The 288,358-nt window shown below is 36.7% G+C and overlaps 2 protein-coding genes and 1 pseudogene across 20 annotated transcripts; all 3 read left to right on the forward strand.

Annotated features, from left to right (window-relative positions):
* Positions 1-4,513: 4,513 nt before the first annotated feature.
* On the forward strand, positions 4,514-183,383 carry ANKRD17 (ankyrin repeat domain 17). Of its 16 annotated transcripts, none has more exons than XM_071216054.1 (35): positions 43,620-43,768; positions 69,427-69,562; positions 80,345-80,498; positions 88,103-88,259; positions 91,067-91,214; positions 91,456-91,603; positions 92,688-92,921; positions 95,891-95,985; positions 97,505-97,742; positions 99,109-99,300; positions 99,822-99,931; positions 102,371-102,458; positions 103,560-103,687; positions 103,959-104,102; positions 104,515-104,617; positions 106,122-106,871; positions 111,396-111,541; positions 124,933-125,044; positions 125,203-125,348; positions 132,743-132,885; positions 133,381-133,594; positions 134,123-134,298; positions 135,397-135,559; positions 138,168-138,263; positions 139,179-139,295; positions 149,884-150,055; positions 151,126-151,573; positions 152,031-152,186; positions 154,060-154,209; positions 155,654-157,293; positions 162,392-162,589; positions 179,669-179,917; positions 180,800-180,978; positions 181,371-181,535; positions 182,253-183,383. In XM_071216054.1, exons 2-35 carry the CDS (start codon positions 69,560-69,562, stop codon positions 182,310-182,312), a joined length of 7,422 nt encoding a protein of 2,473 aa, XP_071072155.1. In that variant the 5' UTR covers positions 43,620-43,768; positions 69,427-69,559; the 3' UTR covers positions 182,313-183,383. The 16 variants fall into 16 exon arrangements, with proteins under 16 accessions (XP_058153143.1, XP_058153126.1, XP_004479743.2 ...); XM_071216053.1 differs by having other exon boundaries at positions 43,632-43,768; positions 111,393-111,541; XM_058297143.2 differs by lacking the exons at positions 43,620-43,768; positions 69,427-69,562 and adding an exon at positions 4,517-5,354.
* A 4,501-nt stretch (positions 183,384-187,884) lies between these two features.
* On the forward strand, positions 187,885-229,062 carry COX18 (cytochrome c oxidase assembly factor COX18). Of its 4 annotated transcripts, none has more exons than XM_058297209.2 (7): positions 187,885-188,386; positions 189,896-189,996; positions 199,603-199,766; positions 200,387-200,511; positions 202,553-202,660; positions 203,910-204,111; positions 228,892-229,062. In XM_058297209.2, exons 1-6 carry the CDS (start codon positions 188,045-188,047, stop codon positions 204,081-204,083), a joined length of 1,014 nt encoding a protein of 337 aa, XP_058153192.1. In that variant the 5' UTR covers positions 187,885-188,044; the 3' UTR covers positions 204,084-204,111; positions 228,892-229,062. The 4 variants fall into 4 exon arrangements, with proteins under 4 accessions (XP_058153192.1, XP_004479740.1, XP_004479741.1 ...); XM_004479683.5 differs by lacking the exon at positions 228,892-229,062 and adding an exon at positions 204,446-210,697; XM_004479684.5 differs by lacking the exon at positions 228,892-229,062 and adding an exon at positions 209,755-210,697.
* Positions 225,376-227,088, forward strand: LOC101439587 (eukaryotic translation initiation factor 2 subunit 3, X-linked pseudogene; annotated as a pseudogene).
* Positions 229,063-288,358: the final 59,296 nt, after the last annotated feature.

Here is a 288,358-nt window from a genome sequence, read left to right on the forward strand (position 1 = left end):
ACTTTTAAGAGCCTTAAAATAATCCTATTAGCAAATTTCAATAGTGAAGGAAAAGTCCTTGAAATCTGTGGAAAGACCTTTTAAAACAAAATAAACAATTATAATTATTCCAGACCTAGCAGTCAGTATGCTTTTAAGACTATTCACAGTTTCAAAATATTTAGCTTGAATGTCATTTCCCTAGGTTTATAGGGTACTAACAAGATAAAACAACATTGTATGCATTAAATTTTTAAGATGATGAAAGTTATAAGTTCATGTATAATGACATTAAGAAAGAAGGTAGATCTGCTCTCTTTTAATGGATAAAGTAAATTTCATTCATTGCTAATTGTAATTTAGTAAGTTCATTTTAAGGTAAACAGTCTATGTAGTTATGGTTAATTACAAGGAGTTTGTAAAAGCATCTTCTAAACTGAAGCATTTAAATGGCAAATTTCAGGAAGTCATTATTAATTAGAAACCTAAATTGGTATTAATAACAAAAAGTAACGACATAACAGAGAAACCTGTCAGAGGGCACCTCAGTCTGCATACTGAAGTGGTGGTAAAGAAAGATAACCTTGATTCCATCGGGAATCCTAGGTTTTCATAAAATAATGGATAATTTTTCCTGTGCTACTCAAGTAAAATACCTGTTAATCAATGTAATCATGGTAAACGTATAGAATAAAAAGCAAAGTACTAAAATAATTAAGTCCATTTGATATGTTATACATTGAATTGCAAGTGTTAAGAAAGTATATAAAGATTAAAAGAGATAGACCACAGTATAGTCAAACTCTTTTGCATTCAAGCCAGGCCCAAATACCCTGCATGGTGCCTCTCCATTTGAGTTATTGGCTAGGTTGGTCACTGACCCCTAAAACAGTAAAAGTATCCAGTACATCTTTGATTATGCTCTTGAAGTAGATGGAGAGTTTTTTGTAGTTTTGGACTCCTGAAGCATCTGGCCATGGCTCTAAATGGCCAGATATACAATGGATATTGGCCCTAGACTGACTATGTTTCACAGTGCCGAAGGGCACTGTAACAGTTTGATGTTATTGATGAATTTAAAAAGAAATATTGGATTATGTTTGTAAACCGATCTTTTTCCTCTGGGTATATTAGAGTGTATTGGATTCAGAGGCTTTACTTTTACTTCATTAAATAATGATTAAGGCTTTGATTGGGCTATGTCAATAGGACATTGAGGGGCAGGGACTCCCAAAGAAACTGCACCACAAAGAAGGGAATTTGGAGTTTTGAGGTGGAGGCCCGGTAAGTAAATACACAGAGGAACTTGGTTGTGAGGAAAGAGAAGTAAGTCCAGGGAAGAGAACCCAGGAAGCCTGAACCCGGGCAGACATTGACAGCCATTTTGCCAACATTGGCAAAAGATTTTGGTGAGGGAAGTAACTTATGCTTTATGGCCTGGCAACTCTAAGCTCCTATCCCAAATAAATACCTTTTTAAAAAGCCAACAGATTTCTGGTATTTTGCATCAGCACCCCTTTGGCTGGCTAATACAGGTGCTATGTACCAGGCTGGTGAAATACTGGATCCTTACCTTCCTAGTATCTGTCTAGGATCAACAGTGCTGAAGCATGCTGGCTGTGTGAAGGGCATACCAAGTGGAGCAATGATTACCAGAGTGACGTGAGCAGAACTTACGCAACTGGCATTATGGCCTGCTCCATGGAGAGGTAACTGCAAACCTGGAGCTTTAGATTTACTAACTGCAGCTCAAAGAGGAACTTGTGCATTAACTAAGCGCTATACCTATTTATCTGATGATATGATACCTCTTCCTTTCTAGACCATACGCAGGGTCTTGAACATGTTAAAAGTCTTGGTAAACAATTCATTTTATAAGTAGTTAATGAAAGTACTTATAAGAAAAAGAAATGACTCTCTTAAGTACTGTCTTTACTTGCCATATGCTTGTCTAATTGTTGCCTGTACAGTCTTTGTGAGTTTATATCCAGAGTAGTGCCTCTCCTATAGGTCCTAAGCATAACTACTGCCATGGGAAAAGCGGGGTTGGCAATTTATAACAAGCCCAGCTTGTCTACCACAATCTCTCCCCACAGTTAATCAACAGCATAAAATAACTCAAAAAAAAAAAAAAAAAGACTTTCTCATCAAGTTTGGGAGCATGCACCTCTGAAGATACCTGGCTTTCTTACTCTCGTGGTCCAGCATGTCATGGCTACATGACTAGCCCCTTTTTGGCCTGTCTACCACCATCTTCTTTATCCTTTTAGCAAAACCATATGTCTTAAATTCTAACTCAGTTTATTTCTTCCAGAATCTGCCCCTTATTAGCCATGCAGGGATTTCATCGAGCTCCACCCACAGTGCCAGATTCATCTTCCCCCAACTGTGATAGAGTAGCAAGAGGGCTTTATTTATTTTTATTATACTTTTAATTTTTTTTAAAAGAAACTTAAGATTACATGAATGTTACATAAAAATATAGTGGATTCCCATGTGCCCTACTTCCTAGCCCTCCCACCTTTTTCCATATCACCATCCTTCGTTAGTGGGGTACATTTGCCACAACTGATGAACACATCTTGGATCAATGCCACTAAGCAAGGATTATAGTTTACATTGTGTTTACACTCTTCCCCGCACATTTTTGTAAATTATTACAAGCTATACAATGGGCTGTATCTGTCATTGCAATGTCATTGACAATTCCTGAGTCTTGAAAATGTGCCCAAATTGTCCTATTTTTCCCTCTCTCTCCCCTCAGAACCTCCAGTGGCCACTGGCTCCATTTCAATAAGTTTCCATTGTTAGGATCACAATAAATCTATAGCGGAATAACTGTAAGTCTACTCTAGTCCATCAAGCATTCCGCAATCTAGAGGATTCTGGGATGGTAATGCCCACTCTGCCTACCAAGAGGGTTTATACTTTGTCAGGTAGAGCCTACTCCTCCTAACCAGCAGGAAGTAGTTACAGAAGAATGATACTTTACTTCAGCATCCTGCCACCGCACCCAGCCCCCAAGTACAAGGGTGTAAACTCTCTAGGCAGAGTTGAGGCAGGCTTCTTTAGGAAAAGGGAAGAAGAGTCTAATATCTTGCAGGAAAACATGGCCATAAAACACGTGGCCATGGAAGCCTGCCCCCACCCCCTCCGCCTGGAAACTCCCTGAAACCATCAAGGAGGTTGCCAGAAGGACCCCACTAGAACCCCATTTAGAACGATACTGGAACAAGATAGCTCATCCAGAGTCTAGGGAAAGTGCTGGATACCCTCAAGGGCTTCACCGTTAGACCCCCTGGGGAGCTGATGGGTGGGGTAATCAATCAGAACAGCAAACAGCTGGGGCCCTTCCCCCAAACATTAGCAAGAGGAGGAATAATGAATAGCTTAAAAGGTAATCACACAGTCAAATCTCCCTTCTTCTGCCTAGAGATGCCTGAACCAATATCTGAGAATGTGTAATCTTTTATTTTCTCCAGTTTCTGTTCTATTCTCCCATTTTCTCAAAAAACTACTGGCCTAACTAAACCGGCATGTTCTTAAATTTTTTTATGTAACATAGCCAAGAACCTAGAGGAATCCATCATCCCCCGACTTTCGCCTCCCCCCCCATTCATTAGCAGTTTTAAAATGGCAACTATGTCAACTGAGATGCATTTTTAATCTTGTTTCTCAGCCAGTACATTTGCCTTTGATGTTTGTATTACTTCCTTATGCCACTGTGCTCCTACTAGACCAGAACTGGGTATCACAGGATATAAATTCAATGACCTACCCTATCATTTCAAAAGTTCTGGAAGTCCTTCAGACATCTAAAAATCAACTCACGATACTCGTAACAATATTCCTTCCAAGAGCTGCATAATGACAATAATGACCAGTTAACGATGCACACTTCACAGATGAAAACTGAAATAGTGAGCGGTGGAAAACCTAATCAGGGCCATTTAGTGAATCGTCTGCAAAGTCTGGTACAAGTCTCGCTTACTACTCTCTTTTCTTTCCCCTTTGGAAACTTTTAATTCGCATTACACCAAGAAACTTCACATTACACCAAGAACCTCACGGTCATGAAGTGTAAGATCCAAGACTTAAACTTAGGCAGAGAAGACTCTTCTCTTACACGACGCCATTTCTCAAAATTCAAAGCCCTAAACTCACAATTTGGCGGTAGAAAAAATGGCCAGGAATAAAGGGAGAGCTACGTACAGCAGTCCGGAAAAAAGCCCCACCTCCCGGATCTAGCCGACGCTGCCACCCGCTAACAGTGTCAGAACCAGGCTTCCGCACCGTTTTCCCACAAGGGCAAAGGGCCAATTACTCCAGTCTCCCGGCCCGACCCACATAAAACAGCACTACCCACACTCGGAGACCCTGTCCACCCAGGTCCCAGCCCGGACCCGGACCCTCAAAACCGATCTCGCCTTTCGGTCACCCGCGCGCCAGCGCTCAGGCGACGGCTGATGGCGTCACCTGCACTTCCGCCTGCGGCTGCGTTCTAATAACTGGGAGGAAGGAGGAAGGGAGGGCTGAAGGGTTGAGTGTGGGGGAAGTAGCAAGGAAAGAGAAGAAATCTAGGCGCTCGCGTGCGCTAGGGCAGTAATCGCAGGCCTCTCCCTCCCCGCGTGCCCCCCTTCGGAAGCCGCCCTAGGCACACTTCCCTCACCCTTTTCAGTGTTCCCTCCTCCGGGTGTCCCGACGCCCGGGTCTCCCTCTACCCCTCGGCCGCCCCCCCCCCCCCCCGCCTTTTCTCCCTCACGCTCCCTCCTTTTCCCTCCCTCCCATCGTCAGGCTCCCCGCCCTTAGTATCGCGAGACGAGGTGAGAGCTGGCGGAGCCTCGGCGGCAGCAGTAGAGGTGACCGAGGCGGTGGCGGCTGAGGCGGCACCGAGCGCTGTGTTGGCCCCGGTGCGGCCGAAGTCGCGGTAGAGCGTAGCCCTCACGCCCCTCCCCGTCCGCGCCCTCCCTCTTTCCCTGGGGATGGAGAAGGCGACGGTTCCGGCGGCGGCGGCGGCGGCGGCAGCAACTGAGGGAGAAGGGAGCCCCCCGGCGGTGGCGGCTGTGGCGGGCCCCCCCGCGGTGGCGGCGGAGGTCGGCGGCAGCGTTGGCGGTGGCGCCGGGGCTCGCTCGGCCTCTTCTCCTCGTGGGATGGTGCGAGTCTGCGATCTGCTCCTGAAGAAGAAGCCGCCCCAGCAGCAACACCACAAGGCCAAGCGTAACCGGACTTGCCGACCCCCCAGTAGCAGCGAAAGCAGCAGCGACAGCGACAACAGCGGCGCCGGCGCCGGCGGAGGTGGCGGCGGCGGCGGCACCAGCAGCAACAACAGCGAGGAAGAAGAGGACGAGGACGACGAGGAAGAGGAGGTTTCTGAGGCAAGGGCCTGGTTTCAACGGAAGGGGGGAGGAAAGGACTGTAAAGGGTAGGGCCGGGGCTGGGAGGGGATGGGGCAGATTGCTCTGGGTTGATCCGTCTTAGGGGTCGGGCTTTTGACTGCTCTCTTTCTTTCACCGGCCTAAATCTTGAGGTGTGGGAATGTGGGGGAGGGTAGCTGACACGTGGGGGTGGGTGAACCACAGAGTTGGTGAGCAGCATGTTGCCCTGGGATGGTTCACAAGGTTAAGGATGGAGGGAATTGGTTAGATTCCCTGTTTCCACACCCGGGGGGGTGAGGAGGTCTGCCTGGGGCCTGTAGGGCCACCATATTCCGGGGGACGGATGGGGGCGGGATCAAAGCGGGAAGAGTAAGATAATAGGTCTTTTAGGGAACGAGTAAGTGGTTTTTTGATAAATTTCTCCCAGGTGTCCGGTGGCGGGGAGCAGTTTTGGGGGACCTAAGGTTGTAATGGACTCCGAGCTAAATATTTGTGTATGTGAGAGACACGTGAGAAGCTGTACTTTTCCATACTGTTCTGCTACAGGTTTTTTTTTTTTCATAGCTACTGTGGCTGCCGAAGTAACCTTCACTTCTGGATCCCTGGGAGATTTTGGATGAACTGATCTTATATCCATATCCATTTATAAATAACTCAGTAGATGAAAAATATATTTGATTCTAACATTTTCTAAACTTGTATCTTCTAATGCTTTCTTGTTAAGGAATAATTAAGATAGGGCCTGCTGTTTTCCAGATAATATGAGGCAGCTAAAGTGTCTGCTTCAGAGCCAGGCTTGATTGTGGTGAGTTGGAATACGAAGGCCTCTTGGTTTGTCCTAGTGATCTGGTTTCATAATAATTGTTTATAATTTTTCCTGGTTCTACAGACAGGCGGCGTTGGAGGACCTTTTTCCTCAAAGAAGGCCATCTAATCAAAAAGCTCAGTAAAACACACCACACTGACAGCAAACTAAGAGTTATTTAGCCTTACTAGTTACCAGCTCCCTTCCAGCTCTCTTGTAACTTTCTTGTCCACTCCCTGAAATAGAAGCTAGAAAATCTTGATCTGGAGAAGAGAAGTAGTAACTTAAGGCAGCAGAAGGAAAACAGCGCAGGGCTGATTATAAACTTAGTTACAAGAGGGAAGAACAACTGAATTATCCAGGATATCACTTTCCCATTTATTCCCTCCCACGGAGATCTTTTCTTGGACCAAGGCTGTTTTTCTAAAAATTGTATTTATTTAATTCTGGATTCTGTTCAAATAGCTGATTTTTTTATAGAGACACCTTTTAAAGGGTTTGAGACTTGCCTCTTAGTTGGACCTCAGATTGGAAGATGTTATATACTAGGTATACAAGTAATAATTCAGGGATGTATATTAAAAAGATGAACTCTGCATTTAGCCTATTGAATTCTAAGGACAGATTTGTACTGATAGATTTTCTATTGGTCTAATTTGAGGTTTTGGGATGGTGGGTTGCTGAGGCTGCATTTGAAATAATGAAGAGAAAGATGTGAGATCCTTATCTCCAAAAAATTTACTTTGGTAATTATAATCATTCAGTTTGCTTTATTCTTCTCAGAGATGAGAAACCTTCTAGAGATGATCTAGTCCAATCCCTTTACATAAGACATGAGGAAATCAAGGCTTAGAGGAAACTGATTGTGGAGGGTGATAGAAGTAGAAATCAGAGTTTTTTTAATGGCTCAGACAGTATACTTTTATGATAATTTGTTTCCTTGTATTTCCTACCCCCCTTCAAAAAATAGGCAGTCAATTGCAAGATAACACAATCATGTAGCTTTAAGCAGAATACCAATTTTTAAAATTTTAAATTCTCCAACAAAAATTGTGATTTGGAATAAAGTCTTGAGACTTGAGTGCAGTAATTACTGGAATATTATGGGAACTTCACATACCTAGATAGCTTTTTGTCCATTGCAATTTGGCCTAATAAATTTAGTAGTTTCTTAAATCATGTGTAATGGACTTAAGTTTGTAGATGTTAATTTTTTAAGTCAGATTTCTTTTACGTATCTTGACATTGACCAATGAGGTTTTTTTTCCTAATTTTTAATGTACTTTGTACTGTCTTCTGCACAGTGGCATAAACAGTGAGCTTGTCATTTGTTATGAAGATGAGTCAGGAGAAATAGGTGTAAGAAAGTACAACCATTAAAAAAAATCTATGCAGGTACATGATGAGAGATGAGCAGACAGACAGAAATACAGTGTGTCTCTCGACCTGTCTCCATTTTTTGACCAAAATAAAGAAAGAAACCTCATGATCACATGGTCACTGTCCTAGAAACTAAGTGGCAGAGTTGTGAAAATTTTTTATTCTTTTAATTACTGACATCTGTATGGGCATTTAACTGACAGCTCAGTAGTTTAATTTTCTAGAGTTAGGAAATCTTGTGGTCTAATACACATTGTATGTAAGTTTTTTTTTAAGTTCTATTATAGGCTATGCAATGGAAAACTGTGGACAACATGCTCTTGAGGTTATTCCTCCAATAAAAATCACCAAGAGTTAAAAAAAAAAAGAATATGAAAGGTTATAGTTTTGGATTACCTAAAAAAAAAAGGTAATTTAATAAAAAATATTGCTATGAAGAAATGCTAGTTGGATGTTCTCTATATCTGCTGAAAGATAAAAAGTAGAAGGAAAGGAAATTTAAACAAAAGCCTTATTTTAAATGATGAAGAACAAGAGAATAATTTTTATGAAACATTAGAGTAGGTATTTTTCTTATCAATATTTCATAATAGATATAACATTGAAAGTGCATAATTGTCTTCACTTTCAGCGGATGACTGACCAATATTGAAAATAGACAAGTGTATTTCTTAACGTAAAAAAAAACATTATGCACTTTTCTTTTCAAATTAGTGGACCAGGTTAAATTACTTACTTGAAAATAGCCAGAAAAGATGTTGAAATTGAAAGAGTTAGTATTCTATTTCACAAGTAAAATTACATTCTGTTGAATGCATTTTTTTTCTCTATTTTTTTTTTAAATGTTACATTCAAACAATATAGGAGGTCCCCATATACCCCCCACGCCCCTTACCCTACTCCTCTCACATAAACAACCTCTTTCATCATCATGGCACATTCATTGCATTTGATGAATACGTTTTGGAGCCCTGCTGCACCACATGGATAATGGCTTACATTGTAGTTTACACTCTTCCCCCAGTCCACCCAGTGGGCCATGGCAGGACATACAATGTCCGGTATCTGTCTGTGCAGTACCACCCAGGACAACTCCAAGTTCTGAAAATACCCCCACATGATATCTCTTCTTCCCTCTCCCTACCCTCAGCAGCTTCCGTGGCTACTTTCTCCACGTCAGTGCTACAGTTTCTTCCATTACTAATCTCAATAGTTCATAGTAGAATATCAGTAATCCATACTCTATTCGTTCATCCGGTGGACTCTGGGATGGCTATGTCCCCTCCGCCTCTATATCAAGAGGGGGCTTAGATTCCACATGGATGATGGATGCAATTCTGCTTGCAGTTGTAGGCACTGAATGCATTTTTAAATATAGTTGAAAAATGTTTCCTAGAGCAGAAATTAAGGGAAAAACTTGTTATGAAAAGGTACTCTCTTAAATTAAAAAGTAACATTTTTGTTAAAGATGCATAAAATGTAAACACAGTAGGAATTGATCAGAATTCTATTTATTTTTATAGGTAACCTGAGGCTTTAAATTTAAGACAAACCTAGTGAAGAAATTTTATAGAAGGAGAGCCAGTAAATAAATTAGTCCTGACTTACTCATTCAGTATCGAAAGGCTACAAGGCCAGGGAGAATCTGCAGACATAAAAGAATTAGAGTTGAGAATGAGCTCAAGTCAGGGTGAAAGAAAAATTATTTCAGAATTAGGCTGTGTTCCTTAAACTCATTTCTGAGTTTTCTTGTTTTTGTTTTTTCCCAATGGAAAAAATGTCTTCAAAGTTCCTCCATTGTAATTGTTAGAATCCCGGGTTAGCCCAGAGAAATTTCCTTGTTCCCTAATTTTATCTCTTAATTGATGAAGTGGTATTTGTTTGTAAACTAGATATTCAGGTCTTTGAAGAAATAATTCTTTCCTTACTATAATGATACTTGTCTTCTGTCCTGCTTAAGCGTAGTACTTGTTTTTTTTTTTTTCCTTTTAAAAAAAGTGAATAACTAATACTTAGGGAGTATCCAAAATTCATTTAGGAAACAAAGAGAAGGAATAGATATTCTCCTTTCTTGGGTCCAGGGCCAAATACCTGAAGTTTGGATTTCAAAATCTAATGTCTTCGTTCCTTCTCTTACTGATGGTGATCTTACCTAGATATTAGGAGGAAAGCCATTTAAACTGATGTTGAACACATGATCCAGCTTGGAGCCTCCTAGATATATTTACATTTTAAAACATAAAAGCTAATACTTAATTCAGTGCCTACTGTGTGTCAAGTTAAGATAATAGTTAAGGGCATGGAATCTGGCTTGGGTTCAAATCCTTAATCTGTTACTACTTAACTTTGTGTCCTTGGGTAAATTACTTAACCTCTCTGCATCTCAGTTTCCTCATATGTGAATGATGATAATAGTAGATGCTACCTCATAGCGTTATTGAGAATTAATGTAAAGTTAATACAGTTTCCATGTATTGTCATTCTCACCATATTTGAAGTAGATCCCACCATGTTTGTTTCATTATTCAGTAAATGTTTGAGCTAAAATGTGCTGTGACATTGTGCTGTATATACTGAGGATACAATCGTGGTGAGGAAAAGTATTTTAAGACACACTGATTTTAAAATGCACCAATGATTAAATATAGATATGAGAAGGTTATCATGAGTAAGGTGGGTCTTAGTTTTGGGAGTATACAAATGTTGGGGGATTGAGTGGGGACCTTCATTTTACAGGTAAAGATACTGGCTTAGAAAGGTGTTGGGTAACTTCATCAGGATCACATAGCTAATGTGTGGCAGAGTGGGGATTTAAACTGTATCTGTTGATTCCAAGCCTGCTCATTCATTCATTTATTTACTCACATGCTTTACTATGCTGTATAATGTTGAGTGCAACATCTCTGAGGCTGGTATTTCAGGTCATGTTAAAACAAGATCAGATCTTGGGAAGATAGCTTTTGGCAGTAGGGAAGCCATTTAAGATAAGTTGATTATCCCAAGGTTTTCTTTCGCTCTTCTTGTTCTGAAAAACTCATAAAAATAAGTAAAAAGAAATACAGAAAGATGCAGATGTATGTAACATACCTATTATTCCCACCATCTGATATAACAGTTGTTAACGAAATGAAACTTAATAGTGAAAACTATAATACAAGTGCCCTTCAATACCAATCGCATTTATATTTGGCTCTTTCCCTCTTTAGAGGCAATCTCTTGTTTCCCCTGCCCCTTAAGATTTATACTTTTGATAGTTATCTGCTCTTATGAAATTAAAAATTTCCTTTTCTTTTTAAATAGGCATTATTAACTTGGTGTCTGGAGAGGCTATGAATACCCTGAAATTAAATACAAGGTTTTGTGGAAGGTACTTATAAGTGTTTGTTTTTCTTCCTCTTGTTTCTCTCCTCCTCTGATAGAATATATGCACAACTTATGTTAATATTCGGCAAGGTCTGCTACCACTACTTCCTCCCTCTTTCCCTTCTTATTTTGAAACATTCTCATAGCAGCAGTGGGAAATGTGGCAGCCATTCATTTGGATTGTTTGGAGGTGGGAAACTGCTTTATAAAAGAAGGTGATGTGGCAAAAAAGGTCTGTTTAATAAAGTACGGGTCCAAGATTGATTTCTTCTTTCTGGTAAAAGCCATGAACTTTCCTCTCAGATTTTCATATTTTGCTTCATAATTGATGAAGCAGTTTCCATCTAGTCTATTATGGACTGTAGGGTCTGAGGAGTAGAAATAGCAACTGTGTCTAATACATCTTTATATCTCCTATAGCACCTTGTGTATTATATTAGCCTTAGCTTCTTATCTTTGCTACATTTTCATGATGTTAAATCTCAATCTGTGAAGTAAAAATATTTCATGAATATTTCTTTATTAACTGCTTACTCCGAGAAAAATATTTGGGACCTCAAATCTTAAGGTTTAAGCCTTCTGGCTTTAGCTGTACCCTAATTCTCAGTTTGGTCTAGTCGTTATTAACTTCACCATCCAAATTGAAATTAGTAGAGTATTGTGAAAGTTCTGTGTGTTCAATAATTGATATCAAAGCAGCACATTTTAACTTTCAGAAATTCACTAAACTATTAAAATTTCTATTGGTATTCAATTATGTAACCCAGTTGATCAGGAAAACAGTTTTATGTCCTGAGGGAGTGTAGTAACTGCATTTATGAGAGCAGTTTATTCTGTGTTTTTATAAACATAATTTAGTGGGTCAGAAAATGTGAATGTAATGAGGCTCCTTGTAATTTTTCCTTGTAACTTGACCATAGATGAAAAGTTTTCACTTCACAATGGTGTGTGAAGTAGTGCCTGCTGATACCACTTAGGTGTTTGTTAGGACCAATAGGGGGCACCAACATCTGTGGTAAACTGCCGAGCTCAATTAATTACTTTTGGCTTTTGAAAAAAAAACAAGTTTTTAATGAATTGAAGATTCCTTTTAGTCCTTATCTACCTTGTATAGTTATCTCCTTCCATTTGCCACCCAGAAGAAAATACTTTTCATGATTTATGATGCTTAACTCTTCAACATTCTTTTTCATCTTTGGAAACTATTTTTATTCAGTCATGAAAGGAAGTGGAATTGTGGAACAATATAGTTGGAGTTTTAATTACTGCAGAGGAAAATGTTGAGTTTTACTTTCCCAAAGAAATGAAACTCCAAGTTAATAGAGCCCTAATTATTGAAATCATAAGGTAGGTTGCTTTCTGTCATCATATAACATTCATAAACATTAAATGGTCTTTTAAATGTGCTGTCTTTTTAACTTTACTTCTTAGTGACACCAGAAGTAAAAGGGGATTGGAAAGAACAAATGTAAAAATCAGAGTAATTTTGGAATTTCTTCTGGAGCCAGTATTATTTTGGTGTTTTTATAGTTTTGATATATGGTGAAATCTTTCTCAAAGCTTGCATATAGACTGTAGTGAGTTGCGCTTCTGGGAATGGACAACAAGCTTATTGTGAATGGATTTAAAAATAGTAAATAGGTTTTTATGAGTCAAGGGTTAAATAATATGCCTTTTTAAGGTAAATGGCCAGAAGTGTCGTATGTTTTCTGGAGTAAAAATTCACCACAATGTTGGGCAAGATTAAATCAGGTAACCAAAATCATAATTCTTATTTAAAATAATGTTGTAATCTATCTACACAAAGTATGTATATTTCTGGCCTTTTATAGGGATAGAAACCATGATCAAGGAGGATTGCAGACTTTACTGGCTAACTTTATTATATTCTTTATTGCTTATTATTTAATGTTCAAATTAACCAGTTACTCAAATCTGAGCCATAAAATAACATGGAGAAAAATCTGGGGTATACTAGACAGAGTGCATTCAATTTTGAAAACAAGTTAACTTTTCATTTCTTGAGATTATATGAGAGTATATACTAGGCAGGTAAATTGATGTAACTTGCCCATAGCTGTGCTTCTCTAGTGAACATTTCCTTCTTTTTCCTTTTCTGAAGCAGCTATCAGCTGGTTTGATTTAACATCTTACTTTTGTCTATACACCCCCTTCTCCCGAAAATAACGGAAATAAACAAAAGTGAAGACATAAAAACCTATCCTAAAATTCTTGTTTTGAGTCTTTTTCTTGTGAATTGTCTTTTATTAAGTTTAAGCACTTTTTGATTGAAAACTATTTCAGAGAGATTTATGGAAAGAATGGTTTTTTAGTTTTTAATTTGGAATAATATACGTTAACTCGGGACTCTTTCCTGTCACTGTAAATCTGAAACCCAAGAAGAAAAGGAAGACCATCTGTTTGTGTTGTACCAGATTTATTTCTAGTTTAGTCTTTGACCCCATTATCATCTTTTCCTTTTCTATGTACATTCTCTTCTTATTTTCTTATATGCAATTAATAGCTAAAATAGTCCTGTTTCAAAGTCTCTAGCATAGCTTTTACTAGGGTGAGATGCTGTACAGGGGTTAATTCATTTGCTTGACAAACATTTATTGAGTATCTCTTATGTGTGGCTTTGTCTCTAGTAGTCTAAAACATTTCCCTCACAGTGAATATGAAAAGTTAGCTGTATTTAACATAGCTATATATATATTGAGTTAAATGATTTTATACATGTTGTAGTTAGTAAACTTTTAAACTTATATGAATGGAAAGTTGACAGTGTAATAGAATTCAGTTTTCCCAATGATTTTTAGCATTTAAGTATTGGTCATTAATATAAACTTCTAACTAAATTTATTTAGCATTATTGAGACCTAGCAGAATCATTTAGGGATCATGAGGAATTTGAGGAAGCTAAAACATTATTCCTAGCTTCATAAAATTTAAATCTTGTTGAGAAAAGACTAATAATAATAATTACATTGAGAGGCTATGTTTTCAGTGTAACTGTGTTTTATAAGTGTCTCAGAGTCACTCACTGCTTTCTGGCATTTTCTCTCTTTTTTTTTTTTTTCTAAAGATGAAGCCTATACATGATATATTTTCAGAGTGTCCTTGACAACTAAATTACACTAAAGAATCATCTGCCCTAATTTTACCCTGAAGATTTTGCAGTAAGAAGTGGTACCTATATTAATATATTATACTTGTGATTTTTGCAGGTAGGGATGTGTTAAAATAGGAGAAATTGACCGAGGACAGTGTAAGACAAAATATTTAATCTCTTCTGATTTATGTTTTAAATATAGTATTTATAATTAAACATTACTAATTATTATATGTATTTGTAGAAAACTTGCAAAATAAAAACAATATAAAGAAGAATATAAAAATCATCTATAATCTTGCTCTTCAGAATTAATCATTGCTATTGGAAATGTTTTTTTAATTCCTTTTCCTTGGTATTAAATTATCTATTCTACAGGTCACAGCTGTCACTTAGAAATTTTGTTTGCCAAAAGTTTCACTGATGAGCATTCTTCAAATATATCTGTTGAAGAGATTGGTCTTCTGATAGTGTTTATTTATTTAACTGTAAAAGGTCATAAGTGCGTAAGTGAATTCATACTTGTAATTAAAATCTTCTAGTAGTTTTTTTTTTAATCCCACCTTTTCTCCAGGTAAATGCTGGTAACAGGTTGGGGTGTGTCAAATGTTCCATTTCTCTTTCTTGGTGAGAGTGAATGAATGTTTGCGTATGTGTGACTGTGAGAGTGCATTAGGATTACTATCCATCGTATAGTATGGATGTTCATAATTTATTTTGTCTTTTATGTTGATAGACATTTAGACATTTTCAGTACTTGGCTATTACAAATATAATGCTAAACTGAACATCCTTTTATAGTTACTTATAGGCATAAAATATTTCTGTGGGTAGATTCCTGGAAATGGAATTGCTGTTCCAGAGGGTACACACATATTAAATTTGATAAATATTCCCAAGTTTTACTTCCATCAGCAGTACAAGTATGCCCCTGGATATGATTAATCTTAGTTTTTAAATTAGTTAAACATAAAATGTTTTATTTTCATTTTTATTTTTCTGATTACTGTCAACATTGAATAAATTTTCATGTTTATTTTTCATTTGAATTTCTTTTGAAAATTTGTTTTATCCTTTACCTATTACTTTATTAGTATTATCTGTCTTTTTCTTAGTGCTTTTTAGGAGCAATTTATATTTGTGGGTATTAATCCTTCATGGTGTTATTTCTTGCACATATACTTTGTTTATGGTGTCTTACTATATAGAAATGTTTATATTTTGTGTGCAGTAAAATGTGTTATTCTTTCATGGCTTCTGGAAACCTTCCTTACTCCATATTCTAAAGATATACTTAGAAATTTTCTTTTCATGCTTCTGTATTTTGATTTCAAAGATAAGTAGATCTCTTTTTGAATATAGTATTTAATTGTTCTATTCATTTCTTATTGTTTTTTGTATAACATTTGTTTCAGTCGACCAATCCTTGCTTCTTAAAAAGTGCCCTCTTTGCTTCTGTAACACCATCTACTCCTTTCTTATTTCTTCCTCACTAGCTGTTTGTTGTCTTTGTTGCTTTCTCCTACCCTCTTCACTGTATATCCTTTGATTGTTTGGTACCACATTGCTCAGTCCTGGGACCTCTTGTCTTGTATCTGGTCTCTCTTCTTAGGTGATTTTTATCCAGTCTTGTGTGTATCCATATGCCATTGACTTCCAGATTTATATCTCCTGCGTAAACTTTTCTTGAGTATTAAACTTACCCTTTGTCTAAGCAACATTTGTACAGCCTTTCTTCCAACACATCATTCTCCTCTGTCCTCAAGAGAATTAATCCAAAGTCCCATCCAGCTTCATTACATGCAGCTTCATGTGAAGGATATCAGCATAATGCCTTTCCTAGCAATTAAGTAAAAATGTGACCTTCCTTGATTCTGGAATCTATACCATAATAAACAATTTATCTTTCCCTCTTTTATCCAGCCCATTGCACACCTTTCTAGGCAGGAGTTGTGACAACTTTCCCTGGCAACTGTGTTAAGTTCCTTGGTTGATTTCTGATTTTTCTCTGTGAGGGGAATGCCCTTTCAAATGTCATCTTTGTCCTTGGCTTTGTCTTTTAGGTTTTTCTTCCTTGTCTTTTATCTTCCTTGGCACATCTGAAGTAGGAATTTGAGAGTATGACATCCCTAGGAATTGTACAACTTTTGTAGCCTCTTAACTGCTGGTATAGATTTGGCAGTTGGAGGGTTACTCAATGATCAGTCATATGTTGCTTTAGGCTGGTAATATAGTTTGGCAGTAAACTCTTTCAAAAGCATAGTAGGTTTCTATTCTGTTTTCTTTAAGTCAGGTCCATGTGATATTAAGTACAACAAAAAATCTCCTTTAATCATAATTTTGAAACTTGCTAGTTCCCTTGTTTACTAGTCTGTATACTAGGGCTGCTCTTCTCCCCTTCTTTGTTCCTTGCTTACCTTAAAGGCCATCTCAAATAATAGGTTTGGGTGATGTATCGGTCAGGATTCAACCAGTTGGATGCACAGACACATACATGTATACAAACACGTACATATATACACATATGTATGTTTGAATATATGTATATGTGTTAAGGGGTTTATGAAAAGGAATTGGTTTATGCAGTTGTTAGGGCTAGCTAAGCAAATCCAAAATCTGTAAGGCAGGCAGTTAGGATCATTGATTAAGTTGGAAGCCCCGGGCACAAATTGAAGCTATTCTCTACAAACAGATAGAAAAGCAGCTCCAATTCAGCTACTGTTTAGAGTCTCATTTGTCAGGAAGAACCCAGTCTCTTTTAAGGGTTCAACTGATTAGGTCATGCCTGCTGAGGATCATCTCCTATCTTAAAGTCAACTGATTAGGGACTTTAATTGTCTCTGCAGAGTCTCCTCACAGCAAACACAGGTTTGTGTTTGGCTGGATAACTAAGAGAAGGTATTTGTATATTACAAAATGGCTGCTGCCTGCCTTTCTTTATGCTTTATTTTAATTAATTTAATGTAGATAGTTGCATGTGCTAGTAGCTACCATATTGGAGGGTATAGATAGGAAACATTTCCGTTATCACAGAAAATTTTATTGGACAGCTCTGCCTTAAGATACTGACCTCATCTACAGAGTCTAATCTGGCTCACCAGCATCATGTCCATGTTCTATTCTATGAAAAATAAGAAACAGAAATGTGAGTGCAGATGTTCCTTTTAAGGAATTGACTAAGGAATTGCAAGTGTCACTTCCTGCTATGCCTAATGGTCAAAACTTAGTTCCATGGCCACAATTAGGAACTATAGCTCTTGTTTAGTGTCCATATACCCAGATAAAACTTGTGGAGAAGTGGTCTTTTACTAAGAGAAGGGTTGTGTAGACATTGGGAAACAATTGATGTCTTATGCGGATATAAATACAGGTTTACATTGTCTTTCTGGCTGGCAGAATTAGAGAATAAGTCCCTCTTTCCTTGTTCTGGAAGTAATTTTGGCCTAGATTGGGTCAAGTGCCCATTCCTGATGCAGCCACTGTCACTGGCAGTGGATATGCTATTCAGGCCTATGCCATGTTTTTCCCACCCCATGTAGGAGGTGGATTGGAATGGTTTTCCAAACAAAGAGGTTTCCATTGCCAGAAAGGTGGATTGGAAGGGAAAGAGTGTTGGACATAAGACCATCAAAGTGTAACTTGAATTTTTTTTACTTCTTCCATCCCACTACCATCATTCTAGCCCAGGCTGTTATCTTGCTTGGACTTCACAGTAGCCTCCTAATTTGGTCTCTCAATTCTCTCTCTCGTCTCCCTATACTTCATTCCTTCTCTATGCAATGAATAGATGAATTTTTCTGAAACATAAATCATTTTTGACTTCTCATTGCTCTTAGAATAAAATCCAAACTCCAAACTTGGCCTGAAAGGTTTTTTATGACTGGTCCTTCTTACTGCTCCAGCCTCAATTTATATCCCTTTCAATCCATTCACTATCTGCTAGTCACACTGGCTTTTATGTTTTTAGAACATGCAGTCTGTTGTGGATCTTGATCTTTTTACCTTTTTTCCGAGAATTTTCTTCTCCTGACTCTTTGTTCCTTTTCATCCTTTAGGTTTCAGCTTAAATAACCTTCCCTGTATAGGATTGTTGGAGGAAACTTTTACCCTCTCTACTTCTCCTTTTCTCCACCCTTTAGTCTACCTATAATTCATAAGTGAGAAATAGGAGACCTTGTTGCTCTTTGGCCAAGCTTTGCTAGTATTAAAACTTTAATGAACTCTTTTTTTTTTTTTCATTTTTTATGGCTACTATCCCATTGTGTGAATATATCACATTTTGCTTATCCATTCATCGGTTGATGTGCACATGGGTTGCTTCCACCTCTGGGCAGTTGTGTATGATGCTGCTATGAATATAAGTGTGTAAATGTCTGAGTCCCTGCTGTTGGGTCTATACCTATTGTTATTATTTCTCTTTTGTTCACTTGGTTTTAAGAAGATTTGCGACTTAAAAGTATATTTTCTCCCTTCATGTAGAGCCCAGATTGAGATGGGTAAGTTTCCAAATTGTCCCCTTTTGCTAGGGGGAGATTTTTTTTTTCTTTTCAAGTCTCTACTTTGAGATTGTGAGGGTCCTGTATTTCTATCACTTTTTGTGGGTGCAGGCCTTATCCTCATCTCTTCTTCCCACGGCCTTTGGGAAAAAAAAACACCTTTTTATTTCAGAACAGTTTTAGATTTACAGAAAAATGACAGATAGTACAGGATATTCCCACATATCCCACACCCAGTTTTTAATGGACTCTATATCTGTTACTTGCTATTTTGTGTTTTTGGGTGGTGGAGGTGGGGGAAATTGAGTATTTAATATTCCGTATTCCTAACAATTATTTGTTTCTTCCTCACATCAACTTTAGTTTTTGTTAGGTTCAACCTTGTGAAATTGCAGTTTTGTAGGTCAAAAGCCATAAAATATATCAGATCTCAGATGGCTCAACGTCACATGCTAGCATGTTTTGATGTTTCATTGGGCAGTTCCCCTCATGATTTTTTTTCTCAACAGTAGTGGATATAGTGCATTAAACTTTCTAGTTATGCTTTAGAATCATCTTTTGTAAATAACTGTAAAATATTCCCGTTGAGATTTGAGAGAGATTACAATGGAATTTTGGGGAAAAATAGATGTATAATGCTGAGCCTTTCCATCCAGAAATGTGGGATTCCTTTATTTCTTAGGCCCTTTATTTTACTTAATAAATTTTATACTTTCATATAGGCTGCACATTTCTTGTGGAGTTTATTCCAGGTAACTTTATTGTTCTTATTGCCATTATGTGTCAGTTTTTCTTCCATTGCACTATCTAATTTTATTTTTGGCGTATACAAGAGCCTATTGACTTTGGTATTTTGATCTTCATGTTTATGGCTACTAGACTAAATTCTCATATTAAGTCAGTTTGTTCTGTTGGGTTTTCTGACTAAACTACCATATTAACTGCAGTAAACAATTTTGTCTTTTGTCTCTTTCAATTGGTATGACTCTTATTTTTTTTCTCTTTGCTTTGATTATTGAACATCTGTAAAAAGTTGAAAATTAGTGGTAATAGAGGCAATCCTTCTCTCTCTCATTTTAGAGCGAGTGCTGTTCTGCCACAATTAAGTGTGACGTAAATATCCTTTTTCAATTTAAGTATATCTCTTCTTAGCTTACAAAGTTTTATTATAAATATGTATTAAAATTTTATCAAATGCATTTTTGACATCTATTGAAATGATTATTTGCTCCCACCTCTCAATCAGTTCATATGGTGAATTGCAGTGATTTCCTAATGTTAAACTGTTTGGAATACGTTATGATATAGGATTCTCTTAACACTCTGTTGAATTTGAGTTCATTAACATTTTTTTTTGTGTTTTCTGTGAAGTTATCCATTTCGTGTTATATTTTCAAATTTGTTGAGAGAAACTAAATATTTCCTTCCTTTTTGAATCTTGTTTGCAGTTGTTGGTATTTCTTTATTGATCAGTCTTGTAAAGATTCGTTTTTGCAGATTAAATTTATATGTATCCCTTCTCCTTTTAATCCTATATATTCTATTTTTAACTATATTTGCCACTGAGATGTTAGAAAGTAACTTGATCAAGTGCTTTATTTATTGCCTTATAGTTAGTAAGTTTTAAGGAATTCATTACATACGTCTTATTTATTGCATCTCATTCATTTATTTCAAATTTATGAGTGCTAATCTTATATGTCCAAATCTATTAATTTAGCTGTATCATTGTTTATCCTTTTTCTAATATTTTAGAATGTTACCTTTATTTCATATACGTAGAGAATAAAACAGATAAACTGGATTGGATTGTATCCGATAAGTATATATATCTTCTCTATATATTGCATTTATATAAGATGAAGGGCCTCATACTAAAATTAGTTCTTATCCTAAGCAGTATCTTGTGAATTTTGTTAAGTAACTAATATCTTTGTAAGGTTTATGGTAACAAAGTAATTTGACATATTTTTCATTTAATCTAGTCAGTGATCTTTTGAAGCAGTTTTTTTTCTTCTGTCTTTTAAGCTTCTAAGCATGCATGTCTTCTTTCTTTTCTTCCTTTCCTCCCTCTCTACCTTACAGCAGACATATTCCTGGAAAGAAGTGTAGGTGCTTTTAAGAAGATGAGGGCAGAACTAGTACCCGTAGTGTTTTTATTCATCTTTGTGTGCTGTCATTTATTCTTCTCTAGTCTGTGTTTGGACTTGAACATCTCCATACACTATCAGGGCAGGACCTACAAAGTCTGTGAGTGTTCTTTAGTTCTCTTGCACTATCATTCTAATGTTCTTTAGTTTTGTTTCACTATTTCATTTATATATTTCAGACAAACTAGGAATGATTTAAAACTTATACAGTTCTCTTCAAGAAATGCCAAAAAAAGAGCTGCTATAAGAACCAAAGTAAAGGTTAATTCTTTTGGGATGGGGGTGGATGATGTCCTTTAAAACAAGCTTATGCTAAAGTTTTCAACAATGATATTAAACTTATTAATATTTTACCTTTACTTATTTAATTTTGTAATTGGGGAAACTGGGAGGATTATATTATCTTTTTTTCTCTTTATTAAATCATATAGTAAATGTTAACTTAAAAATTTAAACAGTTGAGGATATAGAATAAAAGTTGGAAATCTTTTTTTAAAATATTTTAAAAAAAAGTAATTTAGATTACATAAATGTTACGTAAAAATAAAGGGGATTCCCGTAAGTCCTACTCCATACCCCTCCCACACTTTCCCACATTAGCAGCATCCTACATTCGTGTGGTGCATTTGTTAAAATTAATGAACCCATATTGGAGCACTGCCACTAAACGTGGAGTATAGTTTACATTATAGTTTACACTCTGTCCTGCACAATTTTGTAAGTTATGACAAAATATATAATGGCTTATATCTGTCATTGCAACATCATGCAGGACAATTCCAGTGTCCCGAAAATGCCCATATTACACCAATTTTCCCCTCTCCTTCCCCTCAGAACCTCTGGTGGCCACTGCCTCCACTTCAGTGATAAAAGTTCTTCTGTTGATAGAATAACTTGTCTGTAGTAGAATAACAGTAAGTCTAAGAAGTTGGAAATCTGATCTTTTATATCCCAAGGTGTAAAATATAGTGTTTATAATTCCATGCCTTTTTCTGTGCATTTTCACACACACACATAAATATATATATATATATATTTATGTGAACAAATTTTTGTTTGTATAACTGGGGTCATTATAAAAATACTGTCTAAAGCATCCTTTTTAAATTAATAATATGTCAGACTCTTTCCATGTGAACACACAGAAAGTTATTTACTTCTTTTAAATGTCTGTGGATTATGCTATTCCCTTGTCAGTGTCTCATGACTTAGTTATTTCCCAATTTATGAAAAATTTTGTTGTATCCAGCATTCTGCCATTGAAAACCATGCTGTAGTAGACTCTTATTGAGATTATATCTATATCTATATCTGTACCTTTGTGTATGTGTTTCTGTATTTTGGTAGAATATATTCCATTGGTGAAAGTGGTAGATCAGAGGTACATACATGGGTCTGTTTCTGTAAGTGCCATTTTATTATTTATGTCAATACCATATTTTAAATTTTAAAATTACTGTGGTTTTGTTTCAAGCCCTGTCCATATCTCTTTTCTCTGGCTGTCCATGTCTGTTGAATACTTCATCCATAAAGGACTAGATTAAATATCACCTCTTCCCTGAAGTTTTTACTGAACAGTATGTTCGTAGCACCTAGCAATTGAGTAATTATAGCCCCTAACACTAATACTTTGATGAGTTTATACTATGTGCCAGGCATCGTTCTAAATGCATTAATGTATATAATCTAATTTAATCTTAATAACAAAACTAAGAGGTAGATAATGTTCATGTTTTATGGCTGAATTTGCTCAAGGTTATAGTAAATGATGGAAATGGACTATAAACATGGACAGTCTCACATCAAAGTCTCCTACTGCCTTTGTACTACTCTTTTTATGGTCTCGCAGGAATTCCTCAAGAAATAGGTTTCAGTATAAATAGTAGAGCTCATTAGCGCCTTTCAACTTCATTTAGGTGCTCTTCAAAGGTCTGAGTGAATGATGCCTCACATCACTACTAGTAGTAGTCCAGGAACATTAGGAGTTGGTTATAACATTAGGTTATAAAATCCAAAAAAATATGTTATATGAGTATAGCTAATTAATGTTGCTCTGTTCTATTACATCTTCTTATTTTCCTTACCCCCACAAAGGGATGATTCATGTGATTGGTCCTGAGGTGATCTCCATAGTTTGTGAATAAATCAGTGTACTATTCACCATTTCTGGAATATCAAATCAAAATACGTACCTTATAGATAACTTCTTTTATAGTAAGTGCTCAAAGAGTGAACTGAGAAAAACATTGTTTTAGACCCAGCTATACCTTTTAATTCATGTCTGGTAATATGTCTTTCAGAACCTCACATAAAAGTGTCATACTAGTACCTTTTCTTAGTGGAAGTTAGATGAAGTAATTATACGAAAACCTTTTGTGAACCATAAGGGTCTCTAAGTATCAGTTGTTACAAGTGAAATTTGAGGAAGAATAGAGAGCTTTGTGAACATGGATTACTGTTTAGTAATATGTTTAGCTATTTTTCTATACAGTTTAGAACCTATAATTTAGAAAACTGCACCCTTTGATTTTCCTTCTCTTTTCCTTCTCAGTTCTGTTATAAAACTTTTTAGCTGTACTTGTACATGTGGATTAAGTCATTTTAGGTGGAACCAATCTGTTTCTCTTAGATGGAATTAGACATTTTTATTGAAGTTGACTGAATTTTTTTTAAATAAAGTTTTTTTTCTTTACTGATTGCTCAAGTGGTTACTTTCCATATATAGAAGAGCTTCCTGGTCTTTTTGGTTAATTTATTAAAAACCATACTTCTCTTTAATATGAGTAAATTAAATGGTATAGGACTTGTTCCACTACTGATAGTACATTATTTAACAAATTGAATATTAACTGTGTAACTTTTTTTTTCTTTTAATGTTTGGCTTTTTGTTTTTATGTCTTTTAAGCAAAAACTTAAAATAATGTGTAGCATTTCTAGAGCTAGAACTAGTTTTTCTCACTACTAAATTATGTTATTAAATTTTATATAAAATCTGAGAAATTCTGTTACTCATTTTTTCATGTATCTCCTTATCCCTTATCAAATTACTGATGTGAGCTGTGCTACAGAATGGGTATATGAAAATATATAAACGGGGAGTAGATGTAGCTCAAGTGGTTGAACACCTGCTTTCCATGTACAAAATCCTGGATTTTGTCTCCTCAGTCCCGTCTGAAAAAAATAAACAGAAAAACCTACTCTGGGGAGCTGGTGTAACTTAGTGGTTGACCAGCAGCTTCCCAAATAAGAGACCCCAGGTTCAATCCCTGGCCCTGGTACCTCAGAAAAAAAAAATTATATAAAGGGTATGTGGTGACACTGAAGAACTGAAAATTTTAGTGGTAGAGAAATACTTTGGAAGGCACGTCATCCACGCATGTTATCATATAGACAGCATGAGGAAAAAGATATGATAGACTGTGAAATACTCCCAAAAATTATTTTAGAGTATTAAAGGCTGTACTTGTATGCATCTTGAAGAGGCTATAAAAATCACAGGACATCTTTTATATATACTTTTATGTCTCAGTATGTATGAGAAATAAAGTGAATTGCAGTTTTCCTATATGAATAATATTAAAGGGATTAAAAAACATAAACCTGAATACGTTCAGAAAAAGCCTACCAATACAGTGAGAGACTTTAGAATATGATATTTTTGGAGTAGCTGAATAGACTCAGAATTATCTTTACTGTGTATGAAGTGAGAAGACTCTGGATATGACAACCATTTTCATCTGTAATGTAATAGTGAACAATTTATCATTCTCTTAAAAGAGTAGGGTTATAACATTGGATGGAAGAATTGGGAGATAGATTTGGGGCCAATATTTTGAACATTCTAGCAGAGCTTTAAAAAATAGCCTTCAAATATTGTGAGTTCTTTGTCACAGGTAAAGTTTAAGCATAGGCTAAGGGGGTGAGATTATATAATGAAGATTCTACAAGAATAGTTGTTTCGGTTAGATACTCATTTAGGATTCAGTAGGTCTTTGATATTTAAATATAGTTTATTCTTAAATTCTCCCAGAATTGAAAATTTAAGTACTTTATCATGCTGTTATTAATAATAAAGAGGAGCCATAAAAGTAATGGGAGGGAGCAGATGTGGCTCAAGCAGTTGAATACCGTCTTTCTACATGGGTTCAGTCCCTGGTGCCTCCTAAAAACAAAACAAAACAAAAACAAGAAGAAGCAAACAAATGAAAAAAAAACAGTTCAGGTGTACCAGTGTGGCTCAGTGGTTGAGCAGCCTTCATATGAAGTCCTGGGTTCATTTGCTGATCCTGGTCACTCAAGAAAAAAAAAAGTAGTAAGAAATACATATCCTTTTCTTTACCTTTCATTTCCTTTTCTGGGAATGGTGAAGCAAACTATGCTTCTATGGTGTCTCTGCTGTGGACTTAGCAGATGCTGCTAAGGTTCTAGATAAAATGGCAAAGTAAAGTATGAAAGCAAAGATTTGACCATGGTGTTTTCTAAATATCAGGACCTTTAAAAAATATCCTGAACTTGCTCTAAGTCTTGTTCTTTGACTTGTCCCATTTCTTTCTTTTTTTTCTTACTCTGCCCCCATGTAACTGCCCCATAGTCCAAGATCATTTCTTCTACCCAGCCGTTTTCTGGCTCCAACCAAAACTCCAGTACCTGAATTCTCTTAATCAAATACCATACTGTCATATGGTTTAAGTTGTGTGTGTGGGAGGTCTTTTCAAAAGAGGAAGTTCTTTAACTTTATGACCAGATCTTATTTCTTATGCCAAGACATAAAAAGCATGGGGTTGATGTTGCAGTCCTTTGTCTTCCATGTGTGAGGACTTTGTTTTATATCCCATGGCGGCCAGAACATTATTGCTTGGCAAGAGGGTACATTCACTGACTTAGGCAGTCTTCAATGTTAAGATTCATAAATCTTAAGTGCCAAGTAAGGTCCTCTTAACCTCACAGCAATAAGCAGACCTTTCCTTGACAAATTTAAAGGACAATTAGGAAAAAGGGTCAGATTCCATTTTCATTAAACCCCAGCCATGTGAATACTTGGCAATTTTGGTGCCTGATAAAAAAAAATTACATTTTATTCTGAAAATAATCATTGCTTTTGTATTTCTTTTCTGGCCAATATTTCTCCTGGAAAGAATTTGAAACCAGGTTGGGCAACTTGGTTTTGAATCCAACTTGAATATATGATTTTGTGAAAGGTACTACTTTACCTGACCTCATTTTCTTCATCCCTCATTCCTTTCTAATAGGCTAATGATTCCTTTCTAATAGGGTTTTTATACAAAATGGAGATAGTCTGTATATCTAGCACTCTGCCTTACATGTTGGAGATTTTTGTTGCTTTCTTTTTTTTAAAGATTTTTATTTTTATTTATTTCTCTCCCCTTCCCTCTGTACTCTCTGTGTCCATTTGCTGTGTATTCTTCTGTGACTGCTTCTATCCTTATCAGCAGCACCGGGAATTTGTATTTCTTTTTGTTGCATCATCTTGTTGTGTCAGCTCTCCATGTGTGCGGCGCCACTCTTGGGCAGGCTGCACTTTCTTTCACGCTGGGCGGCTCTCCCTATGAGGTACACTCTTTGCACGTGGGGCTCCCCTACGCGGGGGACACCCCTGCATGGCACGGCATTCCTTGTGCCCATCAGCACTGCACATGGGCCAGCTCCACATGGGTCAAGAAGGCCTGGGGTTTGACCCGTGGGCCTCTCATGTAGGTGGACGCCCTATCCTTTGGGCCAAGTCCGCTTCCCTCGTTGCTTATTTTGATACTTCTCTAGATTTAATTCTTATATATTCTGGAAGGAAGTTTATTCTTTTTTATAGTCAAGAATAGTGTTCTTTACCTTTTTTTGGCTTGTAGATTTTGTTAGGATATTGATGAAAACTGAGCCTGTTCCCCTCCCCAAAATGTACTTAAGTACATATACACAGCATTTTGCAGATTGTTTTGGGGTGGGGGTGGAGGACTGTAATGTATTCTTGAGGCATAGGTCTGTGAACCACAGTTTATGAACCTTAGGTCAAGAGTATTGAGTATCATCTTTTATCCATTACGGAGTTCAATAACCTCCTTTTTTTTTTTTTTAATCACCTTTAAAATTAAAAAGTAAACAGGCTTTTCCTCATCACCACCCCCAGTAATCATACTAATAGTTATGGAGTTTGCTGTAACTGTTGCCATTTACATAGCTATTCAGAGATTTTTCTTTGCAAAGTAGCTAATTAGAAAATTTTAATCACTGCCAACCTTTATTCTTTTTTCTTTCTGAAATGATTGTGATCTTGACTTGGAAAAAAAAATAGTTGATAATTTTTTTTCAACAGATCAATTTTATTCATGCATATTAATAATGCATACAATTCATCCAAAGTATAGAGTCAGCGGTATATGGTATAATCACATAGTTGTGCATAAATCACTTCAATCATTAGTAGAGCATTTTCATTATTCCAGTAATAATAATAAAAAAAAAAAAAAAACCAGACAAATAAGAAATTTCTTCACCTTTCAATCTCTCTGTTTCCCCTGCTGTACATAGCTGCTATTTCTGGCTATTCCCGTACAATTACTTATTTATTAAGCAGTTTTATTGAGATATATTGACATACCATACAATCAATCTAAAGTATATAATCAGTGTCATTTAGTATGATCACAATGTTATGAATTTATCCTCAGAAAGAATTTTATAATTATTTCATTACTCCTGAGATAATTTGTTTTTAAAGCTGCCTTCTTTTTTCTGGAGGAGTGAAGTCTGTCTTTATGGAACAAGAAGATGTATTTAATAAAATTTACAAGTATATCCTACGTTTTATATTTAACAGTGGACTTATAAAGCTGTAACTTGATTTCTTCAGACTTACTTTTCAGTTATTGCTTAACTTTTTTAAAAAATGTGGTGAATTTGAGCAGGGAGGATCCAGCTTAGGCATGGATGGATCCAGACTTAAATAATGTTATTGGTAATACTCTTTCTCAACCTTTCTTGGTTGATTTTCCTCTGTTTTGGCTTTATTTCCAGCCAGACAAAGATGGTTGCCAGTCACAGGAGTTGGGGGATGGGATGTTTTGGCCATACCTGGGTCATGTGGCCACCCTTGTGGTAGCTGGGAAGAATCACTTCCACCCAAATCATATGGATTAAATTCCCCACAAAAAAGAGGTATTGCATTACTAGAAAGAGGGGGTGGGAAGAAAGCATGTTGAACAGTAAAATTACAGTTCACAGTCCACTACAGGTACCATCAGAGGACCAGCAATTTTGAAGAAGATAGAAAGCACACAGGATCGGATTGACCGCAAAATCCCAGAGGAAACTGGAACCCAAGATACCAGAGGTAAGCTCAGGTTTTCCCAGGGAAAGGCTCCAAGCTTGGAGTCAACAAGTAAAGAGTGTTAGTGGACATTTGGGTCATAGTCAAGAATATTTTTTAAAGAATTGTTTTCCAAAGTGCTGGGTCCCTCCTGACCTTTCTCCAGCCTTAAATAGCTCTGAGGTTATGGTGCCTGCCCTCAGGCTTGAAATCAAAGAGTTGTTCTCTTAAGAAAGTAGACCAGCTGTTCCATAGGCATTTACTGAGGTGTTGGAGACAGAGAAGCAGAGACACCAAAGCATGCCATTCCTGAGAAAAGTAGTTTTTGCAGTTCCCAGTCTGCATACTTCCTACCTGGGTACCTTACTGGCGTGCCTGCTAATCCATATGTCCTGCTAGTTAAATAGTACTTACAGTCAACTCTGCTAGTTAAGGGAGAAGCCTCTTGGGAAAATAAACCCAACCAACCTTGGAGAAACCCCACATTAGCTTCTCTATTCCTAAAGTAACTTCATTTGCTCATACACACAGACAGGGATAACTAGACAGTTGAGGAAAATGAAGAAAATGGAAGAGGATTAAGATGAATATAAGAACAGTGTACCTCAGATATAATTCAGGGAACAGAAGAAAACTTCAAAGAAAAAACATGTAATTGCTATTTCATTTAAAATTTAAGAACACATTGCTCAGATTAATTGTAGCAGCACTGAAAAGGGGACAGAGAACCAGAAAAGGTTTTGAAAATTACAAAGAAGAAATTCAGTGGATGGACTAAATAACAATTTAGCATGAATCAAGACCAGCTTATTGAATTGGATCAAATGTAGAGGAATTCTGTGTATATGGAGCAAAAAATAGATATGGAAAAATTGAGAGAGAATTTTAAGAGATTTGGAAAATGTGTCACAAAGTTTTCACATCGATAAATAGGAGTTCTAGAAGCAGAGAACAGGAACAATGGGATGGAGAAAATAATAAAAGAAATAATTGAAGAAAATTTCTTGAGCTGGAGAGATGAATTTTCAGATTGCAAGAACCCATGTGGTACCACAAGGATGAATGGAAAAAGATCCACATCTAGAAACATGTGATAAAATGTCAAAACTCTAAGGATAAAAGGAAAATCCTGAGATTACTACCAGAGAAAGAATAAAAAGTGGAAAATAAAATGACTGAGTTCTTAGCAGCCATGCTGAATGCTTGGAGTGTGGAGCAGTGTCTTCACCACTTGGGGGGAAGTAGATTAGACCCTAAGTGTTCTATATCCAACTGTACTCTTTATCAGGTGATGATGAACACTTGGAAAAACTGTGCATCCTATATGTTAATATTATTTGAGATGCTATATAGCACAGTGAAAAGATAATCCAAGATAGAGGATATAGGGGATGGAAAAAAAGGAAACTGGTAGTTAACAGTAGTATCTCAGGCCTCCCAGAAGAAGTGAAGAAAGCTAGAAGGATGTGTAAGAGTGTTTTTAGTCTAGAGTACATGGGCAGTTTTTCTTCAACAATTGATATCTAAATGACATAAAATTACATTTCCTTCGTTGAATAATTACTTCATCACATTACAAATTCACTTAATTGAACTTTAGGTTTTAAAGTCAATCTAGGAAATATATAAAATGGACTTAATTATATTATAGATTAAATATGCTATAAACCTTTATATTATAAAAATGTATAAATTAGGAGATGGAGAGGAACAAAGGAAGGGTAAGTGCAGAGTCATTTATTTTTGCAATAGAGAGTCAATAGATTGCATCTAAAATTGGTGAACCGAGAAATAGAAATAAAACACTATTAAAGCTGATAACCACAACTGGAAGTCTATTAACAATGTAACAGTGTATTGTCATTTTTATGCAAGATGGTAATAATACAAAGACTTTTATTGCTTATCTTGAGCTTTTGTAGAGTTTGAATTAAAAAATAATCTCACGTGCATGTATCACATCTATAATATTAAAAAGACTATAAATATAGGGTATCCAATTAGATAATACTTGTATTTATGAAGCAAATGAATTCCAAGGCCTCGTGGTTTTTAGAGGATACAAAGGGATAACTTCAAGGAAATTGGAAGTTACATAGAATACAAATTTGACTGTTTTTTATGTAAGGTGCATAATTATTTCTTTACTGAATTACACTCATGATTCTATATGTCAATTCCTGAATCTTTTCCACAATAAATATATTTCTTTTATAATTTAACAGGAAACTCTTTAAAAAATGTGATGTTTATTGTGAAAAAAAAAAAACAAAAAAACAGGAAAATTCTGAGTCCTCTGCTTTGTTCTTTTGACAAGGGGTAACTCATGATCGAGGGAGCCACAACCTATTGAGGGCAGGCAGTGTCTCTTGTAAGAAAAAAGGTAGACGACAGGTGGCCTTTTTCCTTCCTTCCCTAAATATAAGGCTAATCTTAGGTAACTAGCCCTACCATCCTTAGTGAGGACAATTCTGTGTCTTTTTCAGAAAATATTTGTTGAATGAAAGAATCTTACCTTGATGCCACTTCTATTTAAAGACAGATTGGCATCCTGTTAGTTTATGCTGTAAATAGACAAAATGTTTTCTGAAAGCTTTGTTTTAGTAGTAGTGCACCAGAAGCCTGATCTTTGGGGAAGCAAATTTCTAACTATGTTTTTTACATTTGGTTCTGAAAAATACGTAAAATCTGATGCCACTATAAGCCTTTAAGTATTGAATGTGTAAACTGTAAAGACTCTAAGCCTTGGCTAGGTATAGCATTTGAAATGGTTCTACCTGAGTTATACAGTTTTGTAAGCAAGCTGGAATGTTGAAAAATCAAGATATGCAAATGTATAATCTTAAAATAACTTAAGTATGAGAAATACTTTTAAAGGTATATATTTTACTGGAAATGGTGGAATTTGTGAGAAGGGACAGTTTCCTCAAGCATAAAAAAATATTAAATATAAAATTGTATTTGGCAGTTCAGTTATAAATTAATAAAGTTTGAGGTAATAATTCAGTGCCTAGCTTTTCAACATATTATATACTTTCACTGAGAGAAATTCGCATATACTTTCTTTGAGAGGTTGGGAGTTGATTAGCTTTCTAAAACTTGACTGATAGGAATTTGGTGATGGAGGAGTTGAAAGGATATGAATGTGGTTTAAATTTGATTTCATAAAACACAAGTGAGATATCTTACACACATAAAAGTTGGGAAATATTGCTTTCTGTTTTCTTATATTGTGTTAGTTTTTGTTAGAGATTTGGTGGTAAGTGTGTAGCTGAAATCTGTGGGAAAGTTGAAAGTAATTGTGATGTTGCTTCTAACATTATGAGATGACCTTATGCTGACCATAGAGGTATTATAGTTCTCAGTATATTGAGTAAGATCAATATTTCTTTGTGTGTTTACATATGAGGGTAGTGATGGAATCTTGTTTATATATCAACCTTGGAAACTTTGTAGACTGTCACAGTAGTGGTCTGAGTTTCTCTGTGTGAAGACCCCCCCCTTCTCCGCAAGATCTATATGTGGTCAGGATCATTTCAGTGGGAGAGATAATGGTGTTCCATTATTCAATTTAAAGCTTAGCCTTTGGTGGGTAAAGATAATTTAATGCAATACATTTTTAGAAGATAGAATTATGAGTCTGAAGGAGTAGTAAGTCTTTTGGGTGCTTGCAACAATTGTTTTCATGCCAGACCATTCAAGGTTTGTTATGAATAGATTAGACTACAAAGAGGAGAGTGGTAACAGGCACCTTGATAGACCAGACTGGTTAGAACTTACTGACAAGCATCCAAGACCATGAAGGAAGCAGAGGAGAGCCAGTGACAACAAAAGGATTCCATGTTAGTTTGATAGTTTTTAGATCCTGATTATTTTTCATACCTTGATGTAATCTTAACTGAGTTACCTGGGGCTGTTTTTTCAGTTCTGCAGAGGATGACATTTGTCTTTCAGATGGGGCGCTAAGAAATTGATCACTCCGAAAAGTTGGTTTTGTTCTTGTCTTCTTGTCTTTCCTTGTAATTCCTATTTTGTGTGTCCCGTCCCCCCCCCCACTCCCATTGTGTGTTTGTATTTCATTTTGGTAGAGAGATGTGTGTTGCTATTGAGCAGAGGACAGTAGTGTGTTGCTTACTAGTTTGAGTGCTCTACCACCAGTGGAGTTGGCCTATTAAACAACAACAAAATTGAAATAAGTAATTTCTATTATACATGTACTTGTTTATATTTTTAAATGAAAATATTTAATACAGAAAAATCTGGGGGAGGATGAATGTGAGCTAAAACAATTAACAGTTTTTTTTCAATTTTGTATACATAGAACCTATTGTGAAATATTGGAAAAAAGACTGAATTCATAGTTTTACCCATAATGGGTAGAGACAACAAATTCAAGTGTCTAAAAGGGACAATTATTACTGAAGATGGGAAAAGATGGGAAAGTTGCTTTGTTTCTTACATTATTTAGTATCTCATATATGGGCAAGATTACTTGTATTCCATCCAAACATAGGATACATCTAGATGAAGTATTTTGCATTTAAATATAATAATTCTCTTTTGTACTAATCTTAAGTGGAGTTTCAGGTTTTATTTGTTAGTTGGATTAGAGGAGAAAGAGACTATAAATGTTTTTATGTTAAACTTGCTGAGAATCAGGATCGAGTTCTGGATTATAGACTCATGGAGGTGGACTAATTTTATTTTGTAGATTCTTGTGAAAGTTTAATCATTTTTTATTTTTTAAAATATTACCATCAAATTTAGAACCAGTGTGTATAACAAGAAACCAAGATAGACTATTTAGTACTCCTTAGGTTAATAAGTGCTGCTTATGTGTGGTCCTGTATTTGTCTTAGTATACATTGGAATTGTTTTCTATGATGGAAGGATTATTTTAGAATTTTATGCCTTAAAAATGAATAATTTGAAAGTAAATGTGGAAGGTGAACAAATAGATATATCCATCAGAATTTTAAAAATTTACTTTAGTGAGAATATACCCAAAGACTTCAACAAGAAATTCTTGGTATTTAGAATACTAAATTCTGACAGAAATATCTATTCACATTCTACTAAGTTAAAGAACTTACTAAATCTTCACTGGAATTTGTATTTTTGCAGAAGTAGATTAAAAAAAAACACTATTTGACTCTCCATTCTTCTCTCTTCCCCAGTTATATACATACTGATAGAATCTGCATTGTGGCATTTTGTTGTTGAGGTTGATTCCTAATCTTTCAGTGAATGAATTTATGTGACTTTGTGAAAAGGGGCAAAGTTAGATGAAAGGAGGTGTAACTTTGATTTGAGATTCCTTGAAAACTGCAAATAATGAGAAACTAAAGGTAAATATAGATAATACATATTTTAAAACTCATGTTGATCCCCAGTTTGGATTATTTTTTAGACTTGTGTTGATAATACTTTGTACTTGTAGGGAAGTAGGGAGTCTCATTCACTAAGAAAATTAGTTCAACTTTTTGTAAAGGGCAATGTGGTTACTTCTATTAAAATTTTAAATATATATACTCATCAAGAAATTGTTTATATAGTTAATTTCAGGCATACATACAGGATATATGCCCAAGGATGTTTATTTCAACATTGTGAAAGATTAAAAATAACATTATAACCCACCAATAGGGGATTGATTAAGTACTAATTATAGTATAGTTCTTCAGTGGGAAACTGAGCAGCTGTTCAAATCAAAGAGAGAACTCCATGTGTTATTCTAGAACAGCTTTCAGGGAATATTAGATTAAAAAATAGACATGTAGGAAAGATGCAAAATATAGTTCAATTGTATGAAAATACTCTTATACTAAGATGTGCTTGACATACATAGGTTATATCTAGATACTAACTAATTGTGCCTCATAGTGGCCGGTGAGAGGTAGATTTACTTTTCCCTGTATTTTTTATACTGTGAATGTGTATATATATATATATATATATATATATATATATATATATAAAACATTCACTGTGTGTGTGTATATATTATTACTTCATACATAAAAACCGTAGTTAATAAGAAAAAATCTGTAATGGTAATGAACAGAGCATTCCTCTGTTGCATTAGATGTGCATCCAGAACCTTCAGTCATTTTAGAGCATGGCTGGTTTGGTAGAAATATAAGATGGTGATGTGAGTTTTTAATAATATACATGCTTTCAGAAATTTTACCAGATTTTATTACCCTTTTAATTCTATTTAAATCTTTAATATATCTGCCTTTCATTGATACTTAGTCTAGGCTATTTCACACTTAGGTTTCATAATTCTGCTAAAATGTATTTTACATGGAAGAAAGAAAAATATTATAATGTAATAACTAAGTTTTTTACAATTTGAGATTTGAAACCAGTTCAGATTTGTTTTTCTAGTAGTTCTTTTCCCTTTTTTCTTTTTGATTTTTACTTTTTTTTTTTTAACAAATCACTTTTATTGGTACATACTGATAAGGCATGCATTTTATCCAAAGTGTACCATCAATGGTATTTGGTATAATCACATAGTTGTGCATTCATCACTTCAATCATTAGTAGAGCATTTTCATTATTTCAATAATAGTAATTAATGATAAATGGAAAAAAGACATACAAACAAGAAAATTCTTTACCTCTCAGTCTCTATGTTCCCTTCACTTGTCAATCTGTCTGTGTTTTCCCTGCTGTACATAGCTGCTATTTCTGGCTCTTACACAATTATTATTTATTAAGCAGTTTTATTGAGATATATTCATATACTATATGCTCTATCCAAAGTGTATAGTCAATGGCTTTAGTATAATCACAGTGTTGTGCATTCATCACCATGAAAAATTTTAGAACCATTTCATTAGTCCAAAAAGAAAAACTCCAGACCCCTTCGCATGCCTTCCCCAGCCCTGTATTACCACTAATCTAATTTCATCTTTATAAACTGATTTATATTTACATTTTATATGACTGGAATCATTTGTCCTTTTGTATCTGGCTTGCTTTACTGAGCATAATGTCCTTCAGGTTGATCCATGTTGTCATATGCTTCATTTGTTCTTACAGCTCAGTAATGTTCTACCATGTGAATACCCCGAATTTATTTATCCATTCATTGGTTGATGGACACCTGGGTTATTTTCCAACATTTAGCAACCGTGAATAATATCACTAGGAGCATCAGTTTGCAGATGTCTGTTCATTTCACTGCCCTCAGTTCTTTTGGGTATATACCTAGTAGTGGTATTGCAGGGTTCCCCGGCAAGTCTATGCTCAACTTTTTTAAGAACTGCCGAACAGTCCTTCCAGTGGCTGTACCATTCTTCATTCCCACCAACGGTAAAGAAGTGTTCCTATCTCTCCACCTCCTCTCCAATACTTATAGTTCTCTGTCTTTTTAATAGCGGCCATTCTGAAAGGTATAAAATGATATCTTATTATAGTTTTGATTTGCACTTCCCTAATCAATAGTGATGGTGAATATTTTTTCATGTGTATTTTTGCAATATGTATTTCTACTTGGGACAAATGTCTATTCATGTCTTCTGCTCATTTTGAATCGGGACATTTGTCTTTTTATTGTTGAGTTTTAATATGTATCATGGATATTAAACCCTCATCAAACATGTGATTTTCAAATATTTTCTGCCATTGAATCAGTTGTCTTTCCACCCTTTTAGAAAGAGTCCTGTGAGGTGCAGAAGTGTTTGATTTTGATAAGGTTCCATTTACCTATTTTCTCTCTTGTTGTATGTGCTTTGGGTGTAAGGTCCAAGAAACCAGCACCTACCACAGGTCTTTAAGATGTTTCCCTACATTTTCTTCTAATAATTTTATAGTCTAGGATTTTATATTCGAGTCTTTGATCCATTTTGAGTTGATTCGTGTATAGGGAATGAGATAGGGGTCCTCTTTCATTCTTTTGGTTATAGATATCCAGTTTTCCCAGCACCATTTATTGAAGAGACTGGTCCTCTTAACATGGACTTGGTAGGTTTGTCAAAAACCAGCTGGCCTTAGAGGTGAGGGTTTATTTCTGGACTTTCAATTCCAGTCCACTGATCAATATGTATATCTTTATGCCAGTACCATGATGTTTTGACCACTGTAGCTTAGTAATATCTTTCAAGGCCAGGCAGTGAAATTCCTCACATTTTGCTCTTCATTTTTAGAATGCTTTTGGCTGTTTGGGTATACTATTTCCTCTTCTATTTCTGTAAAGCAGGCTGTTGCAATTTTGATTTGTATTGCATTGAATCTGTAAATCAGTTTAGGTAGGATTGATATCTTCATGATATTTAGTCTTCCAATCCATAAATAAGAAATGTCTTTCAATTTGTTTAGGTCTTTGTTGATTTCTTTTAGTATTGTTTTATAGTTTTCTGCATATAGGTCCTGCACTTCTCTGGTTAAATGATTCCTCGGTATTTGAGTCTTTTTGTTGCTATTGTAAATGGAACTTTTCCTCTCATTTCCTTCTCAGATTTTTCAGTACTAGAGTACAAAAACATTACTGATTTTTGCCTGTTGTTCTTGTATCCTGCCACTTTGCTGAACTTAGATATTAGCTCAATTAGCTTTGTGGTAGATACAAGAATTTTCTAAATATAGGATATCATCTGCAAATAGTGAGAGTTTTACTTCCTCTTTTCCTGTTTAGATGCCTTTAATTTTTTTTCTTGGTATTGTAGCTAGAACTTCTACAATGTTGAATAACAGTTGTGACAGTGGTCATCCTTGTCTTGTTTACAATCCTTGAGGGAAAGCTTTCAACCTTTCCCCACTGAGTACAGTGTTGGCTGTGGATTTTTCATACATGCCTTTTATCATTTTGAGGAATTTTTCCTTCTATTTGTATCTTTTGAAGTGTTTTTATCAAGAAAGGATGTTGGACTTCGTTGAGTGTATTTTCTGTACCAATTGAGATGATCATGTGTTTTTTTCCCTTAGTTGTTAATGTAGTATATTGCATTGATTGATTTTCTAATATTGAACCAGGCTTGCATACCACGAATATATCCCACTTGGTCACAATGCTTAAGTCTTTTGATAAGCTGTTGGATTTGATTTACAAGTAATTGGTTGACAGTTTTTACATCTATGTTCATTAGAGAGATTGACCTCTAATTTTCTTTTCTTGTAGTGTCTTTATCTGGCTTTGGTATTGGGTGATGTTGGCTTCATAAAATGTGTTGGATAATTTTCCCTCTTCAATTTGTTGGAAAAATTTGAACACAATTGGTGTTAATTCTTTTTGAAAGGCTTTGTCAAATTCACCTGTGATGATCCCATCTGGTCCTGGACTTTTTTGTGTTGGGAAATTTTTCATGCTGGATTCAATCCTTTTAAATGTGATTAGTTTGTTAAGTTCTTACATTTCTTGAAGCATCAGTGTAAATTTTTTGTGCCTTTCTAGGAATTTGCCCATTTCATCTAGGTTGTCTAGTTTGTTGGCATATAGGTTCTCATAATATCCTCTTATGATGCTTTTTATTTCTATTGGATCAATTGTAACTTCTCCTTTTTAATTTCTGATTGTATGTATTTGCATCTTCTCATTTTTCTATATTCTAACTAGTGATTTGTCAATTTTATTAATCTCAAAGAAAAAGCATTTGATTTTGTTGATTTTCTCTATTTTGTTTTTCTCAATTTCATTTATTTCTATTATAATCTTTATTATAATATTTCTCTTTGCTTGCTCTGGGAATGGTTTGCTATTCTTTTTCTAGTTTCTTCAGTTGTTCAATTTGATCTTTGATTTTATATCTTCTTTTTTAATGTAGGCATTTAGGGCTATACCTTTCCCTCTTAATACTGCCTTCACTGTGTCCCACAAGTATTGATAAATTGTGTTCTCATTTTCATTTGTCTCAATGTATTTACTGATTTCATTTGCAATTTTTTCTTTGACCCACTGATTATTTAGGAACGGTGTGTTGTTTAGTCTCCACACATTTGTGAATTTACCTCTTTCCTGTCTATTACTGATTTCCTATTTCATTCCATTATGATCTGTGAAGGTGCTTTGTATAACTTCAGTCTTTTAGTATTAATTGAGAGATGCATTGTGACCTAAAATGTGGTCTAACTTGAAAAAAGATCCATGGGCACTTGAGAAGGCATTTTCAGCTATTATTTCCTCAAATACTTTCTGTCCCTTTTCCTTTCTCTTCTCCTTCTGGAACTCCCATGATACATACATTGTTCCATTTCATGTTGTCATTCAACTCCCTGAGCCTTTGATTGATTTTTTCTATTCTTTTCCTCCTTCAGTTTCAGCTGTTCTGTCTCCAGTTTCATTTATTCTTTCTTCTATCATTTGGAGTCTGCTATTGTATGCCTTTAATGTGCTTTTGATCTCACCTGTCATGTCTTTTATTCCTATGAGCTCTGTTACTTTTTAAAAAATTTCCTGCACTTTCCTTTTTTTTTTTTTTAAGATATGTTTGTGTTTATTTTCCACCTTTTCCCTCCTCCTGCCCTGTTTTTGCTATCTGTGTTGTCTTCTCTTCTCATTTTCTCTCCTCTAGGATTCACTGGTATTTGATCCTGGAGACCTGTCATGCGGAGAGAGGTTCCCTATCATTTGTGCCACCTCAGTTCCTGGTTTTTGCTGCGCTTCAGCTTGACGCTCCCCTTGTCTCTCTCTTGTCTCCCCTTGTCTCTCTCGATGCATCATCATTTTGCTGCGTGACTCACTTGCACGGGGCACTGGCTCACCACTCGGGCACTTGCGTGGGCACTTGTGCACGCACTGGCTTACCACGTGGGCACTTGGCATGGGCACTGGTTTGCCGCGTGGGCACACTTTCTCTTCTTCTTTTTCACCAGGAGATCCCAGGGGTTGAACCCAGGTCCTCTAATATGATAGGCGGAAGCTCTTTTAGTTGAGCCACATCCACTTCCCTCTGTTACTTTTCTATTCAGGTTTTCAAATTCTTCTTTATGCTTGCTCAATGTCTTCTTGGTGCCATTTATCTCTAGCAATACTGTCTTTCAACTCATTGATTAGATTTGGGAAATTTGTGTTCATCTCGCTAATTAGTTGTCTCAAATTTTGCATTTCTTCTGGGACATTGATATATTCCTTTTTTTGGGCCATGTTCTTTATTTTCTTTGTATAGCTTGCAATTTTTTACTGTATCTGGGCATCTGATTAGGATGGTAAATATAGTCAGATTCTCAATTTCTCTTTTTTAGGGATTTAGTGGAAGGAAGCTGTATTTTACTGCTGTTCTTTGATTCTTGGTTTAACCTGGGTCTTTAGAATTATCCTTTTTAGTTGCTCAAAACTAGGCTCTGAATCCAGTAATGGGTTTGCAGACCTGCTTCTTAAGTACTTGGGGAGGGAATGTATAAAGGCCAGAAAAAACCTCTCATATACACTTTTACTTTTCTCACATGCACTTCCTTGGTCTGCCAACAGATGGCACATTTCAGCAGTCCTGCCAGTTCAGTGCCTGGTCAGAGTGTCTTTGCTGCAAACAGACTGGATCAATGTGTTATTGGTTCTTGTCTGGAGGCTCTTAAGAGCCTCCAACCTTTGCTGGCAGCCTCCTTCCTTTTACCAGGTAGGAAATAATTCCACTCCCCTCTATATCCCAACAGTCAGTCCAGGTTAGTAGAGAAGGAGATGGAGAGGGCAGATCTTTTTAGTTCCTTGTCAGCTCCCAAGGCAAACTGTGACTGGGCCCCACCCGGCCTGGAAGGGCTCGTGGGACACAGCAGACCAAGTTTGTGGGTCAGAAGCTGAATCAGCCATAGGATGTGATCTCTCCCCTTTCCTGGGAGGATGGATCCCTGGGGTCTCTGATGTCTGTAGCTGCTGGCCCAGGGTTCTGAGTATTCAAAAGTGTCTTTAGTGTGGAGGAAGATGCTGGCAGTAGCAGCTGTAGCTTTTAAGTCACAATTTTGCTGTCAAGATTCTTTTCCTTTGTTCCTCTCTCTTCTGGCTGGTATTCAGCCTTCTCCTTTTGTCCTAAACCCTTACAATTTTTTTTCAGGCCATTTCTACCTTTCCTCTAGCTATTTTTCTGGGAAAGAAGAGAGTCCCATGTCTGTCTAGTCTGACATCTTCCTGGAAGTCCCCCAGTATGTTATTATGTAGGTGAGTGGAATTATTATATTTGTTCTACCACCAGTGTCCATCCTTGTTTTGTTTTAAAATGAGTATTTTGAATAGCCTGGCCTTTCCCTAAGTAGAAAAACATATTTGATGGGAACTAAATTCCTTTACAAGTTATTTCTAGTGGGAAAAAAGTTTCATGTTGGAGTAATATACATCAGCAAAGTAAGTCATGAAAAATTGGGTTGCTTGCTTTTCAGCACATTTCTGTGTATTTTATTTGTTTATCCCTTTTTCAAGGAAACCAGTACTGGTCATAAATAAAGTAGTAAATTTTGGAAAATTCCTTCATCCATTTTAGGTTATTTATTGAGTTTCTTCTGTTCTTTACTCCCCCTTTTTTCACCTTTCCTTTCACTTTGGATATTTGAATGTTCTTATTTTAGGCAATATCTATATGCTTTAATTTACATTTGTTTGCATAACTGCTAGCATGTTAACAATTATTTACACTTTACTGCTTTTGGCATTTGATTATGGAATAAAAGATCTTGTTCATTGAGATCCATTTTAGATAAATGGGAAGATAAGTTTCTTGCCTATAAAATGAGGTTGAACTTAAAGGTGGTTTACTTTTAGGATAACTTCTCCTAAGGCAGGTGAATATGAAATCTCTTTTTGCAAAGAGTATCCTACTATGACATATGTTGACATATTGATTTTTTTTCACTTTTCCTTTAACAAATCATTTTTATTGATAAATATTAATAAAACATACAATTCACCCAAAGTGGTATTTGGTATAATCAGATAGTTGTGAATTCATCACCTCAGTCATGATTAGAGCATTTTCATTATTTCAGTAATAATAAAAAGCAAAAAACAAACTACAAAGAAAATTCTTCACCCCTTGAACTCTGTGTGCTTCCATTGCTGTACATAGCTGCCATTTCTGGCTATTGCACAGTTATTTATTAAGCAGTTTGATTTCTGAGATATATTCATATACCATATAATCTATTAAAGGTGTATTATCCATGGCTTTTAGTATAATCACAATGTTTTGCGTTCATCACTTTAAAAAATTTTAGAACAATTTCATTACCCCAAAAAGAGATCTCTCCACCCCTTACCAGTCCTTCCTCAGCCCTATATAACCACTAATCTGACTTCATCTTTATTAATTGATTTATATTTACATTTTATATAAATGGAATCATACCATATGTAGTATTTTGTGTTTGGTTTCTTTCACTTAGCATAATTTTTTTTTTTGGTCTGATAATGTATATCAGATAATTTTATAATTCATACATTTGTTTATTTAATCAACAAATACTTAAGTGCCTGCTCCGTGCCAGAGACTGTGCTGGCCCTATGTATGTAGGCATGCATTGGTGAACAAAGCAGACGTTATGATGGCTTTCATCAAGCTGTAAGGGACACAGATGATAAATGGTATATATAAGCATCCATAATTCTGTAAAAAATTTATAATTAAAAAAAACCAATAACTGTCAAAATAAAATAAACACCCCCATAATCCTGGGACTAAAGGAAGGGGAGGAGAGAGAACATTTTGATTGACTTAAGCCTGAGGGGGCTCTATTTCTTGTCAAAGGCAAAAAGGCTTATGGGAAGGAAGAGTTCTCTAACTGGTGAGTTCCTTGAAACTGAAACCTGTCTTTGTCTTTTCTTGCTTATGTTGGAGGAAAGTTTGAGAAAGGGTAACCTTGTTGAGGACTTCTCATAAGTCTAAGAAGGAAGCAAATTATTTGAAACATCAAAGATTTGACCTGGATGGCAGTAGGTATTAAAAGCCTGTTTGTTACTCTTAAACCAGATCTTAACAATGGAGACTAATTATTTTGTTAGAGAAGCCTACAAATGCCAGAGATACCTCTCCATAAATGTAAGCATTATTTGCAGTATGTGGGAAAATAATTTTTATATATTACCTGTTTTCATTCCACAAAGCCTTTGGAGTCAGTCTTGAATTCCACTTCTGCTATATAGCTGTGTGCACTGAGACTTTTGTTTTCTTGTCTGAATAAAATGAGAATATCACCTGCAGAAGTATAGTCAGTGGTTCAGAGGATGGATTCTGGAGTCTACTGCCTGGGCTCAAATCTTAGCTTCTTGGCCTAATTGCTATAAGTTATGCAAGTTGTTTAACCTGTCTATATTATTTAAAGTATCAATTACCAGAGTTGTGGGGTTAAATAACACAATTATTATTATTTTTAAATCACATATTTCCTGCCACAGTAAGGATGCCTTCTAAATATCTGAATAGATATTCTGTGTAATATATATTTTATCTCATTTAATCTTCACATAAATCTGTTAAGAAGAAATCTTATCTGTCTTGTTCACTCCACCTAGAACAGTTTGTGATATATAATGTGTTCCAAGTTAAACAAATGTTTATCTATAAGTAAACTGAGGCCCATGAGAATTCTAAAATCTCTTTCCACTAAACCATGATGTCGCTTTGAAGAGCTATTACTGGCAATGTCATTCACATTATCACTTCTCTTAATTTAGATCTGGCCATATGAGTTAATAAATCTAACTATTAATTCTGTCCTCTGTTTTCCCCCCTATCTTTCTTTTCTTTTAAAAATTCATTTTCATTAGTTAGGTTAGGAAAATTTAGATTAGAAAAACTGTTGTTCACTTTAGAATTATAATTGGTTTGATTAATCTGCACATTCAGGAATCACTTCAAATCTTCAGATTCAGCTTGGCTCCAACAAGTGAAAAGTCATATTAAAGCTACAAAGCATAAAACGTTCTTTTCTATATCGTTTTTCATATTCTATAGTATATAATGAAAAAATAGTAGCTCTATTATCATTTACCCACTTTATTTGCTGTTTGATTCAAATATAGAGGCTCTGAATTTTATCTGTAATGTTTTAGTCTCTTGTAGTTTTCAAGGTAATGAAAAAAAGATCAGTTGCCAAATGAAATTAAAGGTACTAGTAGAAAATGAATATGCCATATATGGTATGTTATATCTTTCTTCAGAGATCATAAATCAGGTTGAATGTTCATCTCATTCTCTTTCTGAACAGATTAGTTTCTAATAACAAGTTTACCATTAAAGAAATAAATCTACCTTAGGATAATTATTTTAGACACCTTTAAGTCAACAACAATAATATATATGCTATATAGTCCATTTGCCTGGTGTAGCAAATTCCTAATTTGACATTATCTTCCCTCCTCCTTTACGTCTTTAATAGAGCCATTTATCTCACTACCAAGGCTTTAGTAGGGATAAATTGCTGCGTAACTCACTTCAACCTCTTTTGTTCAACCAGTAAGCCAGACGTGGTTAAAAGCCAACTAGGCTTAGAAATATATATGTATATAATTGTTTCCTTTTTGAAATTTTAGAGTTTTATTAATTTGGTATGGTAAAATAAGAGACTTTATTTTGCCTGTTGAAATTACTTGACAGAAGTTTGCTTTGGAATAGAGCTTCTGTATCTTTAAAAAATACACAGTGAGTACACCCCCTGCTCTTTTGGTAGATGCCTGGCTAGAGAACAGCTAAGCTGCTTTAGGCATGTAATAGAACATTCCATTTCCTGTTCCCTTGCTGACACAGAGGAGTGTTCCTGCTGGCAATGATCTAATCATAGTGCAGTAAGAAACATGGCAGTTTGATAAAACATGGTGGAGACAGCGGCTGAAATGGAAGCATATGTTCTAGAAGACATTCTTGAGGTAGGGCTAGGTTTGTAAATGAAATGAAAGTTAAAATCTGAACAAAGAAATCTTATCTGCCGGAATTATTTTACAAATGAATAGATTAGAGGAGAGAGCGAAGAGGCAAGGCATAAAAGCAAGACTCGGTCAGGTCAGACCTCATTCTGCATGAGAATGTGCCAGTTTGGTTTACATGATTACTAAACAAGTCTAAATTTATTTCTGCTTAAACAATGTTTTTGCAAATTGTAAAAATGTAATTGGTGGGGAAAAAGGAAAAATGAAGGGGTCTCAGACTTAATAAAAAGCCTTGTGCTGTTGGTGACCTTTACATTAACTCATTAGAAGGTGGGGTCTGCAAAGCTGCTTTGAGTAGGTTTCGTATCAGGTGTCTCAGATTTCATTTACATATATAAGCCTAAAGCTTTGCTTGCAGTTAACTATTTAAAGTAGCTGGTTATATATGTGTGTGTGTATATCAATGTGATTGCTTAATTTAGCTGGTACACTTTGGTTCTAGATTTTTCATGTGACTTTTATTATTTATAAAATATTTAAATTACTAAATTAAAATTTCAAAACCCTAAAATTTAAGACACTCATGTTAGAGAGCTAACAATAAAAAATTGCTATGTTTTAAGCCATGAGAATTTAAAATTATATTTTCTTAATTTCTGTGGTTGTATTAGTTTTATAAGAACCTATTTGAGTATAAATCAGTTCAGGGAAATACATCTCAAAGCACTGATTTTGGTCTTAGGTATAGTATACTATCAAGCATTAATATTTATAGATGTGGGTATTTAAATCCCATTTTCTTATTGGTATGATTGTGGGTTTGTTTTTATTTTATTATATTTTTACTGGAAAACCTGTTTAGTTAAAGAGGTTTCAGTATGCTGAGTGCTATACCTAATGCTTAGACTGATAATATAATTTGTTACATATTTTGCTGTCTTCAAGAAGAGATTTTATTGGGGCTAGAGGGCTGGAGAAGCTGCAAAGGGAAGCTAGGCGGGGTTTAAAAGAAAAAAGCCTATGCGCATTATAAAGTGCTGCATGATCAATGAGCATTTTCTAGAGTCCCTCAGTGTGTGCTTGGAGCTGACATTGCAGCAAGTCTCATGGTTGTTCTGCAGAATGAAAACTGATTCCATTTTATTATCTAGCTCCTTGCAGACACCTGCCCACATACTCATTTCCCCTCTCCTAAAGGGGGAGAGTTGAATCCTGTGGTTAATTTCTATTCTTTCTCTGTCCCCCCTTTTTTTCCCTGTGATACTATTAGTGAGTTTCCTTAGAATGGTTTGGTGAAACTATCTACTTAAAAATAGCCATATATACTTTAATCAAGGGACTTCAGTAATTAGGAGTGGTCACAATCTTTTTGTAGTGGCTTCATTTAAACGAGTCTGATTAGGTTATAAAATTGTAGTGGTAGATTTTAATTCGCATTTATAAGATTTAGCTTTGGGTCTTAAATTAGCATATTTTATATATTTCAATAAATCTATTTGACAGTTTCCCTTGGCCTTTTAAAATTTCAGTATATAGTAGATTTTAGAAGTTTTTATTTTCTGGGGAAAAGATCTGCTTTTAATACAGTTTTGTGCTTTATGTTTAGATTATTCTAATGTTATCTTGATGATTGGCTTTTATTTTTTTCCATTAAAATGGTTTACTATATTAAGATATTTCATTATCTAACATATTCATTGTTACTAGTTATTAAGATCACTTTTACAATTTTGTTTGCACTAATTTTTGAATCTAAATTTACTTCCTTTATATCTTGCATCAAACCATACTAGTGAGAAGTGTTTCTCTTTATTTAAAATATTGTTTGTTGTATTTATCAATAATTGGCAGGTTAGATGTGAAAATTTTCCAAGTTGGAGTAAAGTAAGTTTCTTTTCCAAAATTTTATGTACTCTGACCTAATGTTAAAAGTAACACTACAGAGAGTATAAACTTGCTAGCTCTGATGTACCTTAAACTGCAAATAAATAGCTATGTATTATCTCATGAGCTTTCCAGAAAAAATATTTTAAGTTACAATTTTGCATAATGTCTAATAATAATGAGCTAATATACATAACACAGTAACAATTTTATTATGTCTGCATACTTCAGTGACAGTTTTATTATGGTACCTAATATTGAACTGTTTGAAGTCATCATCCTTATTTCATACTTGTGATTTTTATTTGTTGAACATCTGGAATTCAATGTAGATTTCTGCTTATTTACATTATATATACATTTGACCCTTATCTTTGGAAAGGTGAATTCTCTGGCATACCATAAGCCATTCTATTTTACTTGCTATAGAAGATTATCCTACCTAATGGCCATTTAGGTTTTGTTTAGAATAAGATATTTTGAAAAAAAAATTTTTTAGGTTATTTAGAAGTATTTTCTCATAATAAAATGGAACTAAATCACCTTAAGATATCATTTACATGTCTAGGAGGCTTTGTGCAAGCTTAGGGTGGGAACCCTCAAAGAACCTGTTTTTTGAATATAAGATTGCTATTATAAATGAAAGGTTATATATAAGGCCAATGTTTTTCTTTCTTTCTGGTCTAGCCTCTTAGGCTGTGCTATAAACTCCTGAAACAGGAAGGTTTATATGTAAAAGAGTAAGGCTATCTTTTTTGCAGTCTAAATAGTTGAAAGAATTGATATTTGTAGAGAAAATCTTATTCTGCTTGGGTCAGAAGAGCGGTGATTTGGTAAGAGTATCTGAGCAAAACTGAAATCTGGTAACCTGGTTGAGTTGTCATTTCAAGACCAAATTCTTGGGTAGACAGACTACAATAGAGATAGAAATGGTTAGGAGGCAGCTATATATGGTTAAAGTATGTTAATAAACTGAGGAGTTAAGGATCAGGAAGTGGGAGGCAAAAGCAGTTGACATTTCATAGCCATGTAATGGGAGCAGTGGTTTTTAACACACCAATAAGGTTGGTTTGTCTTCCTTACCCTTTTAGAAAGGTGTTTGTGGTGGTGGGATGACAAAGTGGGTTGGGTAAGGATTCTCCTGTATGAATAATACTCCATTCTCCCATGGAATGGGAGATGTAAATGTGACTGGGTAATGCCTATTTGAATTGGAAACTCAAAAAAAATAAAAATTAAACTTTGACTGTAACTTGGCCCTTTGACGCATACATTTTTAAAAGGAATACTTTTTAAATCTTAGTACTAAAAATGAAGGCTTAAAATCGTTGTGAGTCAGTATTGTACAGATTAATTCTCATAATGTTATGGTTTACCTTTTCAGCTATGATTGCATATTATATATGCCACATGTTTGTATATATTTTTTATCATATGTATATTTAACTTGAATTTTTTTAATCTTAAAAATCTTAAATAAGTTTCTAAAATTTATAATAGAACTGGAAAAAGTTGATTTTAAGTTACATAATTGCATCTCAACTTTCTAGGATAAAAGGTTTAATAGAATTAACAATTTATTTAAATTATCATTAACCCAGTCAGGAAAGTAGTCAAATACCAATAATAGAAAAGGGACTGAGAACGCATATCAATATCTTTTCTTCTACTCCTTATCTTATTTTTGCTGAGACATGATTATAATTTTAGAATTTTGATAATTTTCCTAAAACTTATATATAATAATTGATCCTAGTTTTTAGAAAGATCAATAGGAAGAAAAGGTCCTGCAAACTTTTTTTTTGTATATCCCAAATTTGTATGACTAGGTGTTATAGTCATAAACCTGAAGTTTATAGTTTTTTATATGAGAACATGAAACATGGAGATTATTTCAGAAACTTGATTACTATACTAGCTTTTGTTATTTATAATTCAACCAATTTTAGGAATTTTCTATAAGAATTCTTTAGAAATAAGTCTTCACAACTGTCATCTCCAACACCATATTGCCATCTTCTTTTAATTTTAATTAAATTCAAAATGCTTTGTTCAGGGTATAAGGATACATTTTGCTATATAATCTTGGCATCAGAAATTCCCTTTCTTCTTTAAATAAGACTGAAAAATTCACAGGAAAGTTAATGTTTCCCTTTGATTTCTCATGATTTTGATTTGTCAGGATTATGGCTACTGGTAAATAGAGGATTCGAGTTCCAACCAAAGAAATCCACTTGCCATTTACCAAAAAAAAATATTTTTGTAATGACATCAAATTTGCATTTAGTAGACTCTTTTGACAGGTACTTGCTAAATTTCTTTTTATTCTATAAAACATTAAGTCATGTAATGCCAAAGGTTTATATATTATATTAATAGGTATTCTGTGGATTTTTAAAGTTCTATTTTTAATCTAACCATAGTGATGTTTTCATTAGGAAGAGTTGGAGTAACTGTTGGGACATAAGTGTAAGTTAGTTAAGAGACTAAAAAATTCAAAATGTAAATTATTTGAACTTATATAAGTAACATTTTCCATGCATTATGAGGTCTGCAATCAAGATTAGATATGCTGGACAAATTGAATTTTATAGTTTTCACTTGAATATTTAGTTAGTAACTTTGTTGCTGGGCATCTGAAAATTCAATGAGGTTAGTCCAGTTAATTCTGCTTCACCAAGATAAAAGTTCAGTAAAAGGCTAAATGTCTGCCATTGGTATTTTTTTCTTTTTTTCTTTTTAAAGATTAATTTAATTTGCTTATTTCTCCCCTGCCCCTCTTTGTTTGCATTTGCTGTCTGCTCTCTGTTCATCTTCTTTTTTAGGAGGCATGGGAACTGAATCCGCAACCTCCCATGTGGGAGGGAGGCATTCAATCACTTGAGCCACCACCATGTCCTGCTTGTTGTCTCTCATTATGTTTCTTCACTGTGTTTCTTAGTTGTGTCATCTTGCTGCATCATTTTTGTGTGTCAGCTCACCGGCTTGCTTGTCTTCTTTGGCAGTCACCGGGGAATCAAACCCTACCCTACCCATGTGATAAATGGGGGCCCAACTGCTTGAGCTATATCCCTGCCATTAGTATTTTTAGCTCCTTGATTTCATGATATCTATAGGTACATATTCAAATAATAGTATTTTGCTTCATTGGTTCCATCCAAATTGTTGAAAACCCATACTTTAACATTGTCCTTACAAAGCTGACATTCTTCATGCATTCTGAATTTTTTAGTAAGCAGATATTTTTCTTTATGTGGTATTTAAGCTTCAAATTTGAAGCCTTTAACTCATCTCTTTCTTTTGTAACAGTATCCAGAGTATCTATGAGGAGCCAGCCAATGATTAACTGTTTGACTCCACGAAACTTTGTTCAGGTGTTGAAAACACTCTTAATCAGATCCTTGCTTCTTGGAAGTGTGGAAGTAGGGGAATCCAGTGATGCTATTTTGCATATCTCGGTTGCCAACTCAACGACATGGACTGTTAGCAGCCTCTTTGTTATTGGAAAGGGAGTCATCAGTACCCTTGAGTCTCATTAGAGTAGAGAGCCAATTGCAAAACTCCCAGAACCACCTCAACACCCCATGTTAAAGACTCTGTTCCTCAAGAACCACTCTAGGTACCAAGCTGTATTCTCTAGGGAAACAGAATCAACAAGAGATATCTGTCAATAGTATGCGATTTTATAAGAGTCTCTCACGCAGCCGTGGGGATGCACAAGTGCAGGTTCCACAGGCAGGCTGCACTTAGGGATTCCTGTGAAAGTCCAGTGAAGGTTCTTGATGAGTTCTGGGAGATGTTGGCTGTCCAAAGACAAGCTGGGAAGTTCTCTCTCAATGCTGGAATCACTTCCCTTTTAAGGCAATCAACTGATTGGGTTAAGCTCCACTCATTGCTGATGGCAGTCTCCCTGATTGATGTAATTGTAATAGCTATCTATGATTTACCACTGCAGTAAAGTCAATGGTGACTGAAGTCCATAAATGCCCTTGTATTACAGTTAGCCCAGTGCTTGCTTGACCAAACAATTGGGCATAATTACCTGGCTGAGTTGACACAATAGTCTAACCATCACAGGCACTTTTAGGTTGTCTTTTTTATGCTGTTTAATTGCATGTATTTATGAATATACAGCTGTTAAGAACATCCTCTGAATCCTATTTTCACCTTTTATCCTTAAAGAGTTTTCTGTTCTTACCATTTAAAACATAAAACACACATACTCATATATATAACTACATATACTACACATACATACATACACACTCATAATTCTCTTCCTGTCATGTTATACAGTAGAAATACACTATTTGAAAGCCAAATTTATCTTCGAAGTTGGGGACACAAGTTGCACCATTGCTTTCAAACACCAACTTTGAGGAAACAAATTGGGGAATAGATGGCTGAAAGTTAATTCCTCTAAAAGAAGACTGATATTTTAGTAGACTATGGAGGCTTCAAGAACTTGTAAAAAGGTAGTGTAACTAGAAGTATGTGAATTAATCTGTTGTTTGATATTTTTGCAACCATTCACATGTCAATCAATCGTAGACTAGTGATTAATGTATGCAAATGGAGGACAAAGTCCTGCTTAATGTTAGCTTCACTTAGTATAGTTTTCAAATTTGCCAAGCTGAAACCTTCGATGAGGTGTTCATAAATGTTCATTGTCTGTGAGATGATAACATTTGGTTTAATGAGTAGTTGTATTAATATGGGTCATTAATAATTTGGTCTTGGTTGGAACCTGACTTCTTATTGGATATTTGCTGTAAATAGGATGCTCACATAGTTTTATGGTAGCAGTAGTAATAAGCACATTAGCTACCATTTATTGGGTGTTAGAAGGGCTCTGCCAACTGTTTTGTAAGCATTGTTTTGTTTAACCCTTTAAATGACTCTGAGGAGGTAGGCACCCACTTCATATGTGTCTTCTAAGAAATAAATGAGATAATCTTTAAATGTTTAATGCAGTGCTTACTTAGCACATAATAAATTCTTAACTATAAGCTATTTGTTAAAGTGTTGATATTACTCCTGTGGTAATAATTATCATCCTTTTATGACAGATGAAAACAATTTGGGCCTCAAAGGTGATTAGAGCAGCAGTTCTCAAACTTTTTCATCTCTTAAAAATATACTCTTTTAAATTATTGAGGGAAGTGGATGTAACTCAAGTGGTTGAGCACATGCCTCCCATGTACAAGCTCCTGGATTCAAGTCCCTGGTTACGGGTCACTTACAGCCAAAGTTTAGGGTCAGTAAGGGGACAAAACTAAGATTTAGACCTAAGTCTTTTTTATTTAAACCATTGTGTGGTGGTTGAATATTGCTTTAAAAATTTAAGTCTTAGATCAGCATTCAGAAAACTGGAAGTAAGGATTTTGAGGACTCTGAGTGAAAAATAACCTTTTTACAAAGTGGTGAGTAAAAGGAGAAACTAGAAAAAAAAATCTCTTGCTTGTTGCATTACGTAAGTAGTAACAATGTTTTGATGGAAGAAAGTAAAGATAAATCTTTAGTTGTTGGAGAAGGAAAAGAGCAAGACCTTGTTGACATTGTCAAAAGGGAAAAGCTCTTGAGCAGTAATGAGGAGAATAATTAAAATTTGATTTGGGTTTACAAATTCTATCAGATCTTTTATGTTACGATTCTGAATGACTAGGAATGGAGTTCATAAGTTATAACTTTGATTACTCTTATTTTGGGAGGCGAAACATATATAGTATTTGTCAAATTAGAATTTTTTCGTTTTGAAGACTATAAAGTCTCCTTTTCTGTATCCCACCACTAGTACCACTTTGGTGTTTATCCAGTCAGGAGAAATTTTTCCTCTGAGACTATCAATTTCATCTTGTCTATGAAAATGAAAAATTAGAATTCAGATGACGTATGGCTTCACATATCCAAAGAAGTCTTAAGCTGTTATTCATTTGCATAATAGTAAAATTATGCCACTTAAAATTTACTTTATACCTTCTTCTCGTATTTATAGTTATATATATATACATTTATATGTATCTATATTTTTGCCACAATTTACATTTGAAATTGGCATTGAAATGCATAATTTGTTCCCATAGGAAAAGAAAAATATCAGTAACATCTGTACATCTTTCTGTCCTTTCACTTCTCAAATCCCAATTATTCCCCCCGCCCTCACAAATTCATATGAACAGTTCAGCTGAGGCTAAGTATTAGGTCATTGGATTCCTTGTTTAGCCTCAGACCTTATGTCATTGAGCCTCTTTCTCTGAGTTTTGAAAGCTGTTCTATGTTTCCTTTTCCTGCTATATATTGTCTAGATCAGGGGTTCTTAACCTTTTTTGTTTCTTGGACCCCTTTGCCAATCAGGTGAAAACTACGGACCCCTTACTAAGTCCACACTATACTGTAATAAATATATCACATCCACACCAACATGTCTTACAAGAATAATGTCATTATGAATTTCAGTTCAAGGCTCATGGTCCCTTGTTAAGAACCCCTGGTCTAGTTTCTTATCCCCCACTTGATGTTTGGATATTGAGGCCAGCCTAACTCCTTGATTTCACATAGCCTCATTTGTTGACCTTCTCTTTTCATTTGTCTAACTGGTATTTGCTCTTAGCTGGTTCTAACCTTGAATTTGTCCTGCTGTTACTTCTCCAGTTCTTGTTACATGTTTTCCATTTAGAATTTGTGCCTCTTATCATAGCGTACAACCAACATATATTTGTGCAAATTGTTTAAGCAAGTTAGAAAAAGACAGTTTCTAAATTCTTTCATCTCTTAAGGAAGTACCAGTTATATTTTCCAAGAAATACATACAGTATTTAAGTGTTCACACATATTGGGAAGTTGTCTAAGATTTGTGTCACCTTTGTAAGATATTTTGTATCTTTCAAGTATCTTTCTCAGGTTTTCTCTCTGTTTTGTTGTCTCTTAATTTTCCCTATAAATGGAGATAGCAGTGGCTAGAAAGACATTTCTTCTACAAAAATTATCCAATTAAAGAACCAAAAGATTAAGATCAAGTCCTATACAAGTCATTTTAAAAATTTGGCAGTGGATCATGATTTTATAAATATTTTATTAATTAAAATAAAATATATATCTTCTGTAAAGTGTTAGGTAAGTGGAAATGCTGAATTATATTGATACTGATTTTAATTTCTAGACTTAATTGATTTTCTTTTTCATTGTCTTGAGCTTGTAATGTTAAGATGATTTTCTATGTATAGTTTTATTCTTAGTGTCTTCAGTAACTTTTAGCATTGTATTTTAAACACAGTAATGCTTTTTTATCTTCATTTTAATTTGAGATATTTTTATACATTGAAGGAATAACCATCCTATCTTTTCTTCCTTACATGGAGCGATGAAGAGCTAATAGCCTTTCATATTGCTCTAATCAAGCCAGGTGATCAAAAGGCTGGGGTTTTAAGGGTTATAAACTTTTTGTCATTTAAAACAAGTTTTTAAAGAAATTTTTATTCCTAGGATTCTTAATCTCTAAAATTGTACAATCTCTAAGGTTGTACTATATTGTTTCTCTAAGATCCCTTCTAGACATAGAAGTCTATAACTAGAACTCTTTAGGTAGTGACTTCAGTAACTTCAAAACAAAACTTTTGAGGCAAACGCGCCAATTTCTCATATATTTCAAAAGTATTATAAACTGTTTTACTTTGTCGTTTCACATTTAGGAATTAAATCCAAGCTCAATTTGACACCTGAACACTTAATTATTTGACTTTATTCTACTCACCCAATATTATCCTTTATATTGTATTCTACTATCCTACTCACATTGTCTATCACCGTCTTCACCATCTTTTCCATTATTCAGTCTTACTTACATCTTACCTTTCTTAGGGTTTTCACTCCCTAGTCTTCTGTTTACAGTAATTATTTCCCACCCTTTTTGATACTTCCCCCCAGGTCACTCTACCTTTAAACAGTAAAATTTAAACAGTAATATGAGACCATACATTTAAAATATTTTAAAATTTGTATTATGTCCTTGATTAGATGATATATTCTTTTATACTGGAATATTGGCTCTCTTTAAATTAAAAAAAATTTTTTTTCTATTTATTTATGTAAAAGACACTTTAGCCCCCCCCCCCAAAGACTTTTGAAGTAGCTTACAAGAGTGTCTACTCTAAAAAATAAAAATTAAAAAGGTATAATAGTAAATTAAGACCAGTCATGAAAATAGTATACAGAAATGCATATCTAATACGTGTGTAATTACTAAGTAGGTCAGATTAACTAGCAACCAAAGCAAAATTGGAAACTTGCTGGATGAGATTTAAAATTTGTGTTCTAAGTTCCACAGGCATACTATATGATTTGCAGAAGTGATATGTTTCCTGGAATTAGATCTGAGAAAAATTTCTCTGTGGGCTCTTATAATGGAAAAATACTACATGTTGTAGTAGATAAGTTCTTCAGTACTTCTCAAATGAACAATGAGCTTCACATTATTTCTATAGCATGTAAGCCAAGGGGTTTACTCATAAAATAAAATACACTTAAAAAAAATAATGTAGTCTAAATACTCAGTTTTCCAAGGATAAAATTTATCCAAGGATAAATTTTGAACATATAGAGCAGAGTTTACAAACTGGTGGCTTCTTGTCTGTGTCAGACATAAAATTGTGTTCTGTATAGCACACATAATTTTGGCCCAGCCTTGAGCATGGTATAGATCTCCATTTATTTACATTTTTCTTAATTTGTCTCAGCATTGTTGTGTGGTTTTCACTGGTCAGGTCTTGCAAATATTATGTTAAATTTATCCCTAAGTGTTTTATATTTTTTGGTGTTACTGTAAATGGTAGCTCTTTGTATTTTATTTTACAATTTATATCGCTTATATATAGGAATATAATTGATATTTGACCCTAATATATTGACCTTGATCCTGCAGGCTTGTTAAATTCACTTATTTTTGTGTGGTGATGGTCGTGGGGTGTGTGTGTGTTAGATCTTAGCATTTTCTACATACATGTTCTTGTCTACAAATAAAGTTCGTTTTCCCCCCAATCTTTCCATGCCTTTTATTTCTTTTTGTTTTTTTCTTATTGCCTTAGCTAGGACCTCTAGTAAAATGTCAAGTAGGATTGGTGACTGTGGACATCTTTACTTTGTTTCTGATCTTATGGGGAAAATATTAGTCTTTCATCATTATGATATTTTCTGTGTTTTTTTTTTATTTATTTCTTTTCCATTTGAGGCTGTTCTTTTCTATTCCTAGTTTGCTGAGAGTTTTTATCATTAAAACATGTTGAATTTTATCTCTTGCCTTTATTTGCATCTTTTGAGGTGACCTTTTCATTTTTTTTCTCCTTTATTCTGTTATGGTATGAAATCCTAATTGAGTTTTGGGTTTTAAATCATGTTCTTGGGATAAATTCCATTTGGTCATGATCTTTTACCCCTTTTGTATATGGCTGAATTTGATTTACTAATATTTTATGAAAGATTATTCTTCCCAATCATTATTTATCCTTTAGTTTTCTTGTTATACCTTTGATTGGTTTTTATATTAGGGAAATGCTAGATTTATAAAATGATTGGGAATGTATTTTCCTCTTCTGTTTTCTGAACGTTTGTGTACAATTGAATGTTTGGTTACATTGAACAAGGAAACCATCTGTCCTAGAGTTTTGTTTCTGGGAAGGTTTTTTAATTAAGAATTCAATTTCTTTAATATATAAGGCTATTTAGTTTTTTTTCGGTCAGGTTTGCTAATTTGTGTCTTATAAGGAATTTGTCTTATTTCAATCTAAGTTGTTGAATTAATTTAGAGAGTTGTTCATAATTAGTTCCTTACTCTTTAAATGATGGTAGGCACTGTGATGATGTTCCCTTTTAATTCCTCTTACTTGCAATTTACATTTTCCTTTTTTTCTTGGTCAGCTTAATATGATGTTTATGTCACTGATTTTTCTGTACTTTGTTCATTTTCTGTTATTTCAGCTCTTATTATTTCCTCCCTTCTACTTACTTTCAGCTTAATTTGCTTCTCTTTTTCCAGCTTCTTAACGTGAAAATTTAATGCAGACTGATTGTTAACTTAATTCTATTTTCAGTTTTTTTAAATCAATATTTAAAGCTGTAAATTTCCTTCTACACACTGCTTTAAGTATATACCACAAACTTTGATACATTGTGTTTTCACTGTCATTCAGTTCTACATGGTTTCTAATGTCACTTGTGATTTCCTCTGACTCATTCTACCTTTCTTCACTGTGATTTCTTGGGAGAATTCAGCAGTAATGCCTGAGGTATCTATTCTCATTTGTGTGTCTAGAATGGTACTAGTTGTATGCCATTCTTGGGAGACTTGAGAAAATATTTAAAAGTAGGATGTTTCATTTCTCAATATGTTCCAGATTTCCAATTTAATTTAATTTGGTTAGAGAATGTGTTTGAATACATATATTATCTGTTTTAGTGAATGTTCTATGAGTGTTGTATAAATGTCTATTTGTTTGTTGATATTGTTGTTAAGTCTTTTTACATACTTGTTGACTTTCTGTCTCCTTGTTCTATCAGTTATTGAGAGACAAGTGCTGAAATCTTCAATTATAATTATGGAGAGGCCCATTTTTCCTTCTGGTTTGTCACTTTTTGCTTCATGTATTTTGGGGTTGTATTATGAGATAATACACATTTAAAATTATTATGTCTGCTAGCTGAATTAATCCTTTGTTATGAAATCTACCTCTGTATCTTTAATATTCCTGTTTTGCCTTAAGTCTTCTTTGTCTATTACTAATAGTCCCACCAGCTTTCTGATGACTAATGCTTGTTTGGTATATTTTTATATAGTTTTTACTTTTACCTATCTGTGTCTTTATACTTAAACTGTGTTTCTAGTAGACACCATGTAGTAAGCTCTTGCCTTTTTATCCAGTCAGTCTCTGCCTTTTTAATAGATAGGTTTTAGTCCATTCTCATTTCATGTAATTATCAATATGTTGATGTTTAAGCTCTACCATCTTGATATTTGTTTTCTGTTTGTTCCATTGGTTATTATTCCTTTTTCTTTTGTTCATATTCATGCCTTTTATTTGATTGTTTTTTGTAGTCCACTTGATCACCTTTATTAGCTTATTACCTCCTTTTATTATATTGTTATATTACTTCATATGTAATATGAGAACTGTACTTACACCCATATATTCTCATTTTCTCTCAAGTCTCTTGTGAAGTTATTGTCATATATCTTCTAATTTAATTTCAGAATAAAAGATTATTGTAATTTTTTAAGAACAGGGAACAGAAGACACCTGTATGTGTGTGTGTACGTATGTACATATATACATATGTATATATATAGTAGGTGTGATTTCTGACACTCTTCATTATTTTTAACGGATCCAGTTTCATTAAGTATCATTTTCTATTCATTTGAATATGCCTTAACATTTTTGAAATGCAGGTCTGCTGGCAGCAAATTCAGCTTTTGTCTATATGAAAATGTCTATTTACACTTACTTTTTTGAAATATATTGTTTTTGTATATAGAAGTCTTAATTGACATTTTTCTTTCAGCACTTTAAAGTTATCTTTTATTTGTGTTCTGATTTCTGTTCTTCCTGGTTAGAAGTCAGCAATCATTCTTATCTTTGTTCCTCTGTATATAATATGCATTTTCTCTGGTTGTTTTTAAAAAGATTTTTTTTTTATTACTGAGTTTCACTAGTTTGATTATGACATGTCTGGGTACAGTTTTCTTTGTGTTTATACTGCTTAGAGTTTGTTGAGCCTATTGGATTTGTGAGTTTTTATTTCCTGTCCAATTTAGGAAATGTTCAGACATTAGTTCTTAAAATATTTTTTCTCTCTCCTACACTTTTCTTCCTGGGATTCCTATATCTTAGATCCTTGATACTGTCCCACAGTTAACATTGCTTCTGTACTTTTCTTCAGCCATTTTTTCTCTTTGTGCTTTAGTTTGGGCAATTTCTCTTGCTGTCTTTATGTTCATTGGTCTGTTCTTCTGCACTGTTTAATCTGATGTTAAGCTTATCCAGTGAATTTTTAAATTTTATGTATTAAATATTTCAACTCCAGAGATTTCTATTTCTTTTTTTTTGTAAATTTCATTTCTCCTGTCACTATGCTCACATTTTTCATTGGGTCCTTGAACACATAATAACTGCTTTATAGTCCTTTTTTGCTAATTCTACATCACTTATTTCACGTTTTTTTCCCATGTTTTGGGACATACATTTTTCTGACTCTTTGTGGGGAAGTTAAAATTAGGTTACCTGTGTGTCTTCACTGTTAGTAGTACATCTCTGTTGTAGCCTAAAGTTATTCTAAAGTTAGAATAGCCCTACTGTATGGCCTTCTGGATTCTCTACTAAACACCCCAGGGGTTCAGTAAAATCTCTCTCCTCTGGCTACTTAGATAGTGATGTCTCCTAATCCTTAGTAGCTCTTGTACTTGTTTGGTTTACGCTCTCTAGGAGTTCTTTCTCTGGCCCTTCCGCTCCTGTTTTCTGTCCCACAAATTTTAGCTACCTCAGTTTTTCTAAACTCTGATCATTGTCTCTTGAACGAGACTTCAAATCTCCTTGTTTTCTCATCTCTGCTCTGGGTTTGGCAGAAATTGGAAGTTGGGCTTACTTCTTTGTTTGCTCTTAGTGTCGATAACCCATGTACTACCTAATCTCCATTGTCTGAAGCAGCATCTAATATGCTTATGTTTTATAGTACATTTTAAGAAGGCCTAAACAAAAGAAAATAAACACAATTTAAAAAAATTTTAAAAATACAAAAAATAAAACAAAATGAGAAAAAAACCCAAAAAACAAAAAAAAAGAAGGCCTAAACATATTTAGTAATTTATTCTAGTTTTGAGTGAAAAATTCTAAAACTTGCTCTAAGTTGCCTATATTTAGGAATGTAAATACATTGGGAGCAATTTAAAATAAACTGTTTCAAGTTATTGCTAATGGTAAACACTATCCTAAACAGCTCTTTAGGAAATGCTATGGAGAATATATCTTTTAATTATAACATCTTATGGAAATTTAGAAAATATGGAAAGATTCAAAGAAAGTTAAATTAAAATAAAATAACTATTGCTATATTTTGGTATATATCCTTATAGTCTGTTCTCTATGCAAATATGATGTGTATATTTTTAATGAAGTGGGGCTGTATTATTAAAAAATATTTGAATTGCATTTTCCCTTCACACATTGTTTAATGGCCTTAAATATTTACCTGAAGCATCAGTTTAGTATATATGCCAACTTCATCTTTTCTTTCTTTCTTCCTTTTTTTTTTCCTATTACAAATAATACCACAATGAGTATTTTTCTGTTTCTTCTTCTGAACTTCAGAAAATTTCTAGACGATGGTTTCTGGACTAAGGAATATGTATTTAAAATTTTTTTGCTTTCTTTTTATCATATTACTACATTTTCACTAAAGATTTTTGAAGCATAAAGGAAAAACAGTTTTATGTTATATTCTAGCTTTGTTTTTACTAGATTTGATTATTTTATGTTCTGACTTTTCTTTGACATGTTTTTGAGCATTTTCCTATTAATATTTTCTGGAACTAATTTTGGTGACTGTGTAATGTAACTTAAGAATATAACTTACAGTGCATTTATATTAGTGTTCAATATCTAGGTTATTGCCAGTTTTTCTATTGGAAAAATGTTTTGTAACTGTCCTTTGGCATTTTTGCTAATGGAGGTATGGCTTTGTTTTTTTGAGAGAATCTTCCTGGATTGATAGATCCCTGTCAAATGTGATAAAAAATTTTCCCCCAAGTTTGCTATTTGCATTATTTTTGTTAAGGCTATTTTTTCAAAAATTTCAGTTTTTAAATAAGTATATCATTTTTTTTTTTTGGTGATTTATTCCTTCACTTTTATACTTAGAAAATCTTTCCCCTCTGGAGACGAGATAATATTCAACTATACTGTTTTTCTTAATAATCTTGCTAGAATTTATTTTCTGTTGTAATACATGGTGTGAGATATGAAGCTGCTTATTTTTTCCCTAGTACCATTAATTTGTGATGCCATACCTGTTAAATTCACAGATATATATTTTTTAGAAAATGAAATTTCTTTTTACTAGGGCTGGCTAAATTCTGTGAATAATCCTTGAGTAGTTAGTAAGGGAACTTGACATCCAATAAACCTGTAGTTAAGTCTGAATACCATGCCCCAAAAGATGTGCACACTTGGCCTTATAGTTGGACTCCTCATAGAAAGGAGAGAGTGATCTTATTGATGATTGAGGTAGGGACATCTGAAAGTTAGAAGAGGATGCTTGATTACAACAATACAAGGATCCAGTTTTATTCATCAGTGACTAGCACAGTGCTAAGTATTTGTTGAATATATGAGAGAAAACATGAGAAAGAATCTGATGTCTTTGAATTGACTTATAAAATGCTTGGCTATTTTTTATTATAATTAAAAACTAATGGTAATTAGAATGACTAAATGCTCTTCAATAAGGATAAATTATTTTTATCTTCATATAATAAACTACATTCATGACGGAATTATTCATTATTATCTCTTAAGCAGTGGTGTAATCTTGGCTTCACGTTAGCATTACCTGGGAACTTTTAAAACTCTCTATACCTAAGTTATACTCCACAATGATTAAATCAGAATCTTTTAGGGTACATTCTAGGCATTAGTGTTTTTTACTCATAATTCTAGTGTATGGCTGAAGTTGGAAACCACTTGTCTAAGACATAGATAAAGAGGATTTAAAGCAATTTGCCCCTGAACTCTCCAAGATGGTAAAGTAACTTCTTTATTAAATGCTGAATGGAATTAAATGTCTTTGAATTGGCTGGTGTTTTCTAAAATATTCAGAAGGGGAGATTCCATAATCTCTCATGGTAAACTTTTCCATATTTCAGTAATCTGAACTAAAATTTTCCTTCTGGGTCCTTATTTTATTTTGTTATTTAAAACCTTTTTGTACTTGGGAAGTAGACGTGGCTCAACTGAGAGAGCGTCTGTATACCATATAGGAGTCCAGGGTTCAATCCCCAGGGCCTCCTGACACATGTGGTAAGATGGCCCACACGCAGTGCTGCCATGTGCAAGGAGTGCCATGCACTGCCCCTACACAGGGGTGCCCCACGTGCAAGGAGTACGCCCCACAAGGTGAGCTGCCCTGCATGAAAAAAAAGCACAGCCTGCCCATGAGTGGCACTGTACACATGGAGAGCTGATGCAGCAAGATGACACACCAAAAAGAGACACAGTTCCCCGGTGCCACTGGATAATGCAAGCAGCTGCAGAAGAACACACAGCAAATGGACACAGACAGCGGACAACAGGGGAGAAGGAGAGAGAAATAAATAAATCTGTAAAACAAACAAAAACACAAAACCATTTTGTTCTAAAATCAGTGTAGACAGTGACAAAAACCCTTTTTTGGATATATCTCTATAAAACAGAATTCACCTGACATTCATGCTGGATTAAATAATGTAGATAATTATCTGTTACCATGAGACACTTTCAGTGTTTAATGTTTTTAAGCTTCAAAAAAGATATATGTTAAAGTGATATAAATTTTCTTTACACATAGTACTCTTTTAGATGAAAAAGATGTACTTTATGGCTATTAACTATGTTTTCAGAAATTTTTTAAGGGGATAAAAAAATACGAGAGCCATAGAGATGTATTTTAGGTTCTCCAAATAAAGGACTTGTCAAAGTTAAATATCTTACATGATTCATTAAAGAAATATTTATTTTTTGCCTTCTGAATGTCAGGCATCCTCTTGGCTTGGAATACAGCAATGAAAAAAACGAAGTTCATTCTTTCATGGAGTTTACATTTTAGTTGTCACAAATAGACAAAATAAATAAGATAATTTAATATAGTCATTAATACTCATGAAAAGTAAAGCCAGGGTGATGGGTAGAGAATGACAGAGGTGAGGAACATATTTGGGCATCTTTGTTAAGGGGTAAATTTCATTGTATATATACCCCATTTTGTTTATCCATTCATCTGTTGATGAACTCTTAGGTTACTTCACCTTTTGAGTAATGTGAATAATGCTACTTTGAATATTGGTGTGCAAATATATATTCTAATCCCTGCTTTCACTTCTCTTGGGTATATACCTAAAAGTAAGATTCCTCAGTTTTGTAATAATTCTATACATAACTTTTTTTTAGTAACTACCATCTTTTTCCACAGCAGCTACATCATTTTACATTCTCATCAACAGTGTATGAGCATTTCTGCATCCTTGCCAACATTTATTTTCTGTTTTTTTTTAAGAATAGCTATTCTAGTGTGTATGAAGTAGTATCTCATTGTGGTTTGTTTTGTCTTTCCCTAAGGGCTAATTTTCTTGAGCATCTTTTCATATGCTTATTGGCCATTTGTATATCATCTTTGGAGAACTGTCTATTTATGTCCTTTGCCTATTTTTTAATTGAGTTGTCTGTCTTATTGTTGAATTATAGGATTTTTAATAATATATTCTTGATATTAAACCCTTATCAGATATAAGGTTTCCAGTATTTTCTCTTATTCTATAGTTTTTTCATTTCACTTTCTCGATAATGTCCTTTAATGTGCAAAATTTTTAATTTTGATGAAGTCTAGTTAACTGTTTTTTCTTTTATTGCTTATGCTTTTGGTATAAAGTCTAGGAATCCATTGCTTAAACAAGGTCCTGAAGATATTCCCTTATGTTTTCTTCTGGGGGCTTTATAGTTTTTACCTCTTTAAATAGGTTGCTGATCCATTTTGAGTTAATTTTTGTTTATGGTGTGAAATAGAGATCTGAAGACTTATATTTACTATAGTGTTTCTTTATGTCTTTTCAAGTGTGCTGCTATTATTCTTGTTAATTGCTTTGCTTAGTGTTATGGTTACAGAGTGGCATAAGTTTTGAGTGGCATCCTCCCATCCCTAATTTTCTCCTAAACCATGTTTTTTGGTTCGTTTGTTTTTTTAAAAAAATATGCTGTTTTGCAGAATATGACATTTGTCAAGGGTGTATTTATTGCATGGTAGCAGAGTTGTGTGCATTGCTGTAAGCATTGTATATACCTTTGATTTCCATCACGTTAACAGTATTGACTATAGGAATGTAGGATGTGAGTGGTATTTTGGTATTTACATAGTAATTGATTTTCTCCTACCCCAAGAACACCTTCTTGTTGCAGCTATAAGGTGCTAGTACCACACATCTGATAACTATTTCAGAGCTGCTGCTCAGTTTAGAGTGATTGGTGGGAAGTGGGTGGCTCAAGGGATGCTACTTGTCCTAAGTTCTGAATAACCAGTTAACAACTAGAACATTCAAGTTAAATTGGGGACTGACTATAACATTTGAACTAACTCGGAACTGAAAATTGGATGTATTAATTTTTTAAAAATTTTAATACAGGAAATAAAATATTTATGTTAAAATTAGCCAGTATTTATCTATTTCTTTGATATGTGAAGTGCTGTGGTATAAACTGAGATTTGTAATTTTAGGTATTTTAATTTTATACTTGCTTAAACGAGTTATAAAATTGTCATAAAATATTCTAAGATAAAGGTTTACTTTTTTAAACACATTTTTTAAGTTAAAGTTAATAGATCACACAGAATGTTACCTTAAAAAAACATGAGGTTCCCATATAAACCACTCCTCACCCCCCACCCCATCATTTTTGTAAATTGTATTTTTTTGAAGATACTTACCTCACAAAAAATGTTACATTAAAAAAACATAAGAGGTTCCTGTATACCTCCCACCCCCCACCCCACTCCTCCGACACCAGCAACCTCCCCCATCATTGTGGCACACTCATCACACTCAGCGAACACATTTTGGAGCACTGCTGCACCACATGCACAATAGTTTACCCTGTAGTTCACACTCTCCCCCAGTCCATTCAGTGGGTTATGGCAGGATATATAATGTCCAGCATCTGACCCTGCAACATCATTTAGGACCGACTCCATGTTCTAAAAATATTCCCACATCACATCTCCTCTTTCCTCTCCCTACCCTCAGCAACTACCGTGGCCACTCTCTCCACATCAATGACACATTTTCTTCCATTACTAGGCACAATAGTTTTATAGTAGAATATTAGTAAGTCCACTCTAATCCATATTTTTTTCCTCCATTCTGTGGACCCTGGGATGGTGATGTCCACTCCACCTGTATATCAAGAGGAAGCTAGATTTACTTTCATGTAAACACTTAAGATGAATCCATCTTTAAGTGTCTGCTGCTGCTTTTCTGACAACAGACAACAAAATTAGTGAATGAGAAACATTTCAGTGGAAAAACCATGACAAGGGTCAGTTATGATTACTTCTGCAGTTTTGATTTTATTCATGGCCATGTATGTTCATAATTGTGATTTCATGTGTCTAGTAAAATTATTCCAAAATAAGAGTTAGTTATTGATATTTTGCAAAGAACAGCATGATTTTCCAGGACATATCTGAATAATACTGCAAACCTTTTTGACACCATGCAAAAAAACAAACAAACAAACCAAAAATCCCCAAAAGAATAAAAAACCACATACATACATAGAAAACAAAAAATTTAGTTACTGGAAAGCAGTTCTATGAAATCGTTCTTAAGATCAATGCTAAGCGAAGGATCCAGCATAATAGCTACTTGAATATAAATTTCATAATATAGGGGACTTTGTAAATGTCCATTTTATGAAGTGATTATTAAAATTATTTACTACCCTCACAGTTCATGAAATAATTTTATTCTGATTCTTCACATGCATACTTGACATTAATGTCTTTAACACTAAAGCAACTTTTTGAGTCATTTAACATAGTTTTCCATCGCACATAATCCCTTCAATTTAAGATTTTTGAGATAAAGCATTTTTACAATCTTTGCATAGTGATTGTATCTCATATCACAAATACCTGTCTTTTTACCTTTATAACGCTTAAGATTTTCATTTTTCCTCTATGTAACGATTCTCTATCTCTACTATAAAATCATTTACTGGGTATTTTTTTAAACTGATCTTTAAAGGCTTATTTACAATAATATCCAGCAGTTGGAATTGAATACCGTATCTCCAGGAATAGAGTTCAATCCTGTTACTTATCTTTGCTTTGGGGAAAAAAAAATCTTGCTTCTGTCTTTTAAATATATTTGTATCTCAGACTTTTCATTATTTGGGGCTGATATATCTCCCCAAACAAGGAAGCAACCATAAGGTGACTCCCCTATTTTAAAGCCTGTTTTTTGGGGAGGAAAGCATTCCTCTACATTTGGTATATATGGCATTTGGCATATGGATAAATTTACTCTTTATGGAATTAATTTCTTTCCAAAATACAGTTAATTTTAAAATTAGAAGTTAAGTTTCTCTAATTTCATCTAGATTGATGCTATGTAAATGTTGTAAAATCTCATCAAAAAAGATTTCACCACTTTGACTTTTTTTTAGGAGGTACTTGGGATTGAACCCGGCATTTTGTACATGCGAAGCAGGTGTTCAACCACTGAACTGATTTAACGAAAACCCAAAGCCAGGCCTAAGTGATTTTATTGGGTAACATAAAATATACTGTCTTGTAGATATTATCTTCAGAGTCAGATGAAGTGAAATTGATAGGCAGAGAAAAGTATTAGTTATAATTGACAATGTCTCTTTGGTAAGTGCTGAAATTTATTACCTATGATAAATATATACTTCTATCATTTCAAGGAAGCAGGAAGCTAGTGATCGAATACTTATATTCACTGTTGTTTGATAAGCTAACAATACTCTCCATTTGATCTCACTCAAATATTGGAAATTATTAATTCAGCAACTATCATATTGCTCACCTGTCGTGTTATTGGACCTTGGGTTGTACAAGTGACCCAAACAAAATAACTATTGCCATCTTGGAACATTGTAAAGACTTTGATTTTTGATCTACGTGAAATGGGAGCCATTGGTCAGTTTTGAACAAAGGTTTGATAAGCTCTGATTTACAATTTAAAGAGAGGTAGAATACATAAGAAATCTCTTATTTGATATTTAAGCATAAGTTTTAAGTATTTTTTACATGTATATATAGAAATAAGATAGTTATTTGATCTGCAGATCAAAGAGGAAACTGAATGGGAAATTAGAAAATATTTTTAATGGGATGACATAATCAAATTTTGTGTATGCAGCTAAAGCAGTTGGCTTAGATGGAAAGTTATAATGTTAACTGTTACATTACAAAAGAGGAAAGTTTTGCAATCATCAATATAAAGCTCTGTATTAAGAAACTAGAAAAAGGAGCAAAACAAACAGGTAGAAGGAATTAAATAATAAAAATAAAAGCAGGAAATAATGAAACTGAAAACAAAAGCAGTAGAGAAAATAAAACTGAAAGCTGGTACTTTGATTGATACTTTTTATCAATCATTACAATTGATAAACCACTGACCAAACTAATTTAAAAAAATAGAGGAGATGCAAATTACTAATATCAGCAATGAAAAAAGGGGCATTACTATAAATCCCATTGAAATACACTAGAAGGCTGATAAGGGTAAATATTGAACAACTTTATGGCAATAGATTTAATAACTTAGAAGAAATAGACACATTTCTTTGAAGACTACTAAACTACTAAAGCCTGCTCAAGAATAGATAACCTGAATGATATTGTATTTACTAAAGAAATTGTGTTTCTAAAATTTTAGAACACTCAGCAAACAAAACTCAAAGCATGATGGCAGCATATGTGCATTATACGAAACATTTAAAGGAAGAAATAATACCAGTTCTACACAGATTTTTCCAGAAAATAAAGGATATGGAATTATTTCACAACTTGTGAGACCAACACTACCCTGATACAAAAACCAAGAGAATATGTTCATAAAAACTCACAGACCAGTATCTCATGTAAAATATGATGATAGATGCACAAACTGTGACCAAACATTGGCAAACAGAATCCAGCAATAAATAAGCACAATAATGTATCATGACTAAGTGGTGTTTATCTTAGAAAACTAAAGTTGGTTAACAATCATTATCAGCACATTCAAGAAGAAAAATCACTTGATGATCTCAACCGATGGAGAAAAGGAATTTGACAAAATTCATTATCCACTGATTAAAAAAAATTTCTCAACACAATATAAAAAAGTGTTTCCTTAATTTGATAAATGGTGTTTACAAAAACATATAGCAAACATAATAATTTAGGTCTCACATACTAAAGATAGTGAGACTAAATGCTATCCCCATAGGATTGAGAACAAGGGAGTTATCCACTCTCAGCATTTATATTCAACAAAATCCTAAAATCCTACCTGAAAATCTACATGGTAAAGGAAAGGTTCTGGGATAGCTGAAACAATTTGGAAAAACAAGAACAAAGTTGGAAGATTTCAAGACTTACTATAAGGCTGTATTAACCAATATAGTGTGGTATTGATGAAAGGATATATACATAGACTAATGGAACAGAGTAGAGTCTAGAGGAGAGCCGTAATATGTGGTCAACTGATTTTTGACAATGGTGCTGAGACAATTCAATGAGAAAAGGTAGTCTTCTCATTCATATTACCAGAATATTTGGATATCCTTTTATACAAAGGCAGTTCAGCCCATTTCTTGTACTGTATGTAAAAAATTAAATAAAAATGGGTTAGAAGACCAGATGTAAAACATAAAATTTCTAGAAAGAAACATAGGAGAAAAGTCTTTGTGACATTGGACAAAAATTTTTTAGATAGTATAAAAAAATCCACAAACTTAAAAGTAATAATTTGAACTTCATTACAATTTTAAACCCTTGTTCTTCAGAAGTTACTGAAAAGAAAGACAAGCCACAAACTTGGAAAAATATTTATAAAACACATATCTGATAAAGGACTTGTAAAAATGTACATTAACAAGTCTTACAACTCAATAATGGAAAAACAACCCAATTTTAAAAATCAGGAAAGGGTTTAGTAGACACTTCTATCAATGATGTACTGATATGCTCAACATCATATACTAACCATTATAGAAGTGCGGATTAAAATCGCAAATGTGATACCTCTTCACACCAGCTAGAATGGACAGAAGGAGGGGTTTGAAAAAAACTACCATTTGCTAGCAAAACAACCATAACTGACATTTGCAGGTAGAAATGCAAAATGGTACTGTCAGTTGGAAAATAGCTAGTTTCTTATCAATTTAAAAATAAACATGTCACTTGAATGTACAGTTCTTATGTATTTACCCAAGATAACTGAAAACATCTCCACTCAAAGCCTTGTAGTCAAATGTTCATTAACTGGTGATTGGAAAAGCAAACGGTGGTATGTCTCATCTATATGACAGAAATATGCTGCATCAATAAAAACTAATCAATTTCTAATGCATACCACAGCATGGATGAATCTCAAAAGCATTGTGCTTCTATGAAAGGATAGTCAAATTCTGTGTATTCCATTTCTTTCTGTAAAAGTAACAGGAAACATGATTGCTAGGGACTGAGTAAGAGATTTTCACTTTTAAACCTACTGTTAAAGATGCTATTCTAGATGCAAGGGACAAAGCAATGAATGGAGTACCTGACACAGAGAAGCATACTTGCAGGGGAGAGAGAGGGGTAATGAACAAATCGGAAAAAAGAAATATATATTTAAGTTAAATAGTGCAGGATAAAGAGATGATGAATGATAGGACAGAATGAATGGGGCAGGTACATTATTTGATAATCATGGTATAGTCATTATTTGTAGATCTACTTTATTCTTCATATACCTATTTATTCCATAATAGGACATACCATAAATTATTTGACCACTATTCAATTGATGGATGTTTGGATTATTTATAATTTTATCTATTATAGTCAATATTATAATGAGCATTCTTATAAGTATTTCTTTGCTTCTGTGTGTAAGTATTTCTGCAGAACAAATTCTCAGGAAAAGAATTGGATTTTTAAATATTGGTTTTAGATTTTGCCAAAATACCCTCCAATATGTTAGACATTATCTGTCAATGAATCTAGAATATCTCATTTTAATTTCTGTTCACCTGATTCCCAGTAAAGCTGAGCTTATTTATTGAGCATTTGTATTTCTTCTGTAAATTATGTACAGATACCATTTTCCATTTTCCCATTGTGGTGGTGATCTTTTTATTACTGCATTTGTAGGATTTCTTTATAACTTTCTTTAGAGTATATATGATACATTATGTTTTATAAAATTTTCTTCTAGCTTCTCATACTTCATGGAATCTTTGAAATTTTCTTTTTGTCAATTCTTTGAAATTTTCTTTTTTTCTTTATTTTTTAAATAAAAATACTTTTATAAATTAAAAAATGAAACTTTCATTTTTATACTGTCAAAATCTGTGTCCTACATTGCAGGTTTTTTTGTAGGTTTTGTGTCTTTCCAGAAAAACTGTCTTGCCTACAACATTATAATAATTGGTCTCATGTTATCTTCTACCACTTCTTTAGTTTTGTTTATGTTTCTATTAAATTTTAATTCATCTGGATTTTTAAGATCTATTTTGTGATAGGGACCTAACTATATTTCCAGCTTCATCGCTATTTTCCCAAAAGTTTATTGACCAAGATGTTTTTTTCCCACTGATTTGAATTACCACCTTTATCGTATTTTTAGAAGTCCCAGATATTTGTGTTCTGTATTCAGTACTCCACTGTTTTGATTATTGTCATTTTATATTATATTTGATATCTGGTAAGGCAACCCCCCCTTTGTCTTTTTCAAAAATTTTTTGGCAATTCTTGTGTATTTTCTCTTCCAGATGAACATTAGAATCACCATGTCAAGTTCCATTAAAAATCCCTTTGGGATTTTGATTGGAAGTGCATTGAATTTACAGATTAATTTGGGGAGAATTGACATCTTTACACTATTGAGTCTTCCCATCCAGGAACATGGTATGCCTCTCCATTTCTTCAGGTGCTTTTTTATGTCCTTAAGTGGTTTTATAGTTTTCTTCTTATAGGCCTTAAATTTCTTGTTAGGTTTATTCCTGGGTATTTTGTAGTTTTTGTTGCTATTGTGAATTACATCTTTTCTATTTCTCATTTAATTTTCTAATTAGTTTTGTTGGTATATAGGAAGGCTTTTGAATTTCGTATGTTGATCCTACCATTTATTTAGTTTTTGCTTCATTCTCTTGAAGTTTCTAGGATGATGATTATGTTTTCTGCAAGTTTCTAGGATGATGATGAAGGTAGTTTATATTTTCTTTTTTCAGTATTTACATTTTTCAGGATGTACAGGTGTTTTTGCTTGTTTTCTTATGTTTTTCTGGTTGTATTGCATTGGCTAGGTTTCCAGAACTGTTCACAACTAGTTCTAATTTGGCTTCTTTCTCTTGTTCTTGATTTAAATGGAAAGTTCTAATGTTTCAACTTTTACATTTATATATGCCTTAAATCACCTCATATTTTACTGTAGTGAATTGCACAAATAAGTTTACTAATGTTGGTCATGATGAGCTTTATTTTTAATAAATATTCAGCAAATATTTATTTGGGTCTAAATTGTCCCAGGAACTGTGCCAAGCAGGAAGGATAGCACTGAACATGTCTAAAAGGCCTCCTCTCTCTTTTATGTGGAGAAGACAGATAAATACCCAAGAGTAAGATAATTTCAGATTGTGAACAGTACTGAGAGGAAATGAAGAGTTTAGTGTGGTAGAGAGATAAGTAGAGGAGCTCTTCTGATAGTATCATCTGAGAAGGTAAAATATAAACTAAGACCTGAAGAATGAAAACTTTGGAAAAAATGTCTTAGGAAAATCACTGTATCTTACATACAATTAATTATACTTCATATTGTTTTCTTTTATCCCTTCTTTTATGTGTTGTATAATACTGGTTTACTGCTGCATTTGATTTGCTTAATGGTGTGTTTTATTTAGGATTTTTGCCTATATATTTATAAGCACAATGTAGTTTTTTTGTTTTGCTATTCCTGTTTTTTTGGTTTGAAATTAGGATTATTTTTGCTTATGATCTTGGGAATTTTTACATCTGTTTTCTTGGCTTTGGAAATGAAGTTCTGGTCTTTAAAAGTCTAGTGAAAATCATCCCTAAATCTTTGACATATACCTTTTGAAAAATAATGTAATAATACTCTTTAAATTTTGTGGAAATTACCCCTAAATACATTTGGCCTTAGTGCTGTTTTGAAGGGTAGACCTGAGATTGTCTTTAAAATTTCTTCACTGGACATATTCTACCTTTTCTACCCTTTTTTGAGTTTTGATAATTTATTTTCCTAGAAATCCACACATTTTGTCTTAAGCTTTTATATTTATTTGCAGTTAAGCTCAGTTTCCTAATTTTAATGATTCCATATATTATTTTCTTTAAGGAGAGCTTTGGCTAGATCCCCTAGGAAAAATACTTCATAATTTAAATTTTCTACTTCTTCTCTATTCTGAGTGTTATTTTGTAGACTGTTAGCATTTCTTTTTAAATTTCCTAGTAGACTAGAGCATCATCTTTTTATTGCTTACTTTTAGTTTCTTTTAGTTTATAGACCAAGAATGTAACCTGTATAAGTTCTTTTAGAAATCTGTTGAGATTTTCTTTCTTGCTTAAGTTATGGCCAGGTTTTGGTTTGTCTGTTTTAATGGCAATGCTATACTAAATATTTAACTATGAAATATAAATATAGTTCATTAATTTCATTTCTAAATACTCAATGTCCTTACATAATCTACTTGGCTTCCAATAAATTGTGTGGGTTTTCAAGTTGCTTATATTTTTATAGTTTTTACTTTATATGTGAAATATGTATTATATTGTTAGGTGTATAGAAGTTGGACTATTGCATGTGCTTGGTATATTGCATCTATTATCTAATAAAATATCCTTTTATCTATTTAATGCTTTTTGGCTTAAGTTCTTTTCTTTTTTAAAGCAATTTTATTGAGATATAGTCACATACTATACAGTCCGTCCAAAGCTTAAATTCTTTTTTGTTAGATATTGATAAAGGCACTCTAGACTGCTATTGCTTTCTTATTCTTTTCGTTTTAGCTTTTGTGATTAAAAATTTTAGATGTCTTCCTTATATTTGCATCTAGTTGGATCTTCCCTTTTTATTTTTATTTTTTAACCTAATCTGTGCGTGCATGTGTGTGAGTGTTTAAATAAAGGAATTTTGCCCACTCACTTTTATATTAACTTGGTCTTTTGGTCTTTGTTCTTTTTCCTAACATTGAGGATTATAGCTAATATGTTGTATATTCTCATAGTTTTATTTTCTCCTCTTACTTACCTTTAGCTGAATTTATTGAGTGTGTATTCTGTTTCTTTCCCAGTTTGTAAATTATGTGTCTTCCTGTTCTTCTGCAGGAATTGAATGGAATTAAACAGCCTTTGTAACTAGTTGCTCCCTTCTCCTGGAACAAAGACTGATTGGCATGATTTCATGCAATCCTGGCTTTCATATTTTTAAAATAATCTGAAATTTTACTACCATGATTATGTTATAGTATGGTTCTACTTCTTGACTTTTTAAAAAGAATCATTTACTAAAAATTACCTGAGATGTTAAGATATATTATAGTGGTTTCTTTTTTAAATATTTAGTCTTGTATTCCAAGCTGTTCTATTTTTTGATTAATTTTCCTTTTTTGAAGGAATATCTTCTCTAAATTTTGTAAATTTTCAAAGTGCTTACATTTCTAAAAAGTTATCATTTTACTAATTCTCCAGTTTGGAATTTTACTTCCAGAAGAATTATGCTTCAGAACTTTTAGTTGATTGCACAGTTGTCTTCCAGCATCTAGTGTTGCATTTGGAAAGTATGGTATCAATCTGATTTTTATTTCTCTGTGATTGACAGGGTTTTCCCCCTCTCTGAAATCATTCAAGTCTTCATATCCTTGGAATTCTGAAATTTCAGCAGTTTATGACTTCAGGTTTTGTGTGCATGTGTTCTGCGGGCATGTGTATGTTAACACCATCTCATAACACTTTATTATGAGGCTATTTTAATGATAATAAATGAAGAACTAGAAACAGGCTAAATTTATAAATTTCATCTACTTGTATAAAGTTTGGGGAAAATTTTAATATTATTTATAACTTCAATTCTGTTACAAAAAATCCTTTTGTAGATAAACTTGATTTGAGAATTCCATAGAACTTTGTCTTTAAACATTTGTATTTTTTTACTTTATAAAGTTTATAATTAATTAAAATTTTTTTCATATTATGTTAGCAATTTCATACTGAGTTGTTGCACAAAGTACTTTTGAAGCCTAAGGAAGGAATTCATATTTTGTGTAAGCTCCATGAAGAATAAGGCTGTGTTAAGCATTGTATCACTGATTTTAGCACATTCCTAGATTGTAATAGGTGCTAACTAATACTTACTAAGTAGATAGATGTGTATGAATGAGAGAATGAAGGAATAAATTAGTGATTTTGTATGAACAGGTATCTTGAACACTAAATTATCTCCAGTCAGGCTCACTTTAGTTTTATTTACTTTAGTCTCAGAATATCTTCATAAATCATATTATTAATTGGCATTCTTTTTACTAGAAGAAATTTTTTATTTAAGCAGGTTTTTATTTCATTCCATCTTATTTTATTTCATGGATACATGGATCAGAGTTTGCCACTTTACTGAAGATTTTGTCTTTATATATAGAAAAAATATTTTGGTTATGTTAATTTTGGAATAATTAGCTCTTCCTTAAGAATTATGGTAATTTAGTTGAAGTTTGCCCTTAGTAAAGACTACAAAATATATATATATATACCAAAGAAATTTTTATTAGGTTTCAGGGCCATGCGCAAAAGAAAATAATAAATTATTACTATTCATTATTAATAAAATTAACAAGTTTATTATAATAAATTATAATGACTTTGTAATTATGAGTATTATTTTATGTGTGTTAAATTTGTATTCATCGGTATTCAGAGAACTAGGAAGAATAAAGAAATAACCATGTTTTTCTGGACTTCTTTGAGAGACATGTAAACTTTTAAGAATTTATTCAAGCACTGCCTTAAAATTATCGATTCAAACTAATAGTCTTTTTATATCTACTTTTTTATATGCAGCATCTCTTTTCAAATAATATCAAGATTCAGAAATTATTATTGCCTTGAATTATATTTACATAGCCTATGCTTTCAGTGTCACTGAGTAAATGACACCAGAGTTATTATGTCAGACCATAGTGACAGCCTCTCAGGTGAAGTTGTTCTAAACAGCTAATTTTCTGTAGATGAAATGTTATCAGTTATGGTCTATACCTGTAAACCCATTTAATGCCATTGAAGTGACAAAAATAGAAAAATCAAACACTGACATTTACTAATAAGTAAAGATAAGGAAAATATAAAAGCTCCGTCATAAACATTCTTTTGGAGGGATTTTTCTACATGGGATAGATTGATTAAGAGATCCTAACTTTCATGTTTAATGAATTTTGAATTGAAGGTAGTACCTTCTTTCGCTGGAGCAAGTGTGATAATTCTTTCCTGCTCTAATATCCTTTTTAATGTCAATATTTAGATTGCTTTTCTTGAAGTATAGATTATCAGGTGGAAATTAAGAATGCCAGCTTAAATTCAGTGATAAATAGACAAGGTAGTTTCCAGAACAACAAAAGGAGTTACAGATTGATGAGTGGGAGTAAGGTATAGGGGATTTGAAAGTCAAGAAGTCCAAATCCTGGAGTTGTCACTATTCTAATTTTTTAACATGTGTTTATCCTCAATTACTGGCCGCTATTTCCCCATCCCCAATTTACATAATCTTCAATTTAACACATCAAATTAAGTTCCTGATTGGTTTCTTTGCCTCTGGTATCACATCTATCCAAAACCATCTTTTTATGGTCTCTCACAATCTTCATACAGCATGGATCATTTACCTTAATAATTAAATCCTTTAACCTACCATGTAAATTCTAAACTTCTCGATACTTCTCAGTGTTGAAAGACCCCATTTGCATCATTTCTTTTATTACCCTCATTCAGAATTGTTTTCTCCATCTTCTGTACAATGATTATTAGTATCTATTTAGTACTTTTTTCAGTCTCTTCTGATACGATTAGTTGTTTGTACTTAGAGTTGCCTTTTTATATTGTATATTTTTGGAAGGCATCGATTATAATAATTTTTACTTTTCTATTCTCCAATGACTACCTTACCGTTTTGGACATACTAGGTAATTGTTGCACATATTATACAATATTTGTTAAATTGAGTGGGGTTTGTATATATGATATCAAGTTAATCAGGTTATGCTACTTCCTTATCTTTTGGAAAAATACCGTGGTCTATTACACTGAAAAGTGAACTGCTCTTCTTTAACATGATAGCAATAACAGATGTTTTGAGAGGATTTGGTTTGAAATGTAATACTTGTGTTCACAGTAGATCCAGATGACTTTAAATTTCTAAGTACAGGAGGTTAAGGAGTACAACTAATGACCTAAACAAATGCATTCAGCTCTGAGCTTTGTTAAAAGATCTTGGTTTTTAATTATTAGATGTTTGTATTGTCAACTTTACTTTGGAGAGGAAAAAAAAAGATTTTGGTTACTTTAGAAAACTTAATAGTATTACTGTTAAATAATAATTTAAACAAAAGCAACTGCTATAGTGTATTACACTTAGTTTTATAAAAGTATGCAATCTAGTATAATAAAGACTCTATATTAATCTGTCACCCAGATTCAACATTATCAAGAATTTGCCATGAGACTTTGTTTTCCAGAAGTGTTTTAGGGAAAATCCCTGATACCATGTCTACATCCTTCAATATGCATCTCTAAAAGTTAAGGACATTTTTCATATAGCCAGAGTTAAATATACTATAATACATTGGACAGCCCCCCAACAACAAACAATTATCTGACCCAAAATGTCAGTAGTGCTGAGGTTGAGAACTGTGGTGTAACTTGTTCGTATATTTATCTTACTATTTTTTGCAAACTGGAAGTTACTTATAAGGGCTGTATTCTCTTATGGTTTAATTTGGGGCAGTGGGGAGAGAATATTTCATTGGAGGGCCGTGTAGTTTATGTTGCATAGCATCAGGTGCACATAATGTTTTGTTTACCGCTTTTAGTAATTAAGCAGTGGGTTCCAGGGTCTCTAAATATAGAATTTAAGGCCAGCTTTTTTCTGGAACAGTGTGAAAGTTCAACACCTAAGCAAAAGCATGGAATTTTTAGTGGATAGAATATTGGATAACATGTCTTGGTGCTTGGGATTTTAGAAACCTGCTGTTTACATAAGGGAACTTGTGCTTCTGTTTGCTCATCTGTAAGATGAATTGAACCTGGTGATCTGTAAAGCCCTTTCAGTTTTATGGTTCTTTCTATTAGATAAGAATTTGATATACAAAAACCGTTTCATAAAATATCCAGCTGATCAAAGCAACACATCCAAAATAATTTAAATATAACTTAAATTGTCATCTGTGAAGTATTGGTAAATACTGATAACTTTGATAGGTTTTAAAGAAAGTGTTTTAAAATATTTATTCGAATTTCTTATTGAAGCCATATTCAATGTTTGAATGGTATGTTCTTGAATTTGGTAAAGATTCAAAATAAATTTTTTTCTTTAGAAATAATATAATAAAATGAGTTAGATTTCAATGAGAAAATGCATATCAGTTTTTATGTTACCTCAACTGAGGACATGGTGAAGAGTTATATGCCCTTAACTTGGTTTATATTTGTGTAAGAGATTATTTATTTTCATATTTCTGTAAGGTCACGGTTCCTTATATCATCTCTCTCCGGTTGTTCTGTAGTGTAGCACATGCAGCTTTGCAGTGGACAAAAGAGGAATTAGTGTTAAAGGTTGAAGTTCCTCATCTAAACTCCTGCCACTGTTTACTCTTTTTAACTTAGCACTTTCTGCTCTGTATTATTGTTAATTTGCAAACATACTTTGGCTCTCTCATTAGAAAAATAAGTTCCTAGATAGTAGGGTTGGTTATGAAACAGTATCTCTTGTACATCAGATGTTTGCAATGAAAGTTTAATAAATCATTGAGAGTAGTATTTTCACCACTCGCTACCTGTTGTAAGATTTTTCTATGTCCCCTATAAGATCTGTAAAATATACCCCTAGTCTCCTTCCCTTTTCCAAATGTACTGCAAATACTTTTAGAACCTGAAAGAAAGGGATTCAGAATCATGCAGTAAACTTCAACTTCTCCCTTACAGATTTCTTCATTTATTCAACAGAGTTTTTAGTCTTGACTTGTGCTTGGAGCAGTTCTAGTTGCTGAGTATAATCAGGAAATCAAAATCCCAATTTCTATGGAACTTAGAGAAGTAAATAACACATGTGCATTTATGTGTGTGTTTGTACAGTGTGTATATATATATATAGACACAAGATAAAATTTAACTGTTATGTATAATAAATACAATATATACATAATATATGGTGTTAAATCTGAAAAAAGGCAGAATAAAAGTCTAAAGATGGCTGAGAGATTTGCTTAGGTACTAGCAGCTGAGCAAGACTAGTATCTGAGTCTTCTGATTCTAATAAAGCATCCTTGATATTAGCTCCTTCTTCATTAACCTTAAACTAATTAGGGGTGGGGAGCAAATAATAGATATCCATTCCTTTTCTTCATTCTGATACCTTTTGAAAACAAACTCTTTATATAGAATACCATAGTTTGAATTTGTCATTGACCTATTTTAGGTGTGATCCTGAATCATGGAAACCTTAGTATTCTCTTTATTTCATGGTTTTATATATTTAACTTATCTATCAACATTGTAGCTTCTTGAGAGAATGGAGGCCATTTTTCCTTAAAATTTTCCTACGCTCCTTTAGAAATTCACTCAATTAACCTAATTGTGCTTATCTTACCAAAGAAAGTTTTGACGTTTTTGAAGTTATTTAATATCTCACTAAGATTGTTTCAGTTACCAAAATATATTATGTCTGATTTTAAAAAATTTATCAAACTTTTCATGTAGCAAGAAAAAGGAATTAAAAATCAACATAAGAACTTTTGAGGAAAATTTTAAAGCCAATATATAAGATATTTATGTAGTTAGTATCCCTTATTAAGGGCTTGAGATACAATTTTCCTAGTAGATTTTCACCTGGTTTAATAATTGTGCAACGTGGTATAGGAGCCTTTATGTCAGAAAATCACTTTTGGTTAAAATTTAATGCCTTCTATGATCTCACTTCGAATTTCTGACTTTTTCTACAGTAAAGCCTCTGTCCTAGGGAATAGAAATTTTATACTTGTCTATCAATGCCATAGTTTCTAAAACTGGGTGACTTGTGTACAATATCCTTCTTTCTTTCTTTAATACAAATTAATTACTTGGTCAAAACCCTTTCCTGTTACCTTTCCTGCATGCAGTGGTTCATTTGAACATCTTTAGCACATCCACTCTTTCCTTTTGGTTTGGCAGGTAACCATCAACTACTTTTAGATCCTTTGTTTTCTAAAACTTTAATCTAAAATCTTAACATTATTTAATTTTCCATTTATGCTTATTTTCCTGTATTCACTTTGTTTTTGCATAGGATTGAAATGATTGTAGATATTTTCATGGAGAATATTTCGTTGGGAAACACTTTCTTTAGAATAATTCATCATATGTACTATGTTTGAAGATAGGAAGACATAGTTTTTACCAACCTATAATTTTGAATCACATCTTACTGTGACCAAACCATGCCCAAAAATGCACTTCTTAAATTATAAGACTTTAATCATGACCGAAAGAGTCTTCTTTTATTATGCTTTCACTGTTACCTTTAAAAATACTTAATTTTTTAAAAAATTCTTTTTGGGTTTTTTCTTAACTCTCTGTATCAGGGCTTCTTAACGAGGGGTTTGTGGGCTTGAATTTAAATTAAAAAAATATTCTTGTGGGGATATGTTGGTGTGTGTGTGTGATGTATTTATTAAATAATACATAGTATATAGTATGGACTTAGTAAGGGTTCTGTGGTTTTTATCTGACTGGCAGAGGAGCCTGTAGAACAAATAAGGTTAAGAACCCCTGCCCTGTGTTATAAAAATTGTTATTGATTGCTTAAAGTTAATATACTGCTAAATCTTATGATATTTTTCAAATAGATTATTTTCAGAGTACTTTTTCCATTTGTATTTGAAATATTAGAAATTTCAAATGTTATTCATTCTAGTTTAATGGAAATTTGCAGTGAAATTTATATTATTTCTCACCAAATTTAGTAGTTAATGCCAAATATGTATTAGTTAAATAAAGCAGTTATGCCTAGTAACTATATAGGTGATTATCGTAGGTGGAATGATACATAGCTTCTGATGCTTTAATGGTTAAGAATTTATTCTTTAATGTGTTTTCTTTATTCTTAATCTTTGGGCTACTTAAGCATGCATGTAATTGTGTCCCATGTTATTAATTACTTCTATATCTATTTTAATTATTATAATATTAAAAGTACCTTAGATTTGTGAAATATATTTCCTCTGATCATGTTAAATAGTGAATTGTCATTTTATGTAACAATCAACTTTTTATCAGCAAACAGAAAACAGTATATTTTGGTGCCTGTTTGTAAGTAGAACTATTGATAGAAAATGTCACCAACAGAAAACTTTTCCTTGTGTCTTAGGAGTTTGCTGTTTTCTGATTCTTAATTAATGCTCCTATGCCAGTGGTTCTCAGTATATGGTCTGCAGATCCTTGAAGGACCCAGAGACAATTTCAGGATGTCTAGGAGGTCAAAGCTATCTTCATTGTAATACTAAGATGTTACATGCCATTCTTAACTGTGTTGACATATTTGCACTGATGGTGCAGAAGCAGTGGATAATGAGTAAAAAAGAAAACAAAACTGCTTGCCCCTTAATAAGAACCAAGGCTGTGGCACCAAATTGTACTAGTGTCTTTATATTATTTTTTATTGCTATGTACTCACAGTTTAAAAAGGGCAGTTTCACTGCAAGATGTCCTTGATGGAGCAATAAAAATGATTAATTTTATGAAATATCCACTTTGAATACATGCTTTTAAAAATTATTATTATTTCTGTGTTGCAAAATGAGAAGTACACAAAGTGTTTGGAGAAAAAAATACTTGTTTGAGATGTAAGGTGAATTAGTTGCTTCTTTCATGAACTCCCATTTCCTGAGAAATATAAACAAACTATCGTTATTTAAACTTGGATAATTGACATACATCCTTAAAAATGATCAAAATGAGTCTGGCACATTAAGGAAAACAATTGACAATATTTGCTGGAAGCAAAACTTTGAATTTTCGAAAACTTGTATATGCCTGGGCATGACTGCTTCCCAGTACATGAAGACTTTTCTGGCAAAATCAGTGGGATATAAATGAATGTGATTTTTTAGTATTGTAGTTTAATTTCTAATATAGTATATATCAAATATTATAGCCCTTATATGAAGTCCTTGGGATTGCAATACTTTTTAAGTGTATGAAGGAGTCCTTGTAAGTAAAATGTTTGCAAACTGCTGATTGGGCTCGTTTATCAAAGTCAAAGTATAGTTAAGCAATGGGTTAAATGTATTTTGGTTGTGTTGTATATATCACTGGTGATTATATTAAAATACTTTTTTCTCTTCCCCTCCTTTTCTGTTTATTTCTCTTCCTTTTTTCTCTTTATCCTTACTTTCTTTTATTCCTCCCTTCTTTCCTTTTTAAAAATTTCTTTTCTAGGTGGAGTCTTTCATTTTGGATCAGGATGATCTGGAAAATCCAATGCTGGAAACGGCTTCCAAGTTGCTTTTGTCAGGTACTACTGATGGTGCAGACCTCAGGACAGTAGATCCAGAAACACAGGCTAGATTGGAAGCTTTACTAGAAGCTGCAGGTATGTCTGCACAGACTCTACATATATAATAATTTTGATATTATTAGTCAAAACTGCAAATAAATCTAACTCTTATTGTAAATGTATGCTCTTGGATCTTTAGTGTAATACTATTCATAAACATTAATGGTTTTTTTCCATATAGAATTACATGGAGCATTTCATTAAACCCTATTTTAATTTTCATTACCAGAGCAAACATCTCATGCTGCTGTTGGCCTAATAAAGAGGGACTTCTTAAATAATTATCTCCCTCCCTTTTTAATTAAAGACTTTTTCTTAAAACCTTGTTGTAAAGTAAATCATTGTTACATTTTTATAGAATGGTCATCATAGTTTTCCTATAGGAAGTTTTAATTAGAGATTTTATATATGTATGTAAAGATTTAACCCCATGCCTTCAATGTAAGGAAATTGTAAATATCAAGGAATAGTCATTTAAAATAACCATAGTATTTTCTTAAGTTTTTAAAAGTAGACATAAACATACTGTGAACTTTGTTTATTGTCTAAGAGTACTAATGTGTTACATACTGAACATGTAATGCATCTAAACTGCTACTTTATTGTTGTATAAAACTGACTCACTACTATTTGGTAATCATTTCAATAAATATCTTATAACACAGGTTTAAATATATGAAGGCCTCATAGTTAAACTTGATTTCTATCCTGGTCAGAAGTCTAGAATGGGTTTTTAAAGGAATCTTGAGCAAATAACATGAAAACATAATAGGAGGATATGCAAGGTTTTGTTCTTGAGTAGACAAAACTATTTGACAGAATAGTAGAGACATAATTTAGTATTCATCAGAAGTCTGATGTGGTTATAGAAGTTCAGAAGAGAGTAGAGCGGTAAGGATTGTGAAATTATTTTAAAATGTATTATAAGAGGGACAAGAAATATTTCTTCTAAAGAAGAGAAGGTTCAGGATGAGTATGGTACCTTTCAATGCTTAAAAGACTCTAATGGATAAGTGATATTCGATTATGTTTCTTGAGTGTCTTTTAATAAAAAAAGTTCCTCCCCTCTTTTTTTTTTCTATTTGTTGAAAAAACCATGACATTTGTCCCTTAGAATTTCCACATTATAGATTTTTGCTAGTGTACTGCTGTGTTATATTTCCTGTAAGCCAGAATTCAAATCCAAAGACTTGACCAGATTCAGGTGCATTTTGTTTTGAACAAGAATTTATTTACTCATATATCACATCAAGACAGACATAATGTCTGGTTGTTTCTCTTTTTGTGATGTTGGGATTAACCTGGTTTAGTGGGAAAGGATGCTTGAGAGGTATTTTATTTTGAAATTTGTGTGAAATTGTCTTTTATACTGTCCTCTTACTTGATAGTTTGACTAAGTATAGAATTCTAGGTTAAACATCACTTTCCTTCAGATTTTTAAAGTTATTTGTCAGTTGTCATCTAATTTTTGATAATGGCATTTGAGAAACTCTTGTTTATGATTTTCTCCTATTTCTTTTCCAATTTTTCCTAGCACTCTTTCTCCAAAGTTTTAGAATTTTTGGCATTTTAAAATTTTGCTCTGTTTTTTATTTTTTTGTCTTGTCTTTCATTTTCGCGATTTTTTTCAAATGTCTGGTGATGGTTCCATTCTGTTTGTAATGGTAACTGCTGAAAAAAGCAAAAATTGGAAGTTCTGCATGTATGTTTTGTCAATGGCGGGTTTCACTAAACAGTATATTTATCATAAATTTAGTGGCGTGAACCATTACCCATTTATTATCTCTCAGTTTACATAGGCCAGGAATCTAGGCATAATGTGTCTGGATTCTCTTGCTCAGAATCTCACTGGACTGAAATCTCGAGGCTCTGAGGAAAACTGCTTCCAAGTTGATTCTTCATAGCAGAATTCAGTCCCTTATAGTTGTAGTTCTTAGTTTCCTTATTAGCTCTTAGTCTGGGGCTGCTCTCACCAGCTAAAGCTGCTAGTATTTCTTGACAGGTAGCCCCTCCATCTTCAAGCCAGAAAGGCACATTGAGTCTTTCTCCTACTTTGAGTTTTTTACTTCTTTTATCCACCTAAGAAAACCCTCTGCTTTTAATGGCTAGTGTGATTAGATCTGGCAAACCTGCACAATCTCCCTAATATAAAGGTCAATTGTGCCATAAAGTGTAATTTAATTATGGGAGTAAAATCTATCAGTCACAGTCCCAAAGATTATAAATTTGTAGACAATAGGTGGTAATCTTGGGGACATTTCTACCACATAGTGATTAAACAGAGACCCTTCCAGATTTTTAAGAACCCACCAAAATGTCAAACTTTTTTTTTTCAGCAAATTTTTTATTGTCTTTTTTTTTTTTTAAAAGATACATAGATTGCACAAAATGGTACATTAAAAAATATAAGAGGTTCTCATATACCTCACTCCCTACCTTCATTTCCTTCCACATCAACAACGTCTTTCATCAGTGTGGCTTAAACTCTTAAGAAGTCTTTTTTTCTGTGGCTGTTCAATTTCTTGAGAGAAGCATCTGCCAATTTTTGTCTGGTGAATAATCAACCTCGCAACCAGAATTCTGGGGATATGGAGTGGGAATGGGCTGAGAATCTCATTTGTATTAATATATCATTCAGATATTCATTTAATCCTCATTTTCCATCTAGTTCCTTATCTCATCCTTCTATATATTTGGTGTTTCCTAGTCCAGAGCTTTTCTGGTTTGGTTTCTTTATAAAACCTGGCTGTTTGGGTTGGGGATGGAGGCCTAAATATCTGACTGCTTCATACATCTGTTTAGCCATTTTCCTGTTTTCAGACCCAGGCTTCACCCCAAAATCTAATACCTATAATTGCTGAATCTTATTTGGGCTGTGTATACTTTGTTTCTCTTGGTTATCCAGGTTTCAGTTTATTCTTTTTGTTAAGTCAGTTACATATCTATTACTTTGTCTTCAAAAAATTGTTTAGATTTACAGATTTCTCCTAATTTTTTTAAATCAATGATGAAGTTTTTGTTTGTATTTTTAGTTTTCCTTGTTTGAATAAGTTCTAAGTGTAAAAATATTAAGCTTTTATTTCACCATCTTAAAATTACAAATCTAGGTAATCTTTTAGTGCATCTTCTATCTGAAGTTTGAAGGTTCTGTTGTTCAGTTGATTAAATGTCAGAATTTATAAAGAGCATTTTCTGCTTTTTTATCTTCACTGATTAATATGTAATAATTGGATAAGACCAGATAAAAGGATCTTCCTATTCCAAGGTAGCTAGAATAAATTAGTTTTCTATCACTGTTTATTAATTTAAAAGGGTACATCTGTATCTTCAGTTACTTCCTAGTTATCTGTACTAAAATAGTTATCTTTTTTTATGAAGGTAAGAGAATTTCATAAAGATTTAATGTGGGTTTTTTGTTGTTTTATTTTCTTTCTTTTTAAAGCACTCAAATTTTCTACTGATCCACATGTATCGTCTTGCCTTGTTCTTGTTGCTATCCCTACATATATTTGTTATATAGCTGATGGTGGGTTGTCTAAAAAATTGGAGCTAGTTCTCGCATGTGGAATGCACCTATGACCTTGGTCCCAGTAGTGCCTTAGTATACTTAACTCGTCCTATTAAATAAATCCTACTACAACAAATTCACAGCATGGCATGACTTGTGATATTAATGACACAAATTGTACAGTAGGCATCAGTCTTATCCATGAGTATTAGACCAAGACTGTTTTTAGCCTTTGCATTTTTTTATTGTAGCAGATACTCAGTTTGACTGTTCTGGACAATTTATATCTAAAATCATAAAGTCATCTTGTCAGATTTATTTTTGGCTTAATAATATGTAATATTTGATTCCTTTTTCTTTTATAAACTTTAAAAACACATTCATGTGATATTGAATGTGCACAAGTATGTTTATTACCATTTTGATTGGTTCTTTTTATCTCTGTCTTAGCTTGTTTTTGAATCTATAATAGTGCTTCTTAAACTTTAATGTGCATCTGAATTACTTGGGGATCTTATTTAATAAAATGTATGTTTTGACTGTGGGACTTGAAGTTCTACATTTCTAACAACTCCCGAGTGATGGCAAGTGCTTCTATTTCATAGACCATATGTTGAGTTGCATTGCCCTATAATTGTATCCTTTCACCCCCAAAATGAAAACCTTTAACATTGAATATTTATATAACATAATATTAGGTTTTTATCTTTGTGTTGGACCAAAGGTTCTCTCTCAATCCTGGCTGTGTGTCAGAATCACCATAGTACTTAAAAAAATATATAGATGCCCAGACCTTATCTCTTACTTATTGAATTTAGACCTCTAGGTATAAGAGAGCTCAGCATCTATATGTATGAAAAACTCTAATGTGATGATAATTGAACAGTCTGGATTAATCACCAGTGACTTAGAATAATAAATATTATTGCTTTACAGTGATATCTGAAAAAGCCAACAATTTATGTTCCATGGAGATGGTTAGTAACCATTTCTGGTTTTGAAAATCTTTTTTCCTTTTGCTGTTTTGAATGGTTAAGATATGGTACTCTTAGATATGATTTTGAGTATCTGTAATAATGTGGAATCATAATTTGAAATAAGAGGATACTCATATAGACTCTTTCTTTTATATATAGCCTAGAATGTTTTATTAGGCCATATAAGAGCAATTGCAGGTTTACAGAAAAATATACCATGTAGGTAACTGAATAAGCCTACAGTTGCCATGCTGCTAAGGCGGCCACAGCAAAAATTGTTTTAAAAGCAGCGTTTGTGGCAGTCCCAAGTCCTTTAGAGTCATCAAGGCCTCTGAATGTGGAGCCATCTTACAACAAGAGGATTTGTCCTGGGAGGCTTACTGTTGTTTTCCCTTCTTCAGCAGGCCCTGTGGCTCGCCTTGCCCTAGTTGACACAGGGTAAATCCTGGAACATAGGGGAGAATCAGGAGCAAGGCGATTGCAGATTGAGGTGCTGCAGTGGAAGTAGAACAGGTCAGAGAATGCTTGGATCCCTGATACAAAGGCAAAGGTCTTTACTTCAAACCTCTGATAGTGATTAGGATGGGTCATGGAGTAGCCAACTGGAGGGAAGGTTATTTGGTGGTCTAAGTTACATTCATAGCCATCCACAACAATATTCCACTGGAGGAGAGATGCTAGGTCCATGGTGGCTGTTGCTCAGCAATCATCTAAGACCAGCTTGATGTTGGGTTCATTCCTGTTTAGGATTCTCACTTCCAGATATATTGGTTGGTGGAGATATCTCACCACAGGATACTCTTTTGTTCCCAAAAGGTTATAAATAAGAGGCATCTGGGTAGGTTTGTAAGGTCAGGGCAAGCGGGCAGGCTTCACTGAGGTCACATTTATATTTATTAGCTTATCATCACTGCTGTAATAACATTTCAGTGTCATCCTGAATTTGCTATCTCTGAATATTTTGCTTGGAAGAAGATCCACCCTGAGTGCATGTATCTTATTTTTATTTGAACTCATGTCTTGTTCCACATTCATTCAAGGATATGTGACACTGTGCCAGTCCTTGAGACTGATCCTTGAATTTCCGCTAACATGATGAGTCTCCTACTTTGAGGGTATTCAAGTTGAAAGCTTATTTTGTTTGATGGATGTAGACCTTGAAGTCACATAGCCGTCCTGGGTACATAGCCCACCTATAACTACCATAGCTTCCCCTATTATTAACATTTTGCTTTAGTGTGGTACTTTTGTTACCATTGGTGATAGAGTATTATGATTATGCTGTTAACTTTATTTTTTTAATATCACATTCAAAAAATATGAGGTCCCCGTATACTCCCCACCCCCCCTCATCCCATTCCTCCCCCCATAACAACAATCTCCTCCATTATCATGAGACATTCATTACATTTGGTGACTACATCTCTGAGCACCGCTGCACCGTATGGTCAATGGTCCACATCATAGCCCACACTCTCCCATGTTCCACACAGTGGGCCATGGGAGGACTTACGATATCCGGTAACTGTCCCTGCAGCATCACCCAGGACAACTCCAAGTCCCGAAAACGCCTCCACATCTCATCTCTTCCTCCCATTCCTTACCCCCAGCAGCCACCATGGCCACTTTCTCCACACCAATGCCACATTTTCTTCGATTACTAATCACAATAGTTCATGAATAGATTATCAGTAAGTCCACTCTAATCCATACTCTATTCCTCCATCCTGTGGACCTTGGAATGGTTGTGTCCACTCCACATCTCTATCAAGAGGGGGCTTAGATTCCAGATGGATGCTGGATGCATCCTCCTGCCTTCAGTTGTAGGCACTCTTGGCTCCCTGGTGTGGTGGTTGACCTTCTTCACCTCCATTTTAGCTGAGTGGGGTAAGTCCAATAAACCAGAATGTAGGAGCTGAAGTTTGTTGAGGCTCAAGGCCTGGCTATCACATGGTCAGCCCAGAGATTCAGATCCCCTGGGTATATATTAAACCCCAGCACCAACTACAGTTCCAGTAAAAGGAACAGGAGAGGCTTGTGAACAAAGATCACATCTGAGTCCAGCTCCATCACACAGAAACACAAAACTCCAAAGTAGGGCGAACTGACATGGCACTGAACTCCATCTGCCATGACCATAGAACCTGGAGGTCTCTGTAGCCCTCAAAAGAACCAATACCCGGGGTTGTTTCTACTTTATCTGTCTCTGTATGCTGTTAACTTTAGCCTGCAGTTTACATTAGGGTTTATTTACTCTTTGTTTTGTACAATTCTATGGTGGGTTTTGTTGTTTTTGTTTTTTAGTGGTAGTTTATATCCAACCTCAAATTTCCCTTTTTATCTCATTTCATGGGTTATGCTATATACAATTCAGTGGTGTTAATTATGTTCACAAAGTTGTGCCTCCATCACCATCATCCATTACCAAAACTCTTCCATCACCATGAACAGAAACTCCATACTAATAGACATTTCTCTCCCCTTCGTAGCCCTGATGGTCTGTACTCTAGTTTCTGACTCTGAATTTGCATATTTTAACTATTTCATATAAATGAGAGCATACAGTATCTGGCCTTTTTTGTTTGGCTTATTTCAGTCAAAATGCTGTCTACAGGGTTCATCTATGTTGTCATATGCATCAGAACTTCATTCCTTTTTATAGCTGAATAATATTCTATTTTTTTTTAATATACCACATCTTTTTTATCCATTCATCTGTTAATGGATATTACAATTGCTTTCACATTTTGGCCATTATAAGTAATACTGCTGAGACCATTGATGTGCAAATATCTGTTCCAAGCAAGTTGTTACATTCTTAAGTGAGCACTTACCAGGTGGTGCTGACTTCTGGCACTGTGCTGCTGCTCTCTTCTGTGTTTACTTTATTTTGGGCAAAGGTTCACAAGGTCGAGCATTTATGAACCACATGGAACGAATAAGATTTAATTATTTTATTTTAATTTATTTCGTTAGAAAATTGGAGAAAGATTTCCCACAAGATGCTGGGCAGATAAGATATATGTCCACTATATCATTTATATAATTTGTAGGCTATTTCTGATTATTTAGCATATATAGATTTAAGTAACTTGAATTTTTCTCTGTTTCTCCTTTTGGGTACATCCATATTGGTGTGAAAAATAACGTAATAGGGATAGGCAAATTATCTACGGCTGACGGTAAAGCCTTTGCAGATCCTGAAGTCCTTCGGAGGTTGACATCATCTGTTAGTTGTGCGTTGGATGAAGCTGCTGCTGCACTTACCCGTATGAGAGCTGAAAGCACAGCAAATGCAGGGCAGTCGGACAAGTAAGTACATTTTCACTGTGATCAGTATGAAAACATTTTCTTAAAAATAATTAAAATACATAACAGTTACTGAGCATGTACTTTGTTCCTGGGACTGTGCCAGCCACTTTACATGTGGTATCTTATTTATACTCACAGAAACCCTATAAGGCCTATATTTTGTTTCAATTCCCATTTTATAGATGAAAAAAGTGAAGAGACTTTAATAGTTTAATAAGATCAAATAGGTAGCATGGCAGAGCTGTAACAGCGAGTCTGGCTGCAAGGTTACGTTCTTAGCATCTATATTTATAAAAGACCTTTTACTTGTTTAGATTTTGTTCTCCTTTAATGTTTTTGGTAACAAATAAGTAAATGCTTTCCAATTAGTCATGCCATATTTTAGTTTGTGTGCATAGTTCTAACAATTTTATAGGGCAAGGTTTTTATTTATTAAAAGTACATGTAAACTCCAAAGACACAGCTGGTAAAGAATCATTAATACTTGTTAACTTTTTTCAATCCTCAGAGGCTTTCTTTTTTCTCTAACTAAAAATACTAAATAAAGAAGCCATTTTGTTTATTTTAGTAATTTTCTTTTAAATAGTCGGAAAAAATATGGGTTTAGAGAATAAATAGCATTTAAGGATATTCTTTATTAGTGTTCTTATACATCATCTTTTAAGACCAGGTTATATAGTATTAACAATTTTATGAAAATGCTGTTTCTCTGGACTTTTATTTTATTGGTCTTTGGATTTTTGTGATTTACTTTACCATTATGTTCCTGAATTGCTTCTCCTGATTTAGTTAACCTCAGATTCTATTCCTTAGTTAATACTCAGTTCTTATTAGTTTACAATATTATTAGGTTTTACTATTATTGATATACTCCAGAAATTTTTTAGTGTGGTAACCTGTCAAGACTGGCAGGAGGGAAAATTACAAATTCCTTAAAGAGCAAATTAAAGCTAGTTCAAGCATGAAATAGAATAGAAAAACAAGTCATAGAATCTTTGGTGTTGAAAAATACTAGAAGTTACAAAGCAAAAACAGTAATGCATATTTGTGACAATCATATTTATTCAACAAAGCAGGAAAAATATGGTGAAGTGCATCCTATGTGTCAGAGTCCACATTGGTTAAGTGCAGTATCATGTCCCAGACTGAATGTGTCCTTTGCTTACATGTTCTTGCTAGAGAAGTTTCTGTATGTTTGTGAATATGGAAATTAAATGAAAATGCAAATGAGAAATTGGAGGAGGTTGAGTGCCTAGAGAGAGATACCAAATTGGAAGAGAGAAAAGGTATGTTCTTTATATAGGAAATATCTTCTAGGAAGGATTTGTCCAAACTTTGCTAAAAGTGACAAAGAGTACTGAGTCTTGGGATTGTCAGTATTTATGAAATGAAACTTTTAAGAGACAGATTTACTAAGGCTGTTTGAAGCTTTTGTTTTGGCAGGGCATATTGTTAACAAGTAAATAAAATATGTAGTTGCCACATGGTATTAAGAAATATGGGGGAAAATTGAATAGTAAATGCTAGGGCAGTGTTTGAGGTTGGAGGTTGTGTTGCATTTTTAATAGGATGGTCAGTGAAGTATTCACTAAAAAGGTGGCTTTTTAGCAAGAACCTGAAATAGGTAAAGGAGCAAGCTGTATCTGGGAGAGACGTGTTCTTGGCAGAGGAACAGCAAATGCAATTATGTTTAGGCTGAAACTTATTTAGCATTCTTGATAAATATCAGGAAGGCCAGTGTGCCAAAAGTGGAAGGAATAAGAGTAAATCAGAGGCAAAAGTAAGGGAGGGGTGTGTTATTGCACCACTAGGCAGATCATGTACGACTTTTACTGTCAGTGAGCAGAGGGTTCTGAGCAGAGGAGTGACATTATCTAATTCCCTTTAAATAAGCTCTGTCTAGCTGCCTTGTTGAGAAGAGCCTGAAGTGGAGAGCAAGGGTAAAAGCAGGAAGGACTAGTTAAGAGACTTTGCCATAATCTAGGCAAAAGATGATAGTCTTGAATCTGGGTGGTAGTAATAACAGAGGTGCAGAAAAGAGGTTATCAATGGGTATCTTGAGTACTTGAAGTGACAAGCACATGTTTCAAGAGGGCTTTATAAGAATTGAGCTATATTTGAAATAAAGAGAAGATAATTCATGTATAGTCCTGAATTTAGTGGTTTATTCAAAAGTGAGAGAATCTTTAGGAATGTCCATAGTTCTAATTGTTTGGGAGCTTTACAAAATGAAAACTTTTTCTCTCAGTTTGTTTTCCTATTGCCCTACTTTCTTCAGTCTTCTTTTGCTTGAATTCTGCTTTTTCCTTGCATGTGTATTTTTTTGAGACTTCACCAAATCATGATGGTATAAATAAATACTTCAAAAAAAGACTCTCCTTATCACTTATTCATATATTGATCAAAATTATATGCTGCCATCTCTTCTATTTTACTAAATTTTATAAAAATTATCTACTGACTGGATGAAAAGAAGTGTACTTATAACACCTGTATTTTGTTCATGTAAACTTTATAAAATTTTGTTTTAAAATATATTATTCTCCACTTACTGTCAATTAGACTTTATCTTGCAGTTACATGATTGAAAACATTTTAGAATATTGACATTTTTAATCCAGTTGACCTTTATATGTAGACAATAAACACTCAATACACTGAGCATTTTTCTTTTTCTTATAAATCTTATTGAAATAATCATTCTTGTTTAGTACTACTGTCCAGCTTGACATCAAAAACCAGTACTTACGCTCTGCAGTTTTTTTATGTTCCTTGTATCCTGATAATTATTTTCTTCCCATTAATAGCCGCAGTTTGGCAGAAGCCTGTTCAGAAGGAGATGTAAATGCTGTGCGAAAGTTACTCATTGAAGGGCGAAGTGTAAATGAACACACCGAGGAAGGGGAGAGCCTCCTTTGTTTAGCTTGTTCTGCTGGATACTATGAGCTTGCGCAGGTTTGTATTATCAAAATAAAGCTCATATTCTATTAACTGGCCTGCTCAGTAAGGAAATAATAAAATAAATCCTTTCAGCCTTTAGGTTTATTTTAACAAATAAGCTGTTAGCTAAATTTTGCTTCTTTATTGACCTTTTTACTATATTATAGGTAGGTAGGCATTATATATGTTCAAAATTATTGAAGAAATCATCATTTTCTAATATCCTTTAAACTTTTATTTATTTTTCTTTCATAAGGTTTTGTTGGCAATGCATGCAAATGTAGAAGATAGGGGAATTAAAGGTGACATTACACCCTTAATGGCTGCTGCTAATGGAGGACATGTCAAAATTGTGAAGTTGCTGCTAGCTCATAAAGCTGATGTAAATGCACAGTCTTCAACAGGTAATGCATATTTCTTTTTCAATTTAACTAAATGGTTAGTAATGATATTTGTTAATGTTTCACATGAAAGTGATCATTAATAATGTTTTTATAGTTCTTTTTCTTATGAGTGCTGCACATTTGTATAAGTCTGTGCATGTGGTTTAGTATATATAAAATATGTTTTGAATTCACTTTCTCCTGTTCTGTTTATGAGGGCAATGCAATTACTTAGCCTTTATAGTTTCTTTTAGATTAGATTATAGCCATGGGCCAGTTAGATAGAAATACCACACTCTTAGAAATGAAGGTGTGGGCTATAGCTCTCAAACCAAGGTTTTCATTTTTCAGGAGAAGGGAGGGAAGATGGAGAGAGTAAAGGATATGGAACAAAAGGCAGGTCCATCGTTCTGTACCACTATTAAATTGTGACCCAAGGCAAAATAAAGTATTATAAAAACATTGTGTATCACAGGGGATATTATTTTAGTCTAAACTTTTTTTTTTTTAATCTTAGGCCTAGATGAATTTGTTTAAAACTGTAAAAATATATGAAAATATATTTTGTATATCTTTCTTATATGATTTTCAAATTTATTTTTAGGTATTTCTTTGATCATTAAGTGGTGTTAGTAGTTGTATTGAAAAAAATACATGTGGTTAAAAGGAATGTATGATTATATTTATGATAAATAATTTTAGACTGAAAACATTTAAATTTAAAAAACTAAGATTGTGAAACAATTCTCTGATTATAAAACATAATTTCATTCTAGTCTAAAAGGGAAAGTTGGTTTCAGGGCAGAATTTCTTCATTTCTTTTACAACTCTAAAATCTGATTAAATATATCTGACTTTGCACATGTATTTGACTCTACTTTCAAATGGAAAAGGAGAATAGGGAATTGATTTCAGTAAGATCAAATGAAATGAGGAAAGGAAGTACATGTGTATATATAATTTAATATTTATTAAACTATTTTTAAACATCTAATATTTATGAAAGTTGTAGTCTTTCATTTCATTTTTCTTGTTGATGCTAAATTAGAGGTTTCCTTTTTTTTTGGTATTATGTTAATGTTTTTGTTTTTTCTCATTAAAATAGGCAATACAGCACTTACATATGCTTGTGCTGGAGGCTATGTAGATGTTGTAAAGGTGCTCTTGGAATCCGGTGCTAGTATTGAGGACCATAATGAAAATGGTCATACTCCACTTATGGAAGCTGGAAGTGCTGGACATGTGGAAGTAGCCAGATTGCTGCTAGAAAATGGGGCTGGCATTAATACGCATTCCAATGAATTTAAAGAGAGTGCACTTACATTAGCTTGCTACAAAGGTATAGTACAAAATCTTTTTTTTTCAAAATAAAGTTTTTAAACTCATGAAATTAGTTATTTTATATAGTCTGATTTTTAGGTAAAATATAAAATAAAAAATACATAGTATGTAATTAAAAGTGCTTCAAAATTTAAAAGTTGAATATGCAAACTTTTAAAGTATATAAGCAATATTATAAATTTTGTCAATGTAAAATGACTAGTAATTGATCCACTTGTTTTATCAGAAATGTGGAGTTATTTAATTTGAATAGTGGTCTAGGACGTCAGAATATTTTGCCTTATTTACACATAGAATCCTATTAAATCCAGATGTATTCAATCTGGAAGTTTAAAAACTAAGCAGTGAAAAGTAGAATGATCTAATAACATGAAGGTGTTTAAGCAGTTTCTCATGATCCTGAGAAGAAAGGAGAAAAATGAAAGGAAAGAAGGAGATATAAGGAAAAGAAAAGGAAAAGTGGCATGGGGGAGTTGAATTCAAAAGAACAATGTAGTATCATCAACATGTATAAAAGAGAGTTAGAAGGAAGAGCTGATTAAAATTGACAGGAAAGTTTACCATTCAAAGTTGAACAAAGTGGGTACATGGTATTTTATTTATTTATTTATTTTTAAAGATTTATTCCATTTATTTATCTCTCCTTCTTCCCCCCGCCTCCCCCCCCCCAGTTGTCTGTTCTGTATGTCTGTTCTCTGTGTGTTCTTGGTCCGCTTCTGTTGTTGTCAGTGGCACGGGAATCTGTGTTTCTTTTCATTGCTTCATCTTGTTGTGTCAGCTCTCCAAGTGCACGGCACCATTCCTGGGCAGGCTGCATTTTCTTCGCGCTGGGCAGCCCTCCCTATGGGGTGCACATCTTGCGCGTGAGGCTCCCCTACGTGGGGACATCCCCACATGGCATGACACTCCTTGAGCGCATCAGCACCGCGCATGGGCCAGCTCCACACACATCAGGGAGGCCCGGGGTTTGAACCCTGGACCTTCCATGTGGTAGATGGACACCCTAACCACTGGGCCAAGTTTGCTTCCCGATACATGATATTTTAAATGATTTCAACCAACCTGAAAATATACCCTCCTATGGGAGGGCATGACAGTTGCCTGGTAAAAAATCAGCTAAGGAGCTGAACATTTTTTCAATCTACCTTTTTGACAGACAAATGGGTATAATGTAAGGAAATTTTTTTTTAAATGCAAATTTCAAGCTATTTTGTCTCTGCATAGCCCTTCAGTCCACTCTTTCATACCAGCTGCAGCTGTGCCATATTTTTTATTAAAAAACTGGTAAATTCTTGACTCTGAGACATTATGAAAAGCTCAAGCTAGGCCTGATTGCCCCCTTAAAAAGTAGGCCGCGTATAAAATTTAAGGAGGCACTCACTGTCAAGGACCCACCCAGCATTTGCAGGTGCCTCTGAAAATGTGCCTCCTTAAATTCTGTGCAAGTGCTTCAATTGCTTCATTCTAGTCCAGGCCATATTGTTGTTTGTTTCATTCTATTTAAAAGAGTGGCCAAGATTGTGTATTTTTGGAATAAATTCTTTTGAAAACATAGTTAAAATAATGTTGTAGATGCATAAATAATTAAAATTTAAGTTAAATTTGAAAATGTTTTATGTAAAGTGCTTTTGATTGTCAGGTGTTGAATTGACAGATTTTCAGATTAGAAAGCACAGCTGAGATCCCTTACTTCCCCATTGTAGTAAGGTGATTAGGCAGAGGTTGATCTGCATTGGGAGAAGAGGAATTAAATTAAGCCTTGGGACAGCCTCTTTAAGGCAGGCTGATTGGATGGCTGTCTTCCCTTTTCACAGAGACTTTTGAACCTGGAACTGGTTGTATTTTACTGCTGAGTCCCAGCTGGCCAGGAGTTTTGAGATGGGCCTACATATTACTACTCTTCCCTCTCCTCTTTGCTTCTAACCTCACCCTACTTTCCAAAAGGGGCAAATGAGGTTGGGTCTTTCTTGCAAGCTTTAATTAAAAGTTGGATCTAGAACTGAGCTGGTGGAGAACTTCTCTACTACTTCCAGGAATCCATGGACCCTCTCACCTTTCTCTGTTTCTGGTGAGGTTTCCTAAGGCATAGTTTGGCAGGGAGGAGATGGAGAAGAGAGGGAACTCAGGCTGAGACTGAGCATTCTTTTAGATCTTTGGAAGGAAAGAATGACAGGGCAAAGAAAGGCAAATAGCAAAAACAAGATGTGGCAGACGCTGTACTTACTTACCAGAAAAAGTTTTAACTTATTATCTATGACTCTACTAAATGCCCACTCCTTCCCCTCAATCCTAGTTCATTGAGAATAAAATTATTTTTTTTTACTTTTCTTGCATAGTATTGGAAGTCCTTTTTTAAATAAAATTTTGTCGTGTGCTTTTTAACCTAAGGTATCTTTAACTGGAACACAAGGTTTATTTGAAACTGTGTAAATTTAAATGTGTGTGTATGTTTATATGTAAATAAATGAATAAATATAAATCACATAGTGCTGTTCCAAGAATGCTTTATGTATGCCCTTCCCACTAAGCAGGTTGTTCCTAAAATGTTCATTAGTTTTTGGAACTTGAAAGTTATTCCTATGAGGAAATGTATTTTATGATTGTTACCATGCCAGGCTACTAGTTGCTACTAGTTCATGAAAGCTAATTTACTCCATAAGGTAAGTAGAATACTTAAAATTTTGTACAGAGGATAGTCTGGGGGTTTGATTTTAATGGCATCTTTGCTCACTTGCAGCAGGAATGCTATTAGTAACAGGTTCTAGGACAATAAGGTAAAGAGTAAAACAACAAAAATTTCTTGTATAACTTGTGTTCCATCAGTCAAGACTTTAGTATTATGCTTATCAATTTATTGCTAGAAGTTAAATATAAATATAACTATTTTCAAAACATCATTATAATTTTTTCTTATTTAACTTTGGAATAATAAATAATTTTAAGTATTCTTAAACCTTTTTTGTTTAGGTCACCTAGAAATGGTGCGATTTCTTTTAGAAGCAGGTGCGGATCAAGAGCATAAAACAGATGAAATGCACACTGCTCTGATGGAGGCTTGCATGGTAAGATTGGTAAATACATACATGAAGTTTTTTTATATCTTAGGTATAGGAGACAGCTAGTGTACTATGAATCCTTTTCTTTGGGTGCAAAGGGCTATCATAGTCATATTATGAAGCCAGAACTTCAGCTATTTGAATTATTTAAGAGGCTATAGTTAGGAATGAATAAAAATAGTACTCTTAAACTTCTGTACCTCAGTCTATGATTTGTGGTATAGAAGTGGATCAGAGTAGCATTATAGACAGGTTTCTGAATAAAATATGCCAAAGATAGAAGGAGCCAAGTGAATTAAAGTTTGCTGTTTTCTAACTTCCATGCTGAGAGTGAGTACTGAGAAAACGTTACATTTTATTTACTAATTTTTAAAAATACCAGGTAGCCATTTAAAACTTGTTACCTATTTTCCTTAGTGCCATGCCAGAGTTTGCTTTAGTAAATTATACCTCTGAACAAATGGAAGTTTTTATTTTCCAAGCTTCTTGGTTCTCCATCTGTAAAATGAGGATAATAGCCTTCAGTGGGTTTTTGTGAGGATTAAATAAGATAAGGTATGTGAAATATGTCTATGATATTATTAACTGTAGCAGTTGTGTTACTGTTCCCCATGAGGAACATGAGAGATATTAATAGGAGTCAAACATTTGAAGTCTTTTGAAAGATTGAGGTTTTAAACCAGACTTAAAGGTCATGTAGAAGTTGAATATTTATGTGGAAGACTTCCTAAGCTGAAGAAACAGCAAAGTAACCATAGTAAGAAGAAATTAGAGTTGTGATATGTGGCAAACATGGAGGCAGAAATGGGCATGATCTGTTCAAGAGGATGAAATGTCTGGGGAGCTAATATATGGAAGGGAAAAAAGAACTTATCCAAGGAAAGAAGAAGATAAAAGAGAGCCTTGGAGTTGCCAATAATTAGGAAATCCAAGGGAAAGGATGACCAATAAAGGAGATAGAAGATAGTAAGAGAGAGCTTCTGTTTCTTTTTCTTTATTTTTGCTGGCATTTGAATGTTGAACAACAAAGAAGTGCCATGTACAGATTGTGTTCCCCTTCCGTTAACCCATTATGTACCTTTTCCCTCACTACTCCAAAAAAAGTACTGCTTTTTTCCTTTTCAACCTAATCAGAATTTTGTCTGTCCATAAGGAAGTTGTTTAAATCCTACTTTCCCAAAATCTTTGTGGTCTTTCCCTTCTCTACTCTTTATCCATTTAGCTCCCACACTTTTACCATGCAGTGTTGATGTTATCTGTGGTCTCATAGTAGTCTTGTTTCATGTACTTATTGAAGATACTGTTTTTTGCTTGTTTTTTACCCTGAACATCTATTTCCTACATCTATAAAAAGTAATTATATCCAGGGCTTACTAAATACCAGTGTACTCTGTTAAATGTGGAATTATTAGTTCTTACTTGAATAGAGATCAGTAAACTTTGTGTAGTAATTTAAAAGTCTTCAGATTTTTAAAAACTTTTTTTAATGGTGCTGATTTAATTTTTTTAATTGCATTGTAATTAGGATGGCCATGTTGAAGTAGCTAGGTTACTTCTTGACAGTGGTGCCCAAGTGAACATGCCTGCTGATTCATTTGAGTCACCATTGACTTTGGCTGCATGTGGTGGGCATGTGGAACTTGCGGCTTTACTTATTGAGAGAGGAGCTAGCCTGGAAGAGGTCAATGATGAAGGTTATACACCATTGATGGAAGCAGCTCGTGAAGGACATGAAGAAATGGTGGCATTACTTCTAGGACAAGGTAACTATATCAGTCAAGATACTAAGCATCCATTTGTAAAACTAAGATCATAATTTTATAAAAACTGAATTTTATTATTTTTTCTAATAGATTTGCAGTGAGTTGTCTCTCAAATAATGAAGTATTTGCTAACCAAATGGCTCTGATCCTGTGCTAAACAAAATCAGATTTTTTTAAACATTTTTAAATTGAAGTTTATCATTCATACATGAACATACTTGAACAATAAGTATACAGTAGAATATTGCGAATTTATAAAACAAACATGCATATCATCATACAGGGCTCCCATGCAAGATTTCTTAATATAGAGCTTTCAGAACAATCATATGCTATGTGAATGAAAACAGGGCAGAGTTCAACATTTCTCAAGCTAATATATCTAGGAGCAGAATTCTTATTAATAAATATTCGGTAGTTCTAGTGTTTCATGAAGCACAGTATGGGGAATACTGCCATAAGGACCAACCTTATGAGAAGGCTAGAATACATATTAGAACCTGTCAGTGCATAGTGGTAGAAACCAAGTGGATTTCCCTTTTTGGAAAAGTGGAGCGATTACTAAAATATCTTAAATTTAGGTATAGTGTCCCAAATCTATGTGGATTGATAGGCTGGTTTTATTTTTCTTTTAATAATAAAGCTATAAATTTAAGAGGAATGTACTTTTTAAAACACAAACACTTTTATCTTTATTGAGAAATAACATTCACTAGAAATTTGAAAGCATCAGTTCAATTCTGTGGCCAGACTTAATTAGGTTTGAATTGTAACTCCACTGCATATCAGTGACTTTAGGCAAGTTTCTAACCTCACTGTTCCTCAAATTTCTCATCTGTAGGGTTGTTGTGAAGGAAGTTGTATATAAAATGCCTTTTATATAGTGTGCATTAAGTGTTGGCTATGGTGGTGGTGGTGGTAATAATGTTGCTATGATCTTGGGCATACCCTTGATTTCCTCTGCTACAAAATGTAGCTAATAATAATACCTAAATAGTGCTTTGAATATTGCCTGGTACATACAAAAAGCTTATTAAATGTTAGCTATTGTTATCATCAGCATCATGACCAACTTCTTTTTCATCAGTATTTTTGAATCATTATAACAGAAGGTGTTAACACATTTTCCCTTTTTCTTTTTCACCTGACCTCATGTTCCTTCTGACTGGATGTACTAGTGGATGTGGTTTTCATAGTTTCTCTATTTTTAAGTGTCTCTAAGAATAAAGGAAAGGCATTTTCTTTTTTAATATAATAATATGAATGATTCGTTTCCTAGGTATAATTTGTTAGAAAACAATCCTGTTTTACTTATCTCTGAAATAAGTGAATAACTTTCTTTAAATAATTAGAGTCTTTATTTTAGGAGCAAATATCAATGGACAGACAGAAGAAACTCAAGAAACTGCCTTGACTCTGGCTTGCTGTGGAGGTTTTCTGGAAGTGGCAGACTTTCTAATTAAGGCAGGAGCTGATATAGAACTAGGCTGTTCTACCCCTTTAATGGAAGCTGCTCAAGAGGGTCATTTGGAGTTAGTTAAATACTTATTAGCTGCAGGTAGGCATTTTTGCATTTGGGAAGATTTTTTTATATGATTTATTTAAGTAAAGATACTATAATACAAGCATTTTTTTTTCCTGATGCTATGATCCACTCTGTGTGGCTTAAAAAAATTTTTTTAAACAACAACAAAGTGATAAACTTTCATGTGTATTTTGAGTAAATAATTTGCTTTAGGCTAGAGCTTTAATTTCAAGCGAATTTCTATCTCTAATTTTTTTTTTTTTTTTTTTTTTTGCTTTTAGAGTAAAGATGCTAACAATTTTCTGTTTTGCTTTTTGAGGAGGCTAACAATTTTTTGTTTTGCTTTTAGAGTAAAGATGCTGACAATTTTTTTTGTTTTGCTTTTAGTGTAAAGATGTTAACAGTTCTAACTTTATTTCTATTTCTAGAAATGGGTAAAGTTTTTATAACCAATTTGAGGAGATGGCTTTTCTAGAAGAAATTTCTGTGTCCATCACTTAATGTTTCATGGTTCTTTTATAAAGTCTATGTATTGTTTGTTAACATTACTACAGGAGCTAATGTTCATGCAACCACAGCAACGGGGGATACAGCACTAACATATGCCTGTGAAAATGGTCATACTGATGTAGCAGATGTCTTACTTCAGGCAGGAGCAGATCTGGTAAGCTGTGTCACCTTTTAAATCCTAATATTTAAAAATTAAACAGGAAACTAATTTAAAATTCTGTGGAGATTATAGATAAAAGATATTTCTTTACCTGTAATTTTTTGTGGACTTTATGCCATTCATCTCATTTAGTCACTTTTTTCCCCTGCATTGTTTAGTATCCATTCTCATTTTCCTCACGTTTGTAGGCAATCCAATCTACTACACTTTACTTTCAAAAAAAAGGGATCATTCTGAATTAGATTTTATTTTATTTTTTTTTTTTTTTTTTTTTTTTTTTTTTTTTTTTAAAGATTTATTTATTTATTTAATTTCCCCCCCTCCCCTGGTTGTCTGTTCTTGGTGTCTATTTGCTGCGTCTTGTTTCTTTGTCCGCTTCTGTTGTCGTCAGCGGCACGGGAAGTGTGGGCGGCGCCATTCCTGGGCAGGCTGCTCTTTCTTTTCACGCTGGGCGGCTTTCCTCACGGGCGCACTCCTTGCGCGTGGGGCTCCCCCACGCGGGGGGGACACCCTTGCGTGGCACGGCACTCCTTGCGCGCATCAGCACTGCGCATGGCCAGCTCCACACGGGTCAAGGAGGCCCGGGGTTTGAACCGCGGACCTCCCATATGGTAGACGGACGCCCTAACCACTGGGCCAAAGTCCGTTTCCCATGAATTAGATTTTAATACAGTTCATTTTTCCTTTGCTGTTTTCTGCTTACCTTATTTGCTTAGTTAACTATTTTTATAAGTTTTTCTGATTTGGTATAAAATGGCAGATGTGGCTTAGAGGCATTTCTGTGCTACTTAAGAAATAATAGTTCTGCTAGCAATGTTCAGAGTATTATTAAATAATAAAGGAGTTAAAAAGAAGAGTAATAAATAATCTTTTTCCTCAAGGAGCTTATAATTTGGTAAGGAGGATGAAATATTCTGAGGTCATTATAAAGTGGATTATAAAGAAATGTCATAAGGAAAAGTGCAGAGAGTAATGAAGCTTAAAAGAGGTAAAGAGATCATCTGAGATGATGTATTTTGGGCTAAGTAAAGTTTAGACGGGTAAATAGGGCAATGTTGCTGTAAAAGGAGTATTCTAGTTTGAAGAAAAAGTAAAGCATAGCCTAACAGGTAGATTATTATAGTGATCTCTTTCAGTTCTGCATGTATTAATACAACTCTTTAAGCACTTATTACACAAGTTATATTCTAGTCAGTTGTGTGCATATGATTCCTTTGCTAAGCTTGGAGTGACTTCAACTTAGGAATTCTTATTTCCAGTGTTTACTACAATGCCTATGAAGTATACAGCAATGTAATTTTTAGGACTTGCTTAATTAATTGCAATTATTACACCCTTGTAGCTTAAGAGAAGTCAAAAGTTGTTCTCACGATGTAGCTCAAGTGGCTGAGCACCTGCTTCCCATGTACGAGGTCCTGGCTTCGATCTCCAGTACCTCTTAAAAACAGAAAACAAACATGAAAAACCCAACTCTTACTGGGGAAACTAATATTACTACCCGTAGCCCATATCTTACATTTGATGTATTTTCCCCCCAACTCACTCAGTTATTAACACCCCATATTACTATTATATCTTAGTTCACATTCAGGAGAAAATGTTCTCATATTTGTCAGCTATCAGCCATAAGTTACGTAAGTTGTAATTTTCCCATGTATCACCATATTCTTAGCATTTTGTAAAAGAAGAGCATTCTTATATTTGTACTATTAATCACAATCTCCTACTACCAGAATCACTGTTATACAGTCCCTAGATTATCCTCTAGTTTCCTTTCAATTGACATTTACATCCATAGATAACCCCTTTCAGCTACAATTACACTTATAAATCAGCCGTGTTTATAACGTAACTTTTTTTTTTTTTAAAGATTTATTTATTTATTTAACCCCCCCCCCCCCCCCCCCCCGTTTGTCTGTTCTTGGTGTCTATTTGCTGCGTCTTATTTCTTTGTCCGCTTCTGTTGTCGTCAGCGGCACGGGAAGTGTGGGCGGCGCCATTCCTGGGCAGGCTGCTCTTTCTTTTCACGCTGGGCGGCTTTCCTCACGGGCGCACTCCTTGCGCGTGGGGCTCCCCTACGCGGGGGGACACCCCTGCGTGGCACGGCACTCCTTGCGCGCATCAGCACTGCGCATGGCCAGCTCCACACTGGTCAAGGAGGCCCGGGGTTTGAACCGCGGACCTCCTATTTGGTAGACGGACGCCCTAACCACTGGGCCAAAGTCCATTTCCCTATAACTTAACTTTTAATTAACATAGAGCATGTTTCTAATTCAAGATTTTTTAAAATTTAAAAACACTTAAAAAATTTTCTTCAAAACATCATATTTAATAAGATTCAGAAGTTTTATCCATTTCTTTTTTCTAATTGGTTGTCATATAAAAAAAGAATATTTTACTTAAATATCAATTAAGTCTGTATTTTTTAAACAGGAACATGAATCTGAAGGTGGAAGAACTCCCTTAATGAAAGCTGCAAGAGCTGGCCATGTTTGTACTGTTCAGTTCTTAATTAGCAAAGGTAGGTTTTTATAAAGCAATCAAGGATTTGGAGATTGAGGAATGAGGGGCATTTTTTTGGCAATCATGTGATTGAGGGCTGCTGACAATTAGTGAGTGGTTAGTTGATAAACATCCTGCAATACACAGAAAAATTCCAAACTGCAAAGAATTGTCATACTGAGTAGCACCCCTCTTGAGCAACACTTGCATAAGAAAGATTTTCTCTTTGTAAACCTTTGAGGATTTAGATAACATAAAGTCTCTTCTGCTATGTAATATAGTTATTACATTGAGACATGGGTTTTTATGATGTTTCTAACACAGAGTAACAGGACAAGTTACTTTCCTATTTTCTATTTCCTTGAGCCTTAGTTTCCTTCTTTGTAGACACTTATAACACCAAAAAAGATTCAAAATTGACATGTGACAAATAAGGCAAAATGCATGGGAATTTTCTTCATGGTCACTATTATTCTAGTTTGAATACCAAAAACTTAATGATAAAATGAGCATATATGTTACTTCCTTTAAATTGTTTCTTAGGTGTTTACTATGTAAGTTCAACATTGTGGTTGCACTACATAGTCTCAAGAATTGAATTGATCTTTCTATTGAAGAACTTCAGATGTATGTCGAATTTCATTCTACTTTTTATAAAAATTGGTTTTATGATCTTTTTTTTTACAGAATTTTTAGCAACATTGTGGTTGCACTACATAGTCTCAAGAATTGAATTGATCTTTCTATTGAAGAACTTCAGATGTATAGCGAATTTCATTCTACTTTTTATAAAAATTGGTTTTATGATCTTTTTTTACAGAATTTTTAGCAAAATCTATGAAGAGTAAAACACATTTATTCTTTTACTGCTGCATACTGTAATATTTATGATTAAATTAGATAGTGGCTTTCTGGATATGCTCTAGAATAATTCAAGATGGGAAAGGAGAGTTGATGTGGTTATATGTGAATTAAGATTGGCCATGTATTCATAATGGGTAGTGAGTATGTGGGCCTTCATTATAATTATACCATTCTCTCTACTCTTTGATTTTGAAACATACCATAATTTAAGAAAAAACATTCTGTTAACGTTATGTCCACATTTTGTCCGTTTTAGGAGCTAATGTGAATAGAACCACAGCTAATAATGATCATACCGTACTGTCCCTGGCTTGTGCGGGAGGTCATCTGGCAGTGGTGGAACTACTTTTGGCTCATGGTGCAGATCCTACTCACCGCTTGAAAGTATGTAACTTAAATGTTTCAGATGGCATTATGAATTCTTCGCCTTTGAACATTACCAAATATCATCTACATGTTCCATTTAATTAATTTTCATCTGTTTGGTTAGAGGAAAGTGCTTTTGTTGCGTGTGTTTTTGTTTTGTTTTGTTTTGTTTTTTTTCACTAAACTTGTAATTTTAAAGTATCTGGTGCCTATTGGCTTTATTTTCTTATATGGTTCTATAAACTAACGTTTTTCCCTTTATTTTTTTTTATTTTTCATTTTTTTTTAGGATGGTTCAACTATGTTGATAGAAGCAGCAAAAGGTGGCCATACAAGTGTTGTTTGCTATCTTTTGGACTATCCTAATAACTTGCTTTCAGCCCCTCCACCAGATGTCACACAGTTAACCCCCCCATCCCACGATTTAAATAGGGTAAGATTCAAAACTAAAAATGCATTTTATGCTTTTTTTTCTTTATCCCCTTTCCACTCATAGTTTCAGTTTAAACTAGATTGATATATTTATTATAGTATGTAGTTATCTTTAGGGTTATATACTTGTTATGGTTAGTGGTTATCTGTTATAATCAGATTCAAAGTGGTATTATTTTGCTTTACTTTTTTATTATGACCAGAATAACTATTTGAATGCAATGTCTATTTTTAAAAATGTCATGGAAGATATGTGCCAACATATTTTATATGAATGTCATTTTTTCAGATGAATGCCATTATGTATTAAATATTTGGAATAAATCTCTGCAGTGTGTTCTTCATTTAAAGCATATTATTAAATGATGTTTAGGAAAAGAAGAAATATAACCAATTAGTGTCCTTTGTCTTAGGCTCCTCGTGTACCAGTTCAAGCACTGCCCATGGTTGTCCCACCGCAGGAGCCTGACAAGCCACCTGCTAATGTTGCCACTACTCTTCCCATCAGGAATAAAGGTCAGTTATAGTTCTAAAGATGGTTTTTTATGTTATTTAGGTTAAAATTATAGGGGTACAAAAACTTGACATTTTAAATTATTTTTCCATCCAAAAAAATATTTTAATAAGTTGGCATAATAAAAGAATTTTTTAAAATCCCAATGCAAAAAACAATATAAAAAAAACATGTTATTGGGGGAGAAGATAGTTAAAAGTGGTATGTTTATGCTAGAATTAGAAGTATTAGCAATAGAAATTCAGATACTCATCTTTGATGAAATTCTGATTATCTATGAGTTCCTCTAATAACCAGTAAGTTCTATTTGTATTAAAGTGTTAGGCTGAGTATAGTTGGGTGATATTTTTGTAAATTAGTTACGTAAATCTCTGTAGTGATGGAAGCCATAAGATTAATAAGTTGGATCAAATATTTATTTTAGAATAACTGGTTTAATATAGGGATGATCTGTTTAATATAGGGATATTCATACTGGGATAACTTCTCAACCAATAATTCATAGTTACTTCAGATATGACTTTCTCTAGAATTCTGAGGTCCATATTTCATTTGTGGATGTTTACGCCATGCGTGTTCATAAGTTATACCCCAAAACTATGAAGTTATTAGTTGAATCAGTTTTTCTTTTTTAAGTTTTACCTGAAGAACCAATGCTGTTTTATTTTTTGCTTTTTGGCTACTTAAAGTCTTTTGCCTACAAGAATACTAAGTATTTCCACCATTTGTTTTCAACCACTACTATCAATATAGAGCCTTGGCACCTTTTTCAGTTGGTATAGCAAACTGATTGCTATACTTGTAGCCAGATCAGTTTATTCATCTGGCTGTCAGAAGATACAGTGGATGGCATAGTTTAGCATCTTTTCTTCCAAAGAGACTGAATCCCAGTTCTATACTGGCTAGGTAGCTGTGTGAATGTGTGAATTTATATCTTGCTTTTATCGTTCTTGAAGATGGTAGGCCCCAACAAAGACTTATTTTAGGTGGATTTTAATTTCTTGGTACTTCTTAGTGGTTTGGGTACTCTGTGTATATGTATGTGTGTTTTAAAGGCACAAACTATTAAATATGGAAAAACGGTGACTTGTAGGTCTAAGTTGTCCCTACAGCTTAATACTTTAGCGTTATTTTTCTGTTCTTATGATTAGCTTTTACATCTTTATGACTAGATGAAGTATCTACACATAGCCCTAGATTTTGCTTTAATTGCACCACTTAGATATCACAAATATGCATCCCTCTATTGTATAATTTTAGCCATGTGGTATTTTTTAGATTCTGAAAAAATTAATTTCCAAAGATTACTCGATGCACATAAAATCCATACATTTTTATATTTATAATAAAGGAGGTGGATTTGCTTTTAACTCCTTACAGTGCATTTTCACCTTCTATACATGTGATAACTTGGTCCATAACTGTTGGCACTAAACCTCCCAACAGTAACTCTGTAATGAGGATGCCATTCATGTGCACTTCTGAGGGGGTTTCTTTTTCACACAGCTGCTTCTAAACAAAAGTCCAGCAGCCATTTGCCAGCAAACAGCCAGGATGTACAGGGTTACATCACCAATCAGTCTCCAGAGAGCATTGTAGAAGAAGCTCAGGGAAAGTTAACAGAACTGGAACAGAGGATCAAAGAAGCCATAGAAAAGAATGCACAGCTGCAGTCCTTGGAACTGGCTCATGCTGACCAACTTACCAAGGAGAAGATCGAGGAGCTGAATAAAACGAGGGAGGAACAAATTCAGAAGAAACAAAAGATTTTGGAGGAACTACAGAAAGTAGAACGAGAGTTACAACTGAAAACTCAGCAGCAGCTAAAAAAGCAGTATCTAGAGGTTAAAGCTCAAAGAATTCAACTTCAGCAACAACAGCAACAGTCTTGCCAACACCTGGGACTACTAACTCCTGTTGGAGTTGGCGAACAGCTTTCCGAGGGAGACTATGCACGATTACAGCAAGTGGATCCTATTTTGCTTAAAGATGAACCCCAGCAAACTGCTCAGATGGGTTTTGCACCAATCCAGCCTTTGGCGATGCCTCAAGCTTTGCCTCTGGCGGCAGGTCCCTTGCCTCCAGGGTCCATCGCAAATCTTACAGAACTGCAAGGAGTGATAGTTGGACAGCCAGTACTGGGCCAAGCACAGTTGGCAGGGCTGGGGCAAGGAATTCTGACAGAAACACAACAAGGGTTAATGGTAGCCAGCCCTGCTCAGACCCTCAATGACACGCTGGATGACATCATGGCAGGTGGGTTTATATTGTTATGAGCAGGTATCAAATATGATTTGCTTAAGGCGAGTAAGAGTGTACCAGAGTTTTTTGCAATTACCCAACTTGAGAACTACTTTTGGACTCTTAACCCGTGTGTATCTTTAGAAATATTAGTTCAGTCTCAGAAGTTCTCAGATGGATAACAGGTCAAATTAAAGGATTAGCTCATTAAATACAAGTGACTGAAGCTTTCTGGCTTAGCTTGGTAGGCACAGAATCTAGGTTTTTCAGTAGTGGGGTTGATGTTTGATTTTTGTTTTTGTTTTTTTCCTTTTAAGTTCAGAATACTAATATTGAATTTTGGCTTTTTTGCTTCTGTAGTCACACCAGTAAACAGGGAAATTGATAGAAGTTGAAATGCAAAAATAGTAGGACATATCAGGAAGCTTATTTGTGAACAAAAATACTTTATCCTAAAGGATCAGATTTCAAACTTGATGGATATTTTTAAAAAAACAAAACACCTTAACCACCTTTGCAACATTAATAAAGTACCAAACCAAATAGGATTTTGATCATACTGTATGTCAGTAATTTTATCCCCTGTGAATTTTAATGTTCAGTCTCTTTCAAACTATGTTGTCAGAAGGTGTGGTCTCCTGACAATATTATAAATGGTATGTTTAAAAATGTTTAGTCAGGGGAGCTGTTGTAGCTCAGTGGTTGAGCACCTTCTTGCCATGTATGAGGTCCCGGTTTTAATCCCTGGTACCTCCTAAAAAAAAAAGAAAAGAAAGAGTGTAGTTAGAGAAATTTTATTCCATTATAATTAGTTTCATTAGCAAGAAAAATATTTCAGAAGGTTGTTTTGATACTTCTTGTTTTTGGTACTTCTTTTTGTAAGTTCTGTAACCAGGTAGTTTGAGATTTTATACGGTATAATTCATAAGAATGCTATATGAGTAGTATAATTTGCTTCATTTAAAAAAGGAAAATTTGAAAAGGAAAAGGCAGAAGCAAGAGTAAATACTTGAATTTTGATCATTTAGAAATATTTTCATTTGTTCTTAAAATAGTTTCCCTACCAAAATTGTGATATAATACTAGGCAAAGTAATTGGTAAGCCATAAATTCATGCAGGAAAGTTCAATTATGTCCATTTTTAGATTACTTAAAGTAATTGATTTGTATCTGATTTCTTCCCTTTTGTTTTTCTTTGGTCTATACTTAAAGGATGATTGCTTTTTGCCGATTTTAAAACTGTTTTGGTAACATTATGTATTATGATATACATAATTTAACTTTCATTTCTAAAAGAATTAAAACTACATTATGTAGTATTTAGATATTTAGCTTACATTTAGAAATCAAGAAACCAGCTAATGAGACATCTTATATTTACAAATTGCTCTAAAGTTTCTCAGTCTCCTTTTAAAACCACCTAAACAGTAATATGTGGAATGAAAATCTCTGCGTATCTTAGAGGTTGCAATAACTGCTTTGGAAAAATGCTAGTAATCATTACTAGTAAGAACTGTAAGTGTTCTTATATTGATAAATACAAAATTTTTCTATAGATTTGAAAATTACTATTAATCACCATTAGCTGGTTATCATAATTGGGACTATATATTTTTTTCAAATTATTAATTAGATATCCTATGAAAATTGGAGCATAATAACCATTAATCCCAAATTTAATCCTACCAACATGACCTTTAATCTAGATTATAATGCTCATAAACTAGATTTATTATGTCAATTAACCTATCAAAGAATGTGTTACCACTTTAATGAGCAATGGACATTCTGTACCAACGAATGTTTTTAAAATGTTTGGTATGCTAATAGAGTTTACCTGATGTGCTTGGGTAAAGTTATCAACAATGACTTGCCAGTTGAGTTTTCATACTGTTCAAAATTATCTGAGGATTTCTGTAAAGTAGCTTTTCTGTTGATTCATACACCAACCAAAAACAACTAAATTCTACTTATGTGTTCCAGATACTGCCATATTAAAATTTTTTTAAACAGCACATACTTTTCAGGAAACATGACAAATACTTTCCAGACTATTAAAATAATTCTTTATTCTCATATATATATGGGGAATGGAAAGATGGCCAGCAGGAAGAACAGGAGATAAAATCCAACTCACTGCCTATATGCAACCCATCCCTGTCATCACAGATGGGCATGTGAACACACACACACTCACTCATACTTCCCCAGCTTTATTCTTTAAACTTCCTTCTATGGTAGCACTGTTTCTCTCAGTAGAATAGTGACCATTTTCCCTCCCTTCTTTGGGTTTCTGAATATATTGCAACCTGATTAGGCTCATATTTTTCCCTCCTTCCAGCATTGCCTGTGCTCTTTTATTTTCCTTGGTTGCAATTTATTAGCCTGCCTTTTTAAGGTTCAGTCTCTTTTCTCTCTTTAGTACTTGGCTGGCCAAAATCTTCTCTTTCCTATTCTTCATACATGCCAAAGCAGAATCAGTTCCCTATTTAACCAGTCTTAATACCATGACTTTGCTGTGGTCTCAGAGTCACAATTTCCTATGCTGTTTTTGAAAGTTTGTTGAGCATCTGGTTCTCCCTCCCTAAAATCTAATCTCCAAATGAAGCCCATTATGTAAAGATCTGTGCCATACTTCCCTTAGATACCTAGACATTCATAGTTGCTACTTTTAACTTTAGAGAATGGAAGGATAGAAGATAGTTTTTCAGTTTTAGAAAATCAGTTTCATAGGTACCCAAAGGAAATGGGAGAATTGATTTTTCCTGTCTCAGATGAGTGATAAGAACAATCAATTTGACAAAGTAAGAAAATTCTCTAATTTTACTAGGTTCTTAAAAGAAATTATTTCAGTTGAAATATGAATAATTAGTCATTTAACAGTAGAGATTATATTTTTTTTTTACTTGTTTAGTATCATTAAATAAAAGTCAGTGCTTGGGCAGACTGTTGTTCATCCTGTTAGACTACCTTTTGTATTTAGCATTTCCACTTGTGAAAATCAGTCTAATAAAAGGAAGATTATGGAGTCTGTTTTAAGAACCATAGATTTGATGATTTTAAAATTTATACCTAGAATATGTATGTTTAAATTATTTGATCCTTTTAACATACAAAACTGTCAGTGTGAAATAATATGAAGGTCATTAGATGATCAACTTAATATATTAGTACATGCCCTTTTCTCTTAGTCTGGATCCCTAAGGATTCAAACTGTTTTGTTTTGTTTTGTTTTCTCCTTCATTTTTCCTTTGGCTTTTAAGTGACTTAAAAGTGTATAACTACAGTGTGTGTTGCTATAATGTATAGTATATATTTGTGCCTGAACTAAGAGTTTCATGTAAAATACATTTCTTAATTGATAAACCTGTTTATAATTGTGATAATAAGATCAATTTCACTTTGTTCTTGACAGGATGTTAATCTCTTTTGCCCATTTTTATATCCAGTTGTGAATCATGATTGTTTTCTGTCTGAAGTAGTTGATAACTACATTGGTAACATATACCCATACTATTGTTTACCATTCAAAGATTAATGCCCATACTTTAATATTATAACATTTTTAATAGGGGGGGGTGAGGACTGGAATAACATTCACATTTCAAACCAGAAGTGAGTTGATGAGGGAATAAAGTACCCTCCACTGAATCTACAGTATATTCTGCACTACCACTTTTAGAGTTCTCCTACGTTAAGTACTGACAGAATATTAGCCCCTTCTTAAGTTGCATATTTTGATGAACACTCTCATAGGAAAATCATACCTAAAAGAACTAGAATAATCCATATTTGAAGGTTGGTTATATGCCTACATTTATTTCTATCCTTATCTTTTAATTTTGTCTTCATAAGTCAGTTTGATTGCTATATTTGAATTGATTGTTGAGCATTCTCCCCCGCCCGCCCCCCCAGCCCCAAATATTTTTTCATGGGAGAAAATGCATTTCTTTGTGAGGATCAAATGTTTATCTTGGAATATGCTGTTATACTGAGGGCTACTCTGCAGAATATTATTCCCCTAGCCACAATTAATAAAACAGTGAGAAGTGTTTTAAATAATTGGACAGCAAATTCCCCTTCCCAATAATGATATTATTTTCATTAGTTCTAGAATATAATTGTGAAATAGGCAAATTTTTAAAAATCACATTTTTCCCCTTCTGAACTTCAAGATTTTACCTTTTATTCCTTTTCTAATTAAGAAGGTATAATGGACAACTTTCCATTTATGTTTAATTTTAATAAAAATATTTTGTTTTCAAGGTTATTAAGATTTTGTGCCTACACATCACAAGAGGAGCAATTTGTTTTCCAGGTGGATTATTCTTTGGAAATGGTTATTCTTAATTTATATTATAGTTTTGGACAGTTGTCCAAAGTCAGAAATAACTAGGAATATGAGTTATTAGTGCTGTAGCAATCTCCCTGTAGAGATTTTGTTTTAAAAAGTCTTTAAATGTTTTCTAATAATTATTTCTTACTGTTACTTAATAATGTTTCATCCTTATTAAGTGCAGTTATTTTGTTCAACAGCAGTCAGTGGAAGAGCATCTGCAATGTCAAACACTCCTACCCACAGTATCGCTGCTTCCATTTCCCAACCTCAGACTCCAACTCCAAGTCCTATCATCTCTCCCTCAGCCATGCTTCCTATCTACCCTGCCATTGATATTGATGCACAGGTAAGCCCCAAATTCAGGAGAGATGATTTTTAACTGAAATCATACCATCATAAAAATAATGTGAATAGTCAGTTATTTAAATCTGCTTTGTCTCCAGGCAAAGACTTGAGCCATAGTTATAAATAAATTAAAATACACTTTTTTTTTGCTAGACAGGGACCAGGAATTAAACCCGGGACGTTCTATGTAGGAAGCCGGTGCTCGACCACTGAGCCACATTAGCTCCCTTGAGTTGGTTCTTGTTTTTTGCTTGTTACTTGTTTTTTCCTTTGTATTTTTTAGGAGACACCAATAACTTAACCCAGGACCTCCCATGTGGGAAGCAGGCACTCAACTGCTTAAGCCACATATGCTCCCTAAAATACACATTTTAAAAAATAAAGTACTGATAAAGATATGTTGTGGTGATCTGGTTTCCAAGGTCATCAATAATCATTTTTTAAAAAACTTTATTCTAGCTAGGAAGAATAAAACAAAATAACTCATTTAAGATTAGTATATATTTTCTAATCCTAAATTAAAAGATTTATTTCAAAATACATAATAGTTACTTTTAAAGGAAAAATATTCTAACATTATAGGTATTTTTATGTATCGTAAATACTTATTTGCATTTTGTATTATCTTTGAAAATTCTGGTCTTTGTGCTCAAAATAATGTAGTATGAGTTTATGTGTCTGTAAAAAATAAACTTTTAAGGGGGTGAGGGGCACTTTTTCTCTCTTCAGATTGTCTGAAGAAATAATATGGGAATAAAATTCACTCTTTAAAGTTAAACTTTAGAAAAGTTGAGAGGTATTAACCAAACAATTTTTTTAAAAAATAATTTGCCTTGAAATCTCAAGGCATAGCAAGAATGGAGAAAGATACTTAATGTTTTGGCCTGCTCAGACAAGATGAGTGCGAAACAGGATAAAGATGTATAGCCTTTTTCAGAAATGAGAAATGTTAACTGTTTATTTTTCAGTTTGATTAATACTGTGGGGAGAGGGTTTTACATTTAGTTTTGTAAATAATCTGTTCTTTCGTTGTTAATTTTATTTGCAAATGCTCCGTATATACTGCCCCCCACCCCAGTCTACTTTCTGTCTCTGAATTTGCTATTTCTACATAACTCTTACAGATGACATCATACATTATTTTCCCTTATGTGCCTTGCTTATTTCACTAAGCAAAATGTTTTCAAAGTTCTTCCATATTGCCACGTTTCAGACTTCATTCTTTCTTATTGCTGAATAATATTCCGTTGTATGTGCGTACCACATTTTGATTATTCATTCATTTGTTGACACTTGGGTTGCTTCCATCATTTGGCTATTGTGAATAATGCTGCTGTAAACCCTGATGTTCAAGTATCTGTTTCAGATTGTTATCCCTTTATTTGAGTAGCTACTTAAAAGGGGAATTGCTACATCATATGGTAATTCTATACTTTTAGAGGAATCAACATATTACTTTCCAAAGTTGGGTGGCTACACCATTTTACATTCCAGTCCTTTCTTTATAAATCTGAATATCAGGCAAAATGTGTTTGTGAGTGTATCATATTGATGATTAAGGTCATGTACTCGTTTTTGTTTTTTTTTAAAACAAATCAATTTTATTGATACGTATTTATAAAGCATAAATCCTCCCAAAGTATGCAATCAGTGGTATTTGGTATAATCACATAGTTGTGCATTCATCATTTCAGTCATTTCATTATTCCAATAATAATAATAGTAAAAAACAAATCACAAGGAGACAAAAAGTTTATCACATCTCAATCTCTCTATGCTTCCCCTGCTGTACATAGCTGCTATTCTGTTCCTGTCTCTCTAGTTTATTTATATTTTGTAAAAGCAGTCTTAAATATGCAGTATTACCCATATTCATATTACACATGTGGCTTCACTTGCCATATAGTCCCATGGTACATTTTTTAGCTTTCCTTCTAGTAACATAAATGACCTTAGATATTCCCTTTAAACCACTGTCATACCCATATAATAGCTCTGCTAGTTACAAACACTGTGACGTACTTTCACCATTTCTATTCATTTACAAAGATTTGTAAACAACATTTTTACAGTTCTGCACAGCTTAAACATCAGCTTTCCATCCTCTACCCTCATTCCATTTTCTGGTGACCTTATTCTAATGATTAACTTCATTGAGTTTACACAGTATTTTTTGAATTGTCCATTATTTCTCCTTTTGTGTCTGGCTTACTTCACACAACATAATGTTCTCCAGGTTCATTCATGTGGTCATATGCTTCATGACTTCATTTTTTCTTACAGCTGTATAATATTCCATTGTGTTTATGCATAATTTATCCATTCGTTTTGTTAATGGATACCTGGGTTGTTTCCATCTCTTGGCAATCGTGAATAACACTGGTATGAACATCAATGTGCAGATATCTGTTTGTGTTACTGTTCTCAGTTCTTCTGAGTATATACCTAGTAATAGTATTTGAATCATATGGCAAATCTGTATTCGACTTCCTTAGTAACTGCCAAATAGTCCTCCACAGTGGCTGTACCATGCTGCCTTCCCACCAAGCTCTTTTAGCTTCGTTTCGGATTTTTCAGGGTTTTCTAGATATAGGATCATATCATCAGCAAATAGTGAAAGTTTTACTTCTTTCTTTCCTATTTGGATGCCTTTTATTTCTTTATCTAGCCTAATTGCTCTAGCTAGAACTTCTAGTACAATATTGGATAACAGTGGTGACAGTGGGCATCCTTGTCTGGTTCCCCATCTCAACAGGAAATCTTTCAGTCTTTCACCGTTTGAGTACAATGCTAACTGTGAGATTTTCATTTTTGCATTTTACCATATTTAGAAAACTTCCTTCTATTCTTATCTTTTGGGGTGTTTTTATTAAGAAAGGATGCTGCATTTTATCAACCTCTTTCCTACATCAATGAAGAGTGTTTTGTCAAACACCTTTCCTGCATCAATGGAAAGGATCATGTGATTTTGTCTTCTTCAATTTATTAATGTGGTTTATTATACTAATTGATTTTCTTGTGTTGAACTACCCTTTCCTACCTGGGATAAAACCCACTTGATCAGGGTGTATAATTCTTTTAATATGCTTTTGGATTCAGTTTGCAAGTACTTTGTTGAGAATTTTTGCATCTTTATTCATTAGAGATATTGTCTATAATTTTCTTTTTTTCATACTGTCTTCATCTGTTTTTGGTATAAGGGTGGTATTGGCTTCATAGAATGAGTTTAGTAACTTTCTTGTTCAGTTTTGTGGAAGAGCTTGAGCAAGACTGGTATTAGATTGTCTTTGAATGGCAGGATTCATCTGTGAAGCCATCTGGTCCTGGGTTTTTCATCATTGGGTGGTTTTTGATGACTGTTTGAATCTCCTCATTTGTGATTTATTTGTTGAGGTTCTACCTCCATCTATTTGTGAATTTCCCTTTTTTCCATCTGTTTGAAATCCAGTTCATTCCATTATGATCAGAGAAAGTATTTTCTGTAATTTCAGTCTTTTTAAATTTATTGAGACCTGTCTTGTGACCTAACATGGTCTATCCTGGAGAATGATTTATGAGCACTGGAAAAGAATGTATATCCTGCTTGTTTGGGGTATAATTCTGTATAAATGTCTGTTAGGTCTAGTTCATTTATCATTGTATTCAAGCTCTCTGCTTCTTTATATATCCTCTATACAAATATTCTTTCCAATACTGAGAGTGGTGTATTGAAGTCTCCAACTATTATTGTAAAGATAGTGATTTCTCCCTTCAGTTTTGCTAGTGTATACCTCATGTATCTTGTGGCACCTGGGTTAGGTCCATAAATATTCATTATAGTTATTTCCTCCTGATGAATTGCCCCTTTTCTTAATATATAATGACCTTCTTTATCCCTTAAAACAGTTTTGCATTTAAAATCTATTTTGACTGATGAGAGAGAGTACTACTACTCCCATCTCTCTTTTGGTTACTATTTGCATGGAATATCTTTTCCAAATGTTTACTTTCTACCTTGTTCTGTCCTTTCTGAGGTGATTCTCTTGTAGATAGCATGTAGATGGCTCATATTTTTTAATTCATTCTATCAGTCTATGTCTTTTGATTGGGGAGTTCAATCCATTAACATTTCATGTCATTACTGTAAAGGCATCACTTACTTCATTTTGTCCTTTGGCTTTCTGTTATCATTTCTTTCTATTGCCTGTCATTTTACACTTCAATTTACACTTCCTAGTAATCTTTCTACACTCTTATCCAGATCTCTTACCCTTGTTTTTTCCTTTCAGGCTGCAGCACTCCCTTTGGTATCTCTTGTAATTCTGGTCTTATGGTAACATACTTTCTTAGTTTTTGTTTTTCTGTGAAGACTTTAAACTCACTGTCATTTCTGAAGGACAGTTTTGCCAGATATAGAATTTTTGGCTGGCAGGTTTTCTGTATCATCACCTTAAATACATCATATCACTTTCTTCTTGCCTCCATGTTTTCTGATGAGAGGTCAGCACTTAATCTTATTGAGGTTCCCTAGTATATGATGCATTGCTTTCCTTTTGCTGCTTTCAGAATCCTCTCTTTCTCTGTTATTTGTCTTTCTGAATAGTAGGTATCTTGGACTAGGTCTATTCAGATTCTCTTTGGTCTGTGTTGTCCTTCTTGGATGTTGATATTTATGTCATTCATAAGGATTTGGAAGTTTTTGGTCATTATTTCCTCAAATATTCTTTCTTCCCCTTTTCCATTATCTCCCCCTTCCAAGATGCTGATAATGCATATGTTTGTGTGTTTCCCATTTTTATTCAATTCCCTGAAAACGTGTTCTGTTTTTTCCATTCTTTTCTCTTTCTCTTCTGTTTTTCCCAGTTCAGATGTTCTTTCCTCAAAATCACTAATTCTCTCTTTGAGTAATTGAAATCTACTGCTTTGTGCCTCTATTTTTTAACCAATTAATTTTATTGATACATATTAATAAAGCATAGATCTACCCAAAGTGTGTGACTAGTGGTATTTGATAGAATTTCATAGTTGTACATTTATCACTTCAGTCATTTTTAGAGCATTTTCATTATTCCCATAATAGTAATAATGGAAAATAAGGGAGTGGGTGTGGCTCTCTGGTTGAGCGTCTGCTTCCCACATACAAGTCCCAGGTTCAATCTCTAGTTCCTCCTTAAAAAAAAAAAAAAAAAGAAAAGCAGAAAACTAACCAAAAAAACCCTCATGGAATACTAATATGGGTAATTTGGCATATATCAGACTTTTTGTAGAATTTAAATACAAATAAACTGGAAAAATGAAACAGCATAGTAGCTATGTTTGGCAGGGGAAGCATAGAGGGATTGAGAGGTGATGAGTCTAATGTATTTTTAATCTCATCCTTCTTGTCTTTCTTTCCCATAAACTCTGTTACTTTTCTTTACAGATTTTCAAATTGTTCTTTATGCTCACCCAGTGTTTTTTGTTTGGTTGTTTTTATTTTTATTTTTTTTAGGTACTGTGGGCTGGGGATTGAACCTGGGACCTTGTATGTGGGAAGCCGGTGCTCAGCCACTGAGCCACATTGGCTTCCCTGGGTTGGTTTTTTCATTTGTTTTGCGTGTGTGTGTGTGTGTATGTGTGTGCGTGTGTGTGTGTTTCAGGAGGTGCTGGGAACTGAACCCGGGACTTCCCGTGTGAAGATGAGCGCTTGATTGCTTAAGCCACATTTGTTCCCCTAATATGTTCTTAATATCCTTTATCTCGTTAGTCATAGTTTCCTTTAATTCTTTGAATTGATTTTGGAGATTTGTGTGAATATCATTGATTAGTTGCCTTAAATCCTATATCTTGTCACAATACTTGGTTTGTTCCTTTGACTGGGCCTTCGCTTCCCATTTCCTAGTATGTCTTGTAGTTTTTTGCTGATGTTTGAATATGTTGGTGAATTTACCCTGGTCAGTTTCTCTCTCTTGCCTATTGTTTTATTTCAGAGCTCTTTCACTTTTTGTTCAACTTATTCTAAGTTGCCCAGTTTAAATTATCAAAATCAGGCCAGGGACTCACTAATGGGGTATAGATTTTCTCCCAGGAGAGTGGATTAAAGAGAGACCTAAAAGTTTTTCTTGCAATTTCCTGGCTGGCCAGAAGATGGCACTCATTGGTGAACATATGCACAGAAGTGTTTCTTTCATCCCCTGTCTTCCAGTGAATCTGGCCAGAGCCAAGATTCAGAGTGGGCACTGCTGGCTGAATTCACTGAATAGACACCCTCTGACTCACTCTCCCTCTTCATTGTAACAGTTGCCAGGGAGGAAGAAATCTGTTTCCCTCTCATTCAGCTGCAGGGAGCCAGAGGTTTTATCCAGGCTTAATGTCTTGAGGGTGGGAGATGGGAATCCTTCCTGCCACTGTGGGAGTTTAGTAACTCACATTTGTAGTTTTGGATTCTTTGTCTCCCTGTCCCTTGCCCTCCTGGGAGTTGTGTAGCCCTGTCCTGGTTTGTTGATCCCCAAAGCAGGTCCCTCAAATAGATTTTGGCCCTTTCTCCATTGTTTTTGTGAGAGAGTTGAGTCCTGCCTGCATGCCTGATGCAATTTTCCTGGAACTTTGGGGCATGTACTCTTAACCTATTGAAAATGAACTCTTTTTTATTAAAATGTTTCTTGGTAGTACTCTCAAAAATGAATTTTGTTTCTGTTTCTTCCCTACTTTCTCAATGTTGTTATTTTTATATGTTCGCTTTTTTTTCTTTTTAAGCACTTAGTATCTTATCAGAACAAATGTATGAGGTAGTTACTCTTTTATTTGGAGGTACCAGGGATTGAACGAGGCACTCAACCACTGAGTTTCATCTGCTCGGCGAGTTCGTTGCTCTTATTATCCATTTTTCTGATAAGGTAACATGACATAGCCAAGAAGTGGTAGAGCTGGACTCAAACTGGTTTATCTGACTTCAAAGGGTCTTAATACCATGCTATACAGCCTCTTTTTAAAATATCAGGTATTCATATGGTGAACCATAGTGATTTATGTTTAATATTGGTAGCATTATAGAAGTGAATTGAACTTGGTTTTGAATTTGCATTACTTTTCCCCAGTCTTTTTTGCTTTCTTCTGTGAAGCCAAGAATTGATCCACAAGCAAAAATAAATGCAAAATAGAAAGATTTAGTTTTTTAAATGTGTCCAAGCAAAACAGCCACAGAAAAAGTTCCTCCAAATGGGATCATGATTTTATTTGAAGTATTGTTTAATATAATGATGGTGAAATCATTTTATCTTTATACTACTGAACCAGCCATCTATATATTATGGATTAATTTCTTTGGAGTTACATTTTTTAAAAATAAATTACATTTTAAATGTAATAAGAATGCTTGTTTAAAAAGATCTGACTGTGGCTCCTTAAAAATCTGCTCCCTCTTTATTTGATGTCTTCAGGGTTTTTCATTTGTTGAGTTAGCGTAATTTGGATTCCATTCCATTCCATGGGGGAGTTTCCCTAATGCTTACCTAGACATTGAAAATGCCTGCTTTGGAAGAATTATATAATAGATATTTAGAAATAATTTTTCACCAATTTTTCTCCTATAATTTGTGTTCATTTTTAAAAATTCACTGCTTTTTTATGATATAAAGTAGGCACTTTATAAGTGGTAAAAATGAAGATCCTTTTGTTCTCAGAAATCTATCTGATGATTTTTTTCTAGATATTAAAATAAGAATTTCACAAGATCTTGCATAATGGATATTGTGTTTAATATTTATGGTAGGTCTTGTTTGACTTATTAACAAACCTTTATGTGTACATGCTTAACACTTTACCGGTATTAATTTCTTAAATTTTATCTTTGTACCAGTCCATGAAATAGGAACTGTTATAACTATTATTCCCTTTTTACAGATGTGGAAACAGAGGCACAAAAATACTAATTACCTTGCCCACAATTAATAAATGGTGTTGGTGCCAGCTTTTGAATAACTTAGGCGCTCTGGCTCAAGAATCTATTGTCTTAACCACTGCACTGTGCCACATGGTTTTTCAGTCTCTATTCTAGGTATGAACGTTGAATTTGAATTGTATCAACCCAGCAAATTAATTATAGAAAATGGGCCTTTGCATCTTTCATCTTGTCTTCTTGGCACTACTACATATTTATCTCAAACTCTTAATTTAAAGAAGAACAATACCTAAAAAGGGTCACACCTTAAAATCCTTTAGTTGATCATTTTAGTCAGGAACAAGGATTAGCAGAAATCAAGTTTTAATTTCTGGACCTTGAGGGATGCTGAAGACAAGTTTGCCTTCTTTGTAAAGTTGTTTAAATCTGTTCTAAAACTATAAATCACTTTTTTTTTAAAAGGATGTACAGGGATAGAACCGACGACCTCGTGCATGTGAGGCAGGTGCTCAACCATGGAGCTACAAGTGCCCCTATAAATCACTTTTTGAGTGCAAGCATGTGCACCAGGTTCTTTACCTTTCCTTAATGGTTTTATTGAATCAGAGTTTCTAGATACTTTCAAGACTTTTAAGATTTATGCCATTTACTGTCCTCTTAAGCTAATAAAACTAATTTTAGGAAATCACAATCTGTGATCATTTGAAGGAACTATTGGAATTGTTTTACTATGCCTTTGATGTCATAGCTTTGACGTTTATTTTTATTTTACTTGCACTATATAGCCAAATTTATTCCTTGGTACCCTATATATCAAATTTAGGAACCATGTAGAGATTTTTAGAATCACTAGTTTTATGTAAAATAGTAAATATGGCTTGAAAGTTGGAGTTTTCTCTTTTCCTACTGATTTTGTAATACTGAGAATAGTTTCATTATAATGAATTATGAAGAAAAATTAAAGACGCCAGGAAAAATGAGTTAATGATATGTAATATGCTGCCATTAAAGTATTCTACTTTAAAATATATGCATTCTACTTGTTCACATGAATAGGTTTTGTTTCCCAACTCCCCTTGCCCCCAGCTGGCTCCCTCATCTGTCTGTACTGTTCTCTCTGCTTGTTGTATCTGCTTATTGTGTCTACTCCTCTGCTTGTCTTCTTTAAGAGGCACTGAGAACCAAATCCTGGACCTCCTGTGTGGGAGGCAGGTGCCCAAACCACATGAGTCATGTACATTCCCTGCTTGTTGTTTTAGCTCATTGCACCATCTCATTGTGTCTGTGTGTCTTCTTTAGGAGGCATGGGGAACTGAACCTGGGACCTCCCATGTGATAGGCAGGCACCCAACTACTTGAGCCACATCCACTCCCTGAGCAGGTTTAAAATAGGTCATTTTATTTATTATCATTTATTGAATATCCTAAAATGCTATTCTATTTTTTTAATTAGTAATATATTTTATTTAACTCAATAAATGAGTAATTGATAGCCCTATATATATGTGTGTTCATGCATGTTTTTTCAACTCAGTAAAAAGTGCTTTTTCCTTTGATATTATACTACTATAGGATTCCTTCTTGTTTTTTTCATTTTGAACTACTCTTGTAACATTGAATGGTTACGGTAATGACTTACAGGCTATTTTTTACATTGAATATAATTTTGTCATTTTTATAAGCCATGCTTTTCATAATATCTGTGATGGTATGAAATGGTAAATTTTATGGAAATTAGTCTGGATGAGCTCTTAAAAAAGCTCTGGACATCTGTTTTCTTTTCAGTTCTGGGACTTTCCTATAGATATACTACAATGTATGTGGTTTCTTAAACAACTAGTATAATGTAACTGACCTTGTACAATTATAATTTGAGTCAAAGTATCCTTCTTTTAAGTGGTCCTTTACTTTCCGGAAAATCATCATTTTGTTTGTTATTTCTTTTTAAAACAGTGATATAAAACATCTGTATTTTTTGTACCTTATTAGTCCTTGTTAATTTAAACCAGGGGTTCTTAATCAGGGGGTCTGTGAGCTTGAATAGAAAATTCAAAAAAACATTATTCTTGTGGGGACGTGTTGGTGGTGGGTGTGATATATTTATTAAATAATACACACTATAGTGTGTAACTGCCTGCAAAAATTTTGGTAAGGATGGCAGAGATGGTTTTATGATGCCATGGGAAAACTCAAAATTCTAAATGTTTGCCAAAAATTATAATTTGAATAGATGTTGAACCATTTAGGTTACCAGGTATTGAAAGTTTGGGAAAGTTGCAAAACCTAATTTTGAATAATCCTAAAATTTAATATAAAGACATGCTGATGTCAGCTGTCATAAAACTATCTACTGCTACATTCTGAGAAGGGGTCTGTGATTTTCACCTGACTGGCACAAGGTTCCGTGGAACAAAAAAGGTTAAGAATCCCTGATTTTAACCCAGACTTCTACTTAGTTTCTTGATTTATTGTGAAGCAGGAGCATATATCTATTACCATCTTGAGATTGTTTGATAGGTATTTGTGGGGAGGCCTTACTTCAGAATCTTTAAATTCTTTGATTATTGTCTTAGAAGGATTAGTGCTTTAGTGTCTCTTTAATGCAGAAATACAATGGAATGAAGTACTCTTTAAATTTAATAAGGGATTTGACCAGCTCTCCTTTCTCATCTAAATGTTTTTTCCTTAAACTCTCATAATATATTTCTTATACTTCTCTTATAGTTCAAACCTAAATTTGACCTGAAATCATAGTGATCAGTGCCTGTATTTATTCATCTTTGCCTACCCTGGAATACTTAGAGGAGTCTTTGACTATAAAGGTGTCTAATTAATGGAGGTTGAATTAATGTTATATAATGAGTTGTTTTTATAATTGAGTCACCAAAATTTCCCATGCTTTAAAAAATTTTGTAAATATCTCTTCATTCTCCATTTAAGATTGAAATGTCTTTCCTAAATTGTTCTTTAACCCCTGGAAACAGTTTAGAATCCTCATAAACTTCATTATAAACTTAATTCTTCTGCTGATTGTTTACTCACTTACGTAGAGAGCACATAGGATAGATGAACTTAGCATTATATAAGCCCCAGTCTTCTGTGCCTTAGGGGTGCTCCATGATGAGGTGAGCAGGGTTTTGTTGTCAAGAAGAGCCCCTTGCTTTCTTAAGCTCATCCCTGTTATTAGCTTTTGTTGTTGCCATCAAAAATTTTCTCTGATCCTGTCTCCTTTTCTCTGAAATCAGATCTAATAATTCCATCCTAATAAACCTGAAATGAAGATCAAATACTATAATGCAATCACAGCAGTGACTCATTTAAGTATTCCTGTCCTTCTCCATTGTTGTAGTTGGTGCATCTGTCCCCTGTGGCTACCCCTGATCTCTGCAGTCAGTAGCTCTGCTCTCTGCCAGCCTCTTCTGCAGAGCAGCTTTTGCGGGCTCCCTTCTTCATCACTGACTAGTAGGCTTTTTCTTATTTCTTGACTATTGATTCTGCCTTTTGTCTCATTGCAGAATACAAACACAAATAAGACATGTTCATTACCTTCCAGGAATTTACAGTCCTCTAAGAGTGAAAGCCATAAAACTAATATTACTGCAAAGCACACTGGTAATAAGTGCTATAATAAAGGCGCGTATATGAAATGGAGAAAAAAAAAGATGGCTTTAAAAATATAAAAACAAATAGGTAGAAGAAGGAATTTTAAGAATATATTTTATTCACCTTATATATCCTTATATCCATACATTGTTATCCATATATAACATGTAATCAATACAAAATTTACTGGGCTATTTTGCTTTTTTTTTAAAAAAAATATTTTTCCATATTAAAAGTTTTTAAGATCACATGTATATGTTGAACATACTCTTAAGGTGATCACATCATCCTGTTGAATCTGGGATTTAACCTGGTTTAGCACTAAAGGCTCCGTATCCCAGAGTCACCGTCAGTTGGTCATCCTACTTAGAATATATCTGTTTGGACTTAGTTGGAAATACTAAATTGATATTATTGATAAAAAGTACATTCACTAGTCTAGGTTGGTCTAGACAAACTTAAAAGGTTTCCAGTAGAGGAGTGGATGTAGCTCAGGTGCTTGAGTGTCTCCTTCACATGTGTGTTGTTCCGGGTGCACTCCCTCGTACCTCCTGGAAACTTAACAAACAAAGGAAAAAAAACAACTCTCATTGGGGGGGTAGATGTAGCTCAGTGGTTGAGCACCTGCTTCCCATGTACAAGATCCTGGGTTCAATTGCCAGTACCTCCTAAAAAAAAAGTCTTCCAGTAACTGAATTGAGCATTAGTTTTTTAGCTTAATAAAGACTAAGTAAAATTAAATATCTGTTTTTTCAGTCACAATCATATTTTAAGTGCTAATAGCAACACGTTGCTAGTAATTACCTTTCTGGAAAGTTTAAACTTTTGTACAAGTTTAGATTACTAAAAACATGAGGACTGAGTAAGCTACATAAGCATATAAACTTTGACAGAGCTATACCCAGTGTGGCCATTGGTAGATCCAGTATTGGTTCCTATCATTAGCAGAAGTCAGCAGTAAATTGTATCTGAGCTTGTCGTGTCTCCATAGCTATATTTCAATGAAAATATTTTGTCTCTCAAAATACATATTATCGTGTGTGTATGTGTATGAATGTGTGTTCCTTTAATACTTGGGCTTTGTTCTACAAAGTAGATAAGTTACTTTCATTTCAAACTTGATTTTGAGCTTTGTTATTTAGGTCTAGAACAGCTAATGTGGCCCTACTACTGAGAATTTTACTTGATGTGCTACGTTTTTGGAGGTCTTCTACTCTTTGATGATGGAAACCAAACTATTCCTAGCTCTTTGTGAGCTCTGGGTGTTGTTCAGCCTGATCTTTTCTAGTGGTCTTTCCCTGGCCTCTAATAGTGTCCTCACCCACATGCTATTCAGTACTCAGCTGAAGAATCAAGGAGAACCCTCGACCAATCTCCAAAGTATTCTCTCTGTGCACCTCTTTCTAGTATTCTGCCCTGTGAATTCTAGCCACCTTGACCTCTTCTCAACTCAGGAAGACTTCCAGGCTCCATTTGGGAACCCTCTCCCTGCACTATCTCCTGGAAACTCTCCAGGCAGTAAGTGGTATTAATCATTTCCATTCTCAGGGATCACTGCCCCATACTGCCTAAACTCCATCGTTTTAAATAGTTTATTTTCCTTTTTTGGTTGTTTAAGATGGGAATGTAAATCTAATCCTTGTAACTCCAGTATGGCCAGAAACAAAAAAGTGAGTCCACAGTATTTTTTTTAAATTATTTTTTTAATTCCTGCTTGCTTCAAAAACTGCACAAAAAGCTCAAAATATTATTTGTAACTGTAAAAATAACACAGGTTAACCACTAATAAAGGAAAACCAATTTAATACTCAAATTTTAGATATAGCAGAGTGGTAAACATGTATCTGTGTGCATTTGGTATATGTGCTTATAATGTAATTAATATTGATTTATAAAAGTAATAAGCTAATCAGATAATTACTTTTTTACAGACTGAGAGTAACCATGACACGGCGCTAACTCTTGCCTGTGCTGGTGGCCATGAGGAACTGGTGCAAACATTGTTGGAGAGAGGAGCTAGTATAGAACACCGAGACAAGAAAGGTAAAACCTATCTCTGTTAAGGTATTTTTTTCTGGAATGGTTGTGTTCTATTTTTTTTTAAAATTCAACACTTCTAGCCTTACTTTTGGCCTTAGGTATATTGAAAATCAGTGTTTTTACTTTGCTTAGCATTTAATGAAATCATTATTTTTCTCCAGGTTTTACTCCACTTATCTTGGCTGCTACAGCTGGTCATGTTGGTGTTGTGGAAATACTGCTTGACAATGGTGCAGACATTGAAGCTCAGTCGGAAAGAACCAAGGACACACCACTGTCCTTGGCTTGTTCTGGGGGAAGGCAGGAGGTAACATTTCTGCAATAGGTTATTTTTCTCTTCCTCTGTTTAGTACATGTATACTTTTACATGATTTTTCTGTGAGAACAATAGTTGGACATTTAGATTTATGACAGTAATTGAAACTATAATCTGTTAAAAAAGGAACACATGTCAGTGCTAGCATAAGCTGTCTTCCCACAAAAATTGTACATTATTTAGAATCTTCATCTAAAAGTTGTACTTGCTATAGGAATTCCTATGTATTGCATTTAGGCTAACAGATGACTAAGGAAATCAAACTCAAATCATCAAGCTCCTATTGAGTAGGGCCTGTATTTAGTCATCTTTTGCTACACCAAAGAACCTAGTATAAAAGGTAGATAAGCTCAGCCTATGTTGCTCTCTGTATTTATGCTTGATAGGGAATTAAGAATTTTCCATTTTTATTTATTAAGAACCCTCATCTTCTCTTTGATCTCCTCCTTCCCGCCTTGTCAGCACTCTGGAAGAAAGGTTCTCAGATAATATTATATGATCTTTTAGTTTTTTAAGAATGCTTGGAAATGATGTGATCAGGGAGGCCGAAGAAACTATAATTTTACAATCACCTGTGTGTTTTCTTTGGCATTTGATAAAAAAGAAAAAATTAACTCAGTTGCCAATTTAAAAAAAAAAAATTAAAAAGTACAATGGATATCTTTTAATAAACCAATTATTCTCTCTATAGATTATGAAATGGACACAACTGCTCAGTCAGGGAATTTCTGAATCATAGATGTAAAAAGTACCCTAGATAGACCTTCCAGATCCATTTCCTACTTAGCTTAAAAATCTGGTTTTTTTCCTTTTCATTCTTTTCTTTTTAATACAAACACCTCCATAAAACAGGGATAGCACCACATCAACCCTATGTATTTTTTAAAATTTTAATTAGAGAAGTTGTGGATTTATGGAAAAATTTTGCAGAAAATAGAGTTCCCATAACCCCCTCTGACACCAACAGTTCTCCTTATTATAAATTTTACCTTTGTTACAATTATGCAACAGTAATCTAAAATTTTCCCCTTTTAAGCATATTCAACTATATAATTTAGTGACATTAATTACATTCTCAACACTGTGCTACCATCGTCACCATCCATTATCAAAATTTTCAGTCACTTCAAATAGAAATTCAGTACCATTAAGCATTACCTCCCCTTTCCCTACCCTTACACCAGCCCCAGGTAACTTGTGTTGTAATTTCTGATTCTGTGAATTTGCATATTATATTAGCAAGATCATTCAATATTTCTCTTTTTGTGTTTGGCTTATTTTATACGTCTTTAAGGTTCATGCATGTCACATATATCAGAACTCCATTCCTTTTCAAGGCTGAATAATATTCCATTGTACATTATATGTTTATGCCACGTTTTGTTTGTCAGTTCATCAGTTGATGGACAACTAGGTTGCTTCCATCTTTTCACAATTCTGAGTAATGTTACTGTGAACATTGGTGTGCAGTGTTTGAGTATCTACTTTCAATTCTTTGGGGCATATATTTGGAAGTCAAATTGCCTGATTATATAACAGTTCTGAGGAGCCACTAAAATTAGACTTTTAGTTCTTTTTTGTCCATTTGTATCTTTGGAGAAATGTCTGTTCAAGCCTTTTGCCAATTATTTTATTGTGTTGTTTGTCTTTTTGTTGTTGAGTTGTAGGTGTTTTTAAAATATACTCAGCGGCAGGGAGGGGATATGGCTCAAGCGGTTGTGCTCCCACCTCCCACATGGGAGGTCCCAAGTTTGGTTCCAGTTCCTGGTCCCTCCTGAAAAAACAAAAACAAACAACAAGCAAAACAAATAAAAAAACCAACTTGTGGAAATCGATGTGACTCAGTGGTTGAGCACTGGCTTCCCGAGTGTGATGTCCTGGGTTGGGTCCCCAGCCCCTAGTACCTAAAAAAAAATAAAATAAATTTTTAAAATGTATTTTAAAAAAAAGCGTTCTGTGGGGAGCTTATGTGTCTTAGGCAGTTGAATGCCTGTTTCTCACATGGGAGGTCCCAGGTTCGGTCCTCAGTACCTCCTAAAAAAAAAAACAAATAATGAGCACACAAATGAAAAAACCAACTCAGGAGAATAGATGTGCCTCAGTGGTTGAGTGCTGGCTTCCTGCATACAAGGTCCCAGGTTCAATCCTCAGCCTCAGTATCTCTAAATAAATAAATAAATAAATAAATAAATAAATAAATAAAACTCTTGGATATTAAACCCTTATCAGGTATGTGGTTTCTAAATATTTTCTCCCATTCTGTAGGTTGTCTTTTTGCATACAGATATTTACTTTTCTCAGCACCATTTGGTGAAGAGACTATTTTTTTCCTCATTGAGTGGGCTTGGCACCCTTGTTAAAAATCAGTTCGCCAGATGTGTGAGTTGAAATCTCAGTTTGATCCCATTGGTCATGTTTGTTCTAGTGCCAGTACCAAGCTGTTTTGTTCCTGTGGCTTTGTAATAAGATTTAAGATAAGGAAGTATGAGTCTTCCAACTTTGTTCTTCTTTCTCAAGATAGCTTTGGCTATTTGGGACCCTTACATATAAATTTGATAATTGACTTTTTCCATTTCTGCAAAGAAGGCTTTTGGAATTTTGCCTGGGATTTTGTTGACTCTTTCATTTGCTTGTGATAGAACTGCTGTATTAATAATATTTAGTCTTCAGCCCATGAACATGAAATATCCTTCCATTTGTTTATATCTTCTTTGATTTATTTTAACAGTGTTTTAGTTTTTTCTGTACAGGTCCTTTATATCCTTGGTTAGATTTAATTCTAGATATTTGATTCTTTTAGTTGCTTCTGTAAATAGCATTTTTTTTCTTGATTTGCTCTTCATATTGTTCATTACTAGTATATAGAAGCAAGTGCTAATTGTAACATATTGATCTTGTGTCCTGCTATTTTATTCTATTTCGTAGTTCTAGTAACTTTTTTGTGTTTCTGGGATCATGTTACCTGCAAATAGGGTAAGTTTTACTTCTTCTTTTCCAATTTGGATATGCCTTTTATTTTCTCTTCCTTGCCTAATTGCTCTGGCTAGAACTCCCAGTACAATGTTGAGTAATAGTGGCGAGAGTAGATATTCTTATCTCGTATCTGATCTTAGAGGGAAAGCTTTCAGTATTTCACCCTTGCATATGATATTTGCAGTAGATTTTTCATATGCTGTTTATCCTGTTGAGGAAGTTTCTTTCTATTCCTAATTTTCAATATTTTTATCAAGAACCAGGAGCTGGATTTTGTCAAATGCCTTTTCTACATCATTTGAGATTATCAGTGGATTTTTTTCCCCTTCATTCTTAATGTGGTGTATTTACATTAATTGATTTTCTTATATTGACCACCCTTGCCTACATAGGATAAATCCTACTTAATCATGGTGTATAATTCTTTCAATGTGCTGTTGGATTCAGAAATACTAGTATTTCTCAGAAGTTTTAGACCAGTGTTCATAAAGGATACTAATCTATAATTACTTGTATCTTTTTCTGGCTTTGTTATTAAGGTGATGTTGGCCTCATAGAATGAATTAGGAAGTTCCCTCTGCTTCAGTCTTTTTGAAATGTTTGGGCAGGATTAGTGTATTCTTGGAATGTTGGTAAAAGCCTAGGAAGCTGTTTCTGGTCCTGGGCTTTTTATTTGTTTGTTTGGGAGGTTTTGATTACTGATTCAGTCTCTAGTTGTTATTGGTCTGTTGAGGGAGTCCATATTAGATAGTTTGTGTTTCTAAGAATTTGCCCATTTCATTTACGTTATCTAATTTGTTGATGTAGTTGTTCATCGTATTCTCTTAATAATTCTCTGTTTCTGTGGGGCTGGTAGTAATGTCCCCCCTTTCAGTTCTGATTTTAGTTATTTTCATTCTCTCTCTTTTTCTCTTTGTCAGTCTAACTGTTGATTCTGTCTATTGTGTGTTCGTTGTTGTTGTTTTTAAGGAGGCACTGGTGATTGAACCCAGGGCCTTGTACATGGGAAGCAGGCAGTCAACCACTGAACCACTTCTGCTCCCCTTTGAGAGTCATTTTTTCCATTTGTCTGTTGTTTTTGTTTTTAGTAGGTACTGGAAATCAAACCTGGGACCTTGTACATGGGAAGCAAGTGCTCAACCACTTGACCTAATCCATTCCTCTCTATTGTTTTTATATACTCTTTAAACTCTGCTCTGATCTTTATTTCCTTCCTTTTGCTCACTTTGGGTTTAGTTTGTTCTTCTTTTTCTCATTCCTCCAGTTGTGAAGTTAGGGCTTTTATTTGAGATCTTTCTTCTTTTTTTAATGTACATTTTAAGTATTAGAGCTATAGGCTTCCCTCCCAGCACTACCTTTGCTGCTTTTACAAAGTGGCTGTATGTTGGTTGTTGTTTTTCTTCAGAGTTTAACCTTCATATCAGGAAGATCAGTCCAATGTGAATGTCTGTTCTGGGCCTGAGTCTTTTCTTGGGCTTGTGCTAGTTCATGGCCTTAGGTATTCCCCTACCTCCCCCTCTTAACACAAAGTGGAATGCCCCTTCTACTCCCTATGAAATATACACCACCCCTCATTTCCCATGGTATGTCTTAAAGCAGGTATTCTTTGCTCCCAGGCCACTCCAACTTAACTGTTTCTTATACTGCTTTAGCTATCTGCAAGGTGCTTTTTTTGTCTGCTGGTCAAGTTCTGGGAGGGCAAATCAGAGGAGTTTCCTGGTTCAGTCTTTAAGGCAGCCACCAGTTAGACTGGCAGCAACATACAGACACCACAGTAGGTGCATGGGTGTTACTGTTCTCCCCCTAGAAGCGGGCCAGGAACCCACAATGGGAGCACAGGCTTGTTCCAAGCTGCTGGGAAGGGGTGCAGAGGTGTTCGCAAGGATGCTTTAATTATCTCTCTCCCATTTTTAAAGCTTTGTTTTTTTGATTCAGCACTCAACCAATCCTATAACTATTTTCCAGAATTTTGAGAAAGATGGCTCTGCCAGTTTTTGCTAGTTGTTTAAAGATTCCAAGGGGAACAGCACCCTTGAAACATCTTACACTACCGACTTGGTCGACTGGATGCCAATCTATTTTATTTGAGTTTTAATTTTTTTAAAAATCCAAATTATCATAAAGTTGTCTTTATGAAGCCTGAATACATCTGTATCACTTTTCTTCTGTAATCCACAACAGAGATAATTATGTTAAAGAGATTTTAAGCCAAAGGATAGTTATCATTGTCAAAAATGAAGTAAAATTAATTTGGTTAATTATTTCTGTTACTTCAAAAAAAAAGAGATTCCTTTCAATCTGGAATGGACATTGATGACAGAAATTTTTTAGTTAAATAACAACATTTAACTGAAAAACTTAAAATAGCAGATAGAAATGTAATTGCTTTTATTTTGAAATGTAATCTAAAAAGTTTTTGGCTTAGCTGAAATATTCAAACTATAAGTAGTTAGGAATACTACTTTACATAAATTTTTCAATGTGATATCAAAAAAAAGTCTTTCAGGTGATAGATGATTTATAGTTGATAATTTTAAGTAAAAAGACTGTTGGCTTACTTTGTATTTTACTAGTTAAGTATTAAAATAATTTGTAAAACATTGGATGGTAATTTACTTGTAAAATCACAAATTAATTTGGTTTATATTGAATGTTTAATTTTAGGAATAGAACATTTTCTCTGAGAGATATAAAATTAGTAGTTATCTTTGCATAGTGGAATTCATTAGCACTTTTTACTTTAAATATAAAATAAAATACTCTTAATATCATTTTTTGTCTTGTTTTTATAACCTTGTCACATAAGCTATCTGGTCTTACTGGCTCTGAAAGACTGATAGACTGAAGGCCATATCTAAAATTGAATATGCCTTTATTCAAATGAGTCAGGTTTTAGCTGGCATGTAAAACAAAGCATCATCTATTAACGTTTTTTATTCCCTAGTTAGTATTTTAGGTCATGTTATTGATAGTAACAGCTACAATAAGTCTGATCCTGAGCAATTCTTAACCTTCTTGTTATTCATTTATCAAATGAGGATAAAAATATTAGTCTCTCTGTCATAGAATTGTTTTGGCATTAATTGGCAGAGTGGGGAAAAGACGTATGAATGGCCAATGAGCACTTAAAACATTGGCAGACATTTTTAGTCATCAGGGAAATGCACATTAAAAAGTCTTGACAGCACCAAATATTGATAAGGATGTAGAGGAGCCAGAACTTTGATGCATTATTCATGGGAATGTAAAATAACACAACTACTTGAGAAAAGGTCTGGTGATTTCTTATAAAATTCAGCATACACATCCAGAATACTACTAGGTGTAACCCATAAATAATGAAAACATATTTCCTCATGAATGTTCTTAGCAACTTTATTCATAACAGCCCCAAACCGGAAATAGTCTATCAATAGGAGAATGGCTAAACAATAGCATATTCATGCAATGATATACTACACAGCAAAAACTGCTGATATACCCAACACAACTGACTGTGATACTGTAAGAAACATTATAAATGAGCCGAAGGAGTCTTATGCAAAGGAGACATACTGTGTGATTTCATCGATCTTTATATAAAGATCTAAAACATACTAATCTGTCAAGGGACACGAGTGAATAAGAAGCATTTAGATAAGATAGGGTTTTGCATTTGTCAATACTCACTGATTGTACACTTTAGCTTTGAGCATTTATTACATGTAAGTTTCACCTAAACTGAAAACAAACAATATAGTGCAATTAATGATATACATGATGAATTGTATAAGGGAAATTGGAGACATCTGCAGTTACTTTACTTTGTAATGCAGCAAAATATAAGATGGACAAATGAATAGATGTGATTAAATATAGTAGAATATTAATGGTAGAATCTAGGTGGTGAATATACTGGTGTTTGCTATAAAATTTTTTCAACTTTTCTGTATATTTGAAATTTTTTATAATAAAATGTTGAAAAAAAGTTGTTAGCTTTATCCTAGTTTTTTCTTTGGAGCATATAGTTATTGATTGAAAGCCAATTTTTAAACATTTCGAATATTCATCTACATAAATGGAAAAATCTTGTCACATATTCTGTTTACCACTATGTGGTAGAATAATAAAGACATCCTTCTTTCCAGAATAGCATATCATAACAACACATGAGCTCTAGGTCTTCTATGCCATCTCAACAGACTCCTAAGTGGTTTTTAGGAATCTGTTGAAGATAGAAGCTCTATCTTTGTTGGATTATAAGACCTATTGCTGTCATTTGAGGCTGGTTTTGTGCAGAGGATGAAAGAAGGGGCATTCCCCTTCTTTTGTTTTACAATATACTTAGAAAAAAAGGAGTGATCAAAAATAAACACCTTGAAAATTTTCTCACCCTGAGAAGAAAACATATTATTTTTCTTTTTCCTTTCCAGGTTGTAGAGCTACTATTAGCTCGAGGGGCAAATAAAGAGCACAGGAATGTTTCTGATTATACACCTCTAAGCCTGGCTGCTTCTGGTGGCTATGTGAACATCATCAAAATATTACTAAATGCAGGAGCTGAGATTAATTCTAGGCAAGTTCTAATCTCTCTACAAGCAATTTATTTAATAAGAGTATTATGTTAAGCATATTTGTAGAGCATCTATATTTTTAATGCCATATTTATGCCATATGTAGGAAATGCTTCCTTTAGGAATTTAGAACATGTTGACCTGGAAAATATCAGTCCCTCTGTTTGTCATGTTATCAAAAGTAAACACATCTTCTTTATGAGTTTTTATCAAGCAAGCAAATCCATCTTAATAATTTCAGTCTCTTTCTAACCCAAATCATTATGTTGAATGAATAACAGAATGTATCTTAGTTCTGGGTGGTAAATGATTTCTTCAGGAGTCTTGTTAGTAACTCAGACTCAGAGGACTGAGAAAAATGGTTGTTTATTTTAATCCATCTTGCCAAATAAGGACTCTTAAATTCTGAAATGGAATTCTGTATCTTATCATCCAGTTTTGGGGGGTCAATTAAAATGAATCTTTTTCTTTTTCTTCTCCCTCTACTTCTATCCCAGAACTGGTAGCAAATTAGGCATCTCTCCTCTGATGTTAGCGGCTATGAATGGGCACACAGCTGCTGTTAAGCTCCTGTTAGACATGGGCTCTGACATAAATGCCCAAATAGAAACCAATCGGAACACTGCCCTTACCTTAGCCTGTTTCCAAGGAAGAACTGAAGTGGTTAGTCTTCTGCTTGATAGAAAAGCAAATGTTGAACACAGAGCTAAGGTAAGAAAAATTCTGAGATTTACACATAGATTTGACATTTAAGGTATACAGTAGCAAAATTTTAATTATAATTTAAGTTGCTATCTAGTAACATTTATCACCTACCTGTATATTTAATCAGAAAGTATTTTGTAATGGCCTAATCACCCATTAATTAACTCCTGAAGGAATAAAGATATTAATTAGGACTCCTAGGTAAAAAAAAATGTGTATACTTTTATGAAGAGAAAGGAGAGGAACATATTTGAATGCTAGCTGTATGCCAAGTGCTTGTGTTTTATACCCTTTTTTTTCCATAGCACTATCATTGGGATTAAGTGGAATTATCTTATTTTAATAGCTCAGACTGTATCTCAAAGAGGCTAAGTAACTTTTCAGGTCAGCAAGCTATTAAGTGTCAGTGCTAAAATCTACTTATGAATCTTTGTAACAACTACACCATATTCTTCCCTAGATTGTTGTTCTTTAATGTTAGCTCTTTCCAGTCTCTTATCTGTAAGTATTGTTTTTATTTTCCAATAAATGTAGACTGGCCTCACACCGCTAATGGAAGCTGCCTCTGGTGGATATGCAGAGGTGGGCCGAGTTCTTTTGGATAAAGGTGCTGATGTTAATGCCCCTCCTGTGCCCTCCTCAAGAGATACAGCTTTAACCATAGCAGCAGATAAAGGGCATTATAAATTCTGTGAACTTCTCATTGGCAGGTATGAGGGTACCGTACTCTTCACATGTGAGCACAGTGTTACTGGTGATTACATTCTCTCTGATGAGTTGTACTATTAATAAATTAATTGTGATTACTTCACACTTTTTTTGTTAAACCTGTTTCTATTGTATTTGGCCCATTCAGAGCTATACTACATTGTCTGATATGTTTCAATAAAACCTGAATGTACTCGTTTTCCTTTCTTATATATGTATATACTTTATAAAGTACTATAATAATGCTATTTGGACATCTAGCTGTTGTCATCCATTCCATGTCTCCCATACAATTTGAGCTTTGCAAGGAGTATCATTCTAAGTCTTCAAAGTCTGGCAATGATCTAAAATTTCATTGTTGATTTTCTCACTCCTTTCAGTGATTATGGTTTGACTTTTATATGGTGGTTATGGAACTTGTTCATGGTTTCAGAGAGGATGCAGGATAGGGTCTGCCTTCAGTCACTTAGAGATTGCCTGCTAGTCTTCCAAAAAAACCTATATATGCTTAATTGGATATGTTACTCCTTTAATAGTCTTAGGGAAATTGGGATGTTGTCCAAAACAGTAATAGCTAATATGAACTGCTCTTATTCACTATGAGTCTTCTGAAAAATCGTGATGCCCAGTGAGTGCTAAACCTATATGTTAGTTCTAGGTTCATTCTTCCCTAAAACCACTTGCTACCAATATGTGATATATGATAATCTGAAGCAGATATGATGGCCTCATAGGTTACTGTTTGTGTCTCTAATATACTGATTATTTCATATATTGATTATGAGAATAATAGGGTATACTAATACTTTTATTTTTCCACTAAATTTTCATATTTTTTTAAATAACTGGAAACTCAGAATTATATAAAAGGGTCATTTTTAAAATAAGAAAAGGAAACATTGACATGCATATTAATTTATTAAATAAGTGCTTTTAATTTGATGTCAGGAAATTCTATGTAATGTAATTCTGAAAAAAATATCCTTCAGTATTAAAAACAATTTTCATCTTTACAAAATATTTTCAGAATAGTTGTTTTTTATTGTCTGTGTTGTTCCATTTCAGTTAAGACAGTGATATCTGTGTCGTTTCATTTTTAGGGGAGCTCATATTGATGTACGTAACAAAAAGGGGAACACTCCATTGTGGTTAGCAGCAAATGGTGGACACCTAGATGTTGTTCAGTTACTGGTGCAAGCAGGTGCAGATGTGGATGCAGCAGATAACCGCAAAATAACTCCTCTTATGGCAGCATTTAGAAAGGTAGTGGGTTTTATTTCCCTCTTATTCGTGTGGATGTTTTTCACTTACACCAGGAAGTGCATAGTTTAGTAAGTACTGAGATTTTCAGTTAATAGCTGTAATGAAAGCAGTAATTAATCTGATGGCGGTCTTGAAGGGTCTGTATTGGGCATCAAAGCTACGTAAACTTTTAAAACCCTGTTCTAAGTTGTATTTTCAAAATCTAGTTGCAATCTTAACCTTTAATAAAGTGCAGGACCAATTAAAAATAACCAGTTGGAGTTAACTTCCTTATCCCAATGTGTGTTTCTTCTGTTACCACAACAGAGGAAACTTAGCTTAAATTTGATTTTACTTTAATTACTAGTAATTAAATAATGAAAACCTGACTGACAGCATTTTGAAACTACTGGAAATCAAGTATACTACATTTAGAAGTAGAAATAGGAACTTTGTGAAAGCAAAAAGTACATGTTTATTTTTCTATAGTGCATAGCATAGAGCTGTATATATTTAATTTCACATAATGATTCAGTTGATAATATTCCATCAATTTCTTAAACGCAATTTTAATTTGTAATTGGGGAAGCCAAATTACTTCCAAGGTTTATAATTCTTGAGACTTGTCATTCTGAAATGTGTGTAAAATTCCCTGTAGATTCCAGTTTTCTTGTATTGAAAATTTATAAATTGTAAGAAGTCATCTCTTTTCTCTTATTCTTTCTGACTGCTGTTCTTTACTATGTATTCTAGCCTACCTTGCCAATGACACTGCATTTCTTCTTCTTTTTTCCCCTCATTTGGCCTCATCACTTTCACTATTATAGTATCCTCTTCAAGAACCCTAATCTCTGAAATTATTTTAATCACTTGAAATCCAATCTTAGTTTGATATCAAGGCATCAGTGTCTAGTACATTTAGATCTCATCTCCCATTTTGAATCCCTACTATAGAGAGGCTTTTCTCATTGCTTGGTTTTTTCCTTGTACCTGTCCTTTCATATCATCTTTGTTCTCTTCTCCTGGAATGCCCACATGTCCTTGCTCATTTTTCCAAAATTACTCATTCTTTAAGTATCGTTTAAATCTCCCCTCCTATACAAACTTTTCTCATACTATTCAACAAGCTCACTGTGTGATTGCTGATCTCCTAGAAGTTCTACAATCCTAATTGTCTTTTCATTTATGTATCTCATCATTACTCTGATATCTATAATGAATATATCTTATCTTTCCAAAATAGGCACTTAGCACCTTAAAAATTATGATTATCTTTTGTATTCATTCTATTGTTTATTTTTTTTAGTATTTACTGTATGCACCTGTAATGGTTGGGATATAAATGTACAGGGTATACCAGTTACACTAAAAAATTTAATGCATAATTATATATAATATATATATATAAAATAATAGGGGAGGTAAAGCTTATACCCAAAGCCAGATAACTATTATGAGTTGTGCCATATTAATAGTTTAAGGCACATATTGTAAAAGAGATCATCAGGGAATAACACAAGTGGCATTTGAGTTATGTATTAAGCAATAGGGATAATTTTTAAAGTTGTAAGTGAAAAGGAAGAGATAGAGACAGTAGAGGAAATATATTAAAGATAAACGGCTTTTTTCCAGACTGATTTATAGATGTTGTTTCAGAGAGAAAAAGTCTGGACAAAAATTAATTGGAGAAAGTGCAAAGGCTCTTAAATGCTACTTTAAGGATTTTGAATTTTACTTGAGATAGCAAGCTCTATTACAGCTCATGCTTTAGGGAAGTATATTATGTCTTTCTTCCACTACCTAGTACAATCCTATGTATTCAGTTTTATCACAAAGGAAATTATTTATACTCTTCTTTATGCTTAAAATTACAGGGTGCTCATCTCATCCTTGATAATTCAGTTTTGTTGTTTTTTTTGCCTTCAAATACATACCCCACATCCCTTCTTCATGTTGGTTTATTTTTAACAAATCAATTTTATTGACACATATTAATAAAGCATAGTTTATCCAAAGCATACAATCAATGATATTTGTTATAATCATATGGTTGTACATTGATCACTTCAATCATTATTTCAGTAATTATAATAAAAAACAAAAACAGAGAAACAAGAAAATTCTTTAACTCTTAGTCTCTCCCCTGCTGTACATAGCTGCTATTTTTGGCTATTCTTGCATAATTATTTATTAATAGGCACTTTTACTGAGATATAATTCACATACCATATGAAATATCTAAAGTGCATAATCAGTAGCTTTTAGTATAATCACAATGTTGTGCATTCATCATTACAAATTATTTTAGCATTATTTTGTTACTCCAAAAAGATAAGCTCCATACCCCTTTTACTTAATTTTTGAATTACTGGTTTTTGTGTTTTTTTTTGTTGTTGTTCAGGATTGGTTTAGAATTTTAGGTCAGGTTATTCTTTATTTTTGTGGGGTGGGCAAGAGTGGGCAATGTAGATTTAACTTGCTAGAGCTAAAGTTTGTGTTTTAGGAATTTTTTTTCTCCCTTTTTGAGTTACAAATAATATCCATGTAAGTCTTTAATTTATGGCACTAATGTTAAGGGAATCTTAACATTAAGTCTGTTTTCAATGTGACATTGATATCTATTTTTTAGGGTCATGTGAAGGTGGTGCGCTACTTAGTCAAAGAAGTCAATCAGTTTCCATCAGATTCTGAATGTATGAGATACATAGCAACCATCACTGATAAGGTAATATATTGTTCAAATTCATCCCACTATATATGCTAGAGATCTCATTTTAGTGATATATAGCAACCATCACTGATAAGGTAATATATTGTTCAAATTCATCCCACTATATATGCTAGAGATCTCATTTTAGTTAAAAATAAAAGGTGTTTACAGCACATACTAAGAAAAAGTTCTGCCCAAACAAAGGGTGGTGGTGCACACTATTTTTCAATTATCTAGTATTTGGGACTTAATTATGCCATTCAAGAGACTCTCCAAGATTATTTACTTACCTAATGAAGCAATAAAAATTCTCCATGATAGAATTACTTTAGCCTTTTTAATAGTACTTGAGATAAACTTTTATGTGAACACTAAACAATTCAAAGCAACTGTTCTTATTATTTTTTAGTGCTGTTATCTATATATGTTTATCCGGACTGGTGTTTATTCTGAGATTGGTAAATCCAGTGGAATTTTTTTATTCCTAAGCAAAAATGCACATAGTACTTTTAATCACAGACAAGAAAACTCAAGTTTATAACATTATATATAAAATTGAGGTGATTAGCATTCAAGAATGATTTGACCAGGTTTTAAACAAATTTTCTTTGTTGCCATTGAGCATTTCTTTAACCCCATTAATCAAGTTACACATAAATTATTGCAGTTCTATTTGCAGTAAGATTTCCTGTATTCAAGTTACAGGAGTATATATAATTAATTTCCAAAGTGCCATTCAAATAGATTTTGTATGTTTTTTTAAAATACAACATTTAAATTAATTATGTTTTCTTTTTTGCCTTTTCCCCCCTGCCACTGATCTTCATTTCTAATATTTAAATACCTTAATAAAGATCTTTACATTTTTAGGAGTCTCTCTAGATGTGAATTGTTTTTTGAGGCTGGAAATGTCTTAATTTTTCATTGTAGGAGATGCTGAAGAAGTGTCATCTTTGTATGGAATCAATAGTTCAAGCCAAAGATAGACAGGCTGCTGAAGCAAACAAAAATGCCAGCATTTTGTTAGAGGAGTTAGACTTGGAAAAGGTAATGATCATCTTTAATGTATGAAAACTACCCACTTTTCCCCTCCAGTCTTTTCTCCTCCTAATTTGTAATCTATTGTTTATTGTCTTTGTTTTCTTTAAGTTATATGTATGATTTCTTCTCCAAGTTTGACTTAAATAGTAGAGAATTATAATAAGAGATTATTAAATTAATATTAATTAGAGATTATTAAAAGAAGTGTAATCAAATTTAAAAATTTAATTTTAGGATTACACTGATCTGGCAGCCAAAAAAGCTAATTTCCAATTCTGGATTTTAGTCTTACTGTGATTCTTAATTCCCCATGCAAAAATGTAGTTCTTTGATCCTAGGCCTTGTAATTTTTTGCTAACAAATTTATCAGACATACAAATGCACTTATTAAGGCATAACCAACTATTGAGTATTTAATTAGAACACTTTTTAAGTGGTTGACTTCTCTTAAACTTTCTCTTTCAGGAAGACTACAGCATCATTCCCATTTATTCCCATGAGGAGTAGAATACTCCAAAACAACATATAGTTTGAATAGTTCTGTAGTTCCTTCCTTACTCCCTCTTCCAGCCTACTCTATCACAATAACTACTCTAGAATTTAATAGAAATAATCATCAGAGCAGGAAAAGAAATGGTTGGCATTGAATCTTATGGAATGCATATTCTGCCACATTTCATCTTTTCTGAAAAGGTCAATGTTGTAAAATCCCACATGTAGTTGATATTTATAAAGGACATACAGTGATGATTTACATGTTTGCCCTTTTTGACTTGAGTAGGTCCATTCTTTTTTACTATATTTGACTTATTAAGCTTTAGATTTTGTTCTGCAAAAAAGAAAATATAAATTATTCTAAACAACTTATTCTAATCTAAATTTAAAATATACTATTACTTTCTGGGAAAAGATATTTAATATATTGAAGGATCTTCATTTAAAAAATGTATTCTGAGTGAACTGAAATTAGCTTTTTTTTGGGCTTTTCTGAAGTTTTAAAAGAAGGAGTGCTTTGGTTGTTAGGATTACTATTACTATTATTTAACCTTTTTTTGTCTTCGGTTTCATCTAATATTTATTTAATTCCTAGTAAATATCAGACAGTATGTGTTATTACTAATTTAGTCTTCTCAGTAAAAATATACCCTCACAGACGGGGAAACTAAATCTGTGAGAGGTTAAGTAACTTGCTTAGGCTAGGCTAGGATTTGAACCCAAGTTTTTTATTCAGAAGTCTCTTTTTTTCTCTTATTTAAATTACCACCCTCCCTCTTTTAGTTTAGTTTTGTTTTTATTATAAAATATTACAGTATCCTGTTTTTGCAGAACTCTCCTAATACATTTTGAAATTTACTGCATACCTGGAAGTACAAAGGCAGAAAGCAGCTTTTAAGAGATATCCTTTTAAGGATGTCTGTTCTCAATCACCTTAATTTCTTCCTTTTTTTTTCTTTTTTATTAAAATTAAATAATGTGCTCATTTAAAACTCTGATATATGCAAAGATAAAGAAAAACATATATCATCAATGTAAGGGAACCAGTTACCATACCAAGTTGTTAATGTTAAAGTCTTTATCTCTACAATGGCCTATAAGGCTAGAGGGTACATGATCTGCCCACCCAGATGACTCCTTACATCTCTCTGACCTTTTTTATTACTCTTCCTCTTGGTCACTTTGTTCCATCCATACTGACCATCCTCCTATTTCTGAAAACACTAATGCACACTCTTACAGTAGGAGTTTTTACTCTGGCTTTGTCTTCAGCCTCAGATGTCCATTCAGGTGTCCTTGTGTCTTAGTCTTCCTTCCACAGGCACTCTTGCTGCCCTTCTTCCCTGCTCTTTTTCTTCGTTATCTTGTTGGTCTGTCTCTACTACTAGAATATCTGCTTACAAAATGGTACCTAGTATATACTAGGCAATAAATATTTGTTGAATGAATAAATATTCACATATTTGGGGATGGTGTGCTTTTAAAAAATGGTGTCATTTGAACATATTACTCCTCTCTCAATCACTGATGGATATAGTCAATTGATTGATTACATAGCTGCAGTATATTCCTTGGTAATTTTTTAGGAGGTACCGGGGATTGAACCTGGGACCTCATACATGGAAATCAGGTGCTCAAACCACTGAGCTCCACCTGCACCCTCCGTAGTAAATACATTTCCAGTTTGTTTGTTTTTTTGTCACTACAAATAATGCTGCAATAAACATCCTTATTACATACTTTCTTATATTTTTTATGCTTCTATTTTGTTTGTTTTTTATTTTTAGGAGGTACTGGGGGTTATACCTGGGACCTCATACATGGAAAGGAGGTGCCTAACACCTTGTACTACATCCACTTCCCCGGGCTTCTATTTTTATGGTATAAATTGCTTCACATGGGTTGATGTAATTTTAATTTAATAGAAACTTCCAGAACATTTTCCAAAAAGGTTAAAACTGCAACTAGCAATGTAAGAATATCATTTCTTTCCATTCTTACTAGCGTTTCTTAACCTTCATGTTCATTTTTTTAAGAACCTCACATTTAGAGATGCTTCCTCCAAATGTCACTGTATGATTTTTCTATACTATTAAAACTCAAAGATGATCTTAATCAGAGATTAGTTAGATAGAAGTAAATTGATCTTTCCTTATGTACTATGCACTTTTACACAGTTTTGAGTGGGGGTATCCTACTTCTCACTTGAACTCCAACCCAATATTTTTATTTGAAAGATTATCAGATTGGGGTTTCTGGGTTGGTTTACTATTTTTAAATTGTCATGTACTTCTGAGAAATGTATTTTTGGCCTTTTGTGACATAGTATCTTCTGGTTCCACCATTTTTTGACTTAGGAACATCATTAGTCAGTCTTGAGTGAGTTGGGATTCTGCAAAAGAAGTTAATTCCTTGTGGAATAAAAAAAGCTTCTTTGATCAGCATTCTGACCTGAAAATTTTTGTAGTGTTAACTTGTTTTGTAAAACCTGCTATTGAGAATGCTACTCCTTATTTTGGTCAGATTCCCTTATGCTTATTCAATGAACATTTGTTTTGTGGAAGAGTGCCTACTTGAGTGTTCCAACTGGACAAACTATGGAATCCTCTTACAATTAATTACTTGTTCTTCTCTTAAGACATTGAGAAATAGGCTATGTTCTTGGCTGCCAAAGTCCTGAACAGGTATTCTTGATCACCATTTTTGACACAACTGTCTCACCCCCTCCCATTCATTACTTGTCCTTTTTTTCTCCCATTAGGGGTATATTTTTAAAACCAGCCTACTAGGTATTTCCAATTGGATGTTCTGCTATCATCTAAAGTGCTTCATAAACCCATCCCACAATATCAGTCTCAGGTTGTCTATCACCTCCTGACTTTCCAGCTTTACTCCCTGTAGAATACCAACTCCAGCAATCCTGCAAATACTCTTGACTCTCTTAGCCATTTATCCCACCACTCTTTCACTGTTCATTATCCTCATTATGTTCACCTGTACTCCAGTTATTTTAAGTGTGTCAGGAAGAAAGCATTCGACCTTGACAGCTTCCAACACTTTCTCTCCTCTTTCAGCTAATAATCTTGCTTCCTATATCAGTGAGAGAACTGAAGAACCAGAAGAAAATGTGCAAAGATTTTCCCCACCCCATCTATCCACCCACCAATATCTGTACTTTTTTCTGCCAATTATTAAATTTTTGTAACCAGTTCCTTCATTTGTGCACTAGATTTCTTCATTCCTACTCCAGAACATTGCTGTAGAAACTCTCTTTTCTTTCTATATCATCAGTTTTTCCCCTCTCCTAAGTCATTCCCACCAGCTTACACACATTTTTCCTGTCTTAAAAATGGGGGAAAAAAGCCCTCTTTTCATCCTGCACCCCTCTGCCCCAGCCTTTACCTACAGAAATATTTCTGCTTCCCTTTGCAGTAAAACTCCTTGAAACAGTTGTCCAAATAGTTTGTCTTTAATTCCTCTTCCTTTTTCTTCAATCTACTCCTGTAAGACTTTTACTCCACAACTCAAAAACTGTAGACCATGAAGGTCTCCAGTGACCTTCATATACCTAAATCCAATTTGATCATGCTACCCTTATCTTACTAAACCTAGTAACATTTGATATAATCTTTGTACTTGGCTTCCATGACACTATACTCTTGGTTTTTCTCCTACCTCTCTGGACAGTCCTGTGCATCCTTCACTAGTTCTCCCTCTTTTCCCCTACCTCTTAAAGTTGCCTTCATTACATGGCCATCTCTTTTCAATCTATGCTTCTCCATCTATTGGTCGTCTTATTCTGCCTCTTAATCTTAAATATATGCCAACTGATCCCAAATTTTTACCTCTAACCCAGAACCCTCACTAAAATCCCAGTCTCATATCCAGCTGACCTACTCAGTAAGTCCACTTGGAGATCTAAATAGATATCATACTTGATATATCCAAATCTGAACTCAGTTCCCACCCCAAGTTCATAACTGTTTCTAATTGTTCAAGCCAAAAAGCCTTGAAGTCATCCCTGATTCCTCTCTTTCTTCCAGAGTGCTGGAAAATCTCATCTTTGCCTTACAAATATATTTAGAATCCTAATCACTTTTCATCACTTCTCACCCTGGTTCAAGCTACAGTCTCTGAGTATTAATGCAGTAACCTTTTAACTGATCTTTGCAGTCTGTTTTCCACATAGCAGTTGGTACTCCTTTTCAATCATTTAAGTTAAATCATATCATTCTTTACCTCAGATCCCTACAATGGGTCCTCAGAGTAAACAATAAAGTCTTTCAAATGACCTGCAAGTCCTTACATGATCAAGTCTCCTGATAATAAGTTTCAGGGAGATAATTTCTCAGCAACACTAGCCTACTTGAATATAACAGGTACAGTCCTGCCTCCCAGCTTTTGTACTGGCTATTCTCTTTGCCTGAAATACTTCATAGCCTTGAAGTTTTAACTTAAAACTTCATCTTCATGAGGTTTACTCATGAGGTATACTGATCACCCATATTAAAATCAAAACTGCCCACTTTTCCCTATACACAGGCTATTCATCTCCCTTCTCTAGTTTTCCTTTTTTACATTGCTCTTATCACCTTACCACAAACTATATTGTATATTTATCAATTATGTTTTCATCTGTAAACCCCCAACACACACATTCTAAAGTATAAGCTTTGTAATGGCAGGGATATTTTATCTGGACTACTGAGGAACTCTAAGATACTAGGACAGTGTGTCTAGCATATAGCAAGTTTTCAATCAATTCTTGTTGAATCCTCCTTGCTCCTCCCCTGGTACTCCTTGACTTCTGTTTCTGTTATTGATATCACTACTCATTGTTCAGAAATGAAACCTTTATATCACTTTGAGTTTCTCGTTTGTCCTCACTTCCTATTTCCAACATCTATCAAATGAGTTAGAAGTGTAGCTAACATATACCAATGCCTGGCATTTATTAAGCCCTCAACATATTAACTATGTCAGTATGATCATCAACATCACCTTTGACATTTTCTGTATCTGAGCTTTCGGTTCCATCCTCTCCTCACTGGGTTATTTCTCACCCGAAATAACTACAGTAGGCATCTTACCAGTCTCCCTGTATAAATACCCTTGCCTCTCATTTTTTGACTTCAGTCTAATCCTTCTCTTCTCCAATGTAACTTCTCTACAGTTTCCAATAATTTTCTAATACACAGATGGGATTGTCTTACTCCTTCCTCAGAAATCTTCAGTGCCTCTTTATTGACTGTGTGGGAAATTCCAAACATCGTCTTTGATGTGGCTCTTTCTCCTCCAGGCTTACCATTCACTATGGTTCTCTCATATGCTGTTCACTTTTATATTTCCAAATTTTTTGCACATTTATATTATATTTCTTTAGTCTGAACTGCCTCTTCCTACATACTCAAGTTCTCATCTTATAAAACTTACCTCTCAAATGTCACTGTTTCTTGAACTCTGAATTAGAAATCACCAGTTGAGTTAGTAGCTTTCCCCATTCCATAATGTGGTTATTCTACGATCTGATCCTTTCTTTAAGGCATCTGTTAGGTTGGTGCAAAAGGAATTGCGATTTTGGACTGTGAATTTTAAATCATTATAACTAAGCTCAAACACATCTCTACTAATCAGAATAGAAACTATTACAATCAACACATTTTTGCCAATGAGAAATAAGCTTGAATATTCCTATAGCTTAAAAATCCCTGCTTTGGGATTCGACAAACTCTTGGAAAGCATTTTCTGCCTCCCACTGGTTGTGGAAGCATTTTCCCTGCAAAAAGTTGTAGATATGCTTGAAGAAGTGATAGTCGGTTAGCACGGTCAGGTGAATATGGTGGTTGATGCAAAACTTCATAGCCCAATTCTCTAAACTTTTGAAGAGTTGGTTTTGCGACATACATTTGAGAGTTTTTGTGGAGAAGAATTGGGCCCTTTCTGTTGACCAATGCTGGCTGCAGGTGTTGCCGTTTTCGGTGCATCTCATCTATTTGCTGAGCATACTTCTCACATGTAATGATTTTGCTGGGATTCAGAAAGTTATAATGGATCAAACCAACAGCAGACCACCAGTGACCATGACATTTTTTTGGTGCAAGTTCGCCTTTGGGAAGTGCTTTGGGACTTCTGGGTCCAACCACTGAGCTAGTCATTGCCAGTTGTCGTATACAATCCACTTTTCATCACATTTCACAATCTGATTGAGAAATGGTTTGTTGTTGCATAGAATGAGAAAAGATGACACTTCAAAATGATGATTTTTGATTTTCAGTCGGCTCATGAGGCACCCACTGATCGAGCTTTTTCACCTTTCCAATTTGCTTCACATGTCAAAAGACCATAGAATGGTTGAAGTTGAGTTCTTCAGCAACTTCTCCTATAGCTTAAGAGGATCAGCTTTGATAATTGCTCTCAGTTGGTCATTGTCAACTTCTGATGGCTGGCCACTATGTTCCTCATCTTCAAGGCTCTTGTCTCCTTTGCAAAACTTCTTGAACCACCCCTGCACTGTATGTTCGTTAGCAGTTCCTGGCCAAATGCATTGCAGATGTTGCGAGTTGTCTCTGCTGCTTTATATCCCATTTTGAACTCAAATAAGAAAATCACTTGAATTTGCTTTGAATTTGCGAGTTGTCTAACATCATTTCCATAGTCTAAAATAAATACAAAATAAACAGCAAATAATCATTAGCAAAAAATATAAAGCAAGAAATACATTAAAATGATGTATAACATAACCACATTTATTTAAGAAAGTATTCCAATATCAAACTGCAAATTTGAACAATGCATAACCACAATTACTTTTACACCAACCTAATACCTCCCCCACAAATATACTCACAAATATAGCAGTTTCTCAGTAAGGGAAATCAAGCTTAGGCGTGTACTTTGTGAGAAAATTCAAGATGTGAGACTGAATTTCTAACACTTCCTGTACCTCCAGATTTACTTGAGTTCATGCTATATTTATTGTTTTTTTCTTTTCTTTTGGAGAATCTTTTATCTGTTACCATGACTTCCCCCTATTCCTTTATCTTCATTGTCTGCTTTTTCATTTATTCCTACCCTCTGCTGACAAGGTAAATCAAGGTCACTCCATCCTAATAAAACTTTTCCTCAAATTTAGTATTTTCCCTTCTCCAAATGTCTTAAGAGAATAATCTGTGTCTTTTCAATTTTTATCAACACTGACTTTGTGATATTTACAAATGTTGACCTCACTTCCGTTCCTGAAACTCTTCTCTCATTGGAGTCACTTTTTCCTGTCTTCTTCAGCCTAATTATGCCTTCCTGGAATCTCATTTGCTGTTTGTTTTAGGTATTCCGTATTTTCTCTGCCTCTATATATACAGGCACACACATGTATTTATATTTTTCCCTTTGGCAATCTGATTCACTTCACTAGTTTCAACTACCACCTGCAAACTTATGATGTTTCCTAAATCTTTATAGATCCACACTTGTCTAATTTTGCTTAGTCTTAGAGAACTTTCCTATACCTGGTAAAGTTGGGCTCCTCCTGCAGTTGGAGCCTGGGCTGTCTCCAGAAAGATATAGTTTTCTTTAGTACTTCTGAGTTAGTAAGATCTAGGAGTTTATCAAAACTCTACTTTAGGTCTTTGAATTTTAGAGATTTACAAGACCTTGGGGCAGAAGTCTGGAGTTCAGTTATCCATACTCAAATCATTGTTGCCAGAAACCTCAGTCCTGCAGACAGAACTCTTTTAAGGCCAGAGGCACTTGCGTTCCTAAAACTTGCCCACACCCACCCTATATACTAAGATCTCCCCATACACTAAAGCTACCCATAGCTTGTTCCCCTACCCCCCATAGTCCAGTGGGCCTCCATACTAGGCCTAGACAAAACTTGCTTTATGATTTAAACTCCTTCAATTTTTTAAAAAGCTTTGCCCCTTTACATACCAAACACAATTAGCTCCTGTGACCAGACAAGTTCAAACATCCGTCAAGGTCATAAACCTTTTTTGGCTGAGTCAAAAGCTTCAAGCTTTACTTGCAGTTATAGTACTCCAAAAGCCATTTCCTTTACTGTTCTCAAGGCTTTTCTACCCATAAAAGTACAATGGAGATTAAATATCAGTTTTATTATTCCTACTTCTGAATTGGTGAGGATTAATCTACCTACAACCATAGTTGCTTTGATAATGTCTTTCTGGTACACTTCTTATCCTACTTGTACTCCCTTTCTGCCCGTTGCACTTATCTATTCCATCAGAGTCAGAACTGGACAGGACAACCATAGGCCTCCCCCACTGGAAAGCACATTTCCTGATTATAGCTAGCTTCATTAAAGCAAGGCTCAAATTAGCCAAGTCACGCATGCTCAGTTCCTTCTCTAAAATTCTCCAATCAGGTAATACTCCCTTTCAGTGGCCTAGGTATTAGAGGTCACCAATTACTGTTTTCTTCCCAGGCCTTCAGAAAAGGCAAAAACTCATTCTTTTCAGGTCTTCACACTGGAGCTTTTATGTTTTTCAGGGACCACCAGAAATTTCTAGGGGATATTATGCAGACAATCTCTTTATCTTTAAATTCTATATGTATTCTTTCCTAAACTCAGTCTACCTGAGAAAGTGTCAGTGTTCTTCAGGTTTTCCTTAACTATTTCTGTTTTCAGAAACAAAAGATTTATCCTAGTACATTGCCCCAGGGTGTAAAAATTCCAAGCTGGGCAAAACCTTTCAGGCAGCTAACAGCGATAATTTGAAGAGGACTTGTTCCTGAAGGAGTGTCTAGCAAAAGCAAATGATTTGATAAATGAAGTCAGATTTTTTCAGATGGAAAGTAATTATAATTTGGTTTATGCATTTCACCGTGAGCACTTGTTTTATTATGAGGATGTTGTGGACATTTTCCATAAACTAAGCCTCATCACTTTGACACATCCAAAAAGCACAGGGAGTGAACGAAGCTCAGTGGTTAAGTGCCTGCTTCCCATGTATGTGGTCCTGGTTTCAATCTCCAATATCTTCAAAAAATAAAATATAAAATGCACATAAAATATGCAGAATGCTATATTACATTCAGGGAGTACATAAGTCTTTTATAGGGGGCTTGCAAATAAGAGTTTGAAGACTTTTCTTACCTTAAGAACCAAAATGGAAAATTTAACAGTTAAAATACCTTAACACATTACTGGATTTTTAAACTTATTCTTAATTCTTTTAACTATGAAAATAACACTCATTTTAACAAATAGAAACAAAATACATTTACATAAACTAAAATGGAATGTCACTCTCTTCCTGCTACCCCTCCTCCACTCCCAAGCTCTAAATGTAATCACTATTAAGCCTTTTTTTCTGTATGTCTACAAATATACATACATAAGTGATTCCTTTCCCCCATCAATGGGATCGCTGGTCTGTAAATTGCCTTTTTCCTCTTAACAAATATAAAGAATGAGCATTTTCCCAAGTATATAGATATTTATAATATTTCTAATGATTGCCTAATATTTGTGTGTATACTGCTGTTAATTTATCCATTCCCTATTGATGGTTTTACCTTGCTTCTATTTATTGCCATTATAATAAATTTTGCAGCAAAAATTGGTGGCCATATATGGTTAACTAGTGATACTCATTTTATAGAATAAATTCTTAAGGTAAGCAATTTGTAATTTTGATAGGAGGCTCTCAGATTACCTTCCTAAAATGTAAATAAGTATACCTACCAGCAGTACAGGAGAAAACTCATTTCCCAAACTTTTGCCAATATGTCATGCCTTTTAAAATGTTGCCAAGTTTAGTGAGCAACAACAAAATGGCACCTTTTAAATTTATGTTTCTTTAATAATTATGAAGTTATACACATCTCTTTGTCATTTGCCCTTTTTAAAATTAGATTTTCTTTTTATCACTGATTTGATCTTGGTATTTTTAAAATATTCTTGCCTCTTTAGAGTGGTTTGAATATGATTTTGATCAATGAATTAAGCTAGATGACTAGTTTAATTTTATGATATTTCAGTGGTATCCTGGTTCCCTTGTAATAAAATGGTATTAAGTGACAACTGTTTTTCCAGGATAAATTCCAGTATTATATCTCTGTTTTATTGACCCTTTAACAGTTAAGGGAAGAAAGCAGGAGGCTAGCTTTGGCTGCCAAAAGAGAAAAGAGAAAGGAAAAGAGAAGAAAGAAAAAGGAAGAACAAAGAAGAAAACTAGAAGAAATTGAAGCCAAAAATAAAGAGAACTTTGAACTCCAAGCTGCTCAAGAGAAAGAAAAGCTAAAAGCTGAAGGTATTTTCTCTAAACAGCCACCTGGTTTTTTTCATGTAATATTTTCTCATCAAAATTATATTCACTTAAGTCACAAAAAGTGAAATAAACTTCTAAGTTTTTGACTGTCGAAGTGTTTCTATGTTTTTCTTCCTTTTGGCTTTTCTGTCCAACTAGTTTTTATGAAAAATTTCAAACTTAAAGACAATTGAAAGAATGAAATAATGAATACCTGAATACCCTCCTCCTAGATTCAAAACTTTTTAGTATTTTACCATATTTGCTTTATCTTTTTCTCTAAATGTACTTCATAATTTATTTAAAGTAAATTGCAGACATCCAGACATTGCACCTGTAAATACTTAATACATACATCCTAAGAATGACATTTGCTTACATAAACACAGTACCATTTATAATACCTAACCATTAACAATATACCATAATATCATCTATACTCCAGACCATATTCAGATTTCCTTAAATTAGGAAATTATTTTTAACTAAGTTATAATTAAAAGATTATTTGAGGTTGGGGGGTATTGTAGGGAGGAACATTGACACTTAACCACCAAATATGTATGTAGTGTTATTGTTTTTTAAATTTGTTCTCCCTCTTTCAGCTTCTTATTTTGAATGATTTAAAACTACAAAAAAGTTTAAACACTAATACAATGAATACTGCATGTCACCTAGATTCTTACCTTGTAACATTTTGCACATTTGTTATTTTTTTTAAATTTTTGAACAGTTTGCGTGTAAACTTTATCTGCATCATGCAAAATCACCCCATAATATATGTGCATAAAACAAATATGTATTTCCAACTGTATAATAATATGTAATATGCAAATATTCATTTTTCTCAAATCGTCCAAACTGCTATGCTTTGGATAGAACTTAAGGACAGAGAAGAGAATAGGTCAATCATATCTACCTTATTACCAACGAATGCTGGAATTACTGATGACTCTGTGTCTAGTAATTGCAAAATAACTACTGTTTTTTTTTTTGTTTTTTTTTAAGTGCTTAAAACTAAGCATATTTTAGAAACACTTAGAACTTATAATTCACTGTACCTACTTTTACAGATGAACCTGAAGTCTTGACAGAACCACCAAGTGCCACAACCACTACTACTATAGGTATATCTGCAACCTGGACAACATTGGCAGGTTCCCATGGTAAAAGAAATAATACCATAACTACAACCAGTTCAAAGAGGAAAAACAGGAAAAATAAAATTACTCCAGAAAATGTTCAGATTATATTTGATGATCCACTACCAATCTCATACAGTCAGCCTGAGAAAGTAAATGGAGAGTCTAAGAGCAGCAGTACCAGTGAGAGTGGGGACAGTGATAACATGAGGATTTCCAGCTGCAGTGATGAAAGTAGTAACAGCAACAGCAGCCGAAAGAGTGACAATCATTCACCAGCTATGGTCACCGCCACTGTGACCAGCAAGAAGCAGCCATCAGTTCTGGTTACATTTCCAAAGGAGGAGAGAAAATCCGTTTCTGTCAAGGCTTCAATAAAGTTAGTTCCAGTTTTTGTATTTAATGTCCATAGTATCAGCATTAAATAACTTGTTGCTGAATTTTTTAGTAATCAAGCAAGTTATGCAAAATAAGGATTTTCCTTTGTGCTAAGAATGGTACAGTTTCAGTTGAATTCAAGAATAAGCTTTTTGTAAATTGTGTATTAATGAAAGATTTTTACTATGTAATTTCTTCTTTCTAATTGTTGGATTGAGCCCATGAAAAGTATTGATTATGATTTTTATAGGAATTATTATTGTGAATGAAATCTGTTAGATATGGCCCTTAGAGTGTATCTGCTTAACAATTGGCCCTTCATATTATGCTAAGTGTTGAAGAGAAGTGAAAAATAACTTCCTCACTTGTTCACCATATTTAATCTAAAAACAAAGTTACCTTTATCATTGAGAAATTTTCCATATTTTGTATTTAATGTATTTTCCCCTCTGTTAAAGATTGTCAGAGACTGTCAGTGAAGTAACCAGTAATTCCCTGTCCACTTGCACAAAGTCTGGTCCATCTCCCCTTTCCTCTCCAAATGGCAAGTTAACAGTGGCAAGTCCTAAGCGTGGACAAAAGAGGGAAGAAGGATGGAAAGAAGTTGTAAGAAGGTGAGTGTTTCTTTGGTTTTTTTCTCACTCTTTTTATGTACTAGATTTCACTGTGAAGTGTAGTTAAATTCTTCATACTCTTCCAAAGATTGCAAACAAACTGGTGGCCCAAAGCTGAATCTGGCCAATAGAGGTAATTTTAACCATATTTTAGAGTAAATGCATTACATGTTATTACTTGGAAAATTGGGAGATTTTACATAAAAAGTTAGATACTTATGGTATCTCCTTTGCCCCTATAATTTTTGGGGCCTAGTTAGAACTTGTCTTGATTCTTTAAGGTCACAGATTGTCTTATTCAACTTGTGGGTGGTAGACATTTAGTACATACGTGAGGAATGAATAAGATTGGTTTTAAATTATTGAACTAATCCTGTTTTTAAGTCATGGGATACCTCTATTTCTCTCAAGGATTTTAAGATTAAAATGTTTTACTATTTTTTGTTTGGAATTTTTAAATAATGTATCACATGAAAAGTAAGAACATAGTATTCCAGAAATCACTGGGTGGTAAGGTATCAAACCCAGAAGGGATGTGACACATTATTAGTTTTGGATTACCTATTTTAAAGAACTTGCCAGGAATTCCACCAAGAAATTGAGTATTCGAAACATGAACTATAATGAACCAAAGTTTTTACTATTAAACCCAAAATGTACTATACAGTTTTATCATATTTTGGGACTAAAGTCAGTCTCTCTCTCTCCCTCCTTCCCTGTCCTTCCTATTCTATATCTCATCTTTATCACACACTCATTCACATAACACTATTGAAATTATTCACCACAACATCAGACTACTCTCTATACAAAAGTAAGGTGATTCAGTTTTTCTGCATGTATTTTACATTGTGGTGTAGAAATTCTTAACTAATTTGAAAATGATCACTGGTTGATTACTGTGCCCTTTAGGGAAAAAGGAACTGTCAGGTAATTTAGTTGTGTGTATTAACAGGCAGGGATTATACCCTGTCTTTTAAAAAAGATAACATTTTAATTTGAATGTTAATCTACCATTCTAAATAAATAATACATTATTTATTCTTTAAAGGATAACTGGCTTGATTTATAGTTATACTATATATCTTTTAGAAGTATTATTAAATTCAAACTTTTCAGAAACTTATATGGTTAAGATTATAAATTTAAATGGTTAAGATTATATTGTAATTCACAAGTGTTAGATGAATTTTGCATTCTAGAATTCCAATAGGCTTTTCTTTTTTCTCACACTACTAAACATTCTTTAGTGATTTTTCTATATTTGTGGGTAATCATTTTAATGCCTCTAGAAAAATGCAGGGAAACAATGAATTTTTAATACCATCATCCTTTTAGTTAGATATGAGGAAATAAAGAGAAGAATGTGAGTATAACACCAAAGGCACCAAAGGGAAACCTTTCATGACTGCTCAAACTAGAATAGATACCCCATACCAGTGTACCTGTTTGCTATCCATGTTAGAATGCTCATGACATGGGTTGTCATTTTCATTTGTCTAGATAGTCAATATATATGGGAAGGAACCCATGCCTATCTTATTTGCCATTAGTATTTATATTAGCACAGTGCATGTGTACATGGTTGGTGCTTTACAGGTATTTATTTCTTAAGTGAAGGATGAAAGGAAAACAATCTTTGGTAATGAGACGAGAAGCTATTGTAACTCTTCTATTTATTTACTTATTTATTTTTGCTCCTCATTACCTCCTATCTCTTCACCTTTAATGAGAATAGATAGACGCTTATTCACTAATAATCTACTCTATATTTCCAGAAACATGTTTTAGTGAACACTCTTCCCTTGTTTTAATCATATCATTGATGTTAATTATTTATCCTAATTTATTTTGTAATTTCTTTTTTAAACAGGTCAAAAAAAGTATCTGTTCCATCAACTGTAATATCCAGAGTGATTGGAAGAGGAGGCTGTAATATCAATGCTATTCGGGAATTTACTGGTGCACACATAGATATCGATAAGCAGAAAGACAAGACAGGGGACCGGATAATAACTATAAGGCAAAATTTTCTCCTATGTTTTCTTCCTTTCTGTTTTATTGCACTATAATATGATAAAATATAGCCATTTAGTTTTCAATGGAACTTTGAATTTAATAACATAATTTTTTTTTAATGAGAATTTTATTAGTATTTGAGAAGATAGCTTTTGTAGTTTTTTCTCCAGTTAATATTCTGCTCTTGTAAAGTGTTTTAAAGGGCTTTAAAGGCATTTTTGTTTCATGTGGGCGAAAAGTTTGGGTTATCTTTTACATATGTAAGTTGTTCATGTGACATACTTGTTCTGAAATTTTTAAGAAGGAGTGAGTTTCTAATACATTTTAAGCAGTATGTTTCCATCTTTTATATTGGCATTTGCGGTTTATTCTAAGATTGTAGCCTTGGAATGTGAGCTCATTAATAGGTTTAAATCTGAAGTGAAAATGTATTTACTTTGAATAATTCACTGGACATATCTCTGCCTAAATATCCTTAAAATAAGATGGTATTCTAAGAAATCATAAGGATATAAGAAACTTTACTTAATGAGTTTAAAGTAAATCCAAGTTTCTTTGGAAAAGTTCCATATGCTTTTGGATGGCAGTTTTATGTGTGTTTGGGAGAGGCGTGTGTCACTTTGTAGTTTATAGAAAGGCTGATGGTTATAGCCTACCTCAGAAGGAAGGAGGTAATTAGCCAGCTCCCTGTTCTACTCATTCTCTTCTCTTCCTCTGTTGTTTTCCTCTCCTGGGATAGTTGGGTAGCCACAACCTGCCCTATCTAGAGAAGAGGGAAGCAGATGCCCTTTATGGGTAATTTCTCCTTTAGGGTTTCCCTAACGCTTTCCTTCCAATATTTGCCTGAAGATGCAACACCCAGGTTTGACATACGGTCATTGTTGTCATTATCAGGATTCCTGCCTCGTTTTGAGATCTCATTTTGATAATAATTATTCTGCTAATAGAGAAACCCTAATGAATATGTAGTAGACTGGGTCTACTACAAATTTCATCATTTAAGATGAAATTCCATTTTCTTAGTTCTATTATTTTCCTTGTTTAACTTGTATTGTTTTTAGTATTGCTAAATTGTTTACAGTAATTACAAATAATTTCAATAATAATGGATTACATGCACTTTTAAGTGCAGTGGTTTTTCTAACTACAACTGTAATGTACAGTAGGAAAATGGTTCCTTAGTATAAAGAGACAACCATAAAATATATTTTTGAAAAAAAGAAATTATTTACTATTCTTGGTACTTCAGGGCAATTTGTCGCTTTTGTTTGCAGAAGACCTCAAGAATAATCAGAAAACTGCTATTAACTTTTGTTATCTGTTCTTATATGTGTATACACATGTACACATATACCTGAGTGAATTTAAGCCATACATATTATAAAAGCTATACATATTAAAAAGTAGGAAAATTGTGCCTAATTTTTTTTTTTTTGGTCAATTTATAGGGGTGGCACTGAATCAACAAGACAAGCAACTCAGTTGATCAATGCTCTGATCAAGGATCCAGACAAAGAAATTGATGAACTTATTCCAAAGAATCGTTTGAAAAGCTCCTCAGCAAATTCCAAAATAGGGTCATCAGCCCCTACCACCTCTGCTGCTAACAGTTCCTTAATGGGAATTAAAATGACAACTGTAGCTCTGTCATCAACATCTCAAACTGCCACAGCACTCACTGTGCCTGCAATTTCTTCTGCATCTAATCACAAAACCATTAAAAACCCAGTGAATAATGTGAGGCCTGGCTTTCCAGTTTCTCTTCCATTAGCATATCCTCCTCCTCAGTTTGCACATGCTTTGCTTGCTGCTCAGACTTTCCAGCAGATCCGTCCACCAAGGTTGCCCATGACCCACTTTGGAGGAACTTTTCCACCAGCTCAATCCACTTGGGGTCCTTTTCCTGTCAGGCCTTTGAGCCCTGCCAGAGCTACTAACTCGCCTAAGCCTCACTTGGTGCCTCGCCATAGCAATCAGAATAGCAGTGGTTCTCAGGTGAATTCAGCAGGTTCTTTAACTTCAAGTCCAACAACTACAACCAGTTCATCAGTTTCAACGGTGCCTGGTACATCTACAAATGGCAGTCCAAGTTCACCTTCTGTCAGACGGCAGCTTTTTGTCACAGTTGTTAAGACATCCAATGCTACCACCACAACAGTCACAACCACAGCAAGCAACAATAGCACTGCACCCACAAATGCCACATATCCTATGCCTACTGCCAAAGAACACTACCCAGTATCATCCCCATCTTCCCCATCACCACCAGCCCAGCCAGGAGGAGTTTCTAGAAGTAGCCCTTTGGATTGTGGAACAGCATCTCCAAATAAAGGGGCCTCTTCCTCTGAACAGGAAGCAGGTAGTCCACCAGTAGTAGAAACAGCAAACAGCAGACCTCCAAACAACAGCAGTTCTTCTGGGAATTCATCAGTTCATTCTACTCAACAGCAGCCTCCGGGATCTGTTTCTCAGGAGCCAAGACCACCTCTCCAGCAGTCTCAGGTTCCTCCCCCGGAAGTTAGAATGACTGTTCCTCCTTTAGTAACAACAAGTTCTGCTTCAGTGGCAGTGCCTTCTACTGCCCCAGTGACTTACCCTATGCCTCAGACACAAATGGGATGCTCCCAGCCTGCTCCTAAAATGGAAACCCCTGCTATTAGACCTCCCTCTCATGGCACAAATGCTTCTCACAAGAATCCAGCTTCAGTGCAAAATTCATCTGTTGCAGTCCTCAGTGTCAATCACATTAAAAGACCTCACAGTGTTCCTTCATCTGTCCAGCTACCTTCAACCTTAAGTACACAAAGTGCTTGTCAGAATTCAGTGCATCCAGCAAATAAGCCTATTGCTCCCAATTTCAGTGCCCCTTTACCATTTGGGCCCTTTAGCACATTGTTTGAAAACAATCCTACTTCTGCTCATGCCTTCTGGGGAGGATCTGTTGTTTCATCTCAGTCAACACCAGAATCTATGCTATCAGGAAAATCCTCATATTTGCCAAATTCAGATCCTTTACATCATCAGCCTGATACTTCCAAAGCTCCAGGTTTTAGACCACCATTACAGAGACCCGCTCCAAGTCCCTCAGGTGAGCGTATGTAATTTCTGACATTCTGCAGCTACTCATTGATGTTGATGATATTAAAACTCTGGGTTATTTTTTAGTGCTTTTACTTTATGACTGGGCCATACAAACAGAGATCCTTATATTCATTTCACTCAAACACTATTGTGAGTATTATGTGTGTTGTATGTTTAGTATGGAATTATTAATTTTTGAAATCTTTTGAAAGTTACAGTGGATTTTATCTTGAATTTCCCAGAAATAATTTTTTTCAGGCATTCTTTTTTTCTTTCTTAACATTAAAAAAAATGTTTATGTTTTAATTTAGTAAGGTAATGACATCAAGGTTTGCTTTTATTTCAAATACAGAATAATTAACAATTATTTTTAAAATTTGATTTCCTTTGCTGATTGTATTATTTTTAAAATAATGGGGAAGAATATAGAGCTGCACTGCTAATACAGTAGCCAGTAACCAGTAACCATATATGCTATTTAAAGTTAAATTAATTGAAATAAATAAATTTAAAAATTCATCTCCTCAGCAGCACTAGGAGTGCTCAGTTTCAGGTACTCAAAAGGCATATATGGCTAGTAGCTACCATAGTGGACAACTCAGATATAGAATACTTCAGTTATCACAGAACGTTCAGTTGGGCAGTGCTGGTATTTATAAAGAGAATCTAAGGATCTTCTGTAGTAACTTATTGTTTTGTGTGTGTGTGTGTGTTTAATTTTGAAATAATGAGAGCTGTACAGAAGAGTTCCCATCTGCCCTTTACTTAGCTTTCCCTAATCTAAACATCTTCCATAAGCTAGTCCATTTATCAAAACTAAGAAATTAACATTGGTACAATATTGTTAATTAGACTACAGATGTTATATAGATTTCACAGGGTTTTCTGATAAGTTGCATTTAGAGCTATTTCTTTTTATTTTTTTTTAAAGGAGGTACTGGGTGAACTCTAGTTCACCATTCATTGAATGAACCCTTGACCTTGAAGAAGGTGCTCAACCACTGAGCTACACAAGTTCCCCTAGAGCTTTTTTTTTTGGAGATACCAGGGATTGAACCCAGAACCTCATATGTAGGAAGCCAGCATTCAACAATTGAGCCCACTGGCTCCCTTAAGTTGGTTTTTTCATTTGTTTGCTTGTTGTTTGTTTTTTCTGTTTGTTTTTCGGAGGCACTAGGATCTGAACCCAGAACCTCCCATGTGGGAAACAGACTCTCAACTGCTTGAGCCACATGTGCTCCCTATTCTTTTTCTTTTTTTTTTTTTTAATATATTTTTTCATTTTTTTTAAAAGATACTTAAATTACATAAATGTTACATAAAAAATATAGGAGATTCTCATAGGCCTCATTCCCAACCCCTCCCACATTAACAACATCCTTCATTAGTGCATTAGTGCGGTACATTTGTTACAATTTATGAACATATTTTGGAGCATTGGCACACTAAGCATGATTTATAGTTTACATGGTAGTTTGCACTCTCCCACACAATTTTGTAAGTTATGGCAAGATGTATAATAGCTTGTATCTGTCATTGCAATGTCTGTCATTCAGGACAATTCCCAGTCCCAAAAATGTCACCTATTACACATGTTTTTCCCTCTCCCTTCCTTCAGAGCCTCCAGTGGCTACTGCCTCCGCATCAATGATAAAAGTTCTTTCATTGCTAGAATCACAGTGAGTCTATACTAGAATACTAGTAAGTCTACTCTAGTTCACCATTCATTCCCCAATCCTGTGAATTCTGGGATGGTGATGCGCACTCTGCCTCTAATTGAGAGGGCCTTAGATCCCATAAGACCATGGATTGGACTGTCTTGCTTGCAATTGCAGGCTCTCTCTATTCTTTGGAATGGTAGTTGCCCATCATCATTTCCTTGTTTGTTGTCCTTGGTGAGTCCAATGAACTGGACAGTAGGTATTGCAACTCTCTTGAGATTTAGGGCCCAGCTGGCACATGGACAGCCCAAAGATTTAAGTCTCTTGGATATACACCAGTCAATTCTAACACTAACTATAGGTTCAAATAGAAGGGGCAGAAGAGCCATGTGTAGGCAAATCACAACTGAATCCAATTCTGGCACACTGGGGAGCATTAGTTCCCAAGTAGGGCCTACTGACAGAGCACTAAGCTCCTGAGCTGTCTGCCCTGCCTATAGTGTCTGGATATCTCCACTATTTGAGGCAATATTTATTTTGGCAGTCAATGAGATCCTGCTGAGATATACATAAGTGTAACTTCCTGCCTCACTTTGAAGTCTTTTAACCATATAAACTCATTTGTCTTTACCCTTTCCCCCTTTTGGTCAAGGTCTATTTCCAGTTGCATTGCTAGTTGGTGCTTGGTAGTAATATCTCAGTGCCAGGGAGGCTTATCCCCAGGAGTCATGTGCCATGCTGGGGGGAAGGTAATACATTTATATGCTGAGTTCAGTTTAGAGAGAGGCCATGTTTGAGCAAAAGGAGGCTCTCAGGAGGTACTCTTTCTTTTTAATATGAGCATTTTTAGTAATTAAAGATGATCTATGCCAGAGATTGACAAACAATGGCCTGCTGATCAAAAACAGCCTACTCCTGTTTTTTCACATTTTTATTGGATGAAAAAAAAGCATATTTTCTGATGCAAGACATTCTATAGAATTTAAATTTCATATCTCTCTATCTGTCCATCTATCTTCTATATACTTGAGAACAGGTTGAAAAGTTATGTCCAGGTTCTTTCATCTCATCTAATCCTAAAAACCTAATTGTTCCTCCAGTGTTCAGAAAGATTTGCAGATAAGCACAGATTGGGTAAATGACATGATCAAGGTCTTCTTGTTAATGAAGAAAATAAAGAAGAGGAAAAAAATGCTTAATTATATTCATATCTCATAAAACTAAATGCCATATTCGGGTTTTTTTTACCTTTAGCATTGATGTAATACCTTCTTTGCTCTTGTTCAAAAATACTATATTATTGTTAAATATAGTCTATAAATTAAATTAGTTATATTTTTCCCATGTAACACCATATTCTTAATACCTTGTAGTAGAACATTCCCATATTTATATTTTTAACCTCATCTACAGCCAAAATCATTGTTATACTTTCTGTATATTATCCTCCAGCTGCCCTCCAATTAACGTTAATCTCCCTAGACTACCCGTTTCAGCTACAATCAAATCCATAATTAACAGTTTGTTACACTCATTATAATCTGTACCATTTAAAAGAAATATAAAATTGACATAAAGCATATAATTCATATTCCATTTTTCAGTTGGTCCCAATAATGTCCTTTTGAGCATTTTCTCCTCCATTATTAGATCCAGTTCAGGACGTAAATTCTTTTTGGAACATAGCCATATGTGTTCATTACTCATTATTTATTCTTTCACACTATAATCCCAGAGTTGAGTACTTTTGGGACAGAGAACATGTGACCCGCAAAGCCTAACATATATATTTTGCGCTTTACAGGAAGATTGCCAACCCCTTATCTGTACTGATGTAGAGATTACATTTTGCCATTAAAATTTCCAAGTTTAGTGGGAACTGGATGTTATTTTTGTGTATTTCTCTAACATAAATAAATGTAATGAACTTGGTCAGTTAATATTTCTTAGCCAGAAGTTGATTGAAATATATATTTATGTTTTCAAAAGCAATTTCTCTTGAGTTTTAAAACAATTAAACAGATAAAATTATACTTTAAATGGTCATCATATGCTACTACATGGGAAATATTTTTAAATTCCATTTTTTTAGTAGATATGTTCTTCTAAACCTCTTCCATATCCTAGTTCTATTTCTAGATCCAGTTCTATTTTATTCTATTTTCTCTAATTTTTTCTTAATTCCTTTTGTGTTCCATGCACATTTTTCTTTCTTTGTTTAACCAACTTATGTAAATAATCCATACATTTATATTTTAGACTCAAATCTGTTTTCAGGTTTTTTTTATTTTAAAAATGTTTAAACCACAAAAAAATTTTAGGAAACAGAATAAACTGAATAGTAAATATCTATACTCTCACTTAGTTCTCCTATCTTAAATCTTCTCAAACCCCCTTTCTCTTTTCTCCTCTTCCCCTGTCTTCTTTGCTCTTACCGGTATCTCTGTCTCTCCCCTTCTTTATACCCCTTTGCCCTTTTTCCTCCTTCTCCCCCACTCCTTTTGCCCCCTTTATTTCTTTCCTTATTCTCCTCGTGTTTTTTCAAATCATGGAAAAGTATATTTCACACATATAGCTACTTCATCCCTAAATACTTTGCCATGCATCTGTCCAAAACAGTGATATTTGCCTTCACAGCTACACTGTTAAATTAATTCAGTAGCAGCCCTCAACACACAGTACCATTATCCCCAATATATCCTTTATGCCTGTTTTTCTTTTATTTTTCTTTTGATCCAGGATCCATTCAAGGTTCAGGCATTGTCTTTAGTTCATGTGTCTCTTCAGTCTCTCTCAGTCTAGACCATCCTACCACCTCTTTCTGTTCTTCTTGGCACAGAATATTTGAAGAGTCCAACTTTTCTTGCAGAATGTCCCACATTTCTGATTTTTCTGTTTCCTCACAACTAGATTCAGGGCAAACATTTCGGGCAAGAGCATCAAATAGGTCAGGGTTTGAATCTCCCACTGCATTCTGTCGGGAGACACTTAGTGACAAATTGTGCCACTATAAGCTGTGTAAAGTATGGCCACTTGGTTAAGGTATTTATCGTCAAATCTCTCCCATTGTAGAGACATACTCACACACACCTCACCCATACACAGACACACACACTTTTTTTTTCCCTTCCTGCAGCTTTTTATAGGTGAACTTTATTAAAACTCCTTGGCCATTAAGCCTATTTAAATTGCAATATTGATATTAAATCTAAATGTAGTCTATAATAGTTAAAATATCATATATATATTAAATATTAAAATATTTTCCTTGGTAATTATTCCTTTGTAAAAACAGGAGAAATTAGGAATCAATGGACTGAAAGAAGTTACCAAAGAGAAATTTCTTTAATAACATATTATATGTTTGGAGCCTCTTAGAATTTTAGACAATTTTATCTCCTGGGGTTAAACTATTATAAATGATTATAATGTCCTATATTATAGGTATTGTCAATATGGACCCACCGTATGGTTCTGTAACACCTTCTTCTACACATTTGGGAAACTTTGCCTCAAACCTTTCAGGAGGTCAAATGTATGGACCTGGGGCACCCCTTGGAGGAACACCCACAGCTGCTAACTTTAACAGACAACATTTTTCCCCACTTAGTTTGTTGACTCCATGTTCATCAGCATCAAATGGTGAGTACTATACAGTATAATTCCATATTAAGAGTTTCAGTATATGTTCCTTTAAAAACAAAAGGTTTTCAGTTTTTTAAACTTTGGGATTTAAAAATTTTAAGCCCCATCATAATTTAATATTATAAAAATGTCATTTATACTCTTGGCAGTTGGAAATCTATGAAATTGGGAGGAATTTTTAAACAATTCCTAGGTTTTAAAATTTATTGGAATCATCCTAGATTCTACAAAACCTAGCATATTACATTGAAGTTTATTTCTGGGAGGTATCATTTCTTGAGGAAAAAATAATCTTTGTTGTACCTCCTATTAATTTACATTTACTTTTAGTTTTATTTGGGAATACAGCTACCAAGGAGAAAAATGTCTAGCCTTAATTTAAAAAATATAACTATCGTGCTTTTTTGTCAGCCTTTAAATCTCATAGCACACTGATTTCATGTTGTCAGATGTGGATTTTTAACTGTAATCAGACTTTTGAAGCAGTGATTAGATTTTCAATAAGAAAGATCAGTCACCAATACAGAGTTCAACTCACATTAAGTAGATATATCCTTTATGCCTGTATATCATTTTTTCCCTATAGCGAAGTATTTGGTGGTGAATATAGATATCTCATTACTTTCTCTTTAAGGAAATGAAAATAGAAATCTAATTTTTCAAGTTACCAATGCTAGCATAGGTAATAGTGTATAAACTGGTTACTGAAAGAAAGAATAAGTTAAAATAAACTAAATATTCAAAGACCAAAGACCTATCACAGTACATTGCCAGTTAAAGGTTGGAGTAAGTTGTGGCCAATTGAGAATTTATATATTGTATAGCTTTTCCTGTGTTTGTCAAATAATAAGGGTATTCATAAAGAAAGTTTATTGATTATTCTTGTACAAGTGTCCCTAAATGAGATGCTTAGAATTTAAAATGACTTTCACAATTAGAAATATACCCAAAATAATGTAAGAAGTATGAAACTAATGTACCAATAGAAGAAAGAAAAAAACTGTTATAGTTCTCATTGGATATGCTCTATCTTTCTTTGAAAAAGGTTAAAAAATTCTTACATCATAACTGAGATAGTGTAAAAGTGTTACATTGCTGGGTACACATAAGCTCACTAAGTAGAGTACTTAAATTAAGTGTAACTTAAATTAACTCTAAGAGATAAATGGTTACCACATTTTAGTCTTAATTATGTGGGCTATGATAAAATGTTAAATACCCTCCATTATTTAGAGTTGTATTTAATGCAACAAAAATTTCTGTATACTAGAGGAATATGGATATTTATTTGGTTTATTATAAGATCAACAGGGGAAATGGACTTGGCCCAGTGGTTAGGGCGTCCGTCTACCACATGGGAGGTCCACGGTTCAAACCCCGGGCCTCCTTGACCCGTGTGGAGCTGGCCCATGCGCAGTGCTGATGCGTGCAAGGAGTGCCGTGCCACGCAGGGGTGTCCCCCGCGTAGGGGAGCCCCACGCGCAAGGAGTGCCCCCATAAGGAGAGCCGCCCAGTGCGAAAGAAAGTGCAGCCTGCCCAGGAATGGCGCCGCCCACGCTTCCCGTGCTGCTGATGACAACAGAAGCGGACAAAGAAACAAGACGCAGCAAATAGACACAGAGAACAGACAACCGGGGGAGAGGGGGAAATTAAATAAATAAATAAATCTTTAAAAAAATAAAAAAATAAAAAAAAGATCAACAGGTATATTTTGAAGAATGAAAGGTAATTCACCCTATATTTAAAATTGGCATTTTATGTCATTCAGGACTACTTCTCTTTAGAGACATGAATTTGAAGAGATTTTAAGGTATTAGGACAATAAAAAATCCCAGGAGAAAAGGAAAATAATTGGGATTACCAAAGAATCCCTTTTGTAATACAGATAATAATTACATGTTAAACTAATAATAATATTACTTTATTGAGTGTGTAGGCACTGTCAAGTTAATTTCCCCAAAATAATGCCTTGGTTGGTAAAACTTTAATATTAACAGTTAGTTATGTGAGCTTGGACAAGTAGCTTCAATAAAATTTTCTGATTTGTGAAAATTGAGCTTAATTCATACCACACAGGATTAATGCAAGAATTAAATGAGATAATATATCAGTTCACTGCTACTATTACTTTTTTTTCCTTGCTGATAGTAAGAATGAGGATGATGAAAATATATATCACAGTCCTGTTCTCTTATAGTTTTGGAAATGTGCCTCTAATAGTGAAACCTGGGAAAAGAGAAAGGGAAAGGGTGATTTAAAGAACTGTATAGGCAAGTCTTAAATATATGCTAATAGAATGAGAACAGAGGAACACAGGTGCAAATATTTTTAAATAGCTAATGAGGAAAAAGTTCTGAAATACATTGTTTTTAGAATTATTTTATCTGAACAGTTGTTTTATAGACTCCTCTTAAAATTAGTTTGTATCCCTAAATACATAATGGATCTGTGTCTTCTGTGTCTGTTGAACTAAAACTAAACCAGAATAGGATGAACATTTCCCTTAAAATGTTTACATTTAGGTAATTGGTACTTACCTATTATGTATTTAAAAACAATTTTTAAATTACCATATTCATAAGAAAATAGGAAACAGAAGAAAAAGTTAAAACTGCAACATGACTGCTGATTGAGAAATGTTGCTTGAAATTATTTTGGTAGTTATTCTTGAAAATAGAATGGATTCTCAGATGTAGAGGACTTTTAAAAATATAATAAAAGCATACTTAGTTATATTACTGTGTTTATTTTAAGCAGTTCACATTTCAGAAACTCTTAAATAACATTCACAAAGATCGGATGATAGGTTGTTTTGCCCAGGAATTTGGTGGAATTTTTGGTTTTGTTTTATGCTCATTAGATTTTTTTGTTGAAAAAGCATTGTGTTTGTTTTTAGGGTATTTTTTTAAACAATGCAACCAATACAAGTTAAGTTTTTAGATACATGCTTTTTAATGCACGGCTACATTGTTGACACAGGATGTCATTGAAGCCATTGAAATTGTTTTCATTGTATTCAAACAACTTTTTTGTTTCAAAAAAAAAAAAGATATTCTCTTCCACAATCACAATACCACTATCAAATGCCTAATAAATTAACACTGAATAATATCATCTGATATGCAGTCCATTTTCAGATATCCCCAATTGTCCCCAAACATCTTTTATAGCTGTTTTTCCCCCTTGATCTAGGATGCAATCAAGGTTCACTGGTTGAATTTAATTATGTATTTCAGGTCTGCTTTCTTTTTTCCAACTTGCAAAAATAACACAAAAACTCTTGTTTTATTTTCTCAGATTCGCCAGTTGTTAATATGATGCTACACCCCTACACCTCCCTTCCCCCTTACACGTGTGTGTTTAGGGAGGGAGGAATAACATTTTCTTCATGAACCATTTGAGATTAAATTTCAGACATCAAGTCATTTTATCCCTAAATAGTTCAGAATATGTTTTTTGTTTTTTAAGATTTATTTATTTATTTATTTATTTATTTATTTATTTCTCTCCCCTTCTCCCTCCCCACCCCCCCCCAAGTTGTCTGCTCTCTGTGTCCATTCACTGTGTGTTCTTCTGTGACCACTTTATCAGCAGCACTGGCAATCTGTGTTTCTTTTTGTTGTGTCATCTTTTTGTGTCTGCTCTCTGTGTGTGCAACGCCATTCTTGGGCAGGCTGCACTTTCTTTTGCGCTGGGCGGCTCTCCTTATGGGGCGCCCTCCTTGCACGTGGGGCTCCCCTACGTGGGGGACGCCCCTGTGTGGCATGGCACTCCTTGCACGCATCAGCACTGCAAATGGGCCAGCACCACACTGGTCAAGGAGATCCAGGGTTTGAACCACGGGATCCCATGTGGTAGGCAGACACCCTGTCCATTGGGCCAAGTCTGCTTCCCCAGAATATGTTTTCTAAAAACAAGAACATTCTTTTACACAGCTATGATGCAGTTGTTAAATTCAGCAAATACAATATTATTTTCTAATATATAGTCCATATTCACATTCGTCATTTGTCCCAATAATACCTTTATTATTTCCCCTCATCTAAGATTCAAATTAGTATCACAAATTGCACTTACTTCCCATGTCTCTGTAGTCTCAAATAATCTGGAACTGTTTTCTTAGCCTTTCTTTGTTATTCAGGCTTTTTTGAAGAGTACATGTCAATTGTTTTGTAGAATACCCCTCAAATTTTTTTTTTATATTTATTCATGATTAAATTTAGGTTATATTATATCCTTTTCAATGCATCACATCAGAAGAAATAGGTCAGTTGGTGCCATTACAGATATTCTGTCAATATTGATTACTTGGTTAAGATAATATATTTCAGATTTCTACAATGTAAAGTTATCAGTTTCCTCTTTGTAATTAATAAAAAATCTGTGGGGAATTAGTTTGAGACTGTGTGAGCATCTTGTTCCTTATGAGACTTGCAGACACCAAGTGTAAAAAATGGGGAAAGAAGTATGTATTAGTCCGCCAAAGGGGTACTGATGCAGAGTACCAGAAATCTGTTGGTTTTTATAAAGGGTATTTATTTGGGGTAGAAGCTTACAGTTCTAAGGCTCAAAAGACTCCAACTCAAGTTACCATAAGAGGTACTTTCTCACCCAAAGTCTGTCGTCGCATGTTGATGCAAGATGGCGAGCAACGTTTGCAAGGGTTCATCCTTCTTTCTTCCTCCTAAGGCTCCCACCTTCTTCCTGTCTCAACTGTAGGCTAACCTAAGACTTGTCTCTCTCCTTGTGGCTTGTTTCTAGGACCAGCTGCTCTGTTCTCTTCACAAAGTCAGCTGTAGACTTTCGGGCTCATCTGCCTTCCCGGGGCCTCTGCAGTGTCTCATGAGCTGTCTCTCTTCCTCTGTGTTCTTCTCTGTGTCTACTTCCATATAAGTGACTGTTTTATCGGCCTATCAAGGGGGCAGAGACTTAATCCTGCATGCCTTAATGACAAAGTAAAGCCCTAATCTTAACATAATTTAATCAAAGTCATCTTAGCTGCATCTAATACAATCAAAGGGTATCAAGCCCAGAGAAACAGACCAGTTTACAAACATAATCAGTGTCTCCTTTTTGGAATTAAGAAATAATATCAAGCTGCCATAAAGTAGCACTTCCCTGAGTATAAACTTCTGTATATTTTTCATTTCGTAACCTAAAATTCCTAAAAAAAAAAAAGTAAACCAATATAGATGAAAGGGGAAAAAAACATTAAAATTTCCTATATGTAGATAAATGAATATATTTGTGTTTCAAATGAGTAAAATAAACATCCTGAAAGAAAAGGAAACAATCCAAGAAACTCTTGAATGCAGTACTTTGTACCTTCAGTCTAAAGACAGACCAGACAGGTCTTCAACTCTCCTTAGGAGATTTGTTTTTCATAATGTTACAGGTGGGCAAATAAAATTATTTGGAGAATATGGTAGGTTTGAGGAAATGAATAAATAAATATATTCATAATATTGGAGAGCCTAGGTTCTCACTACAGGAGAAAAAAATGTAGAATGCAGTAAAGCAAGAAAAGAATCTATGGCATTGGATTGTGATCATGGATGCTTTAAATGATTTTTTTAAATTGAGTTTTTATTGAATTGAAGCACATGAAATTGCCATTTGTTCCCTTTCTGTATTTACTGAAAGGACCTAGAAGCAATGAATCCTCACTAGCATGGAGCACATTCATTGCACAGATCCAGTCTATGTATTTTTGCTCAGTAAAAGGAAACAGGGCTTTTAGCCGGTTCAAAGCCAGGGCAATGAAAATTTAAGAAGAGCCTGCAAAAGTCTCAGAGTGTCAGTAAATAAGTAATTGCTCAGGATGATGGGGACATATTTAAAGATCATACGAGGCAGCCTGAAAGCGCTCCCTCTGGCCAAATCCAAGACGATTTAACCATCAAAATGAGTAATGACTGTAGTGCACTATAGCCCATTGGCTGAAACAAAAATCCCTGAGTTCATAATGCTAATAAATAAAAAAATAAATACAGGAGAAGAGAATGTTCTTCCTTACAGTATGTAAACTATTAAATATAGAAGGAATAATAGAGAGCCTTTCTTTTGAAACCATTATAGTGATTGATTCAGGAAAGAATCATATTTTCCAATAGTGAATTTTTATCTGGTTTGCATTTTCTTCTTCGTATATGTCTTAATACTATTACTTTTTAGTGAAAATTGAGTTTAATTTGTCCAGTTTTCAACATCTCTTTCAAGGGACAACTAATTGTTGTTCACATCAATATAATTTTGTATTTTTGTTTGTGGTACTCCTTTATAATTTTGTTTTCAGTATTTATCTAGATATTTTTCTTAAAAGTTACCATTCTGAATGCTATTGTGGAACTAATGGCAGAAGAATGACCTATTTTTCACAATATATTAGCTTGTTTTATGTACTTGAACAGATACTATCACTTTCATACATTCCACTTTTCTTCTCTTTTTGTTCCCCATTCTCCCTCCAGATCTCCCACTCTAGGACATCAGGATATAAAATTAAGATTCTGGCAAATTGTTTGGGGTATGGAAGGCACAGGTCCATTCTTTCAAAAAGAATGAAGAAAAAAAAAAAAAATAGAAAGCACTGAACCCTTTCTTGAGGCCCCAGAACCATAGAATGGTAATGGCCAAGAGGCATCTGCACACAGGCCCTGCAGAGATCAATTTTGTCACATGATCCTCTATCCCATTGAAATTACTGTCGTTTATCCTACCAATACTCAACCCCTCTGTTCACTGGTTACTGACCATTGACTTTGGTTGTGGGTTTCAGTCCTTGACAAATTTCATCAGTGGGCCATTTTGACAATTAATGTTATAAAACTATTGAAGGATTAAAAAAGAATTTTTTTTAATTGCAGTTTTGAAAGGAAGAAACTAATATAGTGACTTTTGAACTTTTTAAAGTATGATAGTAAAAAAATTCATTTTGCATTGTAACACCCTGTATTCATGTACTTTACGTGTGTGGATTAGCAGACACTACATTTTTTTTATCTTTACAGTGTGTGCTTTATGCAGGTGTTTTCTATTTTCTTTAACTTTTAACAAAATTTTTCATGCTGGTTATGACCAACCACATTAATCTCATGATCCACTGCAATTTAATAAAAACTGAGCCTAAAGCATGAGGAAAGTGCAGTGTAATTTTTCTACAGGGATACTTCTAAAAATTTCTACTCAGGAAACTAATGAAGGTTAAGCTTCAGGGTACCACATTTGCATGGGTCCCTTCCAAGGTTCTGTACCTAATTTTGCATTTGTGATTTTTTTCTAAAAAAAGGTTCCCAAAATTGTATAAGCTTTCAGAAAAACCTTGGATCTACCCCAGCCTCTCAAACCTATTTCTTCTCTAATATATAAGCTTGCATATTTTAAAATAACATGGTTCTGAATTATATTTTGCTTTTTTTCATAATTATAGAAAGTATAATAATTAGGAATGAAAAAATACTTCAGTTAGGGCCCTTTGTTGGCTAGGAATATAAACACACCCAATATATCCCCAGGAAAATGATGTTTACTTACAAGCACATGCAGAACCATCTTTAGAATCATCCAGAATTCCAGAATTTAGGACAGCTATTCTCTCCATCTCTCTCTTAGAAGCTTTATGGTGTCTTATTCATGGGTGTCTATTTCATATGAGTCTTTTTTCTGCTCTCTCTACACCTAGGTGTCTTCTTAATATCATTTTGTACATGGTCTTCCGTGGTTCAACTTAATAGTTCATTGAACCAGTTCTTCTCTGTTTATTATTTGCCACTTCCTGACTAAGGAATGTAATTGGCTCAGTTCTTATGTTCAAGTCAGACTATGTTGGTTATAGATTGCTGGCTAGCCTGAAATGGAGCATCCTTGGGTCAAGGCCCTCATCCTTAGTCCAGTAAACCTGCAAGGAGAGAGGAGGAAACAGGCATCTGATGTAAACTACAGGCTAGTGAGGTAGCAGAGTCTGTGGAGAGGGCAAATCCTTTAATGGGGCAGGTTAGCATGCAAGGTAGGTTATTCTGTTAATTTAAAAAGAATGTAGAGGGTTGTTACTGTTTTGTTTTTTTTTTAGAAGGATAAAGGACAGGAAAGGGAAACCAGATCCAACTCAGAGGTTAGGGCAGACTCAAAGAATAAGGCAGGGGGAGGTAGGTTTTTCTTTCTTTTTCTCTTTTCATTAAAGCCTAGTGTTATTTTAGAATATGTCTTGGTATTACTTCTTCTGGGTTGGTTTTCTTAGGTATATAAATATGCCTTTTCAAAATGTAGTTTCAGAAATAAAAACAAGCTCTCTTAATTATGTCTTATGTTTATACATTCTTGTATTCTTCATAGTTTTGTCTTTTCTAAGAAATCTTTTCCTTCTAATACTCTCCTGAGTTTTATCACCTAATTGCCAATTTTACTAATTCTGTATTCTGTTGTTCTTTCTCAACTTTTTTTTCCATTTCTTTTAGCTCATTTTGGAATATTGGCTTACAGTTTTCTTTCTGGTGTTCTTTGGAATATTAAAGTTACAGCTTTTTTGTATGCTTTTATTGTCTACAAGGAAATTAGGGGATGGTATCTCTTTTTATTTCATATAATAGCATTGTATTGAATTTTACTGCAGTTCTGTTTTACATTTTTAAGTGAAATATTTTTTACAGAACATCTAGAAGGGATAGATGAGTAAGGATATATTTTCTACTGTAAAGGTTCTAGAATTCAGTTATTGTTTTCAGGAAGTGTGCAAAATATGACCTATACTTAAATACCTGACTTTGTTATCCCCACCCCCTACTCTTTCTCTCTCCTCCTTCCCTGCCCCACTCCCCAGTAACCCTTGGTCTCCAACCACTCTGCCCCACTTTTTAAAAAATTTTTTATAAGGAAAATCATGGATTTATAGACCAATCATGCATAAAATACAGGATTTCCATACACGACTCCACACCACCAACACCCTGCATTGGTGTGAAACATTTGTTACAATTAAAATAGCACTTCTTTGTAATTGTACTACCTTTTTTAACAATAGTGTTACCTTTTTTATAATGGATGAAAAAGTATTGAAATAGTACTATTAACTATTATCCGTGGTTTACATTAGGTGCATTTTTTTTATTCAGTGGTTTTTTTTTTTAACTCTTAAAAAAGCTTTAGATGACATATATGTTACATTAAAAATATAGGGGATTTCCATATGCCCACCCATGCCCCCCCCATTCTTTTCCACATTACCATCTTTAATTAGCGCAGTACATTTGTTAGAATTGATGAACACATATTGAAGCATTGCTGCTAAACATGGACTATAGTTGACATTTTTTTCAATATACTACTGTTATTAAGACCTTGTACTAGTGTCATATATTTGTTATAAATCATGAAAAAGCATTCTAGTTATACTATTAAACATAGTCCATTGTCTATAGTAGGGCTCACTGTGTTATACCGTTCTATGTTTTATCTATAAAATTTTCTTCCAGTAACATAATTGACTTAGTTTCCCTATTTAACCAATTCATCTATATAATTTCAGTACTGTTAACTACACTCACAATAATGTGCTACAATCACCACCATCCTTTTCCAAATATTTACAATCAAACTAGATAGAAATTTTGTACAAATTAAGCATTAACTCCCCATTCTCTAACCCCAGTATATCCCAATAACCTAAATTCTAAATTCTACTTCTATGAGTTTGCTTATTATAATTAGTATAATCAGTGAGATCATACAGTATTTGTCCTTTTGTGTCTGGCTTATTTCCTTTTTTTTTTTTTTTCTCTCCCCTTCCCTCCCCGCCCCCAGTTGTCTGCTCTCTGTGTCCATTCGCTGTGTGTTCTGTGACTGCTTCTATCCTTATCAGCAGTACCAGTAATCTGTTTCTTTTTGTTGCATCATCTTGTGTCAGCTCTCCATGTGTGCGGTGCCATTCCTGGGCAGGCTGCACTTTTTTCGCACTGAGCAGCTCTCCTTATGGGGCACACTCCTTGCACGTGGGGCTCCCCTATGTGGGGCACACCCCTGTGTGGCAGGGCACTCCTTGCGCGCATTAGCATTGCACCTGGGCCAGCTCCACATGGGTCAAGGAGGCCCGGGGTTTGAACCGCAGACCTCCCATGTGGTAGACGGACGCCCTATGCACAGGGCCAAGTCCGCTTCCCTGGCTTATTTCATTCAGCATAATGTCTTCAGAGTTCATCCATGTTGTCACATCCATCAAGACTTCTTTCCTTTTTATGGCTGAATAATGTTCCATTGTAGGTATGTAACACATTTTGTTTATCCATTTGTTGGTTGATGGACACTTAGGTTGCCTCCATTTTTGGCAATTGTGAATAATGCTGCTGTGAACATTGGTGTGCAGATACCTGTTCAAGTACCTACTTTCAATTCTTCTGGGTATATACCTTGTGAGATTGCAATGTCATGCAGTAATTCTATATTTAGCTTTCTGAGGATATGCAAAACTGTTTTCCACAGCAGTTAAACCATTTTATATTCCCACCAACAATGAGTCTTCCTTTTTCTCTGCATGCTCTCCATGTATTTTTTTTTTTTAGCATTCTAATGCGTATGAAATGATATCTCGTTGTGGTTTTGATTTGCATTTCCCTAATAGCTAGTGATGTTAAGAATCTTTTCATATGCTTTTTAGCCATTTGTATATCTTCTTTGGAGAGATGTCTATTCAAGTCTTTTGCCCATTCATCAGTTGGGTTCTTTGTCTTTATATTGGTGAGTTGTAAAATTTCTTTATCCTGGGTATTAAACCCTCATCGATATGTGGTTTCCAAATTGATATTATCACATTTGTATCCAACTTATATGAAGCTCAACAATTGACAAAACTAATCTAAGATGATAATCTAAATAGTAGTTGCCTCTGGAGGGAAAGGTGTACTGGATAGGGGCAAGAGGGAGCTTTCTTTGTTATGCCTTTGTTATTTCTATGTTATGTTTTGGCCTGAACCAACTTTGCACAGTTTTATATATTTGTCACCATTCACTGAGCTGTGCAATTTTATGTCTACATTTTATGGTATGTATATTATTTCATATTTCCAATTCTATTATCATTACATAAAAAAATCAATTAGCCTTTTATGCAAGGGTATATTTCTTAACTCTCAATTCAATTCCATTGGTCAATATGTCTATCCTTGTGCCCCTACCATCCTATTACAAAGCTACATCCATTGTAGCTTTGTAATAATGCTTTAAAGCCAAGAAGTGTGAGTCCTTCAACTTCATTCTTCTTTTTCAAGATGTTTTTTTCTATTTGGGGCCCTTTATCTTTCCAAATAAATTTGATAATTGGCTTTTCCATTTCTGCAAAGAGGGCTGTTAGAATTTTGATTGAGATTACATTGAATCGCTAAAATATTTTGGGTAGAATTGATATCTTAACAATATTTAGTGTTCCAATTCATGAACACAGGATGTTCTTCAATTTATTTAGATCTCCCTTGATTTCTTTTAACAAAGTTTTGTAGTTTTGTGTACAAGTTCTTTATATTCTTTAAGTTATTCCTAGATATATTATTCTTTTAGTTGCTATTGTAAATGGAATTTTTTTCTTGATTTCCTCCTCAGATTGCTTGTTACTAGTATATAGAAACACTGCTAATCTGTGCATGTTGGTCTTGTACCCCACCACTTTGCTGAATTCTTTTATTATCTCTAGTAGCTTTGTTGTCAATTTTTCAGGACTTTCTATATATAGGATCAAGAATTTGGGCTGTCAGTTTCTTCTTTCAGTACCTTAAATATATCATACCAGTGCTTTCTCACCTTCATGGTTTCTGTTGAGAAATTGGCAGTTAGTCTTATTGAGAATCCCTTGTATGTGACTAATCACTTTTCTCTTTCTGCTTTCAGAAATCTCTTTTTATCTTTGGTATTTGATATTCTGATTAGTATGTGTCTTGGAGTAAGTCTAGTAGGATTTATTCTCTTGGAGTACGTTGTGCTTCTTGGACATGTGTATTTGTGTCTTGTGAAAGTTAGAAATTTTGGGCTGTTTTCCTTAAATAATCTTTCTGCCCCTTTTCCCTACTCTTCTTCTCCTTCTAGGTCACTCATGAGGTGTATGTTGATTTGCATACTCAGTTCCCTGAAACACTGCTCAATTTTTTCCATTCTTTTCTCTGTCTATTCTTCTGACTCTGATTTTGATTGTCCTATCTTCTTGTTCAGTGATTCTTCTGCCTGTTCAAATCTGCTATTGTTTGTCTCTAGTGTATTTTTAATATTACTCCTGTTTCTTTCATCCCCATAATTTCTGTTATGTTTCTTTTTTTTACTTTCAAAGTCTTTATGCCAACACATTTTCTTGATCTCTTTACACATATTTTCCTTCATTTCCCTGAACTGAGTTTTACTTACTTGATTGTTCCAAATTTTGTGGCCCCTCTGAAGTTTTAATTTGTTCCCTTGATTGAGCCATTTCTTCCTGTTTTCTTAATATAGCTTGTAATTTGTTGCTAATGTCAAGGGATCTGATTATCTTGATGCATTAACTCTCAAGGTCAGTTTCTCCCTCTTGTCTAGGTTATATTGTTGATTGGCTTTGTGTTAAGGGTCTTCTTTGACTAACTTATTTGAGACCTTTAGAATAGCTGTGTTTAACTGATCAGATTTTCTAAGTTGATTCTTGCCCCTGGTTTATGGTACAGTTTTTGTTTGTTTGTTGTTGTTTTTTTAAATCCCCTCCTCTCCCTTCCCATGGCTTTGTTTTTGCTCATTGTCTGTTGTTGTCTGTTTCTTCTTTAGCAGGCACCAGGAACTTAACCTGGGATCTCCCATATGGCAGGCAAGCACCCAAGTGCATGAGCCACATCTGCTCCTGTGGTACAATGTTAAGAATGCAGTTTTTGGGCAATTGTTTCACCTCCAGGAAAAAGAAACTTCCTTTCCTAGCTTCCTTCTTTGGGAATCTTGATCTGTTCTGTTTGTATTTATGCAAAATTTTCTCCCAGCTCCTATGACTTGTTTAAATTCTCTCCCTTAGCCAGTGTCCTATTTTCCTTAGTCTTTTTGATTCTGGGACCCTCCTATCTTACAGCAGTTCAGTTTAAACCCCCCAACCCCTCCCCACCCCCCTGGTTTTTTTGTTGTTTGTTCCCCAAAATGGTATCCTGGCCCATGAACAAGATGAGGTCAATCCAGAAAGGTAGGTCACTTCAGAAAAATACGTTTTGCCTTAGTGGTCAAGTCAGCAGAAACTGGATTGAGAGTGTGTCACACTTTCCAGCTGTTGTGCCTGCTCTTTCTCTCTTTATATATATATAAAAAATACATATATATGTTTGCTTTTCCTCTCTCCTGGGGGTTCTTTTGTATGCAGTAATCCTCAGCTGCTTATATTACATCCTGGGTCTCTGTGGACTTTGGTCGCTGTGCCTGGATATGCCTGGGTTCTGACTCATTGCTGTGGGCTCTATAGTCCTTTTTCCCCGTGGGAGGTGGGACAGATCTGTGCCACTGTCTCTGAGCACTTCCCAAGCTGTGTGAGGTACCCTATGAGAGAGAGGTATTTGCCAGCAAAATACCTGATATTTTTCCTTTTTTCAATTCAGCGTTCGTGGAGTCCTTTCTCCAGTATCTACCGTCCTCCAGAGTTCTAAGCAAGTGGGGTTTGTGCTATTATTTGCTAAATCTCTGGGAGGGTTTTTCAGGGGATGTCTTTTTTTTTTAAATTTTATTCATTTTGTAAAAATATTACATTCAAAAAATATGAGGTCCCATTCAACCCCACCACCCCCACCCCACCACTCCCCCCCAGCAACACTCACTCCCATCATCATGACACATCCATTGCATTTGGTAAGTACATCTCTGGGCACCTCTGCACCTCATGGTCAATGGTCCACATCATGGCCCATACTCTCCCACGTTCCATCCAGTGGGCCCTGGGAGGATTTACAATGACCGGTGATTGTCCCTGAAGCACCATCCAGGGCAACTCCAAGTCCCAAAAACGCCTCCACATCTCATCTCTTCCTGCCATTCCCCATACCCATCAGCCACCATGGCTACTTTTCCCACTCCAATGCCACCTTTTCTATGTGGACCTTGGGTTGGTTGTGTCCGTTGTACCTCCATGTCAAGAGGAGGCTCAGATTCTACATGGATACTGGATGCAATCCTCCTGCTTTCAGTTGTAGGCACTCTAGGCTCCATGGTGTGGTGGTTGTCCTTCTTCAACTCCATCTTAGCTGAGTGGGGTGAGTCCAATAAATCAGAGTATAGGAGCTGATGTCTGTTGAGGCTCAGGGCCTGGCTATCATATTGTCAGTCCAGAGATTCAAATCCCCTAAATATATCTTAAACCCCACCACCAACTACAATTCCAATAAAGTAGCATGAAAGTCTTGTGAAAAGAGATCCCATCTGAGTCCAGTTTCATCATGCAGAAACACCAACTCCAAAGAAGGGCCATCTGACATGGCAGTGAACCTCAGGGGATGTCTTATATTGCCATGTTGTTGATGTCACTCAGCTCTGCCTTTTTTTACTGGATCTTCTCTTTGTTTTGCTTCTATTATCCTTTTCCTGCTTAATTTCGATTCTATTACTAGCATTTCTTACCATTGTGGGTCTCTGTTCTGGAAGAAGTCTTCCACAGTTTTATTTTGAGATGTCATAAGATCGAGATTGCTGTAGTTCCCTCAGTCCTTACTGTGTACCCTTTGCAATCACCAGAAGTTGGCAGAATCCTCCCAGTTTCACCTCTTATTCTCAGTGAGTGCATTTGACTCTTTTCAGGTTCTCCCATTCTCCTTTTCTTAGGTCTGAAAGAATCTTCATTGCTTCTTTCCACACATATGATGATACTGCTTGAGTCTTTTACCTTTTGGTGGTTTGTCTGCATTCACTTATACTTTCAGATTCATTTGGATACCTTACCTGTTAGTTTTGTTATAGATGTTATCCAAAAATTTTTGGTTTTGCTGACTTAAAGGCTGTTTGGGAGAGGGGAGGATTTGTAAAGATTCAAAACCTGGGCTGCTGTCACTTCCAGCTTTCCAGAATTCCCTTTTATACCACAGTAATTTCAAGGTGAAAATTTCATGAATTTAAAAAATACATATAACTTCTTAGACATGTCTGTGAAAAATTAATGTTGGTCAAATAATGTTAATGGATCCATGACCACAACAGATACATTTTAATTTTTCATTAGAGGAGAAAGGTTTTCTGGGTTTCCTTATATAGATAACCAGGTCATATGTGTCATGCTTTTATTCCTCAATAGTCTCAATATCTTTATAAGTTATAATTTATAAAGTACTTTCATACTCTTTTTTTTTCATGTAATTGTCACTACAGCTCAGTGAGAGGTGGCACATCAGTTTAACCAAAATTGACCTCCAAGAGTAGCAGTAAAATGGACCTAATCTCCACAGTTCTTTCCAGCTCTATATAATACTAAATTCGTACAAGAAATCTTTTAAAAATGTGTATGGCTAATGGTATAAATTCATTTTTCCTTCTAAATTCTTTCATAAGTACTTTGGGAAATAGGATTATTGTGCTTTCACATAATGTGTGTGAATAAAAAGGTAGGTAGGTAGGTAGATTTTGTACATTTATTAAATACCTCATCCCTTTCAGTTGGCGCTACACACATACCTGCCACATAAATAAACATACATGCATACACACAAATAAATACATACAGGAAACTTAGATGCATAGAGGGTTAGATGGAATAAATAATTTTAGTAAAGGACTGTGTCTAGAGCATACTATCATCAGGCAGCTATGAATAGATTGGATTTTCAGGTTAGTTTTGATTTTTTTAAACTTCAAGCTCTTTTATCATTTACACCCTGTTTGAATTGAAATGTGCTTGATATTTTCACATGAAATAACAATTTGTTTTTTGTGTGTGTTTTTTTTTTTTTTTTTTTTACTTCTTCTTAATATATTTAAAAATTGAATCACTAATGAATATTTCCAGGTTGATTATATTCTGGACTGGTCTTGTTATGATAAGTAAAGCTTTGGTTGTCATTTCCAAAGCTTGTTGCATTTAATACCTTATAAGATACAGTAGAAAAAGTTGGCAAAGAGGCATAGCCTCCTGTTGGAATTTTATTAGCATATTAAAAGTTCTGTGAAATTCTGATTTAAAGAAATGTATTTTTTTCCTTAATGTAGATTTTTCAAATTTATTAGATACCTGAGTCTCTTTGTCTTTTCATCATAGCACACCAAGGAACAAGTGTTCCTAAGGAATAATTTGGCAGTTGGTAGTACAGGCAATAATCCCCCTTATCTTTATTTTGTTGTTGTTTATTTTTAATTTAAAATTAAAATTGCCTTCTCTTACTCTGGTGTTATATTTTACTCAATGTCAGGAATTAATTCATTTAAATTTAAATTAGTTTGATGGTATTACATGTGTAGTTGAATACTTTGCTGCATTGATATCTTCCTATTCTATCATGTTACTAATTCAAATGACCAAAAATCATGAAATTTTAGCCAAATTTTAATATACATAATGTATTATTTAAACATTATTTCTTTTTTTTTCCAGATTTATTTTATTTATTTCTCTCCTCTTCCTGCCCCCCCCCCCCCCCCATTTCTGCTCTCTGTGTCCATTTGCTGTGTGTTTTTCTTTGTCCGCTTGTATTCTCGGTGACACCAGGGAATCCGTGTTCTCTTTTTGGTTGCGTCATCTTGCTGCGTCAACTTTCTGTGTGTGTGGTGCCCATTCTGGGCAGGCTGCACTTTTCTCTTGCGGGGTCGCTCAGTGCAGGGCGCACTCCTTGCATGTGGGGCTCGCCTATGCAGGGGACACCCCTGTGTGGTACAGCACTCCTTGCGCGAGGCAGCGCTGTGCGTGGGCCAGCTCACCACATGGGCCAGGAGGCCCTGGGTTTGAACCCTGGGCCTCCTATATGGTAGGTGGACGCTCTATCAGTCGAACCACGTCTGCTTCCCTTAAACATTATTCTTATACTACATTTTCCTTTGGAGAATCATATTTGTCTTCAGAATTTAAGATTTGGCTTTTCAAAATTATATGCTCTACAGTTAATATTGTACTATTTCAAAATATCTTTTCTACAGATTCTCCTGCACAGTCAGTTTCCTCTGGAGTACGTGCACCATCTCCTTCTCCATCATCTGTAACTTTAGGGTCAGAAAAGACCAGCAATGTCTCTCAGGACAGAAAAGTTCCAGTCCCTATTGGGACTGAACGTTCTGCACGTATCAGGCAAACTGGAACTTCAGGTCCATCTGTTATTGGCAGTAATTTGTCCACATCAGTAGGGCATAGTGGCATCTGGTCCTTTGAAGGGATTGGTGGCAATCAAGGTATGATGTGTTATCCTACTTTCTAGAAGTTTATGTGTTAACTTTAATATTGTAGACATTACCGAACTTTATAATCACTTTCAAAAGGGCTGTGTTTGGGAGTGGATGTGGTTCAGGCAGTTCAGTGCCCGCCTCCCACATGGGAGGTCCTGGGTTCCATTCCCAGTACCTCTTAAAGAAGATAAAAAACAAGTAGACAATGAGCAAAAACAATGAGCAAGATAATGAGCAAACAACAAGCAACAGGGAGCAGAAACAAAATGAGTAGGGAGCAGATGTGGCTCAAGCAGTTGGGCACCCGCCTTCCACATGGGAGGTACCGGGTTTGGTTTCTGGTGCCTCCTAAAGAAGAAGCAAGTGGACATGGGAGTCATGGGTGGGGGGGCGGGGAGTGAGAATAAATGCCAATCTTAGATACAACCAAATTTAAAATAAAACAATAAAAGACCTGTATTCTCATCTCTTTGTTTTGACTATTTAATCAATTTTAAAGTTCAGAAAAATTTTTTGTTTCCATGTGATCTCCCACTTAATTTATTATCATTGCTTTCTGAAAATAATCTATTGGAAGCATGTGCTTTTCTTTATATCATCATATTAAAGAGATGTTAATATTTCCTTTGAGCCTGGTTAGCTTTTAGGTAGTTTTTTTTTCTTTCTGTTTTGTAATACAAAGTATTTAGGTTATTTTACTGAGCTTTTGCATCGTTACCTACAAATATGGAAATAATGAAATAAATGTATAAAAGTAGATCATTGTCAAGGATCCACAATTTTATGTGAACAGTATTACATAGAAATATGTCATAAAATAATTTATTTTGCTCTCCTCTAATTTTAAATATCACCAATATTTTTTTCTGCCTCTTTGTTTTCCCTCAGACAAAGTAGACTGGTGTAACCCTGGGATAGGAAATCCTATGATCCACAGGCCAATGTCTGATCCAGGAGTGTTTTCACAGCATCAAGCAATGGAGCGAGATAGTACAGGAATTGTAACTCCTTCTGGTACATTCCACCAGCATGTTCCTGCAGGATACATGGACTTTCCTAAAGTTGGGGTAATGGTGATTTAAATAGGCATTTTCTTTATTTCTAAATGTTTTCTTAGCCTTCTTTCATTTCCAAGTGGATAAGTGTGGAATGGTGATGAGGCTTGAACCTGCAATTACAGGCCAAAATCTAGCTAAAATATAAACATTTGTCATTTCTGGCTCAATTGTTCAGAAGAGATTTTTTTTGACAGTAATTTGCATATATAGTCATTAATAATCTAATGCTGGAATAAATAATAAAATGGAAAATAATTTTTATATTCCCTAGATAACTTACACATCCAAAAATGAGTTGAGGTTTCAGACACCAATTTTAAGGCTATTTGTTATATTGGGAAAAGTAAACTGGTTAAAATGTAAATGTATGTAATACATATATATTTTTTTCCCTCTTTAAGGGTATGCCTTTTTCTATGTATGGGAATGCAATGATTCCTCCAGTAGCACCTATCTCTGATGGTGCTGGAGGACCCATATTTAATGGCCCTCATGCTGCAGACCCCTCTTGGAACTCACTCATTAAGATGGTTTCAAGCTCTACAGAAAATAATGGCCCTCAAACGGTAAGGCTAATCTTTCAGTGAACAGAAATTTTTTAAGTGCTTATGAAATGTCAAGACAAGTATAGGTTATAGGTAAATCATGGTAGTGAGAGGATATTGTGAATGTGGAAAGTTGGAGACAATGAGGTCAATTTAATATCTAGTTAAAATATAGCAGAAGGATATAGAAACGGTAGCAGAGGTTGTGGTTTGGGGCTAAAATTATGAAAGACTTTATATATTTCATTGCATAGCAAATGATAAGTAAAAGATTTTTAAGTTGTAAAATGTTTATCATATTACACATCAAAATTTACTAGTTGTGTAAAGGGCTATCTAGAGGTTATTAAAAGTACTTTTTTGTGGAGCTGGTGTAGCTCAGTGGTTGAGTGCCTGCTACATATGTATGAGGTCCAGTTTCAATTCATGCTGCCTCCTAAAATTAAAAGTACTTATAAATATCAAAACAGTATATATAATTAACTCTGAAAATTAGAGATGATTATATATTTTAGCTTTCTTTAGTATATTGTTAATATCCCTGACTCATTTTCTTTCCATAACCATCAATCTCTATGTACTCGGATAATGTTTGTGTTTGTTTTTTTTTAAATGATGGTAAATCAGATCTTGTTTGAAGGGTAAGAAGAGACTCAGTGAAAAACAGATATTATCCATTATCTCAATCAAACGTATGTTAATTATATATTTAATAAAATGTGTGGTCTGTATTAATAGGTGTGGACTGGACCTTGGGCACCTCACATGAACAGTGTGCATATGAACCAGCTTGGCTGATGAAGATCAACGTGTTAGCCTGCAAATTCCTTTTCATTCAGTGGAAATCACAAATGGCCGAAAAAAATTTATGCTCCCAAATCATTCTACTGATGTGCTTGACTGAAGTGTGTAGGCTTTTTGCAGAAGAACTTACTAACTGACCTATTTTCTGTGAACATTTGTGACTGCCCATTCCCCATCATCATCCGTTCTACCTTAGTTAGCATTTTTCTTATTTTTCTTTTTTTCTTTCCCTCTTCCCCTTTGAACATAACTTTCTGTTGAAGCTGTTCTTTGGCTGGTTGGTTTTAGTACTGTAAACTGCTTCTGAGCAAACACGGAAATTTAGCAAAATTATGTAAACTTGATCCTGAAGTTTTAGAATGGCAAATAAATGTACAATTGTTTACATAACAGAAAAGGCTAAGCAGAAAGTAAATTTCAATATGTCAGTATAGAGGCTCTACTTTATGTAGACTTAAATTAATGTGAGATATGTACCTTCATATTCAGAAATCTGGATGTTTCCTTCATACATTAAACTATTAATAAGCATAACTTTTCTACTTGTGTAATTTAAGTATAAAGTAAAACAATGGGCATTATCAGTGGATGTTTTCCTACATTGGCTTTTAAAATATCCAACTTGCTCTCTTTTGGGTTCATCTATAGCAAGGCACTTGTAGAAGAAGAAATCTCTCGTTTTTCCATGTCCCTTTATTACCTTTTCACACCTTTAAAACTAATACACACTTCTCTTCTCAACTGTTTCTTCTCTTGTCAACTTTACCACTAATTCTGATAAAATTCTCTTGCTGCTAGTGAAACAATTCTGGAAAGATTTTCATTGCAGTGGCTGTTACAGAAAGATGGAACACCTGCATCATCCCCCAGTGGTTTCTTCTAATCTTAAAATGTTTAAACTTTCTGAGAGTTTGAAAAGCCACCACTGTTTCCCAGTCAGCATATCTAAGATAGAAGCTCTTAATAGACTGTTTATTATTAAACAATTCTCTGTACTGTTTTATATTGAACAATATTGATTCTTAATATTGGCCTTCCAGTAATTAAAAATCAACATAAATCCAATTTTCAGTCATTTAGTGGAAATATCTTTTTTTTTTCTTCCAATCTTAAAGGCTTCTTGTTCACTGCATTTGTATATTTTATATTATCAGTGAAAGAGATCAGCAGCTAACTTGGACCAAGTAATAAAAGAAATTTTCCACTTGTCATTAAGATAATTTTTGGTAGACACATGAATATACAGATTACAACATAAAGTCTTTGTTTAACCTGTTTATATATAAGATGTAGGGGCCACATTAAACTACTCAATGGGATTTATATACTCCCTCCATTTGAAACAATAAACAGTAAAATATCCAAAAAGAATATGTGTCCTAACCTGCTCATATGGAAAAATAATATGGTTGAAATGTAAAAAGAAAATAAGCATAAAAGTATAATTTACCTATCAATTTGTCTTTTTTTTTAAAACTGGACATTAACTTCACACTGGTAAACCATAAACATTAACTAAAGTTAAGGAAAATCTCCCAGCATTAACTATTAATATGGCTCCTTTTCTGTTCAAGTAAATGAAATGATTTCTGTACTCTGGTGGCTGAGGAAAGAGCAAAAAGATGACTTCTCAAATATAACCAGAGGTTTGTAAACTACACATTTATATCTTTTAATTTGGAACATGATCTTAATACAAATGTGATTTTCTACCTATCATTAATATGTCCAAATTTAAAAGGAACGCTAAACAATATCCTATAATTAATATAGCGATGAGATAAATTATAGCACTTTACTGAGGAAGAAGGGGTGTAATGCTGTTTAATACAATATTCTCTTTAGGACTTCTGCCACTATCATATTTTTTTGCTTCTTTCCTGTGTTAACTGGGGTTATTTTAAAAAATAATCCTGCTGAATACTACCCAATATTTACTATAACTCATAAGTTTTGTAATTTCACAAAACTGAGTTTCTTGAGATTGACAAAAAAAGAAGATGGGGAAAAAAACATAACAGTCTGTGTTTTCTTGACACTAAATTAAAACTGGGCCTAGGCATATAGATTAGAATGCCCCATACTTAGTTTTTGAAATCAGGCTTGTTAAATGCAATACTGTGGTTTTAGAAGTCTGTACTGGGAACATTTGTCAGGTACATTTTTTATAATTCAGATGTAATGCAATACATTCTTATTTGAACAATAAAAAAAAAAGAACATGATCTTTTCAGGCCATCCAGGTCTTTTTTTTTTCCTTTTCAAAGTATGTGGTATGTGTATATGCAGACTACATGATATAGTCATTATTTTAAAAGTCTCATTGTTTTAAAAAGTGACAACTCCTAAAAATAACACTTGGGTTAGTTCACGCCTTAAACCCCAAAATGGTTAATATCTCAATTATTATGTAATCTGTTTATACCAACCATTCCATTTTAGAGATGATTATGTTTACCAATCCCAACAAAATCCCCTTCTCAACAAATATGTATTTATTCACAAAAACCAATTTTAGTAATTATGTGAAAGAATGTCCCCCTTCTATTTCCCATTATTGTAGAGTAAAATCATTTTTATTATTCATCAAAAATTAATTTCTTGGTAAATTGTGCTTGTTTCATTCATTTTTATCCTCAGACAAAAATGGATAAACAGCTAATTAACCAATCCTGTCTCGTTCTTCAAAAAAAATTCCTTCCTTGTTTTGTCTCAAATTACCTAAATATACATTTCATAAAAATTGCTTATTACACTATATTATTCACTTCATTTTTAAAACAGTACAAAATGTTGAGCTAAAACAAGGAAACTCAAGATCACAAAGCCTCTTCAGGTCCTCATTTATTCAATCTATTGCCACATTGATGTTTCAGAAACTCTTATTTCTCCACAGATGTTTTATTACCAGACATTTAAAAGTATATCAAAACTTCCTTTTAATTAACAAATTTTAAAATCAGAGCTATTTTGAAATAATTAGAATATCAAAGGAAATCCAATTTTCTCATTTTGATCACCATAACATAGATATTAATTATGCCATTTGCTCAGTGTTTTTATTTTAGATAAATGAATATATCTAGATGTCTTCCACTTTTAATATTATTATTTGTTATCCTTACATTATTCTTTAGTAAATTCTGGATGCTTCTGAATCTCTGTGAATAACATCCAATTAAAATAGACTTGCTTAAACAAGTCATACCACTCAACTCAGGTGACTGGAACTTAAGATGAGAGTATCATTAGTGCTTTAATATGACTGTGATTCATACTTTTTTTGCAAAAAATGCCATCCCTTATATTTTGAATAAGTGAATACAGAGGAAAAATGTACCACTGTGGCTTTTACATAAGAATTCCTTTATAATGCTACAGTTGGAATACAGGACTAACAGCAGTGTTTTAAGATGTTTCATATTAGACTTCTAACTTTAATTCACACTTGAAAAAAAAAAGCAGCTTTTCATGTTCAATTCAAGCCAGTGATAAGGAAGATGATGGTTTTCATTTTGAGAAGTAACACCTTAAATAAGAAAAACCTAAATCTGATTCCAAGATATTACATTAGAGAATTGCTCTTCACAATAACTTAAATCTCTAAGATTTGTTAAATATTTCAGAAGGCCAATTTGGGAAATTAGAAATCTAGATGACTACATGATAATAGCCTAAAATTCAAATTTTGAGTTCCATTCCTGTGATCAGCACTACAATGGATAAGAATTTCAGACATTGCAAAAACAATATGTTGGTCCCTGTTTTTAAGGAGGTTGAGAAAATGTATGACTTTACAGTAAATACTAAAGTCAGATAAGTTAATGTTGAACTTTTTAAAACATGTTTTAATATGTTGCACAAATTCATTTCCAATGTGCTAGGTTTAAGTTTGCTCATTTTGTGGTCATGTTATAATTATTCTGCAACTCAAAATATATTATACCTATCACAATATCAGATGGTCAGTACATACATATTAGTGATAACACTTTACTTTTATTTTGGGCTTTATAATTGAAAAATACTTCTCCCAATATTCTCTACTAAGTAGACAGCAAGTTGTGATCATGCCCATTATATGGATTAAGAAATGTATGTTTATGGAATTGACAAAAATTAAATGTTTTACTTGGATCACAGTATTCAAAGTTTTAAAGCAATGAAACCTTGACTTTTTCGATAAAAAGAATATGACCCCAATATATAACAGAAAAGGTAGATCCACACTGTTCGAGGTTCCAGGCCAGACCCCTATATTATTCCACAGAAGTTTTAGGAATCTGAAAATTCTTGGTTTCAATTAAACAAAAGTGGATCCTCAGTTTTAGGGGTTTTTTTTGTTTGTTTGTTTTTAATCAACTTCTTCCTTACTCCTGGATATTGAGAGTTCAGAATCACGATCATGTGCCAGTATGGGACGGCCGGCTCTCAATTGTTTATCTGGAAGCAGGGGATTGCAGCAACAAGTTACTACCCAATCTTTAGGTGGAGATATTTCCGAATAAAGTTGAAGTTATTTCCACCTTAAAGCAGTAGTCAGTAGCTATAGGTTGCTTCTATTTTTAACAGCGAATACATAGGGAAATGAAGATTTCCTATCTTTTTCTTTTAAAATGGAAAAAATAACATTTGTTTAAGCACACATTTTAAGGACGTTAACTTCTATAATCCAAAGAAAAGAGTATCTACTACTAGTTAATGGGTACACAAAGCACGGAGACAAGTAGCTGCAGTTTGACACTGCCCGTTACATTTGTCGGAGGCTTTGCTTTTTAATTAGTATTTCACGCCACTGAACACATTTTGGTCTCTAGGTCTACGGGTGCCAGGAACACAAAATTAAGGACAATATATCCATGTAGACGGCATATTCTTTTTAACCTGAAGACACCCAGTGCTGCTGTTCAGGCTCTTAAAGTTTGTACAAAGTACATGTAAGCTCTTATAGAATTTATCCCGCTCCCAGTCATAATTCACCTTAAAACGGGATATGGTACCTTAATGTAAGACCTTTGTTGTTATTCATAATAGGAAATAAAACATTTAAGAAAAACTTTACAGGGGCAGTTGAAAATGCTAACTGGAGCAGATGGTCCAGTTAAATCTTGATAGCACAGACTTAACTATGCCCGGTGCCTAAAAGATGCTGAAAGAGTAAAACTCAGGGTCAGCGGGAAACGCACGGTAGTTGACATTCCGCCAAGTCCAGAATGTCGCTGGGCATTTCGGTAACCTGTCGGCTAGGGCATTGTAAGGTATAACCGCACATAAAGAAGTAACAGAGTCAACTCTCTGGTTACAAAAACCACCAAGTTTAATTCCAGCATAAATGAAAGGAACAGGGTCAAGACTGGTTTTTAAAGCTGAAGTTTCCCTCGAAGACACCAAACCCATACCGGGTGAGAAAGCCCCGCCCTTCGGCTCTGCAATTCCGGTCCCGCCTCGGAGGAAGCTCTAAGCCAGCAGACCGAGTCTCGCGCATGCGCCATTAGCGTTGCCCAGCTACGAGTTGGAAAGGCGGGACTTCCCTATCTCCTGCGTCATTCCTAGTGCGACGCAAGACGTCGGCTTGACTTAGAAGGTCAAGTGTGGTCGGGGGCGTGCGCGTCCGGAACGCACTTTACGCCCCGGCGCCGTCAGCGCATGTGCGTTTCGACTTCCGGTGAGGTGTTCGCGCAGTTGATTTATGAGGAAAACGTTGTGGGCAAAGTACTAGCGCAGGCATGCTTTGCGGGTTGGGCGGTCGGTGGCTACGGCTGCTGCCTGCCCTGCAGCCCCGGACTTGGGGCCCATCGCTTGCACTGGCCTCAGTTGGCAGCTCCGAGCGTCCCCTTTTCCCAGTGTGGGCAGCGGCTTCAGTCTCTGCGTTTGCCCCCGGCGATGCAAGCAGCTGGTACGAGGCCCTGGCTGCATCCGCTCCGGTGCGGGGTGCAGAGGAGGTATTGCTTGGCGTGCATACCGCCACAGGACTACCTTGGTGGGGCAGCATCTTGCTGACCACCGTAGCCCTCCGCGGCGCTGTCACGCTGCCCCTGGCTGCCTACCAGCACTACATCCTGGCCAAGGTGAGGGGCACCAAGCCTCGCGTGGACCTTGGGCGCCCGTCCTAGAGGCGCGATACCCGCTTACTTCCGGAGTACTTAGTGTTGATCATTGCGATCATTTTATTGCTAAGAAATTTAACTGTTTTGGGATGTGTTAAATGAGAGTTTTGGTAACACGTACCATTCTTTTCATTTACCTTACTGGGCTTGTGCTCAAAGCACAAACTCTTAGAGCAGAGGTTCTTAACCAGGGCTGGGTGGAAAGATTTCAGGGGGTCTGTGAGCTTGAATTGAAAATTCAAAAAAAAACATTTTTATGGGGGCATGTTAGTGTATGATATAGTTATTAAATAATACACTATAGTGTGCACTTAGAATTTTTATTTTGATGTAGCATGTGTGAGTGCAGTGAATAACTGCATGCAAAAAGGTTGGTAAGGATGGCGGAGATGGTTTTTATGAAGCCATGGGAAAACTCAGATCTAATGTTTGCCAAAAATGTTCGAACAGATTTTGAACCATGTTAGATGATCAGGTACTGAAATTATGGGAAAGTTGTAAAACATTATTTTGAATAATCCTAAAATGTAATTTAAAGACATGCTGATGTTGAGTGTCATAAAACTCAGTGCTACACTCTGAGAAGGGATCCTTCGTTTTCATCTGGCTGGTAAAGGGGTCTATGAAACAAAAAAGGTTAAGGGCCTTAGAGGATAAAAAAAAATAAAGGAATCAATAGCTGAAGAAATTGTATGGCAAAACTTTCAAAAATACCCAATTAAAAATGATAACAGCCTGTATGTAGCGTCTTTAATTCCTATTCCAAGTAATCTTACTAGAAAAAAATCTACTGAGCTAGCAGTCTGCAAACTTTGCTCCTTATCAAGGATCTAGAAGCCTGTGTCTGGTTAGGTTCAGTCAGTTGACCTTTTAATGTTATCTTTTCTGTAGAATCAAGATAGTAATAATTTCCTTGCCCATTCTACAATGTTATGAGATCAAATTCAATACTCTGGGTTAAAGTGCTTTGAAAACAGTGTTATTCACATGTGAAACTTGAAATATCATGACTTTCTTGGTTTCAGATTACTATCACTGGGGGAAGAATGGAAACAGAATCAGCAGCACCATACACAGAAAGCAAAATTAGATCAGAGACTCTTAATTGATTACTATTTTCTCAGTTTACATTAATAGGAAATCTCGACATGAAACAGTAATGCCTAAAGTACAATTCCCCTTTAAGGCTTTAAAAACCCTATGAAGTAGATTCTGTTACACATTTTATATGTGAGAAGATGTGATTTCATAGGTTAAGTAACTTACTCAGGTCACACTACTTTGTTTCAAGCTGGAATTTGAATTTGTGACTGAGGGCATCTTAAGTAAATTAACTTAAGGTTTACTAACAAGATCCATAAATCACATTTTTAAATGACTCCAGGGAACAGAGTCTAATAGAAACTATGAGTGGTAATGAATAAGGATCTTTTATGTACTCATAACAAATTCTGCTTTTTCCTTAGCTAGGTGGAAAATTTGCAGCCAGAAATAAAAAGCATTGCCAAGCATCTTAATCAAGAAGTTGCAATTCGTGCAAATCAGTTGGGGTGGTCCAAAAAAGTTGCCAGGTAAGCTATTATTATGTATATAAAATCATGAATATACATATAATTTTTACGTGATATTCATTATAGGTTTGGACATTTTGTAGGTTTGAGGTAGCATGATAGTTTTATATATGGATCCAGGCAAAGAAATGGAGAAACAAAGATAAGAGCCATTTCTTGTCAAAGAGGGACTCCAACCCACTGGAAAACTAATCAAGTAATGATGGCAGTGAATTAAGTCCTGTATATGGATTACTTACTGTAGCAGTTTGAGATTATTGATGAATGCCAAAAAGAAATATTGAATTATGTTTATAAACTGATCTTTTACTCTGGGCATGTTAGATTATATTGGATTCATTGGTTTACTTGATTAAGTAATTATGTAAACCTATTGGGCCATTAGGGTGTTGAGTCGCCACCCACCAAAGGGCAGATAAAAGTCATAAAAAAGAACAGAGTTAAGCTTTTTTGATGTTGGAGTTTGATGCTGAAACCTTTTAACTGGAGCCCCGAGAAGAGTGGAAACCAGGAAGCCTGAACCCTCACAGATGTTGGCAGCCATCTTGCTCTGACACGTGAAAATAGACTTTGGTGAGGGAAGTAACTTACACTTTATGGCTTGGTATCTGTAAGCTACTAACCCAAATATCCTTTATAAAAATCAACCAACATCTGGTATTTTGCGTCAGCACCCCTTTGGCTGACTAACACACTTACAAGGAGTTTGGTCATAAAGGAAAGTCAGGGAAGACTTTATTGGATGAAGATTCTGTGGCATATTATTCAGATATTGGTCAACAAATGACTCAGGTTATTTACAAACTTGACCTCTGTTGAAAAGATATAGCAGATGAGGAGGAGGTAGAAAATAAGAGTGCAATGGTAGAAGCACTTGGACAGCCAAGGTGCTGTCCATCCACTGGTTCCCCTATGCATTTGTTCTCTTGGGCTTTGGAAAGCCCTGTCCAAGGGTACTTGGCCATTCTGCAATTCTATACCTGCTATCATCCACTGGGAACTTCAGTCAACCTAAGCTACCACTTACTCAGTTTTCCAAATTTTGATCCTTAACAGACTGACATACTATTCACCAGTACACAGCAATGAGAAAAATGGGCCGTTTGTAGTTTGACTATGTGATATAGTATTATTCTTTAAATGGATATAAATTTGCTAAATATCTTTCATATGAAATCATGTCCTCCTCCATTTAGTGTTAAAAAGATGTGACATTTTTTAGAAGATTGACATTTAAATCATTGTAGTTTAATGTCTTTCCTTGATAGAATAAAAAAATGACAAATCTGTAGTTTTGAAATTTTACTGATCAAAGAAACCTGAGAACTACAGCCCTAGACCAGAAGAACAGATTACTTGAACTCTCAATTCAGCCTGGGGAAGAGTTGTGGCATTTTAGGAAGGCACATCTGAGGGCTTCCTGCATTTTCAATAGAACCAAGTTTTGGTTTTTTTTTTTTTAAGGAGGTGCCAGAATTGAACCTGAGACCTCGTACATGGGAAACAGGTGTTCAACCAGTGAGCTACACCTGCTCTCCTAGAACTGAGTCTTCAAAGATGAAAGGGAGTTTGCATTGTGGACATGTACAAAAGTAGGCTTTCTGCACAGATGTTACAATACCAAAGGCATGTCAAAGTGGAAGTCTGAATTGTTAGAGAATGCAGGGACCAGAAGATAGAGTTTGTTTCAGCATCCAGGAAGATGGCAGTCTAGAAAGAAACAGGACTCTCTTCTCTCCCAGAAAAATAGCTAAAGGATAAGCAGAAACAGCTTGGAAAAATCTCCTAGGGGAGGAACATTGCTCAGAAGAAAGGGACAAAGGAAAAGAATCACGATGGCAAAATTGAGAGTTAAAAGCCTTGGCTCCTACTGCTGGCACCCTTCTCCACACTAAAGACACTTTTGAATACTCAGGCCTCTGGGCCACTAGCTACAGATAGAGGGAGCCTCAGGGACCCACCTCCCCAGGAAAGGGGAGAGAGAAAGACACAGCCTAAGGGCTGACTCAGCTTTTGACCCACAGATTTGATCTGCTGTGTCCCAGAAGCCCTTCCAGGCCAGGTGGGATTGTTGAATTATTTGCCTTGTGAGCTGGCACAGCATGGGACTAAAGAGATCCAGCCCTTTCAGTTTCCCTCTCTACTTCCCAAGACTGATTGTTGACGACACACCTACCCAGGACAAGGGAGAGAGGGATACAACATGGGGCTGACTCAGCTTTTGACCCACAGATTTGATCTGCTATGTCCCACAAGCCCTTCCAGGCTGGGTGGGGCTGCACCATTGTTTTCTTTGGGTGCCAGCAAGGGACCTAAAGAGATCCAAGCCGCTCATTTTCCCTCTCTGCTAACCTGGACTGATTGTGGAGAATGCAGAGAGGAGTAGAATTATTTCCTCCTGTGGAAATGGAAGAGACTGCCAGTGAAGGTTACAGAACTATCTCTGAGAAAGTTTGAATGACAAGGCTCTTAGCCTCCAAGCAGGAACCTATAATACTTTGATCCAGTCTGTGTTGCAGCAAACACACTCCGACCAGGCATTGAACTGAGAGGGCTTCCAAAGCATACCATCTGCTGGCAGACTAAGGAAGTACATATGAGGAAATTAAAAGTAAATAACAGGTTTTTTTCCACCCTTTGTAGCCTCCCTACTCAAGGCCCTAGGAAATGTATCTTTAACCCATCACTGGGTCCAGAGCCCAGTTTTATGCAGCTTACAGGGATAATCCTAAAGACCGAGGTTGAAACAGGAATCAGAGAACAGTAGTAACACATAGCCTCCTGCCACTAAATCCCTGCAAAAGAGAAAATTTGAGCCTCTGAGTAAACTCACCATCTTATTCAGATGCCTAGACATCAGCAAAAAGTTAGAAACCATACTAAGAAAATGGAAGACATGGCCCAAGACAAGGAATATATCAAAGGCCCAGTAGAGATAGAAGGTTTGAGACAAATAATTAACAAGATGTACACAAATTTCCAAAATCAATTAATGAGTTGAAAGATAATAGGACTAAAGAGATAAACAACATCAAGAAGACATTGAGTGAGCACAAAGAAGAATTTGAAAATCTGAATAGAAAAGTAACAGTTCATGGGAATGAAAGACACAGTAGGTGAAATCAGAAACACATTGGAGGCATATAACAGCAGACTCAAAGTGACAGAAGAAAGAAGTGATACAGAAGACAGAATAGCTGAAATTGAAGAGAGAAAAGAATGGAAAAAATGGAGCAGGTGCTCAGTGAATGGCAACACCAAATGCAACAATATACATGTCATAGGAGTTCCAGAAGGAGAGAGAAGAGAAAAGGGGCAGAAAGAGTATTTGAGGAAATAATAGTTCAAAATTTCCCATCTCTCACTAATGAAATGAACTTACATGTCCAAGAAATGCATTGTACCCTGTGATAGTTAGCCCATTGTGTCAACTCAGCCAGGTAATTGTGCCCAGTTTGTATGGTTAAGCAAGCACTGGGCTAATTGTAATACAAGCATATTTATTTATGAATTTTAGTCATTTGTGAGTTTATTGCATAGAATACTTTTTACATCTACAGTCAACCAGGGAGATTGCCATTAGCAGTGAGTGAAGTTTTATCAAATCAATTAAATGCCTTAAAAGGGAAATGATTTCAGTATTCAGAGGGAATTTCCCAGCTCGCTTTTGGACAGCCATCGTTTCCTGGGAGCTCATCAAGGACCTTCATTGGAGCCCCTGGTTTGCAGCCTGCTTACGGATTCTGGACTTTTGCATCCCCACAGTCATATGAAAGAATTTTATAAAATCTCGTACTATTTACAAATACCTCCTGTTGGTTCTGTTTCCCTAGAGAACCTTGACTAATACATCAGAATAAATCTGAATAGACCTAATCCAAAACACATTCTACTCAGAATGTCAAATATGAAAGAGAAAAAGTTCTGAAGCAGTAAGGGAGAAAGAAACAATAATGGACATGGGATGCCCAATAAGACTTAGTGCAGATTTCTCATCAGAATCCATGGAGACAAGAAGACGGTGGTATGATACAATTAGGATAGTGAAAGAGAAAAACTGCCAGCCAAGAATTCTTTATCCAGCAAAATTGTCCTTCAAATATGAAAGTGAGTATAAAATATTCACAAACCAACTAATACAAGTTTGTGAAAAAAGAATCCACCTTTGCAGAAAATAGTAAAAGAAGCCTTAGCGCCTGAAAGAAAAAGAGGAGAGAGGTTTGGAGGAGAGTATAAAAGAAAGAATAGCAGAAAGGATAACCAAAAGAGTGAAAAGAAAAACAAAAAGAAGACATGATATGAAAGCCAAAGAATAAAATGGGGGAAGTAAATAATGCATTAAAAGTAATATTGAATGTGACTGGATTAAACTCCCCAATCAAAAGATACAGGCTGACAGAATGGAAAAAAAACATGAGCCATCCATACGCTGCTTACAAGAAACTCACTTTAGACCTACGGATACAAACAAGCTGAAGGTGAAAGGTTGGAAAAAGATATTCCATGCAAATGGTAACAAGAAAGAGCAGGGGCAGCTATACTTATATGGGACAAAACAGACTTTAAATGCAAAAATATTATAAAAGATACAGAAGGCCATTATATATTAATAAAAGGGACAATTTACAGTCATAAATATATGTGCACTATCGTGAAGATATCAGTCCTGCCCAAACTGATTTACAGGTTCAATGCAATACCAATAAAAATTCTAGGAACCTATTTTACAGAAATAGAAAAGGCAATTCCACATTCCTTTGGAAGGGAAAGTGCACCTGTATAACAAAAAATATTTTTAAAAAGAACTAACATGGAAGGAATTTCAGTGCCTGATCTTGAAACATTGCAAAGCTACTGTAGTCAAGACAGCATGGTACTGATAAAAAGGTAGATAGATCAATCAGTGGAATATAATAGTGTAGCATAGCATAGAATCCAGAAATAAACCCTCACCTCTACAGCCAGCTGGATTTTAACAAACCTACCAAGTCCATGTTAATGGAACAAAATGATCTCTTCAACAAAAATAAAAATAAAAAGTCAAACGACCTGATTAAAAAAATGGGCAAAAGTCTTGAATAGAGATTTGTCTGAAGAAGAAATACAAATGGCAGAAAAACACATGAAAAAATGTTGAACATCACTAATGATTAGGGAAATACAAATCAAAATGGCCACCATTAAAGAGAAGTACAAGTGTTGGAGAGGATGAGGAGAGATCAGAACACTTCTTCACTGTTGGGGGAAATGTAGAATGGTACAACCACTGTGGAGGACTGTTTGACAGTTCCTAAAGAATTGAGTATAAATTTGGCATGTGCCCCTACTAAATTTATACCCAGAAGAACTGAGAGTAGGGGCACAAACAGACATCTGCACACCAATATTCATAGTGGCATTATTCACATTTGTCAAAATTTGAAAACAACCCAGGTATCCATCAACTGATGAATGGATAAATGAACTGTGGTGTATTCGCACAATGGACTGTAAAAAGAAATGAGTTTGTAAACCATATGACAATGTAGATGAACCTGGGGGACATTATGTTGAGTGAAGCAAGCCAGACACAAGAGGACAAATACTGTATGGTTGTATTACAATGAATTAAATAAATTGTGCAACACATTGTATGATTCTTTTTATATAAAATGTAAAAATAATTTATAAAAATGAAATTAGATTAGTGGTTGTGTAAGGCTGGGGAAGACATGCTAAGTGGTGTGGAATTTTTCTTTTTGGAGTAATGAAATGGTTCTAAAATTTTTTGTGGTGAATGCACAACATTGTAATTATACTTAAACCCATTGATTATATACTTTGGATAGATCATATGGAATGTGAATGTATCACGATAAACTTGCTAAATAAATAACTGCAAGAAGAGCCAGAAATAGCAGCTGTGTACAGTATGGGAAACATAAAGATATCGAAAAAGAAAGAATTATCTTGTTTACTTGTTCATCTGTTTTTTGTTTGTTATTATTATTGAAATAATGAGAATGCTCTAATGATTGAAGTGATGAATGCATAACTATGTGATTATACCAAATGCCATTACTGTATTGAATAAATTGTAGCTTTAATAAACCTGTTGAGTGCCTGCCATGTAAAAAATGTATATGATATAGGATGTTTAAAGGTGACTAAGACCCAAAGAGACCCTAGTTTAGAAAGCAGGACTTAAGAACAGGAATAACTAATATGGTTAACAAAAACAGATTAAGAAAATCTTCCTGAGAGTTAATTGAATGGAGACAATTCAATTAACAAAAACATACATGCTACAAAATACATAGCTGGAAAATGTATGCCCAAGGCACAAGTAGTTGAGTTTGACTGGAATAGAGGGATTTGAGTAAAATATGCTTAAAACCTTTATAATTTCTCATGTAATTTGTGGTTTTACCATGTTGTAGCAGTTTGATATAATTGATGAAAAAGAAATATGATTGGGGCGTTGAGTCGTTCCCCCCTCCCCTTGGTGGGTGTGGACTCACAGATAAAAGGCATGGCGAAGAACAGAGTTGAGGGGGTTTTTGATGTTGAAGTTTTGATATTGGAGTTTGATGCTGAAGACTTAAGCTGCAACTCTGGGAAGTCAGCACAAGGAGGAAAGAGAAGCTAGCACCAGGAGAGAAGGAACCTTTAAGCCAGAGTAAAGCAAGCCCCAGGAACGTAGGAACCCAGGAAGCCTGAACCCTCGCAGATGTCGTTAGCTATTTTGCTCCAAATAGACTTTGGTGAGGGAAGTAACTTATGCTCTGTGACCTGGTATCTGTAAGCTCCTACCCCAAATAAATACGCTTTATAAAACCAACCAATTTCTGGTATTTTGCATCAGCACCCCTTTGGCTGAATAATACAGAATTTGGTACTGAGGAATGGGGAAGTGCTTTTGCAATTGCCAAAAGGCTGGAATGGTTTTATAAATGGGTAATGGGTATTTTTTGGAGGAATTGTGAGATGCTTGGAAGAAAAGGCCTACAGTGCTTCAAAGAGACTATTGATAGTGATATGGATGCTAAAGAGACTTTTTATGATGCCTTAGAAGTAAATGAGGAAACTATTATTGGAAACTGGAGGAAAGGTGATTGTGTTTTAGCCAAGGGTATGACCCTTAAATCTGGCACAGCCTTCTTCAAGTGGCTTCCTGAGGCTGAGGAGGAGGAATCTGACCACAGCTGAGGGCGGGTGGAGCCGGGGACTTGGAGCCCCGTGGACATGAGGATGGCCCAGCCGGCTGCCCAGACTGCAGGGGGTCGGCGGCAGTGGGAGCCTGTAGTGCGGTGTGTCTGAGCTAATCAAGTGGCTGAAGAGGCAGGATGGCTTGGGGCTGCCTGGGGCCCCCTTCCAGGATGCTGCCAGGTGCCTTCTCTTCCCTCTGGGGCACAGAGATATATATATATAAAGTCTTGAAATTTGATGTGTCTTGGGGGGGACACCACCGGCTACCCCTGGGGTCCTTTTTATTTTCTGAAATCACTCTTGGGACGGCTGTCCGTGCTGCTGGGGGTATATGCTTTAAAGTTGCAGAGAACTTAGCAAGATTAACTCCTGGTGTCTTATGGAAGGCAGAATTTGAAAATGGCGAGCCTTGGCATTTAGCTGAAGAACTTTCCAAAGTAAACTTGGAGAATGCAGCTTGGCTTCTCTTTGCAGCTTATAGCAAAATGCTAGATGAGCAGGATAAGCTGAGCACTGAATTTTTGGGCACAAAGAAAACAGAAACTGATACTGAAAATTCCAAGCCTTTGGAAATCAGGCTCCCAGATGAAAGTGACCCATTGGAGGACTTAACTAAACTTGGAAGTAGTAAATCAAAATTGAAGATGCAGTTATCTAGGAAAGACTTCTGGAAGTCTGATGGCTGGGACCCCTGTTTCCTGCAGGCTAAATGAACAGACTTTTTGAGAGAGCTGTATAAAGAAAACCACTGTCAGCCTGGAATAAAAAGGACATGGAAAGGAGAGATTGAAGGAGAAACAGCTTTAAGAGGAAAACCATGGAAGCTGAGATCTGGAATTAGAACATCACCTTGGACCAAGAGAGGAACCCCACCCATAGGTACAGAGAGGGTGAGTTTGCCCCAGCAGTTGAAGAGGGTGGATGTTCTTGTCCTATGTTCTGGGACAGTTTTGCTGTGCCAGGGTACAGGGAAGGTGGAGCACATTCCCCAAGGATTAGGGTGGTTAAGGTCAGCACCCACTGGTCTGAGAGGGGTGGACCTGTCCCCCAAAGGTTAGGGAAGGCCAGGTGGTCAACTCTTCGCTCTGAGAGGGTTGAGCCTGTATGCCAAAGGTTAGGGGAAATTTTGTCTTCATATCTCTGTACCAGTGGGGTTAAGACTAACCCAAAGATTGGGTAAGGTGTGGCAATCACCCAGCACTCTTGGAGGGAGATGTCTGGAGCTTGGTTGACACCCAGATGCTTGATGAGGGTGGGACTAAGAAAATGGGCTTTGGGCAAGCCTGTGGAAAGGGTGGGTCCCCATATGGCCCCAAGGAGAAGAAACCATCTTCTTATGAATGACCCTCAGACTTTGAAATCGAATGGAGAATGTCGTGCAGGTTTACTGAACTGTAGAGGACCTATGCCTCATGTTTCCCTCTCAATTTCTCCTTATTGTAATGAAAATGCTTATCCTATATCTGTCCATTTGTGCATTGAAAACAGATAAATGGTTTTGTAAGTTTCAGAGGTCTGTAGCAGATGAGACTTTGCCCCAAGACAAACTGTGTATCTTTAAATTGATTATGATATGATTTAATACTTGCATTGTAACTGATTTAAGGCTTTTTTGAATATTGTGATGACTTTTTGGAATTCAGAGGGTGGAGTGTAGCAGTTTGATATAGTTGATGAATTCCAAAAAGAAATATTGGGTTATGCTTGTAATCTGATCTGTCCCTGGGGATAATTGAGTTATGATTAGGGCGTTGAATCCCCACCCCTTGGCAGGTGGGTACTTACAGATAAAAGGCATGGTGAAGAACAGAGTTGGAGATTTCTGATGTTAGAGTTTGGTACTGAAGATGTGGGAAGTCAGCACTCAGAGGAAAGAGAAGCCAGCACCAGGAAAGAAGGAACCGTGAACCCAGAGAAAAGCAAGCCCCAGGAACATAGGAACCCAGGAAGCCTGAACCTTCGCAGACATCGTTAGCCATCTTGCTCCAAATAGACTTTGGTGAGGGAAGTGACTTATCCTCTATGGCCTGATATCTGTAAGCTCCTACCCTAAATAAATACCTCCTATAAAACCAACCAGTTTCTGGTATTTTGCATCATCACCCCTTTGGCTGACTAATACACATGTCAATAGTGAAATGTCCCTTTAAAGCCTGTCCAGCCCGAGATCACTGGAGACAAATCTGTAGTCTGACAATGCTAAATGTGTTGGATTGTTAGGTAATTTATATATGTTGCTGCAGGTTTTAGCTTGTTCTCCTTTTTGTTCAGGCAGCCCCTTAATACAGCTTGGAAACCAGGCACAAATCCTTTAGCCAGGAACCACAGCATGGCCATTTTCATGCTATGGTAATGAAGTACCGTTAGTAATCAAATGATGTTTTCCTCCTTTCCTTTTTCCCTCTTCTGTCAATCTAGGCTGACTTATTTTAAAAATATGCAAAGGCTTGTTTCAGAGCTGTATGTTCGGGATAACTGCCACCCTTTCAAAGCCACTTTATTGGTCTGGATTCAGCTTCCAATGTGGATCTTCATGTCTGTTGCCCTTCGGAATTTTAGTATGGGGGCAGCACATTCAGAAGGTAATTATAGAAGTCTGCTTTCCCCAAATAAACTCTCTAACATTGCTTTTGGGGGAGGAGGGGGTCATACTTTCCATAATGATTACTTTTACCATCTTCCTTATGTGGCTATAGGATTTAAAATCTTAAGTGTAAACACACTGGTTACGTTGAGGAAAGCAGATAAACCTAGGGAAGACCTCAGTTACCTGGGGGCCGTAATAAAATTAGTGATATAATTCCATAATTTGGTTTTTCCATTTAAAAAAGAGACCAGGAAAAGTTCCAAGGATATAAATATAGACATTAATCAAGAAATAATATACAATAAAGTATTTGGTTTTGATTTATATTTAAAGGCACTTCTACCCAAAATGTAATCAGAATTTTCTTGAAGAAAGTATACCTATAGTCAAATAATTATTTAAGCTTATACCTGAAACAATTAGTGCTGCCTGTATGTTGTCTATGTCCCATTGCTGCAGATCATTGCATGCCTCTTTCTCTGAAGGACTATTTATGTTGTAGAATGACAATAATCTGAATAAAAGAACCTTATTGGAATTATCAGACTCTTTATGCCTTCTATATTTTCCTTTGTCTTTAAGAATTTTTTTTTTCTTTCTTGATAAAACTTTCAGCAGGTTTTTCTGTTCAGGAACAGTTAGCTACTGGTGGGGTTCTGTGGTTTCCTGACCTCACTGCCCTGGATTCCACTTGGATTCTGCCTGTCTCCATTGGTGTCATCAATTTATTAATAGTGGAGGTCAGTGGTTTTAAATGAGATTTGTTTGCCATTTACAATAATGGTTTTTGTTGTTCAGACATCAAATATAAATGTGTTTAAGTTGATAAAGATAGCGCTGAACTGAAATTCAAACTCCTTGGTATCTATCCTGGATCATCCACTTAACAGGTTTTCTGTCTTATGCCAGTTCCTTTAACCTCTTTGGACCTGACAATTTCCATAATTAAAATAATAAAATTGAATTATAACACTTCCAAGGTCTCTTTCAGCCTTAAAATTACATGATTCTAATACATAAGAGTTTTGTGATTTGTTTATGGTAAAGGCAGTAATTGAGATACCCAATCAGTCTGATTTTATTCACACAATAGAGTGGTGTATTGTGGATTGGGAATACAGTTAGTACCTGACTACTGTTTTTTGGAAAAGTCATTGAAAATCTCTGTAAGATCCATGGGGAAAAAATGTATACCAATAAAATATGACTCCTCAGCTGCTTCATGCAAAACAGTTTGAGAGAATCATACGTATATTTGTAAAGAGGTGTTCTCAGACTCTGGGTTGAACATAGACTCTTTGAACACAACCCTTTACTTTTTTAGATGAGGAAAATGAAAAATGATAGAATAGAAGGTCTTGGGTATAAGTTTCTTGAGGACGACTTCATGTGTAGTCTAAATATGTTTCCCTAAGGGTACCAAGTAGAGTCCTGTGACGATAGTTGGTACTCAGTACATATTTGTTGGAAGGAAGGGACAGACACAGGGTGTGATGGTTAAGTTCATGTGTCGTCGTGGCCGTCTTATGGTGTTCAGTTTTCTGGTCAAGCAAGCACTGGCCTGATATTACTGTGAGAATATTTCATGGATATATCTCATATATATATGTATATGTATATATACAGCCATATAATCATTTCTCGATTGCATATATGGCTGATTAAAGCTACAGTCAGCAAGTATTTCCTTCAGCAATAAGAGAAGTCTCATCCAATCAGTTGAATGTTTTAAAGGGAGAACTCATGATTTCAGCCATGTATATCTTCTCTGGGTTCTATCTGTCTGGAGAACCCTGTCTAATACACAAAGTCACAATCAATAAGTGGTAGAGGTAGGACATCCTCTACATTATTCTACCCTTCAGTGACCCAGCATACATAATTAAAATAAAAACTTACTATGTACCAGGCACTATTGTAAGCAATTTATATGAATTAACTCATGTAATTATTAATATAGCCCTTTGAGGTGGAGGTGCTATTCTCACCATTTTAAGGTAGAGAAAGTAAGGTACAAAAAGGTTAAGTAACTTTCCCAAAGTCACATAGCCACTTAACACAGAGTTATTATGTAAACCTAGGAGGGTTGGCTCTGGAGTCAGCTCAGTTTGTAAGTCATAACTGCTTTTCCTAGATTTGGCTCTTCTGTAATTCTGTGTAGCCAGATCACAAACTTTTGAGATATCTGTTGATAGTTTCTTTATGCCAGGCATTTAGGTACCAGAAAGTAAGGGTAATGAGTCATATATGGTACCTATCTTGAAGGGACTTTTTTTATGGACAATCTTTTAAAAACAGTAGCTACTAAAAAGTATTATTTTTTATTCAATTATTCAGACTTCAGAAAGATCCTTTGTGGAGTTAAAAGGCCATTTGGTGTTTACAAAGTTATTTCTGAGCTGCAAAAATTATCCCCCCCTCCATATTTTTAGAACTCCCTGAATTTCCCCATTCTATCTTAGCTTCCCCAATCAGACAGACAGAAAACCTAAGGATCTTTCTTTTTGCATCTGTGGTGAGAAGTTATTCTTTGATTCTGTTTTATATGGCTAAATCTCTACTTTATTGCTATTGATTACGGCTCCATTTAAGAATTTTGCATAATGCGTTTTTAAAAGGCTAATCAGTCATAAAAATGAGTTTGAATGTTAGTTTTCTTTTTTGGCTTTTAATGAAGTATAAGTTAAGGCCAATCAAAAATCAGTGTGCATATTTTAAAGGCTGTCTGATTTAATATGCATTTTAATGACCATTATGTATGTATATATTCTGTCCCTTTAGATTTTTGCTCTACAGAAGCTTGGAATGTCTCGTTTTCAGAAGTATGTTACTTATTTCGTCCGTGCATTGTCAGTATTGATGATTCCAATTGCTGCAACGGTACCTTTGGTGAGTAAGCACTAGTGGTGTGTGTAGCATGTGCTAAATCCTATCTGTCCTTAGCTTAGGCTGGCTGGGGTCCTGCGGCTTGAATTGAGCTTCCTCTGACTGTGTATCCTTCCTGATTTGGAGGTTTCTATGGTAACTAATATATCTACTGTATCGCCAAGTACCAGTTGAATATTTCTTAGAATTGGTTAATCTTTTATGAGAATGTGTCCTAAATCCTACTAAATCAAGTTCCTTTTTCTTTTCCTTTTTTCAATTTTGCGAAGTGCTTTGTACAGTAGTATGAACATATTTGCTCTGCCTAGTTAGTTGATACATTGAATTTTTTCTGTCTACATGGACTTGGCCAAGGAATAGCACTTAAAAAGAAACAAAACTTTTTGCTAGTCCCATATGGGTTCGTATGTTATTTTTCTAGTTCCTTTATACTTTCAGTCTTTTGCTTTTCCCCCCAGATAGTTTAGAAGCTGCCAAAAAACCAAAACCATATCCAGTATATCTCCATAGACCCCAGAGTAGAACTCAGTTGTTGCTCATGGGTAGGGTTATGTTGGTATATGTAAAAGTATTTCACAGTACTTGTTTACGGAATCTGAAGAAATATGTTTGTATTTCTGATGCCAAAGATGAATTTGGAACAAATGTATGTATGGTAGTGCTTCAGAGGCTGCTCAACTTAGTTATTGACCTAAATAAATAAATCTGGATGGTAACACAAAAGAAAGTTGAAAGTAATGCTGAAACTATTTGTCCCGAAAGAGCAAAGATAGTGCATTTCTGATTGTACTGAGAAACTGAGTACCAGGGAAAGTTTGGAAGATAGATGATTATATGGGGGAAAATCTAGAGAGGCTAAGCTGCCATCATAAATGGCCGTACCACTGGTATTCCACCTTCAGTAAAAGGACTTTTGGTGGGGGGAAAGTATGTTTAACTGCCAAAGGAAAGAGGTGAGATCTCTCCTGTGCCTCTTCCTGGAAGCTATTCCCTGTCATCTGCTTTCTACCATGAATACCTCTCCTTTTGCTTTCTTTTTGTGTTTTGGTCTTTTCAATCTCTTTCTGTACCTACCTATGGAATCTGTTACAGATATCTAATAGCTGTTTCATGTCTTTATCTATCCTAGAATATTTATATTTAGAGAAATGAATTGTCATTTTCTTTATTATTGCTTGCCTGTATCTGTGGACCTGGGTGACCTTGGAGAATTAATAGATGCTAACATTTATATCCTTTCTTTTCTTTATAGTCAGTTGTTCTCTACTGGTTGTGCTCTAGCTTCATGGGTCTCTCACAGAACTTGCTACTGCGTTCTCCTGGATTTCGTCGGTTTTGCCGAATACCATTGACCAAGTCAGATTCAGACACTCCTTATAAAGATGTTTTTGCTGCCTTTTGTGCCAAGTTCATTTCAAGAAAATAACCTACTTTTAAATACTTTTGAAACAGTTGTAAGTATCATTATCACTTTAATGTATTTGGAAAGTTTAGAAATTCAGATATTATTTAATTTGTCTTTATTTAAAATCATGAACTCTGAAGTACTGTAGGTTAAGATGTCATACATATATTTTTTGACAATTAAAATAATTGTAAGCACTAGAAATGTATTATGTTTAATTGTTTACTGAGATTATAAAATTGACACCACAGGTTCTAACCCTGTGTACAAGTGACATCATATTGGGGGTGTTAGAACTTTAGAAAACAGGATTAAGATACTGAATAATGTCAAATTATACTAAATTGTCCCACACATTAAAGTTTTTTTTTTTTAAATTTAAGGTGATCCAAGAAGATGATTCTTAACAATTAGGAGGCTTTGATTTTCTCTTCAGAAAAATCCTTGGACTCAAAATTCAGAGGCTTTTGTTGATCCCTACCCCCTTACTCCTTACCCTTCTACCTCCCCACCCGTCCCACCCACCCCCAAAGGAACTCTGGGAACTCCTGGTTAAGAAATTTTATTCTAATTGATCATATATTGATAATGAGTTATTGTGTGATTTCTTTTTAAAAATGCACTTGAAATACATGTAAGAGAGTAGTCTGTGCATGTAAGAAAATACCTAATATGGTGGGAAATTTTGCTTTCCAACTCTTCTCTGAAAGAACACAAAGTGTATATTTCTTTTTCTATAATTTAAAATGCCTGGAATTCAGAGGATACCTCGAAGTACTGCTGGAGCCCAAAGTGGAAAATCTGAAGCAATAGGCTTGTTTAGTCAAAGAAAGTAAACAGAAAAGCAGCTGCCTTTTTATAGAGGTGATTTTAAACTTTCAGTTCATTTGGAAGGATTAAGAGCTCAAACTATGATACACGTTTAATATAGTAAAAGTTAACAAGTGATATAAATTGTGGAACCAGTTGTTTCTTTTTGAATTTGGAAAGATAAAATTTTTTCTGGTTGAGATATTTAGGAATAAATTTGGCAGACATTTGAGAAGATTATAAATTTTCATTGAGTTAGAATGTGGTCCCCATTCTTTGATCCCCCTTATCATCCCATCTCATGTTTTACAATAAAGTAAAAGCTAAAGTCAAATGTATTAGCTTTTTCTTTGGATGATGTCTATTTAAAGTTACGGAGATTTTTAATTTTAAAAATTTGTAATAATTAGAAGTAATTTTGGTGGTTGTGTTACTGTGGTTTACTGAGAATTTAGAGGTAGGATGTGGCAGTTAAGACTAGGTTCTCTTTTCATGACTTCCCAGTTTTGGTTTATGCCATATTTAGGCAACTGTTCTGTAATCACAGTTAAGGAATTAAATGTGTTTGCACCATGTGTACAGTCAAGGGAGCAAAGACAAATATGTGCTGGTTATATTACAGCAAAAAGGAGAAAGGGAAATTGAGAATATTTTTAGCAGGTATTCCACTATCTGTGCAATAACATGGCCCATGAAATGTTTTTAGCCATGTACCTATTAATTCTTCTCATGATGTGATGAGGGAAATCAGCTCTAGGGAAGCACACTTGGCTCACCTGATAGAGTGTCTGCCTACCACATAGGAGGTCCAGGGTTCAAACCCACGGCCTCCTGGCCCGTGTGTGGTGAGCTGGCCCATGCACAGTGGTGAAGCGCTCAAGGAGTGCCGTGCCATGCAGGGGTGTCCCCTGCGTAGGGGAGCCCCACGCTCAAGGAATGCACCCCATAAGGAGAGCCACCCTATGCGAAAAAGCGCAGCCTGCCCAGGAGTGGCACTGCACACACGGAGAAATAACACGGCAAGATGACGCAACAAAAAAGAAATGTGGTTTCCCAGTGCTGCTGGATAATACAAGCAGACACAGAAGAATCCACAGCGAATGGACACAGAGCAGACAACGGTGGGGGTGGGGGGAGAGAAATAAATCTTTGAAAAAAAGAAATCAGCTCTAATCAAGAGTTTGTCACTTTCTGATAGGTAAAAGGAAATAGTGGAGTGCTGAGACACCATTTTCAAAAAGCTGTATCTCTGTTCATGTGCATGCTTTACCCGTGTATTGTGATTTCTCTTGCTTTCAAAAAGTCTATTTGGATCTCTTTTCAAATGTATATTTTACCTAGTTTACTATTGCTCTCCTATTTTCAGAATTACTGAATTGCTCTTCAAATGAATGGCTTAAGTATATTTGAGAATACAAGACCCTCCTTCACAGATCCCAAAGTAATTTCTGGTTGGGTAAGGGGTCTTAGTGGCTGGGATCTTGGTATATATCCATGAAGGAAGAAAACTGAACTTTATGAACTGAGGTGCAATAGTCATCTGGCTTTAGGCTGGTAAACACTCCCCTCGTATCTTTCTCTATGCAGGTTTTTTTAGTAAACAGTGTCTTATTTCAGAAAATTCCAAGTCTGTGGTCTTTGGTCTTATTTCCCCAACCGTTTATTTCAGTCTGGAACAGTTCAAGAACCTAAGGTCAGGTAAGGACCCAGGGCACACATGCTAAAACCCTTTGACATTTTAGTATCTTGCTCCTCCTGTCTCCCTCAGCTGCTGTGGGACTGTCTTGGGCCCTGCAGAGTTTTTTTAATCTTTTTAGTTGGGGACCATAGTCTACACCTATCAGTTTTGTTACCCTTCCCCATCCCTTAAAAGGAACACTTCTTTTCCTATATGCCTTATTTTGGTCTCTAGGTTTTTTATTTTTCTGTTTTGTTTTTGGTTTCTTTTTTGTTTTTTAGGAGGCAACGGAGATTGAACCCAGGACCTTGAACATGTGAAACACTTGCTTAACCACTGAGCTATACCCACTCCTAGATTGAATTTTTATAGGTTATTTTAGGGCCAGAGAGTGAGACTCATCAAAGCACTTTATTTTATACCATTATGAAAACCAAAGCTTAAAGCATATTAGGAGATGGAACTAGCAAACCAGCAGTAGACCCCCAATTAGTTTTCTCTGGGACCTTCATGATAGAAAATTTTCCTAGACAAAATCCTGTACTGGGCCAGTGATAATAGGTATGAAGATAAGCTTAGAAAGGAAACTCAAACTCCTTAACTGCCTCACTCACAGATAATCTAGGAGAAATTGCAAAGCCACAGTAAGGACCTTGAGAACAAAATTGGGGAAGAAATCTTTTCAGGGACATTAAGAATTCCTCAAGAACTAAAGACTATACCCTCATACCTTAGAGAAGATACAGGCTGATCTCTTCTGTACCACTTTGGGGAAATTGTTGTTTCTGTGGAAAGTGAAAAAATTAGTGTCATTATAAGCCTCAGCAACCTGGGTGTTTTGTACATGTACTTAAATCACCATTATGTCTCTGCATTTCCCTAAAGTCCCTTGGAGTACCTCAATATCAGATAAGCCCAGGAATCATCATCACTAACCTCTGAACCTTTAGGAATGCAAACACTAGAAAAATGTAAAGAGTATAGTTAATTTTTTCCTCTGGGTTGATAAGTAGCTACTACAAAAATATTCAAAGTTTCCGGCATGACATACTTGAAAATAGGAAGAATTTGCATTTCTTTATTAAATATTTGGGACGATGTTACTGTGATGTAAAACATGGGGTTGCAGTTAATGATGGATTATCATTAACACTTGAATCTTATGAGCTAGGTCTAGAAGGACCCTGATAATCTGGAAATTATAGGAAACTGGAAAATTTACATTTGAATCTTCTAGGTATAGGCTAAAGCTGTAATAACTGACATTTTCTGTTTATCTTTTTTGTTTTTAATTTTGTTGCTTCATTTTTTTAATCAGTTTTATTGATATATATTAATCATACTCCATCCAAAGTGTACAAATAATAGGATTTGGTATAATCACATAGTTGTACATTTATCCTGTCCATCATTATTAGAGCATTTTCATTATTCCAATAATAAACATAAAACAGACAAAAACTTCATCACCTCTCAATCTCTCTATGCTTTCCGTGCTGTACCTAGCTGCTATTCTGTTTCCGTCTCTCTAGTTATTTGTACTTATATTTTATAAAAACAGTTTTTTATATGAAATATTACCCATATTCATATTTCACATGAGGTTTCATTATGTTATATAGTCTCATGTTACATTTTTTAGCTTTCCTTCTAGTAACATACATGTCCTTAGATTTTCCCTTTCAACCACTGTCATATCCATATAATAGCTTTGCTAGTCACAAACACTATGATGTGGTTTCACCATTTCTGTTCATTTACAAAGATTTATAAACAACCTTATTACTAATTCTGCACAGATTAAACCTTTCCATTCTCTACCCTCATTCTATTTTCTGGTGATCTGTATTCTAATTATTAAATCCATGAATTTACACAGTATATTTAGTTCATGATAGTACAGTCATACAGTATTTGTCCTTTCATATCTGGCTTGCTTCACACAACGTCCTCTATCTTCATCCATGTTATCATATGCTTCATGACTTCATTTCTTCTTAAAGCTGCATAATAGTCTATTGTGTATATATACAATTTGTTTATCCATTCTTGGTTAATGGACACCTGGGTTGTTTCCATCTTTTGGTAATTGTAAATAATGCTGCCATGGAAATCGGTAAGCAGATGTCTATTCGTGTCACTGCTCACAGTTCTTGGTGTAAACCCAGTAGTGGTATTGCAGGGTCACATGGAAAATTTATATTCAGCTTCTTCGGGAACTGCCAAACAGTTCTGTACAGTGTCTGTACCATTCTACATCCCACCAACAGTGAATAAGTATTCCTGTGTTTCCACATCCTCTCCATCACTTGTAGTTCTGTCTTTTTTAATAGTGGCCATTCTAATAGGAGTGAAATGATACCTCATTGTAGCTTTGATTTTTATTTTCCTAATCACTACTGATATTGAACATTGTTTTTTGTGGGGTTTTTTTGCCATTTGTATTCTTTGGACAAATGTCCATTCAAGACTTTTTTAACTGGGTTTGTCTTTTTATTGTTCACTTATGGTATCTCTTTATATGTCATGGATATTGAGGCTTATCAGATATGTGACTTACAAATATTTTCTCCCATTAACTCAGTGTTCTTTTCATCCCTTTGACAATGTCCTTTGAGGTATTAAAGTGTTTAATTTTGAGGAGGCCCCATTTATCTACTTTTTCTTTTGATGCTTGTGCTTTGGATGTAAGATCCGAGAAACCACCATCTACCACAAGATCTTGAAGATGTTTCCTTACATTTTGGGTATGAGTAACATCTTCAGTCTTCCAATCCATGAACGTCCAATGCCTTTCCATTTGTTTAAGTCTTCTTTGATTTTTCATAGCATTGTTTTCTAATTTTCTGAATATAAGTCCTACATATCTTTCGTTAAATTGATTACTATGTTTTGAGTCTTTTTGTTGTTATTGTAAATGGAATTTTTCCCCCTAATTTCCTCCTCAGATTGTCCAATACCTAATGGACAGAAACATTACTGACATCCTCTCCCCCATGATGGCTCCCTCGTCTATTTGCTAATTCTTCTTTTTGTTTTTGTTGTGTTTTTTTTCTCATTGTCTGCTCATTGTTTTTGCTCTTTGTCTTTAGTTGTTTTTGCAGGTTGTCTGCTTGGTTTTTTTCTCACTATTTTTGCTCAGTCCACTCATTTTTTTGCTCATTGTCTCCTCATTGTTTACGATTGTTTGTTTGTTTTCTTTAGGAAGCACCAGGAACTGAACCTAGGACCTCCCATGTGGGGTGGGAACTCAACTGCTTGAGACACATCTGCACCAGTGTTACTGATTTTTGCATATTGATCTTGTATCCTGCCACTTTGCTTAACTTGTTTAAAAGCTTAAATAGCTTTGTCATAGACATTTTAAAATTTTATGAATATTGGATCATGTCATCTGTGAATAGTTTTACTTCCTCTTTTTATGTTTGGATGCCTTTTATTATGTCTAATTGCTCTAGCTAGGACTTCTAGCATAATATTGAAGAGCAATGGTGACAGAAAGCATTCTTGTCTTGTTCCCAATCTTAAAGGTTAAGTTCCCTCTAAGTATGATGTTGGCTGTGGGTTTTTCATATATGCCCTTTATCATACTGAGGAATTTCCCCTCTATTCCTTTCCTCCTAAGCGTGTGTGCTCGGGTATGTGTATTTTATCAAAAAAGGATGCTTGATTTTGGTGAATGCCTTTTCTGCAGATAATCATGTGAGTTTTTTCCTTCAGTTCTTTAATGTGGTATATTACATGAATTGATTTTCTTGTGTTGAGTCAACCTTGTATACCAGCAATAAATCCCACTTGGTCATGACATATAATACTTTTGATATGCTGTTCGGTTCTATCTGCAAGTATTTTGTTGAGATTTTTCACCTATGTTCATTAGAGAGATTGGTCTTTAATTTTCTTTTTTTGTAGTATCTTTCTCTGGCTTTGGTATTAGGGTGATGTTGGCTTCATAAAATGTTTTGGGTAATTTTCCCTCCTCTTCAAGTTTTTGGAAGAGTTTAAACAGAATTGGTGTTAATTCTTTTCAAAATGCTGGTAGAATTCACCTGTGAAGACATATATGGTCCTGGACTTTGCTATGTTGGAAGATACCTGATGACAGATTCAATCTCTTTAAATAAAATTGGTTTGTTAAGTTCTTGTATTTCTTGTACTGTCAGTGTGGATTGTTTGTGTATTTCTAGGAATTTGCCCATTTCATCTAGGTTTTCTTGTTTGTTGCATACTGTTTCTCATAATACCCTCTCTTTTTTTTTAAGATTTTTTTTCTTCACTTTATTTTTTAAAAGATACTACAATTACATAAATGTTACAGGAATATATAGGGGGTTCCCATATGCCCCGTTCCCCACACTGCCCACATATTCCCAGATTAGCAAAATCTTTCATCAGTGTGATACATTGACTGCAATTGATAAACACGTTTTGGAGCATTGCCACTAAGCATGGGTTATAGTTTACATTGTACTTTACAATTCTGCCCCATTCAACTCTGTAGGTTATGGCTAGATATGTAATGGCCTGTATCTGTCATCATAATGTCACTCAGGATGATTCCAAATCCCAAAAATGCCTCCCTTTTGCACCTGTTTTTCCCTGTACAGTAATTCCCTTCTTTGACTGTTGATTCAGAGCAGAGAAACCCAAAGTGGCCAGGTGGCAGTTTTAACTTCCAGTTGAGGGGACTCATTGTTGTGTTCCCTGGTGACAGCACTCCTCCTTTTGGGACTAAAACCTGTAGGCCAGCAGAGTTTCTTGTCTCAGGGACACAAAGCAGAAATTTTCCTGGTGGGTCAGTAGGGGTAATAGTGAGTGGTGTGACTCCCGTTTCTGCCCCTTGATTCCTGGACCCATGGAGAAACAGCACCATAAAGTAGATGCTGATTTAAAGCATACACGGCATCCTGGAAAACATTGCCCCAGCCCTGCAAGGTATTGTCACCTAGTTGGCACTGTAATTGAGTCTTCAGAAGGCCATTCCACCATTCTGTCAATCCATCCGCTTCAGGATGATAGGGGACATGGTAAGACCAGTGAATTCCATGGGCATGTGCCCATTCCCGCACATCATTTGCTGCGAAATGCGTTCCATGATTGGAAGCAGTGCTGTGTGGGATGCCATGGTGGTAGATAACACATCGGTAAGTCCACAAATGGTAGTTTTGGAAGAAGCATTGTGTGTAGGAAATGCAAACCCATATGCAGAGTATGTGTCTATTCCAGTTAAAATAAATCGCTGCCCCTTCCATGGTGAAAGTGGTCCAATGTAGTCAGCCTGTGGCCAGGTAGCAGGCTGGTCACCTTGAGGAATGGTGCCCTATCAGGGGCTGAGTGTGGGTCTCTGCTGTTGGCAGATTGGGCACTCAGCAGTGGCTGTAGCCAAGTCAACCTTGGTAAGGGGACATCTGTGTTGCTGAGCTCATGCATAACCTCCATCCCTACCTCCATGGCCACTTTGTTCATTAGCCCACTGGGCAATGACAGGAGTGGCTGGGGAAAGAGGCTGAGCATTAGCCACAGAGTGGGTCATCTTATCCACTTGATTATTAAAATTTTCCTCTGCTGAAGTTACCCTCTAGTGAGCATTCATGTGGGACACACAAATTTTCATGTTTTTTGCCCACTCAGAGAGGTCAATTCACATGCCTCTTCCCCAGACTTCTTTGTCATCAATTTCACAATTATGTTCTTTCCAAGTCCCTGACCATCCCGTCAAACCATTGGCAATAGCCCTTGAATCAGTATACGAATGCACTTCTGGCCATTTCTTCTTCCAAGCAAAATGAACAACCAGATGCACTGCTCAAAGTTCTACCCACTGGGAGGATTCACCCTCACCACTGTCCTTCAGGGATGTCCCAGAATAGGGCTGCAGTGCTGTAGTTGTACACTTTCGGGTGGTACCTGCATATTGTGCAGCACCATCTGTGAACCAGGCCCGAGTTTACTCTTCCTCGGTCAACTGATTGTAAGGGACTCCCCAAGAGGCCAAAGCTGTGGGCTGGGAAAGAGAAGGTAACATGGCAGGGGTGGTGACCATGGGCATTTGGATTACTTCCTCATGTAACTTATGCCTTCAGGACCCGCTTGAGCCCTATCTCGTATATACCACTTCCACTTTATTATGGAGTGCTGCTCTGCACACCTGACTTTATGGTTTGGTGTGTCAGACAATATTCTGCTCGTGATAGGCAACTCAGATCTCATGGTAACTTGATGGCCGATGGTTAAGCATTCAGTCTCTACTAAGGCCCAGTGGCAGACCAAAGGCTGTTTCTCAAAAGGGGAGTAGTTATCTGCAGAGTATGGCAGGGCTGTGCTCCAGAATCCTCAGGGTCTGCATTGTGATTCTCCTATAGGACCTGCAAAAGGCTCCAGACAGCATCTCTATTTTCCACGGAAGCTTCCAGCATCATTGCATTGCTGGATCATATGGCCCCAGTGGTAGTGCAGCTTACACAGCAACCTGGACCTTGACACAGAGCCTCTTCATATTCTAGTACCCAATCAAAACTAGCAGCTTTTCTGGTCACCTGGTAAATGGGCTGTAGTAGCACACCCAAATGAGGAATGTGTTATCTCCAAAATCCAAAGAGACCAACTAAGCAATGTGCCTCTTTTTTGATCATAGTAGGAGCCAGATGCAATAGCTTATTTTTCACTTTAGAAGGAATATCTTGACATGACCCACACCACTGGACACCTAGAGATTTCACTGAGGTGTATTTTAGTTGGAATTATCCCCCATCCTCTCTCATTCACATGCCTTACTAGTAAGTCTAGAGCTTTGCTACTTCTTGCTCACTAGATCCTATCAACATGATACCACCAATATAGTGGACCAGTGTGATGACTTGTGGGAGGGACAAAGGCTGGAGAGTTGACATACCCCTGAGGCAAGACATTGAAGGTATATCGCTGGCCTTACCACCTGAAAGCAAACTTTCTGGTAGTCCTTACTAATAGCAATTGAGAAAAATGCATTTGGCAAATCAGCTGCATACCAGGCACGAGGGAATGTGTGGATTTGGTCAAGCAATGATACCATATCTGGGACAGCAGCTGCAATTGGAATCACCACCTAGTTAAGCTTACGATAATCTACTGTCATCCTCCAAGATACATCTGTTTTCTGTATGGGCCAAATAAGAGAATTGAATGTAGATGTGGTGAGAATCACCACCCCTGCATCCTTCAAATCCTTGATGGTAGCATTGTTGTAACATCAGAGAGAAATTGGTGATTGCGTATTGAAGGCTAGGATGCAGGAATTTTCTGAGAAGAAAGATTTATTATGACCAGCCTGGCCCAGTGGACTCCTTTCCAAAAAGCTGAGCCCAGAGTAGGGCCTTTAGGTTATTTTTATAAAAGAGACATACAGGGTGGGGCCAGAGAAGTTTAGAGGTCAAAAAGACTTTGTTTTTTGTTGTTGTTGTTGTTTTAGGTGTTAGGGGTTTGTTTGAATATAAGCCAAGCTTGAATTAACATATCACCCACATTCCAGGTAAGCTTGAATTAACATATCTCCCACATTCCGTCTGGATGTAAGTTTGAATACACATTCAGCCTACATCCTTTCTGAATATTCAAAGGGCCTCTATTGCTTAATTGACTTTCCAGAAACTAGGCAAACTTGGATACAGAATTAGATAAATCTGAATTTATGAGCAGGCTGTATTTTCACACACCCCCCTTTGTTGCCTGCTTAAGTTCGTTAAGCTTTGGCATCACTGTTTTTGGAGTTATGGGGTGGGTGGCTGTCTGTGTTCTTACTGCATTATTTATTAAAGTGTGTACTCTAGTTATTATTAAGGAGAGGAAGCAGGGAAGTATGATGAGAGCATAGGAGAAGTTTTAGCTGTGCACCACCTCGACTGCTTACTTTTTTCCTTAATATTTCAGGAGGGCCTAATGATAAAGTTTTGGGGAACATCCAGGACTTCTCTTGGCTTCTGGAGGAAGTCTTCTTCCAAGTGGTGGAATCTTGGGGAGAATTTTTGCTAGGTTTCAGATTTGTCTACCGATTTCCTATCTTACTAGTCTGCCCTATTTTTACCTTTAGAGAGTTTACACCTCTATTCTTAAAGAGAGTGCTGAAGGGAGATGATCTTTTTTCTGTAATTACTTCTTGCTGGTCAGGGACAGTCGGCCCTACCTGACTGGGTGTGAAACTCTTGCTATTTTATCTGGGTTGGAGGAAGACAGATTGGGCATCTTGGGCAAAGCTGGATGAAATGTCCATATGGCTAATGGTGTTTTTTCTGGAAGAAATAAACTTAATTAGAATTTTGAGAATATATGGTCCCACTAGGAGGACACTGGACCACAGAAGTAGAAAAGGTTAGGTGCCTGCAAAGGCTGCATTTTAAAGGGAAGTCTGGTTTGCCTTTGGGCATTTGGGCTAGAAATAGAAGGAACAGCTAATTTTGACATAGACACTACTTAGCTTTGTCTTTTGAAGAGGTATCTCAGGCTGTCCATTACTGGCACTTGTGTTCTGTCAGGTGCTTCTAGTGAACTGGCACTCTCTTGGGCAGCTGGCTTCATTCAGGATTAGTGCACCAAGCTGGACATTTCTTTAACTTTAATAGCTGTGGGAGTGATCAGAACTACAGAGTAAGGCTTTTTACATTTTGGCTCTAATTGAGCAATTCCTGGTAATTTCTTTGACTGTTTTTACCAAGCTTTGTCTTTTGAAAACCCATTTGGCTACACTAATTGGGGCATTCCTATCCAGATGAGTGTCTTGGTGAAGTTCATGAAAGACTTTCCACTGCACTGCTCCTGGCAGGTAGACTTGAGTATTTTTAACAAGCCACTCATAAGTTTCCAGGGTGAACCCCAAGCTAGCTGACCTGGTTTGTTCACCCTGGGTATACTGTGGCACTTCAAGTACTGGTACAAGTGCTGGAATAAGGGATAGGAAAAACATGGGTTTGTGCTGCTGCTTCAGCAGCTGCGTTTGCGCAAACATTTTTATTTTATTTTTTGCTATATAGTGTTTGTTTTCTGATGCTTTGGATAATGCCTAACTGCTATTTCTTGAGGTAACAGTACAGCTTCTAAGTAAATCTAGGATTTTTGCCTGTGTTTAATAGGTGACCCACTGTTAGTAAGCAAGCCTTATTCTCTTTACATAGCATAGCATGAGTGAAGGACAAGGGAGACATACTTAGAGTCTGTGTAAATATTAGCCCGTTTCCCAGCTTCTGGCTTTAAACTGCAGGTAAGGGCAATTAGCTCTTCTTTCTGGGCTGAAGTTTCAGGGGGAAGAGCTTTGGCCTCTATGGTTTCTAATTGAGAAACCACTGTATAGCCTGCCTTTTTAATTCTTCTTTTAATAAAACTGCTTTTATCTGTGAGCCATTTAATGGTTGGGTTCACAAGAGGCTCTTTCTTTAGATCTGGCCTGTTGAGTAGTTTTGGTTAAAAGTTTTAAGGCAGGAGTGGAGAAGGAGATTTTCAGGATCTGATTTTGGGCCCTCTACAAGTAGTAGCGTGGCTGGGTTGAGAGTTTGACATGTCCTTATTTACATTTTCGGGGTTTTTGGTAATTGAGCCTGGTATTAATTAACTGGATGCCTGTAAGGCACTGATGGCCCTGGGCTCAAGCACTCCTTCACCTGGTGTGGGATGAAGACTGTGAGAGGTTGCCCCCAAGGTAATTTGGTGGTTTTTTAATTAAAAGAGCTGTTGGCCCTACTGTTTTAAGGCAAGGTGGCCATCTTTTTTTTATTTCACAGACATGTTTATTAATTACTTAGAAAATGAAGTTGACCAGGATTTTTAACATGCTCGATGTCCTTCTGCTTATCAGACATATATTTAGAATAGGATATAGGTACAGTATTTATTTATTTTTAATTAATTTCTTTCTTTCTCTCCCCCCCCCCCACCCCAATTGTCTGTTCTCTGTGATTATTTGCAGCGTCATCTTCTTTGTCTGCTTCTGTTGTTGTCAGTGGCATGGGAATCGGTGTCTCTTTTTGTTGCGTCATCTTGTTGTGTCAGCTCTCCGTGTGTGCAGCACCATTCCTGGGCAAGCTGCACTTTCTTTCGCACTGGGCGGCTCTCCTTATGGGGTGCACTTCTTGCGCATGGGGCTTCCCTACGCGGGGGACACCCCTGCGTGGCAGGGCACTCCTTGCGCACATCAGCACTTTGCATGGGCCAGCTGCACACGGGTCAAGGAGGCCCGGGGTTTGAACCACAGACCTCCCATGTGGTAGACGGATGCCCTAACCACTGGGCCAAGTCCGTTTCCCTAGGTACAGTATTTAATACTAATTAATGTACTACTCAATGTGTAAGTTTTTTATTGAGCTGTAATTAATAGCTTTAAGTTTCAGGCTTGCAATATCGTACAGGTTTTTTCTCCATGGGAGCAAGCTAAGTGCCAATTGTGTTTAAGTTCTTCTCACAGTACTCTTGTATTCATTGCTTCACTTCATATGTTTTTCACAGAAGCTGCAGCACCATTGACCCTACACAGAAGCTAGGAAAGTAGGTTCCAGTATTTCACCAGCCTGGTGCATAGTGTTCTTTGGCACTATGAAACAGTGCCAGTCTGGAGGCAGTATTCATTGTACATTTGACTGTACTGAGCCATTGTTGGCTACTGCAGAAGTTTGAAACTGCAAAGTAGTTCCCATCCACTACAGGAGCATGACCAGAGATGTAGTAGATACCTTTATTGTTTTAGAGGTCAGTGACCAATCTAGCCAATAACCCATATGGAGAAGTACTCTGCAGTGTATTGGGCACCTGGTTTGAATGCACAAGCAAGTTTGACAATGCTAAAGTCTATTTCTTGATTTTCATGTATCTTTTAAACATTTTTAAATGAACTTTTAGTACTTTGCTTTTTACTTCTACACTTTCACCATGAACTCATTAATTACACAGGTATTTTACTTTAGCTGTAGAGGAAAAACTACTTAAAAAAATTTTTTTAAATGAAAACTGAAGATTCCCAATGGAATCGAGGTAAGTTTTCATTACCATCACTTGAATATGCACATTGAGGTGACTTCCAGACAGGTTTTATTGCTTGGAAGTTACTTTTTGTCATAAACATTAATTTAGGTTTTTAGTTAGTAATGGCTTTTTAGAATTAGTTATTTAAATGCTTCAGTTTACACTCAGCTAAGATGGAGTTGAAGAAGGACAATCACCACACCATGGAGCCTAGAGTGATTACAACTGAAAATGGGAGGATGGCAGCCAGCATCCATGTGGAATCTGAGCCTCCTCTTGACATAGAGGTGCAATGGACACAACCAATCCAATGTCCACATAGAAGAGGTGGCATTGGATTGGGAAAAGTGGACATGGTGGACGATGGGTATGGGGAAGGGCAGGAAGAGATGAGAGGTGGGGGCGTATTTGGGACGTGGAGCTGCCCTGGATGGCGCCTCGGGGGTGATCACCGGACATCGTGGATCCTCACAGGGCCCACTGGATGGAATGGAGGAGAGTATGGGCCATGATGTGAACCATTGTCTATGAGGTGCAGAGGTGCCCAAAGATGTACTTACCAAATCCAATGGATGTGTCATGATGATGGGAACGAGTGTTGTTGGGGGGGGAGAGGGGGGGTGGGGGGGTGGGGTTGAATGGGACCTCACATATATATTTTGAATGTAATATTATTACAAAGTCAATAAAAAAAAAAATCATCTATTTCAAAAAAAAAAAAAAGAATTGAAAAACTTAAAAAAAAAATAAATAAATGCTTCAGTTTAGAAGATGCTTTTACAAACTCTTTATAATAACCACAACTATACAGACTGGTTAATTTACTTTAGATTACAATTAGCAACCTAAGGATTTTACTTTATGCATTTAAGAGAAGGCAGATCTGCCTTTATTCAACTTAATTTCATTTAGATATGAACTTAACATTTTTATCATATTAAAGCTTTAATACATACATTGCTAATTTATTAACTTGGTATTTTATAAACCAAAGAGATAACATCCAAGCTAAGTAAATTGAAACTGTTATAGTTTATACAAAGAATTTTTTTTCATTTTTTATAGGAGGCTAAACCCCTTTTTAATATAAACTGATTCTTAATTTTTTTCTGCTTAGAAGAGTTTTAATCTGTTACATCTAATTTTTTTTAGCTTAATTTGGGTTTTAGGAATATTCATTATATATATATCTGTATATTTAATTTTAAACAATTTGGATAGAGGTCTTTTAGGGATTATTTGTTAATTTGATATTATTACCCTGATGTATGACGATATACACTGAGCAAATAGGCAGACATGAATAGTTTGACCTGGAAACACAACTTAGTTACTTAAAACTTTCCTTTTTTTTTTTTTTTTTTTAAAAAACAAGTTCAACTCTAAAACAGCATTTGAAAGATCTTACTGAAGGCTTTCCTTTGTAGGCTTCTCCAGACTAGGGGTTCACAGTTTACCCCCTTTGTGGCTTTCTGAATTAATGGCTTATAACTAAAATGTTCCCAATGCTATGATACAATTTTTCTTTGCTTCAGAACCCTAAGCAGAGGCAAGGGGTGGGGCCAGACTTGCAGTAACCATAAACAAAGGCAAACTCAGTTTATAATTACCATCACAATAGTTGAAGTCTAGGGGCTAGGTGAAGTTAGTTATAAAATAACCATAATTAAAGGTAAGTTTAAGTTATAATTCCCATTACTATAGTAAGCACTGTACAGACTTGAAGTAGCCATAAACAAAGGTAAATCCGTTTAAGATTACCATTACAGTAGCTGAAATCTAGGTTGTATCTACTCCATTGTAATGATTTCAGTTTTTAATTTTTTTTACTGTCTTATATATAAAGGCACTTATACAATGATTTCAACTCTTAGCTTCTAGAAAGTTTTTACTTAAAATCAATTTAGGCACCTTTACTTATTAACTAAACAATTAAAGCAATTTTATTAGTAAAAATTTTGTGTAGTTTTTCTGCTTTTCCAGCAATTAAATAAATTTCACCTGTGATTTATGCATTAAAATCCATTAGCAAGAAAGTATTAGCATTTAAAAATTCATTTTTAGGTTACCTTGCACTGTTATCCAACTTGTAACAGGCGAACCCCAAATCTGATTTTCTAGACATAAGCAAACTGACAAAGTTAAACACATTTCAAAGTTGAACACAAGTTTATGCACAGATTAAAAAGAAGAATTTTATACCTTTAGCATTTCTAGGAACTCTTTGACCTGAAATGATGGCACATGAGGTTTCTTTATTTTGATCACTATTCACACCTTTTATAGGCACGACTGAGTTTAAACTGAGAAGTTTGAGGTTTATTTCCTCATTTCTTTAAGGAGATATGACATGAGGTTTCTAGGTCTCATATCTATCTGTTTTTTTTTTTTTTTTTTTTTTTTTTACACCAGTTTGACTGGAGTTCAGGGTTTTACACAAAGGCTGCTCCATGGCCATGTGGACCAGCAGCAGGCAGAAATTCCTGATTCCTGAGAAGAGACTCCCATGGGGAGCCCCCCTGTCATGCCAAAAGCTGTGCTTATCATTCTAGGATGAATGAAGAGACACCCTTTTAGTTGACTGACCTTGCATACCAGAGTTCCAGCCTAACCAAAGTTCACCATTACACACAATTCAATACCATCATCCGGAGGCATGTAAACATACACCAGAATTGAATAAACAAACGCTAAAGGGCCACAGCACACAGGCAGAAATATAAAGCCCATCAATTTGACTCATAATTTCTCTTTTTCCAGTATGGCCATTTCTTAGCTTTCTACTTTTTACTTTTATTTTTGGGAAGTTTCTTTGTTTTACTTTTGGGAAGTGCCATCATAGGCTGTGGGGGGAGGGGGCTTATCGTTCTTTAATACTTAGCAAGGGGGAACTTCTAACCGGACACTGTCTACCCTTCTTGTTTATAAAACAAGTTCAATTGCAATCCAACATTAACAGTAAAAGACATTTCTGGCTAAACTTCTCCATCACTCAATTCATATTCAGACTAAGCTTTATCACAAAAAACAATTCATTTTTCTGTAACCAAGATCTTTCAAATTTAGACCAATTCTTCAGGATGCATCCCAGTGAAAAGCACTGAGATGCTGATGCCTCATTTCCTGTGGTGATAGAAAGAAAGAGAGAGAACTGTCAAAATAAAGGCACAAGAGGCAACAGGCCTTTTTCTTAAAGGGAGCTAGTGAGCGGGACTTAAATGCATCAACACCTCTCCCACTGTAACCAAACCTTCACTATCTTAGTGAAGGCAAACCAGATGCCAACCTGCAGCCAGCTAAAACCAAACCTCAGGCTTTTAATTTTTCCTTTTCAGATCTGGAGAAGACAGCTTCCCCCAAACTTTTGGGAGTACTAGGATCCTCTCGGGAGTTGATCAGGTCCCCTTCTATTGTTCACAGTTAGGCTTTTCTTACATTATGCCCCTGGAGTCCTTACCTGTCTGCCATGAGGAGCTCCATTTTCATTCTCAGGATTGCCTTTAGACCCTTCAGTGCCTCCAGTTTCTTCTGAGAGGGCTCTAGTGGAGTCCACAACCTCTTCTGGACTAAAAGGGGTCCAGGGGCGCCCTGGGCTGGGGTTTGCCTGGGTCCTCCCGGCTTCCTCGGAGGAATCAAGAAGGGCAATGAAACGCTGCCATCTCTGGCCTTCATAGTGATCCCGGACAAGTCCTCAGAATGTTGTGGAATCAGAGAGAAGTTGGTAATCATGTATTGAAGGCTAGGATGCAGGAATTTTCTGAGAAGGAAGATTTATTATGACTGGTCAAGCCTGGCAGACTCCTGTCCAAAAAGTGAGCCCAGAGGTGGACCTTTAGGTTATTTTTATACAAGAGACACAGGGGGTAGGGCCGGAGAGGTTTAAAGGTCAAAAAGACTTTGTGGGTTTTTTAAAAAAAATTTTTTTTGGTTTTAGGGGTTTGTTTGAATACTAGCTAAGCTTGAATTAACATACCACCCACATTCCGGGTAAGCTTGAATTAACATATCACCCACATTCCAGGTAAACTTGAATTAACATATTGCCCACACTCTGTCTGGATATAAATTTGAATACACATTCAGCCTACATTCTTCCTGAATATTCAAAGCCTATAGGGTCTATATCACTTAATTGGCTTTCCAGAAACTAAGCAAACTTGGATATAGAATTAGATAAGTTTGAATTCATGCACAGGCTATATTAGTACTATTGTGCAATCCCTCCAGGAATCCATTATTGCTTTTGGTTTACTATTTTGCTAGGTAGAGGTAGGTCTAGTGGCTTTCACTTGGCCTTTCTAACCATAATAGCCCTCACTCCACAAGTTAGGGATCCAATATGGGGATTCTGCCTGTTACTGAGTATGTCTGTTCTAATTATGTATTCTGGAACTGGGGAAATAACCACAGAATGAGTCTGGGGACTCACAGGACCAACTGTGAGACAGACCTGAGCTAAAACTCCATCAATCACCTGACCTCCATAAGCCCCTGCTCTCTGGTGAACCACAGTGACGTTTTGGCTCTCCTGGAATTAATGTCACTTCTGAACCAGTGTCTAATAATCCCTGAAATGTCTTATCATTTCCTTTTCCCCATTGCACAGTTACTCTCGTAAAAGGCTGTAAATCTCCTTGGGGAAAGGTGGAAGATTAAGAGTATAAGTTTTGGGCAGTTTAACAGGATCCTTCCCCAAGGAGACCTGGCCTTCTCCTTATTCATAGGGCTCTGGGTCTGTAAACTGTCTCAAGTCTGAAAATTGATTAAGGAGCCGTGATTCTCTGCATCTGTAATTTGAGTTAGGGTTTTGTTCACTTGACCTAGAACACTTCTGTTTACACAGATAGTGAAGAAATTTAGTAGACTGCCTGTCTATTTCACTGCTAGATACCTCATGATGTATTAGCCAATGCCATAACTGTACACCACTCAGACTATTTTGAGTGCTTTTTTGAATCCGCCTTTCATTGCGGTAGCCATGCCCACCTTGACTTCGGCGATTAACTGCTGATACTTGGCTTTTCCCAGACTGACATCCGATAATCCCCATAATGTTTAAGGATTCTAATTTCATCACAGCCCTCCCTACAGTAATATAAGGACTACAGAGAAGAGCAACCACAGAGCTCTTCAGGGAAGATGGTTAGTCTTACAAATTTATTGCTCATGGTCCTGGTTAAAGGTGTGTCCTCTGGATGTTCCTGAGGTGGGTGGGCAGCTCTCAAATGGTAAATCCATTCTAGCATGCCAATCACCCTAAGCCTTTGAATTCCTTCTTCTGAAGTGTACCAGGGAAAATCGGACATCTCAACCTCAGATATGCTAGGCCATATTTTAGTTCATGTTTCAGTCAGCCACCCAAACAAACTGTTTAAGCCCTTTCTAATCCCTTGAGCTACAGCACTGAATCCAGAATTTCTGCTTAGTGGGTCCATATCAGTAAATTCAGCCTGATCCAATTTATATTCCTTTCACGATTATCCCATACACTTAGTATCCATTCCCACACATATTCCCCTGATTTCTGTCTATTTAATTTGGAAAACTCATGCAGTTCTTTGAGTACACCTTACTTCCTCATGGGTCACACTTTACCTTTGGGGGCTTGCTGTGATTTTAGTCTGGTAATAGGTCTTGAAGACAAAAGAGGTGGTGAGAGTGGGCAAGGAGGTTTAGAAATGCCTAGGAAGCTACTGACCTCAGGGCATTCCCTTGCATTTTCTTCTGGTGAGACAGGATCAATCTCTTCAGGCAATGTTGGAAGGCAGTTTCCTCAGGGCAGACTGGAGGCTTAGGGAGCGCATGCTGGATTTTGGCTGCTTTATGCCTCAGGGCCGGGAGGAGGTCCAGACTCCCTGGAGTAGGCTGGAGGCTGGGCAGGGCAGACTCCAGTTTGGCTGGTACCCACCTCAGGGCTGGAATTTGTTTCAGACTCCTTGGAGCAGGCTGGAGGCTGGAAGATACAAGGTTGACAAGGTATGGTCTGGACAGGGCAGACCATCACAGGCTTATCTGGTAAAGTCTCAGCAGAATTCAGGGTTCCAGTGTCTCCACCAATATTATCATCATCCTGTATGTCTCCATCACAATTCTCTGGATTCCACTCTTCCATTCTAGGCCTTTACTTTAACTGCAGAAACCCTCAAGGTTGAGATTTTAGTTTCCTTTGTAACTCTGCTACTTGGACAATGAGAGTCTGTCTTTGGTTCTCAGCTATTTTGAGCCTGTGGCTACAGGAGACAAGATTTTCTTTCAGAGCACACATAGAAACTTTTGTATCATCCATTCAGTGTTTAAGTTTCAAATTTGAAGCCTTTAACCCATCTCTTGTGTAACCATATCCAGAATATCTAAGAGGCACCAGCCAACATCATTATAGCATTTGACTCCACAAAACTCTGTTAAGGTGTTGAAAACACTCTCATTCAGATCCTTACCTCTTATAAGCATGGAAGTAGTGGAATCCATTGATGATATCTTGATTGCCAACTTGCACCATGGCCTGTTAGCAGCCTCTTCGTTATTGGAAAAGGAGTCATCAGGACCCCTGAGTCCAATTAGAGTAGACAGCCAATTGCAAAACTCCCAGATCCACCCCAGACACCCCATATTTAAGACTCTGTTCCTCAAGAATCATTCCCAGTACCAAGCGATTTTATGTACAGCCTACAAGTTAAGAATGATTTTTATATTTTTAAGTGATTGTAAAACATCTAAAGAAGAAAAACATTTTGTGGCATGTAAAAATTGAAAACTGAAATTCAAGTTTCAGTGTCCATAAATAAAGTTTTATTGGAACACAGTCAGGCTTATTTGTTTACAAATTGTCTATGCTGCTTTTGTGCTTTATCTGAAGAGTGATAGAGACCTTATATCAGAATGCTTCACTCTCTGTTATGTGCACAACAAACCACAGGGATACAATTACAACGTCACTATTTTGAGTGCTATGCCTAGCACCCTACCGCAAAATTTTATTTATCTTTATTAGCATTGCGTACCAGTCAAAACAAGATAAGGAGAGAAAAGTAGACTTCAAATGCCATACTTTTAAGGCGCAGTAGAGTACAGATTATTTTGTTATCGAATTAGTGAAATACTGTGTTTATTAGGCAATGGCACTATAGCTAGGCCAAAGCAATATAATGTATGTTGATGTTATCAGGCATTGAAATACTCTCAATCACAAGAAAGCAATGATCAGAAACATTAGAAAATTTTAAATGGAATATTGATGCCGAGCAAAAGTGGGATTCTTTGCCTGTTGTGCTTCATAATGACCAATTCCTAAGATACTGAGTTTTCTAAGATAGAGTTTATTGCTACCACATGGCAAGGATAACAGATGGCCTAACAGCCTAAAATCTTTCTCCCTGAAATGCATTCTGATAGTTTTATAGTATCCAATGAAAGGTAGGTTTATGCTAATGTGTAATTAGGGTAGGTCTGGCTCAGGTTCCTTCATTAATTAACATTAAAGTACTGTCTAGTGATCATAAGACTTTAAAGGTATATAAAAGGATAGAGAGGTACAAAATGGGAGTTAGTTGCAAGGTTTTTCATAATACAAGATAGAAGTTACATAATTTTACAATCATTACCAGAGATCAAGGCATCTGGATTCCAGTTCAGCAAGTTTCACTAATTTTAGGTATTTACTTTTGGCTATTCTACAATATACTAGAAACTAAAAAGGAATCTAAACAGTAAAATAACTCAGTGATCATAATCATTTGTTAATTCTTAACCATAGGTTACTGTTGGAGAAAAATGGCATTTACTGGGACATGGAGACTGATTGGCCACAGGCAGAAAAATAATTTATTGAGCTCTCTCTTGGGCAAGATGGCGGGAGGCGAGGCTGGTGTTACTCTAGGGCAGCTGTACCTTCTCGCCAGGATCTCGCTACCTTGGATGTTATCAAATTGATGCCACTTTCGCACGAAGAAGTTATCAGCAGACAAGCCACAATTAATATAGGTACAATTGGTCATGTAGCTCATGGAAAATCTACAGTTGTAAAAGCTATTTCTGGAGTTCTTACTGTCAGGTTCAAAAATGAATTAGAAAGAAATATTACTATCAAGCTTGGATATGCTAATGCTAAGATTTATAAACTTGATGACCCAAGTTGTCCTCGGCCAGAGTGTTACAGATCGTGTGGAAGTAGTACACCTGATGAGTTTCCTACAGACATTCCGGGGACCAAAGGGACCTTCAAATTAGTCAGACATGTTTCCTTTGTTGACTGTCCTGGCCACGATATTTTGATGGCTACTATGCTGAACGGTGCAGCAGTGATGGATGCAGCTCTTCCGTTGATAGCTGGTAATGAATCTTATCCTCAACCTCAGACTTCTGAACACCTGGCTGCTATAGAAATCATGAAGCTGAAGCATATTTTGATTCTACAAAATAAAATTGATTGGTAAAAGAAAATCAGGCTAAAGAACAATATGAGCAGATCCTTGCATTTGTACAAGGTACAGTAGCAGAAGGAACTCCTATTATTCCAATGTCTGGTCAGCTGAAATACAATATTGAAGTTGTCTGTGAGTACATAGTAAAGAAAATTCCAATGCCCCAAAGAGACTTTACTTCAGAACTCCGACTTATTGTTATTAGGTCCTTTGATGTCAACAAACCTGGCTGTGAAGTTGATGACCTTAAGGGTGGTGTAGCTGGTGGCAGTATTCTAAAAGGAGTATTAAAGGTGGGCCAGGAGATAGAAGTCAGACCTGGTATTGTTTCCAGAGCTAGTGAAGGAAAACTCATGTGTAAACCAATCTTTTCCAAAATTGTATCACTTTTTGCAGAACATAATGATCTTCAGTATGCTGCTCCAGGGGGTCTTATTGGAGTTGGAACAAAAATTGACCCTACTTTGTGCCGGGCTGATAGAATGGTGGGACAGGTGGTTGGTGCAGTTGGAGCGCTACCTGAGATCTTCACAGAATTGGAAATTTCCTATTTCCTACTTAGAGGGCTTCTAGGTGTCCTCACTGAAGGAGATAAGAAAGCAGCAAAGGTGCAAAAACTGTCTAAGAATAAAGTGCTCATGGTGAACATAGAATCTCTGTCAACCGGAGGAAGAGTTAGTGCAGTCAAGGCTGATGTGGGCAAAATTCTTTTGACTAATCCTGTGTGCACAGAAGTGGGAGAAAAAAATAGCCCTTAGCCGAAGAGTTAAGAAACACTGGCGTTTAATTGGTTGGGGCCAGATAAGAAGAGGAGTGACAGTCAAGCCAACAGTAGATGATGACTGAAGAATCCCAGTTAAATATATTTGGATCAAGTCAGAATTTCTCTTAACAGCCTTGGGGTATATTTTCAAAGCAATACTGGGGAATTAATTTCATAGCTCATTACCTCAGTAGTAGCTGTAAGGTCATTCTCATTATTTAGTGATGAAAATTTAACCTCTAGTACTCAAATAGGGTCTACACAAAAGTAAAAATTGGCCTAATGTTGAATTTAATCATTTTAGCATTTTAGCAGAAATTAATCATTCCCAAATAATGCCTAACTTAAACATCAATGCAGGTTTGAAATGAAACTGTTTGCTACAGTCAGCTTTTGCTGTAGCGTACATTCCACTGAACCTGTTTTTTATTGAGAAGCTCTCCCAATGGAGGGGTCTGAAGAACAGACTTCAGTCCCCTCACCAGCATGGTGGGGGTCTGAAGACAGACTTCAGCCCACTCCTGAAAGGGGGGAATTCAAATTTATACAGAACTTTCCTAGGTGGGGAAATGATAGTGGGAGAGGGGGTTGAGGGTCTGAGTGAGGTGCAGGGGCCAATAGAAAGCTCTAGAGGTGAAAAATTTCCGTGATGATGTGTTAGGGAGTTTATGGGCTCTTGGAGTGCTGCAGGAGCAGATGTTTCTTCTGATCTTTAAGGATTTAAAGGGTTTCATTTATTTCCCTCTGATATGTAAATAGTGAAGGTTTCTGTCTCCCTCTGATTTTCAGGTAGAGGTAACAAGGATCTCCATGTCCCTCTGATTTGCAGATGGTGAAGATCTCTATCTCCCTTTATTCCTGTCTCTATGGGTTCCTTTGTTTAACCTATGGGAAAGTGCCTTGCCCTCAGACACAGGGAAGGGGTTTACCTTTTTCCCAATGCCTATCAGGGGAAACTGAGGTACAGCTTATTAATTATTGCAAACCTCTAACAGTTACAGTATCTCATCATAGTAGAATAGGTTTTGATTGGTGAAATTGGAGGCTTTTTAATAAACACAATGGCTATAATAGGTTCCCAACAGTCAGCTTAGTTGTATGAAGGTATTTGAATTGGCTGAAATAGTTGAGAGACATTCGTACCCACATTTAAATGAGTAGGGTACAAGCATCTGTTGATGTTTGTAGCCTGCACGCTTAGGGGTGTTCCAGAGGTTTGATTGGTATGGAGAGTTCAGTACCTTCCAAGGATAACAGAATCCAGCTTGTCATAAACCATTTATCCAAGGTGTGGTGTGATCCACTAAAAGATGGGAGGTGGAAATTATTTGAGCTAGAGCACCGAACTCTTTCATGTCTACTTGCTAATACATTTTTGTTTAATAAGTATATGTGTGACAGAGCTTGGTATGAGACTTTCTTTCATATTAATCTGCTGTTAAAACTGGAGGGATGGAATTTGGGAATGACTAATCTTCATCCTTGTCAATTCTTGAAAGGCTACCATTATCTACCAAAAAAAACCTAAGAGTGGTGCATAACCAAATTGACTTATGTATTTATCACTTTTATAAACCATTAACCCCAAACTAGATACTACAGTAGAGAAAATATATATATAGCCATCTTTCAAAAGGCATTGAAAAGCCGTTATTGTTAGGGCATCACAGACACCTGTCAAGCGGTCATTCCCCAGCCCTCACCTTGCCTCACCTTCTCTGGGGAAGTCACATATACTTGCTAAGCAGCCATGTTCTGGCTTTGCATAACCCCCACTTCCTTTTCTATTATGTGCCATTCTACTCAACCTGGGGGAGATGTTAAGTCTAATGAACATGCCTGATCAGACATTAAAGAAACTGGAAACAAGAGACCTCAGGTGCTTATTGAAACAGGAATTCTCAGTGACAGGATCCCCTTCTCTCAAGGTAAATAGAAACCACAGTCAAATAGTATAGATTTGCCTTTCTTCTCTGAGGCATAGTGGGTGAGTAGAGCTACCATCTACTCTGACCCAGGACTTTTTTTTGTTTTTGTTTTGTTTTTTTTGAGGTACCTGGGTCCAGGGATTGAACCCCAGACCTCATATGTGGGAAGCCAGTGCTCAACCAGTGAGCTACGTCAGCTCCACTGAGTTGGTTTTATCACTTATTTTGCTTATTGTTTTTGTTTTTTCAGGAGCACTGTGACTGAACCCAGGACCTCCCATATGGAAGGCAGGAGCTCAACTGCTTGAGACACATCTGTTCCCTCTGATGGACTCTTGGTGTTGTGTAAATGAAAAGGAGACTATTTGCGTTTTCTGAACTCTTTATTCTGTCCAAGTAATAAAGGGATCATTGACTGAGAGTTTCCCTTGTGCTCTGACCCTGAGTTTCCACTACACTGTTGTAGCTACTTACTCTATAATTATGTTATCATGATGTTCTCTGAATGGAAGTGGTATTTTTAAAAGAGACCTTTTAAGGATCTTTCTAATGGTGGTAAAAGAAAATGAGAGCAACTGCCCTACTGGAATTCATCCCTGGAACCAGACTCATCCCATTTCGATGGTCTGGTTCATCTTCAGAGACATAATCCTTCCACACCTTCACACACTGCTTCTGAGAAGACCCCAACCCCATCCACAAGGGCACAGCGGGGCTAGTTATTTTGAAAAACTTGTGGTTGGCTAAATGCACTATGCCTGATCACTGGTCCTTTTGTGCATCCATTCTCTCCTGAATTCTCCTTCTCATTTGGATCTATGTTTCCTTTTCCTTAACTGAGTTTCCCAATGCAGCCTACCCTTCTACAGTTTCTATTCTGTTCTGCTTATCTCCACTGTACAGTACTCAAAACTCCCCTAAAGCTTCTGCATCTTGTCATCGGTTGTATGCTTTTTTTCTCATTCCCTTTCTAACTCAGAATTATAGAGGATATGTGATCTCTATTTTTCCCTTACAGATCAATATTCTTTACTGTTATATAAAAATAATTTCCTCTTGTCTACATGTCACCTGGATGTACCACTACTTAACCCTCCTTTTTTATGACATCTTTTAACTACCTGGTCCCCCATCTGATTTTCTGGCTTCCTCTCTTTCTCCAGTCCTGCCCTTATACTTGTTTTCAGTGACTAAGCGATGGCTCATCTGAAAACTTTGTCACCCAATTCTTTACATATCCTAAATATGTCAGTAGTTTCTTTCTCACACCTCAGAGGTAAATTTTTCACCAGGTGAAAACTCATACCCAATGCTGGCCTTAGATGATTGGGTCAGGGATGGTCATGTAACCCAAGCTGGACTAATTAGATATTGCTTTAGTTTGCTTAAGGTTGCCAAGGCAATGTACCAGAAATGGGTTGGCTCTTACAAACGAGATTTATTAGGTTAAAAATTTATAGTTCTGAGGCCATGAAAGTGTCCAAATCAAGGCATCATCAGAGATGCCTTCTCCCCAAGCTCCAGCTCTGGATGATTGGGCACATGGCACCATATGCTGGTCTCTGCCTTCTCCTCTGGACTCCATTGCTTTCAGTTTCTGTCTGCTCCTTCTGTGACTTCCTCTCCCACATTCTGTTGATTTCAGTTTCTTGTCTTGAGGCTTACTCTCTCAGCTTCTGGCTGTTTCTCTCTATTTCTATAGCCTTTGACTCTCTCTGTCTCTCCAAACCCATCTTGTTTATAAAGGACTCCAGCAAGAGGACCAAGAGACCCATCTTGAGTCACACCCCACTGAAGCAATACAATCAAAGGCCCTTAACTGAAGTGATCCAATAAAATGTCCAACCCACAACAGGTTCATACCCACAGGAAGCAATTCAAGAACATAATTTTCTGGGATTCATAAAAGCCTCACAAACTACCACAGATCTCTCTTGGAGAGCTGAACTGAGAGATCTGAAGAGACCAAGTCAGTTGGCCTTGGGGAACTGATCCATGTTAAGGCAAGGCTAGGCTTGCTCCCATACAAGCCCAAAGTCACATGTTAGGTGAAGCTAGGGAGATGCAAAGAAGAGAAGGGTAGCTACAAAGAGATAAGGCAAAATGACACCACCTTATAAAAGAACGAGAGGCAAGAGGGCTCATAACCTCCTCCCCACTCCCTAAGATGTACAGTGCATAGTCACAATTGCAAAACTTTAAGTTTCAGGCCTGTATTAGTTTCCAGTTGATGCTGTAACAAATTACCATAAACTTAGTTGATAACACAAATGTATTATCTTACATTTTCTGGAGGTCAGAAGTATTACAATGGGTTGGCAAGATTTTGTTCCTTCTGGAGGCTCTAGAGAAGAATTCATTTCTTTGTCTTTTCTAGCTTCTAGAGGCAGCCCACCTTCCTTGGCTCCTGACCCCACATCACTCTATCATGTTTTCTTTGTCACATCTCCTTTTCTCACCCTGACCCTCTTGCCTGCCTCTTATAAGGACCCTTGTGATTATATTTAACACACACAGAGAATCCAGGAGATCTCCCCAGCTCAAGGGAGCAATAATCAAATCTGCAAAATCCCTTTTGTCATGTCAGGTGACATATTCACAGGTTCTAGGGATTAGGACATGGACATTTGGGATGAGGAGGAATTATTCTGTCTACCACAAGCTTCCTTGCTGTACTTTATTTCCTGTTCTTAGATGTTAATTGTATACATTTGAACTTTTAAGTTCCACTCCACTCCCCATTTTCAGTTAAATTAGCTTTAGTGGGTGACTGTTCCTTCCTTGCTCTAAGACATGGTTGAAGACATGAACACCAATGACCTGTCATTTTACTTTTCAGCCACCCATTTTCATGACTGTCACCACGTCAACCATTTTAAAATTTATAGTTGCTTTTAGTACATTTGTTTACATTGTTTTTTATTATGAAAATCTTCAAACATGTAGAACAGTGAAGAGAATATATTGTACCACCATCTTTGATATCTTATATCCCATTCTCTGATGAAAATCGTTTATTCTTCCAAATGCCTTACCTGGTTACTCCTAATACAGCTGCTCTTTGATCTCACTGTGACTTCCAGTTCTTTCTATTTTCTTCCTCTTTACTTTTTTCCCTACCCAGCTTACATTCCCTGATTGAAACTCTAATTGAGTCTTTGCCAATATCTTTCTTTGTCCTTCTGTTGCATCCATCTGGAAAATTCCAAGTCTGGATCAATTTGCTTTCTTCATGTCTATATCTGGGCTACTGAATGCTGCTAGAGAAAACTACATCACCTTGGAGATCATTGTCTCTCTATGTTCCTGGCTTCCAACCTAAACTAAGGCTTCAAGTCTCCTTAACAGGGAAGCGGACTTGACCCAGCGGTTAGGGCGTCTGTCCACCACATGGGAGGTCCGCGGTTCAAACCCCAGGCCTCCTTGACCCATGTGGAGCTGGCCCATGAGCAGTGCTGATGCACGCAAGGAGTGCCCTGCCACGCAGGGGTGACCCCTGCCATGCAGGGGTGTCCCCGTGTAGGGGATCCCCACGCGCAAGGAGTGCACCCCATAAGGAGAGCCACCCAGCGCGAAAGAAAGTGCAGCCTGCCTAAGAATGACGCCTCCTACTTGGAGAGCTGACACAACAAGATGACGCAGCAAAAAGAGACACAGATTCCCGTGCCGCTGACAACAGAAGCAGACGAAGATGACGCAGCAAATGGACACAGAGAACAGACAACCAGGGTGGGGGGGAAGGGGAGAGAAATAAAGAAATAAATCTTTAAAAAAAAAAAGTCTTCTTAACAGTCCTAAGCAATTATTAGTTCCCTTTCCTATATTTCATAGCAATTTCTTAAGCCCAATCTACTTTGGTTATTTGTGGCTGTCCTTGCCTTTCTGTTCCTCACTGCTAGGATATCTTCTGTAACTTCTAATACTAAAAGAATGTCATCTTTCCAACAATCTTGTATAATATTAGAGTAATCCCTCCTTGAAGTTCCTTTGCCTGGAGAAGCCCCTGATTCCAGGAAGGGGTATCTGTGCTTGCGTGTGTTTGGTGGGGGGAATGAAGAGGGCAGGGAAACCTTTGATACTTCACAAAGGAAAGCTTCTTGTCCCTGGTAAGTAGAGAGCCTTGGTATGTTAGGCAATTCCACAGTACCATGCAGTGTGCAACATCCAACCTCATAGAAAACACCCTTCTGGCCTGCCCAGTGCATTATAAATTAATGAAGATTCTGAATGTGCAGTTGTCATTGGTTCCTTTGATTCTGGTAGAGAGCCTTCTTCCTGCTCTGGTGATTATCTGCTCCTCAGCCATCCATTTATTTATTTATTTTTATTTTTATTTATTTTTTATTAAATTGTCTTTTTTTTCAAGGTACATAGATCACAAGAAATGTTACATTAAAAAATATAAGAGGTTCCCACATACCCCACCCTCCACCCCTCACTCCTCCCACATCAACAACCTCTTTCATCATTGTGGCACATTGATTGCATTTGGTGGATACATTTTGGAGCCCTGCTGCACCGCGTGGATTATAGTTTACCTCAGCCATCCCTTTTAATCAGAAGTATACTGACCTTTTCCCACAGGTCCAAGCACTAGCATGTTTAGATTAAGATTTGTGGAAATGAACCCTTTCTTCTGTCTTCCATGTAGCGGTGGTAGACTTGCTATATAGATTCAAGGAGTGTCTCCATCCCCATTTTCCCTCCTCACCACCAGCAGTTCCCTGTTTATTTTTGGTGGTGGTGGTGGTGGTGGTAGAGACAGTGCAGCCCCTTTTTAAATGTATTCAGAATAATTCCTGTAATCTTTGTCGTGGGTTTTAATGTCAGTGTCCAGAACAAGGTGTGTTCCCTTCCTACAGCTTCCTGTGCATGGAAAGTTATTAAAATGTCTTATCAAGGTAATCCTGACCCTGGTCTCTGACATCATCCATCTCAGGGATCTTCTAGCACTCGCTGTCTTATATGTCTGGGGTGCTCAGGTGCCACTGCAGGGCTTGATTTCTGATTTGTCACTCCTGGTGTTGTACCTGAGCAATAGGTGTCTTTTCTATATCTCAGTAGTATGCTGAACTGCTCAGTGACCAAGGGATAAGATACTATTTCTCTCCCTAGCTTAATATCTTTGATTTCTTGTCACTTACTTTAACTGTTTGATGGCAGCAAAACATACCTTCAAAGACCAGAAGTGGCAAGGCTACATACAACCTGATTCCTTGTGGCTCTGTAGGCATAAAAACCCACATGTTGGCTGCCTTGTTTTTGTTCTGTGCATAGAGTTGCTAACATTTTCAATTAAGTTTTATCAAAATTCTCAGGAATTGGCTTCCCCTGAGAATAAAAGGTAATAGATTTTTTAAAAAATCTTAGCAAATGAGGCATTTCTTGTCGTAACTAACTCTCAGTCTTTCCCTTCATAGTTATAAAAGGAAGACACCTTTTTTTCCCATTAGCACCCATGCTAGAGAGTTGTTCTTCCTGAGCATAGGAAGTAAAGTGATCTATCAACAAAATTATTATGCAGATTTTCATGGCCTGATTTTGTGGAAAAAAAAAATCCATCGGTTGGAATTCTAGGGGTTTGCTAGTTCAGATCAGTCTGAATAGTCCACCTTTGTGGACAATATGTTCTAGTCAGTGATTAGCCACTGGAGTCACATTTTAGTTAAAATCATCTGCTCCCTTTGGTCTGAAGAATCATGTCTAATTGAGCTCTCAGTGTTTGTTTACTACCTGAGTGTCTAAAGTTAAGTTATAGAGCCCACAGCACCCAGGAACAGCATTTCTGAGGTGATGCCAACTGTATCCACATCTAGTTCATAGGGCACATGACACCATATTAATTATTGATCATTTATGCCCCTCCTGGAGCAGAGCTTCATTTTTTCAAGAAGGCTTCTATTTCCACTGTATTAGTCAGCCAAAGGGATGCTGATACAAAGTACCAGAAATCTGTTGGCTTTTATAAAGGATATTTATTTGGGGTAGAGGTTTACAGTCACAAGGTCATAAAGCATAAGTTACTTCTCTCACCAAAATCTGTTTACACGTGTTGGGGCAAGATGGCTGTTGGTCTCTAAGGGTTCAGCCTTCCTCTTCCTCCTAAGGCTCTGTGGTCCCAGCACCTTTCATTCTCAGCTGCAAACTGTCAGAGGAATTGCTTGGCTCTCTCCCCGGGTTCCAGCATCCCAAAACTAAATTCTCTACTTCGCCATGTTGTTTTCTCTGTGAATGGATGGGGACTTAACATTCTACTGATGTGGCTGATTCAAAGCCTTAATCATAATTTAATCAAGTAAAAGTGAAACTCTGAATTTAATACAATCTAGTACACCAAGAGGAACAGATGAATTTACAAATGCAGTCCAATATTTAATTCTGGAATTCATAGACAATGCCAAACTGCCACATCCACCTCACCCTTTTATTTCTGCACCTGAAACTTCAGATGTTCCCACCAAACTTTTGTCAATTTCCTTCAATCTCTATCTGAAGTACAGATAATGATTTAGGGTTATATAATTCAGGGTTTTATACATGCGTTAGATGCAGAGGCATGGTTGGGTGATACCCATTTATTCATCACTCTCTTTCTTCTCCGGTATTCCATATTGTCCCAACAACTTTGCTGTTGGGGCACCAGAATTGCCATTTTTCTCCCAGAGTGAAAATAGATGCTGAGGTTATAGTTTAAGAATACCACCTCACAATAGTCCTTGGCAGCGTCCAATTTATGCAGAATCAAAAGACTAGAGAGTAGGGAGCAGATGAGGCTCAAGCAGTTAGGCACTTGCCACCCACATAGGAGATCCTGGGTTTGGTTTCCAGTGCCTCCTAAAGAAGTTGAGCAGGGATGACGAGTGGACACAACAAACAGAGACAATGAGCAGAGACAGGACAATGAGCAGACAAATAAGGGAGCCTTCTGTGGGGGGAGTTAAGAAAAAACGAGAGAGTAAGCATGAGTTAGTATGAGTATGAGCCAGCACTTGAAATGCTACTGCTTTTACCCTTAAATTTATGTTTATTAATAATAACTTACTTCAGTGCTAAAATTTTCAATTTATGAATGGGATAGCAAGTTGTGCAATTTCATAGGCCTTCAACTAGCAAAGGAAACTATTTATGTTCTTTTCTTTTCTAGAATCTTTTTGAAATAACACTGCCTTCCACACAGATATTAGTGTGTATTGTGGAAATCAGAGGTTGGTTCAATGACAATGAGTAGTCAAACCAAAAACACATAGGATACATGTATGCAGGCTTCCTCCCTCCCAAAAGGACCAAGGTAGATAGACTCCAGTGCCCTTTTATGCTTGTCTGCATGCAGCCATCAGGAGGTTACCTAGTAAAGGGTAAACTCTAGTAAAAATAGTGAGAGGAACTGGAAATTCACATCCTTTAAAAAAAAATCACCTCTAATCCCCATTACATCTTTGGTTTTCTAAAGTGGATGGAACAGGGCCAATGTTTAAGACAATTTCTTCTCAGGGTCTATATTTGCCTCTTGTTGCGATAACAGTGCACCATATACTTCACAGGTTTACAGTACAATCGACAATTTTCAAGGGATGTTTCAATTTTTCCTTCTTGAGGTGTCTTTTGCTTTAAAGTCTCTTCTCTTGTTCCTCCAAAGACTTTCCAAACATAATGAGATTGTCTAGATACACCATCATGTCTAAGGAATTTATATTCCCAATTACTTCTGTATATCAGCTGCTTGAAGGGTACCTGGGGCTCCAGAGATACCGCTTTTTCTTGACTTGGTGTTTTTGTTCCACCTAAAGTAGGATTTTTTTTCTGAGCTAGACCTTTTCTTTATTTTGTTACAATTTTCTTTTATTGCAATAAGACTGATAAAAGATTAGTTAACAGTGTTTTTCTGCTATTTTCTTATCAGGTATATCCAAATATAGCTTCACTATTCCTGCCCTCTGTCTGAAGCAGAGAGTCTTCAAACAGCCCTGAAATCTTTTCAATTCACTTGGTCTGCTGTCATTAGCCTAGCTTCTGGTTGCACACGACCTCTGGAGGGCAGTATTTCTCCTTGATTTCTTTGGGGAAGAAATTATTGACCTGGGCTGACATTACTTCAAAAGTTTCTTACTTCATTCATTATATTGAGGGGAAAATATCTTTCTCTATTGTATAAGATAATCACCCAGAGCATCTTAGTATAAACCTTTACTTGAAAATGCTGGGCCTAAGAAGGCTCCAAAAGAGGATTCTAACTTGAGAGAGAAGGGCAGCTTTTTTTTTTTTTAGGATGTACTGGGCATTAAACTCAGAACCTCACACATGGGAAGAAGGTACTCAACCACTGAACCACTGAGCTACATCCACTCTCCAATGAGAAGGTTTTGTTTTTCATTTGTTTGCTTGTTTGTTTTATTTTTAGGAGGTACTGGGGATCAAACCCTAGACCTTGTATGTGGGAAGCAGCTGCTCAACCACTTGAGCTACATCTGCTCCCTGGTAATATTTTTATAGAGGTTTATCGGGAAGGGTCATTTGAAGTTTAGGTAGTTTGGAGAATTAGTCAAAAATATGCTTCTCAGAGAGAGAAACTCTTCTTGCAATTTAGGCATTGCCATGGTTTGAACAATTTGGATTTTATCAAAAGGAGTGCAGAACAGCTAGGAGCTAAGGTCATGTGCAAGAGACAATGGGGAGAAATAGCTACAGAGAACTCAGTAGAAGATTCTCAGTCCTTCAAGGGACTCGACTCATACACTATTATTAATAGATGATAGGTAGATGAATAGATAGACACAGAGATTAGAATGATGATAGATATAGATAAACAGACAAGCAAGCATGTTTTCTAGGAAAAAGGAATGCTATTTCATAATGCTTTTTCAAACATATATTCACTTCCATTTTTATGAACCCTTAGAAAGGACCTACAGATCCTTGTATTGTGTTGTTAAAGAACAAGATATAGTATTCGCTATCTACTTCCTCAACTGCTTTTCTTGTGAAGAAAGAATTGTTATATGGTAGTATCAGAGAATTTTGGGGTCTCCCATAGCAATGAGGAGAGTCTTCTGAGGAAATGCCCATCTCCTAAATTTAAAAATGGTACTTCTGGGTAGCAGATGTGGCTCAAGCAGTTGGGTACCCACCTCCCACATGGGAAGTCCTGGGTTTGGTTCCCGGTGCCTCCTAAAGAAGATAAGCTGATGCAATGAGCTGACACAATGAGTTGATGCAAAAGTTGACAAATGAGCAGGCACAACAAGTAGGGAGCAGATGTGGCTGAAGCAGTTGGGCACCTGCCTACCAAATAGGATTCAGTTCCTGTGCTTCCTAAAGAAGGCAAGCAGACAGTGAGCAGACACAATGAGCAGACAATAAGTGGACACAACGTGCAGACACAATGAGCAAACACAATGAGCAGAGACAGCAGACAATGAACAGACAGGGGAGGGAGCCATCCTGTGGGGGGGCAATGGTGCTTCCTAGAAATTATTCAACAAAGAAACATACAGAAATTCTAGAATTAAAAACTAAAACAAAATCACTGAAATAAGAACTCACTAGGTAGGTTTGGAACAGATTATAGACACACAAAGAGAGAATTTATGATCCGGACAATACATCATAAGTTAATATCTAAAATAAAACACAGAAAGGCAAAATAATGGAAAACACAGTGAATAATAGGGATACCACAGAAAGTCTAACATATTATGCATTTAAGCTTCAGATGAAAAATTATGAGAGATGAGGCAGAAACAAACAAAAAGCTGCCACTACTACCACCACCATCACCACCACAGGCAAGCACTGGCTCAGCAGTTAGAGCATTTTGAAATCTGTACATGTGATTGATGTATTTTAGCCAATTTGTTCCATGGCATATTACAAACATACCTTAATTCCATTGGACTCCAAAATCAAGACATGATGAATTAATACTTCATTCTTATGGTCCTTTATATTGGTAATTTGCTCTAGCAAAATCCTCCTTAAAAGTAGAGAGTTTTGTATTGCTATTCAATGTTGTTCTTCTGACACATCTTACAGCCCATTCAATGATAAATCTCAATGCTAAGCTTGGTTTCCCATCCCTTATTTTAATTACAAAGCCTTTTTTTGTTATTATAAAGGACAGAAGGCTAATTCAAACTAGTTAAAGCAAAAAAAGGAATATGTTTATTCATATAACTAGAGAGTCTACGCATTATGTTGGTTTTAGGCATGACTGCTCCCAGCAGCTCATACAACATTCTCCAGACCATTTTTCTTTATCTTTCAACTACTTTCTTTTGGATTGGTCTGACTCTTGAGCCCCAAATATAAGTGGCACATATAACTACAAGTAGTTTTAGGCTTATATGAAATCCCTTCAGTTAGTGCTTCTTAAAGTTATAGCAAATGTTTTAGGGAAGACCTTGAGTGGTCTGTGATGATGTGCCCATCCTGGAGCCACTGGTCTAAACTTGGGTGGGTGTGGCATGTATGACTTTGCATTTTCTCCCCTAACCTTTCTAGCTGTTTATCCCTCCCCAAATTGCAGCAGCATTCCTGAATAGATAAAAAGGCAAGCCTCCAGAACTAGTTGTAAACTAGTGACTGATCAGTAAATCTTGTAACTCTGCATTCCTTAAGATGTACTGCTACTCCTCATGTGCCTTCTCCGTCTGCAAGTAGAAATGCATTATAAAAGACTCCTTTCATTTCATGGGGAGTGTGGATGATGGAGTTTGGAAAATGCTGTCTCTCCTCCTGCCATGGAGAATGAGGACCCAGCCTGAGCTCCCTAAATAAATCTCATTACTTACCAAGCTGAACTTGTCCAAATCTTTCTTTGGTCTGACATATCCACCTCAGTTCGGTGGGAAGCTGTGGTTTTTACACAACTCCTTGCCATACTTGGAATAGGGGTGTGGCTGGAGTACACCAAACAGCCAGATCTGGGTTATGTGCCCACTTCTAGAACCAGAATGGGGTTAGTCCACTCAAAATGCAGGAATGGTGTGTTGGAAAAAACTGGGTCTTCAAAGAATGCCTATTTTCTCCATCCTACCACTTAGCTGTTCAGGACACACATACACACACCCAAACACATGTGTGTATGTGTATATCTATTTATATATGTATGTGACTATTTCTCCTCAACAGAAAACAGTCCAAATTCTCCTTCAAGTCCTGCATTTACCTTAAAGCCAGGGTCTTTGAGTGATTTGCATTTCTCTGAGTCAGGTTCATGAAATTCTCATGTCAAAAAATCTATTCAAGTATCCAAAAATAAATAATGGAAAGGAAAGAAAGGATAATTACAACAAAAATAAGGGAAAAGCATTGTGGTTTCAAATCCATAGCACACATAAGTTCTAGGACTGCCTGTCTTGGCAGTGAAGGAGTGTTAGTTTGCTATGCCAGGTCACATGTGAGTTCGGCATTCATGATTTTAGCAGCCCACTTTCTGTTAGTACAGCTTTTCCTGCCTCACATTTATCTCAGGAGTTAAGCTATCATAGGCCTCTGCAGGCCAGGCTTGGCTTTCCTCTAGTAATATATTTACATTGAAACTTTAACAGTCTGCCCCTTGATTTGCTTTCTGACATCTCCATGGTCTAGCAAACAATATCAGAGAGCGTGCTGATATATGATCCGTGAGTCCAGAAAGTTCTGCCTTTAGCAACAGGCTTTACTGCACAACTATCTTCAGGTTCTCTGCTTCTTTTTTCATATGGGCCTCTTCATCGGAAACAATGGGCTGGGTTTGTGCTGCAGAGCAAATCTATGCCTTATCCCTAGGCTGCATCCCAGTGGATGCCTCTTTAGAATGGAGGTGATTACCATCATTGCTAGGCAAGAAGAGCACTGCAGGAGGTGCTGTGGGAGAAAGACAGTACAATGCAGAAAAGCTTTCCTTCTGGGTTCTGTAAGTGATGATGGGCTGTCTAACTTAGGATGACTATTCATCTATCAGCCACCAAGCCTTAGCTTCAAATTGAGGAGATCACCTTGGCTGCCTTATGATGGTTGCTAATAATTTTTAAAGTTCTTTAACTTTCCCCTTTCTACTCAGCTAATCTGTGTTAGCCCATTATGCCTGAGGCCTGTTCATTTATACTCAACTGTTAATAAGTGTGAGCCTATCTGGTGTCCTGTACTACATTGCATTCTTCCTTTTTCTACCACTTGAATAATATTCTTATAGTCCCATGATCTAAGTAGAAGTCTCTTTGAACCTCGTGCTGGGCAATCAAAAGCTTGGTATGAAGTTTCTCAATATATTCCAGTCTTGTTTTAAGGGCCCCCAACAGTCATACATCAAGGTCAATATATTGGTGGCATTTAATCCATGCACCATCTTGAAGGCAAACAAACTCCAAGCAAGATAAATCCAAAGAGTAACCAAACACAGAGTAACACAGAGTAACCAAACACTGAGTAACCAAAATGCTCAAGGACAAGGAGAGAGTTCTCAAAACTGCAAGAGAAAAGCAACATGCTATGTACATGAGAACCCAAGTGCTGATTTCTCATTAGAAACTCTGGAGACAAGAAGGTACGGGGGTGAAGTATTAAAAGTGCTGAAAGAAAACAATTGTCAAACAAAAATTTTATATCTGATGAGACTGCTTTCAAAAATGAAAGAGAGATTAAACCATTCCCAGACAAAAAGCTGTGGGCATTTGCCATCACTAGACCTGCCCTACAAACAATGCAAAAGGAAGTTCTTCAGACTGAAAAGAAAGGACACTAAATAGTACATCAAAGCTGCATAAAGAATTAAAGACCTCTGGTAAATGTAACCATATGGGTTCTTATATGTAAGCCAATATTATTGTATTGTATTTTCTGGTTTGTAATTCTGCTTTTTACTTCTTAAAATTTCTAAAATACAAATACATAAAAAGTAACGAGAAATCTATGGTTTTGGGCATACAATGTATAAAGATATAGCTTGTAACAGTACAAGAAAAAAGTAGGGAAGTGGAAGGGTCTAGGAACAGTGTTTGTGTATGCTCTTGAAATTAAGTTGGTATCAAATCAAATGTGATTGTTATAGATTTAAGATGTTAACTTTAACCCATGGTAATTACAAAGAAATATATATGATAAATATATTCAGAAAGAAATGAGGAGGAACTCCAAATGGTACAATACAAAGGAATCAAATAAATATGAAAGCAGGCAAGAACAGAAAAATTGAAGGTCAAAAGGTATAATAATTACAAACCTAAAAAGCAACATGGCAGAAAAAAAACCACACATTATCAGTATTTACTTTAAATGTAGATTTATTAAACTCTCCAGGTAAAAGGTAGAGATCAGAAGAATGGATTAAAAAAGCGTGACCCCTAGGCGGCGGACTTGGCCCAGTGGTTAGGGCCTCTGTCTACCACATGGGAGGTCCATGGTTCAAACCGCGGGCCTCCTTGACCCGTGTGGGGCTGGCCCATGCACAGTGCTGATGCATGCAGGGAGTGCCGTGACACGCAGGGGTGTCCCCCACGTAGGGGAGCCCCACACGCAGGGGATGCGCCCCGTGGGATGAGCCACCCAGTGCGAAAGAAAGCGCAGCCTGCCCAGGAATGGCACCGCACACATGGAGAGCTGATGCAGTGAGATGACGCAACATAAAGAAACACAGATTCCCGTGCTGCTGACAACAACAGAAGCGGACCAAGAGGATGCAGCAAATGGACAAAGAGAGCAGACAACTGGGGTGGGGGGGAAGGGGAGAGAAATAAATAAATAAATAAATAAAAAGCGTGACCCAACTGTATATGTTATTTCCAAGAGACTCAACTTAAATTCAAAGACATAGTAGGTTGAAAGTGAAAGGATGTATAAAAATATATCATGCAAATAGTAACCAAAAGAGAGCTGAAGTAGGTATACTAATAATAGATACAAATAAACTTTAAGTCAAAAACTGTTAAGAGGGAAAAAAGATCACCATGTACTGATAAAAAGGGTCAAATCAACAAGAAGAAGACAAAAGAATTATTAATATATATGAAAATAATGGCAAAGCCCCCAAATATATGGAGCAAGTAGTGAGAGACTAGGAAGGCGAAATATGCAGTTCTACATTAATAATAAGATACTTCAATACACCATGGTCAGTAATGGATAGAACATCTAGGTATAAGAACACTAAGGAAACAGAAGACTTGAATGATACTCTAAACCAACTAGACCTAAAAGAAGATTTCACCCAACAGCAACAGAATACACAGTCTTCTCTAATGCACATGGATCATTCTCCAAGATAAACCATATGTTATGTCACAAAAAAGTCTCAATATGATTTCAAAAATACTGAAATCATGCAATGTATCTTTTCCAACCACAATGGAATGAAGCTAACAACAATAGAGGGAGAACTGAAAAATTCACAAATATGTGGAAATTAAACAACATACTTTAAAATAACCAATGGTTAAAGAAAAACTCACAAGGGAAATTAGAAACTATCTTGAGGCAAATGAAAATGAAAATGAAAATATAACACAACTAAATATATGGAATATAGCAAGGGAATTGCTGACAGGGAAATTTAAAGCTCTAAATTCTTACATTAATAAAAAGAAGAATCTTAAATCAGAGAATGAATTTCAAAAATGAATGCTCTAGAAAAAGAAGTGCAAAATAAACCCATAGCAAGCAGAAGGAAGGAAATAGTAAAGATTAGAGTTCAGTAACTTCAATAAAGAATAAAAAACATTAGAGTGAATCAACAAAACCAAAATTTTGTTCTTTGAAAAGATCAGTAAAGTTGAAAAATCTTTAACTAAACTGACAAAGGAAAGGAAAGGACACAAATAATTTAAATCAGAAATGAAAAGGTGGACACTAGTACCAGCTTCACATAGAAAACATTATAAGAGGATTCTATGAACAACTATATGTCAATAATTCAGATAACCTAGATGAAATGGACAAATTTTTAGAAACACACAAACTATGTATACTGACTCAAGAAAAAATAGATCTCAATAGACAAATAATTAAGAGATTGAATCAGTAATGAAAAACTTCCTGACAAAGAAAAGCCAAGGACAGATGACTTCAAATGGAAATTTTACCTGACATCCCAAGAAGAATTTATAATAGGAATTTTATTTTTGGGTAAAAGATTACAGTTCCAAGGCCATGACATGTTCAAATCAAGGCATCAGCAGAAATGATTTCTCACCAAAGTCAACTAACGGTGATTCTGGGGTCCTGCCACATGGTGAAACAGGATAGTGGCCCACATCTGCCAAGGTCCCTGACTTCCATTCTAGAATCTACTTCTACCAGAACTCAGCTGTGGGTGACCAGGCATATGGCTTGTCTCTTTCTGGGTATCCTCTCTCAGTCTTTCTTCCCAAGTTCAGCTGTGGGCTATCAGGCATATGGCTTATCTCTTTAGCCTTGAGCTGCTCCGTGGACCCATCCCCTGGGGCCTCTTTCTGTGCTTTCATGCTCTGCTAGTTTCCCTCTCCAGGACTTCTCTCAGCCTCTTGGGGCTTCTCTATATTCTTGCAGTCTTCCCTCTCACACAGTAGGATCAAAATGGTGGCTTTCTTTCTCTGTGTGTGTCTCTCTTTGTGTCTCCATTTATACCAGACCCAACAAAAGGGCAAACTCAAGCTGGCTCACACCACATTGATGTGATCCAATCAAAAGCCCTAAATTGATCTTATCAAGAAATCAAACCAAAGGCCCCTTAATTGAATTTAATGCAACCAAAAGGCCCCACATCTAGGAATATGACTTTAAGGACATAACCTTTTGGGATTCAAAAAAGTGTTTCAAACTGTAACAATTTCCTAATTTGTTCTATGGGCCATCATCACCCTAATACCAATGCCAAAAAATATACCACAAGAAAAAAAAGATCAGTATGAATATAGAGGCAAAAATTCTCAACAAAATGCTGACAGACTCTAACAACACACTAAAAGAACTATATACCGTGATCAAGTAAGATTTATCCCAGGCATACAAGGGTAGTTCAACTTAAGAAAATAATTTAATGTAATATACCACATTTATAGAATTAAGGAGAAAAAACACATGATCATCTCAAATAACAGAAAATTCATATCATAAAATCCAGCCACCCTTCTTGACAAAAATATCTAGAAAATTAGAACTAGAAGGAAACCTCCTCAAAAGATAAAGGACACATATGAAAATCCACCAGTAACATCATACTCAATGGCAAAAGACTGAAAGTTTTTCCTTTAAGATCAGGAACAAGTCAAAGATGCTTACTCTCACTACTGTTATTCAACATTGTACTGAAATTTCTAACCAGAACAATTTGGTAAGAAAAAGAAACAAAAGACATCCAAATTGGAAAGGATGAAGTAAAAGTTCCCTAATTGCAGATAACATGAGCTATATAGAGAAAATACTGAAAATCCACAACAAAGCTACTAGAACTAATAAACAAATTCAGAAAAGTGTCATAAGATGAACACATAATAATCATAGTGTTTCTATACACTAGTAATGAAAAATCTAAAGAGGAAATCAAGAAAAAATCATTTACAATACCAACTAAAAGAATCAAATATCTAGGAAAAAATTAGCCAAGGATATAAAGGATTTGTAAACAGAAAACTATAATAAATTACTAAAATAAATATCAGAAGACCTAAATAAATGGAAGGATATTCTGTGTTCATGGATTGGAGGACTAAATATTATTAAGATATCAACTATCCCCAGGGATTTACACAAATTCAATACAATCTCAATAAAAATTCTAGTAGTCTTCTTTGCAGAAATGGAAAAGATAATTATCAAATTTATATGGAAATGTGAAGGGCCCCAAATAGCCAAAGCCATCTTAAAAAAGGAGATCAAAGTTGGAGGACTCACACTTCCTAATGTTAAAGTTCATTATAAAATCAACAGTAAACAAAACATCATGCTACTGGCATAAGGACAGACATACAGACCAATGGAATCAAATTGAGGGTTCGGGAATAAACGCTCATATTTATGGTCAACTGCATTTTTTTAATTCAAAAATTTATTTTTTTATATCAATGTTACAAGTTATTCAGTTAACACAAGCTTTACACTCCCCACACCCTTAGTTTTGTTCATTCCTCAATTTTTAAGGATTTGGGATGATGTCTACTCTGACAACTTCAGGCTACGAAGGGATGTAGATATCAGGGGGCAGAGGAATGGAATTGTTTTGTCTGCAATTGAAGATACTCCTTTCTTTTGTTAAGGAATTGGTCCTTCATCATTTTGTTAGTTGTCCAGGGCAAGACTGAAGAACTGGAGAGTAGAAGCTGGCCACATATCTGCTGGGTTTAAGGCAGGGGTTCTTTCCTCCCCCTTACCCACCCTGTTCCCGTTGTCTACTTTCTGTGTCCATTCACTGTGCATTCTTCTGTTTCTGTTGTATTCTCACTAGGTGGTTCCGGAAACCCATCCTGGGACCTTCTGGAGTGGGAGAGAAGCAATCATTCTCTTGCATCACCTCAATCCCTAGTTCATTGCATCTCATATTGTCTCTTCTCTGTGTGTCCTCTTGTTGCATCATCTTGCTGTGTCAGTTCTCCATGTGGCAGCTACCACTACAGGGCTGCACTCCTACATGGGGAAGTATTCCTTGCATGGGGGCACTCCTGTGCAGGGTGGCACTCCTCTGCAGGGGGCACCCTGTGTGTGGTGGCATACCTTGTGCTTGGCAGGACTACATGTGGGCCAGCTTGCCACATGGGCTAGGAGTCCCTGGGTATTGAACCCTGGACCTCCTATATGGTAGGCAGAAGCTCTATCTTTTGAGCCATATCTGCTTCCCAAGTCAGAGGTTCTTTTTTTTATTTATTTATTCATTTTTTAAAAAATATTACATTCAAAAAATATGAGGTCCCCATTCACCCCCAGTGCCCCCACCCCACTACTCCCCCAACAGCAACACTCTCCCCCATCATCATGACACATCCATTGCATTTGGTGAGTACATCTCTGGGCATCGCTGCACCTCATGGTCAATGGTCCACATCATAGCCCATACTCTCCCACGTTCCATCCAATGGGCCATGGGAGGATCTACAATATCCGGTAATTATCCCTGCAGCACTACCCAGGACAACACCAAGTCCCAAAAATAAGGCAGAGTTTCTTAACCAGGGGTTCATGGATCCCAAAGAGGTCTGTGGAAAGATTTCAGGTGGTCTGTGAGCTTGAATTGAAAATAAAAAAAACAAAAACAAAACCATTGTTCTTGTGGAAATGTGTTGTTGTGCATGTGATGTATTTATTAATATACTGAATAGTATGGACTTAGTAAGGAGTCTGTGATTTTTACTTGAGTGGCAAAGGGTTCCATGGGACAAAAAATGTTAAGAACCCCTGGTTTAAGGACTCAACCACCATACGAAAAATCCAGAGATTTATATCTCTGGGAAATATACTTAAAAACAGGTAAATTGAAAATTATATGTTTAAATAAAAGGAGTAGAAGAATCATGATTAGGGGAATTATCAATGAACATAACTATGTTATATTGGGGAAATAGATTTTCATATATTTCCACATAGGACCTGCCAATGGTGATGTTGATTTTATGAGGCCATATGGCTCACCTATGGTGTCCAGATGTCCCTAGGGTCCTCAGGAGCACTTTTGTTTGAGGCTTCATTTACTGTGGCAGTTACTGAAATCTGACTGAGAATTGTGTAAGTATAACCTCCAGAATGACCTCCCAATTCATTTTGAAATCTCTTAGCCATAGAAGCTTCATTTTATTTAATATTTTCCCCTTTTGGTCAAGGCCATTCTCCAAATGCATCACTGAATAACATTTGGTAATAATACCCAGTGCCAGGGAAACTTATCCCTGGGAGTCATGTCCCACATTGAAGGGAAGGTAGTGAGTTTATTTATAGGGTTTGCATGGTCAACTGATTTTTGACAAGGATGCCAAGTCCACTCAATGGGAATAAAATCATCTTTTCAACAAATAGTTCTGGGAAAGCTGAATATTCTTATGCAAAACAATGGAGGACTCCTCCCTCATGCCATATACATATAAATATCAATTCAGAATGTATTTAAGACCTAAATATAAGAACCAGAACTATAAAAAACCTCAAAGAAAACAAACATAGGGAATCATTTACAGGACCTTGTGTCAGGCAGCAGTTTCTTAGTCTTTACACCCAAAGTACAAGCAACAAAAGAAAACATAGATAAATGGGACCTCATCAAAATTAAAAACTTTTGTGCATCAAAGGACTTCATCATGAAAGTAAAAAGACACCTACAGAATGGGAGAAAATATTTGGAAACCACATATCTGATAAGGGTTTAGCATTCAGAATTTGTAAAGAAATCTTACAACTCAGCAAAGAATCTTACAACTCAGACAAACAACCCAATTAAAAAGTGGTGAAAAGACACAAATAAACATTTCTCCAAAGAAGATATACAAATGGCCAAAAAGCACATAAACAATTACTCAACATCATTAAGCATTAGGGAAATGTAAATCAAGATTACAGTGAGATCCCATTTTATACCCACTAGATTGGCTATTATTGAAAATGGGGAAAATAACAAGTGTTGGAGGAGATGTGGAGAAATAGAAGCACTCATTCACTGCTGTAAATGTAAAACAATGTACCCACTGTTGATACAGCTTGTGGCAGTTCCTCAAAAAGTGAAGTATAGAATTGCCATATGACTTGGAAATCCCACTTCTAGTTATATATCCAACAGAACAGAAAGCAGAGACTTTTAGTTGCACACTGATGTTCATAGAACCATTGTTCAAAATTGCCAAAAGATGGAAGCAACCCACGTGCCCATCAAGCAATGAATGGATAAAAAGTGGTATATACATGCAATGAAATATTATTCAGCCATGAAAAGGAATGAAGTTCTCATACATGCAACAACATGGATGAACATCACATTGAGTGAAATAAGCCAGACATCAAATGGTACATATTTTATGATCTCTCTGATATGAAATAATTAGAATAAGCAAATTCATAGAGTCAAAAATGAAAATACACATTAGCAGGGATCAAGGTGGTGAGAGGGAATGTGGATTTAATACTTAAATTGTACAGAGTTTCTATTTGGGGTGAAGGAAAAGGTTTGGTAATGTATAGTGGTAATAGTAGCACAACATTGTGAATGCAATTAACAGCACTATATAATATATTTGAATGTTGTTAAAAGGAGAGATTTCCAGTTTTATATATTGCATTAGTCAGGGTTCTCTAGTGAAACAGAATCAACAAGGGATATCCATCGATAGCAAGAGATTTTTCAGAGTCATGTAGCCATGGGGATGAACAAGTTCAGGTTCCACAGGCAGGCTGAAACCAGGAGGTCCAATGAAAGTCCAGTGAAGATTCTTGACAAGTTCTGGGAGATGCTGGCTGTCCAAAGATGAGCTGGGAAATTCTCTCTCAATACTGAAATCACTTCCCCTTTTAAGGGATTCACCTGATTGGGTTAAGCATCACTCATTGCTGATGGCAATCCCCCTGATTCATGTAATTATAACCAGCTACCTGATTTATCACTGCAGTAAAGCCAATGGTGACTAAAGTCCATAAATGTCCTTGTATTTCAGTTAGCCCAGTGCTTCCTTGACCAAACAACTGGGCACAATTACCTGGCTGAGTTTACACAATAGCCTAGCCATCACAGTCCACCCCTTGTCAACTCGGTAACCATACACGTTAACTTAAACCATACTTAGTCTTTAAGTAAAAACAATAACAAACATGCGTATATATATATTTCCACCTAACAATGTTCAACTCTCCTGCATACAACCAGAAACATATTAATTCCATACAGAATTGGGATCAAGTTCTTGGGTAATATTCACTCTCAAACTTGACATCCTCAAATATTATGACATGAAATGGATACAACTTGTGTGTGAAACCGGGAAAGTTTGGGGAAGAAGACAAAGAAATTTGTTTTGTGTACATATACAATCATCATCATAATGAAACAAGGAACAAAGATTCATGACCATCATAGTCCTCATTTCTGTAATTGGTCACATGGGCAAAGTTCATATTTATCAATCCCTTCTTCCACTACCCATTCCATGTTTCCATTACCCTCAGCAAGCACTCACCTGGCCATGGTTCTCTGCCTGGTGGAGTGATCCAAACTTTCATTCCTGAAGATTCTGGGCCATTGTTAGTTCTGCTTGGATTTGGTTGTTGACTTTAATCATAGGATATGGCAGTACTAGGAGATGCCCCACAGGATCTCCTGTATTTCAGGCAAACTCTTCTTTACCCCTATTATGCAGATGCAGTCCTATTTCCCCTTGATAGTCAGGAATAATCACCCCAGCCAGCACAGTAATTCCCTTCTTTGACTGTTGATTCAGAAATAAGAGGAGTCCAAAGTGGCCAGCTGGCAGTTTTAATGTCCAGTTCAGGGGACTCATTGCTGTGTTACCTGGTGACAGCACTCCTCCTTTTGGGACTAAAACCTGTAGGCCAGCAGAGTTTGAGGTCTCAGGGACACAAAGCAAAAATTTTCCTAGTGGATCACTATGGGTAATAGTGAGTGGTGCAACTCCCATTTCCACCCCTTGATTCCTGGACCCATGGATCCTGGTTATTGGAGAAACAGCACCATAAAATGGATGCTGATTTAAAGCATACACAGCATCCTGGAGAACATTGTCCCAGCCCTGCAAGGTATTGTCACCTAGTTGGCACTGTAATTGAGTCTTCAAAAGGCCATTCCACCATTCTATCAATCCAGCTGCTTCAGGATGATAGGGGACATGGTAAGACCAGTGAATTCCATGGGAATGTGCCCATCATTTGCTGTGAAATGCATTCCGTGATCAGAAGCAATGCTGTGTGGAATGCCATGGTGGTAGGTAAGACATTCAGTGAGTTCACAGATGGTAGTTTTGGAAGAAGCATTGTGTGTAGGAAATGCAAACCCATATGCAGAGTATGTGTCTATTCCAGTTAAAATAAATCGCTGCCCCTTCCATGGTGAAAGTGGTCCAATGTAATCAACCTGTGACCAGGTAGCAGGCTGGTCACCTTGAGGAATGGTGCCCTATCAGGGGCTGAGTGTGGGTCTCTGCTGTTGGCAGATTGGGCACTCAGTAGTGGCTGTAGCCAAGTCAGCCTTGGTAAGGGGAAGTCCATGTTGCTGAGCCCATGCATAAGGTAGGCCATCCCTACCTCCATGGTCACTTTGTTTATGAGCCCACTGGGCAATGACAGGAGTGACTGGGGAAGAAGCTGAACATTAGCCACAGAGCAGGTCATCTTATCCACTTGACTATTAAAATCTTCCTCTGCTGAAGTTACCCTCTGGTGAGCATTCATATGGGACACAAAAATGTTCATGTTTTTTGCCCACTCAAAAAGGTCAATCCACATACCTCTTCCCCAGGCCTCCTTGTCATCAATTTTCGAATCATGTTCATTCCAGGTCCTTGAACACCCAGTCAAACCATTGGCAACAGCCCATGAATCAGTGTACAAATGCACCTCTGGCCATTTCTTCTTCCAAGCAAAATGAACAACCAGGTGCCCTGCTCAAAGTTCTGCCCACTGGGAGGATTCACCCTCACCACTGTCCTTCAGGGATGTCCCAGAACAGGGCTGTAGTGCTATAGTTATCTACCTGTGGGTGATACTTGCACATGGTGCAGAACCATCTGTGAACCAGGCCCGAGTTTTCTCTTCCTCCATCAACTGATTGTAAGGGACTCCCCAAGAGGCCAAAGCTGTGGGCTGGGAAAGAGAAGGTAACATGGCAGGGGTGGTGACCATGGGCATTTGGATTACTTCCTCATGTAACTTATGCCTTCAGGACCCGCTTGAGCCCTATCTCGTATATACCACTTCCACTTTATTATGAAGTGCTGCTGTGTGCACCCGACTCTATGGTTTGGTGGGTCAGACAATATCCCGCTCGTGATAGGCAACTCAGGTCTCATGGTAACTTGACGGCCCATGGTTAAGCGTTCAGTCTCCACTAAGGCCCAGTAGCAGACCAAAGGCTGTTTCTCAAAAGGGGAGTAGTTATCTGCAGAGGATGGCAGGACTGTGCTCCAAAATCCTCAGGGTCTGCATTGTGATTCTCCTATAGGGCTTGCAAAAGGCTCCAGACAGCATCTCTGTTTGCCACTGAAACTTCCACCACCATTGAATCTGCTGGATCATATGGCCCAAGTGGTGGTGCAGCTTGCACAGCAGCCTGGACCTGACACAGAGCCTCTTCATGTTCTAGTCCCCAGTCAAAACTATCAGCTTTTCTGGTCACCTGGTAAAGGACTGGAGTAGCACACCCAAATGAGGAATGTGTTGTCTCCAAAATCCAAAGAGATCTGTTGGCCTCCGCTGCGGCACTGCAGGCGGGTCACTGCAGGCGAGTCGCTGCCGGGGATCGGGCCTACGCCACGGCCTGACCAGGGCGGCAGCGGGCGGCTCAAGGCTTGGTGGGGACGCGCGGTTTTCGATGGAGGAAAAACCACGGAGACGAGGTCTATGCGCAGGTCTGATTTTATTCGGGAAGTACATGGGGTTTTATAGTGTCATGGAGGTGGGGAGGTTGTGGGAGGGGCATGTCCGCGGGGCAGCTGAGGATTGGCTGCAGAGGCAAGGGCGGACCTGCGGTTTATGACGTAAGCCATTGATGGCAGAGGGGGTTGTTTCCGAGGTTGTGCCGGGGCGGATACGGGATGAGGGCGGTTGAAATGAGGCGGGGAGAACAGCGATCGGCTGGGAGGGGGAAGATAACAGTGGCTGGGAGGAGGGGCGGAGGGAGGCAGCAGCGTAAGCTGCTGCCGGGAAGGGCCATAATACAGCGAAAAGCAGGGTGGGAGCAGGGGACAATTGCTCCCTCTTTCGAAAATAAGAGACATTGACGGCTTTGAAGAAAGCGCAGGTTTTGCAGGATTGACATTTTTATGGGGAGGAAAGATGAGGGGGGTGAGAGGAGGGGAAATAGGGGAGAAAGGAACGAGGAGGGGTTACCGGCAGGGGGCGTGGGGGCACGAGGGGGGCGTGAGCAGAGGGGAGGGCGGCTGAAACGCCCGATTCCCCATGCGGAGGGCAGAGAACCCGTACCCGCAGCTCGAGGCGACCACGATGGGCCCTATCGATGGCCGCCTCCTGCCACCTCCGTGAGCCACACCTGGGCGTGCCGGGCCTCCTCGGGAAGGGGATGGCTTTGGGAGAGGACTAGGACAGCTGTGGCCAAGAGCCTTTGCCGCTCTCGGTGCTGGCGAACGGACTTGCGGATACAGCAGGCGAGGCCTAGGAGGAGGAGGAGAAGGAGGAAAAGGAAGGCGTAGAGGAGGAGGCTGGAGGGTTGGAAAAGGGAGAGGAATTTTTGGAGCACGTCTCTAAGGAGGGAAGCTGAGAGGGTTGGGGGCTTGATGGATTCGAGGGTGAGGATGTGTTGCTGGAGGGAGTGGGTGTAGTTGAGGAAGGAGGTGTTGTAAGAGGAAAACATCCATTGGCGTAGTGCAAGGCGGGCGGTCACCGACGAGTTGACGGGGTGGGGGGTTAAGCAGAAGCTAGAGAGGGGCCAACGGGCATCACAGGTGGTGGTGGCTATGTCGTAGAGGGCGGCAACGTCAGCGGCGAGCAGGTCGATTTGCTGCTGTAGGTTGAATAAGGCTTGGTGGTGAAGGTAGTTGATGTTGCTTTGGTCGCCAAGGGCAAGGGCTGCTGCTGTGGATGCGTTGATGACGGCGGAGGCAGCGCCAGAAGAGACGGCAAGGGCCGCCGCCGCGGTGGTGGCGGCTGCGAGGGATGCGAGGACGGCAGCAGTAATGGCGGCTGTGATGCCAAAATCTCGGGGGTGGTGAGAAAGGGGGAGATGTACCAGCTGGGGGGCAACCCAGTCGGGGGAGTCAACGGGGAGCCACACAACGCGGGGCTGCATCACCAGAAAGGCGGAAGGGAAGGAAGAGTTCCAGTGGTTTGCGAGGCTGCAGTTGGTGAGGGTGGATTCGGAAGGAGGGGGGCATAAAAGGAAATAGTAAGGGTGTCGAACGAACGGGGTGGAGGTGAAGGTGAAGTTGGGAGGAGGGGTTGTAGGCGAGGAGACAGTATGGGTGATAACCGAGACGTTGGCGTGGGAGACAAGGCAATTGGGGTGGCAGGTAAGGGCGCGGAGATCGAAGCAGGTGTGGGGGTTGCACAGGGACATGACGCTAAACGTGCGGGGGACCAGGGGGGAAACTTGGAAGGGGTTTGCATAGCAGGGGGTAAGGTTGTGGGGGTCGGAGATGTTGCAGGGGGCTCCGTGGAAGAGGCCACCAATGCGAGGCGTGGGGTAGAGGCAGGGGGTCCAAGGGAAAGTGGGAAGGCGGGCCGGCAGGGTGTCGGCGTGGCAGGGCTGGACGAGGGGCCGCATGAAGGGGTGGGAACTGGGCATGGGGGCGGAGTTGGTGGGGAAAAGCCAGGGACCTGTGACATTGAGAGCAGAGGCGTTGAAGGAGGAGTTGACGTTGAGGGGGGAGGTGGGGGAGAGGTCAAGAAGAGTGGCGTTGGTGAGAAAAAGGCAGGAGTTATTGCGGGGGTTTACGCACAGGGAAAGGTTGGTGACGAACTGCAAGGCGTCGAGGGAAATAGGGATGGAGACATTTGGCAACGACGAGGAGACAGGAAGGGCGAGGGGGTCGCAGCTTTCTGGGAGGAAGTCGCAGTTGGGGGAGTACATGGTGGGGAAGGTGGGGGAGTGAGGGGAGAGAAAGAGGAAACCAGGCGGTTGAAGAAGGGCGGCCCAAAGGGGCGTGGCCTGGGCTGAGGAGGCTAAGGAGAGCATAATGATGAGAAGGTGTAGGAGGGGGGGGTGGTAGGAGGGCGCGGGGCAGGGGAGGCGCGAGCACGACGGAGAAGCTGGAGAATTTGCTGCTCGATGGAGGCATCTTCGAGGGAGAGACGGCTCAAGCGGCGGACAAGAAGACGACGTCGACGTCACTCGCAGCGGGAGAGAGCTGGTGTGGTCCCTGCGGGTGATGGCGCAGGAGGGGCTGACTCAGGCGGGCTTGACTGGGCAACTGGAGGCGTCATCTGCAATGACAAGAGGAGAAAAACCTCACGGGGGGGGTGAGGTGCGGAGAGGGGCCATCATTATGGCAGGGGGGAATCATCAGGGGGAAGGGGGTCGGGAGGTGGAAGGTCGGCAGGGCCGTGTGGAGTGAAGGGCTTAACAAGACGAGCAGGGATCCAGACAGGCTGGGGTGCGGATTCCGGGAAGACGCAGGCAAATCCTCGCCCTTGGGTGAGAAGAGGCGCTGGTCCGGTCCACTTGCTAGTGAGCGGGTCGCGCCAGAGGACGAGAGGGGCCGGAGTGGGCCGGTAAGAGGGCCCCCAGTGCTTGTGGACGGGCGAAAGCCCCTCAGAGTCAAAGGTCATCAGGTTGTGCTGGATGAGCACTTGCGTGACTGTTTCACGTGGGGTGAGGCGGGGTTGAGTCTCTCTAGTCTTCTGGACGAGGATCTTGAGGGTTTGGTGAATTCTTTCAACAAGTCCTTGGCCTTGCGGGTTGTATGCAATGCCGAAGTGGTGGGTGATGTTGTAGAGCTTCACAAACTCGGCAAAGGCGGCGCTGCGGTAGGCGGAGCCATTATCTGTCTTTATGTCCCAAGGGACTCCCATGAAGAGGATGGCTTCCCGGAGCGCTTGAGTGGCATACTTGGCAGACTCTCCCGGGAGGGCGACGGCGTAGCAGAGGTGCGAAAACGTATCGATGGCAACATGAAGGAACTTCCATCGGCCAAAGGAAGCGACATGTGTGACATCTAATTGCCATCTAGAGTTGGGCCGCAATCCGCGCGGGTTGACACCCTGGGGCTGGAGTGGCCCCAGGGGCAGCAAAGGTGTGCAGGAGCGGCACGCACGCACCAGATGTTTGCATGTCTCGATGGGAAGTTCTGGGAGGAGTCGATGGAGGGCGGGCGCACCAAGATGGAAGCGCGCATGCAAGGTCTTTGCCTGGTTGATAATGTCTCCTACGGCAGCTGCGGGGCTAAGGGCATTGATGGAAGCACCTTGGGCGGCCTGGTCAGCGAGATGGTTGCCGCGAGCCAAGGGGCCTGGGAGGCCTGAGTGGCTCCTAACATGGGCAATGAACCAGGGTTGTCGCCGCCTCTCTAAGAGGAGTTGAAGGTCAGCTAAGGCCAGGTTGATGTCCCGGTTGCCGATGCTAGCAGGCGGCAGGAAGGCCGCAAAGGCAAGGATACGAGAGACCTGCAGGCAGTAGAGACTGTCCGTGAAGATATTTACTGGCTGGTCCTGGAGGTATTGGAGAGCCAGAGTGATGGCTTTCAATTCGGCCACTTGGACAGAGCTGCTATGCCGGCGGGTGTGGCAGAGGGGTTGTGTGGATTTGGGCTTGTAGAGGACTATAGCAAGGCAGTGCTTGGAGGCGTCAGTGAAGACGATGGCGGCGTTGGGGAGTGGCTTGGAGGACGGGAACGGGAAATGGTCAGGAGCTGCGACGGGGAGCGTGCTGAGGCCTTGTATGAGGCGGTGCTGGGGGAAGTGATTATCGAATGGGCCGGAGAATAGGAGGAACAGTGCCTGCATATCTATGGAGTCCTTTAGCAAGTGAGTGACCTGCTGAGTTGTAAGGGGCCAAATGATGACATCTGGATGACGCCCGTAATGGTGGGTGGAGCGCTCAACAAGGGCGATGGCGAGCTGCGCGAACAGGACGGATTGGGGGGTGATTTTGCGAAGCTTGCTTTTGGCTAAATGGACCCACAGGAGTGGACCGTCCTGCCAGATGAGGCCAGTGGGGGTCCCACGGGTGGGAAGGACAAGTCCTGCAAATGGCTTGTCTGGGTCTATTCGTTGGAGCAAGCAGTCCATTAGGGCAGAGTTGACACAGCTCAGGGCGCACTCTGCTTCATACGACAGGGTGACCCTCTTTGTGGGTGCCTGTGATGGTGGGCCAGTGGTCTGAAGGAGCTGGAACAGAGGCTGCAGCTGATGTGTGGTGACTGGCAGCGACGGGCGCAGCCAGTTGAGCTGGCCACAAAGCTGTTGGAGATCATGGAGCGTCATGGTTTTGGGGACGTTTATAAGCGGCGCCATGGGCGTGACCGTTTCCGAGATTTCAAAGCCCAAGAATTGAAACGGTGGGTGGAAAACGGCTTTCTCTATGTTGATCTGAAGACCGATATCTTTCAGATTGGAGAGAAGACTGGCAACTATAGCTTGTAGTTTTGGCTCGCTCGGATGGGCTACAAGGATGTCATCCATGTAATGCACGATAGTGGCCTCGGAGGTTAAGGGCTCAATAGCAGTAGCCACAAACAGCTGGCAGATGGCAGGGCTGTTCTTCATGCCCTGGGGGAGGACTTTCCACTGATACCGTTTGGCAGGCCGGTGGTGGTTGGGCTGGGGAACAGTAAAGGCGAACCGTGGGCGGTCATCCGGATGCAGGGGGATAGAGAAGAAGCAGTCCTTGATGTCGAGGACTGCCACATACCAATCTCGCGGGAAGGCTGACGGGTGAGGCATGCCGGGCTGAGGAGAGCCCATGGGTTTGATGTGCTTGTTAACCTCTCGCAGGTCGTGGAGGAGGCGTGGCTTGCCAGATTTTTTGATGATGAAAAAAATGGGAGTATTGTATGGACTGGTGGAGGGCTCAACATGGCCAGCACGGAGCTGCTCTTCCACGAGGTCCTGAAGAATAGCTAGTTTCGGGGCAGTCATAGGCCATTGCTCCACCCAAATGGGTTCCTCTGTGTCCCATTGCAGAGGAACGGGTGCTGGAGGTCGAACGCGAGCAACGGCCAAAACTATTGGGGGGGCAGCGATGGCTGCGAAGTAAAAAGAACGGCGCCTGACTGGTGAAGAATGTCGCGCCCCCAAAGGACTTGCTTGATATCCCTGAGAACCAGGGGACGGAAGAACCCTGACCGTCCATCGGTGTCATGCCAGGCAAGATCTTCAGCCGCCTGTTGCGAGGAGGACTGGCCTGTGGCGCCTACGATGACGGGTCCGGCTGTGAGTGGGAAGTCACGAGCTTGGGAGAGTGGGATGCAGGAGATTTCGGCGCCGGTGTCAAGAAGGCCGTCCATCCACTTTCCATTGACCTTGATGGTGAGGCGCGGCTGTGAAGCGGGCGACATGGGAACGGACCAGTGGATGCCTACGGGCGGGGCTGGTGCGGGGCGATTGGAGCCTCTTGGTGGCGGGGCTGAGGCTTGCCCCGCTGCCCGTTTAAAGGCTGTCTCGGAACACGGCAATCGCGAGCCCAATGATACCCTTTTCCACAGCGCGGGCAGGGGGTGGAGGGCGGCCGGGCGGCAGGAACAGGGCGCGGTGGTGGCACCATAGGCTGGACTACGGGTTGCAGCGGAGCCGGAAGGTTGGGGCACTCCCGAGCGAAGTGGCCCAATTCGCCGCAGCGGAAGCAGGTGTTGGTTGTTTGGACTGCCGCGACAATAGCCGCTGCAAGCGCAGATGCTTGCCCAGAAACTCCGGAGCATGCGAGGACCCAGTCTTGGAGTGGCTTGTCACGAAGGGGACGAATGATGGCTTTGCAAGCTGGGTTAGCCCCCTCCTGCAGGATGTCCTTAACGAAGGACTCGCGGGCTGCATTGCCGACAACTCGCCTCTCTGCAGCGGCCTGCACACGAGCTACGAACTCATTAAACGGCTCCTCGGGTTTTTGGAAAAGCTTCACGAGGGGCTCTGGGGCGGCCGCGGCGCACGAACGGAAGGCTCGAAAAACACAGTCACGGAGCTGGATGAAAAACCCAGGTGGGGTGGCAGTGTAGGCGCTGGGATCGCCGTAAGGGCCGAACCCGAGAAATGCGTTTGCAGGGTAATGCACACCCTGACGAGCATTGTCGGCAATCTGATTGTCGATCAGGACACCGAGATGGGCTCGCCAGTCAATGAATTGCCCGGGGGAGAGAACCGCTCGGGCTAGAGAGATCCAGTCGTAAGGGATGCAGCGAGGGATGGTCATACGCTCGAGAAGGTCTTGGGCATGAGGGCTGGCAAGGCCATCCTCTTTTATCGCGTTGCGGAGCATTTGGATGTCTTTGGGGGAAAAGGGGACCCACGCTTGTGGGCTCTGCGGAGTGCGAGCGGGATTGAGGGGGAACATCTGAGCCAGAGGCGGAGTGGGGGAGGTGAGAAAGGCGGTGTCGTACGCTGGTGGAGGAGGATTCCCGATGCTCCCGCTATTGCTGGGGCAGGCGGGAGGTGAAGCGGGCCATGGAGGTGAGGCATGGGCGGTGCCACCGGGCGCGGGCCAGGAGGGCGCGGCGGCAACGGTGTTCCTGATTGGCCAAGATGGCGGCACGGTGACGTCACTCCTGACATCACTTCTGGCCTCGGGCCAAGATGGAGGAGTGGCCACGTCATTTCCAGGTACAGGCCAAGATGGCACCGGAGGCTCTGCCGGTTTAGCCGAAAATGGCGATCGGCAGGCATCCGGGACGGGACCGGATGGCGACGAGACAGGAAGAGGTGGGTAAAGGCGGGAAGAGGGCGCCGAGGAAGAAGAAGGAGGAGGTGCGCCATGTTGGCATTGTTTGCAGGACGCGGTGGGGGGGGGAGAAGGCGGGGGGTCGCCATGTTGGTTGGGGTCCGGATCGGAGGCTGTGGGGGGATCCAGTTCAAGCGCGGCCTCTAGCTGGGCGGACAGAGAACGAGCATCGTCGTCTCCATCAGGATCGCAGGTGAGAGGGTGGCTAGGCTCACAGGCGAGAGCGGAGGCAGGGGAGGGCACACCTTGGAGACAGGCGCGGATAGCGACGAGGGTCGGGATAAGGCCGGGGGGAAACTGCTTGCGATCGTGCTCCATAGCGGGCGTCACCCGCTGAATTAAACGTTCGTAGGTCTCTGGGCTCCAGAGAGCACAGGTGACGAGCCAAGGGTTAAAGGGTAGGAGAAGGTCCCAATACCGCTGTAGCTGATGGAGAGAGACCTTCACGTGGTGAGTCTCTAAGAGGGCAGCGAGCAGGCGGACTTGAGGAACCTGACGGGATGAGAGGGAGGCCCCCATCGCGGCAGAGGGCTCAGGAGGGGGGTGAAGGGAGCAACGCCGGAGAGTCCCTACCTTGAGCGGCGGCACGGGAGGACGGCGATGGGTCCCGTGCGAGGGGTCAGCAGCGGGCTGGCCAGACAAGGGGCCGTAGCTGGGGTCCCTGTTCGGGCGCCACCTGTTGGCCTCCGCTGCGGCACTGCAGGCGGGTCACTGCAGGCGAGTCGCTGCCGGGGATCGGGCCTACGCCACGGCCTGACCGGGGCGGCAGCGGGCGGCTCAAGGCTTGGTGGGGACGCGCGGTTCGATGGAGGAAAAACCACGGAGACGAGGTCTATGCGCAGGTCTGATTTTATTCGGGAAGTACATGGGGTTTTATAGTGTCATGGAGGCGGGGAGGTTGTGGGAGGGGCATGTCCGCGGGGCAGCTGAGGATTGGCTGCAGAGGCAAGGGCAGACCTGCGGTTTATGACGTAAGCCATTGATGGCAGAGGGGGTTGTTTCCGAGGTTGTGCCGGGGCGGATACGGGATGAGGGCGGTTGAAATGAGGCGGGGAGAACAGCGATCGGCTGGGAGGGGGAAGATAACAGTGGCTGGGAGGAGGGGAGTAGGGAGGCAGCAGTAAGCTGCTGCCGAGAAGGGCCATAATACAGCGAAAAGCAGGGTGGGAGCAGGGGACAGAGATCAACTAAGAGTTGTGCCTCTTTTTTGATCATGGGAGGAGCCAGATGCAACAGCTTATCCTTCACTTTAGAAGGAATATCTCAACATCACCCACACCACTGGACACCTAGAAATTTCCCTGAGGTGAAAGGACCCTTGTATTTTAGTTGGATTCATCTCCCATCCTCTCTCACACAAATGTCTTACTAATAAGTCTGACGTCTTTGCTACTTCTTGCTCACTAGATCCTATCAATATGATACCACCAATAAAATGGACCAGTGTGATGTCTTGTGGGAGGGAGAGATGATCAAGATCCCTGCGGACAATATTATGACATAGGGCTGAGGAGGTGATATACCCCTGAGGCAGGTCAGTCAAGGTATACTGCTGGCCTTTTACCAGCTAAAAGCAAACTATTTCTGGTGGTCCTTATTAATAGCAATTGAGAAAAAAGCATTTGCCAAATCAACAGCAGCATTCCAGGTACCAGGGCACATGTTGATTTGCTCAAGCAATGATACCAGATTTGGGACAGCCGCTTCAATTGAAGTTCACCACCTGGTTAAGTTTACAATAATCTCCTGCCATCCTCAAAGATCTCTTTTCTGTACTGGCCAAATAGGCAAATTGAATGGGGATGTGGTGAGACTCAACATCCCTGCATCTTTCAAATCCTTGATGGTGGCACTAATTTCTGCAATCCCTCCAGGAATCCAGTACTGCTTTTGGTTTTCCTATATTGCTAGGTAGAGGCAGCGCTAGTGACTTGCATTGGCCTTTCCATCCCTAATAGCCCTCACTCCACAAGTCAGGGATCCAATATGGGGATTCTCCCTGTTACTGAGTATGTCTATTCCAATTATGCATTCTGAAACTGGGGAAATAACCACAGAATGGATCTGGGGACCCACTGGCCTAACTGTGAGATGGGCCTGAGCTAAAACCCCATTAATCACCTGACCTCCATAAGTCCCAACTTTGACTGGTGAACTACAGTGATGTTTTGGGTCTCCTGGAATTAATGTCACTTCTGAACCAGTGTCTAATAATCCCTGAAATGTCTTATCATTTCCTTTTCCCCAGTGCACAGTTACTCTGTTAAAATGCTATAAATCTCCTTGGGGGAAAGGTGGAAGATTAAGAGTATAAATTTTGGGCAGTTTAACAGGATCCTTCCCCAAGGAGACCTGGCCTTCTCCTCATTCATAGGGCTCTGGGTCTGTAAACTGTCTCAAGTCTGAAAATTGATTAAGGAGCCATGATTCTCTGCATCTGTAATTTGAGTTAGGGTTTTGTTCACTTGACCTAGAACACTTCTGTTTACACAGATCGTGAAGAAATTTAGTAGACTGCCTGTCTATTTCATTGTTAGATACCTCATGATGTATTAGCCAATGCCATAACTGTACACCACTCAGACTATTTTGAGTGCTTTTTTGAATCCACCTTTCATTGCTATAGCCATGCTCACCTTGACTTTGGTGATTAACTGCTGATACTTGGCTTTTCCCAGACTGACATCCGATAATCCCCATAATGTTTAAGGATTCTAATTTCATCACAGCCCTCCCTACAGTAATATCTGGACTACAGAGAAGAACAACCACAGAGCTCTTCAGGGAAGATGGAGTTAGTTTTACAAATTTATTGCTAATGGTCCTGGTTAAAGGTGTGTCCTCTGAATGTTCTTGAGGTGGCTGGACCACTCTCAAAAGGTAAATCCATTTTAGCATTCATGGTAGACCATCTTTTGGCCCATGTTTCAATCAGCCACCCAAATAAACTGTTAGAGACCTTTCTAACCCCTCAAACTACAATGTTGAATCCAGAATTTCTGCTTAGTGGGCCCATATCAATACATTCAGCCTGATCCAACTTTATATTCCTTCCACCATTATCCCACACTCTTATTGTTAATTCCCACACACATTCTTCTGATCTCTGTCTATATAAGCTGGAAAACTCACGCAGTTCTTCCTGAGTATACCTTACTTCCTCATGGGTCACACTTTTTATTTCACCTTTGGGGGCTTGTTGTGATTTTAGTCTAGTAATAAGTCTCAAAGACAGAAGAGGTGGTGGGGGTGGGTTAGGAGAAGGATTAGAAATGCTTTGCAAACTACTGACCTCAGTGCATTCCTTTGTATTTTCTTCTGGGGAGACTGGATTAATCTCTTCAGGCAGGAGTTGGAAGGCAGTTTCCTCAGTACAGACTGGAGGCTTGGCAGTGCATGCTGGAGTTTGTCTGGTACATGACTCAGGCCTGGGAGGAGGTCCAGACTCCCAGGGGCAGGCCATATGCTGGGCAGGGGAGGCTTCAGTTTGGTTGGTACCCACCTCAGGGCTGGAAGTTGTTTCAGACTCCCTGGGGCAGGCTGGAGGCTGGATGATACAAAATTGACAAGGTGTGGCCTGTACAGGCAGGCCATGGAAGGCTTATCTGGCAAAGTCTCAGCAGAATTCAGGGTTCCAGTATCTCCATCAATATCATCATCATCCTGTATGTCTCCATCCCAATTCTCTGGATTCCACTCTTAACCAATCAATGCCTTCACTTTAATTGCAGAAATTCTGCAATTAGTTTCCTTTGTAACCTGCTACTTGAACAATGAAAGTCTGAGTTTGGTTCTCAGATATTTCAAGTCTGTGGCTATAGGAGACAAGGTTGTCTGTCAGAGCATAATTTGAAACTTTTGCATCATCTGTTCAGTGTTTAAGTTCAAAATAGGGGCCTTTAACTCATCTCTTTCTTTGGTAACAGTATCCAGAGTATCTAGGAGGAGCCATCCAACATCATTATACTGTTCAACTCCACAAAACTCTGTTAAGGTGTTGAAAGCACTCTCACCCAGATCCTTGCATCTTACAAGCATGAAAGTAGGGGAATCCAGTGATGCTATTTTGCATATCTCAAATGCCAACTCATGCCATGGTCTATTAGCATGCTCTTCATTATTGGAAAGGGAATCATCAGCACCTTGAGTCCAATTAGAGTAGAAAGACAATTGCAAAACTCCCAGAACCACCCCACTTCTGGAACCAAGCTGTATTAGGCAGGGTACTCTAGGGAAACAGAATCAACAAGGGATATCCATCCATAGTAAGAGATTTATTAGAGTTTCTCACACAGGCATGGAGATGCACAAGTCCAGGTTCTGCAGGCAGGCTGAAACCAGGAGGTCCAATGAAAGTCCAGTGAAGATTCTTGACAAGTTCTGGGAGATGTTGGCTGTCCAAAGATGAGCTGGGAAATTCTCTCTCAATACTGAAATCACTTCCCCTTTTAAGGGATTCACCTGATTGGGTTAAGCATCACTCATTGCTGATGGCAATCTCCCTGATTCATGTAATTATAACCAGCTATCTATGATTTACCACTGCAGTAAAGCCAATGGTGACTAAAGTCCATAAATACCCTTGTATTACAGTTAGCCCAGTGCTTGCTTGACCAAACAACTGGGCACAATTACCTGGCTGAGTTTACACAATAGCCTAATCATCACATACATGTTACTAGAATAAAATTAAAAAAAAAAAAAAGACTCTACAAAACAAGCAGGGAACCCTATTGTAAACCATGGACTATAGTTAATAGTATAATTATAATAATATTCTTTCATCAGTTGTAACAAATAAACCTCATTAATGCAAGGTCTTAATAAGAGGGAAAGCATATGGGAACTTTCTATTTTCTGCATGATTTTTCTGTAAACTTACAACTTCTCCAATGAGAAAAAAATCTGTGCCCCCAATTCTTCTCCTGCTCTCTAGAACTTCAGACTAATATAGACAACTGACTATTGGGCATCTCCATGTGAATATCAGAAGGCACTAAACTCAATTTACTAAAATTTAACTCACTGTAATCCTCTGGCAAAACCTCCCTCATTTTTTATATTCTCTATCAACCAAACCACCCAGGTTATAGAACTATGTATCCTGAATTCCCCCCTCTTCCTTAACTTTCATTCTCCTCTCTACACTGACTTAAATGCTTTTGAATATGTCTGCTTCTCTACGTCCCCATTGCTGATACCAGCCACCATCATTTTTACTTGGATTTCTACACCACCTTCCTAACTGTACTGTACCTCTAGTCTTCCTTTTCTAAATATGTCCTCAATTCTGTAGCCATAGATCTTTTTCAAAAGGAAATCTTGTCATGCCAATTCCAGCTTGAAACCCCTTATACATCATTGTTAAAAGAGAGTTCAAAGTTTTTAAACATGATGTTAAATACTAAGCCTTAATTTATCCAGTTTTCTCAACCAACCAAAAACTGATGTCTTTTTTCCAAGACTTTTCACATACTCAGGAATACTGTTTCCCTCTCTGCTTAACCATCCTTTAAATTTCGGTTGTGGTATTACTTCCTCTGAGATCTTTCCCATGCCACATACATCTGGGTTGGGTGATGTCTGTGCATCTATGTTCTTGTACTATTTACATGGCACTTCTTACACTGTATTTGTGACTATATATTCCCATTAGCATGTACCTAATGTGAGAACAGGAAGATTGTTACGTGCAAATTTCTACCCTTAGACTTAGTGCATGAAATTCTTGAAGAAAGGAAATAATAACAATAATAGCATGTATAATATATTGAATGCCTACTTGCTTCAGGCACCATACCTAATGTTTTTCATGCTTTAGCTCTTTTAATGCTTGCAACAACCTGATAAGGTGGTGGCTGTTATTATAACAAATTGACAGATGAGGATATATATATATATATAATTCTATGTGTTCTTCTGTGTCTGCTTGTCTTCTCTTTAGGTGGCACTGAGAACTGACCCTGGGACCTTCCAGGGAGGGAGAGAGGTGCTCAATTTCTTGTGCCCCTTAGATCCCTGGACTGCTGTGTCTCTTATTGTCTCTCCTCTGTGTCTATTTTTTCCTGTCATCCTGCTGTGCCAACTCTCTGTGTGGACCAGCATTCCTGCATGGACCAGCATTCCATGTGGGCCAGCACTCTGCTCAGGCCAGCTTGCCATGCAGGCCAGCTTGCCTTTCACCAGGAGGCCCTGGGAATTTAACCCTGGACCTCCTATATGGATCACTTGAGCCACATCTGTTTCCCTAAATAAAATTTTATTGGAAGATTGTGGGAAAATGGCAATAGACTAACAGACAGAGCTAAATGATCTCACCAAAACAATGGAGAAAGAGTCAAAAGCTATTGAAGTGATCTGCTTTGGGGGCCAGCAGACTAGAACAGTGCTACACAACTCCCAGGAGGTTGAGAGATAGGGAGATGAAGAAGCTAAAATGACAAAGGTGAGTTATGAAGACCTTGTAGTGACTGGGAAAGTTTCTCCTTCCTTACCCTCAAGATGGTGTAAGCTGGTGTAAAACACCTGGCTCATTGCAGCTGACTAAGAGGGAAACAGACATATTCCTCCCTGTCAACAGTTTCAAAGGAAAAGGGAGGGAAGGTTGGGGTGCTTTTCTTCAGTGAATTCAGTCAACAGAGCCTGCTTTGAATCTCCAATCTGAAGATTCAACACAGGAACACAAGAAAGCCAAGACTGAAACACCTCCATGGAAGGGAGTGCTGATGAGTGCCTTTTGCTGGCTGGTCTGGAAATTGCATGGACAAAAACTTCATGCTCTCTGTATCCAACCCCTTGGAGAATCTGTATCCCATTAGTGAGTCCCTGGCCCAGTTTTGAAAAGTTATATTTTAAAGACTGACATAAGTTTAAACAAATATCAAGTAAGAGCTGTGAAAAAAAAAATCAAGAGAGAGAAATTAGCCATCACTGTAATTCACCAACATATTCAGTTGCCTAGACATCAGCAAAAAATTACAAGCCATACTAAGAAATAGGAAGAGATGGCCAGCCAAAAGAACAAACCAAATATCCTGAAGAGATACAAAATTTAATATAATTAATTAGTGATAATCACACAAATCTCCTAAATCACTTCAAAGAATTTAAAGAAAATATGGCTAAAGAAATAAAGAATATTAAGAAGACTTAAAGAATATTAAGAATAGCAAGCAGACTTGGCACAGTGGATAGGGCATCTGTCTACCACATGGGAGGTCGGCAGTTCAAACCCCAGGCCTCCTTGACCCATGTGGAACTGGCCTATGCACAGTGCTGATGCGCACAAGGAATCCCATGCCACGCAGGGATGTCCCCGTGTAGGGGAGCCCCACACGCAAGGAGTGCACCCTGTAAGGAGAGTCGCCCAGCACAAAAGAAAGTGCAGCCTGCCCAGGAATGGCACCACACACACGGAGAACTGATGCAGCAAGATGATGCAACAAAAAGAGACACAGATTCCCATGTCGCTGACAACAACAGATGTGGACAAAAAGATTAACATGCAGCAAATGGACACAGAGAACAGACAACTGGGGCGGGGGAAGGGGAGAGAAACAAAAATAAAATAAATCTAAAAAAAAGAAAAGAAAACACTGGGAGAGGATAAAGAACAATTTGAAAAGTTAACAGACCTTAAGGGGATGAAAAACATGACAGATGACATTAAAGATATATTAGAGTGCAGGAAGAGTCAAGATGAGTCAACTCATCCTAAGGGCAGTTAGTAATAACTCAGTGCTATCTAAAGCACCTGTTTGAGGGCCCCAGGAGACCAGAAAAGCATCCTGCAACATTCTTGAAAGTATGGAAGGAGGAGACTTCCCATCTGCAGAGAATATTCATGAGTAGAAATCTCTACATGACAGAGACCAGCGCCTGTGGCTCTAGCAAACTCAGGAGTTATTCTGTGGCTGGAGTTGGAAACTATATTTCCCAAAAATGGAGGAGAAAGGCACAGTGTGGCATCAACTTCAGCTACTGATTAGTAAATCCAGTGGGCTACAGTATAATCCTAAGAAGAGCTGAAGTTTAAACCTGTCCACACGAGAAAGCCAGTAGTTGCCATTTTCACTGTGCCCCAGCATGAGGGAAAGCAGGGCTGATTGAAAATCACAGTGCTGGTAGGGACCAGCTTCTTCCACCCTGATCAGATTGCAGCACTAGCCTAAACCCCAGCCCCACCTCCAGCAGGGAGGAAAGTTGGGGGACCTGCACCAGCTATCTGGGAAACTTCAAGCCATGCTGCAGAGGCTGGTGCCCATCCTACCCTAGTGATGCAAGCTGTCTCAGGAGCTATTCTGTGGTTGGAGTTAGAAGCTCCACTTAACAATAAACAGGGGAGAAAGAGATGGTTGTCCACTGACTTTAGCTACTGCTTGGTGGGCTTGGCTGGCTAAAGTATAATACTAGGGATAGCTAGGATTTGAACCTGTTCAAGTTGGAAAATGAGCAGTAGCCACCATTTTGACTCCACCCCTGGCATCAGGGGAAGCCAGGTTTACTGAAAATCAATGAAGTTAGGGACTGGCTTCTTTCCACCAACATCAGACTGCAGCCCTAGCCTAGGCTCCAGCCCCACCTCTGGCAGGGAGGGAGCCGGCAGGACGTGGACCAGGCTCTCTGGACAACTGCAGGTGCTTTTGGCTAGTACAGACTGAATAGTTGGACACCTGGGTCTGCGTCTCTGCACCTCAATAGGATAGGATAGGATTTCCAGGCAACTGCAGGCATTATCAGCCCACACCAACTGGTTTACTGAGAACCTTTGAGTTCATCTCCACCTCTGTCTTTCCATAGGATAGGAGAGGGCTGGTGTTCCCTCAGCCTCTCAGGGCAACTGCAGGTGCTTTTGGCCTGCATAAACTGAACGATTGGGCACCCGGATTCCATCCCCACCCTCAATAGGACAAGAGGAGGATAATGCAGCCTCTCTGGGTAACTGCAGTTGCTTTTGGACCACACAAACTGGACTGATGGGTACTTGTGGATCCACTGCCACCTACCAATAGGAAAAGAGGGGACTGGTGTTTCCACAGCCTTTCTGGGAATTGGCAGGTACTTTTGGTGTGCATTCTGGACTGTGGGATGCCTGTAGATTCATCCCTACCCCCAATAGGATAGGAGAGGTCTGATGTCTCCATAGCCTCTTTGGGCAATGGTGGCTACTTTTAGCTTACAGGGTCTGAACTGTTGGATGCTTGTGGATCCAATCCCATGCCCTAATAGGATAGAAGGTAACTGGTGTTTCCTCTGCCAATCTGGGCAATGGTGGGTACTTTTGGCCTACAGGGTCTGAACTATTGGGCTTTGGTGGTTCCATTCCAATCTGCTAAGGGGCAAAAGTGAAAGTACTCCCTCAGCCTTTCAGGAGAACTGAAGGCATATTCATCCCACACAGATTAGATTGCTGGGCACTCCAGAGGGTCCATCCCCACCCCTGGCAGGGAGGATGGCTGGTGCTATGTCAGTTTGCCTGGGCAACTGTGGCCATTTTGGACCCATACAGCATAGATTTTTGCCCACAACTGCAACTTTCTTTCCACCCCAGTCGGGGGAGGAAGGGGTGTGAGGCTTCATCAGTCTCTCTGGTAAACTATGGACAGTCTTGTCCTGCACAATTTGGATCACTGCACATTGCTGCAGCTCTGTCTACCTCTGGCAGAGGAGAAAGGTGGGAGAAGTTTCATCAATTCCTGGGGTAATGTGGACAGTGTCAGTCTCCATTACTTATAGCACCAACTACATCCTTGGCTCCTACTACACAACTAGCAAGGGGGAAAAGACAAGAAAGCCCTAAACTAAAGAGAAAATTCACCCAGAATAAATACATCTGGTAAGCCAGATGTGAAGACATCAACACATACAAGAAACAATACAATACATACAAGAAACAGGAAGATATGAACCAGTTAAAGGAACAAGCTAAGCTTGCAGATGACATAAAGGAGTTGAGACAACTAATCATAGATGCTCAACCAAATCTTAATAAATTTAATGAGAAAGCTAAAGAGATTAAGGATATTAAGAAGACACTGGGTGAGAATAAAGAAGAATTTGAAAGCATACATAGAAAAACAACAGTTCTTATGGGAATGAGAAGTGCAATAAATGAAATAAAAAATACACTGGAGGCATATAACAGTAGATCTGAGGAGGCAAAAGAAAGAATCAGTGAGTTTGAAGACATGGCATCTGAATATGAACATGCAAAAGAATACATGAAGAAAAGAATTGGAAAAAAATGAACAGGGTCTCAGGAACTAAATGACAGCAAGAGACATGCAAACATATATGTCATGAGTGTCCCAGATGGAGAAGAGAAAGAAAAGAGGCAGAAGGAATATTTGAAGAAATAATGGTAGAAAATTTCTCAACCCTATTGAAGGATGTAGATATCCAAGTCCAAGAAGCAAATTGTACTCCCATCTGAATAAATCTGAATAGACCAACTCTGAGACACACACTAATCAGAATGTCAAATGCCAAAGACAAAGAGAGAATTCTGAGAGCATCAAGAGAAAAGCAATGCATAACATATAAGAGATAACCAATAAGATTAAGTGTCAATTTCTCATCAGAAACTATGGAGGCAAGAAGGCAGTGATATGATATATTTAAGATACTACAAGAGAAAAACTGCCAGCCAAGAATTTTATATCCAACAAGATCATCTTTCAAAAATGATACGTTTAGAATATTCACAGATAAACAGAAACTGAGAGAGTTTATAGCAAAAAGACTGGCTTTGCAGGAAATACCAAGGGGAGTGTTACAGCCTGAAAAGAAAAGATAGAGAGGCCTGGAAGAGATTCTAGAAATGATGACTGTATCAGTAACAGTAACTAAAGTTGCCAAAAGAGTGTTGAAAATAAAACCCAAAGGTCAAATGGATGAAATAAGAACTTCCTTTACAGTAATAACATTGAATGTTAATGGGCTAACTGCCCCAATCGTAAAACAGACTGTTGGAATGGATAGGAAAATATGAGCCATCTACATGCTGTCTGCAAGAGACTCACCTTAGACCCAAGGATACCAATAGATTGAAAGTGAAAGGTTGGAAAAGATATCCCATGGCATGCAGAAACCAAAAAAAAAAAAAAAAAAAAAAAAGTTGGTGTGGTGATACTTATATTGGATGAATTAGACTTTAAAAAAAAACTGTAATTAGAGACAAGGAAAGACATTACATAGTAATAAAAGGGATGATTCACTAGGAAGAAATAACAATTATAAATGTATATGCACTTTACCAAGATGCCACACAATACATGAGGCAAACACTCTCAAAACTGAAGGAAGAAATAGACATCTCTACAATAATAGTTGAAGACTTCAATACACTACTCTCAGCATTGGGTAGAACATCTGGGCAGAAAACCAATAAAGAAACAGCTTGAATGATATGTTAGTGGACTAAATCTACTAGACATATACAGAACATTGCACCCAAAAACAGCAGAATATACATTTTTAAAAAGTGGCCATGGATCTTTCTCCAGGATAGGCCATATATTGGGTCACAAAGCAGATCTCAATAAATTCAACAAGATTGAAATTATGCAAAGCACTTTCTCTGATAATAATAGAATAAAGTTGGAAATCAGCAAGAGGCAAAAAAGGGAAAATTCACATAAAAAAAAAACAAAAAATAAAAAAAAAAAAAAATAAAAAAAAAAATAAAAAAAGAAGAAAAAAAAAAAAAAAAAAAAATCACATATATATGGAGATTAAACAACCTTACCCTTAAATAATCGGTGGGTCAAAGGAGAAATTTCAAGAGCAATCAATAAATATCTCAAGATGAATGACAATGAGAACAAAACATATCAGAACCTATGGAATGCATCAAAGGCAGTGCTGAGAGGGAAATTTATATCCCTCAATGTTTACATTTAAAAAAAAAAACAGAAGAAAGAGCTAAAACCAATGACCTAACTACAAAGCTGGAGGAACTAGAATAAGAACAACAAATTAATCACAAAGCAAGTAGAAGAAATGAAATAAAAAAATCAGATCAGAAATAAATGAAATTGAGAACAAAAAATCAATAGAATTAACAAACCCAAAAGTGTGTTCTTTAAGAAAATTAACAAAATCAACAAACCCTTAGCTAGACTGACTAAGAAAAAAAGAAAGAAGATGCAAAGAAGTGAAAAAAAAAAAAAAAGAAAATGGGACCATTACTACTGACCCCTCAGAAATAAGAACGCTCATAAAAGGATATTATGAACAACTTTATTCCAAAAAACTAGACTATGTAGACAAAATGGAAACATTCCTAGGAATGTACAATCTACACTGACTGTATTAATCAGTCAAAGGGGTGCTGATGTCAATACAAGAAATCTGCTGGCCATTATAAAGGATATTTATTTGGGGTAGGAGCTTGCAGATACCAGGCCATAAAGTATAAGTTACTTCCCTCATCAAAGTCTATTTTCATGTGTTGGAGCAGGATGGCTGCTGATGTCTGTGAGGGTTCAAGTTTCCTGGGTTCCTCCCTTCCAGGGTCTTGCTTCTCTCTGGGGCTTGCTTCTCTTTCCTCTGTGAGCTTACCTTCCAGAGCTCCAGCTTAAGGCTTCAATATCAAACTCCAACATCAAAACCCCTCCAAATCTGTCCTTTGCCATGCCTCTTTTCTGTGAGTTCCCACCCAACAAGGGTAGGGGCTCAATGTCCTATTAGAACAAGAGGTTTACCTGATTACTTAATCAAGTAAACCTCTGAATCCAATATAATCTAATATGTCCAGAGGAAAAGATCAGTTTACAAACATAATCCTGTATTTCTTTTTGGAATTCATCAATAATATCAAACTGCTACACTGACCCTAGAAGAAATAGAGGGCCTCAGGCAAACAATCACAAGTAAAGAGATTGAAACAGTCATTAAGCAACTCCCCAAAACTAAAATCCCAGGACTGGATGGTTTCACAAATGAGTTCTACCAAGCATTAAAAGAAGATTTAATACCAATCTTGCTCAGGTCTTTCAAAAAATTGAACAAGAAGGAATGCTACCAAACTCATTCTATGAAGCCAATATAACCCTAACACCAAAGCCAGATAAAGACATTATGAAAGAGAAAATTACAGACCCTTTTCTCTAATAAATTCAGATGCAAAAACTCTCAATAAAATACTTGCTAATTGAATCCAACAACACATTAAAAGAATTATTCATCATGATCAACTAAGTTTTATATCTTGCATGCAAGGATAGTTCAACACAAGAAAATCAATCAGCATAATGCACCATATTAATAAACAAAACAAAAATCACATGATATTATTAATTGATGTAGAAAAGACATTTGACAAAATACAGCATTCTTTCTTGATAAAAATCCTACAAAAGATAGGAATTGAAGGAAACTTCCTCAACATGATACAGGCTATGTATGAAAAGGTCACAGATATCATTGTACTCAATAGTGAAAGACTAAATACATTTTGGAGCACTGCTGAACCACATTGACAAATGCAATGAATGTGCCACAATGATGAGGGAAGTTGTTGATGTGGGAGGAGTGGGGTGGGGTGGGGTGTGCAGTATGTGGGAACCTTTTATATTTTTTAATGTAACATTTTTGTGATTTATGTATATTTAAAAAGATAATTTAATAAAAATAAATAAATAAAATAAATTGATGTGGAGAAATAAAAAAGCAGAATTGTATTACCATATAATTTTGTTTTTATTACTATGAAAATTGGCAAGTCTGAATTCCACAGGGCAAGCCACAAGTTAGAAACAAATCTGATTAAGGTGACTTCAGATTCCCCAGGAGAAGTTGTCTGAAATAGAGATAGAAATTCTTCTTTCTGGCTGCTGAAATTTTCAGTTCTTAGAAAACCTTCCTGACTGCTAAAATTCTCAGTTCTCCCTTGAAGACCTCCAACTGATTGGATGAGGAGACTTCTCTTCTTACTGAAGGCAATCTCCTTTGTTGATTGTAGCTCCTAGATCCAATCAACTGACTAATGATTTCAATCCATCTACAAAATACATTCAGGGTGGGAAGAATAGGTGTAACAGGGGGGCATTTACAGGACATTGGAATTGTCCTGCATGATGTTGCAATTATGGATACAGGCCATTATACATGTTGTCAATACTTATAAAGTAGTGTGTGGCAGAATGTAAACTATAATGAACTCCATGGTAAGTAGGCAATACTTCAAAATGCTTTCATCAATTGTATCAAATGTACCACACCAAGGAAAGATGTTGCTAATGTGGGAAGGTTTGGAATCCCCTGTATTTTTGATGTAACATTTATGTAATCTAGAACTTCTTTAAAAATAAAAAATATATATATAAGAGAATAAAGAAAAAAAAAAAGACTGAAAGCTTTCCTTTTGAGATCAGGGACAAGACAAGGATGTCCATTGTCACCACTGTTGTTCAATGTAGTGCTAGAGATTCTAGCTAGAGCAATCAGGCAAGAAAAAGAAATAAAAAGCATCCAAACAGGAAAGGAAGAAGTAAAACTTTCACTATTCACAAATGATATGATCCTTTAACTAGAAAGTCCCAAAAAATCTACAACAAAGCTGCTAGACCTAACAAATGATTTCAGTAGAGTGTCAGGATACAAGATCAATACACAAAAATCAGTGGTGTTTCTATACAATTGTAATGCACAGTCTGAGGAAGAACTCGGAAAAAATTCCATTTACAATAGCAACTGAAAGAATCAAATATTTAGGAATAAACTTAAGCAAGGATGTAAAACATTTGTTTTCAGAAAACTACAATGCATTGCTAAAAGAAATTTAAAATGACCTAAATAATTAGAAGAACATTCCATGCTCATGGATTGGAAGACCAAATATCATTAAGATGTCAGTTCTACCCAAATTGATATACAGATTCAATTCAATCCCAATAAAAATTCCACCAACAATTTTTAAACAAATGGAAAACACAATTATCAAATTTATCTGGAAGGGTAGGAGGCCCCAAATGCTAGAAAAACCTTAAAAAGGAGAACTGAAGTTGGAGGACTCTCACTTTTGGACTTTAAATCCTATTACTTAGCTACAGTGGTATGAACAGCATGATATTGGCATAAAGATAGACCCATAAGCCAATGGAACCAAGTTGATGGTTTGGAAACAGACTCTCACATTTATGGTCAAATGATTTTTGACAAGCCTGTCAAACCCACCCAGCTCGGGTAGAACAGTCTATTCAACAAATGGTGCTGGGAGAATGGGATATCCATAGCCAAAAGAAAGAAAGAAGACTTCTATCTCACACCTTATACAAAAATTAACTCAAAACGGATCAAAGACCTCTATATAAAAGCAAAAACCATAAGGCTCCTAAAGAAGAAGATGTAGGGAAATGTCTTCAAGACCTGGTAGTAGGTGGTGGATTCTTAAACCTTACACTGAAAGCATAAGCAATGAAAGAAAACATGGATAAATGGGACCTCCTCAAACTTAAACACTTCCATGATTCAAAGGACTTCATCAAGAAGGTGAAAAGGCAGCCCATTCAATGGGAGAAAATATTTGGAAACAACATATCTGATAAGGGTTTGATTTCCCTTTTATATAAAGGAGATCATACAACTCAACAATAAAAGAGCAAGTAATCCAATTAAAAAATGGTCAAAAGACTTAAATAGACATTTCTCCAAAGAAGAAATACAAATGACCAAAATGCACATTAAAAATTTTTCATATTTTTTTTCTAATAGCCCAGTAGGCTATTAAAGAAATGCAAATAAAAACAACGAGATATCCTCTAACACCACATAGAATGGCCATTATTTAAAAAACAGACAACAATAAGTGCTGGAGAGGATGTGGAGAAATAGGAACACTCCTTTACTGTTGGTGGGATTGTAAAATGGTGCAACCTTTGTGGAAGACAGTTTGGAACCTCTTCAGGAAGCTAGATATAGAACTGCCATATGATCCAGCAATTCCTCTACTAGGAATATATCCAGAAGAACTAAAAACTGACACAAACAGACATCTGCACACTGATGTTCTTGGCAGCATTGCCCACAATTGCCAAAAGACAGAAACAACCCAAGTGTCCATCAACCAATGAATGGATAAAAAATATGGTATATATATGTATACACACAATGGAATACTATGCTGTAGTAAGAAGAAATGAAATTGGGACACATATAACATGGATGAATCTTGAAGATATGCTAAGCGAAGTAAGCCAGACACAAAAGGACAAATATTGCATGGTATATTAATATGAACTAAATACAAAGAATAAATGCATGAAGTTAAAACCTAGAGTATAGGTTTTTAGGAGATAAGAGGAGGGTTGAGAACTACTGATACTTAATGTATGGCAAGATTTTCATTAACCTGACTGTAAACGTGTAGAAATGGATAGAGTCGATGGTAACACATTATAGTAAATAGCAGCTGGTTTATAAATGGGATTGTGGCTGAAAAGGGAAGTCTGGGGAAGTAAATGTCAATTCAAAGAAAGCTAGTGAATAATCTCAGGACTGAATAATACAGTGAGCCCAGAGATGGATGAAAATTGTGGTTGATTGTACATATGCAAGAGTGTCTTTCTGTGAGCTGGAGCAGATGTGCATCACTATTACAGAGTGGTGGGAATGTGGAGAAGCATGGGAAAAATACAATTGGTGTGACCTATGGACTGTGTTTAACAACAGTACTACAATATCTTGCATCAATGTCAAAGATGTACTATGTTGATAATGGAGAGTACGGAAAAAGTGTGCCAAATGTGTGCTATGGCCCACAGTTGGTGGTAATATTCTGATGATATTATCTCATAAACTATAACAAATATTCTACCATGGTGTGGTGTGTTGGTGAAGAGCTGTTGTATGGAAATTCTACACATGTGCATGATTGTTTTTTAACTTCACAACCTTCATAATAAAATTTATTAAAAAATAAGGTTAGTTGGGGGAAAATACATCAAATGTAAGATAGGGAGTATAATTAGTAGCAATATTTTGATGAGACTCTTGCATAGTTTGTAACAAATGTTTCACAAAAATGCAAGTTGTTGTTGGAGGGGTGATGTATGGGACCCCTGTGCGATGTTATGCATGTTTATTATGTAAGTTCACAACCTTTACTATACACTTATTGTTTATGCATGTTCATGTAAGAATGATATACTTCAAAAATATATTAAAAATACATTAGATGCACATAAGAACAGGTTTTAATTGCTTGAAGACATGATATCTGAACTGGAAAAGACAGGAGAACAGAAAGAGAAGAGAATGGAAAAAATGGAACAGAGTCTCAGAGAATCGAATGACAACATGAAACAAACAAATATTCGTGTTATTGTTGTCCCAGAAGGAGAAGAGAATGGAAAAAGGGCAGAAAGAATATTGAGAAAATAATGACTGAAAACTTCCTTACCCTTAAGAAGGACTTAAATATCAATATCCAAGAAGGACAATGCACCCCAAACACAATAAAGCCAAATAGATTTACCTCAAGACACCTACTATTCAGAATAACAAATATCAGAGATAAAGAGAGGATTCTGAAAGCAGCAAGGAAAGCAAAGCATCACACACAAGGGAAACTCATAAGATTAAGTGCCAATCTTTTATCAGAAACCATGGAAGAGAGAAGACAGTGGTATGATATATTTAATGTACTGAAAGAGAAAAACTGCCAACCAAGAATTCTGTATCCAGCAAAGCTGTCCTTCAAAAATGAGGGTGAGTTCAAAGTCTTCATGGATAAACAAAGGCAAGAAATTTGGGGAAGAGTTTAGAAATGAAGATTATTAGGAAGGGTAAACTAAAGGATAAGAAGACAGAAAATAGAAAAATATGACAACAGAGAGCTGAAGGGCAAAATGGATGAAGTAAGTAATGCCTTTACAGTAACAACACACAATGTTAATGGATTAAACCCCCCAACCAAAAGATATAGACTGATAGAATGAATTTAAAAAATGAGCCTATATACTGTCTACAAAAGACCCACTTCAGACATAAGGATACAACCATGTTAAAAGTGAAAGGTTGGAAAAAGTTATTCCACACAAATAGTAACCAAAACAAGACCTGGAGTAGACCAGATAAAGGTAAAATAACAACATTATAATATAAGAACAGTAATTACTTAGTGCAATTGGCAAGTTGTTCCTGTGATCAGTATTCTGTATTTTTTTCATACAAAATGAACACTTGCTTTTATTTGAGAAAAATTTTTATTGAAGTATATCAATTCATACATGAACATACATAAGTGTATAGTAAAATTTGTACATTTACAATGCAAACATGCATATCATCATATAAAGCCTCATATATCTCCTCACCACCAACATCTTGCATTGTTGTAAACATTTATTACAAACTATGAAAGAGCATCATCAAAATATTACTAACTATATCCTATATCTTACATTTGGTGTATTTTTTCCCCCAACCCACCCAATTATTAACACCCAGTATTAGCATTATATATTTGTTATCATTCATGAGAATAGTTCTCATATTTGTCCTGTTAATCAGAGTCCATCATCCACCACTGGATTCCCTGTGTTATACAGTCCCACGGTTTGTACAATTCATTCAACATGTACACTAGTGGCTCTCATTTTCCTCACACTGTTGTGCTGTCATCACCTCAATCAACTATAGAATGTTTTCATTACTACAAAAGGAAAAACACCATACCCTCTTACACAACCCTATGGTTATCCCTTAGTATTGAAAAGATATTTTCCTGCTATTGCTGAAAAATATTACAATATTATTATTAAGTATTGTCCATAAGTTACATTATTATAATTATAAATTATAATTAGTTATAATTTTTCTGTGTATCACCATATTCTTAGCACTTTGTAAAAGAAGGGCATTCTTATATTTATACTATTAAACACAATCTTCATCCACTACCAAAATCACTGTTACACATTTTGTAGATTATTCTCTAGTTTCCTTTCAACTGACATTTATATCCACAGACTACCCTTTTCAACCACAATCACATTTATAAATCAGCAGTGTTAGTTATACTCACTAAAATGTGTTACTCTTAACTCTTCCTTGCCACACTTTTACTATCAACCTTAATAATGTTACATATATTAAGCATCAGCTCCCATTCTAAATCCACATTCTATTTCTGAGTAACCTATACTGTAGAGTTTACATTGTGAGTTTACCCATTGTATTTAGTTTGTATTAGTAAGACCATATGATATTTTTCTTTTTGTGTCTGGCTTATTTCACACAACATAATATCCTCGAGGTTCATCCATGTTTTCATATGTATCCCAATTTAATTTTTTACAGCTGAGTAGTATTACATTGTGTGTATATAGCACATTTTGTTTATCCATTAATTGGTTAATAGATACTTGGGCTGGTTCCATATTTTAGCAATCATGAATAATGCTGCCATGAACATCAGTATGCAAATGTCAGTTTGCATCCTTGCTTTCAGTTCTGAATATATCCCTACTAACAGAGTTGCTGGATCATACAGCAGTTCTATATTCAGCTTCTTGAGGGACTTCCAAACTGTCTTCCATGGAGGCTGCACCATTTTATGTTCTACAGTGAAGGAGTGTTTCTGTTTCTCCACATCCTTTCCAGCACTTGCAGTTTTCTGTTTTTTTTTTAAATTTTTAAAAATTTAATTTAAAAAAAATTATGCTCGAGTTTTTTTCTTCTTTATTTTCTTTTAAATGTTACATTAAAAAATATGAAGTCCCCATATACCGCTCACCCCACCCATGCCACCCCTCCCACATCAACAAACTCTTCCATCATTGTGGCACATCCACTGCACACGGCAAATACATTCTGGAGAACTGCTGTAGCACATGGACAGTGGTCAACTTTGTAGTCCACACTCTCCCCCAGTCCACCCAGTGGGCCACGACAGGACACACAATGTCCAGTATCCATCTCTGCAGCACCACCTAGGACAACTCCAAATCCTGAAAATGCCCCCACACCATATCTCTTCTTCCCTCTCCCGACCATCAGCAGCCACCGTGGCCACCCTCTCCATATCACTACTACAATTTCTTCCCTTACTAATCACAATAGTTTCCCAGCAGAACACCAGTAAATCCACTCTTTATCCATACTCTATTCCTTCATCTTGTGGACCTGGGATGGCTATGTCCAGTCCCCCTCTACATCAAGAGGGGATTTAGATTCCACATGGATGATGGGTGCAATTCTCCTGCTTGCAGCTGTAAGCACTATTGGCTCCCTGATGTGGTGGTTGACCCTTTTCACCTCCTTGTCAGCTGGCCAGGGTAAGTCCAAGAAACCAGAGGGTAGGAGCTATAAGTCTGCTGAGGCTCAGGGCCTGATTGTCACATGGACAGTTCAGAGATTCAGGTCTCCAGAGTATACACCAAACCAAATGCCAATCACAGGTCCAGTAAAAGTAACAGAAGAGGCATGTGTAGAAAGGTTATGTCTGAGTCCAATTCCATCACACTCAGGAACACAAACTCCAAAGTAGGGCCAACTGACATGACCCTGAACTCCAGAGACATCTGCCTTGACCATAGAACCTGTGGGTCACTGCAGCCCTCAAGAGAACCAGCACCTGGGTTTCCATCTACCTTGGCTCTCTCTGGTACCCTGCTGAGGCATGCATAAGCATCACCCCCTGATTACCTCCCAACTCTTTATTGGAGACTCAGCCATATAAACTCACTTGTCCTTCCCATTTCCCCCTTTTTATCCAAAGTCAAAAAGCAGTTTTTAACACCTAATATTACATGTAGGCTGAGATATTCTGCCAGTCTAAATTGACCTCTTTGTTCATGGACTTTTTGTAGTTACATCATCAGCTGGTGCTTGGTAGTAATCCCTTGGTGCCAGGGAGGCTCAATCCCAAGAGTCATGTCCCATGCTGGGGAGAAGGCAATGCATCTATATGCTGAGTTTGGCTTAGAGAGTTGCCACATTTGAGCAACATGGAGGCCCTCAGGAGGTTGCTCTTAGGCACCCCACAGCTCTAGGCCTAGTTCATATTTCAGGAGGCTCATAAGCAGAATCATCAGTGTTTTTTTTTTTTTTTAATAATTACCATTCTATAAGGTGTGAAAGGTTACCTCATTGTAATTTTGATCTGCATTTCCCTAATAGCTAGTGATGTTGAGCATTTTTTTCATGTGCTTTTTGGCCATTTTTTTTTTTTTTAATTTTTTTATTTTTTATTGACTTTGTAATAATATTACATTAAAAATATATATGTGAGGTCCCATTCAACCCCACCCCCCCACCCCCCCTCTCCGCCCCCCCAACAACACTCGTTCCCATCATCATGACACATCCATTGGATTTGGTAAGTACATCTTTGGGCACCTCTGCACCTCATATACATTGGTTCACATCATGGCCCATACTCTCCTCTATTTCATCATGTAGGCCCTGTGAGGATTTACAATGTCCGGTGATTACCTCTGAAGCACCATCCAGGGCAGCTCCATGTCCCGAAGACGCCTCCACCTCTCATCTCTTCCTGCCTTTCCCCATACCCTTTGTCCATTATGTCCACTTTTCCCAATCCAATGCCACCTCTTCTATGTGGACACTGGATTGGTTGTGTCCATTGCACCTTTATGTCAAGAGGAGGCTCAGATTCCACCTGGATGCTGGATGCAATCCTCCCATTTTCAGTTGTAATCACTCTAGGCTCCATGGTGTGGTGGTTGTCCTTCTTCACCTCCATCTTAGCTGAGTGTGGTAAGTCCAATAAATCAGATTGTAGGTGCTGGAGTCTGTTGAGGCTCAGGATCTGGCTATCACATTGTCAGTCCAGAGATTCAAATCCCCTAAATATATCTTAAACCCCAACATTAACTGCACCTCCAGCACATTAGCATGAAAGTCTTATGAAGGGAGATCCCATCTGAGTCCAGATTCATCACACATAAACACCATTTCCAAAGAGGGGCCATCTGCCCTGGTAGTTAACCCCATCGGCCATGACCATAACTCCCATGGGTCTCTTTAGCCCTCAAAGGAACCAATATCTGGGGGTTGTATCTGCTTTATCTGTCTCTCTGACTCTGCTCAGTTGTGCATGAGGGCAAACCTTCTGCCAGCCTCCAGACGCTTTTTTAGAAACTCGTAGCCATATAAACTCATTTCTCCTTTCCATTTCCCCCTTACTTTAGGTCAAACAGCATTTTAAAGTCATGGTATTTTATGTAGACATGGATATTCTGCTGATCCGCATTGAACCTTCCGTATAAGGTCATTTTCCAGTTGCATCATCAGTTGGTAGTTGATAGTGGTCCCTTGTTGCCAGGGAGGCTCATCCCTGGGTGTCATGTCCCACGCTGGGGGGAAGGCATTGCATTTACATGCTGAGTTTGGCTTCGAGACTGGCCACATTTGAGTAACATGAAGGCTGACAGAAGGAAATTCCCAGGCACAAAGTTGCTCTAGGCCTTGTTATTATTTTGGGTTTATCAGCTCACAAGCATAGTCATTAGTATCAGGGGCTCACTGTTGAACCCTCACTCCCTCCCGGTCCCCACCACTGTACCTGGGAGACTGTCGCTGCTCCCCTAGGGACCACGACAGAGCACCACTGGCCAGGAACCCAGTACCCCCCCTACTGTGGTTTTTAATTGTTTTTTTGGCCATTTTTGTTTCTGACAAATGAAGATATCGAAGTGTAAAACGATTAAGTATCATGCTGAAGGATACATAGTAAACAGTAATAAATAACTCAGTCTGGAGTTGAACTCAAGCCTCTGATGCTAGTTAGATATTCCTGAATCTTAAAATAGGGAAGGGAGTGTAGGAAGTTAGTTGGGGAAGGTATTAACCAAACTTGTGTGGGAATAGTGGGTAGGGATACATGGAGATCCAAGTCATTTACTTTATGACTATTTTACAGTAACATAAACCAAAGCCTCTGAGTTAGTGAAAGTTAAGATTAGAAAACTGTTACCACCAGTCTTGTCCAAATATCTAACTCTACTTATAACAGTCTAAGACAAATGAGAACATTGAACTTTGAAGTCTAGAACCTTTCAGGGCATCCTTTGTGCCCAGTTGACATAAGTGAGGAATTTTTTTTTTTATACAAATAACTGTCTACAAATGAAAGGGTGGATGTTACAATTCAGATTTGTGCTAATTTAAGAGGTCAGGAAAAAGGAAAATTCAAACTTAGAAGACAGAGAAATTAAGGGAAGAGTCTGGACTTTACAAAGGGAATTGTTGCTCAATATTTAAATGCTGGGTTGTGCCAGGACATCAAAAGATATGTACAGACACTTATCAAAAATAATATTTATTGTGAAATTAGAAACAACCTAGAGTTTCCAAAAAGAAAGCAATACCATGGAGGAATTAACAGGGATGATTTAGAAGATTCATGACACGGAAAATATTTATGACATAATAAATGGGAAAGAGCAGATTACAGACCAGTATTTTCAGTGATTTTTTAAAAGCGAAAGAAAAGGTAAATGTTTACACAAAAGATGAATCACAGACCATTAGCAGTGCTTCCCTCAGAGATTTGGGGATTTTTTTAGTTTTTTTTTTGTGATTTTCTGAATTTTAAAAATTTCTTCTTAAACATTATTTTTCTTATAAAAATTGTTACACACATCTGTTAGAAACACATCCATTTGGATAAAACAATTATCCATGTAATTGTTTTCATTACATATAATCTTAATCTTGCTTTGAGCAATTATAGTTTTTTGAAACAATAATTCAAGTATAATTAAGATTGAACAAAAAATTATTTCTCTCAGAGTGGGACCTAATGACCAGCTCATAATGAAAACAAAACAAAACTAATGTCAGTCCTTTTATTTTTTAAACTTTTATAAGTCTATCTGGTTGAACTGTCTTATGGCACACATGAGACAGTATCACAATGGACTGGGTAGGTTGTGGACAATTTGGAAAAGCATATTGTAGTGGCTTTTCTTTAGTGCTAGAGGAATCTCATTATGCACCCTGCTGTTTTATCTTAGGCACAAACCTAACTCTGCCACTAGTGGTTTATAGAAACAAAGCATCGTTACTAACAAGGGCAATTTCTTTTTTAATTTGATAAAAGTTTTCTCTCCTTCAATTCATCCATGTATCTCCCTCGATTCACCAAATGAATGTTATTTCTTCCCATGGATTTTTTTATTCCCCTCGCCCCCTTGTGGCTTTTTGCTTGCTGTCTGCTTTCTGTGTCCATTCGCTATGCATTCTTCTGTGTCTGTATTTTTTATTTATTTACTTATCCCCCCTTGTGGCTTGCTTGCTGTCTGCTCTCTGTGTCCATTTGCTGTGCATTTTTCTGCTTTATTTTTTTTGGCTTGTCTCCCTTTTTTGTTGTATCACCTTGCTGAGTTAGCTCTCCACAGCACTGGCGGGCTGGCAGCACTCTGCGGGCGCCTGGGCCGGCAGCTCTCCACAGGGTGCTGGTGAGCCTGCCTTCACAAGGAGGCCCCAGGACACAAACCCAGGGCCTCCCATATGGTAGAAGGGAGCCCAACTGATTGAGCCACAGCTGCTTCTGCTTCCCATGGATTTTAAATGGAGTTTCAACTTTGGCTACAACTTTTTACAAGCACCAGACTAATGTTGAACAGGTTAATCTGCTCTGGAATCAAACTTTGCTGAAAGCAACTCAACTTATCTGAATATAAAAGCAAAGCTGGTGGAGAAGAGTTGGTATCTAATCTATATCTTTATTAAGTAACATGTTTGGCACTTCAGGCAATCTATACACTAAGCACAGCTGGTGCCTGGCTTTGTCTATCCCCAAAAGCAAAGGCTCTGGTCCCATTGCTTGCTGTATCTCCTCTGAAGCCTAATCAGAACAATTACTATCTCCAATATAATTACAGTCACCTCCACTCTTTCTATAAGTATATTTCTTTTCAGGGTTAAAGAGAAGTAAATCCCTTTAGTTTAGTGGTTATTTTTTATTAAAAAATTTTTTTAAAAATTTTATTTTTAAAAAGATACTTAGATTACATAAAAGTTACATAAAAAAGATAGGTGATTCCTATGTGCCCTGCTTCCTACCCCTCCCACAATTCCCCACATTAACAACATCCTTCATTAGTGTAGTACATTTGTTACAATTGATGAACACACATTGGAGCATTGTCACTAAGTGTGGATTATAGTTTACATTATAATTTAAACTCTCTCCCACACATTTTTGTAAGTTACAACAAGATATATAATGGCCTGTATCTGCCACTGCAATATCATTCAGGACAATTCCAATGTCCTGAAAATGCCACCATATTAACACCTATTTTTTTTTTAAAGATCCTTAGGTTACATAAAATGTTACATAAAAAATATAAGGGATTTCCATATGCCCCACTCCCCATACCTCCCACATTTTCCCACATTAACTACATCTTTTGTTAGTGTGGTACATTCATTGCAATTGATGAACACATTTTAGAGCACTGCCACAAAGCATGAATTAAAGAGTGTAGTTTACACTCTTTCCCACCTAATTCTGCAGGTTATGGAAAGATTTATAATGGCCTGTATCTGTCATTGCAATGTCACTCAGGACAATTCCCAGGTCCCAAAAATTCCTCTGCATTACACCTGTTTTTCCTTCTCCCTACCCTCAGAACCACCAGTGGCCACTGTCTCCACATCAATATGATTTCTTCCATTGGTAGAATCACACTAAGTCTATAGTAGAATACCAGTAAGTCTGCTTTAGTCCATAGTTCATTCCCCAATCCTGAGGATTCTGGGATGGTGATGTCCACTCCACCTCTAATTGAGAGGGGGTTGCAATCCATTAGGGATGATGGATGGGACTCTCTTGCTTGCAGTTGTAGACTCTCTCAGTTCCTTGGCATGGTAGATGTCCATCATCACCTCCTTGTTTGTTGTCCTGGGTGAGACCAATGAACTGAGAGTAGTTATTGCAATTCCATTGAGATTCGAGACCCAGCTGGCATATGGACAGCCCAAAGATTTAAGTCTCTTGGATGTTACACCTACCAACTTTAGTACAATTTATAGATTCAAATAAAAGAACAGAAGGGCTATGTGTAGGGAAACCACAACTGAGCCCAACTCTGTCACCCCGGGAAGCATAAATTCCAAAGTAGGGCCCACTGGCAAGGCACCAAATTCCTGAGCTATCTGCCCTGGCTATAGTGTCTGGATGTCTCTATAGCCCTCAGGAGCTCCACTATTTGAGGTAATATCTACTTTGGCAGTCAATGAGATCTTGCTGAGATGTGCTTAAGGATAATCTCTGGAATGACTTCCCAACTCACTTTGAAGTCTCTTAGCCATATAAACACATTTGTCTCTACATTTTCACCTTTTTGTCAAGGTCTATTTCCAGTTGCATTGCTAGTTGGTGCTTGGTAGTAATCCCTCAGTGCCAGGAAGGCTCATCCCTGGGGATCATGTCCCACAGTGGGGGAAGGCAATGTATTTGTATGTTGAGTTTGGCTTAGAGAGAAGAAGGACAATTTCTCATATGCTTTATTATACCTAAGACTTTCGAATTACCAAAAAAGATTTTTCCATGCTTATAGGGCTTTATAGTTCATAAGAAACATCCTCTTTTTTTTTTTTTTATAGGTGAGAAAACTGAGAAGCTAAATAAATAGCTTTGGATCCCACAGATAGAGGGTGACAGAGATGGGACTAGAACTCAGACCTCTAGTGTTTTTAGCTGTCTTGATTTTGCCAAGCTAAGCTGCTTTTGAAGTTAGGTTGCAGCTATGTTACAAGTCCAAGGTATTTGTCAGACATAGACCTGAGTTGTGGACTCAGTTATGTGCAGAAGCTCATTATTTTTTATTCTTTCTTAACTTTCAATAGTGATTCATAACACTTTAGGTATAGACAGGACTTTGATTCTTGGGACACTTTTTATTTACCAGTTGCTGCTGTATAGACTACATGTTCAGATGATTAATTTAAAACATTATCCAGGCATTTTATTATTGTTGATGAGGTCACAAAGCTGACAGGTGAAGCCCAAAACTTCTGGAAATACCCTCCTTTTCCCTGACTAATAGTTGTTGTGGCTGAAGACTGACTGGCAGGATCTAATATCAGCAGACATATTTTTAGTATTAAAAGAGAAAGTTATTTTCTGTGTTGAAGCTTGCCTGGAATTATTGTAGTTCCAGTTTCATTTTCTACTGACACCTGAAACAGAATTTTGGCCTTTATGTTGTGCATCTTTCCAGGCAGCAAGTGAAAACACAAATATGTTTAATTAATGAGCTAGTGACACAGATAAGACTTGACAAGATATGTATAGTTTTGCATTTCCATTTCAACAAGGCCTTATTGCCTTACTGAAACCATTAAGAGATGAGAGAACTTTACTTGATTACTTGATTACTTTTCAAGTCTGTGGATGGAAGGAGAACTCAACTGGATTTTAAACTGACTCATGAGTCAGAGTAAGATGTACAATATAAAGCCTCTAGGTGGCGCTTGAGATATATCCATGGATTTAGCAGCTTTATCTGTCAGTGATAGGAATACTGCAGACGACAGGCTTTTCCTCATTTTTTCCCCCACTTCCCAGGCTCTATGGGGGTCAGTGATAAAGACCAAAATGGGAGCTTGGAGACCCTATGTGGCTATTCCTTCTCATTTTTTCTCATATTCTTTGCTTTTCCCCCTCCTCAGGAAAAGAACTCACAAAATCGACACAAACAAGAGGGTGAAACTCTAGGAAGTAGAAATGTTGAACTTTTAAAACTCATCACCAGCAGTTGATGTTTTCAGGAGTGATGAAATGACTGATCATGTGTATATTAGTATTTTTACTTGTGTAGTAAGTATATACAGAAGGCATTCTATTAGAATTCTAATATCTTTCTCTGTGATGTTTCTTCATAGTCAGTCTTTCTATCTCTCTTTTTGTATTGTAGTCCTGGGATATATAGAATCTCTATTCTTTCCAGTGGGTCAAGGTTAATTTGAGCACAAATGGTTCTTTTCCAAGTCGGCTTCATATGTGGTCATAGGTATGTGTTAGTATAACTAATGTGAAAGTCCATGTATTAGGCTAGAAGGCACAGCTGGAAGGACCTTTAGAGATCAGTAAAACAGAAGTTTCTAGACTTTTGGTTTTCATAATCAACAAACTTTCAAGCCTACAAAGTTTAATCACAACTTAGACTTAGTTTATTAATTAGTTAATTTATTTATTTTAGTTGGGCCAGTAATTTATTCAAGTAGGGGGGAAGAGAAATGGGAGAAAATAACAAGTCAAGGATCCCAGGTAGAGAGGAAGGGGTTGAAAGTGATAAAATGGGCTAATAGACTACAATTCCCCAACATAGATTATAAATCCCCAGGTTTTACTTGTGTGTTCATCCATGTGGGGGGACATGGAAAGAGCAGGGTGCAAAAGGCAATATCAGGGATCTAAAGGCAAGAGAGTGCAAGAGAGAGTTCAGTCTTTGTGCTTGCTTTTTAAACCATTAATTATTTCACTCTTTAGCTCATGGCAGTGGAAGACCCAGGTGTTTTGCTGTTTTGATTGATTACCCCACACATCAATCCCTCAGGAAGGCCCAATAATAAGGCCCCTGGAGAAGATCCAGGGCCTCTCCTGGCTTCCAGAGGATCTCATTCCAGACTGGATTTCTTACAGGAGTCTTCTAGCAGGCATCCTGGGGCTATTGATGTCCACATGGACTTCTTGCCAGGTTCCAGATTTGTCTATTGATTCCCCATCTTACTAGCTTGCTTCACTACCAGACACAGGAACGGCAGAAGGAGAGCACACATTTGGGTGTGCAGAAGTCATAGGGGAAGGATGAGTGGGTTTTGGAGTCTTTGTGTTCTTAAGACCTCAGGCCAGGGGTTCTTAACCTTTTTTGTTCCATGGACCCCTTTTAGACTTAGAGTAAGTAACATACCAACAATCACATACTCTGTAATTATCAGAGCCCAGATTCAAATCTAGATGAATGTCTCTAGATTCCATGATCCTTCTACAGTGTCCATACTTTCAGTGATTTTTAGTCGATTTTTGGTGATTTCACAGGTCAACATTTGCCAATTTGAAATTGGCAATGGTTTACTAAACAAGACATTAAAATCACCTATAAAACCAAAAATCATTTCATCCCTGTTTCACAAAAGAAGGTGTATTTCAACACCACATAGGTAGAAAGGATTTAATCCCAGAATCAATGGCAATCTATTAAGTTAGTAATTTAACTTTATGAAAAACTTTCTACATTCTTAATATCCCCAAAGATAAATGAACTCATCT

The sequence above is a fragment of the Dasypus novemcinctus genome, chromosome 1 (assembly GCF_030445035.2).
Source record: "Dasypus novemcinctus isolate mDasNov1 chromosome 1, mDasNov1.1.hap2, whole genome shotgun sequence".
NCBI classification, from domain to species: domain Eukaryota; kingdom Metazoa; phylum Chordata; class Mammalia; order Cingulata; family Dasypodidae; genus Dasypus; species Dasypus novemcinctus.

Coding starts and splice junctions, on each gene's coding strand:
- COX18 (XM_058297209.2), top strand. CDS start 188,045: ATGCTTTGCGGGTTGGGCGGTCGGTGGCTACGGCTGCTGCCTGCCCTG. Junction 188,387..189,895: donor AGCACTACATCCTGGCCAAG/GTGAGGGGCACC, acceptor TTCCTTAGCTAG/GTGGAAAATTTGCAGCCAGA. Junction 199,767..200,386: donor GGGGGCAGCACATTCAGAAG/GTAATTATAGAA, acceptor TAAAACTTTCAG/CAGGTTTTTCTGTTCAGGAA.
- ANKRD17 (XM_004479686.5), top strand. CDS start 4,962: ATGGAGAAGGCGACGGTTCCGGCGGCGGCGGCGGCGGCGGCAGCAACT. Junction 104,103..104,514: donor CATCCCACGATTTAAATAGG/GTAAGATTCAAA, acceptor CCTTTGTCTTAG/GCTCCTCGTGTACCAGTTCA. Junction 132,886..133,380: donor GGAGCTGAGATTAATTCTAG/GCAAGTTCTAAT, acceptor CTTCTATCCCAG/AACTGGTAGCAAATTAGGCA.